At 37.0% G+C, this 288,358-nt stretch overlaps 16 protein-coding genes, 4 long non-coding RNA genes, 1 other non-coding gene and 1 pseudogene across 36 annotated transcripts; 13 read left to right on the forward strand and 9 right to left on the reverse strand.

The window, feature by feature from the left end:
• Window positions 1–9,732: 9,732 nt before the first annotated feature.
• LOC113061492 (thyrotropin-releasing hormone receptor-like) lies at window positions 9,733–25,269 on the reverse strand. The gene is made up of 4 exons (XM_026230642.1): window positions 25,126–25,269; window positions 22,821–23,543; window positions 14,559–14,976; window positions 9,733–11,679 (listed from the first exon to the last, which is right to left on the reverse strand). The coding sequence occupies exons 2-4, from the start codon at window positions 23,204–23,206 to the stop codon at window positions 10,984–10,986; spliced, it is 1,500 nt and encodes a 499-aa protein (XP_026086427.1). The 5' UTR covers window positions 23,207–23,543; window positions 25,126–25,269; the 3' UTR covers window positions 9,733–10,983.
• A 401-nt stretch (window positions 25,270–25,670) lies between these two features.
• LOC113061493 (zinc finger CCCH domain-containing protein 18-like) lies at window positions 25,671–55,340 on the forward strand. Of its 6 annotated transcripts, none has more exons than XM_026230644.1 (19): window positions 25,671–26,199; window positions 27,113–27,981; window positions 28,887–28,971; window positions 29,261–29,415; window positions 29,502–29,597; window positions 29,926–30,083; window positions 30,462–30,491; window positions 30,635–30,746; window positions 31,039–31,319; window positions 47,430–47,615; window positions 49,329–49,460; window positions 49,611–49,706; window positions 50,269–50,508; window positions 52,433–52,552; window positions 52,692–52,888; window positions 53,194–53,387; window positions 53,473–53,572; window positions 53,763–53,859; window positions 54,280–55,340. In XM_026230644.1, the coding sequence occupies exons 2-19, from the start codon at window positions 27,124–27,126 to the stop codon at window positions 54,509–54,511; spliced, it is 3,369 nt and encodes a 1,122-aa protein (XP_026086429.1). In that variant the 5' UTR covers window positions 25,671–26,199; window positions 27,113–27,123; the 3' UTR covers window positions 54,512–55,340. The 6 variants fall into 6 exon arrangements, with proteins under 6 accessions (XP_026086429.1, XP_026086431.1, XP_026086432.1 ...); XM_026230646.1 differs by having other exon boundaries at window positions 53,476–53,572; XM_026230647.1 differs by having other exon boundaries at window positions 52,436–52,552; window positions 54,280–54,511.
• Window positions 55,341–55,908: 568 nt separating this feature from the next.
• On the forward strand, window positions 55,909–58,483 carry LOC113061494 (interleukin-17C). The gene is made up of 3 exons (XM_026230650.1): window positions 55,909–56,941; window positions 57,090–57,331; window positions 57,811–58,483. The coding sequence occupies exons 1-3, from the start codon at window positions 56,936–56,938 to the stop codon at window positions 58,040–58,042; spliced, it is 480 nt and encodes a 159-aa protein (XP_026086435.1). The 5' UTR covers window positions 55,909–56,935; the 3' UTR covers window positions 58,043–58,483.
• Window positions 58,484–62,707: 4,224 nt separating this feature from the next.
• On the forward strand, window positions 62,708–67,623 carry LOC113061257 (uncharacterized). The gene is made up of 4 exons (XR_003278329.1): window positions 62,708–63,164; window positions 63,303–63,855; window positions 65,135–65,192; window positions 66,562–67,623. It is a non-coding gene; the product is annotated as an uncharacterized LOC113061257 (long non-coding RNA).
• A 3,572-nt stretch (window positions 67,624–71,195) lies between these two features.
• LOC113061496 (uncharacterized) lies at window positions 71,196–73,195 on the reverse strand. The gene is made up of 4 exons (XR_003278373.1): window positions 72,947–73,195; window positions 72,166–72,198; window positions 71,783–72,083; window positions 71,196–71,354 (listed from the first exon to the last, which is right to left on the reverse strand). It is a non-coding gene; the product is annotated as an uncharacterized LOC113061496 (long non-coding RNA).
• Window positions 73,196–73,593: 398 nt separating this feature from the next.
• On the forward strand, window positions 73,594–88,711 carry LOC113061495 (hyaluronan synthase 3-like). 2 transcript variants are annotated; one of them, XM_026230651.1, is made up of 6 exons: window positions 73,594–73,657; window positions 75,972–76,083; window positions 80,340–80,940; window positions 84,813–85,442; window positions 85,958–86,059; window positions 86,183–88,711. In XM_026230651.1, the coding sequence occupies exons 4-6, from the start codon at window positions 84,813–84,815 to the stop codon at window positions 87,110–87,112; spliced, it is 1,662 nt and encodes a 553-aa protein (XP_026086436.1). In that variant the 5' UTR covers window positions 73,594–73,657; window positions 75,972–76,083; window positions 80,340–80,940; the 3' UTR covers window positions 87,113–88,711. The 2 variants fall into 2 exon arrangements, with proteins under 2 accessions (XP_026086436.1, XP_026086437.1); XM_026230652.1 differs by lacking the exons at window positions 73,594–73,657; window positions 75,972–76,083; window positions 80,340–80,940 and adding an exon at window positions 84,634–84,737.
• A 3,146-nt stretch (window positions 88,712–91,857) lies between these two features.
• Window positions 91,858–99,824, forward strand: LOC113061497 (TBC1 domain family member 15-like). The gene is made up of 17 exons (XM_026230653.1): window positions 91,858–91,948; window positions 92,956–93,051; window positions 93,327–93,398; window positions 93,578–93,719; window positions 93,897–94,101; window positions 95,401–95,503; window positions 95,627–95,824; window positions 95,948–96,076; window positions 96,798–96,901; window positions 96,990–97,084; window positions 97,203–97,319; window positions 97,570–97,670; window positions 97,871–97,970; window positions 98,087–98,184; window positions 98,344–98,460; window positions 99,042–99,128; window positions 99,250–99,824. The coding sequence occupies exons 1-17, from the start codon at window positions 91,925–91,927 to the stop codon at window positions 99,454–99,456; spliced, it is 1,995 nt and encodes a 664-aa protein (XP_026086438.1). The 5' UTR covers window positions 91,858–91,924; the 3' UTR covers window positions 99,457–99,824.
• A 320-nt stretch (window positions 99,825–100,144) lies between these two features.
• Window positions 100,145–103,036, forward strand: LOC113061499 (tryptophan 5-hydroxylase 2-like; annotated as a pseudogene).
• Window positions 103,037–103,173: 137 nt separating this feature from the next.
• Window positions 103,174–104,757, reverse strand: LOC113061500 (apoptosis facilitator Bcl-2-like protein 14). The gene is made up of 6 exons (XM_026230654.1): window positions 104,748–104,757; window positions 104,394–104,559; window positions 104,169–104,297; window positions 103,989–104,074; window positions 103,443–103,706; window positions 103,174–103,297 (listed from the first exon to the last, which is right to left on the reverse strand). Exons 2-6 carry the CDS (start codon window positions 104,530–104,532, stop codon window positions 103,256–103,258), a joined length of 660 nt encoding a protein of 219 aa, XP_026086439.1. The 5' UTR covers window positions 104,533–104,559; window positions 104,748–104,757; the 3' UTR covers window positions 103,174–103,255.
• A 618-nt stretch (window positions 104,758–105,375) lies between these two features.
• LOC113061501 (uncharacterized) lies at window positions 105,376–106,388 on the forward strand. Its single transcript, XR_003278374.1, has 3 exons — window positions 105,376–105,416; window positions 106,082–106,218; window positions 106,334–106,388. It is a non-coding gene; the product is annotated as an uncharacterized LOC113061501 (long non-coding RNA).
• Window positions 106,389–113,776: 7,388 nt separating this feature from the next.
• On the reverse strand, window positions 113,777–121,756 carry LOC113061502 (sushi domain-containing protein 3-like). 2 transcript variants are annotated; one of them, XM_026230657.1, is made up of 7 exons: window positions 121,138–121,756; window positions 120,877–120,990; window positions 120,588–120,701; window positions 118,261–118,452; window positions 117,887–118,043; window positions 117,391–117,579; window positions 113,777–114,808 (listed from the first exon to the last, which is right to left on the reverse strand). In XM_026230657.1, exons 1-7 carry the CDS (start codon window positions 121,316–121,318, stop codon window positions 114,607–114,609), a joined length of 1,149 nt encoding a protein of 382 aa, XP_026086442.1. In that variant the 5' UTR covers window positions 121,319–121,756; the 3' UTR covers window positions 113,777–114,606. The 2 variants fall into 2 exon arrangements, with proteins under 2 accessions (XP_026086442.1, XP_026086441.1); XM_026230656.1 differs by having other exon boundaries at window positions 120,588–120,704; window positions 121,138–121,755.
• A 1,062-nt stretch (window positions 121,757–122,818) lies between these two features.
• Window positions 122,819–125,118, forward strand: LOC113061506 (uncharacterized). The gene is made up of 2 exons (XR_003278375.1): window positions 122,819–123,838; window positions 123,926–125,118. It is a non-coding gene; the product is annotated as an uncharacterized LOC113061506 (long non-coding RNA).
• LOC113061505 (uncharacterized) lies at window positions 124,356–130,277 on the reverse strand. Of its 2 annotated transcripts, XM_026230662.1 has the most exons (10): window positions 130,157–130,277; window positions 129,277–129,316; window positions 129,089–129,205; window positions 128,704–128,928; window positions 128,044–128,400; window positions 127,816–127,943; window positions 127,579–127,720; window positions 126,684–126,921; window positions 125,995–126,573; window positions 124,357–125,466 (listed from the first exon to the last, which is right to left on the reverse strand). In XM_026230662.1, exons 4-10 carry the CDS (start codon window positions 128,905–128,907, stop codon window positions 125,282–125,284), a joined length of 1,833 nt encoding a protein of 610 aa, XP_026086447.1. In that variant the 5' UTR covers window positions 128,908–128,928; window positions 129,089–129,205; window positions 129,277–129,316; window positions 130,157–130,277; the 3' UTR covers window positions 124,357–125,281. The 2 variants fall into 2 exon arrangements, with proteins under 2 accessions (XP_026086448.1, XP_026086447.1); XM_026230663.1 differs by lacking the exon at window positions 130,157–130,277 and having other exon boundaries at window positions 124,356–125,031; window positions 125,248–125,466; window positions 129,089–129,820.
• Window positions 130,278–130,412: 135 nt separating this feature from the next.
• LOC113061503 (zinc finger protein 143-like) lies at window positions 130,413–137,729 on the forward strand. Of its 2 annotated transcripts, none has more exons than XM_026230658.1 (16): window positions 130,413–130,511; window positions 132,296–132,411; window positions 132,503–132,592; window positions 132,823–132,918; window positions 133,063–133,143; window positions 133,503–133,687; window positions 133,970–134,035; window positions 134,141–134,257; window positions 134,360–134,435; window positions 134,526–134,651; window positions 134,782–134,961; window positions 135,104–135,331; window positions 135,424–135,557; window positions 135,740–135,895; window positions 136,300–136,443; window positions 137,380–137,729. In XM_026230658.1, exons 2-16 carry the CDS (start codon window positions 132,303–132,305, stop codon window positions 137,461–137,463), a joined length of 1,872 nt encoding a protein of 623 aa, XP_026086443.1. In that variant the 5' UTR covers window positions 130,413–130,511; window positions 132,296–132,302; the 3' UTR covers window positions 137,464–137,729. The 2 variants fall into 2 exon arrangements, with proteins under 2 accessions (XP_026086443.1, XP_026086444.1); XM_026230659.1 differs by having other exon boundaries at window positions 132,835–132,918.
• Window positions 137,730–137,868: 139 nt separating this feature from the next.
• Window positions 137,869–143,514, forward strand: LOC113061504 (wee1-like protein kinase 1-A). Of its 2 annotated transcripts, none has more exons than XM_026230660.1 (10): window positions 137,869–139,377; window positions 139,761–139,966; window positions 140,289–140,358; window positions 140,656–140,828; window positions 140,936–141,204; window positions 141,371–141,463; window positions 141,561–141,646; window positions 141,738–141,908; window positions 142,033–142,178; window positions 142,330–143,514. In XM_026230660.1, the coding sequence occupies exons 1-10, from the start codon at window positions 138,904–138,906 to the stop codon at window positions 142,484–142,486; spliced, it is 1,845 nt and encodes a 614-aa protein (XP_026086445.1). In that variant the 5' UTR covers window positions 137,869–138,903; the 3' UTR covers window positions 142,487–143,514. The 2 variants fall into 2 exon arrangements, with proteins under 2 accessions (XP_026086445.1, XP_026086446.1); XM_026230661.1 differs by having other exon boundaries at window positions 140,292–140,358.
• A 581-nt stretch (window positions 143,515–144,095) lies between these two features.
• On the forward strand, window positions 144,096–157,949 carry LOC113061508 (switch-associated protein 70-like). Its single transcript, XM_026230664.1, has 12 exons — window positions 144,096–144,325; window positions 144,961–145,101; window positions 148,811–148,984; window positions 149,483–149,710; window positions 150,587–150,733; window positions 150,908–151,016; window positions 151,577–151,758; window positions 154,042–154,149; window positions 154,573–154,739; window positions 156,415–156,613; window positions 156,779–156,875; window positions 157,233–157,949. Exons 1-12 carry the CDS (start codon window positions 144,230–144,232, stop codon window positions 157,349–157,351), a joined length of 1,767 nt encoding a protein of 588 aa, XP_026086449.1. The 5' UTR covers window positions 144,096–144,229; the 3' UTR covers window positions 157,352–157,949.
• A 32,492-nt stretch (window positions 157,950–190,441) lies between these two features.
• Window positions 190,442–201,246, forward strand: LOC113061509 (AMP deaminase 3-like). 4 transcript variants are annotated; one of them, XM_026230665.1, is made up of 16 exons: window positions 190,442–190,595; window positions 191,373–191,456; window positions 195,240–195,462; window positions 195,564–195,738; window positions 196,398–196,563; window positions 196,841–197,060; window positions 197,521–197,650; window positions 197,735–197,929; window positions 198,023–198,154; window positions 198,281–198,444; window positions 198,655–198,781; window positions 199,127–199,290; window positions 199,458–199,578; window positions 199,901–200,074; window positions 200,191–200,301; window positions 200,551–201,246. In XM_026230665.1, exons 2-16 carry the CDS (start codon window positions 191,402–191,404, stop codon window positions 200,722–200,724), a joined length of 2,331 nt encoding a protein of 776 aa, XP_026086450.1. In that variant the 5' UTR covers window positions 190,442–190,595; window positions 191,373–191,401; the 3' UTR covers window positions 200,725–201,246. The 4 variants fall into 4 exon arrangements, with proteins under 4 accessions (XP_026086450.1, XP_026086452.1, XP_026086454.1 ...); XM_026230667.1 differs by having other exon boundaries at window positions 190,468–190,603; XM_026230669.1 differs by lacking the exons at window positions 190,442–190,595; window positions 191,373–191,456 and adding an exon at window positions 191,504–192,305.
• Window positions 201,247–201,385: 139 nt separating this feature from the next.
• On the reverse strand, window positions 201,386–205,534 carry LOC113061511 (RING finger protein 141-like). Of its 2 annotated transcripts, none has more exons than XM_026230672.1 (6): window positions 205,446–205,534; window positions 204,253–204,447; window positions 203,560–203,668; window positions 203,193–203,374; window positions 202,980–203,087; window positions 201,386–202,581 (listed from the first exon to the last, which is right to left on the reverse strand). In XM_026230672.1, the coding sequence occupies exons 2-6, from the start codon at window positions 204,384–204,386 to the stop codon at window positions 202,431–202,433; spliced, it is 684 nt and encodes a 227-aa protein (XP_026086457.1). In that variant the 5' UTR covers window positions 204,387–204,447; window positions 205,446–205,534; the 3' UTR covers window positions 201,386–202,430. The 2 variants fall into 2 exon arrangements, with proteins under 2 accessions (XP_026086457.1, XP_026086458.1); XM_026230673.1 differs by lacking the exon at window positions 205,446–205,534 and adding an exon at window positions 205,253–205,424.
• A 353-nt stretch (window positions 205,535–205,887) lies between these two features.
• Window positions 205,888–208,761, reverse strand: LOC113061510 (lymphatic vessel endothelial hyaluronic acid receptor 1-like). Of its 2 annotated transcripts, none has more exons than XM_026230671.1 (6): window positions 208,616–208,761; window positions 208,334–208,496; window positions 207,847–207,986; window positions 206,366–206,761; window positions 206,177–206,255; window positions 205,888–206,101 (listed from the first exon to the last, which is right to left on the reverse strand). In XM_026230671.1, the coding sequence occupies exons 1-6, from the start codon at window positions 208,740–208,742 to the stop codon at window positions 205,921–205,923; spliced, it is 1,086 nt and encodes a 361-aa protein (XP_026086456.1). In that variant the 5' UTR covers window positions 208,743–208,761; the 3' UTR covers window positions 205,888–205,920. The 2 variants fall into 2 exon arrangements, with proteins under 2 accessions (XP_026086456.1, XP_026086455.1); XM_026230670.1 differs by having other exon boundaries at window positions 206,177–206,258; window positions 208,616–208,758.
• Window positions 208,762–213,430: 4,669 nt separating this feature from the next.
• LOC113061215 (inner centromere protein-like) lies at window positions 213,431–216,971 on the forward strand. The gene is made up of 7 exons (XM_026230257.1): window positions 213,431–213,703; window positions 214,622–214,822; window positions 214,907–215,094; window positions 215,267–215,480; window positions 216,298–216,396; window positions 216,492–216,559; window positions 216,634–216,971. Exons 1-7 carry the CDS (start codon window positions 213,431–213,433, stop codon window positions 216,788–216,790), a joined length of 1,200 nt encoding a protein of 399 aa, XP_026086042.1. The 3' UTR covers window positions 216,791–216,971.
• Window positions 216,972–216,991: 20 nt separating this feature from the next.
• On the reverse strand, window positions 216,992–227,220 carry LOC113061512 (eukaryotic translation initiation factor 4 gamma 2-like). The gene is made up of 22 exons (XM_026230674.1): window positions 227,037–227,220; window positions 226,216–226,324; window positions 225,843–225,933; window positions 225,471–225,536; window positions 225,266–225,391; window positions 224,902–225,004; window positions 224,019–224,150; window positions 223,787–223,853; window positions 223,544–223,695; window positions 223,325–223,435; window positions 221,283–221,465; window positions 220,990–221,128; window positions 220,741–220,904; window positions 220,550–220,660; window positions 220,105–220,233; window positions 219,886–219,990; window positions 219,575–219,790; window positions 219,225–219,483; window positions 218,843–219,047; window positions 218,525–218,733; window positions 218,329–218,450; window positions 216,992–218,223 (listed from the first exon to the last, which is right to left on the reverse strand). Exons 3-22 carry the CDS (start codon window positions 225,851–225,853, stop codon window positions 218,158–218,160), a joined length of 2,676 nt encoding a protein of 891 aa, XP_026086459.1. The 5' UTR covers window positions 225,854–225,933; window positions 226,216–226,324; window positions 227,037–227,220; the 3' UTR covers window positions 216,992–218,157.
• Window positions 220,322–220,506, reverse strand: LOC113061921 (small nucleolar RNA SNORD97). Its single transcript, XR_003278473.1, has one exon. It is a non-coding gene; the product is annotated as a small nucleolar RNA SNORD97 (small nucleolar RNA).
• Window positions 227,221–288,358: the final 61,138 nt, after the last annotated feature.

Genomic DNA, 288,358 nt, shown 5'->3' on the forward strand with positions numbered 1-288,358 from the left:
TGAGTTTCATCTAAAAATAAATGAATACAAAATATATAATAATATCAGCCAAGACTGATACCATGATTTATTATAAAGTTCTTTGTTGCTGAATATTATTAACATTTCAGAAAGATCAAATCGACATGGACTATGGGCTAGTGAATTAGGTTTAGGCTTATATGTCCAATCAAATAAATATAAAGCATAGAATATATTGGCTTTTAAATCATTTTTATGTGTTTTCTTCTGGTACAATAATGTAATATCTATTAATCATCTTCATTTGTGGGCTTGTGGAGAGTTTTATCTATTAATTCTAATAAGTACTTACCAACTGGACATGTTATACAGATTTTTGTTTAAATTATTTTATAATTTTACATGTACATTATAAAATATAAAGTTTTCACTTAAAACAGTCCATTCGCTTGTGAAAAACAAGTGCTTTTAAGAAGTATACTTTTATTAAGTGTACTTATTGTAGAAATAATATACTTTAAATATACTTGAAAAGAACACACATAAGTGAAAATTAAATGTTATTTTCGACGCTTAAGTGCATTGCATTTGTAATTAACTTCAAATGTATCACATTTCAAAGTGTTATTAAATGTACAGTAATAAGTTGAACTTTTGAGTGTTTTTTTTTTTTTTAAACCTCTTAAGTTGGACTTTTTAGCCGTCTGATGTTGCAATAAATGATACATTAGAACATAAGAAAATATGGCAGTTTACTAACTGATATTCCAGAAAGCAACGTAATAAATTGCCATTTAATTTATTTTTAAAAATGTAATCAACTGACATCCATAATTATAAATGAAAATTTGTCAAAAAATAATGGATTATAGTTTAAGAGTCTTGGAAAATATATTTATATAATAACAAGTATTATACCACTACAATTATTTGTTGGTAACTCTCAGCTATGCCTTTAGAGACTCAGTCTGAAGGACATAAGGGGCTGCTAATGTGTTGTCATAAAGTCTTCCTGCATTTTTCCAGCCACTGATGGATGTTTTTCTGTGTCTTGCTCTGCTGAGGGGCTCTGGAGGTCGTCCTCTTACTCAAGACGTGTTTATCACTACTCCATGGGCATGCCGGAGTCTTTGTGCCAGTGTTTTTGCCATGTTTAATTCATAGAGCCAGTCTGGCATGTGACTGCATTTGAATAGTTACACACGATGCTAAACCCCGAAGCACTACAGCAAGCCCCTACAAAGCACTACTACTCTCACTCGCCTTGTTTCGATATTTTCATCATCTCTCAATGGGGCATCCTCATTCACTAAACCCATTTTTTCCACACTGCCTCCAATTTGAGAGATAAAATGTGGAAAACTCTATGCAACTGGACAAAAGGTTAGACATTTGTTTCCATGGCTACATTACTTTCACAAGGTCCATGTGCTATACAGGTTGAGTGGTGTATTTGCTCACTCTTGATGTGTTTCAGCAACTGAAGTACAAATAGTTAAATTTTTTTGCACTCAAATATCATTAAAACACCTCACAGGATCAGTCCACTAAACAAAATATATCTTGACGTCTACTTACACCTGCTCATTCATAAATTCCCTCTTACAATATGTTGACATTCAAGTCACTCCATGTAGCAGAATGTCACATGGGGATTCTTAACCTGCACACAGTCTGTGACTAAAGTAACCTTGTCTATTGCCATGACGATAAACACCCCCACAACCTGTCCACCCCTTGCATTTGTCAACCTGTGGCTAAATCAGTGTGGAACCGAACGTAGGCAACAATCACATCAAACTTGCTGTGACAAAAAAAAAAAAAAGCTAATGAATAAATCATGCGGCTTGCCAAACAAATGTTCAGTGCTGCTTAAAAGGATAACTGGTTTATACGTTGTTGTTGTGTGTTTTTTATTTTTTTAGATTAATTAGATTTTTTCTTTTCAGGTTACACTGAAACGACTACAAATTATTTTGTCATTTGAATATAAATCACTTAGTTGGTTCGTTTGAAGCATTCAACTTTCTTCTTGTTTGTCTGTCAGCAGTTTAATATTTAATGTCACTTCCTTGTTGTTTTTTTAGGTTATGAGAGCCAATCTCATATTTTAAATATTTCTTTGCTAGACGGCTGAAAAAAAAAAAAGTAAGAAATAATGAAAAGGTTTTTTCTGAAAGTTTTAGTCCTTCATTGGAGGCCTATTCAATTCCTTCCAGATTATTTTTTTGCTCATTTTGCTCTAATAGTTTTTCTGTGAAGCTGAAAGGCAGCATGCTTTTAACCTTTAATGCTTTTGCTATATTGCAAAGGCTCTGAGTGCTAGTCTACTGGAGACAGATCTATTCTACATTGTTATTTAATTGCTATAGACTTAATAATTCCTTTCGGTCCCTGACATTGCAAATGTGCCGAGAACATGTCTGTATAATCAGACAGTATGAGCTTATGCGAGCTGCCCATGTGAAGTGCTCTTTTTGTTTGTCTGTACTGGGTTTGTGTGCATGCTGTGTGTTTGAAGTGCCGTCCTCCCTCTGTTGTCTAACAAAGCACGTGTATCCCCAAGCTTGTGTCCTCCACATTTAAAAAACAGGCTCTCAGCTCACCCTCACAGTCTTTATTCTTCCTACACTTTATTTAAAATGACCATACAACTCATTGTCTTGCCATCTACGTGTTTATTGTGATCCAAGCAGGGTAATCCGAAACAGATCATTCAAGTGTGGACATCAAACGAGTGGACCTTGAGCTCAAGAACAGGTGATATTTCATTACTGTTACTGCCTTTCAAGGGATGAGCAGGTGTACCTGTGTTTGCCATGAGTGGAGCGGTCATGTTATTTTTTGACCACTGTACAAAAGCACATGACAAGTGCACACAGTACAAGATGATTACCAATATAAAATTAGGTTTATTTTTCTAAAAATGGCCATGGGGCAGCTGTATTTTGGCTGTGCCACTACAGCGGAGTATAAAACTAAGCTTTGACATTTCTGTTCATTTGTTTGAGGTCACTAAAATAAATATATATTTAAAAACAAAGCAATTCTTCCATTCAGCAAGTGTGATTCATCAGTGACAGAAAGACATTGTTATAAAAATTCTATTTCAAATAAATGCTTTTTTTAAACTTTCTATTCATCAGAGAATCCTGAAGAAAACTATGCCAGTTTGACAGAAGTTGGAACTTCCTACTTAGAAAAGTGTAATCGCGGGCCAACCGTGTGTCTGATTTTGACATCACATGCTGGTGCCCAGGGAGATAATGATAATGATACACAGCTAACGATAAACATTCAGTTCTCTGCAAATGAAATGCATCAATTAGTGAAAGTGTCTCCAGAAGAAATTCTGTTTACAAACACTTGTGTGTGTGGATTACTGTAAATTAGTTTTTGTTGTATGTAGCCTATAAAGCAAATAGAAGAACTGTTAGCGTTCTGCAATCTGAGGAGGTGCCTTTGCTGACAATGGACAATTGCTAAGCAAATTCTGACATTGTGATTTGTTTCTTTGAATGTCATCATCTGAGGCTTTGTCTGAAGTCGGAGATATCAATTAGGAGAATCCACAATGAAAAAAAGCAAGCATTTTCCCTGATAGGCCTTGATTGTAATTATGAAAACTAATCAATACTACTGATTAGAACAGGATTGACCAGCATTTCTGTTATTACATTAGTCTCATCCCGCCTCAAGCACTAAACTACAGGAGTTTAATCACCCTAACACTCATTCACTCACTGCTAAATTATCAGATTCTAAAGGTCATAGCAGTTTTCTTGCAGAAGAAGGAACATATTTTTAAACACAACAACACTCCCACATGCCTACACACACCGGATATAGAGGAAACACAACCACTGTGTGATTGCTGTAGTATCATGGCCAAGCAGCTCTGGCATTCGGCACCAAGCGGATGCTGGAAATGACAAACTAAGCTGTACTGTGTATAACCTGTTCACACTGACATACATGAAAATGTAGTGTTAACAGAGGGCTGGAATGCCTTCAGTGATAATGAGAACAATAGAAGAAACTCCTCAGAATCTCCTGGAAAAAGTTTTAGAATTTAGAAATAATTAAAAGAAAGAAAAATGACTTTGAAAAACACTTTACATTAAGGTCCCATTAGTTAATGCATTAAATAACAACACTGCAAAAAAAAATTCTGCATGATTTACTTAAAACATATAATGAATTTTTTTGCATAAATCTATTATGTAGATCAAATAAGACTAGTCTTTGTAAAAACGACTTGATTTTTCTGTCTTTTGAAAGAATGTTTAGACATAAAGTAAACTTAATTTTAGTATTTCTTTATTCATTTCTTTGTGTTTGATCTACATAACTTTAAGAGTTCTAAATGTGTATTTTTGATTGAATTCCACTTTATTTTTTATTTGCATGTTCCAAATGTACTTTGTTTTTCCAAATGTATTAGTTTATTTTTAAGTTACATGTACTCAAATTTTCTAATTAGCAATTGAGTATTTCTACTGAAAGTATAAATGCAAATAGTTAATTATTTACTATTTAACCTGGTACATGTTAGCGGAATATGGTGATGTGTACATTTTTGTTATAATATAACTAACATGACTAACATTTGGTTACGTTAGTTAGTTATATTATAACCAGAATGTACACATCACTATGGAAATATGGTTATAACTATATAACTAACCCTACTTTGATAACAAAATACGTTATCATATTAGATAACGAAACACATTTCAATGTTGTATGTTAGCTCAGGTGCATGAAATAATGATACCAGATACAAATTTAGATTTTAATAATGTATTAATGTTATTTACTATAACTAAGATTAAAAAAAAATGTTTCAGAAGTAATGCTGTGAATAAATGAAACCTTATTTAGGAATAAGGAATATTTAAAGCATTCTGAAATGCCTTGATGTCAATCTAAAGTTTAATTAAATTTTGGGTAAATTCATGATAACTTATACAAATTTTAATGTTAATTTGCAATGGAAAAACTTGAATAAAAAGATAAAAATGCAAAATAGAAGGGAAAAAAAAAAACCCTGTGAAAAATGATGACATTAAATAAGATTCCTTTAAATTTTTTATTATTACATTTTTTTTTATCATCATTAAATGTTAATTTGCTATGCAATTTTCTTTTATTAAATTAATTAGTAAAATGCAGAAAAGAAGCAGTGCTTCTAGACTTTTGAACTCTACTTTTTAGTCATTGATATAATTCACTGGATGTAGTGAAGGTAAGAAAGAAAGTAAATGTTACAGCTGCCATTTGTAAGATGAAGTCACGATGGTTGAGTGTAGTAATTGAACCTTTTTATAGTGAAATAGAATCCTTTTATTGTGTGATGTTTCTGTCTGTGACACTTTGAGCTCAACAATTTTCAGAGCTCTGTGTCTCTTTCACTCCTTTATCCCTTTGCTAAGATTCGATCATTTCATCTGTGTCATGGTTAGCAGAGAGCTTATCCACACAGTCTGATCTCCCACCAAATCCTGAGCTTTTCCACTGAAAGATACGAGCAATCTTGACAGGGCGAAGACTTTAGTGAGAGCAAGAACATGTGATACTTGAGTCTCCAGATATGGATTCTTTGAAAGAGCACCATCAAAACAAAATCATAGACTTTTAAACCTTGAGTTCTTCTTCCTTGTGTTTCTAACTGTCAGACGCAAAATTATATAGGTTAATAATCTTGCTGTGGTGTTGTGAAACTAAATAGTTTGGAAAAGGGCAGCAATGTTTCAGACTTTAGAAAAGGGACGCAAATGTCACTTTTATTTCTCATGGGTATCTAAATCTCCTTTTTGGAAACTTTAGTTTAACTGATAGTATATTAACTTTTTTTTACTTTTATACAAAAGTAAGCAATAAGCATGCTTGCAAATACTCTATTTTTTTTGTGTGGCATTGCTTAAATTTATCCTGGATTTGTGAAAAATATCATATTCACTTTATTTTCTGCATTTTAGGCATTCTATCATAAGTAAAATTGCAAATATCAGCTCATTCATTTGCAACTATAGTACATGTCAACTAAATCTCATAAGAGTATAAGACTGTTAAATTAGGATTAGTAGAATAAGTTGGCATGTACTTGCAAATTTATAATCAGCAGAATGTCTATTGGGGAGCATCAAAACAAAGTGTTAGCAGATTTTAAGTAGTAGTTGACTTGCAAAGTTACTTACAGTTAACAGAATGTCTAAACTGGTCTATCAGAAGAGACCACTAGAAGACTTTGTTTTCTGGTATTTCACCATATAGTGTTATTTCATGTCCTAATTATTGTATCTAAAAAAAAAAAAACATGATTAAGAACAAAAATGATTTATCTGTTTTTGACCGCCAGTGAATAACAAGCTCTGAGCTTGCAGTAAATAAGTGAAAAGTGTTTTGCAAGATGTAGAAGAGAAGTTTTTCAGCATCCAGGAAATTAACGTGCCACGAAGTATGTGCGAATTAGATTCAATTAAAAATATTCATGTAATATGACTGTACTATGCTACTTTAAAAAGGTCAGTCCAAAAATATATTGCATTGTAATTAATATAAATGACAGGTTTTTCTCACCTCCTTAATGCAATTTAACAGACAAATGGCCCATTTCAAATAAATTGCCTGATATTATACTAAATGTGTGAAATAGTAGAAAAAACTTACAACTTTTATAGCTTTACTTATCTTTTTAGCATACCTTTTCTATAAAATAATTGGTAACACTTTATTTTACAGTCCTGTTCCCCATGTACATACTATGTACTTATTATGGTAATTACAATAATTATGTAATAACTAGGTACTAACCCTAAACCTACCCCTAAACCATGTTGTTACCTTGTGTTACCTGAACTTTCTTAGATAAATACACTGTAAGTACACCATAAGTACATGTATGTACACGTACTGTAAAATAAAGTGCAACCAAATAATTGTTTGTCCTGAAATATAACAATGTGTATTAAGAACTGATGGTATAGTTCGTACTCAGTCACATAGTCACATTTTCTAATGTGTAGTGAACTGAACAGGCTTTACTTGGTATGGGTATTTTATCAGTCATCAATCATAGCCCTCTCCTCATGCAAGAGAAAGTATTTGTTTTCAACAGTGACTTTCAGTGAGAATTTGGAAGGCCAAGGGCATGTGGTGGAAAAGTGAGGGCCGCTGATGAACACGACTCTGTCGGCAGCCTCATCTTGTTGAATGACACCTCAGTTTTGAAAAGATGGCTTATCAACAGCAGGATTGGCACCACTGCACCTGGCTGGAAATCCATTCTCAGGAGCGTCTTATCTTCCCCGGCTACAATCCTCATATCTAATCACGCAAAAGTGAAGTAAAAAAGAATGTTACCCTAGCAACCAGTTGCCAAGCTACCTGCAATGTTCAAGCGAGCAATATTGAGCCAGACATTATCAAAAGATTGCCATTTATACCTTTTAGAAATGTTAGAATATCTGCATCTTTGAGGCATTACAAGAGTATGTGTGTCTGAGTGTGGCTATGTGCGCTGACGTCTAAGAGGAAAATGCATAGCCAGTAGCTCACGTCCCACAAGGATAAAGACCTCGCTCTACAGTAAGTGCACCAATTGCTGTGCAATCCACTGACAGGGAACACAAGAAAACAAATGATTTATAACGGAAAGAAATAGCTCTGTGGTGCTATATGGGTCAGTGTTTTTATTCTAGTTCAAAAATACATGAAAATCTATTTCATCCAATTCACTTGAATGATGAACATGTTTTCAATATCTTTTTCAACTGCAAATTCAAAGAAAGTCTAAGTGATGTAAAAAAGATATCCTGATTTTTAGATTTTTAAAAACTATTACGTAAAACAACATAAAATATATATATGGAACAAAATATGATCAATATGCATTTAAAAAAATTACACCCTAAAAATCAGATGTCAAGTTTTAATATTTAATTATTTTCTCTAACATATGATACATTTGTACCATTTACTGAAGAAACATTTTTATTTTTATTTTTTTTGTAAATGTTGTAAAAGTTTTAAACAATGTATAAATGATGGTCAGCTGAAACAATAAGGTGTTTGTATGAAACATTTCAAACACTACCTTTCTAGGAACTTCTGCTGTAAACTACATCTTTTCAATATTTCAAATTTTGATCATCCTTTATTGCCATTGACGCGTCAGAACTACTACACCTATGGACTGATATCGATTCATTCACCTCATGATGCAGTTCCACCAAGGCTGCTGATTGCTCAAGATCACACGCACAGATTGTAAGTGTGAAATCATCATTAAACTTTCTGCAACCAGTAATTTTTTTCCCCCTCCTAGACATGTGGCAGTATCAACATGAATAAATCAACAACTCATTAAAATTCTGCACTTGTATCCAGCTTTAATTTACACATAAGATGCCAAATAAAATCAGAATGGAGAAAGATTTCATATTTTATGTTTTTTTCTTTCTATTTTTAAAAACAAGCACAAAACTGAACATGCTCACAGATCACTTGCACATGACTGATTTAACTTGCAATTACAATCTGTGCAAACACAGAATGGGCTTTAAATCAGAAGCAAACAGAATTATCGCAAATACTAACACAATATCAACCATAGTTTTCAAAATAGATTATGTATAAATAGCAGTTAATAATAATGTTTGCTTGACTCACAAATTGGAAATGTCTTCTTCGGCAAGAAGAAATCCGCTCCTAGCACAGAAACAAAACTAAAAACTGCTGCAATCAACAATTGCAACACATTATGAGAAACACACAAGCATAATCTAAAAACTCATGGGCTAAACATACATTTGTTCTATCAAATGTCTATTTACATTGATGTTAATAGATGTCTGCATGGCTTATATTCACGGTACATAAATGTAATATTCAATTGATCTTGAAAACAGTGCTTCAGTGTGAAGTTGCATTCTTCTCCAGAGACACAACAAAACACTTCAGAGAGCAGTTAGATGTAGTGCTGTACTAAAATAACAACTCAGGGTTCACATTTCAGCTAGAAATTACATCAGGAAGTTACGATTTATAATCACACCGATGTTGACTATATGTCTCTCTGCATAAATACGAGGCATTAAAACATAAAACAGCACTTGCTTAGTAAACAGAGTGCTTTGAGAATATGCTTCAGCTCCACCGCTTTCCTCCTGGAAGGATATGTTCTGTTTTTAGATGATTTAGGGTTACATCTGTCTGCTTGCTTCAACAGAAACTGTCAGCTCTGTTCTGGGTTGAAGGTGTTTTTTTGCGCTCCATATAAAAAGATGAATAACTACACTTGACACAATGGATGCCTGGATCTTCAATGAGGCTGTAAATGGCTGTAAAATGCTCAGACATACCGCTGGGCACACAAAACGGGTTCTGTTTATTTGGGCTGGACCAAATAGTGAGGCATTAGATCTCCACGTACAATGGAATTCATCCAGTGATGACAAATGCTGGTTGTGGGAAAACACAAGTGTGTCACAATGCTTGGGGCATGTTGGACAAAAGCATTTTAAATGGATCTTACGGTCGCTGGGATTTTGCCAAATAAGACATGTTCCTGGATCAACATCTTCTGGTGATCCTGGACCAACATTATTGTCCAAAAAATATAGACTTAACCCAATCCCTAAACCTAACCCTACCCCTAATTTATTCCTAAAATCAGTGGGAAAAAATAGCTGATTAACAAGGTTGTAGAAGCACCTAACTCTGATTGTAAGCCTGAAACAGATATTTTCTGAAAAGTTATATCTCAGTTCTGATTGGTTGATTGGAATGTTGATCCAGGAACATGTTATACTTGGTGAAATCACGCAGTATCCTGAATGTTTTTTGCGATAACTTGGCGTCTTTGCTTTAAAGCAGGATGAGATTTATTTGTTTCTCATTGCGCTGATTTTGAAGACACAAAGTGGGCAAAATGGTTTTGTGAGAGTAGACACATCCTGGAGCTAAGGCTGCACAAATAATGAAATTCAAGTCGAAATTGTGATATGGCCTTGTGTGATTATTAAAAGGTTGAAATGTTATTCAATATTTAGTTTGTAGATCGAAAGGGAAGGAGCCCCACTGTTTTAAGTGTCGTCTTTTTTTTTTTTGAGTTCGCCATTTTTTTTAGTTCACTTTTGGGTCAACTGAAAGAATTTGGTTCTTTTAAAGAAGACTGTGTAACTTGATGTTATAGAAGTAATGACTTTCCTTCCATATTTTGACATATATCTGAGTGAAACAGATTTTAGAAAAGGGAAAAATCGTTGGGCAGGGACTTGGTTCTATTCATATTTGCTGATTGGATGAAGGCAGATCTGAATGCAGACTAAATGATTGTGGAGAAGTCTGGTATTTCACTGAAAGATCGATGAAAAATGATGAGGTAAAATAAAAATAAATAAGCATGTATGGATAAATCATTCACAATAAGATATATTTACAATGTAGATATGATACATTTCCATTTCATGCTGACTTTAAACAGTAATTCTTTTTTTATTTCTTTTGTATGTACTATCCATTGAAGCAAAAGCCCAGTTTGAAAACACTACATAATTTTGACTTGCAGTCAGCAATAGTTCCATTGAAGGATATCAAACATGCTTGATATTTTGAGCTGACTTTAAAACACATATTGTTTAATTTTGTCATGCATCTCCTAGCAATGAGGCACATTCTGATATTCAACATTTCTTGAAAGTCTGGTAGCATATGACCCTAAGTGATTTAGCATATGTTGTTCAATTTATCTATAGCCATTAACAAAGTCAGCAAGAAATGCTTGTTTTAAAATTAGTTCATATTTTAAAAGTTGTGTTGAGCTCTAGAAGGCATGTGATGCTGACAGCCAAATGGTTCCACTTCTTGCTCCAGTCTTGCCACTTCCACTGAAGAGTGAGGATGACGCCTGTAAATACAAGTTTCGAATTCCAAGATCTGGTTTTAAAATGAACAACCAGGCTCTACTGTTCAACCCTGCCACTTCAATGAAATAGATCCAGTCTGTAGTGGAATGATCTATACAATGCTGTGATTTAACCCAGTGTCATTCTGTTCAGCTTCTTCCAGAGTAGATTTGAATTCACCGGCGACTAGCTGTGTCTGCTCCGTGTAGTTTACGTCAGCGATAATATCCTGAGCTTTATTATCGCTTTCCTCCATTATTTTCCCATTATCATTAATCTTGCTCATGTCCACGTTCTCCACTGTAGGTACCTCCTTGTCAACTGAGCTTTTCAGTTCATCTATGTTGCAGTTTTCAACTGTGTGTCTCTTGAAGCTTGGCTCAGTCTCATTTTTTACACCATCGCTAATTAGCTCATTCATATTTTCCTTGCGGACCTCCATGCCTTTGTTTGGTTTCTGCTCAGGAGTGACTAAACTGATTTTCTTAGGTGTGCCGTTGGTGTTACTGCAAAGTCGGGGGTCCCTTCCAACGCTGCATCCACACTGGAGCATGGAGAGCGTCCGCTGGTGCACGTCTTCCCTATGGCAGCGGTACAGCCCACGGAAGGCAGAGCGAAACTTCTGGGACATTAGGTTGTAAACGACAGGGTTGATTGCACTGTTGGCATAAATGCAAGTTCTGCAGAAGAGTAGGAACCAGGCATCAAGGTATGGGGTGCTCACAAAGGAGTTAATGAGAACCAGGGTCCTATACGGCATCCACAGCAGGGCGAAGAGCACAACCACCACTGCAAGCATCTTAGTGACCTGAAGAGGTGAGAAATGAAAAAGTGGGTGAAAAGTGGGCTTTGAGGTTCTCCATATACAGTATAATCACATACACAGCAATGGACTTAGGTTAAAAGTTCAAACATTAATTCTTACTATCTTCAGCTTTCATATGAATCCAGAACACTTCTTTTTAAGCATTTCTAGTGTTTCTATTTTAGTTTTGTTTTATTCTACTTACACTAATGTTCAAAAGTAAATATATATATATATATATATATATATATATATATATATATATATATATATATATATATTTATATATATATTTATATACAGATTTCTATTACAAATGTTTTTTTACTGTCTATTCTGACTTAAATAGGGCTAATTGCCTAAATTAGCTATAATGTTAACTATAAATTCAGAAACACATCTACTGAAAAATAATATTTATGCTTTCAAGGCATAAAAACATTACAACTATACGATAAAAAAAAATGTTTAGTGACCGTGCAGCAGTTCCATGTCTTGTTAAAGCATGCATATTTAAAGGTATTACTAAGAGAAAATATACAAACAAGCTTAGACTGAGTGCTATGAATTAAATTTAAAGAAATAAATCATCCTTGTCTGAATCTCAAAGAAACATTAGCAATTTACATTATTGTTGCATTATGAAGAATTCTGTGGCATGAAAACAGAAGGAGCAGTTGAAAGAATGACAGAGAGAGAGACAAGACAAGACATGCTCAAACATCTTCCATCAAACATCAGTCAAATATCATCTCTGTGTCCCCGGTGACGGTTAACAGCCCCTGCGAAAAGGGTGAAATATATCCACATCATGTTTTGTCCGTCAAAGAAAACAAAGCAGTCCTCCCTAGTGTGTCCTCGCTCATTTCAAGCTATAAATACATACTAAAATTCATTCCATTAACATTCACAGGGACTCCTCTGGGTTCAAGCGTATTCATTGTCTCGTGCTAGCGATAGACAACCGGTGACGGAGACCTTCAATAATAATGACAAAATTGTCTGCACAACAAAGCATCTATTTGAAGCCGTGTGAGGCTGGGAGGAGCTCCTTTAATTAACAAAGCCGGAGATAATGACTGCATGACTGGCAGTGACAATTTGAATATGCATTTGAAATATCAGGTTATTGTGAATGCTTATCAATGGAAAACAAGGTCTTAACACAGCACAAACAAAGCCGGCTGCTACTGATGATTAGGTTAAATAAAGCAGAGCCTCTACTGAAGTGATGACTTTTTCAGATTCGAAGGAGAGATAACTTCACTCAGCAACCTCAGAGGCACAGGCATCCCGAATCGTATTGAACTTTATGAAATTTGCAGATGTAGTGATCAAATAGCTGGAGGTGCGCCTTAACTGAGGTACAAAAGCGGAAGAAAGGGAGTCGCTCCCATAACCTCAAAGAGCATAATCTCCAGGAGTATTAAGCATACTTGAGTGAACATCACAAATCATATTATGCAAATGTTCCGCTCAAGTGGGGCCCTCTTAAATCTCCAAGATTTTGATCTGAGGAGCACACGAGCATCTCCGCACACACATATGTGCACTTGTGATAAACGCAGGGATACGTGCCTGTAAGGCCACTCAATGATCTGAATTTCATGATATTATCCATTCTCATCTGTTTGACACTCCAAATCTATCATTAAATTCATTCAATCTATATCACTGAACTATCATTAAAAAGTCTCCGAACTACAGAACTACAGTTTATCTGAGGGTGTTATTATAATAGATATAGTTAGTTATTAGTATAAATTACTTCCATTTTGATGCTATCAGCAAAATGTGTTGATAATGGTTCCAACATGTCACCTAAACAGACTTTCTCCTATGTAATGTACAATTGTACGTTGTTCACTACACAAAACTGTCATATAAACCATTAAATAAACAGGTGACAGTCATTTAGAATCTGACAAATTACTGTAAACTATATACTGGCTTCTGATTGAGTGACTGATTCAAACCTTTGATTTGCAAGCAAATTCGAAGCTGTGAACTCTTTTGACTGAATCATCGAAGACAATCATTGGATTTAGGAGTAATTTGTTTGTGGCTTTTTCACCAAATATGCTCTTCGTGATGATATTTTAAGAGTGCCACATTAAGCAACTAGGTATAAATTATTGTCTCTTTTATTTTATGTTATGCAAAGTAAGCACTTGGCTTTTAAAATGCAACCAAATATAATATTAAATAATAAACATTTTAAAAAAAGTATTAACTTGATTATCCAAATTTTGTCAATTAAACACCATTTTAATCTCCACCGGGAAAATATCGACAACACTCTCCTCCTCACAAACTGACATTTAGTAGAGTTAAACATCATTCTCATAAAAAAAAATAAGAACTGACCTTTTAAAAAACAAGTGTGAGATAATAATCATAAGGCAACGGTACAGGAGGGAAGGACTGCCCCTCGTTTGCCCTCGGCAGCAATCTTAGTGGATATCAAAATGTGGAATTACCGTATTTTTCGGACTATAAGTCGCACCTGAGTATAAGTCGCATCAGTCCAAAAATACGTCATGATGAAGAAAAAAACATATATAAGTCGCACTGGACTATAAGTTGCATTTATTTAGACCCAAGAACCAGAAGGGAAAACATTACCGTGTACAGCCGCGAGAGGGGGCTCTATGTCTTCAGTGTAGACTACAGGAGCACTGAGCAACATAGAGCGCCCTCTCGTGGCTGGAGACGGTAATGTTTTCTATTGGTTCATTTCTCTCGGTTCATGTCAAATTAATTTTGATAAATTAGTCACACCTAACAATAAGTCGCAGGACCAACCAAACTATGAAAAAAAGTGCGACTATAGTCCAGAAAATACGGTAATTGTCTAAAAATAAACTTTAGTAGACCGACACCTGTTTCCGGGAAGAAATTGCACTCTTCGGGCGTCCTTGACGCCCTGCTTTTCCGGCGTCCGCTGGTTCTTTGCAGCTCCTCCTGAGTGTGGGGGCAGTTATGGTACCCGAGTCTGGTGGGTGGGGCAGAGGATTCAGGTAAAGGATTCGAGCGATGAGACCGTAAAGGGCGATGGCTAGAAGCAGTGGGATCACATAGAAGATGGCAAAGTCGATCAGGTAGATGGGCAGGTAGAGGTCTCGAGAGACGCGGTAGCCGCACTGCACACGACCATCAGGGTTCACCTGGATGTCCACCAGGAACAGCCAGAGCATACAGTAAACACAGGTGAAAGCCCACACCCCGGCAATGATGCGTTTCGCTCGGGATACCGTACAGACAGTTTGAGCCCTCATTGGGTGACATATGGCAATGTATCTGTGGAATCGAGAGAAAATATTAATGTTTATTATATAATGAAATAAATTTAACCCAGCATTTCTCAATTAAGGACAGAACGAAGACAATAAGCGTAACATTTTAATGAAAATAAAGGATTATATATTTTTTTCCAGTAATATTTTTGAAAGGAATTCATTTTTTTAAAAGGATTTCATGGTACTAGACAAACTCACCTCTAAATTACACACCTTTATTTCTATAGAAATAATAATACAAATATCGGGACCAAACATTTAATGCTATTTTCAAATAATACAAAATAGAGCCAAGTTATTTAAAATCCTACCCAAGGCAGAATGGTCGGTCTCGTGGGAGAAATAAAAAATAAACATAATTTTATGGTATAATCACTGCCTTTGTAGGTTCTAAATATAAAAAGCTGTGTATTCCCTAGTTGCTTGTAAGTGTCAAGTTCCCTCACTCTAGTGAAGTTCAACCCTGCAATTTCCCCCACTTGAAAGGGTATGCTTGCTCTTGAAGGTTTGGACTGGATTTTACTCAATGACCAGGAATCAATTCTTTCTTTTCTTTCTTTTATTTGAATGTTGCCATGGCCAAAAGCAGGTAAAAAAACCGACTCCTTCCTTGTTCAAACAAGCTTTAGTCCTGCAATATCACTTTTCAGGCCCAGTTTCTCCACACATCTTGCCAACCTGCTTTCTATCCTGTGAGTGACTGTGATTCCCTTAAAATCACTAGATCCTTCCCACCTGGTGACTAATTAACTATCTGCGGCTGGGTGCCACACCTAGCACCAAAACCACCCGGGCAGAAAGGGTGTGGTCTGTAGCTCAGCTCAACACCTCCCACTCGATCTTCCCACGGAAACCGCTGGAAAGATCGCACACAGTAAACTAGTAGTCAGAGATGTCCTCCTGGGCTCCCTGCCTGCTCCTCCACTGGCAGTAGGACCACCAACCGCCGGACATCCCGGTGAAGAATTGTGGACTGAAGGTCCCTCCGAATGCTGGAGATATGATGCTTGGATGTAGGATATTTGGATGCTGATGTTACAGGCCTCACCTCCGGAATACAGGAGCTTGCCACAACTCTAATATTCACATCCCGTACAATGTTTCTAGAATCAGGATTTACACTGATGACTCTTCCAAGCTTAAAGTGGCCCCTCAAAGCATTCTGATCACAGAGCCAGACAATATCTCCAATTGCGACATTCCTCTGTGCAGTGTGCCACTTGCTCCTCACGAAAAGATTAGGACCAGCAAGTTGGCTCCAGAATCTCCAGAATTTGTTGACCTGATGCTGCATTTCCTGAAGTCTCTTATAGGGATAGCTTGCAAAGTCAAATGTTTTCCAGTCACCACTTGATGATGCTCGTCCCAGCAGAAGTGTATTTGGCGTGACGTACTGCACTGTATCTTCAAGGCTCTGCACCCTGGCATCAATGGGCCGCTCATTTGCCAGATTAGCGGCAAGCTGAAGAGTCGTCTGAAGCTCGCTGAAACAGAGCCCTGACTCTCTTCCCAGACTCTGGAACGCCTTCTTCACAATCCGAACAGCTGCTTCCGCAGAGCCATTCCGATGAGGTGAATCAGCTGGCAGAATTTTCCAATGCCAGTCAGTTCCATTTTGAGCTGAAGTATCCTCCACAGCAGACCTATCCAGGCTGTCCAGGAACTGATACAACTCCTTCAGAACAGACTTGGCACCAACAAAATTAGTCCCTGGATCAGACCATATCGTCTTAGGGTGGCCTCTAATTGCGGTGAACCTCTGATAAGCCATCAGGAAGCTTTCAGTTGACATTGTGTTGGTGAGCTCCGTATGTATTGCTCTGCTGACCATACAGCAAAATACAACTCCCCAGACTTTCATTTTTACTCTTTTCCTAACATCATCTTTGACCTGATAGGGTCCAAACAGGTCAACGGCTGTGAACTCAAATGGAGATGCTGGCCTGGTTCTCTCTTGAGGCAGATCACCCATAACTTGCTGACATCTTCTCACTCTGGCTTTCTTGCAGACCACACAATTTTCAATGACTTTTCGAGCAATTATTCGTCCCTTGATGACCCATGCTCTCTTTCTCACCTTCAATAGAGTGGCAGCCACACCCTCGTGACCCTTGCTATGAGCTTCCTGAACAAGCAATGTTGAGACCCAGGCGCTGCAAGGTAAAAGAGGGACACTAACTTGGTCTTCATTAAAGGCTTGGACTCGACCACCACAAACCAGTAACCCAGTTTCTTCCTCTTTGAAGACTACCAGCCGGTCTATTGTGGTTGCTGGAAAGGTCACCCCCTCTTGTGTGGCAAGAAACAGATCCCTTAAAGCATCTTGGCGCTCTATCGTAGTGATGACCCTGGCTGATGAGACTGCCTCCCACTTTGGAGCTCCCAGGATCTTACTTTTAGCTGCAAAGCATTTTGCTGCCCTCCAGACCCAGGCAATGGTCTTAACCAGACGAGTCAGGTTGCTGAACCGTCCTTCATCCACCAGGTTTCGGACAGCAGCCCCAGCAGGTGGCCTTCGATGCTCCAGGTTTAGTGCCTCTTTCACCTTAGCTCTTGTGAGAGCCGCAGCAAATGATTTCTTCTGCATCCTTCCAACACTCTCTCTGGCAGTTACAGATACATCCTTTGCAGACTTAATCGGCCACTCCTCAACCGGTAGACTCAGGAACTTTGGTCCTTGCTGCCATGGTGAATTTTCAGCCAACTCCTTTGGGCCAGACCCACGAGTAATGATGTCAGCGATGTTCAGGGATCCAGGAATCCACCACCAATCCTGAAGTTGTGTGCTGGTTTGGATTTCTCCAATCCTGTTGCCAAAAAAGGTCTGAAAGCCATAGCTCTCACGTTGAATTGAACAAAGTACAGTTTGACTATCAACAAAGTGGTACCATTGCTTAACTTGAATTCGGCTATGTTGCTCAAAGTACCTCTTTAACCTGGCGGCGAATACTGCTCCACATAGCTCTGCCTTGACTGCTTCCCCCTTGTGGTCTAGGGGGGCCAGTTTAGCTTTAGACTCCACCAGCCTCACTGTTGGACCTTGATCACAGTCCCACCGCAGATACAGGACGGCACCATAGGCATGATCGCTCCCATCAGAAAAGGTAATTGCATCAGGCTCAGCTGTCACACTCACTGGTGTCAAGGCTCTAGGGAACTTGACTTTGCTCAGCTCAACGTATTCTTCAAAAAGGCTGATGGCATCTTCTCTGAGATTTTCTGATAGCGCAAGGTCCCAAGTGTCCCTGACAGTGCTGCATTTGTGTTTGGCCTCTTGAAATGCTCTCCGAACCAAAATGGCTCCTTTCTGCTTTACAGGCGTCGTCAGACCAACTGGGTCATACAGCCCAGAAACTTGGCTAAGCAACTCTCGTCGTGTCAGTGGGTCTGGCGTCTGAGATCTCACCTCTTCCTTTTGAAGGTCTTGGCCAACTCTCATCTTTCTCTTCCTCTTTGAAAAGTTTACACCAACCATAACATGAAGCTTGTCATCCTCCAGGGTGTAGCCGAGGCCAAGAGCTTTGTTGTCCTCCTCCTTGAGCTGATTTGGCAGGATTACAGTCTTTGGAGTAGCCTTCTGTTCCTGTTTTCCGAGAGAATCCCTCCTACTTTCACCAGAAAAGACCCACGGCTTCAACTTGAACCCTCCTGCTCCCAGGATCTGTTCCACATTTTCTGTGATCACTTTGAGCTGGTCCAAGTTGTTATGGGAGGTCAAGATATCGTCAACATAGCTGTCCTCCTCTAGCACCCGACGTTCTTCCTCAAGATGGCTAAACTGGGGGAGATTCGCGGTCTCTCTCATGGCGAGTTGAGCAATACAACCTGCTGGCTTGTCACCAATGTTTACTCTTGTGACTGCATATATGCCAAGCTCCTCCTCTTCAGAGTCACGCCACAGAAACCTATGCAAATGCACCTCCCGATCTTCAAGCCACACTGAATTGTACATTTTCCTTATGTCTCCCAAAGCTGCAAACTCTCCCCTCCGGAACCTGAGAAGCACAGCACGAATGGAATTTAAGACGTCGGGGCCCTTTAACAGGAGGTCATTTAGGCTCACACCTCTACACTTCTGACTACTGTTCCAGACCAGTCTCACCGGAGTTGTGACGGAGTGTGGGTTGGGTGCGATGAGGTGGCTAATGTACCACACTGGGCCAGTCCATGTCTGAAGGACATCTTTAGGCAACTTCATTGCCGCCCCACGCTCGACCATCTCGTGAACTTGAGCAGCATAGGCAGCCTTCCACTCCGGCTCCCTGGTCAGCTGCCTCTCCGTCCTGAGGAAAGTTGCCTCAACTGCACACCTATTACTTGGTAATGTGGCTGGATCTTCTACCCAGGGGTACCTGGCGTGCCAGTGAGGAGTCTCACTGTGCTCATCAGCAACTACATATGTTAGCCCATTCTTTACCACCTCCAGCTCCCTTTCTTCTGCGAGGGTCATTTCTTTGCCGCCTGGCTGGCAGTTTCCACAGCGACAACCCCCACATTTTGGGATGCAGCCAGCACCGATGCTATCCCATTTCCACCACTCGAGGAAGCTAGACGTAGTAGTCCCACAACTGAATCCCTGAAGTTGCTGGCTTTGTTGACGATTAATGGGAATCACGCAGGTGTGTTCTTCATATTTTACCGCAGCAGTTCTCATAGACCTTGCGAAATGCGTTCTCGATGTGTGGGCTGAAACAGTTACCGCCTCGAACAACTCAGGATGGGTTCCAGCAACGGTCTTTCCCATTGGTCCGTCCCACAACACAAGGTCCCCCACAGTGCGGACTTTCTGCGGAGCCAGCTGTCCTTCCTTGTGACTTACAAGGAGGTGGATCTCCCTTGGCCTTGCCAGGTCACTGAGTGGAATGTCTGGGAAGAACTCTTGTAGTTTTTTAGCAGACACATGTCTTTGAATGTCTGCAATGCTGTCTAGGCCATAGCAAACCAGCTGGTGGGATCTGAGAGTGCCTCTTAAGGTGTTGACCCGAATTTTCAGGAGGTACCGCTTTGTCTTGACAAAGGCTTTCATGCCTCCTACACCATGGACTACAAGCGTGATGTCTTCACTTCTGAGATTGAGCCGACCTGCTGCCTCATGGGTGATATAATTTGTATCGGAAGCTAGGTCGATAAGGGTTCCAATTTTCTGCCCAGCATTTGCTGTTACCTCCAACAGCATCATGATGACAGGCCACTCCGCTAGGCCCCTCTCTACCAGAAGACTTGAATGACTCTTTGCAAGATGGGAGGTGCTCGCTGCCGTGTTACAGAATGCATCCCGACATTGTTTGGCTAATTCAGGTGAGAGTTTTCTGAAGAATTCCTCCTGGGCCTCGGTGTAATTCCTCCAGCTCTCACCTCCCACTGTGGTTTTTCTCCTCCTCTGAGCTGTACTGTCTCTGGATACCTCAGCACTGGGACACAGATAATAGTGATGGTCTGCAACTCTCTGCTCTCTACAATCAGGACTTTTGCACAGAAACAAAGTTTTGCAGTGATTACCCTCGTCATGGACCTCCAGACATTTCCAGCAGGCTCCCAGCTTCCGCACCGCATCCTTCTTCTCTGTGAGCTTGAGCACACGAAACCTTTTGCAGAAGTACAGTTTCTTCTTATGCTTGATGTCCCCACAGATTACACATCCTGAGAGGTTGCTACTTGACTGGATTGATGCTCTGGTCCTAGCCTGCCTTTGTTCAGGCCGGTTTTCTTTCCTCAGTGGCTCTTCATCCCTCAATTGATCCAGCTGTTCGTAGATGCTCTCTTGACTCTTGAGAAAGGCCAGAAGATAGTCGAAGCGCTTCTCTGGGTCAGTACTGCTTCTCTCAGCTGCATAAAGAAGCCACTCTTTCTTCAGTGCATCTGGAAGCTTACTTTCAATCGACTTTGTCACCAGAGGATTCTTTAAAGCACCAGTGTCACCCAGGTCACTCAGGTCTTCAAGGGCCTTCTCCACGGCTTGGATGAGCTCAACAATTTTCTTGGGCTGGTGACATTTTGCAGCTGGAAGTCTCTGGAGCTCCTCTACTATTTCAATAGCAATCGCAGTTTGGCTTCCAAACCGATTCTCTAGGACACGAAGAATGTCATCTGCTGTGTTATAGGTCATCAATCGAAGATCTCTCATTAATTTCTCATCCAAGCTGTCAAGAAGCTGAAACTTTTTGACTTCTTTTGACCCAGTGGGTTCTCCTTGCCTCTGGAGGGCCTCCCAGTCCCTTTTCCAGCGATGAAAGTCTCGCCTGATGCCAGTAAACTTGGGGAGGGAAGTAGGCTTCAGTCTAATGGCTGCTGTTGGATAGCTGATAGAAGCTGCACTCACAACTCTTTCGGCGTCTTCTTTAGCTTTTACTTGAATGAACTCAGCTTTTCTTGACATTAACTTGGGGATGATCTGCTCAAGACCTCTGACCCGCAGCTGGAAACCTTGTCGTTCAGCAGCAGGAGCCCAACACTTCCACTGTGCGTGCAGCTCTTTTGCCCTCTTAACCAGTTTTTCCATGTAATCAAACATGAAGTCATAAACCTCTTTATTTCCACCAGGTCCAAAGGATACCACCCTCTCTACTTCCTCCTCCGCAGCCTTCACTGCCATTGTCAGTTCCTCTTCTCCAAAGTTGGTCCAGAGTGTCTTTTGGATAAGCTCTTTGAGCTCATTCAACCTCATCTCGCACTCACTTGCGGTTTTCCCAATGTCGGCCTTTTGCTGCTCATCCAACCTGGGAACTCCTTCGGAATCTGGATCCAACTCGGCTTCTACAAGGTACTGGGCCCCTACATCATCATTGGCTTCCATGACCTTGTTGGCCTCAATTATGAGCTTTTTGAAACTGTCCCTGAGCTCCTCTTCAGGTGTGATGGCATACATTCGGACTACGTTGTTAGCCAGCCGTGAGAATTGTCGCTTTGCGGATGTCCTATTGCTCTTTAGCTGCTCCAGTGTCTTTGAGTCAGCCATCTTTTCAGCAGGATTGGGTGAGAGGATTTCCTGTTTTATCAGGCCTGGCTGGTTGCTGATCAGGATTCTTTGTTCCAGTCTTCACAGCGGTTTTTTTTTTACTGTCAAGTTCCCTCACTCTAGTGAAGTTCAACCCTGCAATTTCCCCCACTTGAAAGGGTATGCTTGCTCTTGAAGGTTTGGACTGGATTTTACTCAATGACCAGGAATCAATTCTTTCTTTTCTTTCTTTTATTTGAATGTTGCCATGGCCAAAAGCAGGTAAAAAAACCGACTCCTTCCTTGTTCAAACAAGCTTTAGTCCTGCAATATCACTTTTCAGGCCCAGTTTCTCCACACATCTTGCCAACCTGCTTTCTATCCTGTGAGTGACTCTGATTCCCTTAAAATCACTAGATCCTTCCCACCTGGTGACTAATTAACTATCTGCGGCTGGGTGCCACACCTAGCACCAAAACCACCCGGGCAGAAAGGGTGTGGTCTGTAGCTCAGCTCAACAGTAAGAGTGTTTTCAAATGTAAATACTTTTAATTGCTTTTACATTTGGATATTTAGATATTATCATAGACTACTTCATCATGGCTAAATTGTAGGTTTCCCATTTATATCCTATGCAGTATTTTTTGCCCACAACAATTGCAAGGGATCATTATGAGCATTCACCCTTTTGTAATTATGTCTTTTGTTGTTGTTATTGATATATTTATATAGCAAGTGCACAATACATATACACAATATATATATATAATTTATTTTTACTTATTTTCATATTATATAAAAACAGTCTTTACCATAAACTCTTAAAGTCTTTATCCAGCTCTGAGGCATTTATTTTTATTTTTATATTTATTTTTCTGTTGTATGTTACTTCCTTTCATTTGAGGTCTTACCTCTCCACAGTGAAGGCTGTGATCGAACAGGAGGACACATTAATACCAAGGTACTGAAAGTAGGTGATGCCCAAGCACCCAGCATGCCCGTACACCCAGGTTGCCATCAAGCTCTCAGATATGTTCGGCAGACCCGCAGCCACCAGGACCATCAGGTCTGCCACAGCCAAGCTCACCAGATAGCAGTTGGTGGGTGTACGCATGTGCCGTGTGGTAAGAACCACCAGCACGACCATGACGTTTCCCACAATGCCCACACCACACACCAGCAGCACCAGGAACACAGATACTGTCTTATACTCCAGGGACTCAGACACAGCGTCCCCGGTCCCCACCAGAGAGATGTTGGTGGGGGTGTCCATTCTGGAGCTCACATTTTCTTGCATGATCAGTCCCCTTGGTGTAAGTATTTAAATACAAGATGTGAAGAAACTGGCTGAAATCAAATTAGTGGAGGAACAAAGAAAGCAGAATAAAATCTGTTTGATATTCAAAAAAAAAAAAAAAACTGTGTTCAGTTCCAGCTTTTATTTATGTTCGTTTCTCTTATTAAGTATGTTGTTTAATTTTCCTGGCTTCAACAGCATAATGATGTTCATCTGCTGACCGCAGCCCATTATTTCTTCTGTAACAGTATCCTTCCATTAAAAGCCTTGAGGCTAGAAATCCAGAGGCTAATTTTTTCCCCCCACGTTAATGCAGGCGTCCAAACAATCGATCACTCTGGAATAAAAGATCGCAGAAGTCAGCAGGGAAAAAACAAGTCTCAAACACTGTTAAGAGGATTTCATAGCTGTCTGTTAATTACTAAATAACAGTCCATTTCATCTGGTGAAAATGGTGAGGTGGGGTGGGAGCGTCACATATAAAAATATCATGATGCAGACACAGACTTCCTATTTGTTCTCCCATAACACTTGCTCCAGTAAGGATTGTAGGAGACTTCCTCCGAACGTTATTATACAGGATGAGAAGCTTTTAATTATTCAAATGAGACATTTTAAGTGGTGCATGGCGATAATAGGGAAAATCACAGAAAGACTTAAAGCCACACAGCTGCTGTGGAAAATGGTATGTTTAATATCCAAGTTTTTTTTCCTGCGCATTCCTGTAGCATTTCCTGCTACAAATTATCCCAGTAGCTGTTTTTCAGTGCACATTGCACAAAAAGACACCAAATGGAAGAAATGTATGTTGTATGGCTACTCGTATACTCATCAAAATATAAGAAACCAATGTTTACCACAAATATTCCTTAATAAAGTATTTGAATATTAATTCTAGTCTGAAAATAGTGCTTTGAAATCCATTAAAGCCACTATGGGGCCAAGATGTTGTTCACAGAGGCTTGAAAAATCCAGATATCTGTTGTTCTTTTCAACCATCTCTTTGACTTGTAAACAAGACTGCATTGCCTCTCTGGATTTCCTAATAAATTGAGGTGGACACGATGTGAAAAGTAATTTTACTCAATCCCAACTTCCCAACCCAGCAAAAGCCTGCTCGGACTTCATCTTCATCTTACTCTTACTCATTATTGCTGCTCTGGCAGTGCAGAAATGATGGGGAGAGTCAGACGTGCTGCTATGAAAAGGGCTGTCATTCACATTTGTTCAGTTCTCCTAATTGACTGTATCACTACAAGAATCATAAATCAGCGTGGCTGTGTCTCAAATCCTAATGAGCTGCCTAACATGACAGCAATTTGGGGCGCCTCAGGCTCGTGCCAAAAACGATACATGCCTAAAACAGCTGTCTAAATAGGGAACTCACTAGATTGAGAACACAGCCGTCTGTTCAAGTTACTGTTCGTGCATCACCGTCTCTCTTATGTATCTGTACCTGAACAGGAAAGTAGATGCTTCATTAATACTCTGGAAATATTCATAGCTCAAGTAAAACACATTTTTAAGCAACATTATTTTTTAGGTTAGTTGTTAAAGCAACACCCAGTTTGCAAAACATTTTGGCGCCTTAAAGATTATGAATCTACTCTAAATATAGCCTATATATTTAATTAGTCTGTACATACGTTAGTAATCATAAGCACCGGTCTTATAACTGAGCTGTTTTGAATATTAAAGACTTGAACGAAAGATAAGAATTTCAGTCTTGTATGCTAAAACGCTCAGGTCTTTAACCATTTGGAAAATACTTATAAGTTCATATTATATACGTACACATTCGTTTTCAAAAATAGCACTTTTAGGAATTAAGTTATGATTTAAGAAATTCACTTAAAATGTGCGTATTATGGAAACCGACATCGATAACTTCTCAAGATAGAGAATAAAGTGTTTCCTACCAGATATAATTCTTGTATGTAGTTTGGAACCCAAAACAGCTCTCAAGCAGTGTCGGCTGTAAACCCCAGATGAAAAACAAAATGCACTGATATGAAGTATCTGACATGACGAGCAAATAATCTGATCTTGTACATGAGCGCTAGTAAAAGCACTCTTTACTGTAAATCTTCTGAACAGGTCCCTTCCTTACAACAGCGCCTCCTACTGGAAAATAATTCGTGCGTGTGTATACGTAGAGTGATTTCAGGCACAATGTGGGCTGTAATTAAAGACGCATACACACAATATTCTACCCTTTTAAAAGTGAATATTGCTTTTGAAAAATATATTTAAATACTATTTTTTATAATTTTATGTGTTCCTGTATGACAGTATATAAATATTGTTACCGTGTGTATGCCTCACTATATTTATGTATTATATAAAATGTATTTACTTTCCATTGATTTCTAATAATAATTTCATAATATTTCCTTTCTCTTACTTGTTACTGAATTGTATTCTATGCGATGAAAAATAAAAAACAAAATCATCTGGTCGCGCGTTGATGACGTCTGGGTAATGGCCGCTCTCACGGTGTAGTGCAGGGCTTATGAATTTCTCCGTTAGAGAAAAATAAGAAACCCAGACAGGTCGCTCATTTTCTGAACACAGTCACCCCAAGGAAAAAGACCGGGTGACTCCCTACACTGCGACCCTGTCTCCCGAGACTCTGTGGTTTGAAAGGTGACCGAATGTGTTTTAATACGCGATGTCCGTGTGTTGTGCTGGAGGGAGCGCTTTATTGTTGCATGATATTGTAGCCCGTGAGCGTCGAAGAAACATCGTGCCACGTCGTAACTCGCGATTTAGACTTAGAAAGTAACGTGTGTGTTATTTAAGCACAAGCATAGGCGTTTAAACGGCGAGATCGTTCGGAAAATGTCGGAAACGGTGTCGTTTTGTAGTGTGCGGGCAGGACTCGGGCCTGTTAGCCGCATCGCCATCAACGAGCTCTCCCGCTAAACATAAAGCGGCTAGTAAGACATGTGTCGGCCTCCCTCTCATGAATCCATTGCCTTAAATCTGAAAAGGTAAACAAGTTCCAGATGATTCAATGATTGGCCTTTGTGTGGTATGGAAAAGTTTGTTTATTTGTAAAGCTTTGAATGCGGTTTAGCTACTTTACGTTAGCAGGCTAAAATAGGGGTGTTGTATAAGACTGTCATTCAAATATTAGTAAAGTGGCAAGTGTTCTGAAAGTCAGTTTAATATGCAAGATATTAACCGCAGTAAAGTTATTTTCTTTAATTTTACAAACACCATCTATTTTTTACTACTTGAACAACGTTAACATTTTAAAAACTTACAAATAAATATTTGCAATTGTCTTATATTTAGTATCACATATATTTGGTATCATTTATATTTTGTACTGCGTTAAGGTAACAGAGACTTGTTACAGCACTGGTGTATCATTGCTCTTTTGTTGATTTTGATTGCTTCCATTGTCTTCATTTGTAAGTCGCTTTGGATAATTTTTTTTATATATGGTATAAGTTTTGTTTTTGTAAATTAATATATATTACTTAATATAATGAAAAATACACACCTTTTTTAATCACGTGCCAAATATATTTTTGCTTAATAAGTTGTAGGCAGTGTTTTAGGAAGCTGCTGGTTTTAGGGTGTCATTATTTAAAATAAAATTTTTAGGCATATTTTTATGGAAAAATATGTTGTTATTATAAATGTTTTTTTTGTATTTTTAACCATTTATTAAAAATAATACTTTGATGTTAATTAAAATGTTACAATGCAAAGAAGTATTTATTACATTTGTTATAAATGTGTTGCGTTTCCAGGAGTGTCTGTAAGTGCAGTGTCCCTAGTAGGTGTTATTTTAATAAGTGTTGTAATTATACAGAGTGGGTCTTAGAGGGCCTATTAACTTAGACTTTCTTTGTCTGTACTAAATGTTTGGCTCATAATGAATGTCTGTTTCAGAGTCCTTGCTGATGGATACGCCTGAGAGCCCCACCCAGTCCCCACATTCTCCTGAGGACGAGCTGCTGGAGTCGCCCGAGTCCCCAGCAGAATGTGACAAGGGAGTTTCGGACAGTGAGCTTTTGAATGATGATGAAAATGAAGTACAGGAGGGTGGAGGAGACTCCGACTTTGAGGATGGAGACAGGGTAGCAGCTGGAGGAGAAGATCCTGAGGAGCTGTCAGACCTGGACGACTACAAGGTGGACAGGGAGGAGAGAGAAGATTTCCACCAGCAAGATCTCGGTTTGACGGTCCGAGGAAGCAGACAGAATGCTTGCCAGTCTCCTGAAGAGGAGATCCTTGAGACGCCGAGATCACCTGATCCTGACTCGCCAGGGCCAGAACACGAGCGACCTTTCACCCCAGCAGAAGAGGAGCGAGACGAGGAGGATGAGGCAACTGCCAAGTCTGGCCTCGGCCGTGCTGAGCTTGAGGAAGAGGATGATGAGGAAGAAGAGAAAAGGAGAAGGAGGAGAGCGGCAATGGTAGTGAGTGATTTGAAGGACGAATCTTCCGTGTCCAGAGACCTGGATGAACATGAGCTGGATTACGACGAGGAGGTTCCAGAAGAGCCGAGTGCTGCTGCACCTGAGGAGGACGAGGCTGAGAAGGGGCCCGCCAGGGAGGATGGAGAAGATGAGGAAGAGGATGATGAAGAGGAGGAGAAACGACGGAAGAGAAAGGAAAGAAAACCAATTCTGCCTCCAGATAACAAAGACACACAGCTGAGAAAATCTGTGGACTCAAGGGAAGGAGGCAGGAGAGATTCATTCCGTGATAAAAAGAAAGAGGAAGATGATGGAGAGATTGATGAGGGAGAGATAGATGTAAGTATGTTGAAATCATTTGTGATTGGCATATGAAAATTAGGGCTGTTTAATCTCAGTTTGCCACTCAAGAGCAAGTTATGACAGTTTTTTTTTTTTTTTTTTGCTGATAAAACCCATTGCTTTTTAACTTCATTGTCAGAGTTTTAAAATGATAGAACCCAATGATGAGTTTGTTTTTGCATGACCAGGCCACAACAGTAGAGGGAGCAATTGAATGCAGTATCTTTTGAATATTTCTAGAATGGAAAAGAAACGACACAATGCTGCTAAATGATCAAATATTCTAACTTTGAATTTGAAGTGATCACCTAATTGACTAATTAAATAATATGTAAATAAAATATAGAATTACTATTTAAAAGTTTGGGGTCAGCAAGATTTGTTAATGTTCTTTAAATAAATCTGTTATTCTCACTTAGGCTGCATTTATTTGATTAAAATTACAATGAAAAATGTAAAATTATAAAGTTTATTTTTAAATGTAAATTAACAGTTTTATTTCAATACATTTTAGAATGCAGTTGTCATTGTCACATGATCCTTCAGAGTAATTTGAATATGATGATTTGATACTAAAGTAGTATTTTCTTATTTACAATGTTGAAAACCATTGGGCTGATTAATATTATTTTGTGGAAACCATGATACATTTTTTCCAGATTTCTTTGATTAATAGAAAGTTCAAAAGATCAGATTTGATTTTTTTTTTTTTTTTACATTGCAAAAGTTTTTACTGTGACTTATAAGCAATTTAATGTATCTATGCAAAATAAATTATTAAAAATATCACCTACCTAAAAGTAAATAATCTACCTTTGGTTTATAATAATAATAATAAAAAAAAAAAAACGTAACCAGTCATTAATAAGTGCTATAGTAAGATTTTCGGTTAATTTTTTTAGGATGATGATCTTGAAGAGGGGGAGGTGAAGGACCCTATGGACAGGAAGCTCAGACCCCGACCCATCTGCAGATTTTTCATGAAAGGTAGTTCTTCCTTCATGTGATTTCCTGGATGGTTTAAATCTACTGATATATCTTGTCTACATTTTAAATGGTGCTTTTTTTGTAGCCCAAGGTGATAATCGACAATGTGTTGTCATCAAGGAAAATTGTTCAAATTTGATAAGCGCACATTTGCATTTAGTTTGTTGATCAACATATGCCTGAATTTCAACAGTAGGGGGAGTGAAATTCAATGCAGTATATTTCCTATGAGCAAAGCTGTCTTCAGAGCACATACTCAAAACAGTGGGTTGTTTTGATGTTGATGCAGGTAACTGCACATGGGGCATGATCTGTAGGTTCATCCATCCAGGAGTCAATGATAAAGGCAACTACTCCCTCATCACCAAGCCAGATCCCTTCTCTCCTAACGGAGCCCCTCCTGGAGGGGGAGGCCCTCACCCCCTCATGCCTACTAGCCCCTGGGTATGTAGGGGCAAATTCTACTATTTTGGTTCTTCTTGGGTTTAAATTTCAATTCAACATTTGATTCAACACTTGTTTTTTTCCAGGGAGCCCCTGCCGTAGAAGAGTTGCCTCCCCCTCCACCTCCTTTAGATCCTCCGGTGGAGAGCGCCTGGGAAAGAGGCCTACGGCATGCCAAAGAGGTACAGATATCACCACCATACATTGTTTTGAGTCAACAGTTTAAAAAGTTTCATTTCTAGGTAATGTTATATTGTCAATGGGTTTTTTTCAGGGGAAGTTGTCTATTCAAATGAGTCTGTAGTCAAGTGTGTTCTGCAGTGGTTTTGTAATCACAAAAGTGGCAACTTTGTAAAACTGAGATAACATGATATATGTATTTTGATACTCGTACTATGCTAAATTCGATGCTTTCATTACTGTAAGGAGGATTAGTTAGTCAAAATTGCCAGTTGAATTGAATAACTGCGAGCCTTAATCTAGCTTGTTCTCAAAAAACATTCCCTTTAGGTTTTGAAGAAAGCCACAATTCGTAAAGAACAGGAACCAGATTTTGAGGAAAAACGTTTCACCGTAACCATAGGTGAAGATGATCGAGACTTTGACAAAGAAAATGACTTCTTCAGGGAACGTGGCTATCGTATAACCAGAGAGATCCGAGATGCTGGGTACGAAACAATGACTTCTCAGAATGTGGTCTCTTCCGTTTGTTGTCTTTGTTTCTGAAGAAGTTCAAATGTAGTTGTGGCTAGTTTACATACTTAAAGGTAATTGTCATCCATCTAAAACAATTGTTAATAGCATTGTGATATTTATTATGCATATTAGTTTCCAAGAACTAGGACATTTTTGACTATGTGGTATTTCTGTTCTTGAAAAAAATGATTTGTCATACTGCTGAACCATTTAAAATGGAAAAATGATTTAATGTCCGTTTAATTCATGTTAATTTTAAGCCAAATTATTTGTGTTGTTAAAAAAAAAAGAAAAGAAAAAAAGCTTACCTTACTTTATTGTTTTTCCCCTTTTCTCTTTTTGTATTACAGTGATATTGAGTTCAGAGATCCAGTTTATGGGTTAGTATCGATTTAGAATTAACTTGCCCCCCTAAAATACACAGTGTAACCACTACATGTTAACTTGTGCTCTCACAATTTATTTAAACCTCAGTTTATCATTCTTCAACTGTACAAATTAATAACAACCATTTCTGTGGTAGTGATCCATATGGCGACCCATACTATGATTATGAGATGGAAGCTTTTTGGCGAGGAGGCCAATATGAGAATTTCCGAGTGCAGTACACAGAGACCCCACTGCCATACTACCCTGTGAGTACATACTAATGTAGCATTAAGCTGGTTTACTTTCGTTTTTAAGATTATTTCTACCAAAGTGTTTTAAGTTACTGATGCCGGGTCATTTAAATATTTACAGTGTGCATGCACATGATGTGTAGGCCAAATTAAATGACAGACATCGAATTTGATAATAAAGTATGTTTATCATACAAAAAAGCTGACAGTTCAGTGCTGCATTTGATCAGAATCAAGTATGCATGAGAGATTTGTACCTGTATTTGTACTACTAAACAACCGGGTGTTCGTTTTTTGTTTTCATCAGGACCGAGAGCGGGAACGAGATCCACGCGAGCGCCACCGCGAGAGGGAACGGGAGCGTGAGAGAGATCACCGTGAGCGGGAGCGCAGACAGCGAGAAAGGGAAAGAGAGAGGGAACGGGAGAAGGAGAGCCGGCGCAGAAAGGAGGAATGGGAGAGGGATCGTCTGAAACGGGATGAAAAAGAGGGACGGCCTAGAGAGCGGCCTCCCAAAGAGACACGGGAGAAAAAGGATGAGAAGGAGAAGCCACTCAAACCACGCTCACCACCGAACATGCCACCCAGGTGAGTTTAAACTATCTACTTGACACTAGACTCAGTTTTAGTTGGGATGCTAAGAGGTTACAGACCGTCTGATGTATATTGCGTACTAAAATCAATTTTGTTGCCCAGTTGCTATGCAACCTTTGGGGTGTGCAGGTTTTTAGTCTGTAATAGTGTTGTCACGGTACCAAAATTTCAGTATTCGGTACCGATACCAGTGAAAATCCAATGGGTTCTCAGTACCAATTTTGGTACCAAAGCAAAACACACAAATATGCTAATAAAAAAACACACACTTTTTATCACTAAAAATAAAACCAATCCCATTTTTTATACTAATTTACAATTGTGTTTAAAGTTTTTTTACAAGTAATATAATTATGAAAAACAGTAAACAAGTTTCTCCTAAATTTAATTTGTCTTTTAATTAATGAAATTTAAACACATTTTATTTTTTGGAAAATAAAAGGGATTTGCTATTAAAATTAAAACATGGAAGAAATAGTGTGTGATTTATTTCTTTTAAAAAAATAGTTGTATTAATTTTTTTATCCATAGTAGCAGTATCACATACATTCTACTAAATAATAGTAATATTTCCAGCCCAATGCATTTATGTAAAAATGAACTTTTATTTTGACACTGGTTTTACTCAGCTGAAACAGGAAAATGCTTGTGAAGTGACTCAGAACAGTTCTGGTGATGTTGTTTATACATTTATGTCCTCATTGAGTCGGCAGATGCTGAAATTACTGCAAGCGTCACCCACTTCAGTCTATGTAGTAAACAAACATTCATTAATTCACACCGAGACGCAGCACACGCAGGATTCATATTTCAACCAACTTTTGTGGCTTAACATTTACAGTTACTAGTCCATTTGGAGATTTGATTTGATTAATTTATGCTAACTTTGACAAAGTCAGTGACTATCCATATTAAAATGTAAGTTTCATTTTCATGACTGGATTTTGAGATTCCGTCGAAGTTTTCTGCTCCGCGGAAATCATAGCGCTGTATGCGTCAAGAACCGGGTTGACCGGGTACTCCGTACCACCGGTACTTAAAGAAACCTGGTTACTGTGACACTTTAATTTTTTTTTAGTACCGACTTGGTAACGAAGTACCGGGTCTTTTGACAACACTAGTCTGTAAAGTCATTTTCATTTAAAGCCTGCTGCAATGAATGTCTTGACGTGTGTGGGGTTTGTTAAGTTCATGTTCAGTTGGTACTTAGTTTGGGATGGATATTCTGAAGAAAAAATCTACATGCATTTTTATTCTTTTTTTTGGTGGGGTGGTGTCTGTGCAGTCACTCACAGAGACTGCTGCATTTTAAATTCAGTCTTTCCAAACCTGTAAAAGTTCCTCTTCTGAAAAATAATTTAAGATATTTTGGATGACAACTGTGAGTCTTGTGACTGTCCCATTGACTGCCAAGTAAATTAAGCTGTCAAAGTCCAGAAGAGTATGAAAGACATCATCAGAATAATCCATCTGCCATCACCGTAACGTTATGAAGCGATGAGAATACTTTTTGTATGCAAAGAAAACTAAAACAATGACTTTATTCAATAATTAGTCTACTCTGTATCTCTCTGCATCACTGTAGCACCATTTTGGAGAATATCTGCTGAACGCAAACTGCGTGCGCTATTCTGTGTCAGCGACACCGCACGGATGCACTGTTTTCATTCAAATCAAAGCTTAAATACATGTAGAAAATGTATCCTTGTTTTGTGGCTGACCCAGAATAGTGTACGCATTTTGTGTTCAACAGATATTCTCCAGAATCATGCTACAGTGAAGCGGAGAGACACAGAGGAGATAAATTGTTGAATAAAGTCATTATTTTTGTTTTCTTCACGTGCAAAAAATATTCTCAGCGCTTCGTAATGTAACGCTTGGAAAAACTGATGGTAGATGGACTATTCTGACGATGTATTTCATACTTTTATGGAACTTGACAGTGTCATTTACTTGGCATTCAATGGGACAGTCACAAACTTCCAATTCATCCAAATTGTGACAAAAAAAGTCACAATTCATCCAAAATATTTTAAATTGTGTTCCGAAGACGAACAAAGCTTTTACAGGTTTGGAACGACATGGGGTTAAGTGATTAATGACAACACTGTCATATTGGGATGGAATAACCCTTTAATGATGATTATTAATTGTAAATAATGATAAAAATTAAATTCTTCTGGATATTGAACTAGTTGTTGGGGCAGAATTCTGAAATCTGCTGGTTAAAGAAAAATCTGTATGAAATGCAGTTTTAGAAGAAAAAAAAATTCTTCTGGATTTGGCCAGCTGCTCTTAAATGCATTCTGAAATCAGTGTGAGTAAACAGTTCTCACGCCCAACGAACATGCAGGTATGAAACGTGTAGGCTCTTCACATTGCATCTTTTGCACGCTCAAGTCTAACTTTAAGGGTATTCTATAATATTTGCTCAAGTTCGTTATTTTAAATGTAGATGCATTATAATTGCACTCAAATAGAGATCAAAAGCTCAGCCAAGATAGACGAAAAGCTGATCATAGCTGTACAGGTTTTTTTTTAAATTATTAATACTTTTCTTCTCCATAAATATATCTAATAGTAGAGTTAATGCAAGAGCTTGAAATCTATTTATCCTTAGCTGAAATTTCTTCGTCTTCATGGAGAATGCAGCTCATGATTGCTTGGCAACGTCATACATCACTGATGCGCAAGCTATGAAGCGCTTTTGAAAGAGGAGAAAGTGGCACGGCCGGTGTTTTGCATGCACTTTTAGACATGAAGTGAACAGCCTCTAAATAAAAAATAATAGAGGATAAAAATAATGTAAAGTAAACATGTTACCAAATATAAATGCTCCATTCATTAATTTATACTTGGGCGGCCGTTAATATACTTGGACTACCCACCCAGGTAAAGTCTGTGTGCGGGAAGCGCTGGTCTCCTGTTGATTTTATTTCCATTCACAGTAATTATTTCATTACTGTATTCAGTTGCATAACCAGAGACTCAGATTGCAAATTTGATTATGGTCACTTAATAGGAAATTTCCAGGAGGTATTGTATCTCAGCCACACCAGTGCTGCTCTTTTGACCATCTGTCACGTCGGCTCTCTAGACAAAAAAAAAGAGAGATTCACGTTTCATTAATTAAGCCAAAATCCCACACAACAAATGGACACATTTCCGGCTCACTTGTGTTCTCAGATTTCAACAATAGGAGACAGTGACATATTTAAATATGTCCCATGATACTTAGTCTTTTACCAAGCAGTGTAGGGAGAGATTCACACCTACTTGGTTTGTTTGACTTCAAAGAACACTGTTGCATCTCAAATTTCTAAATGTCACACAACCCATTTAGTGTGAACAGTTAGCTCAGCTTGAAACTTTCACGAACATACTTTCTGCCCTTGTGACTAATCTATAAACATGGAGTTTCAGTTCCACTGAGCACATCTGATTTGGTTAAAGTGCTTTGTGTTTCACTGACCGTGCTGGATACCCTATACAGCATTGTTATTTGTGTAGAAAATAAGACCTGTTTGCTTATAGGCTATAAAACTACCATAGCACCACTCAGATCCAATTTAACGTTTTATTAAATTACATTGGTCCCAAATTGTTGTCAGTGTACATAACATCACCCTAGGCTGGAAGATGGTGTAATGTGGAGTGATTGTTGTATCCGATATGTGTCTGCTTTTATCTTTATTACCGGTCAAAAGTTTGGAATAATGAAAATGTATTCTAATGTTTTTAAAGGAACTCTCTTAAATTCACAGATGCAAAAATACATTAAATGAAAGGTGACATATCAGTTTTTAGTGCTATAATCGGGTCCCCGGTGCATCTACCAACCCAGGAAACGTGAAAAAGATTAGCCAAGTAACTTTGTTTTGGTAAGCCTTTTTCTGCAAGTGTCTGAAAAAACAAGCCTGTCAGATTTCACTCCCTTTGTGACATGGCAAAGGGATCTTATTTTAATATCACTGCCCCTTTAACTGCATGTTTCCACTTACAGCACTGCCATTCTCGTTTCTACGAGGTATACCTGTTCTAGCTTTGGCAAAGTTCAAGCAAAGCTCATACATGTATGCATGTATCTGAAGAGTTTAGTTCAAAAATGCAATAAATCCATTTGGATTAATTTGAGTAAAAATGTGTTTTCTTTACCAAGAAACTGGCAAGATGAAACCCACGATTTTCTGTTTCAGACTTTTATAGATCAACTTTAGATTATAATAACATAAAAAATTTAAATCCAGATTTTGATGTTCAAAAGGTTTATTATAAAACTTTTTTTTTTTTTTTTTCAGAAAATGCAATAAATCCATGATACTTTTATTCTCTCAAAATGCAATAAATCAATATGAAATTTATTTTTCAAACTGAAACGGATGAAAATTCACAACTGTTGATCCACATATGACAGCCTCTGAATTTGGTCAATACTAATCTTTTATATAGAGGCACTGGACTAAAAATACATTCACCAGTCATTGCTTCCTAAATGAATTCAATGAGTCATCTTGTTAATGCTATAAATTAATTACAGCAATAAAATTAAATTTCATTACGAACAGTGAAAGTGACGTGACAATTATGGTAACATAATCGGAAATTTGTGCTCTGCATTTAACCCATCCAAAGTGCACACAAACACAGAGAATGAACAAACACCACATCGTCTCCAAAAAATGGTTGCAGGAAACACATTTTTTAAGAATCTTCTTCAGATTTGAAATATAAACTTATGAGACGTGACTTTCAGCCCATTACTTTTCTAGATTGCTCCAGGACTGATATCATGCGTGTGTGTGTATGTATGTGTTTGTGTGTGTGTGTATATATATATATATATATATATATATATATATATATATATATATATATATATATATATATATATATATATATATTAGGGGTGTAACGGTTCACAAAATTCACGGTTCGGTTCGATACGATACACTGATGTCACGGTTCGGTTCGATACGTTTTAGATACAGCAAAATGTAAAAACATCTCAACTTTTCAGAATGCCGCAAGCGCACCGCGGGTCATGTGACAAGAACCAACCAATCAGCTTCATCCTTTCCCGTAACAACGTTGAGAGCTCAGCCAAGATGAAGGAACAGCTGATCATAGTTGTATATGGATTGCAATTTTGAAATAAATTCAGTAGCAGAGCTACTGCAAGCGATTTTTAGAGCTGCAAATCCATTTATCCTTCGCTGAAATTTCCGCGTCTCATGGAGAGAGCACGTCATTGTTGCTTAGCAAAGACAGACGCCTCATGAGCGCTTCTGCCCGAGCGCTTTGGAAAGGAGGAGAAAGACGTGCTTAGCGTTTTCCACGCGTTTTTAGGCACGATATGTGAACGGCCCCTAAGGCGCTCGCTCACTCAGCACGCGCTGAAGGCTCGTTGCAAAATGTCTAATGCATTTAACAGACCAGAAATATAAGATCCTAAAATAACCAACAGGTCTGGTGTTTGGGTTGGATTCCCTGTAAGCTATAGTGTCTAAATGCTGCAGGGATAGTTTGCTGCGTGCATGTTTCTCCTTTTTTTCGTCTTTTCCCAGATAGTACTGACGCATATATCCCAGATATTCCCGCTGGTTTTTTTTTTTTTTTTTTTTGTAATCCCGCTGGTGTACCCTGTCATGTTGCAGATGCGACATACCGTTGTTTTTTTATCCACCACTCTCTTGCCATCACCATTATAGCTTAAAGGGAATCCAAAGTGCACCCAAACACCAGACCTGTTGGTTATTGGAGGATCTTCTCATTTCTAGTCTGTTAAACGCATTGGCTATTTTGCAACGAGCCTTCAGCGCGTACTGAGTGAGCGAGCGCCTGCTGAGTAGCCTAACATAAACATATAAGATGGTGTTTTTTTCTTCTTCGGGAGTGTCAGGGGCGTTGCCTGTTACGTTGTTTGGGTTATTGGGCTACCTTGTTGAACGCATATCATTATATTTCTTTCTCTCTCTTTTTTTTTTTTTTCAAATATAATTAATTACTCCAACGAACCGTTCGGTATACATAATGCGTACCGCGTACCGAACCGAAAGCGTCGTACCGAACGGTTCAATACGAATACGCGTATCGTTACACCCCTTATATATATATATATATATATATATATATATATATATATATATATATATATATATATATATATATATATATATATATACATACACACACACACACACACACACACACACAAACATATATTAATATTATATATATATATATATATATATATATATATATATATATATATATATATATATATATATATATATATATATAATACAATGTTGTTTTAAACTGTAATAAAATATTATAATATTACAGTTTTTGTGTGTTTGATCACATAAATGATGCAGCCTTGATGATGATGGTAAGAGACTTCTTTTAAAAACATAAAAAATATTAATTATTCAAAACTTTTGACTGTAAGTGTATATTGCTTTGTTTGTTTGCACAGCCTGACATATTAAGCGTAACCAATTGGCTCAACCACCTATAGTTTGAGATCTTTTTTTCTGACCTGATGAAGACAGGAATTGTACACAAAACCTGCTTTAAAGGTGATTTTATTTTTTTCTCAGTGGCATGGAGTAGCAGTTATTTTGATTCATGTGTAATTATGCTACAGACATCACGTTGTCAGGGTTTCAATGTAGGATTTTTTTTTTATATCCTCATAAATCTTGTCAGTGCAGTGTGGAAACAAAGCCTGTGCAACTGGCAAATGTTGCATGATTTTGGAATTACTATATTAGCTTTACATTGCTACAACACGGGTGAAAGTTTGATCCTTTTGCTACCCCTTGTAATGAGCTGACGTAATTGATTGTGAATACTAATTAAAGTAGCAAGCACATGATCATGAAACAAGGGAATTTTCACCTTGGCATAGTAATAAAGGAAGGAAATCATTAAATCTGGTTAATCACTGTTGAACCATTTCCCAGGCGTGGTAAACAACTCACCGTGACGTTGAAAGGTGTGCATTATCCCTGTTTCAGGCTTTACCTGAAAGGTTAGAAAATTATTTACATTTCAGTGAGTGAAATAAGTTTTTGATCCCCAAGCAAAACATGACTTGTTAGTACTTGGTGCAGAAACCCTTTTTTGCAAGCACAGACTTTGGCTAGGCCACTCAATGACCTTAATGTGCTTCTTCTTGAGCCACTCCTTTGTTGCCTTGGTGGTATGTTTTGGGTCATTGTCATGCTGGAAGACCCATTCATAATCTATCTTCAGTGTTCTGGCTGAAGGAAGTAGGTTCCAAGAGTACATGACCTGTCCATTTGCCCCTCAATGCGGTCAAGTCAAAATGTAAACAAAGCAGCGCTTGCTTATCATATCAGTAACATTGCTTATTTTATTGTTATTGTTACATATTGTTATGAAAACATTCGCATATTAGAATGTTTGGGAAAGATCATGAAACCTTTAAACAGTCTCCTGTCTGTAACACCTTAATTTATGGGCTTGTTTTCATCACTTTCACTTTAATTTTAAACTGAACATCCAATCAGAGCTCTCACTTGTGCCGATGGCCCCAACGCAGATTCCAATGTGAGCCCGACGAGAGACGATGATTGGAACACACCAACTAGCGCAAATGTCGCTCGCTGTCAGCTTGGTGTGTCCCGGACTTAACACATACAATCTTGTGTCTGACATCCTTTGACAGCTCTTTGGTCTTGCTCATGGTGGTGGGAGAGGTTGGAATGGAGGATACAGATTGTGTGTACAGTTATATACACCTACGAGCTGACATTAGTAGTAACTTCTTTAAGCGACAGGACTTATCTGTGTTCCACATGGACACATAACCATATGTGGGAGCCAGAATTCTTCTTGTTGTTTGGTAGGGGATCAAATACTTCTTACTTACTGAAAAGCAAATCAATCTCTAACCTTTTTATAAAGTGTTTGTTCTAAATATTTTGGTTGGTATTCTGTCTCCATCAGTTAAAATAAACCTACCATAAATATTACAGACCCCTCATTTCTTTGTTAGTGGGCAAACTTATAAAATCAGCAGGGGATCAAATAAATATTTTCCCCACTGTATATATCATCATATAATTGTTTATTTTATTTTATTTATTAAAAATCTGAATAAACATAGGATAAATGTAATAAAATAAACATGTTGCAAATGTACAATACAGAAGTTTTTTAGGTAGGTGTGTGTGTGTCTGCAGAGTAGAGGTGCAACTAATGATTATTTTTTGTCGACTAATCTAACGAATATTGTTTCGATTAGTCGACTACTCTAACGATTATTTTTATTAAAATTAATTATTAATCTAATATTCTTTTTTTGATTAGCTAAAGAATCCTTTGGATAACTTTACAAAAAAATATAAGTACAACTTCTAATATAATATTTAAATCTTTATTCAATTTCTTTCCAAATAATACTTCAATGTGGTTGAAGTTTTTACAGTATACAAAAATAGAGGCAAATAAAATTATTTTACTATAGTAAATATGAGTTAACGTTTATAATTAAACCACAGTAGCCACAAATTTACAGCTGTCTGAGATGTCATGAAATGTTCTTTAGTATCACAAACCATAAAATGTAGTCAGTGTTCTGCTATGGTTCATTTTCATAGTTGGTAAACAGAAGTTAACACGGTCACATTTCCTTGATTCAGCAGCTGCATGATGTGCTGCCGAGAGTCCTGTCTTGAATCCAGAGATCTGGAGCTGATTTGGTGTAGATCGGTAGGTCAGTGGTTTGTGACTGTTGTCTCACGGTGCTCCGTCTTTTAACGCTTGTTCGAAACACACGTTAACGCAGACTTTTTTATTTTTTTGTTTATCATACTTCAGCCACTACGTGTGATCATACCAATAACTTGTAATCCTTACAAGAATATCAGAATCATGCAATGAGCAAGTCACGTCACATCAGTTTGTGCTTTTAGAATCGCTGAATATGCTGCGGTCGTTCCATCACTTCTGCAGTGGAGACCTAACAAAGAAGTTTTATTTGTCCTCTGTTTAAAGTATTCCCATACTTTTGACAACAGTGGTCTCTGTTTTTGTGATAGAATGCAACTTTCTCCATTCCCAGGAGCAAAAGCCGCTATTACGCGAGATGTAAACAGTGTGACGCGTCGACGCATTTCACGCACGTCTACGTATTTTTGTAGTCAACGTAATCGATGATGTCGACGTGTCATTGCAGCTCTACTGCAGAGGACAAAATACTACAGAAACTGAATAATCAAACGTAAAAATAAAACACTGCTTAGCTTTCACCATATAAATAACATTTACATTGATCCTTATCAAAGCTACTAAAGTTATTCAGTCTAAATCTATTTTTAAAGTCACCCTGAAATCAAAAATGATGGGTTTTTTTTATTTATTTTATTAGCTTTTAGAAGTTGGTCAGTTATAAACTTGAATGTTCTGAAGTTTTGAAAGTTTTTTAAACACGGGGATTCACGTGTGAATGGTAAACAACAAAAACTGCTCCTTGCTTGTCGTTTCAGTCATTCTCAAACATAGAACGTGCTGCTTATGTTTTTATTTTTAACAATATACTTTTACCCATAGACACTAACCCAGATATGCAGTATTAACCAAGTTATAGCTCAGTGTGTGTCCAGGAACGCCATGTCCATTTCTTAGAGAAGCTGTCAGTATTCTTTATGTAAATGACTTGCTCCATTTTTGTAACTGATTGGGAGAAATGTGAATTATTCATTGGATTTTAACTGATTGTTAGGCTAAGTAAAAATGTCAAAATTAATTTATGTAGTGCTGAATAATACAAAAAGTAGGCTATGCATATATATCCTATCGTATTTTAAATCGTAATATTTTTTTTAGAAGCAGTCAATGATTTATACGGTTGTTTTGTGTCTGTGTTCATTGTGTCCTTGTTTGTAATTTGTTTTCTCTTTTTTGTAACTGAAGACCTGGGGCAATTCAATTATTCATTCTATTTTAGCTAATTCTTAAGTGAGAATATTATGTTTATTTCATTATTTGTTCATAGAGATTAATTTGAAAAATTAAAATTTGTTTTTTACTAACTGAAGTTTACACGCTGCGTGTTCATAATATTTTTATTATGCCAAATGTTGAAGTTGTTGAAGTTTCTTATGCAGTTATTGTGTCTATAGCTCAGTTTCTGTAATTGTGGAACTGAAAGTAAATAAAAGGCTTAAGTTTGTCACATCAATCATAAGTGAACACGTGTGCAATATTTACAGAATACAATATTTACAGAAGCTGTCAACAATGAATGAATAATTCATTTCTTATATTTCATTCTAAACTTAAGATCCTAACCAAGATGAATTGTTCGTTGTGAGTTTGATGAAATGTTTTAAGTTATAATTTGCTTATGGCAATTAAAAATGTAAAACAATTTAAAATGGTTAAATCTTCTGTACATATTTTTGATTCTTCATTTTCTTTACTGACATCAAAACACACACATGCTTATTCAGTGCATTTTTAGCACATTTGTGAAATCATTTTTATTTTGTCTATCAAAAGTTTGCTCACACTTTAATTGAGCGTCAGCAGCACAGCAAAAATAGACTCAAATAGACCCGCTTCACTGCTGCTCACACGACGCTCCTGCTGCTGGTGTGAATGCACTGATTAACATGCACGCCAAAATAAATACATGGTGCTCACGTGCCGCTCGCACTTGCAGTGTGAACCGGCATTATTATTATTAAAGGGATAGTTCACCCAAAAATGAACATTTTATGTTTAACTGCTTACCCCCAGGGTAACCAAGATGTAGGTGACTTTGTTTCTTTAGTAGAACACAAACCAAGATTATAAGCTTAAACCGTTGCAGTCTATCAGTATAATGTAAGTGGATGGGAATCACAGATAAAAATACAATTTTTATTTTTGGATGGACGATCTCAATTTTTTTTTACTGATGTGCCCTCAAAATGTCTAATCAAAATAACTTGCAAAAACATATCTGACGTGTTTACTGGTATAAGTGTAGGACAAACAATGGATCACAGCAAATGGCAAAGATCCAATCAGTTGCAAATGGACAAAATCAAGTCACTCAGAAATACGTCACAATAGGAAAGAAAAGACTATAGCAACTTCTGTTTCATGGCAACAACATGGCAACATCAAGCACATTCTACACTTTTCTCATTTATGCTGATACTATAGCAATTATATAAAAACGTGGATTTAACCATTTTTTATATTTATTTTATCATTTTAAAAGATTTTTCATTTTATTTATAATTTATTATAAATTATAATATAATTTGTAAATCACTAATTCATTTTATTTAATTGATTACTAATTAATTTATTAAATAAATCACATGTAATTCCACATAAATATCTGATGAGAAGCCCCCCAAACTACATAATTTTGGTTTAAGAAACCATACAATATACATTACAAAATGTGGCTTTAAAAGTTAATATTCTGTTTATTCTCATGTCACTGAACAATAGCCTACTGTTTATAACCCACAGTTTCATGACAAAAATCTTTAAATTGCCAGTCATAATTCATGATCGTTTTATTGAAGTATGCATTTGTTGAAGTTTTCTAAATGTATTTTTATGGAAATTGATCCTGGTTCTCTTTTCCATTGTGTCTTTGTCTGGTATATTCCTCTGTGTCACCCTCTTAATGTATTAGTCTTTTGTTCTGTTTCTCCTTAGGTAGTATTATTCGTCTGCCTGTGATATTCCAGACTTCACTATAATGTCAGGGCATTTTGAAACATTATTTGACCCATTAGATGTCAGGCCCTATGTGTGTTTGCTGAGCTAGCAGTTGTTCTGTGGTTTTCACCACTGTGTACTGTACACTGTGTACGGTTTCATTTTATGTTTTGTGTACTTGGATGTTTAGACATCGAACTGGAACTATGCCAAGCCAAGAAAAAAATAATTGGGGGATCAAAACTAACTTTTTGTTCTATAGCACAATAGTTAGGTATGCCACAAAACCGGTTTATAGGTGGAACGCTGTTCATTGTTTGCCTGTTTATGGCAAGTGGCTTTTGCAATACTGTAATTATGCTTTAGCGTCAGTATTTCATTGTAGGTTTCATCATTTTACGTCACAAAGGTGATGCATTCAGAAAAGGCATGAAGTAATGAAATAGCAGGTATTTTGATTCCGGTTTGTTCTTTGTAAACAAGTCATGTCAGAAAGATTTTGTCTATATAGAAACAGCTGAGTTTAATGCAGTTAGTTCAGTTAAAATGTAATTTAATACCTGTATAATTATGAAAACTTGTTTTTAATTAGTAAAATTGCACAGTGCTACTTTTTTATATATATACAGTGTTTTCAATCAAATAATTTGCAGTCTTGTTCAGCATCAGAGACTTTTCAAACACATTAGTTTTTTTCTTTCTTTATGTAAGCCTGTGAGATCTTCCAAGCTGCGTTGTTAAAGGCTGTTTTTCTTTAAGGCTTTCTTCCTGTGTGAGTCTGATTTTAGCACAGCACACTATTATAACCTGCTCGTGGAGGTGCGACTGAAGGTTACATCATCAGCTGAATGTCTTTCAGTAGTTGAGTTACACCCTTGTTTGAGTGCATGCCGGTTTCCGTGATAAGGAAGACAATGCAAAGGCTTCAGTCTAAAACAGTCTTTTCTTGTTTTGCGATATTTGCTAAAGAGATCAGATAATCATGATTACAAATAGCGATGGTTGAATTTTTCTGCAAGCATGAAGCAATTCATTGAAATGATTTCCGGATATTATTTTTAGACATAATAGCAACAAATTTAGCATTTATTCTGTTCTTATTATAAACATCATTGTATCTGTGTACTTTCCTGAAATCATTGTCACTCTGGCATTCATGGTGATGTCTAAACTATTTTGAAACTTACAGATTTATATGAATAAATTAATTAATAACTATTTAATGGTGCAGGAATCATTCTGCATTACTCAAAATGATGCAAGTGTGTAATTTTTAAATATATTTTTTTGCGGTGTAGTCTTAACTTATAAGTGATTCTTGGAAAGACCTGTAGCTAGTCAGATGACACAGCTCCTATGACCTGGAGCTCATCTGAGGAACTTTCTGATTTAGTGCTACATTGATGTCTAGTATACTTACAGCGTGAAAAGTGACCGCAAGGACAATCCTATCCTATTAAAAGGGTTGAAAGTCCAGTATCTTCCTGTTGACAGCATGCTGGTTTTGATGAGATAAACACACCCGGTCCGTTTGGCACGTGCGCTGATGAAATATGTAAATCTTTGTGTGTGTTTGCTTACGTTTGTAAACATTTTGGAGCTGTTATTGTTTTCTGCACTGACAAAATGCTATGTTAAATCATGTGTAGAGTTAATAGATGAATAATGTGGCTTAAAATGAGAAGTTACTCTACTGTTCAGTAGTTTGGGGTTGGTAAATATATATATTTGGAAATAAAGTCATACTTTTACTCTGCATTAAATTGATCAAATTTGACAGTAAATACTTTAAACGCGGTTCTTTTGAACGTTCTATTCATCAGATTCTGAAATGTATCACAGTGTAACCCACACCTAAAGTTTCTGGCTGGCCGCCCAGGTATATTAAGTATATTTGTACAAGTATATTTGGAGAAACATTTTTGGTTTTATTATTTTTATCCTCTTATACTTTTTTTTTTTTTTTTTTATCCACCCAACATTATGAAAACTTCCGTTTCCAAAAGCAGGTGAAGACAGCAGAGAAGTGCTCTCGCGTGATTAACTAGTGTAAAAGTTCCCACGTGGATATTTTACACAAAAGACAGGGCTTAACCCGACAGTCCAGGCACTTCATTCACATTTCTGACTAAAAATAGATGTTTGTGAACTGTAAAAGGAGCACGTGTAAATAAAGCAAAATCCCTCCGGGTGAGTTTTCTTAAATTTAATAACAAAAAGTCATCAGTGCTTCATGAAATGCTAAAACAAACGTCTTAATGATCATTTCATAAGTCTTATATTCTGGGGATGGAAAAACATAATTTGCGAGTGTGATATAGCCTATTAATTATTAAACTTCAAAACGTTATGATTTCATAAAAAAAAAAAAAGTGCCGCAGTGTCACAAGGCTTCAGAATGCTTTCGAAGTGATTCTCAATCAGTGAATAGCGCACATTTATTAAGTTGAGTTGATTTATGACAATGTGTACTTAATGACCTTTATAATGTTTTACACAGTTCTAAGTATTTATATTTGATCTCTCATCTGAAGGATGTAATTTTAAAAACAATAGTTTGTCACATGTAGTAGAGCATTTTTTAGCTGTGGGTTTTTCCACCCAGCTACCACCGCAAACATATTTCAAACCTGTGGGAAGTACTGCATCACGATTTAACGCCGTTATGAGTAAAACCAGATATTCAGGTATGACTAATAAATCTGGTAAAATGCTTTGAACTATTATAAAATGTTTGCCTCCCATTTTTTGGTATTTGTAAGCTCTTAATTTGAGTTTTTTTTTATTTGTGGATTTGCCAAGTTACTGCTCTGCATGAAACTTTTCTTTATGGAACGATGTGCTTCCTTTTTTTTTATACAAAAAGGGAAATTAAAGGTGAGCTCAGAGTCTACATCCAAAAATAGCTCTGTACTATTTTTAGGTTCACTGCAATAGTTGCCTCAGGTTTGTTTACTCTCTGATGTCACCCAAAAAGACATTCCAGGTCCTAGGCTGGATCATGTTAGTCATTATAAGGCATACTTTAGTATTGCATGATGTGGAATGCCCTTAGTTTAACTAATAACATAATGTAATGACCTTTAATTAACCCAAGGATTAATGAGCAACTTTTTTAAAAGCTCCCAAACTTGAACTTTTGCCGAAATGCCTTTGGTGAAAATATAGTTGGAATCTCCAAAGAAATTAAACTTTCATATGGGACTACTGGAGGCCCAGCTGGTCGGGCGATATGAGTATGACCACCAAGGTCTGCATAATGCATTTTTATAGGCTGGACTTCAATAAAGAACTTTTCAAATGGTGTCTGATTTTGCAGAACTGAAACCATGAACATCCACTTTGGATGAATTATATCTATTATTATATCCAAATAATAGAAGCAGTGATAAGCAAAAATATTAAGGAGTAATTTTGAAATATTATTAACGGTTCTAGATTCTTCTTTGAACTGAAGCACGGGGGAACTCTCAGACTCTTCTGGGGGAAATAAACACACTTAAGATGGTAAACTAGAAACCTCATTACCGGAAAACAACAGTTTAGTCTGTCTTTTTGACCAGGGACTGTGTGGGAAATATGAGGTAGTTTCTTCAGTTGATGAAGGTGACCTGTGTTATCTGGTATGGTGTTTGAATGGAATCCAGCTTCTTCGATATTACCCGTAAGAAATGGTAAATCACATAGTAAGGTCAGCTGTTTTATTGAATTACTGAACTTTTGACATGAGAGCAAATGGAATGGGCTAAAGACAACAGTAATAGTAATTCAGCAATACAGGATCGAGCTAATACATTTTATTTGAACAAGGGCTGATTGAATCAGGTTTTCATGTTTATGAAAGTTCTTCTTTGTGGGAAAGTCATGCATAGTTTTGGGTACAAAGACTTGCATAAGACAGGCCTATGAATTGATTCAAATGAAGAGACATTTTACAGTACTTCTGAGAAGTTTCTTGGCAGCTTTTGCTTCCTGATGTACAGTTGGGTGGCTTCCAGAGTAAGCGAAGAGGATCTTGTCTGCTGCCTCCATATTAAATTACTTGGAGAAATAATTGACTCTTTTTTTCACTATAGCAGTCCCTCCCTGTGAAAATCGAAACTTTTTAAGGTCACTGAAATACAGGTGATTTTAATTTAACGTTTCCTAATATTGTTTGTTTATGGGGAATTGAAAATGTTTTCTATTGTTTTTCAGGAAATTAACAGGTATATTTTCGTTTAAGGAAGATTCGAGCTTCTGTTGCATCTAGATAAGATTATGACGACATCTATGCAGACTTTACCATCTCAGTGACGCAACTTCTATAACAGAAAATGTGGAAATTCAACCTGCTAATTGTAAATCAGTTGCCTTTCATTACGAAAACTCCGCAAATATGTGTAATTTTCTTGTTTTTCTTTTCAGAGGGCCTATGGAGCCACCACCTAAGAAGGAGATGGTCCCATTGCCCAAGAGGCCAGATGAATGGAAAGACCCCTGGCGCAGGTCTAAGTCCCCTAGGAGAAGACCTGGTCTCATGGGCTCCCCTCCACGTGGCCGTAGACGACACAGGCCCTCCGGATCTTCAGTTTCCCTTTCCAATTCATCTAGGTAAGATACCTGCCATGAAACTAATGAACCAGACATTGGTGTCATTTGATAAGGGGATGCTTTGCCCACTTTTTTGCTAGTTAAAGGGATAAACCATGAAAAACCCTCATGTCATTCCAAACCTATTGGAATTGACATTGACATTGTTTCTTCTGGAACATAAAACATAATTTTGAGAAATATGTTGCGTTGGACCCCATTGACCTTCATTATATGGACAAACTCAGTTGAAACGTTTTTGTGTTCCAAGAGAAATAAAAAGTCTGAAGAAATACAGGTTCGGAACGACATTAAGGCGCGTATGTATATATTTAAGAAATATTTGTTATATTTGTATATTAAATATATTTTATTTAAATATATTAGGGATGCACCGAATATTCAGCCACCGAAAATTTTCGTCCGAAAGACTTTTATCACCGAAAACAACACGGCCGAAATGTGATGACGCAAACAGAAACCGCGACCTGCATAGCGCAGACCACGAGCTCCCCGCGACATTCACATCACACCAGTGGGTCTTAATAGATAACATTCTCTCTCTTCTTGCCCCTTTTGCTAAATAAAGAGATCAGCTCCTCTGATTCATCTGTAGTGGACATTAATTATTCCTTTAATCGCATCACCAAAGCGTCTCCTAAAAAAGAGGTTGAGACGGACCACGAAGTGAAAACAAGGAAAGGACACTCTTATAGAGTCTGTCAGCACACGTTTTGCTGAGATCTTTTCAGATCCTCTGCACTTCATTGCAACTGTACTTGATCCGCGTTATTAAGACCATTACTTGGATGCGGAAATAAAGCAGTGCGCACGAGAAATGATCCAGGCCCTGATGGAGCTGAGAACCCGTGTGGAGATGGAGAAGTTCCAAGAGCAGGAGACTGCGATCAGAGTGCAGAAAAAAAAGACTCTTCTCTGCACCAGATGAGGGGCATGCACCCAAGTTGTCTGATATGTTCAGTCAGTGAAATCCTGCAAGAAAGTGCCTCAAATAATAATACGTTGGCTCTTTTGTTCTTAGGCTACTACTTGGCCCTATTTAAATACACTCAATACTACAATATTTCTCAAATGTCAGGCAGATGATAAGCTCAACAGCTTGATCTGTCTGAAGTCCCCATCCCCAGAAGTCATAACCCTCTTGCCTATGGAGAAGTAATGCACTCTCTTGTAGTAGTCCTACAGAGAAAAATTTCAAATGCACTTGACCTAAATGCACTTTGTTTTTATGAGAAAACATTTAATTTTAAACCTTTCTTGGCCTGTACATTATTATTTAATCTACATTAGTGGGATATTTTATACTGTGCATTGTTGCAATGTGCAATAATTATTTGCATGATTTGTAATAGATTTATTCTTTGACACTTCAATATTTAATAATTTATGCAATTGCAATATCTTGATTTTAGTAAAGTTACTACACAGTCATAGCAATAAATGCAATTGTACAAATAATTGGCATCATTTATTTCGGTTTTCGGCCTTGGTTTTCTCTATTTCGGTTTTCGGTTTCGGTCAAGAATTTTCATTTCGGTGCATCCCTAAAATATATACATGTAAATATTTTCAAAATATATACAGTATGTGTGTGTGTATTTATATATACATAATAAATATACGCAGTACACACACATACTGTATTACATATACAAAAACGTTTATTTTGGATGCAATTAATGCAGCACTAATTTATTTTCTCCATTTTTCCAGGTCTTCATCCCGATCTTCATCATTCACGGGTTCTGGCTCTTCCCGTTCCCAATCTCATTCACGGTCATCTTCAATGAGTTCCTTCTCGAGTCACTCCTCTCAGCACAGCTCTTTCAGTGGAAGCCGCTCGAGGCAAGCTATCACAGTTCACGCCAATCTTGATTTGTCATGCTAATTTGCTGTAATGACTTCCAGAACATTCAGTATTTACTACATTTATAATTCGCTTGCTTTAAATGTGAATCTTTGCTGTTATTAACCACTTTATTTACCATTGTCTAGATCACGATCCTTCTCTTCGTCACCCTCCCCGACCCCCTCGGCACAAAGAAACACTAATAAGAACAAAGCTGAGCAGCCTCCTGTTGCACTGAAAGGGTAAAAATACACTCACTCGTGCTCTCAAAACACATTTGTTTTATACACTACTGTTCAAATATTTGTATTTCTTTTTTTAAAGAAATGAATACTTTTATTCAGAAAGGAACCATTGAATTGATCAGACTTGACCGTGAAGACTGTTTTGTGTTATATAAGAACTTTCTATTCCTCAAAGAATCATGTGTCATGGTTTCCACACAAATTTTAGCAGCATTACTGTATTCAGCATTTTTCTTGAGCACCAAATCAATATATTAGAATGATTTATGGTCATGTGACTTTTCCATCACAAGAAATTACATTATATATTAAAGTTATTTAAATTGTATAAATATTTCACAGCAATGCTGTATTTTTCATTCAATAAATCAGAAATTTCTTTCAAAAACTAAAAAAAAAAAAAAAATCATACCAACCCTAAACTTTTGAATAGCAGTTTACTAGTCTATATCGACACAAGCCTGAGGTTCAATGTTTTGTCTATTTCTAGCTATAGTTGTCAGTACTGGTCTTCTCATTTACTCACTACATTCTCATGAAAATGCATATTTTCATTCAGCCATCCATTGAAGCCTGGTGCACTGCCCCCTCCTCGCAGGGAGAAAGGACCCCCCAAAATGATGCCCAGCCCTTCGTTGCCTGAACAGCCGGTGAAGCCCCCCAAGCCAATCACTGAGACAGTAAAGCCCCCCATCCCCCGTCCAGCTGGAAGACCTCCTGGACCCAGAGAGCCGAGAGAAGCACCCAACATGAGAGAAGGACGCAAGAAAGAACGTCAACAGCACAACCCACCTCGCAGGTACAGCACGTTACGTGTTCATTCTGCCACTGACACACACTGTCACTCTTTGCTTAGTTGTTTCACAGCCATTTACATGGACCATGGAAAGGTCTTTGCATTTTTTCCCCCTCTTCTATCCATGAGATGATGAGGGAAAGGATTGTCAATTTCCAAAATGACAAACAGCAAAATAATAGTGTAGTAATAGTCGTCTTTGTAATCAGGAGAGTTTGATGCCCATTTTTAAATGATTATATTTGCTGCAATCCTCTTTCTGCTAGTGGCATGTTAAGTGTTATTTTCAGTGAATTTTTATTTGATAAAAACAGTAATCTTGCAAAATGTTACCCATATTTTTTTTATCAAATAAGTGCAGCCTTGATGAGCATAAGAAACTTCTTTTAAAGACATTAAAAATCCTTCTCATCCCAGACTTTTGTACAGTACTGCATGTATTTTAAAATATAATTTATTTATTTATATATATATTTGTTTTTGTTATTTTCCTTTTTGAGCTTTGCGTCAGACCCGGTTTGTTAGCTTTTTTTTTTTTTTTTTATTTATTGATTTAATCACTTTGTTTTCCATGGAATAAAATGTCAAAGGGATTTGGAATGACATGAGGGTTGGTATTAAAAATACTTTTTTTCTTGAAGGTTAAGGATTGCATGATAAGAGCTCATCACACGTTGGTCCTGCTCAAAGAATCTGGAACCTAACCTTACCATATAAGAGCTGGAGATTTTGTTTGTGGCTCGAATATGAATGTGTGCTTGTTTTGTTTTTTGACATTTGTGTTTTGAGTGGATTTGCATATGAACCATTACCCAATGACCAGTGTTCTATCTCTATCTCTCTCTCTGTGTGTGTGTGTGTGTGTTAGTGGGTGAGTGTCTAGAAGGGTTGCTTTTTCAGCACAGGGAAGCAGCATGAGACAGTTCTGTGATCTGTAGCAGTGAGAGTGAAGTTTCACTGTGGATGTGGAGTACCCTGCGTGTGTGGGTGTTCAGGAAAATCTCCTGTCCTGCTTGTTCTAACGCTTCAAAACAAAGAAGCTTTTGTGGGCTTGTCACAGTTGACATAACTGGCATTATGTCATTGGCATTTGGCCAGAAGGTTTTTTTTTTGTGTGTGTGTTGTATTGACTCTATAAGACAAGAGGGCAAAGGATAAACCCTTTAACAATTTAAAAAAAAAAAAAAAAATTTAAGAAAGAAAGAGACTTTATGATCATTTTGACTGGCAGGAATTTGGGTGTGTGCTTTGCTTGTAAGATTTTCAGATTTTCTCTTTATCAAGTGCAAGCTGACTACTTTCTCTTCACTTGACTCTTAAGGCACGAGATGTTTATTTTGCACTTCTTTTTGGGTGGGTGGCGGGGGTCTCATTATACTCGCCAAGACTGCATTAATTCAGTCAAATACAGAATACAAATGTATTTAAAAAAAAAAAAACGAATAATTGTGTAGTATTACTACATTTTAAAATTGCTAAATTATGAAAACTGGCTTCCGTTAAAAAATGTGTTGTAGCATCCGCAGTTGTTTTTGTCAAAGAGGAACGTTCTGTGCTGTGATGCAGAAGAACATCAAGTGCAACATGGATGCTTTGTGTTCTTCCCTTCGCTTTGGTTTTTCACTTGCAGAAGTATAATGACTACAGAACTGCTTTGTGGTCTGAATGAACCTATGAAGCTTCATTATCAGATTCATTGATTCAACCAGTACATGTTCTGATTGATGATTGAAGTGAGTTCATTAAATAAAGGATTCATCAAACTGAACACAACCTGTAATTTGTGAGTTTCTAAATGATTCATTAAAAGAATCGTTTCAGAAGAGTTGTTTGTACTTAAACTGCACTAGTTAGCTACACTAGTTTCATCTCCACTGTGTGAGCAGCAGTTTATTATCTTTCTGTTTCTCTCGTCCTGTTTCTCCAGCAGGCGAACAGTGAGTGGCAGTGTAAGTGGCAGCAGTTTTTCTGGCTCCAGCTCACGCTCTAGATCCCGTTCCTCCTCTGCCTCGCTCTCCCGGTCCCGTTCCGGGTCCCACAAGTCTAGGTATAGGATGCACAGAGACATTAGAGTCCTTAGGAAAAAAAAAAAAAATATATATATATATATATATTTGCATATTCTAAAAAAAAACAAACGAATGCAAAAATCATGGAATCACGAAATTGTCTGTGTGGTTTCACAGGTCTCTGTCGGTCAGTAGCGTGTCATCGGTCTCATCCGCCTCCTCCAGCAGTAGCTCAGTCAGGAGTGCTGACTCTGATGACATGTACGCTGACCTGGCCAGCCCCGTGTCCTCCGCTAGCTCCCAATCCCCCACTCCAGGCCATGTCCGCAAGGAAAGGGCCCCCCCCCGGGACAAGGGCCCCAACAAAGACAGAGGTACTGTGGACTTGTCGCATGTGACTCCAACAGGCCATTAATATCATTTTAACATTGTTGTTTTGGAGTTGTAATGAAGCTTCAGTAAAATAAAATATAAAAATCACATGAAAAATGTAACCTTAGAAAACTTTCAAATGGCAATGTGGCTTTGGAATCTAACGTAAATATCTGCCAAGCTAAAACCTACAAATAATAATAAAAATTACTAAAATAAAATGACAGGAAGTCAGAATATTAATAAATATTTAATGGTAAAAATAATGCTAAAATAACACTGCTGTTTTGTTTGGGATGCCTTAAAGGAAAACCACCAAAGAAAGACGAACCTTTCAAAGAGGAGCGAAAACGAGTGGACCCCTCCGGTCTCCCACCCAAAACCAGCTCCAGCATGCCTAGATCCGGGAACAGAGGTCACCCCATGCAGCCGCCGCCTCCTATGGGTCCTCCAGGAGGATACGGCTCTCACAAGGACATCAAACTTACCCTGCTCAACAAGGTAAATTGGGAAGGTGTCGTAATGGTCATGCAGCTGCACAGAAGTGTATGATGGTTGAATGACTTCTTTATTCCCCTTTGGCTAGCAGCAAACCGACAGGGGCAATAGGAAAAGGTACTTTCCTGCCGATAAAGAGAGACCCCCCTCGCCTCTTAGCAAGAGGATAGCGCTTTCACCTGACAGAGGTAAGCAACACAACATGGCACGTTAGCTTTCCATTAGAAAACCCCTCCAGAAATTTGATACCTGATACGGCCAGATATGATTGTGGTTAAGCTCTTTCCTCAAAGGATGTCCGGAAGTTCGGTCAGATGTGCACCTCACAGCGATCTGCTCTCTCGGTTCCTGAAGCTTTACTCTCTGATATCTCCATAGGTCGAGACAGGAGGATGCCCGGGCGGCCCTCGCTGTCTCCCAGAATGGATCGGCCCAAAGGCCAGGGTCCTAGACCTATGCCACCACAAGTAGAAAGGTACTCACTGCCACTTTCTTTGGTCACTTTCTGAATATCCCTTCAAATATGTGGTGATTTCCAGAAATTTTCATGTAGGGAAAAATGTTTGAATGAATAAAATTGTTAATTTGATTTGTTTGCATGAAAACTATTGGTTGTCCTTTGATACCAGTCTATTTGTGTTAATAACACATACAGATGTCTCATACTCTATATGTTGAGCAGTGATTTTGAGCAGAAATGTTGATGAATCTAGTTTTTAAAATAATAAATAAAAGTGAAAATCCCCATGTTTGTTCATCTTTAGTTCCCTTTATATTTGCATGGTGGATCAAGGTGTTTTGTAACAAAAGCTTTATCTTTGTGTGACTAAGACCAGAGATTTAAAAATATCCCATATTTGTAATTCACTCAATTCTTTCTTTTTTCCCTCTCCAGGAAGCGTCCTTTATCTCCACCACCCAAGTCTTCTGGGAAAGGTCCTGCTGCTGTGTCTACAGGTAAACCACCTGCTCCCGGGGCCGGGGCCGGATCTGGCTCGGGCTCCGCTTCTAGTTCCGGCTCGGGGAAGCCGAGCAGCACACTTTCTCGTCGCGAGGAGCTGCTGAAACAGTTAAAGGCTGTTGAGGACGCCATAGCCCGCAAAAGGGCCAAAATCCCTGGGAAATAAAAAACCTGGCTTCATCTGACTTCTGGGACATCTGTTTTCTTGACGCCCATTGTTTGCCAAAAATGGGGAAATGGTCACCGTTCTGAACTCTAAGGGCATAAATGTCCTTGGGAAAAGAGACTGCCGTTACATTTCTGCTCGTTTTGCCCTCAGAGAGAGGTTGTCTAGATTTTATATTGATGTGCTAAGGTTAAGAAGTGGCCCTGTTCACTTGTTTGTTTTCGCAGGAAGATGGAATCTTTTCTGTAGTGTCTCAAAGATTAAAAACACTGTACATTCAGCGCACATTTTTGCTCTTCATCCTGCCACAATCCCTTATCTCTCATATTCTAGCTGCTTTATCCCTACTCCTGTTATTTTATGTGGTAAGTTGCATTGTGACGGATGTATGCTTAATCTGTTTGGACCATCCTTGACGCATCTGCACATTTCATGTCGGTCCTGCTCAAAGAATCTGGAACCTAACCTTACAGTTATGAAAGTCCACCTTAATCAATGAATTTGTCTGTCCACCACCATGTATTTAGCATTTACTGTTATTCACAATATACAACTACAAAGTCAGGTGCCAGAGAATACCTGGTGCTTCAAGTGTATGATTCTAGAGAACCAATGACAATGATGTGAAGTATTGCCTTTTTTTTTTTTAAAGATTCTGCATTGTTTCCCCTAGTTTTTCAAGTGAAAACCTGCATTTTATTTGTCCTTCATTTTTAGTTGAAAGAGTGAGAGGCTGCAATGGGGACACCCAGAGATAAGAAATAATTCCGTCTTGCTTTTTGCGACAGAAAAAAAAAAGCTTCGAAATAAACTATTTTGATAAAGATAATTAATCTGTTCCAATGATTCCTCTTTAATGGAACGATTGCATCTAATGGCAGACTTTTCCTACTGTGCACATATGAAGGTTTGATGCCCTACTTTGTTTCTCCAAAGCACGTGCACATATCCATCACTGGTGTGTGGTTTTATTTTATTGCTTCGACTGTTTGTTGATCCATTATCCTGCTTCTGCAGCTTAAAATCTATACCTACAGCAAATTAGTGAGATCATTTATTGACAGGGTTGGAACATTATTCAACTTCCTGTTTGTACATTTATACGTCATATGTTGTAGCCGTTTAATAATCTTATCCGCTCTTCTATGAAACACCCACATTTCATTCATGTGTTATTGTAAATGATTAAGCCGTCATGATTGTACAATTATTGTTGTGCACTTGATTTATTGTCAGCGCAGCTGAATACAATACAAATTACTGCTGACTAACGGGTCATTGTATAAAAAAAGAAATAATTAGTTTAGTATAAAAGATATTTAATGGTTCATTAATATTAGGATGTTTAATAAATATTAGAAAATTTAAATGTGCAGTTTGCTATGAATAAGGTATTCCATATTGCAAAAATATATACAACATCCTGATTGTTACAATTTCTGTCAGCATGTGACTGAAATAATTCACCATGTGTGATTCATAGCCAAAATAATCACTTTCACATTCTTTTTACAATGTATAGAATTTATGCATGAAGCTTAGGGGACTCCTGGGGAGATGTTTTTCAGATTGGCTGATCTGATGATGTTGGGAAATTCGCTTGGTCCTGTCCCGTGATGGCAACCCCACAGGCAGCCAAAACTGTTATCAAAGCTCATTTTAGTTAATGAATGACCTGTTATTGAGGTCTTTGTCATGTCCAAAACATCCAGGGGGCTCCCACAATTTACCTCCACATTCACTCTTTCAGGGATTTGAAAAGGTCACAAAAATGCTCAGAAAAAGGGAAATTTTGTCCATCTGAAGCAGAATATTGGTGATACCTCTTCATGCTGAGTAATGTTGTTAGGTTCAGTCTGAGTGAAATGCAGGGTAAGTTTGGTAAATGTTTTGTGTGAGTAAGGCATCTGGGGTTGGCTTGCAACACTTCTCTTTAATATTAATGGAGCTTTCATCTCCCCTTTCCTATCAAAGAAAAAAAATTACTTTGTTTAATGAATGAAACATTTTGCTGAGGATCGGGAAAAAAATGTAATGCTGATGATATGTGAGGATACACTTCCACTTTCCCATTCAGATGCAATCTGTTTAAAATATAAACGGCGAAGAATTTCATTCGAGTTAACTGAATGATTTACAGACTGATTAATAATGAAAAAAAGGCTGTTTTTGGCTTTTCTTTTTCCCCCAGGTAGCCTACAGTATAATGCGCTTGTGTATAACGCTTCATATGAAAGAGGAAGCACGGAAGTAAATATTTATTACTATTTCCTCATAGACTCGGATTTTCCCAGATGATGGATACGACAGGTATAAATTCGTAAGCACTTCAGGAAAGCTTTAACAGTCAGGCCCAACGCACCCTGAACACTGAACTTGAGCATCTCTGCGGGTCACCCAAGTTTTGAAAATAAAGCTCGAATTATGTGGGTAAGTAGGGGGAAAAATGTTTTATGTACCTAGATGCATATTTTACAAAATAATTGATATCTTCATCTATAAAATCTGTAAAAAAAAAAAAAAAAAAAATTATCGCACTCTGCTTATTTGATTTATATGTTTATTCTTTATCTTGCAGTCTCCGCTGTTTTTTGGAATAGTTTTCTTCTTGGTGTCGGAGAACATCGTGAAAGGAACGAATTTGGGATGTTTCAGTGAATGTGAACATGGGTTCAAGAAGATTCACAAGCTGCTTCAGTCTCGGCATCATCACAAGCACGCGCGTCTGCCGCCCGTCCATCATAAGGCGGACTCCTGTGGAGATTTCGTTCGGTCTTCATCGGCACTCAATGATCGCTCACTGTCCCCCTGGCGGTTAAGGTAGAAATAGCTCTCTAAACCACGCATTTTAGCAACACCGTAGAAATCAGAACCCTGCACAAAGCTCTACAGTGCAGACTATTTTGCAGTGAACTTCAAATATATTTTATTTGATACATTCTTTAATATATACGTTCATATTGTAGTGTCGTTTTTATTTGATCACGTCATTTCCAGTGCCTCATGCGCTGCGTAGTTGCCTCATAGAATCCATTTTTTTTTTGCTTTAAAAGAAAGTTTTGAATGTTGCTAATGTCACCACGAAGCTGGCTATGTGTATGCACATTTATTCATTTATCTTGGGGGTGGATGACTGGAAATTAACCAAGGCTGTTGAAAGCATTATGAGGCATGTTTAGTAGTGATTAAATAATAATGCAAAAGCATAAAATAAAACAACTGTGTATATGCAATATCTATTTAACCTGTTTTAGACGCTTGCTACATGACTAATGTATCTGCATCTGTTGTGTTTTCAGAATTGTGGAAAATGCAGACATGTACCCCTCAAAATACGAGGAAGCAGAGTGTTTGTGTGAAGGATGCATCATTAACGGGGTTGAAAATATGACCTACAACTCTGTGCCTGTGAACCAAACTCATTTATTCCTGAAGAAGGTTCCTTGCCCGTCTGACCCCAAAAAATACTCCTTAGAGTATAAACTTGTGTCAGTGACTGTAGCCTGTACCTGTGCAGTTCCTAAGCAGTAAGAGAGGATGATATAGACCACAACTGTAGAGACTTGTCTCATGTACCATGTTGTGTTTGTTTTAAAATGCAATTTTTGATAAGGTACTTACATTGTTTGATATGCTTATATGTATAAGCTGAAAAGTTGCATGTTTCACATGGTTTATTTTTTAAGCAAACCAACATAATCTTTCTTGAAAGGTTATTGGTATTACTGTAAAACACTACTTTATTTGGGCTTTATTTATTTATATGATAATAACTTATTTACTATTTATTTAACTTTTATGTACATTATGCTAATATGTACATTTTTATCTTGCGCCTATCTGTCATTTTGTGGAATCAGGCCTGAAATTCAGCTCTGTCAGTGACAGGAATTGTTAGTTTAATTTTGTCTCAGTGATGATAAAATGTTTTAAAATGTTTGTTTTGTTTCTCTCTCAACTTTGCATTTTGTCCAAATGTTATCATGTTTATATTGTGTAAAACAAACAGAATAAAGTTTATGCTGATCTTCACTCATTCATCTGTCCATATCTGTAAATTCCTCAAATCTAGGTATATTTCAAACGCATCTGAATCATATTTCACCATAGACTGAATGAATTAAACCATTCTTCTAATTACTGTTTTGCAAAAATATTTCTATATTAGTTAAAGTATTTATAATTATAGTAGCTTTTAATTTGTTGGACTTTTATTTAGAAAGGTTTCTGCCGTATTTATTGTTAAAGTATTGCAACAAAGTATTTGTAGACAACACATTGCATTGTTGTTTAAAGGGATCATATGATACGATTAAAGACAAGTCTCAAAACCAAAGAGATATTCTTTATAAAAGTTAAGAGTAAATCATGCAAAAAGTTCCATCATGCCCCATATGTCTACATCACTATGTGGGAAGATTTGCATAACACCACCCATATGTTCATGCAAAGAAAAAAATCGTAACTTTTATTCTCGTTGCCGCCTCTGCCATGTTGTGGAGATGCTGTTTCATTATGAAAGTGAAAAAAGAGGACACAAATAGCAATCAGTGGTTAAGTTGTATTTTCAACACTGTTCCACAACAGTTCAACCCAAATATTTAGTGTCCGTACATTTTATGGAAGACTGTTACCTGATCCTGGGAGAGAAGACTACAATGCCGGCGCTTCTGACTCAGAATGTGTAAGTACGTTACACATTTAAAGGATTTGCCACTGATGATTCAAATGTGAGTTTTGAGCAGTGAAGACCGTAGCGCTTGTTGTTTGTCGTTTCTCTGATCAAAAATGCAGACCTGGTTTTGTTTACATGGGCGCAATGTAACCCAACACCTAAAAACAGAGTAGAAGTCATTGTAACCCATAATTATGTCCCCACTGAATGCAACAAATGACTCGTTTGTAATAGGTTTTATTGTTTTTGTCTTGTGGCCCTGGTGTTCTGACCGGGACACGCATCACAGTATAGGCGTAACATTTCCATCACACGCTTGAGACATTCGTCCAATCACAACACACTGGATAGCTGACCAATGAAAGCCCCCCTTGCTTTTCAGACCGATGAGCTTTGTAAAAAACAACATGTATCAGAAACGGTACTATAGGCCTACGTGGAAAATAATGGGTTTTTTAACATCAAACCACATAAACCCATTTCATTACACCAAATAATGTTCTTTTAAGCAACATCATATGACCCCATTAAATGATCTCTTTGTATTTTAACATATTCGAGGTAAGAAAGAATATATTACAGTCATGTCAAAAGTCTCAGATCACAATTTTCTAATCATTATTTAGGTATTACTTTACAATAATTAACACGTTAATACACTTTAATACATTAACATCAACTAATCAAACCTTATTGTAAAAGTGTTACAATTATTTGTTAATAAAGTATACATGTGTTCACAAAAAAACAGTTAAATTACACAAAAAAAACAAGCAGCTGTGCATGATTTGGCTTGGCAGTAGTTTCCTTATATTCTGGGTTTGGAACAGATCGGTTGCAAAATTATTATATTTTTCTATATAGTGTAGTTAGCTTTCTCTGTGTCATATGTTGCGGCTAGTCAAGCATGAAAAACAAGTTTTGTTTAAATTCTCAATTTAGTGAAGAGGTCAGAAGGCTTCAGACAAACGTTAATTTTTCATTTCAACATCTGAATGCTGTTTAAGGGAATGGAATCAAGATACAGCATTTTTGTTTGTTTGTTTTTAGCCAATTTTGAGTAATTATTGTCTAAAGTAATTAAAAATCTTATATTTTTTTAATGCTTTATTTGCTAGGCTATTAATAATTTTAATGATTAATAATAGCATAATACCAGCCATTTATTTTATTCACCTCAAAATCAATTTCAACACTCGTTCAGTAATACAATCCTCAGCTAGTAAAATAAAAAAGTAATAGATTTTTAAAACATTTAAAATGTCTATAAATTACCAGATTAAAAAATAAAATAATTTATGTAGTACTAATAATTTACTGTATCATTGGTAACATATTTGTCCTTTACGCCTTAAGGCCCGTTCGCACCAAGAACGATAACTATAAAGATAACTATATTAGCATATAACGATATCGTCTGTTTGCACACACACACACACACACACAAATTGAGTTCTCGAGCTTTTTATGGAAGGATTGATTGGCTGTCAATGTTTTTTTTTTTTTTATCGTTCATCAACTGAAAAATATAGTTCTGAAAGTGATTCCAACGATATTTTATTTCTCTGTACCTTTATCATTCGTTATGACTCTGCCATTCTTTAATATTGAGGACGATTTTTAGAACTATATTTTTTATCGTTATCTTTACAGTATCGTCCTTGGTGTTGACGGGCCTTTAGGCATGATTCTAAATACATTTACAAATACACATGTTCCTGCTCTCAGTTTTTTATTGTCCAACAAATTTTACTGAAATGCAGTTTCCTTTAACTGTGCCCTGTCTCCTATAACATTAACCCCCGGGCAAATACCTGGTTTGGAATGGATAGAGCTAAAAAAAAAAAAAAATAGGAATGATGAACTAAACATAGGAGTCATACCAGTGAGTGGGCAAGTGTGTTTTGCATATTCTGTAAACAGCACAGTGTCAGCAGGTTCAGCCAAGTTATGGAATCATGTATTTTTTAAGTGTGGTGGAAAACGTGTACTGTCATCCAGTACATAACTAAAAATTCCAAATGTGTTTCCAGTGAGTTTATCATGCCATTCTTTCCGTCGTGTTTATCTGTGTTTCTCATTTCTGACCAGCAGGTGGTGACTCTGGCTCGAGGAAATGTGACGCTGTGGCCAAGATCCTTGCCGCCTGAGTTATTACAGTCAAGTGTGTCCACAGGTCAAGTTCTGTTCGCTTATTTCAATTAAAAGAGAGAGCTTATTGCCATAATGGTGGTTCAGTTATTTTATTTGGTTCACAAAAGATAGTCATATAATAACAAAAGTAGCAGTGTGTTGTCATAATTTCGTAATTTTAGGAGACTAGTTTAGCATTTTATAGTGGCTGATTGATAAAGGTTGTTATACTCTGACTGAGTGATAGATCTGCATCAAGCTGCTATTTTTTTATATATAAAAGTGGTTGTTCCCTGATATGGTTCTTATCTCACTTCTGCTGAAACGTCTGTGCAGACTACTGGGAGAAGTGAGTTGAGTCAAACACGGCTTTCAGTTCTCACCTGGAAGTGAAGCAGGCGCCAGACTTAATCAGGTATTATTAACTGAGAACCTACAAAAGTTATGTACTGTTTTGTGGAAAATTGTTGTTGTTTTTTAAATATTTAGTGATGAATTTGAAATCGATATTGTGTAAAATACTGATGTTCAGTATCTTTGTGAGCATATTATTTGCTGTCATTAAATTAACCATGAATTATATCGCTCTAATGTCAACTATCATCTACCCTTAATTAACATTTACATTGATTCAGCAATACATTTATGCATTAAATTAATCAAAACTGAAAGACATTTAGAATGTTTCAAAGATTTCTAATGAATTCTGTTCTATTTAACTTTCTGCTAAAAATATTAAGCAGCACAACTGTTTTTTTTTTTTTTGCATTCTTAATAATAAGTAATGTTTCTTGCCCTCCCATACTTTGTTTGCGGTTTTCATAGATCAACAACACCAAATCAAATTATTAGAACAAAATATTGTAACAATGATGAAGATGAGAGTAATGGCTACTGAAAATTCAGCTCTGCCATCACAGGAATAAATTATATTTTAAAATATATAATAATAGAAAACTATTATTATAGACTACATATTAGTGTTTTCATTGTTTTAAATTTATTTATTTTTTGATTAAATAAATGCAGCCTTGCTGGGTAGAAGAAAGCTTTGAATGGTAGTTTAAGTAGCAAATCATTATCAAGTTTTTCCTACTGCTGCGGCAGGTGCTGACCTCTGCCAGTCTGGTTTCCAGTGTAGCTCAAACTATAACACATAAAATATGATGTCCTAAAGATGTATTTATGTCTCTAAACCAAACAATTGAGGCTTACTTAAGTATTATCTTCTGCTAGACCTAAAGACTTGGAATATTCCCTCCCAGAATGATCTAAATAAATAGTTTTTTTGCAGATGCTGTGAAAATGGTTTGAATTTCAAGGCGGATGCTGGGGTCACCAGATTTTTTTTTTTTAGCATGCTACACTTTAAGGTGATGAAGCGTGGTTGAACATCTGATATGTCTGTTTCGTGCTGTTTCTAGGATTTAAAGGCTGTGGCTGCTCAGCAGGAGGAGGTTAAGCGGGAAGTGGACAGCTCATCTATGACGCTGCTGGAGATAGAGCAGCACCTGCTGGGGAGTGTGTGTGAACATGGACAGAGACTGGCTCTGCTGCAGGTGTTGGCCATCATGTGTGAGGGTCTTCCATACACAGCTGCTCCGCAAGCACACTCAGGTATGATATAGAAGAAATCATGCATTCAAGGTGATTCAAACATGGATTGGTTCCCTCTCTTCCTTCAAAATCTTTTAAGCTGTTTAATCCTTTTGCATTTTCTCTTTTTCAACTGAGGTTTTAATAGAGAAACTTGGGTCGTCTAAAAATAGAGCACATCATCTCCTGGCCAGATGTGTTCCATTTAACTCGCAACAAAGAATATCTTCTCTCTGACTGTTATTTAGGGTACGGTATGTGTTTGAGACTCTCTTGGCACAGTTGTGCTATATCATCAGCTGTGCTACTTTATTTAGCGATACTAGTGTCAGACAGAGAAGGTATGACATTTATATGCCAGTAATACATTTCTTTTTCTGCATACAGTTGGTGGGGTTCAGTGTCCATGCTGCAGAGGGCATGTGTTAGTGTGTAAATGGAGAGTTACACACTCAATATGGGAATGGGGTTTGTGGCCACCCTTCTTTCTGTAAATGCTGAGAGAGCACCAAGAGGCACCCAGACCCAGTCATCCAAGAACTGTCATCTGATCTGAGGGCCACTATTGCCACACATGGGGCGTATCGCCCTAAAACTGACCCCAAAACAGCCACCAAGCACAGTACTGCCCACAGTCCTGCCCACAGTCCTGCTCAACCTGCAGTTCGCTGTTCAAAAACTCTAGACCCCAGGTCTCTTCACCTCCAATTCCAGGATCATTAGAAAATAACAGCTAGGTGAGTTTGATCCGAGTTGGAGCTAAACTCTGAAGCAGACTGGACCTCCAGGGCAAGATTTGAGGAATCCTGTAGTACATCTTTTGTCTGAGTAGACCTCTGACCCAGACATCCCCACTTGAGCCGTAGCTATGCATTCACTGACCCACTCTGTTAGAGATGGAGACAAGGAGGCATTGCAGAACAAGGACAAACCACTAACAGTAAGTGAGAAATATATGAGTGTGTGTGTGTGTGTGTGTGTAATGGAGAGTCGTTCCATCAGGTAAAACTGGCCTTGCATAAATGTTTTTAAATTCCGTTTTCCATTATGTACGATATGAAAGTTAAGGAGTGGTCACATTTTCTACTGCTAAGCAAATAAATATATACTTTAGATAATTAGAAAAGCCTCAGCCAAATGCATTGTAAATATAAATCCAACAAATTCTAAAATATTACCATTATTTTTATACATTATTATTATTATATTAACTTTTTTAAAATATTGGAATGTTTATATAATTATTTTTATATTATTATTTATTTTTGTATTTTATTCCTGTATAACATTTCCATTTCATCTATCACTGTTTATTCTATTTTCTTGACTTTTAGGTTATAAAAATATTTCCTCTTCTGTTATTTATTTATTTTTATTTTTTTTGGGGGGGGGGGGGGGTCATTTTGAGTTCTAGAGTTGTGCTTTAATGAAAATAATCATAGTATTATTACATCTGATAAACACTTATTCTCCCAGTATGCCTTATTCTCTCTGATGCTAGAAGCCAGGTGTCACGTGCACATCTCTCCTGGGGTTTCTTAGACTCCTCTTCCCTGGGTGGCACTGTTTATATGGGCCAGTTATTTTCAGTGTTCCTCTTTCTCCTGTGGGCTGTTGTTGAGGATGGGTGAGGGTCTAGACCATGATTTATAAATGAGGTGGGATGTTTGGTGTGTAAAACCTCTTGCTTGAGGGCACCTGAAGACTCTCATGGGATCTAGTTATGATGAGTGGCTTTCTGCAGTGTCTCATCTAATATTCTCTGTAATAAAAGCCTCTTCTTTGTCCAATACAACTAATTCACACTTAAACACGGACACAGAGCTTCACACTAACAGTGACAACACCTAGCAATCCAGTAACATGGTGAAGCTCAGGGAAGTTTTTTTTCCCCTTTTTGATTCATTCAGTATTTTTTGAATATTTATTTTTATCATGTCTTTATTTTTGGTTGTGTTTTTCAATTGAAATTGAGGTATTAACACTTAAATATGTTATCTGTTGCATTCATTCTTGGTTATTCTTTAATTCTTCTCACGGTCTCACCACTTCGCCTCACGTAGGCCATAGACATGTTTTAATTTGCATTACTGTAAACGTGCTGAGAACTGAGCTAATGGCTCCTTGGAAAACTGTCAGCGATAATTAGACTAAGGAATTAATTAACTCTGCCCTAATTCTTTACTCAGCTTTCAGTGAATAATTTAAATGTGTTGCAGCTCTTTCTGGAAAACCAGGAACATGAAGACTCCTTTGTGTATCTGTCTGCCATTCAAGGTAATTCATTTAGTAGTTTAAGAAAGAAATCAACCCTTGGAAATATACAACAAAATATGACAATCACACCTACCGACAATCACACCTGCATTTGTCTAATTTCTTTTACACAACTATTGATGGTTTAGAAATTAATATCAAATTTTGATTTATTTGTAGTTGTAATGGTGTATAGAACAGCTTGCTTTTGACTGGTTGAATGAATTTATTGTAAACGGGGGTAAAAGAGAACAGACATTACATTGACCTGATTTACTTTCCCAGCAGAACTCACTGTCAGCTTTACCTTGGCACATCACAATATGTGTTCAGTATTCTTAAAGAATGCAGACATTTCTTTTTTAAATGACCATATGTTTGCTTTGCCATAATGAATAGACGTCATATGTTCCCTGAGCTCTTCAAAAAAGTGGTCATTATATTAATCCTTGTGATGGTTTCTGAATATAATATATACTAAATAACTAATAATTATAAAAAATATTATATATATATATATACATATATATATATATATATATATATATATATGTATATATATATATACATATGACACATGATGTCTTTTCTTTTTTATATACACAAAGCATTCTATTACAAATAAATGCAGTTCTTTTAAAGGTTCTCTTCATTTAAGAATCCTGAAAAAAGTTTCCACAAAAATATCAAGCAGCAAAGTTGATAATAATAATAGATTTTTCTTGATCAGTAAATCAACATATTAGAATAATTCTGAAGGACCATGTGACACTGAAGACTGGAGTAATGGCTGCTGAATTTAGCTTTGCCATCAGAGGTATAAATTACTAAATAAAGTCATTTTAAAATGTAATAATATTTCACAATACAAATGCTTTTGCTGTAATAGTGATCAGATAAATCCAGCCTTGGTGAACATAAGATAATTAAAAAAAAATATATAAAAAATTCTTCATTACCCTAGACATTTGAACAGTAGTGTATATTGATCAGCAGTTGTGGAGGATTTTCATTGTATATGTGTCTTTCTCAGAAATTACTGGATCATTCTCTGGTTATTTTAGGAGTAGCTTTGGGATTTTTAAGAACTTGGGATTTTTTCTGGGAGAGCAGACAGATTTAGAGTGATCTATTTTGGGGTCGATTAGCTAAACCAGCTCTGTTTGCAACCAAAATGATCTCCCCTCTTGTCCATAAATAGTCATACAGGACCATCTCGACCCCTTTAGCCCTATTGATGAATAGCTGAGTTAAGATTTGAATGCTCTGGCAGCCTGTGGTAGTTTTTATTCATCCAGTCTTAAAGAAGGTCTGTCAGACATTCAGTATTTTGTAAAAGCTATTGAATCTTTTTTCAGTTTCAGTGTTGTCTAACTCTTTTCCTGAACAGATTCTGCAGGGACAGGTTCTCCCTAGAGACATGCCTCAAAGGGGGCGAGGTTTTAAAGAGAGCCAGCAGGGCCATGGGTGAGCACCAGTCACTGTCTGTAGTCTTTTTTATATTTCTTTCTTTCCGTATTTCTTTCACAATTATCTATTTCAGGACCTGTTTGTCAGATCTGGGCAATGGCGTATCCCCAGCACAAGTGTGCGGTTATTCATTGTGTCTGGAGATCATTCAGTCTGGGAGTGAGACATGTCGTCTTGGCCCGGCTCCTTAACATCAGACCAGCTCTGAAAAAGCCCAACAGCTGCTACAGTCCGCTGAAACCACACAATGAGTCTCACAGCTCTCTGTCACATTCATAGCTTCTTCACACACAGCAGGGGGCATCACACACTTCACCCACACACTTGAGCTTAATTTACATTTTCAACCCATGAGTATTATCTAATGGGACACTGATTTCAATCCCAAAATCCTTGATTTTGTAATAACTAAATATCTAACCACAACATTTCATAACATACACATCCAGTCCGTAATTAAAGAAAATCATTTTCCTGCATAAGTGTACCTCTGGTTTCTAATTAAACATGTCGCTTAATAAGGGGCTTGGACAGATGGCCACAGTTAACAAGAAGCACAGGATCAAAGAAGTGTGTTTCATTTTTTCCTTGCCCCTTCTTCCTCCAAATCAGACACACTTCTTTTTTCTTGTAGAGATAGTCCACATTAGCCATTAAAGCTCTTTTGATCTGTTTAGAGGATTGGTCAGCCTAAGAAGTAGACATTCATGTCTGAATAGGTCCTGGCACATGGGTTCTAGAAGATTTTATAGCGTTTGAATGATATCTCAAACAGAGCCAGAAAAATCAGCGGTTGGATAGCAAGACCCTCCTTTTCATATAAGCCAAAAAATCCAAGTTTAGTGACTTTGGTCATGCTGTAGGAACGTGCTTTGGACTTTCTCAGACTTTCACACTGAGATGGAGAGATTGGAAGAGAGTGGTGACTTCAGCTTTGTGTTTGAAGTGTGTTCAGACTGGAGCTCTCATCCAGTCCACTCTATATGCGGTATTAGAAAGAATTAGTTTATATTTTATAATTTGAAGACTTTGTTTGTCTTTATATATGTCTAAATATCTGAAGAAATAAAAAAAAATCTTGTTGTTTATCTTTTAGGTGACCATGCTCCACATTATGGCCACACTGTAAAAAATTGTCCTGTAAATTAACGGTAGTATACTGGCAGCAGGGTTTCCAGCAGTGTACCGTAATTTTACAGTTTTACTACCGTTTTCTGAATTACGGCTTTTTTGTAAATTAACGGTAATATACTGGCAGCAGGGTTTCCAGCTGTGTACCGTTATTTTACAGTTTCCAGAATTACAGCTTTTCTGTAAATTAACGGTAATATACTGGCAGCAGGGTTTCCAGCTGTGTACCGTTATTTTACAGTTTTCTGAATTACAGCTTTTTTTGTAAATTAACAGTAATATACTGGCAGCAAGGTTTCCAGCAGTGTACCGTAATTTTTCAGGATCATTACTGTATTCTAGTTTTTTTTTTTTTTTTTCTAAACCGTAGAACTGGCAATTTTGCCAATCATTAACTTTATTAAAAATATCTGTATTTTAACAAATTCACAAACTGGCATTTCATTTATACTAAAAAGTAGCATCAAATAGACAGAAAAGAGAAGACCAAGGGGGTATTTCTTATAGAACACTATTTATTTAAGTGCCCAACCAATAATTCAAATGCTTTCTCAAAAAAAAAAAAAATAAGCAATCAAAATGGAAGAATCAGTCTTTGTATGTGTTAGAGAAAGATGAGATGAAGAGAGAAGAAAATTAACCAATTTACAAAACAGACAATGTGCAAAATGAACCCTGCAGAAGTCTGTGGACATATTTAAACTAATTTAAGTTGACCATATAAAACACAAAACAAGCAGCCATTTTAGGTCTAGCTTTGTGCTATGAGTATGACAATGCATGGGCATGGGCTTGGAGTGTACGTTCCCCTAAAAACAGCCTTTAAGAAATGGTAAACAACTTCTGAACAAGAATCTTATTTTGGTGTAATAAGTCAAAACCTGGCAAGGATTTGTAGAACAGTCCAAGAACGTTTCAGAAGCATAAAACTGTCACCAACTCTGATGCAAGTGTAGCCAGGGAGGGGTGTAGTCTGAAACATAAACATTGAGAAAAATCCTTTTTAAGTTAAAATAACATCAGCAGAATTTTAATAGAACGTAACAAAAAACATGTATATTGTATAATAATATAAAACATTTCAGAAACTTAGGACCCTACGATTTCCACGATGTGAAAAACATGGAGGCAATCACGGAATCAAATCATGAAAACGGAATTAGGCAAATAATGTGGATTGTCACAGAATTTGTCACATTTGTGATGAATACAATAAAATAGTGTTGTACACTAACTGAAATCGCGATGTGGATTAGTGTATTAATTAATAAAAGTTGCAATATTATGTTAGAAGTTGTACTTGTACTTGTAATTTTTGTAAAGTTATCCAAAGGATTAATTAGCTAATCAAAAAAAGGAACACTAGATTAAAGAGGAGATTAACATCGACAAAGTTTCAAAAATTAAGTTGTACGTTTGAAGGAGTATTTTTGTTCCAAAAAAACTCCTTCCGGTTTGTCACAAGTTTCGGAAAGTTTTTTTCGAGTATGGCTCTGTGTGACGTTAGATGGAGCAGAATTTCCTTATATGGGTCCTAAGGGCACTTCTGCCGGAAGAGCGCGTGCTCACGTATAGCGAGGCTTAGCACAGACATTCACTGATCAGAGCGAGAGCGTCGCAAAATGTCACAAAAGAAGTGTGTTTTTGGTTGCCAGGGCAAGACAACCCTGCACAGATTACCAAAAAAAAACAGCATTAAGGGACCAGTGGATGGAGTTTATTTTTACAGAGCATCAACGGAGTTGTGCAAGTGTTTTTGTTTGTTCCCTGCATTTGGAAGATGCTTGTTTTACAAACAAGGCCCAGTTTGACGCTGGATTTGCACATCGTTTATTTCTTAAGGATGATGCAATCCCAACGAAAAAGGGTCACGATTGTGTGTTGGAACCACAGGCGGTGAGTAAAACTGCTTCAAATATCTCTGCCTCCTTGTTAGTGCGTCCGCCTCCCATGCCGGGTTCGAGCGCCGCTCGGAGCGAGTCGTTGCTGCTGCTGCTCTCGTTCAGTTTCAGCCTCAGGATCTGATTCTGGATCATAAATAAACGGCTGAATCTGACTGTTAACCATGGTTTGTTTTGGATGATGGTTTTTTTTCCTCACGCTAATGTCACAACTTCCAAACGCTTTCAATGCAAAAGCCTACTGGCGCTCGTGATTATTTAGCTCCACCCACACATCACATTAGTTTACAGAAAAGATAATCAATAGTTGCAGCTCTATCACACATACACACACAAAAAAAAAAAAAAACAAGCGTCTTCACATCAATCCTTCAAAATAAAGGTTCGGTCTAATGTGATGTGATTGTGACGGAAATATATCACTTTTGTACAGTAGAATATGTCATTTTCAAAGTAATATAATAATACAAATAAGAATTATAGTAATAAAAATAATAATAATCATTAAAAATGATGTTTAAGGAATAATTACACAATTGTTATTCCATGTTTTAATTGTAACAGGAATAAAAATGGAATTTAAAAATAAAAGGTATTTCTAAAATGTATTTTAACCATTAAGATGTAATTTGAAAAAGTTAAAACAAAACAAAAAAATTATAAAACATATTTACTTAATTTCTTCATGAGTGTTAAGTTAAATATTAAGCAGACTTTACCTGAGAATGACAGGTGAGTTGCACTTTATATTAGAGCAGTCAAATTTACTTAAAATATATTTGTGCAAATTCTTTACTTTTCGCAAAGTAAATCTTATTTAATTTTTTTCAGAGTTGAGCGCTTGCATACAATTTTTTATAATTCATAGAAATGGAAAATGCTTCTTTTCTCTTTTTTTTCTCATTGTTTCCACACTATTAGTATGACCAGTACTTAATTTGTAAATTGCTAGGTCCCGGAATAAAGTGGGGTGACCGGTTAGAGGACAGAGAGTTAACGGTGCATTTGAGCAACATTAGTGGACCAACTAAACTGATTAATAGTGTGCATGTACTCAAAAAAAAAATAAATAAATAAAAAAATTCATGGTTTTAATAAAATCATTATATTATTTCAACCTCAAATTTTTTCTGTGTGTTTGGACAGTTTTTGTGTAACCTGGGACTGAACAGTCGCAACAACATAGGGGTTGTAATGAGTGCGGACTGTATCCTCTTCAGGGTAGTTCTCAGTGCCACTGACAACTTTTTTTGGGGTCAAATATAGGTTTGTGGATTTTATTTATAAAACCGTTTCTTTGCTGTAAATTATTTTATTTTATGAAATGCAAACTACAGGGACGCAACGTTAGTAACCAAAATGAGTCACACCAGTCTTTTTCAACTGACTACTTTTAAATGTTGATTTTTTTTTTTGTTAAACAAGTTTAAATGTGAGAAATATTCTATGTGTGTAAACTGTGAAATAAGTTGTATTAAGAACTGTATTTAATGAAAATGTATGTGTAACTTCACTTGCCTAGATGAAGTCCCATTTGAAGTCCATTTGATTTTTTTGTAGAGTGGCAACCTTTGGATTGACTGTAGTGGACTTCTTATTCACCACCTTCCCCGTCTTCTTGGAGACTACCTTGCCTCGGCAGGTCTTTGAGCCTCTTTCTGGGTTTATTCCATAGAATCATCTAAGCAAAGTTGCATTACACATTACTGAAGTGTATAATAACCATTTTTCAAAATTCTGATTAATTAATTTGGTTTAGAATTTAGATTAATTTTGTAAAACTTTATAATAAGTATAAAGTAATAAAGCACTTATAAATCATTTGCAAACGATCTATATATATATTCTGACTCGTTTGGATTTAATGTGGATCTACATGCCTTTCTCCTATTTTCTCCGTGTCTGGCATGCGAATAAAACCACATTTGACAGTGTTTCAGATGATGAACTGAAAAAACTGAAATGGAAGAACACAAGTAGAACACAGGAGAAAGGTTGAGGTAACTAGTTTGCAAATAATTTATTACTTTACTACTGTATACTTATTATAAAGTGTTACCACAGATCTAAGAGAGTGATTAAAACATACGCAAAAAGGAAAACACTTACCTTTGAAAAAACTCTAACGTGCAACAAGCCGCCTCTTGATACTGCAGGTTGAAGATGTAGTGCACAGCAAACACTTGCAACTGCAGTCAAAAATGTTGACTGGACACTCACAAAGAAAAAAAGAAAAAAAAGAAGCAATTTTAAAAATTGTGCACAACAGCAATGTTAACAATTTTATATCTCAGCCATCAGTAAATGTTTCTTCTTCATCATGTGCAATGACACACTAACCTAGCAAAATCAGATGAGGATTGGCAGGTAGATTGAGTGTTTTCTCAACCTCAGATGCAGATGCTGCAACCTGTAGAGAACACACAATACACAAATAATAATATTACATAATATAATGTGGTGAAGTGGAAAGAAGAAAATTAAATACTTACATCTGCATGTGAAACCAGTCCATCTTCATGTTCCTGGAAGTGGGACATTAACGTTAGAATCTTGACAAGCAGGTGTACCATATCTTTGTTCTCATCCTGGGACATCCTCCAACTTTTCATTAAAAACAATTAAAAATATTCTGTCTACTGCTCTCTCCTCTTCCTCTCTCTCTCTCTCACACACACACACACACACACACTCTCTCTCTCTCTCTCTCACACACACACACACACACTCTCTCTCTCACACACACACAAAACTGTATTTGAGGCTGAGGAACAAGTTAGAATGTAAGTGAATGAAGTAACGTTTCCTCTGTGATATAGAGATTTGTGCCAATAAATCCAGTGCAAAATTAAAATTAAAATGTGCTCACATACAAAGCCCACTTTATTAACAATAAGTTCGAATATATTTAGATTACAATCTTAACTAGTTTTAGATACGACTTATATTGAAAGACTAATGTGTCACTCCGAAAAAAACAAACGTTTCTCACCATAACGTTAACGCTACTCTTTCCATCTATCCAGTAAAGTGCTCATGCAAAAGGCGATGAGTTCATGCTTCCTAAGTAAAATTAAGTTTACAGGCCTATTTTCGATTTCCCAATATATAATGATAATATATAAGTTACCAACTTTATACGCACCTAACTTAGCAACATTAATGCAAATAAAACAAATCCTCCATTTTAAACTACACTGGGTTGGCGCCATTGCAAAATGTAAATATAATTGTGCAAATAAGTGTTTCAGAAAATCAGGAAAACACACTTACTTCATATCCTCGTTATCTGCAATCTGTAATCGAGATTATATTTGAGATAATATCCGTTTTATTCACAGAGACTTTTCTCTGGTATCAGACGCTAACCGTTGCTCCCCTCCCCCACCGATCACGTGCTCATCTTCTAAAGTTGCCAAATATGTTCAATTCATATCCAATTAAATAATCAGCGAACGCAAGTATTTTATATTTAACTATTTACAAGTTTAACATTTACAGGATTTTACACCAGGAAAGAAAAAAAACGATGCAAATCCTTCACAAACACACTCATACACACTTAACTTTCAGGAGAAATTTGTAAAAATTGCATACATGCTAGTTCACCGTCTTGGCAAGATTTGTCAAAGGTAAATTAAAATATTGTGCCCACATTAAAAAAAACGCTGCAGTTTAAGATAAAAATGTATTCAGACTTTGATCTGCTTACCTGTAAATGAGCCTCAACTTGAGATGAAATCCATAAAACTTTGACAGACTGAAATCATGCTCCTCCATGCTTCAGCTAGCCTTTGGTTCCCCCTCTCCCACCGATCACGTGTGCATTTACGGTAAGACACCGTAATTTTAGAAAACAGTTCAGTACTGTATATTTACGCTGTTAATATGCTGTAAATTTACAGAAATTTTTTACAGTGCAGCAGTCTCTCTAATTTGGGTGAACTCCGTCTGAACTTTTCCCTCGGACCACTGGCACAAGAGGTAGTACCGCTCTAGTATTCAAAAAGTCAAGACAACCAGTCAAGCTGATAAAAAAAGCTGATTCTGTGTCGTTTAGTCTGTAATTAGTTAATTTTATGCTTCTAGTCTGATGTCATCGTTCTCTGCACAGTTGTGTTTTTGTGTGTGTGTGTGTGTATACACACATGTACATCTCTCTACTCAAGAGATGACCACGTCTAGTGCTGAGATCAGGATTTCTGCTAGCGCAGCTGGGTGATAGATGGATGAACCTGAACTGCTGCAATTTCACTGATTTGTTCTTTAAAATCTATTTCTTGACCGTAAATCATAATGTAGCTATTAATTGTGTTAGTTTAAATTGTGATAAAATATCACTGTAAATGAAATTTTTTAGAATCATGACCATTCAGAATGATCACATTTTGTTTTTAGAATTTTTAAATATATATCTTTAGAATTTCCAATTTAAAACTGAATGACAATATTTGCATACTGAATCATGTTTGGTTTTTTAAATTAATTTGCGTTTTAATTGCATTTTTTTTTCATAGTGACTTATCTATTTATAGCTGCCTGTAAAAGTGACACAGAGGGCCCTATCTTGCACCCAGCGCAATTGACTTTGCACACCGACGCATGTGTCATTCCTATTTTGCACCTGCGCAAAGCGCACTTTTCCCTCCACAGAAACACGTCGCTAAACTAGTGAATGAACTTGCGCTCCCTGGGCGGTTCAGCGCAAAAAAGGAGGCGTGTTCCGGCGCAAACAATCCCTGGTGCTATTTTGCTGTTCCATTAAACAATTGCGCCACTGACCAGAAAAAACCTAGTCTAAAGTCAGTGGCGCGTTGCGCGTTGTTCATTATGCTATTTTAAGGGCGCATGCTTGACCATAATGTATAGCGTGCACAACGCGCATACACTTTGCTCATGTAATCTACACAGATGCAACAGTTATTTTTGCAAATCATAAATTGTTACACTAAAAAAATATTAACACATGAGATAACGGAAATCATTGTGGTGTGCCACGAAGATGTGAAAAAATAGGCATAAATCTAGCTTACAAATTATTCAGGCTAATTGTAGTAATTAAGGATCAGACCTGTTTGAGGTCATATATGTATATAAGGACATCTGACAAATTGGTTTGTCCGTCAAGAACCAGGAAAAAAAAATCGATGAAACAATTGTGGCTATTTCCTCCCACGCCTGTTTAACCGACGCTATTTTGGGTGGGTTTCTCCCATCCCCATACAACACAACTTCTCTGTCTTTCACTGCTCTTACAAGAACATCAGTCTCCTCGGCTGTGAACCGCTCCTGGCGTGCGCCTGGTAAATACGCCATAATAATAGCAATCCATAATGGAACTTGCGCACCTGCTTTTAAAGGGAATGTTGGATGACGCTCTGATTGGTTTATTTCACGTTACGCCCAAACCACACCTATGAATAATGAAGCTACTTCAGACCAACCCATTTTAGATTTGCGCCGGGCGCAAGAGCCATTTATCCCGCCGGGAAAATAGCAACAGCGCCGAGACCCACCCACAAAGTTACTTGCGCTTCGCGCTTTGACACTTGCGTTTCAGATCGTTAAAATAGGGCCCAGAATGTGTTTATTATCCTCATACACAGCCAGCAGAAAACTGTAAGAAAAATTATGCTTTTCATTCATTCTTAAAATCCCAAGATTGGTATTTTACTCCGCCTATTTTCAGTGGCTAATGCAAACATATTTGTTCAGCATTTGTAAAATTCACGAAACTTGTTTTGATGAATAGTTCTTTTTTTCATATGTAAGTGAAATGGACATTAATAAATGTAATATACCCAAATAGATTTGAGAGCTTGGGAATCAGAATCAAATCTATCTGTATTGATATCACTGATAGCCATCCCTTAAGTACCATGAAATTATTTTTTATGCAACAAATTCTAAAAGCCTACCTGAGACTTCATCATTATGCTTTTCATTTAGGAGATGGTTATCTAGTATTCTTTGATACTTGTGTGATATGTGAAATGTGTGACTGCTTTGCACAGTTAGTTTGTTTATATTTTCAGTGCTTTTACATATAGCTGCAGCAGTGGTCTGAATAAGCATCTCTGTCAGTGTGACTAACTTGCTTATTTATGAAAGAGCCCGTCTGCAACAGATTGATCTCCACTGTCTTGTCGATTACCCTTCTGCAAACCCGTGTATGTGTGTTTAGACATCAATTGACCCGCTGCATTGACATTGAGATCAGCTAGTTCAGCATTGCAGATCTTTATGGCCTGTGTACGTCCTTTATATTTGAGCTCTGTTTGATTGCTGGTTCCTACAGCAGAGCACGTCTCACCGCCCTGATAAAGATGGACAAAGAAGCAGAGGTTCGAAGAGCTGCGGTCCACGTCATTGCTTTGGTTCTCAGGTGCCTTAGTGATAAAACCACTGAGGTGAGTATTTTTTATTCAGTCTGAAAAGTAAAATAAAATAAATTGCTATGTTGGGTGGGACTTCTTTAATTAATATTGAGTAGTTCAAAAGATATATGCAACAAATATTTACTTTGTCTTTTAGTCGATTAAATGCATCCTTGCATTTATTTATTTATTCATTTATTTTCATTTAATTGAATTTTATGTAATCTTACTTAGCCCAACCCTTGTAAACATTTATTTGGGTTTTGTAAAAATACTGGTTAAATAAAATAAATAAATAAATAAATAAATGTGGTAGTCAACAATGTGCCACAAATACCATTTACAGCATGTTTTTAACTATTTTTAACACTTTCTTTAAAGGTGTGAAGCCCCATCTCTTCAAATTATTAATGTGCAAGGACATTTGCTTTTTTTCAGAATAATTCTGAAAACAGAAAGACATTCTCTTAGTTTACAGAACATGTCTTGTGTGTGAGGTTATGAAGTGGGTTGTTAGGTCTCCTGATCTGGTGTAATTGTATCTTCACATGTGTTTTGTGGGAGGAATTCTTCCAGCATCTGGACTGATGAGCAGCAGCTGTAATTTTCTGCTCTCTTATTTAGAGGTCACCTGCTGTGTAAAACAACCAGTGCTCTGTCTAATCACCACTATCAGCAGACACCCTTGTTCCCACGGCCCTGATCACTTTCCAAACAATGGCTTTAGTTTCAGATAATAGCTCCTACTGCTCATTTGGTACATGTTGAATAAAATGAATACATCCAAACCACAGGATAACCATTTAAAAATATTTTGTTATTTACATTTTCAGAAGAAAAGGTGGTCCTTGCTCATCCAAAAATCGTCGCTACTATGCTAGAGTGTAGTTGGCAAGACATACAGTAGTTGAAATGTATTGATGTTCATAACATGAACTGTGCAGGATGAGGTAATGAAGTTGAACTTTTAGTGTTTGAAGTTTGCTTTGAATCCTTTTGTATGAAATGTGTTATGACTCAAAAGATTAAATTTATTTTAAAAAAATAAGAAGAAAAAATAAAAATAAATAAATAATAGAAATTAAATTTAAAATAGTTTTTTTAATTGTGTTTTATACAAAAATATTTTTTTGGTAATAATAACTTTTTTCTAGACAAGTATTTGTTTAATTTTGTAGAGATGTTGAATGTAGAGATGTTGAATGTTTAAAATGTAAGACTGCTAAATCTTCATCTACTTTGTCCTTTTACTACTTGACTTTGCAACAACTTGGATTTTTTAAAATTTGTCCAGATGAAACACATCTTAAACTCCCTCTGTATACACACATGAACTGATCCCATGAACTTAGAGCCCACTGAACTGACCACGGCTGCTGCAAATGACCTTTTACACTTTTGACACCCTGATTTACAGCACCAGTGTCCACCTTTGTTAGTACCCTGACTCTTGAAATATTTGCACATGCACTTTATAGGAAAGGGTTTACCAGGCTCAGGCAAAGCTGTCCCTTGCATGCACCTTGACATTGGCCTGTGTGCAAAGTCATATCTGTCATCGCCGTCTGTTGGGTTTCCCAGGATACAGATTCACAAAGGTCCTTCTGGTATGAGGAACGGTTGTTACTCTGTAAAGCTGTTGCAGTAAATAATGAGACGCTTTGTCCAGGTAAACCAAAAGTCACAATGCCTTGTGTCCTCTTAGTGTGGACACAAAACAGCTGACTGCTCACAAAAGCTCTCTCCTGCTATATAAAACAATATTCATTATTTTCCCTTCCTCATTGGTACAATCATTAAATAAAATTGGAATGGGAAGGCAAGTCATGGCCTAATGGTTAGAGAGTCAGACTCACAATCGAAAGGTTGTGAGTTCGACACTCGGGCCGGCAGGAATTGTAGGTGGGGGGAGTGCATGTACAGTTCTCTCCACCCTCTATACCATGACTTAGTCCTTGAGCAAGGACCCCCAACTGCTCCCCGGGCGCCGCAGCATAAATGGTTGCCCACTGCTCCGTGTGTGTGTTCACAGTGTGTGTGTGTTCACTGCTCTGTGTGTGTGCACTTTGGATGGGTTAAATGCAGAGCATGAATTCTGAGTATGGGTCACCATACTTGGCTGAATGTCATGTCACTTTCACTTTCACATTTATAGATGGCTATCATTGAAAGAAGCAACAGGGCAATTAGTCATTCCCCTAAATTTCCTCCCACTGCACAATATTGAAAATGTATATTCATGTTAACCGTTTCTAAGGCTTCCTGACCTCCTGTATCAAAGGAGAGCTGGTTAAATACCATGTAAATTTACATTTTAGCATTTACGCTTGTGTTATGTTCGTCTGGTCATGAGGTGTCTCTGACATAACATAAAAAAGTTCTTATTTTTCCAAAGGTGGTCTAATGTGTTTTATTTTTCTGTCATAAACTGTTTATTTTTGCCTTCGCTAGGACAGTTTTAACATCAGTGTAAGCGTAAGCACTTGTCCGAACATCTGGGTTAGGTTGCAGTGCCTCTAGTTCCTGTGCTGTAAGGTAATAGAGGTGAACTACTGTAACCATTCACCTGCTAAAAGTAGTTCACACTGTAAAAAACAAAGCATTTGTGTGGGTATTATATTTGTTCGTATTAAAGTCAATATGGATTCATCTTCACAAAGGATTGTGCTTAGGATTGTAATGTTAACAGGATAGTTTCACAAAATGTAAATAAAAGACATTTAGTCATTTACTCACTCTCAAGTTGATCTAAAACTATACAACTTTCTTTCCTCTGTACAATGTAATATTAGATACTGTAAGAAATGTTTTTTAATCTTGGAAAGTCCTTTGATTACCAAAACTGATTGGTTGCAAACATTCTTCAAAATGTCAGTCATACAGGTTTGGAACAACATGGGAGAGAGATGGCAGATTTTTATTTTTGGGTAAACTATCCATTTAAGTAGTTCTGAGTGAAGCAGGAAAAAATGTAGGGCAGGAATTTTGAGGGTGTTCAATTACAATGGAGCCAGACTGATTGAGAGTTAGCAAAAACAATGCCTAAATGCTCAGTCATTACATTTCGATTACAAAGAAAATGTTAATTTTTAGAAAGTTAATATGGCCAGTTTAGATTTTATGTTGACCATATTTACATTACCACTGAGTTTTCTGTGTTGAGAAACTTCTTGAGAAGCTTCGAGAATAAGGAGAAACCAGGATAACCATAATTCCTAAAGATTCAAATAACAAGCAAAACAAAACAAAAATCAGAGGTAGTTTGTTAAAGTTTTTTTTTAGTTATTATTATTTTACAATTTGATGTATCCTTATCATTTCAGTCGACTTTTAAGACTAGATTAATTTGTGACTTCAATAACTTCAACCTCAATGGTGATTTGTGCTCAAAAATCAAAGAGTTTATTCAGTTTTCATTAATCACAAAGAGGAAAAAGACAAATGATTCACATCTCAGGCCTTCTTCAGTGTACAGTAAACTACTTTATGGAATTGCATTATTTTGTGATTCTGTCACAATGTAGTGCAGACTTTGTAATAGGCAGTTACTGATGGATGGAGCAGTTACTCTCTATATAAGTTTGTATTATATTACACCTGACAGCAAATTTCAGCTTAGGGATGCTCATTTTGCCTGTAAATAATAATGCGTATGTAGCAGCCTTAAAGGCACTATATCGAAAATAAACTGCCGATTTAATCGATTCAGAGAGAGACAGAGAGAGAGAGAGCGATAGTGAATAAACTTGTTGTTTTTTTATTTAATTTTTTTTTTTGTATTTAAGCCCATATTCAAGATGTGTTGGCTAATATAATTGCTGTGTAATGGACAGCTGCCTGGTTGGAAGTCATAAACTTTGTCTTAGTGTTTCTGCAAACAAACCTCACAGGCTCTTGAGGTGTCTCTTATAATTGCTTCTCTGGTTAGAATCCAAAGACGTTTCCACAGTAAGGGGTAATTCACTGCCTAGCACTGTAGCCGATGAAGAGTCACACTTTCGCCTTCCTTCCTTACAACCCCTATAATAACCTTCCCACGACTGCTACTCAGCCATGAAAGAGCCATTACGCTAATCACTCTTCCTGCCATGCAGCAGAGTCAGAAAGAAAAAGGGCGTGAGTGTGTTTTACCTGGCCGGTGAATTTCGGAAGGATCATTTCAAAAACAGAGCTAGTTTTTATTGGGTGTCTGAGCAAGACACCACTGAGATTGGAATGTTTGGATATACCGTGGATATTGATTATGTCCGATCCTGCTGCAGTCTATCTTTCTCTTCCTTCTCTTGCAGATCTCTTCATCAGCCGATGTTGGACCTGCAGGCTGCCAGCAGGAGGGGTGCAGGGAGGGGTGATAGATAAATAAATAACCCAATAAAGGATGCACTGAGAGGATGTGTGTGTAGCCAAGAAAAGAGGGTGCCTGCTTAAACAGCCCCAAGTCTTGTTGAACGCTGGCTGCACTGCAGAGCAGGGGGGAAAGCACAGAGAAGGGACCTTGAAGGATTTCGGGCTGCAGTGCAGAACGATGCCACCGCAGTACAGCACTGACACAGAGACACAGAGGACCCCCGACCTCCTCACATCAGGTGAGAACTTCATTCAGAGCTGATATTAGAGGCCTTAGGAGGAGAGGGAGGCAGAGACACAAAAAGAAGGGGAGGGAAGCAGAGGAGGAGGAGGGTAATGGTGCTGTATTTTTGGATAAGGGATCTCCTGAATTAAGAGTGGCTGGAATAAAGATGTAGTGTGAGCAGGAGGCTGAACAAGGACGGTGCTGTGCTCCACTGTGGTGGAGAGGAGTGGAGCAGACGCCTGGCAGACACACACTGGCTCAGAGCGACTGAGAGAGAAAGAGAGAGAGCCCACCGCCACATCTGCGGGGCTGGGAAGGTAAGAGATGTTTAATTCAATTTGAGTTTCATCTCGTGTCTGTGTTTATTGAGGGAGTGGATTGAAATATGAAAGCATGCAGCTTGAGAGCTCTGTAATATGTCCATTGTGTGGTTGTAGGTGTGTGTGATACTAAAATTGAGAGAGAGTCAAAAAGTGGTTGGCTGTGTTTCCACACAGATAGGTTACTGTAAGCTTGTGTCTGTAGAGGGTACTAAAAAAATCACAGCTGCACTTAATATCTTAAAATAAAGGGTTATGGATAGCTTTTAATATTGGACTTAAGAGAATCACTGAATGTGTTAGATTTTTAAGGTCCTCGTGTGTGTTTTTAGTAATTGCAGTATTAGTCCTAGTGGAATGAGGCCCATGGTTTGCTGGCACCCTTGTTAGTGCCTTGAGGCTGAGTATATAAGTTGGCAGCAGGACGGGGTAAACCAGGAAAGTTTCATAATTTGTGTTTTAAGAGTTGTCGCCCGATTAAGGAAAATTATGCCTGTTTATCTTTCCATGTCATCATACAGTACTTTGAAAACACAAGGGTCTGGTGAGAGTTTTGAAAAATGCTTCTGGGATTTTACAGTTTGCCTGGGACCAGAATAACGAGCAAATGTTCAAGATTCACCACAGCACAGGATTTACAATAGACTTGTTAATTATTACATGCAAGTCCATGCAAGAATTATGCATGCAGGTCCAATGTGTGTTTTTTTTGTTGTTGTTGCAAATCTGATGTGTTTTATAAAGTTTATTTAACAGGATTAAAATTATTGTATATATTAGCCTAGCAACTTCAATATTGTTAAATCAGTTTTATTTAACTGAATGTGTTCTTTAATTTATTAAAACACAAGGAATACATGATTCTGGATGCTTTGGATGTTGGATATTGGATGTGAGAGGCTGAAATCTCTCTTTTTGCCCCCTAGTCAAAAAGTTTTCACTAAAGTTCTCCTATTCACATTTTATTGTTATAAGGGTGAAAGACAAATAAGTAGAAATTCCTGTTTAAAATATGTCAAATTCTTAGAAGTGTAATCTTTGCATGACAAAACAACTTTCCTTCATGTTGGTTATGCACCACATTAACTTTGATTTGGCATATGTCATATAAAATTATAATATATACATTTTTTATATATTTTTTTAAATGTCACTTCTTATTTTTGAATTTATTTTATTTTATTTATTAGAATCTTCATTAAGTTACACTACCTACATAATTTTGACTTTAAAAAATGTAATTCAGAAACTAAAGCCATGTTTGTCATAGAAGAAATGTATTCAAGCCATTTACATGGTTAAATTTATTACATTTTTTATGTATTTTTAAATGACTTAATAGATCCAGGGCAAAAAAAATTAAAATCAAAAAGCATCACATCATTGACCCATTAACTATTTTAAAGGGGTCCTATTATGCTCTTTTACAAAGTCTTGATTTTGTTTTCAGGGTGTACTAGAACAGGCTCTCATACTAGGTTGTGCAAAAAACATACTTGGTTAGTTCCATTTGTCGATCTTTGTGATATCACAAATCCCAGAAAATATGCGTTGTAGTCCAAATGAGTTGTTCGTTTTTGAAAAGTGATTTCTCTTAAATAAAATAACTCCATTTGAATTGGACTTTGAGCTTTGTAACTTTGCAGATCTTTTTTATGATCAAACAGCAACATTACAGACTAACTAAAGTTGAAAAAGTGAAAAAGCATAATAGCACCCCTTTAAGAATTCAAGTATATAGCAAGCCAAGTCTTCTTGGAAAGAAAATAACTCCAAGCACATCATGATATGACTGTGGAGAATGCGGTTTAAAAAAGTTTAAACTTCTATTCTGTATCTGACAGACTCATTTGATCATCATTTTAGTTGATTATTATAATTATAATGTACATTGTACTGGCACATACTCAGTTTACCCAAACACATCATGCTCTCCCTTCCAGCCATTCATCTCACTTCCTCTCACCTGCTTCCCTCCCTCTTCGGTCCTGGTGATTCCCAGCCCCCCTTCATTTCTCTCCCACCTCCTCCCTTTGTCAGTGTCTTGCCCTGCATCCAAAAGTCCTCATTCTGTCTGGTCCACAATTGAGAACACAGACTATCAAGAGGCTTTGGCTGGTTACCCCCCACTACCAACCTGCAATGCACCTATGACTTCATACAGCACTTCTGGATCCTATCTACATCTCTCAGGGCTGAGAATGCATGATTTCCCATGATCATCCCCTACCATTACTCATAAGACAAAAAGACCTGAGAACAACATCCTGCCACTTATTGGATTAAAAAGATTTATTAAAGTCAGAAATAAGGATTTAGGATAATTGAGCTCTCATGGACTGATCTCCACCTGGGTCGTGAATATCTCATCATGACAACAGTGAGTAACCATTGACCTATGACCTTTTTTATTTGTCAAAAGTTAAAAGATTATTCATTTTCAGTCATTGTATTCTGGCATATATTGTGACTGTATATGTCATACTCTGACAGGACATATACAGGGTTTATGCAGACTACAAGGCAGAACAAAATAGCATTTGCCACTAATCTTGGTTGTGCATCTTAAGTTGACAAGTGATCAAAGACTGTAGTTTGAACACCTTTATGCCTTTCATCACACATGTGGTAGTGGGTTTGTTTGCAGTGTTTGGGGACTGAGAGATGGTTAGTGTCCTGTTTGACATGGGGCTCTTCTACACCCGTCCATCTGATCTAACAAGCCTCCGGAGGAAGATTCCCTCTAATTATGGTCAAACATAACACTCTGCCTGCTGTCTCTATCTGACCCTCAGGGTCTCTACGGTTTGTCTTTGTTCACATCACAGGCAAATGTATGGAACAAGAAAGGGAGAAATCCATTATAGTGCATAGGCAATATTCAGGATTTTTTGCAGTTCTAACTCCAGATACATTGCTTCAAGTTAAACCCAAATTGCTAATATGAAAGGATCAGTCAGTTATGTATTTCTTGGAATTGTATGACGTAAAACAGCTAAGTACTGGTCTGGTGCAGCTGTAAATAACTGTGAGAACAGTCAGTTACTGTGGAAGAAAAATCAACAACCACTTCAGTTCAGTGGAAGTCAGCGTTATTTCTGCCGCTCTTCTCCATTGCGGTGGCTGTTATGATATAAGGGCACTGAGTGAAGCGGCTCTTTCTTTCATGAAAGAGGGAGCAGGAGGCAATTGAATGAATGAAAGGGGGGGATTGTTCCCTAGTCTGACTGCCACTGATTAACTGCCAAACTCATTCTAGCCTTTAATTAAAGTCATTAACCTGAGAAAATGAGAAACAAGTGAGAGAGACTGAGAGAGAGTTTCACATGAAGTTTGTTGATGTCAGTTGTTGCTGGCTTTATTAAAAAAATTATTATGTCTACTTAAGATGGTTTTATATAATGATATATTAATTGGAAATATTTAATTGGAAATAATTACATTAGGAATAACAAACAAACTTAAAAGTAAAGCATCTGTACACATTTAGATTAATGGGAATTTGGAGGTAAATGATCTTGATGGTCATAAAAATAAGTTTTTATTTATTCAAAACATGATTTCTATTTTTCAATATTATAATTTCTTTTTTTGGGGTGAATTCATGTCGTCATGAGATTCACGGTAATTTAAAATTCAGTTGTAATTACTAAAATACATCAATGCATGTCTCCACCTACTAGGATATTTGCTGTTGATATTTGGATTTGTGCTGTTTCAAAACTGTTAAACATCACTGTTCCACTATAGAGAAAGTGCTACTTGCTGGTGGGGAGAAAAGAGGAAATTGTCAGGTAAGGAGAGAGAAGAAGAGTTAATGATGATTTTTCTACCCTTAATTATGTCATTTCTTTTTTTTCTCACTTCAGATGCCCTCTCCCTTTGGCACTGCAGTGCGGATCTTCATCACCACTCTATTTGCAGCAGTGGTGCTTTTTGCCATTCTACTGGCTTATGTGACAGGTTACCAGTTCATCCACACCGAGCAGCACCACCTGTCTTTTGGCTTGTACGGTGCCTTTCTATCCCTTCACCTCCTCCTGCAGAGCCTCTTCGCTTTCCTAGAGCACCGGCAAATGCGTGGCCCTTCCAGACCCCAGCACCTGCGGCGCACTGTTGCCCTCTGCATCGCAGCCTATCAGGAGGATCCGGACTACCTTCGCAAGTGTCTTCGGAGCATTCGCCGCATTTCTTTTCCTGGGCTTAAAGTCGTGCTGGTGGTGGATGGGAATCGGCAGGAGGATGCTTACATGATGGACATCTTCCAGGAGGTTATGGGGGGAGTGGAGCAGACAGGCTGTGTGGTGTGGAAGGGGAATTACCATAGCGACGGGGATGGGGGAGGAGGGAAAAGCTCGTTGCATGCTGAGGAGGCTGCACGGGTGGCCAGGGTGGTGCGGAGTTGCCGTTACTCGTGCATCATTCAAGAGTGGGGCGGCAAGAGAGAGGTCATGTATACAGCCTTCAAAGCACTGGGAGATACTGTGGATTACATACAGGTAAGTCTAGACCCCACTAACAACCTAAAATGAGTTAAACAGAAAGGATCCTGCATGAATAAATGTTCACACAATAATACGACAAATAACCCTAAAGTAATAGGAATAAAGAGCATCGATTCCAGATATACTTAATTGTTGCTTTCAGAAGGCCGAATGACTTAGAAAAACATTGGATTTTAATATTGGGCAGCCAATAATTTACTGTCACTATTCAAAGTATGCTATCACCTCATAGTTGGTCAATGATCAGTCTCACTACTTACCTTCACCTGTAGTCCTGAACACACCTGTGCTGTCATCAGCCTTTCATTGTTCAACATATGACTGATATCTTCAGAAACAAAGATGACCTTGAAACATCTGTGAGTCAGTGTAGTAGTTCTTGCATTGTTCAGACAATCACTGTCAACATCAGCCTCATTTGAGAAAAGGAAAGCAGTTGTACATGAGTTAAATTCTTGAGAAGTCTTCTAAAACATCGTATACAGTATATCTCTTGGTTTTGTTTGCAGGTATGTGATTCCGACACTGTACTTGATCCAGCATGCACCATTGAGATGCTGAAGGTTCTAGAGGAGGATCCGGAAGTGGGTGGGGTTGGAGGAGATGTTCAGGTGAGAAATGTGCCTATTTTAGTCATTTTTATGTCACTTCCTACAAACTTATTTTTAGAATCTTTCCACTGGGTTTCCTCTTCATAGAGTACTCAACGAAAGGTCTTTCATTGTCTCTTTTAGATTCTGAACAAGTACGACTCCTGGATCTCCTTCCTGAGCAGTGTCCGGTACTGGATGGCCTTCAATGTGGAGCGGGCATGCCAGTCTTACTTTGGATGTGTGCAGTGCATCAGTGGACCTCTGGGAATGTATCGCAACTCTCTTCTTCAGCAGTTCCTGGAGCCCTGGTACCATCAGACCTTCCTAGGAAGCAAGTGCAGCTTCGGGGATGATCGCCACCTCACCAACCGCGTCCTCGGCTTTGGCTACAAAACCAAGTTCACGGCACGCTCACAATGCCAAACCGAGACCCCCACGCAATATCTGCGCTGGCTCAACCAGCAGACCCGCTGGAGCAAGTCTTACTTTCGAGAGTGGCTCTACAATGCACTTTGGTTCCACAAGCACAGCCTCTGGATGACCTATGAATCAGTGGTCACCGGGTTCTTCCCTTTCTTTCTGGTGGCTACAGTCATTCACCTGTTCTACCGAGGTCGGTTATGGAACATCTTGCTTTTCTTGCTAACAGTCCAACTGGTGGGCATGGTGAAAGCCACCTATGCCTGCTTCCTGCGGGGCAGGCTTGTCATGATTTTCATGTCACTGTATTCACTACTCTACATGTCAAGCCTGCTGCCTTCTAAGATCTTTGCCCTGTTGACTATTAACAAAGCAGGTTGGGGAACATCAGGCAGGAAAAAAATAGTGGTAAACCTTATTGGGGCTGTGCCTGTGACCGTGTGGGCAGCCATACTGCTCGGTGGGGTGGTTTACACCATTTACTGTGAGGTGCAAGAGCCATTTAGTGAGACAGAAAAGGCTCTTCTCATTGCAGGCACCATCCTCTATGCCTGTTACTGGCTCATACTCCTGGTGCTCTACCTGGCCATAGTGGCTAAGCGCTGTAACAAAAGAGAGGAACAATATCACCTATCCTATGCTGAAGCCTAGCATGGTCTCTCCAAAAGATCACTACATGCTGTCAGGGCTCATTTCACATGGCCCCGTCTTTACCTGGTGTTGCAATCTTGGTTATAATTATGGATTGTGTGCAAGTCCAAGCTGTCAGATGTTAGATTTTTAGCTAAGTTGTTAGCTACGGCTACTTGAGAGTTTTCAAACAGAGTTTTTGAGAGAGGCATAATTTACAAAAGCTGACATCAGGAATGGTGCTTCTCCAGATTATAAAGCACACAATAAGGAGGCGGCCAACCAAAGTGTGAACAAAATGTTGAGCCAAAGGTTAGTCTAAGAGTTATAAACGATAAGCTGTCACACTCATAGTAAGTTAAGGGGCTATATTGGTGCTTGGACTTTTATTAGACAGAATGTGAACTGTCAAGTATAGAGAGATGTGTGCCAACACTTGAGGAAACCGGCATAAGAGTTTGCCAAACCCAGTCAGTATTTTAACGTCTATTATCTGACAATCCAGCATAATTCTATATTTCATCATTAGAAATTGTGGTGCTGCTGATCCTTTTGTGGGGTAGCATTATAGTATATTCTAGAAAGAACAAACAGCATTTAAATTAGACTTATGGTACTCCACAAATATTTAGTATACTGTATATGTTTACATTTCAAGATGGTTATAGTAACATTCAGTTCCAGTAAATGGATAGTGTCAGGCAACCAAAGAAGATTTTCTCTAGCATCTAGAATGTTTTGTTCCAGTGTGTGAGGAAAGATTGGTTTACTATTTTTATTCCCATTCTCTTTTTTTACATATAAGACAAACTTTGTAGAAGAATAAGATACATTTGTTTTTCAATTATTTCCATTATACCAGAGACATAACAAACATGGTCAGTAATACTTATTTTTTTTCCCCTAGTTCTGAGAACTTAAAAGCATAAACAGTGTTACATATACATACATGCATACATACATACAAATATATGACTGTCCAGTTATACTGCCTGAAACTTTACACATTACATATTTTTGTTTACAGACTTTGAATAACATATAGTCATTTACTATTTTTCATTAGTTTAATTAAATTGTTTGTTAGCTAGAAAGATGAAATCAAAAAAAGTGGACTGAAGCAAGATGTTTGTGGTATGCAATGTTAGTTGTTTTAAGGATTACCATAACTGGATCAAAGGTGTAAAAAGACTGTTTTAACACCCTCAACCCACCCATGCAACAAATTAGTAGATTTACTTTGGTAGCGGTTAGCCACTTTCTCTGCTCCCTTCCCCCCAAAACTCTGGCAGAGACCTAAACACTGAGGCTAGTGTGAATATGCATGCACATTTAGAGAGAAGCTTCAAGTTCATGCAACATTTGCCAGCTCGACTTCTGCTTGTGCATTACATGTGATAACTGTGTCTTAACAGTGAACATATGTGGACTGCAGAATCCTCTAAGGCTGCAAAAAAATCAGGTGACTCTGATGTCATAATACAATTATGAAACCAGAACTCTGTGTTTACAATCAAACTTGGAATTGCATTTGTGTGTTTTCAGATTTTATGCAATTCAGTTGTAGACTGGGTGGCTGATATGCTCCTCAGGAACAGAGTGCAGGACTTAAAAATGAATTTAGAAAAAAGGGGGATTCAGGGGTGGGGGTTAAGTTTTGCTCTGCTGTCTGTCAAAACACAACCAATTAATATGTAGATGGTTACATTTATTTTATCAGTGAAAACTAGGTCATACTTCTTTCAAGTGTATTGTAAAGTAATATATATTTTTGTAATGTAAAATTCAAATATATTTTAAACATGCAAAAATCCTGACACATTTTCCTAGGAAATGTTATTTCATGGAAAACATGTTAAGTTATTTTCATTACACTGTACAGATTATGGATTAATAAATTATTAATAATCCATAATAGGAGAGGTTAAGTGTTTTTAACCAAAATGCACAATTGTTTTACAGATCACCACTGGCAGCTTACATATACTCACAAAATAAAATATTCAAGTGTTAATGGATTGGCACCATTTAGTCTGCGTGTCACAGCTAACCTGTACTTCCACAGTGTACAATACTTAGAAATGGCCATCATGGTCTTTTAATCTCACATAAACTTTACATATTATGTTTTATGTATTTATGTATTCTGGTGTATGTAAAAGATGCTGGATTCTTTAAATTTGGATATTTCCCATGTAATTATTTTTGCAAACACTTGTAACTGTTGTTTTGATACAATAAACTTCAATTGAAATGTGAGCATTTTCTTTCTTTTTTGACTTTTGACCTATTACTAAGAATAATTACATTTGTTAAACTTTATTTTCATTTACACATTTCACACAATTCACACAATTCAGCAGTCTTGAAAAATGTTGGAGAGCTAGAAAGACCGCTAGCAGCTTCAGTCTGTTTATATGCCACCCTCGCTGAGCCACCGTCCAAGTCCCATGGGCTGGGCATCCTTGACAAACAGCCCCCCAACCTGTCAATGATGCATCTATCATGACAGTCTCGTGGGCAAAAACAGACTCCTAGTCGAACTCACCTAAGAAATTTGGCCGATGCCCAGGTCTTTATCGTCAGAACACACCTCCGTGTCACTGAAATCGTTCGATGCGGATAACAATGGGGTGAAATCCTTTGGCTTTTCATCCACCATTGAAATGGGCACATGTGAATTAAGCCTAGTTGGATTACAGGGGATATTGCTGCCATTAGACTCAAAAGTCTGAGGCACAAACTCACCATTACTGTGCAGCCTGCTTTAAAGTGCCAAAGGCATGACTTGAAAGACTGAACGCATGGGGGAGACAATCGTGTCCTCATTGCGCGAGAGTCCAGATCTATTCCCAAAAAGGTTATCTGCTGGGAGGGAATCAAAACAATCTTTTGGAGATTCATGCATAAGCCCAGGCTGCTTAGATGATTTAGCACAATATCTCAATGAGAAGATGCTTGAGTCTATGATTGTGCTTATACCAGCCATCGTCTAGGTAATTTAGCACATGTACGCCCTGGAATGGCAACGGGGCCAGAACTGCATCCATGCATTTCGTGAAAGTTTTTGGAGCCAGGGCTAATCCGAACACAGTGTTGATACACTTTGCCTTCTAAAGCAAATCTGAGGAACTTCCTGTGTCTCTTGATGATCTGAATATGAAAGTATACCAGTCATTTGGTTGAATCTGAGACAAAATAGATTTTACTGTCAACATCTTGAATTTGCTCGTTCTGAGTGCATGAATCAAATGGCGTAAACCCAATATTGGTCGTAAAAAATATCGTCTGTAAAAACCTGACTCCATCTGAGAGGGGTGTACTTCTATTGCCCCTTTTCTCAGCAGAGATGACATCTCTTGTTGCAGCACTGCTGTTTCTTTTGAACTCATGATCGTGGGAAGAATCACGCGGAAAGGACGCGGGCCTTTTTGAAACTGAATGGTGTATATGTGATTTGAGTAATACCCATTGCAGAATGTTGGGCAAGTGACCCCAAGCGGCTCAAAAAAGCTTTAATGGCCTCAAGACCTCCATCTTCGGCTGTGATGTCTCCACATGCATTAGAATTTCCGAGCACGGAAAGCTTGCAGTGTTTGTAAAAAGCTTCAGTGGATCAAACCGTTGTCATACAGCCTGCGCAACTGAACGACATAGCTTTTCTGGGCTCCAAGGTGGGCCGTAGATCCTAGTTTGTAAAAGCTAAACCCTCTCTTCCTTTGGGGCCCTGGTAATCAGTACTGGTTTTACACAGTCCGACGCACCTGCTCATATCGTCCCAAAGAGGAGTTGAACACTCCTTGTATAGTTGTTGCTGAGAATGCGAGATGCTTTCTTAAGGCACAAATTATTTGTTTTCCTGAAGGAAAGGAATCTGAGCAAAATAGTGCACGGCACGCAGGTATACTATGCTTACGCATGTGTAAGGTGGTGCCAGGCGGCAAGGAAGTTGACCGGAAGTTGAAGTCGTGCCGCCGTCTTGTGGCAGAACTTCACTTGCGTTAGCATTCCCATTGACTCCCATTCATTTTGGCGTCACTTTGACAGCGAATAACTTTACATCTGAGGCATTTAAAGACTCAGTTTGTCCATTATTTATTTCTAAAGATACATGAATGTATAAAGGGCTCCATTACCTTCTATGTCACATTATGGCCCCGTAGAAACAGTTTTTGTAAAAATAGGCTAACGATTGCCTCGCCGTCTCTGCAAGATTAACGATGGCAGTTTGCACAGCTACTAGAAGATTTACATCTGTCAGACAGGTTGCTGACGTCATCAAGCTTAGTTTGAGTCTGCGTGTCAGAAACAGAAGTGCTAAAAAACGCTAAAAATGGGCTTCACTTGTCTCAATTGAGTTCCAATGGGGTCGCTGTGTCCATTTCTTTTACTGTTTATGGGTGGTGCCAAGCGCTATACTGCGATTTATTTATTTTTTAAATAAAGTCTCGATAGTTATTCATTCAAATAGTGTTTAATAATGTTTCTGATTTCACGCAGTAACTAAAAAATTTAGAAAAACGTTTTTGTTATTAAATTAACGAGTAAATATATAAATATAATATCGTTTAAGTAAATAAAAGTGAATATTATAACACAGTGAACGAAAATATATGTTTCAGGCAACCACTACAAACTTCTAATTATTATTATTATTATTATTATTATTATTATTATTATTAATAATAATAATAATAATAATAATAATAATAATAATAAACAAATTTGTCAGTGCGCATGTGTGGCGTTGGCCATGCGGAAAATGACTCGTCAGTGTTGTTGTGTATCTCTGACAGGCACGTGAGCGGTGCTACGTAGTCAATAGCAGTCGACATGGCGGCCACATCTCCTCCCAAGGTAGTGAGCATGCTGCTTTATAAGGCAATACACGGTCAAAACGACAAATAGCTAAATTTTCCGGTGTTTATATGTGGGTTTTGGAGTATATATTCTGTTTGGCTAGCGTTTTAAATGACGGTGCTGGTAAATAGGTGATAGACTGGTGTGATAAACTGCTGTGTTTAGCGACAGTTAGCCTGGCTGCTAACACCCAAACACACTGACATACAGCTGATAAACTGCGATAAACACGGACGTCGGAAGCAGCGTTAACGCTGCCAGTTCAGCAACGAATGCAATATCGATCGTATTTGGGGCGTTTGGAAAATAAAAACAAAAAGTCCCAGTTGTGTGTCTGTGCATAAACTAGTGTTGAGTCATGAGTTGCCTGTCAGTTTTATTAAGATCATAAGATAGATGAATAGATTAAAAACTTGTTTTGAGCTAGACGCCTGACAGTTTATTCACTGATTCAGGTGAATTTATTAAATAAGGAAACTGGCTTTCAGTATTTTCAGTTCTCTCAATGAGCTATTTCTTAGTTCTACAGAACCTAATTTTCATTTTGCTTATCGTTTTCTCGTGTCTGTTACTCATGCTTGAGCAAGTACCTTTACCACCATGATGTTTTGATGGTTAGCAATTACAGCAACCAACACAGATTTAATATAGAAATGATGTGCATTGCTCATGTGGTGTAAGTTTATTGCAGGGTTTTATTTTCAAGACCAAATGAATATTGATTCAGTTGTTATTTTTACAGCGTTCAGTGTCTTTATTTTTTTATTGTACAGTAGCCTGCAAGAACATTCAGTTAGTGTCAGTTTGACTGGAGTTATCAGTTCCTTAAGTTCAAGCCTCAGGCTGCACACTTACTTGCCTTTTAAGGCACAGGGAGCGGAGTAACATAACAGGATCTTGAAATGTTTGTTTTTAGGGAGAATGATATATATGGTCACTATAAATCAAATGTAAACGTGTAATGTTTTGTTAGTGTATATACTTAGTTTTTCTTTGTTTTGCAGGTGTTGTTTGAACACGAGGGAGTCTTTATTCACACATCTCCAGATGAATCTGAGGACCAGGATTTAATATCGGGATTCCTCAGGATTGTTGATAAGGTTTGTTTTTTGCCATTTGCTTTTTTGTTGTTTCTTATAATAATATTTGCATTTAACAAGCTTGTTGTTTTAGAATTATCATGATATACCTGAACTGGGTCAACGTGACATACCTAAGACGTTTTACTATATTCTTTTGTCATTCTTGCCCAAAAACTTTTAAACAGTATGTATGTATCTAAGAAAATCCCACCTTGCTGTTTAAACATTTGTAAAATCGCAGTGATCTTTCAGTATCTCCCAAAATCGTCTTTTTTTTCCTACTTTAACTGTAGGATGGTGAAACCCTTGTGGAATATAAACCACTGGAGGATGCAGATCCCTCAAACATGCTATGTGCCTGCAAGGTTTGTTAATCATTCATAAATTATGCGTTTTCTGTTTCATCTGAGAGATTTTGCATATTTATGTTGACTGAGAGTTCAGATCACTCCTGCAGTTCTTCTGTGCTCTATACTGGTATTTTATAATTCTGAATAGTTCTGGATTAGGATATCCTGATTTTGGTTCGTTTGATTGTGTGAAGGACTCCAGCTCAGTGGTGGAGTGGGCTCAGAGGTCAGGAGACAACCCTCACCGTCCAGTTGACCATCAGCTGAGCTATGAAACAGAGTGGGACATGATCAATGCTGTGTCATTCCGGAGAAAAGTCCACACACATGGAGATGGTAAACAATTGCGGTTTAAAAATCAAAATTACTGTCACCATCTACCCAGTACTTAACAGATAATGTCAGCATGTTAACTCATGCATCAGGCAGGCAATAATGTGTATAGTCCTGTTTTTCCAAAACCAGAAGATGGAAATCTGTAACAGTAACCTAGCATTTTATTTATTGTCACAGGAGGATCAAACCACGCAAACGATCGGAACAAGTGGGCCTTCTCTTTTAATGTGTGTGACCTCAGGTCCATCACAGTCAAATGTGAGGGCTGGTCATACATCACTTTCCGCTTGAAGGATGGCACAGCACTGCCAGCTATTCATTTCCACCAGGGAGGGAGCACAGCATTCCTGGATAGCCTTAGGATATCGGTTCAGATCAACGAGTAAGTGAAGTGTCAGGGGTTGGTTTATTGTAAATAGGTCAGGCTAAATCTTTGGCTCAGCTGTAGACAAATATTTCGCAATATCTGTTTCAATATCATTTTATTTATGAGAGATGTGAACGGTTCGCCAGTGCTGTTTTTCATTGCAGCATTAGCCCAGTAGAGTGTAGTCATGAGTTACAGAAATGTTATTAATGATTTTGAATACATTATAAACAGTGCTACACAGAGCCTGCACTCTTATTTAATGTTTTATGTGCATGTTGTGGGGTAAGATCCACAAAATAATTTTAAATTTGGGTTAAATGCTTACAAACGATTTATATTCATGGGAGGAGAGTAGGAATGTAATGAGTAACCGCAAGCCGATCGAAAATCAATTCAGATCGGTTGAGATGCCAAACAAATCGCGATACAATTGGAGTAGGAGTTTATATGAATGTATGTCTGAGGGGAACTGACTATCTTTAGAAAAGTTTACGTGGTATTTTCTTTGCATCTTACCTCTGAACAATGCATATTAAAGTAGCATTCATAAGGGCAGCTCTGCTTTGTTTACAGCGGTAATAATGAAATCTAAATCATAAATCTAAACGTGAGTTGAGTGAATCGTTACATCCATAGAGGAGAGTATTTAAATGAGTCATACAAGGTGATTTACTAAGGTTTGCAGTAGTCCGTTTACTACCATTTATTTAACACCAAAAAATGTAATGTATTAATACGTTAATCCATCAATCCAGTGTTGTTAGTAGATTATATCCTTCTCTCCCCTTTCACTGCGTAAGCAAAGCTACAACAATTGAGTGCATGAAGTGGACAACATTCCACAAATATTTTTGCACTTTCTCTTTTATGGATTTTTCAATGCCAGTGTATTATTCACACTATGACTACTAAAAAAGGCATGAAAAAGTGTGCTATTTGAAATGCACAGCTGTTCGCGTAGAGTTAAGGCTTTATGAAATGGACAGGAAGACACTCCTCTCCCCTGTGTTAAATATCATGCCAGATTAAATCCGTCAGTAAGCATGCTGAATTTACAGACATTAAACTCAACGCTGCTGAGTTAATAAATAACTGTTATTAAAGTTCTTATCTGATTCTTTATAATTAAACAGGCTTGGCTTTGTGTGCTCGGCTTCTCCCATCATTCAAACCACAGAGTGATATGGCTAGTGATGTCATGTGTTTACAATTCGACTACTTGTTTTTATGTGTACTCTTAAAATAATTGATGCTTTTACTTTATTAAGACTATAGAGTGTATCTTACTATCATTGTTTGTGTCTTTTAAAGGAGTCCCGATGATGAAAGTGTCTTGATTGTCAGCACCTACAGCAAAGCCTTCTCACAGTCCTTTGAGAATCTTCTGGATGAAACAAACTATGGCTTTGTACAGGTTTGTGATTTACAAGGGGAATCCTACTAGTAACCTTCCATGAATTGAGCTTTGATGTAAAAAAAAATATTTATTTATGTGATTGAAAGTAGTCTACACAGTATTATCTCACTCTCCAACCAGAAATTCAAGAAGGATCCTTATACAACAACACTGGGGGGCTTCTCTAAAGTCACAAACTACCTCTTTGATGCATTTCGGGTGCCTGAATCAGAATGTCACCAGCGGCCTGCAGAGGAAGTGGCAGATTTGTTGGGAGAACTCATTCCTGGACTAGAGATTAACCAGCAGGAAGAGCCTGGATTTGAAGTCATCACCAGAGTGAGTGCAGATCTAATGCCAGCCCAAACTCTGACTCTGGGTCTAGACACAGACAGCCGACTTGAGGGATCGTATACAAAACATACTGTTAAGGTGAATTGATTTGTGGTGTTTGTGTTCCAGCTTGATCTGGGACCGAGGCCAGAGGTGCAAAGAAGGGGGCCAGTAGCAATGGAAGAATGGGCAAAGTACCAGGACTCAGAGGGAAGAATAACCAATGTACCTTATTTAAAGGATGTTATATTTAAAGGGGTAAGAAGTTACTTTGAATATCCTGCTGTAGTGTCTTCCATTAATGTGCCTAATTTCTGATGCACAGGATATACTTTCTTTGTTGCCTATGCTGTTTTGTTTTTCTCACACTCTTCCCCCTTTTCACTATAGTCTTCAGCTGTCCTCTCCTTGCTTGTGGTTTTATCACCACCTCTTCTTTCTCATCTTGTTAACCCATGTGGTTGATTGCAAAAGTCATGAGTTCATATTTTTTAATATTTTATCCGTCTGTCTTTGTTCTACATCATAAAATAAATCACATACCCAACCTGTCACTTATTTGATTAGTAAAAGCATTTTAATTAACTGAAACTTTTATTTATTTAATGCACCCTTAATGATTGTAAGTAATAATAAATAAATAAAATCTTACTACAAAAACAAAGCATTAAATATAAATTAAAGGTACAGTATTTCATCATCCCAGTCTGATACATTTGGGTGGATTTCCTTTTGGCATACCTTCCAAAAAGCTAGATGCAGTGCGAAACACCACATTTTACATGTTCAAACTCAACAACTTGATTTGGAAATGAGACAAGTCTGAATCTGAGACGAGCTGTTGTAGTGTCCCATTTGTCCTGTGACATCTTGTCCACCTGCTTTCGGTTAGACCAGAACTGTTTAGACATGCATTATAGACCTGTTTAAATATTTCAGAGAATGTAGCTTATCAAGGCTGCTGATTTAATCACAACAGGGTCTTTGCCACGCAGCGAGGAGGGAGGCTTGGAAGTTTTTGCTCGGCTATTTTCCATGGAACAGCACTCATGAAGAAAGGAAGCTACTGCAGAAGAGAAAAACGTATGCATGTGCCCCTCAGAGAAATTATATAAAGCTCTCTTTTTATCAGATTGAGCATACATAAGATCATGTGTTTACCTGTCAACAGTGACGAATACTTCAGAATGAAGCTTCAGTGGAAGTCAGTAAGCGAGGAGCAAGAAAGAAGAAACTCCAGGTTACGAGATTATAGGAGCCTTATTGGTGTGTATATAATTACATTGCAAGCTTTATTCTTTAGCTGTTTTAAAAATGTTTCCAATATATTCACCTTTTTCATTACCTGAATGAAGCTCAGTTTGTGGCTGTTGAACCTTTTTAGAAAAAGATGTGAACCGAACTGACCGGAATAACAAATTTTACGAAGGCCTGGACAACCCTGGCTTGATATTACTACATGACATCCTGATGACGTACTGCATGTTTGACTTTGATTTAGGCAAGTGACTACATTTATTTGAATCATCATTTAGTGATTCTCTTCATAAGAACTACTGTAAACATTTATGTAATCTACTGTTTATGTATACTCCCATGCTGATATCTTTTTTTCCCCCTGATGTGTAAAAACCTTTAGTTAATGTCAATGTGATTTTAACTTCACATTCGGTTATTTAGATTATGGATAATCTGAAGTGCTTTTCACTGTAGTGTTGCTTGTATTTACTTAGTTTCCTGTTCCTGTCCAGGGTATGTGCAGGGCATGAGTGATCTGCTGTCTCCCATCCTCTATGTGATGGAGAATGAAGTGGATGCCTTCTGGTGCTTTGTTTCCTTCATGGATGAAATGGTAATGCAGTGTGTTCATTGCACAACGTCTCCCTTTTGGGTTTGCTGTGCATGAGAAGATTTGGCTGCATCAATAAAGCATGTTTCTGTCCTCAAACTATTGCAGTTGTGTGCAAGCACTCTAAATGGACCTAGTCAATCTACGAATGGTTTATTTGTAATTGTCCTAGTAGAATGTCTTTTTTTCTGCTCATGTTACAGCATGAAAACTTTGAAGAGCAGATGCAGGGGATGAAGACCCAACTAATCCAACTCAGCACTTTGCTTCGGCTGCTAGACCTAGCCTTCTGGAACTACCTAGGTAAGATACCCCGAGGAAGACTTATTGGAAATAGTATTTTTCCTTAATGTTGATTTCACAGGGTTCTGTGACCAAGTAGCCATTGTGTACATTTCTGTGTTTATGTGATTTTACAGAGGCGCAGGATTCTGGGTACTTATATTTCTGTTTTCGCTGGTTATTGATCCGATTCAAGAGAGAGCTGCATTTTCAGGACGTCCTTCGCCTTTGGGAGGTATGTAATAACTATCTTTTTTTGTTGTTGTTCTTTGATATATGACATCTGTACCATTTCTGTTTCTCAGGACACCGTAGCCAATGTCTCTGATCATTTTGAATATACTTGATTAGCTTTTGATGTAATATTTTATTCAACTTATATTTTCTCCTTCAGGTCATGTGGACCAGACTACCTTGCCAAAACTTTCACCTTCTTGTGTGCTGTGCCATTTTAGACTCAGAAAAACAAAAAATTATGGACAGAAAATATGGTTTCAATGAAATCCTAAAGGTAAGTGTTAACTGTATCTTATACACTACCATTCAAAGTTAATTTGTTCTTTTAATTAAGAGTTAAATGTTTAGCATTTTATTTAGGACGGATGCATGCACAAATGTTATAAAAAAATTTTTTTTAAATAAATGGTGTTCTTTTAAGCTTTCTATTCATCAAAAAAAATTACAATTTCCAGCAAATACTACTACATAGCACAACTGTTTTTAACATTGATAATAATAATAAATGTTTCTTAATCACCAAATAAGCTTATTATTAGAATGATTTCTAAATGTTCGTGTGACACTGAAGACTGGAGTAATGGCTGCTGAAAATTAAGCTTTGCCATCAACTACTAATAAACTACAATATAATAGTTTTCTATTTGAATATATTTTAAAATGTAATATATCATATTATTAGAGTTTTTACTGTATTTTTGATCAAATAAATGCATCCTTGGTTATCAATTGAAACTTCTATGAAAACAATAACAAAACCATACATACTCTAAACTTTTGAACGGTAATGTGTGTATCTACATTTTATGACTTGCATAAATCAGCTTGTATTCACCTATTACGTTTTCTTCACAGCATATAAATGAACTCTCCATGAAACTGGACATCGAAGAAATCCTTAGCAAGTCTGAAGCTATCTGCATGCAGATAAAGAATTGTAAGGTATGTGCTAAGAATGATTGCAGGTGTGGGGCATGTGATCTATAACACGTTTTTCTCAGTAATATGTGATTATTTCATCCCATTAATACTAGTTTTTAAATCTCTTCCGATATCCTCTAAGGACTTGCCCCATTCAGTCAGTGAGATTCTGGGTCTCAACACAGTCACTGAACCCTCTGCAGCATTAGAAACCAGTGAATATGGAATACTTGAGTCACCTCAGACCTCACCAAGATCCACACACAGACAAGATCACATCGTCTCCAACGGCCACAGCCACTTAAAAGAATCAACACACAACGGCTGCAAAGAAGCCTTCATTTCCTAGTGTATAACACTACAAGATGTATAGTACAGATTTTATAGCCCCTGTATTCCAGCAAGATGAACAGTATTGGGTGTCATGTATATTTGCTACCAAATGCCACACTGTAAAATATCACAGAGAAAATATATGAATGTAAAACAAGGATCCAAAAGGATCCCTGAAGCATTATTTTTGTAATATCTTGTACCATATTGTCTTTAATCATCGAAATAATCATTCCTTCTCAATGTATCGAGAGAGTTTTCATAAAGTTTCAGAGGTGGGGTATCCATTGTTGAATATTATTATTATTATTATTTTTTTTGTTCTTATCAGTTTGCCCTTTTCCTAAATAACTCTGATTCAAATTAAAATTTGTCTTCCTTCCATTAGTTTGTGAGTAAAATTTCAGAACACCATTTAAGACTGGTAACTTTGCTTTTATTTTTTTTCCTCTTTTTAAGAGAACCCAAAATGCATCTTTGCAAGTAAGCCTTTTTGTACACATATTATTGTACTTTAATTAGGTGTGTGTACTTTGTAATTAGTCACCTTAGATTTAAAAAAAAATGCCTCAAAAACAAATCAATGTAACTGTCATAAGAGAATATTTGCTTGGCCATATAAACTAAAGTCACGTGTAAATGTGGTTTGAGTCTGCAGTCTTCGTGACATTTGCAGATGAGATGGAGAGACAGTGAATGTACTGATTCGGGATGAAGCATCTTTTATCAACTCGTAACCACAGGCCACAACAAAGAAACTGTGAATCAAGTTCAATCTCTTTCATTTCCTCTTCCACAGGAAATTGCCTCAGAGGAAGCTGGTAGCTCAGTGCTCACCTCAGTAATCTTAACTCTCTTCTAGCTTTCTTTCATTAAAGAACGGCAGCATTTTGTCCACTGACAAGCATACTCATTCACCAGAACCCATAAACAATATGCATCTGTTCTCAAATTTGGTCAAAATCAGGTTTCCACAATTGCTCACAATGCATTTTGCCTACATTGGTGTTTAAATTAATTATGCTGACATATTTTATGAAAACCATTGCTCTAATCTCACTACCTTTTTCTAGCTTTCTATCTTGAACATGTTTCTAAATCCTGGCTCTGAAGGATAATCTGTACAAAGGCCTTTAATATCTTATAAAAATGATGGGTGCTGTTTGCCCTATGCCCCATACAGCTGGAAAATAAAGCACCATTTATGGAAATCTTGAAATCTGAATTATTTTGCTCTAGATTCATTTCTCCTAGAAGGTTAGATGAGCTTATCAACTTCAGTCATGGCTTGGACATGTCGACATTTCCCAATGGAACAGCCATCCCCTCAAAAGCTAATATGTGTGATTGCCTACCCTGTGAGACAGTGGCCCTTCAATGTCATTCGTCACAGTATATAATCCCAGCTCTGATACTGGGAGAGGAGTGTCAGGTACTGTGGCACATGCAAAGAGTTCCCAGTGATATCTGAAGGGGCAGCTTAAGGGGATATAGTCTGAGACAATAGTACATTTGCCATATGAAATGCAAGGAAAGAAGACCTTTCAAGAGAGCAATTATGTCCTATGAACTACAAGCTAACCCGAATGGACCCCAGGCAACCCCTAAATCACCAGTTGGGCTTCTTAGGAAGAGGGGTCAAGAAGCAATTCCTTTGATGCAACCCACTATGATGATGTTCTCCACCAAATACTGGGCTCGGCAAGGTCGATCTTTGTATTCAGCAATGAATGATCAACAACACCTTGCAGCCTTCATGGCGAGTAGCCTTCTGAACCGTTTTGATGACCCCTGTTTTGAGTCAAATTCCCATAATCGTTCACATTTCACGTTTTATTTTTTTGAGCCAGTTAGCCAGTGTTTTACACTGGAAAATATAATTAATGACCATAGATGATGCAGATGCACATATAATGAAATGTTTTACAAAATTCACTAGTTTACTGACTGAAAGCCAGGGCAGCTGGAACTGGGCACAGTGATGTAATAAAAAAACAGAAGGCAGTTAAGGTCAAAGTGTAAATGGCCACCCTTGTGTTTTTAACATTTGAAATTAATTTTTTAAAAGAAATAAGCTTTAATCTTAACCCTTTTCTGCATCCAAAGAGCTGTACATTTACTAAGCAACACCTCCACACAGCTACGCAGGACATCCTCTAATCAGATAGATGAAAGACCTGATAAAGAACCAAAATCCACTCATGGCCTTGGGACATTAGCAGAGATTTTCTCTCTGAAGAATGAAGTGGGCTGTCTGGTGAAAGCACTGAGACTCTTTCAGGTTAGTGTATACATCATCTTAAGGTCGGTTTGATTAATGGTACACTTTAAAAGTTAAAACTAATGCATAATAATTTTAATGGACTTTTGATTGAAACCAAAGTGACATCCTGCTGTTGTATGTTTAAAGGAGAAGCATGTGAATTTGTCCCACATTGAGTCTCAGAGATCCAAGAGAGTCATCAATGAGGTGGAGATCTATGCAGAGTGCAACTGCACAAAAATAAAAGAGTTCAGTGAGTTGGTACAGCACCTGAAAGACCACATCAACATGGTCTCATATAACACACCTCAACACGTGTGGTCTGCAGAGACCCGTAAGCCTGAACTCTGTGAGCAGAAGAATATCAGTTTTAATTATGTTCCGGCTTTGTGACAATGTTACTGATTCACCTGACTATTTATTCCAGACTGTTTGCACTGTGTGTGTTTTTTGGGTGGCTTGCAAGATGGGAAAGGAATACCACGGTTTCCCCAAAAGATCTCAGAGCTGGGCCAGTGCTCTCACAGAGTGCTAATGTATGGCTCAGAACTGGATGCTTACCATCCAGTAAGTAAATCTGTTAAGTAAATATATGAATACATTTGAAGAGTTATCAGTGACGAAACATATATTTATAAACTTACTTTAAACTACATTAATGGATTCTGTACAAATTATTCATGATACTCAGTGTATTAACTAAGGTTAAAAATGAAACCTTATTGTAAAGTGGTTCTTTGTTGCAGGGCTTTAAAGACAAAGTGTATCGGGAAGAGAAGGAAGTACTTTGTGGATGTTGCAATGAACCACAAATTGTTAGTATGGATTATAATATTGTTTATATTCTTGTGTAGTTGATTTGTTGTTGGGTTCTTGCAGCTCAATTGTTAACTTGTTAAAAATGCCAAAATGAAGCATAACAAATAAGAATAAATGAGCATAATTAGAGTAGTAGTCTAACTAACTGAAATTACAGAAATGGAAGACAGTTTTCTTCCATTTTTTTACATTATATATATATATATATATATATATATATATATATATATATATATATATATATGTATAATCATTTCAGTGGGCAGCCCATCCCATGGATCAAGTACTCACCAGAGGAAGTGAAGAAATGGGGAGTAATTTTCAGAGAACTTAAACTCTATCCAGCTTACGCCTGCCGCGAGTACTTAAAAAAAACATCCCTCTTCTCACAAAGCATTGTGTTTAAAGAAAGCCAACACTTGTTGTTAAAAAAAGCCAACATCTCAGTCAATAAAGCATTATATTTGGGCATTTTATTTTTATCTGCTTTACAAATGTGTGTAGCAATGACTTAAAAATGACATTTCATAACTAACATTTAATTTTACAATAAATGTATATATAAACACATACATATTTAATACTGTGCATGTATACATTTAAATATAACAAGCATAATAAAAGTAAAGAGTATAGATTTTTTTTTTTTTATAGATTTTTTGAAATCTATTAAAATAATATCAATTTTTATCACATTGACTACTAATAACCATGCAGTTCACAATGTATCTTGTCAATGGACTTCCTCATCATCGTTGTCGTCAAAGGCTTTCTCCTATAGTGAGTCAGAGATGACATAAGTTGTGTACTAAGCATTATTGTAATTATTGTATTCAGTTAACTTCATTCATTTCAAGTAAAATGATTTATTTGAAACCCTTATTTTTTAAACTAAAATCAACTGGTGCATAAACTCTCACCCAACCACCGTGCTGTTTAACCCAGGGAGCAAAATTCTCCTGCAGGTACTGAGCTCCGTATCCCATTGCCCTGTTCATGGGGTGTAGGTCCAGGGCTTTGAGTCTGCTGGTGACCTCAAAGGCCAGGGCGATCTGCTCGCGTTTCCTTTTGCTCTGCAAATATTCTGGGACCACACTCGTGATGAAGGCTTTGGTCAGTTTTTTAAACAAGTCGTAAGTGAAAGTACGCTGCAGGTATCCTAAAAGCTCATGGTTGCTCTGAATCTGAGAAGGCAGAGGGGACATTTAAGAGCAGGTAAAGCTTTAAGGACAGCACATTGAACATCTTTTTTTACAGCTTTTATTATGTTTTTTTTTTTAATCTAATATTTTATAATTGATTTTCATATTTAAGAGTTTCTAACTAAAGTCTTACATTTGATTTGTATCCGTCAAGTTCCAATTTCCAAATATCTAAATATATGAATTTAAATATATGAACTACCTACTAAACCAAACCTAAGCAGTTAATCAGACTGCAGACTGTAAAGAGATCATGATGTTTACCCTTTCATTTAAGTTGTCCCCTGATTTCTTCAGCAAGTCAATAAGCTTGTCTATAACATCTTGGTCAACATCTTTAACACCTAGGTCTAGAAAAAGGACAGGGCACATATCACAATCTGGATAATAGTGTTGTACATGATTATATTTTGATGATTGATTGTGTATAACAGTACACTTTACCACCATCCGACTCTAGTCCTTCGTCAACAAGAAGTCTTTTGTCTACATTATGGAGTAGTTCTTCACCAAGAAGTCCCTTGTCTACAATCTGGGTGAGTTTTTCAGCCACATCACCAAATTGCTCATCATCTGTTTTAAATAGACACAACATTAAAATGAGAATAAATGTTATAATAATCTCCGAAAGAGTCACAGATCTTAAATAGAGCATCTCTGCGGTCTAACCTGATTGTGCCCCCAGACTGTACATACATGCACTTTCCACTGATCTGGCACGGGACTCCCTCTTCCTCCTCTTCTGACAGTATGTTTCAAGAAGTCGATATTCATCACTACAAGTTATTAAAGGTGAATCGTCTTCCATCGTGTGAAAAACACCCACTGATTTCTGCTGATTAGATAAAGAAACAAGACATTGTTGACATGACTTGTTATGCTATATCCGTAAAAAAAACGTAATCAAATCATAACGAATAATGTGGACTTGTTAACATTTCATACCTAAAACGACTTTAACTGCACTGTTTCTGTCTGTAAACGGAGAATAGTTATGAAACTACAGTTTAAACTTTAACTTACCCGACGCCACGAGTAACCCCAGAGTGCAGTCTGGACGATGGGGCGGGGCGACATTTCGAGGCGGAGCGACACATTTGTTTTCCCCGCCTTTGACATTTTCCTCCGAGCCAGCAGGGGGCAGTTTGCGTTGAAACAAACAGAACGGTGGCAACTACAGCAGCAGAGTAATAACGCTATTCCATTGATTGCTTGAGGTGAGTAAAAGTGGTTGTGTAAATATCTTATAATATGAAATGCGATGTTCGATCATTTATTTATCCATGGTACGTTCAATTTGAATAATTATTGTTAATAATTGTTATAAATGGCTCATTTTATTGTTCTTTGTGGTACACTCTGCACATGGCTTTAGTTCATAGGTTCGATTTTACAGAGGTATGGCATCACATTTGTCAAGTTATTTGAACAGACATGCATGATTTATGTGTGTATATTATTATTATTATTATTTTTCAGGATGACATGATCAGGAGGTGGTGGTGTTCTGTTCTCCTGGACAGCTTTACTCCGCAAATGTATGTAGCTGTTTGAATGTTGCTACATGAAACATTACTCTGTACTATACCTAGCAATATACCTACCTCTTGACATTTGTTCTTTTAGAGCTCAACCACTGAGGGGGAGAACTTCACCATTCACCATGTCTTCAGGCAGAGTCCAGCAAAGCAGGTTATTTGTGCACATACATTCATTAAGAACTAATAATTACATATGTGTGTACATGCAGAGGTATTTTAGTTGTTCAGATGTGAAATTAGTATTATGTACAAGTACTATATTGGTCAGCACTGTGGATTATTTAATATATAGCTATCAGTTAACATCAGCATCAAAGACATTTAAAAACATTTCAGCTTAATTCATTTTCAGTGAGTTTTTTAAATAACTTCTGTTTGCGATCTAATGTGGATTTTGTTCACCATATAAGACAGAAATATTTATATTCAATGTAAAAGATCTTCATGTGGATCATGCATACAAATATATACAAATATCTCACTGGATTATTACAATTAATGGCAAAATGAATGTGTGGAAATGTAAACTAATATATCCTACTGACACACAACAGCAAAATATATAAATAATTGTCTTAAAACAGTTTTTTTTTCAATGTGAAAATACTAACATGCCTAATACTTCTGCACAGTACTGTATATATTAACATTTTATTAGTGTTATTATAAAAGAATGATTATGCAGTTGTGACAACAATCTATAGAGTTTTTAATGAGAGTTTTAAAGCAAGGTTGTCTGTATTCAGTGTTTATATAATGTTTAATAACTTTTATATATATGTATAAATAAACCTATGTATGTTTTTGATTCAACAGCTTCCACTGGAAATCCTCAGGGAAGTTATTTTGTCGGCGGGTGACTCTGCATATTTGACACTTTCTCTGGTTTGCAGATGGTTTAGGGATGTGCGCCGAAGTTTTTCAGAAAGCGGCAAAGTTTGCCTGGCTAGACAGTAAGATTTCCCCGTTTAATGCTCATTCTCCAATTGAATTTTGTAGTAGAAGGCTGTTAAACTTTTTTTGTATTATTATTATTATCTTTCATGTATTTTGTCTTTACACTATAAGTTGTGGCCAACTGGAAGAATTGTCCTCCTGTCTCCTGACCGGAACGAGTTCAGACGGATGTACAGCATCAGGGAATGCTTGCAGTGCAGAGCCCTTTTCAAGTTTAACCCACCAGGGTACAGGGAAGAGACCGGCGTGGTGATCTTCTGGGCTTTTGTTTATACAGGATTTTGTTCCAAGGACTGTTTTTTTTTGTTTTGTTTTGTTTTTTGCGGCATGAAACACATTTGTGTGTTAAGTTCATTGAAGGGAAATAGAGAATGGGCTGAGATCAACTGGTTTTGATGTATTAATTGATGTCATTTAAAGTTAAACTTTGCAGTGTATAATGTTTTAATAAAAAAGCTATTTAAAACACGTGCATGACAACAGGTTTCAGTCATTTACATCAGTCTATCATTCTTTAAGGTTTCTCATATTTGATGATAACATCATTTACTATGCATTGCTCATAATGGATTCTTAATTTAGTTGTGACATGATTGTGAGGATTAATGAGGTTTTCAGTAGTGCAGTTCAGAAAACAAATAACAGAAAGTAACAAGTGTTTTTGGGCAAGTTCTTTAGAACCTGTATAGTTCCTTCCTTGCAAAAAGTAACCATGTATTTTAGTAAAAATATTTGTTGGCATATTAATTACTGTGAGCTGTAATTTTAAAAACACCATAGTTTTACTATAGTTACTGTAGCAGAACCATGGTAAATTTTCGTAGGGGCTAAGGGAATATTCAGAATATTATTGGTGACGTTCAGAGACTGGTGACAATTTGTTACACACACACACACATATATACACACACACACACACACACACACACATATATATATATATATATATATGTATATATAATTTGAATATATAAATCAAGGTACTCCATGACTATCTACATAACCATACTTCGCATAATATTGCCGTGTCATTTTCAAACCAGCGAGTAATGCCGAGGTAGCGTCTACACTACAGCCATTGAGGGAGTAGACTATTTATTTCTATTCTGTTCGTCGTTATCCAAAACTCTTTGTATTTATACGGTATGTTGTGGAAATGCAACAATAAATGCAAAAACACAACATTTATATTCACTTTTTAATTTATATTAAAAGTTTATTCAGCTGAGTGTCTACTTCCGCATTCCAATCCTGCTAATAACCATAATTCTCTATACCAATAAGCTGTAAAATCGTCACTCATCTGTACACCAATAAGCTTATCTTAATCATAAACCAATAACCGCTGAGGTGGGCGGGGCGACACGTGTCGCTCCGCCCCAACGTGTCGCCCCGCCCCATCGTCCAGACTGCACTCTGGGATACTTGGACGCCACTGATCGTGTCTGGTTCCTCTGACCTCAAATTTCAATGGAAAACGCACATTTCATTGTTGTAATTCTTTAATCGGACCACATAAACTCTATTGAATACATGTCGAAGCAATGCGGTCTCCTATTCTCTAAACAGAAAATATACAACAAAACTTACCGGGAAGGCGGGTAAAGTTTACCTGAGAGTTGGAGAGGTGTTGTACATATGCACGTAAGTTACGTCAGTATACTTGCGACGAAAGGCTGAGTTATGCTTTTGCGTCGAACCTACGCCGTAGCCTACGAATAGACGCACTTCCTAAAACCGTAGCCTATGCTATGGAAAGCCAAAAGGGCCAAAAAACGTGAATTTTAACGCGTCAACAACACGTTAAACACACGTATTTCACGCGTACACAACAAGTATTTAACGTGTTAAATACATGTCGTTTAATCTTCAAAAATCAGCGCATTAAATAATACACTGTGTATTCAACATGTTAAATATGTGTGAAATACACCTCAGTTTGAATGGGTCAATGTCATTGGCTGCTGAGAACTTGGGTCAAACCACTTCTCACACACACACACACCATGAATACCAGGGGGGAGGGTTTCATATTTTTTTTGAAGCACCCCTGGGTGCCGCCATTGGCTAGCGGACCCCCACCTGCTGTTAGCATTCCATTGACTCCCATTCATTTTGCTGTCACTTTGACAGCGAATAATTTTTCCATGAATTATTTCTAAAGAAACACAAAAATGTATAAAAGGCTCCATTACCTTGTATCTTACGTTATGGTCCCGTAGAAGCAGTTTTTGTAAAAAAAAAATAGGCTAACGATTGCGTCATAACCAGCTACTCTCTGTCGCACAGTAGCAAAATTACCTTATGGACAGGAGGAGAAGCTCGCAGGAAATCTTTTACTGTCTATGAGGCTATCGGGGGGATGTGGAGGCATGAAGTCAAGGGAGATAATTAATCAAAATACTTACCAATATTTGCTCCTGTTCACGCTCGCCTTCTCTGGAAGATTCGGTGGGTGATTCAAGTTTTCCCATGGCACAGCGATTAGAAGACTTACAGGTTGCTCACGTGACATCTACGTCATCAAGCTCAGTTTGAGTCTGTGAAGTACGCCCAACCCCGAGGAAGTGCATGCTTCTAATTGACTTCACTTGTCTCCGTTGAATCCAATGGGGTCGCTGTGTCCATTTCTTTTACTGTCTTTGGTGAATTCACACCCGGAGCAGTGGGCAGCCATTTATGCTGCGGCGCCGTTTTGCCGGCCCGAGACTTGAACCCACAAGCCAAGTGTTAGGAGTCAAACTCTCTAACCACCATGCCACGACTTCCTTTTTTTAAATATATATATATAAATAACATAAATCTGTAATGGGTTTTCCACTACATATTTTTAGTAAGGACATCATTTTTGTTATATTAAGCTATACAAGTCTTAATACCCAGGGATCACTTTTAAGGGTTAGTAACTAAGCAGCTAAGCTGTTTTATGGATGGTAATTGTACAATTATTACTGAAATATTATTAGTAATTAGTTATACCACTAGTTACTACAAAAGTAATTTATTTAACGCCTGAAATAGGCGTGTTAAAATGTTGTTGATCCGTTAAAATTCACGTGTTTTTGTCCCATTTGGCTTTCCATACTATGCCGTAGCCTGACCAGACGACAAGGAACTCGACCGGAAGTTGAAGTCGGGTGGGGGCTGCCATCTTTTAGCAGAACTTCACTTGCGTTAGCATCCCATTGACTCCCATTCATTTTGGCGTCACTTTGACAGCGAATAACTTTACATCTGAGGCGTTTAAAGACTCCGTTTGTCCATTATTTATTTCTAAAGATACACGACAATGTATAAAGGGCTCCATTACCTTCTATGTTACATTATGGCCCCGTAGAAACAGTTTTTGTAAAAAAAATAGGCTAACGATTGCGTCATAACCTCTGGACTCTCTGTCGCATTACCGTACAGACAGGAGGAGAAGCTCGCAGGCAATTAACTTAATATGGCGTACTGGCGTTACATTTTAAAATACTATACAAAATAATTAATCAGAATACTTACTCCTGCTCACTCACGACAAAGAACTCCCCGCTCAAGATGCCATCTCTGCAAGATTAACGATGGCAGTTTGCACCCACAGCCACTTAGAAGATGTACATCTGTCAGACAGGTTGCTGACGTCGTCAAGCTTCGTTTGAGTCTGCGCGTCAAAAACGGAAGTGCTAAAAAACGCTAAAAATGGGCTTCACTTGTCTCAATTGAGTTCCAATGGGGTCGCTGTGTCCATTTCTTTTACTGTCTATGAGCCTGACTTGCACCTCTCAAAAAATGTAACCGGCACATCCGGGAACGTAACTGTCAATTTCGTTACCGCCTCTTTTTAGGGGAAAATAAAATAGATTTCCCATAGACTTCCATACAAAATAGCGGCAAAAAGCAACGTCCGTACACAGCCGGCAGACGTGAATAACAAAGACATCCCAAAGACTAAACATGTCAAGTAATTATGTCCACCCTGCCTGCCACAGAGTGTGAAAGATACTTCCGCAAACTTAATTTGGTCAATTTAAAAACATGTAGGTCCCTTCATTCTCCCAGTGTCAAACTGTTACTGATTTAGATGTTCTCTATTTTAGATCAGCGGTCTCTGTTCAATTATCAGTGATCACATCATGTACAGCTTTTAACTGCATTTAAAAAACAATGACACGTGACATTAAATTAATCTACTACTATTAAAAGCTGTAGAATGTGCTGATAATTGTAAAAATGTTCATGTTTTTATTCAACCTTTTATTTAGCCTTTTTATGTTTTTAGCAATTTACAACCATTAATAAAATAAAAGTAGACTAGGCTAATAACAATAACATATATTTTTAACATTTCAGATAATTATTTTTACATAGTAGGCCTATTGGATGATTTTGCAGAATTTCTGAAGAAATGTATAAATTATAATTTATCTATCTTCTGATGTTTTTGTTAACATGTTCATAATAGCTAAATGATTATGACCTCTGTAGCCAAAGTCTATCTTTAAATTTGAGATACAGTGTTAATTTAGTTCAGGGTAGTGTGTGTGTTTGTGTGTGTGTGTGTGTGTGTGGGTATGACACAGGTATTACAAGGAGAGTGTGACTTATGAGGACATAACCCATGTTCCCATTTTTCAAAACGCTTATAAATCATACAGAATGAGTTTTTTTTTTTGAGAAAGTAAAAGTGCACAAAGTTTCCTTTGAGGGTTGGGGTAGGGTTGGATATACAGTTTGTACAGTATAAAAACCATTACGCCTAAGGGATGTCCCCACTTTTCACAAAAACAAACATGTGTGTGTGAGTGTCTCTGTGTGTGCAATAAACAACAAAACAATACAAGGGATTTCCTATTGCTAAATATTACGCAAAAAGTGCAAAAAGTTTATTTTATAAATGTATAAATTTTTTTAGGCCTAATATTATAAAGGGTAGCATCAACAAACTCAAATGATAGACTGATTACAAATATTTCTTTGAGATTTTGTCTGCAAGTCCAAAAGTACAGGAAGAACCAGGTCATAATAATCTGCATTTTGGTTACTAAATTCATTTTACAGTGTTTATATAGGTACAAAAGTTAAATCCATGGGCAACAGACAGTATTAAAATTAAAATGTAAAAAATGTTGTTATTACTGTCTTGGTGTGTCTTTTTTTCTTACACCTTTAACCCGATAATTATTCAGGAAGGGTAAGGATAGTAAAATATAGCCTAAACCTGCCCGCAGGTTGAAACTCTACAGGAATTATATTTTGTGCTTATTTTTTTGTTCGTATAAGTAGTCTCACAGAAGGCAATCATAACAATAAAACACTTATTTTATTGGTTACAATATAAATCAGTTAATGAAAAAAAAAAACTTCACTTAAACTAAGAGCTCTTTAGTCAAACTTTAATTAGAAATATTGGTGCTGCTTACTTACACCCCCTGAAATAATTCATTAAATTAGTTTTCACATCATTTGCTCATTTCATCCTGGTCTACGTTATAAACAAAAGGAAGCCAAGTACACACGTCAACGTCATTTTAAGTATTTCATTACCCTCTAATCACACAGCATTCAAACATCTTTATATTTAAGCATACATGCATTAACTTATAAGCAAGCGGTGTTGGAGGCAACACATTACAAGCAACACTAGTTAAATAATCAGATTACTTTTCTTTTAAGTAACTTGTAAAGTGACTCATTACTTTGAAATTTATAATGAAATTTTGAAATGGATTTATTTTTTTAAGCAAGTTACTTTGTGTTCCCATTTATTCACTGACATCTCCCCTGTCCCTGTGTTGAGAGCAATTGAGAGTGAGGAGCACTGGGAGGCACTTCCTTCAGCCTGAGGCTTATTAATTTTTTTTTGTTTTGTTATTAATAAACAAATAATAATGCATTATTTTAACTTTGCAAAGCAATTAAAGCAAGTAAATAATATTTCTTTAAAACAGGTAAATAGCAATATAAGTCAAAATAATATTATAAATCCTTTTCAATGTACTAATCCACCAGAAGTCTTCTTAAAGGAAACTTCACCTTGCATCCTGTAGCTCTTGAGTCACTGTTTGTTTTTCCTCAGCATTCTTTTTCCAGCAGGCTAGTTGTTTTACACGGGACATGTAAAACACAGGCCCAATGCAGGACCCAAGACTGGGAAAGGTATGCATCAGATTCAGGATTATACAGCTTGTGGGACTAATGTCTTCATCCCCATTCTTAAGTGTGAACATGATAGGAGCGGTAGCCAGTAGAGGTCCATAGATTACAGTTGAAGGGATTAGAATCAGCAAGGCGTTCTTTAGTGCTCTGTTTTTCATGGATGACCCACCTCTTCCACCAGTTTGCCCTTCACCCGGACCTTTTTTGCAGAGCACATGCACAATGCCTGTTAGACATGCCAGCATTATCAGTAAGAAAACATCAAGGGTGATTGACAAGTACAAAGCTAATTTAGGAAGCCTTTGTAGGTAGGTAATCACCGCAACACCTAAAGTGACAATCCAGATTAGAGCCGAGGAGACAACACGATACTCCCATTTATTCCCTAGTTTCATGTAGCAGACTGCATGCGCTGCGGCCAGGTAGCGCTCCACACACATACTGGTCAAGAGAAGAGGACAGCCAATCAGGTTGAGGATAGAAATGGCCTCTGAAACTGCCAGGAGCTGTCCGGAGCGTACACTCAAAGAAATGTACATATCAAGAGGGAGACTGATACAGAATATGACATTCAGCATGGCAAGATTGAGTCCCAAAACTTCAGAGGGTGATAGAGCTTTCTTGCCCCTCACTAGCAGCCATAGCAGAGCCACGTTACTTGGGAAGCTCACCACAAGAGTTAAAATTTCTATTGGTAAGCGAACATAGGTATAACCTTTATCATTGCACTTATCCACAATGGTAAGAAACAACTGACGAAAATCGCTTGAATAGCTGCTGCTGTTGTAGATCGTGTGTGTATAGGTTACATTTGATGTCCTGTTTGCCATGATGAGTGAGACCTGTAAACAATAAAGAACATTGCTGCTAGTACAAAAACATGGCAAATATTTTCTTCCTATTTTAACATATCTAAAAATGCAATTACCTGTGAGAGCAAAGCTACATTTTTAGCAGTCACTATTCCAGTCTTAAGCGTCACATAATCCTTAAAATCATTAACATGTTATTTTGGTGCCTAAAAACTTTTACTATTATTGTTGATTTGAAATCATTTGCTGCTTAATTATTTCTAGCATCAATTTCAGGATTATTTGATAAATAGAAAGATCAAAAGAACAGTACTTATTTTAAATATAAATCTTTTGTAACATTATAAATGTCTGAACATTTAATCACCTTAGATCTATTTAATGCATCCTTGCAGAGTGATTATAAATACTGTGTGTGCGTATATATGTATATATATATATATATATATATATATATATATATATATATATACACACACACACACACACACACACACTAAGAAAAGTGTATTTCATCAAAAAACATCTAAATGTTTTAATGTATATAGTGTATAGACTCACACAAATATATTTGAAATGTATAAACTATTAAAAGCGTCTAAAGTATGATGTGAATAAGCAAATAAAATAAGAAGTTACGGAACACATTGAGACATAAAAACTGACCTTTTCTTGTTAGGATATCAATTGTATTGTCCGGTGTCCTTTTTCATCTTTCTTTTCGAAAGATCTTAAATACATCAGTCCTTGTTCTGTTGTGTTCATGTAAATTAAGTACAATTATTTGAATTTCTGTGTTGGTTCACTAAACGAATGGTGTCTACCACCCAATGAAATTGAGAGAGATTGTTTTGTATTTCTTACCACATTTGTTCTGGTTTTGAAGAAAACCCATGTCGCAAATTTTACTCAAATCAACAAGGGCATCCCGACTCATTTAAGAGCACAGGAAAAAATATTGAGACAACAATTACAAATGCATTAAAGTGCAGATTTTACAGTTAGGTTACAGATGGCTTATACACACATATTTTATATATTATACATATATATATATTTTGTTTTACAACACATTATGAATATAATAGAATGAAAATGTATGGAAGTTCACCACCTTGAAGAAAATTTCTAAAGTGTGCAAATCCAAAAGGACTTGGCTCGATTGTTCAATTTTAAAATGTTCTTCCATCTTCCATTTACAATTCTATTTAAATTAGGGATCTTTAGTGCCATCAAAGATCTGACAAAAATAACCATGGTTCATCTTAAAATGGAGTATATTTACAATAGAGCAAATATTAAAAGACATCAACATTAAAAATATCAAAGCACTTCTGCCCACAACAGATGTGCAATGTTGTCTGTATTGTCTTGGACACATTCAGTGCTGCTGAAGAGAGAAATTGACTACTGGTTGCATCTGTTAGGACAAGTCTATGGGTGGGTAACAGTAAGGGCCTGTGGGGCATTGTTTTCGGGGGGTGTAGAGATTTGTATGTAAACTGGGGAGGTAGAAGAGGCGGAGGGGATTGGCTCATTTGGAACCCTCTGAAAAACAAGTGCTGGGTAGATTTGGCTGTTGGCATGGTGTGAAGTGTATGTGCTATGGGGCCTTCTCAGCAGACTCTCCTGACTCCTATGTGGAAAGGAGAAAAAAATAAAAAAACACACACACACACACACACACACACAACTTGCTATGTGCACTGTGCTAGACTAACTGAGACTTGTCACAATACTTGTATATTATTATTGCTCTCTCGTTGGTCTGATAGCTTTGACTTTGTAAATCGCTTTGGATAAAAGCCTCTGCTAAATAACTAAATGTAAACGTTTTGTGATGCACAAAAATCACAGAAACTGAATCACGGGCCTGTACCATGAAGCTGGATTAGCTGGCTAGCCAGGTAAATTTCAGGTTAGTCTGCACCAATCCTGGGTTTTAGGTACCACGTAAGTGGCTTGGCTTATAGCGGCATTCATTGTCATAGTAACTTACACTCCACGGCTTACCTGCTCTGGGGAAGGTTATGTTCTGGGTTAGAGATCTCAAAGTGAAGCTGGACCAATCAGATGTGAGAGAGGTGACACATGTCTGACAAAGTCACTCCAGTTTATCTTACTCCAAATCTCTTAACCTTTAGCAAAACCTTTAGTTATGAATCTCGCTGGGTATCTTGCGAGAAGTAAATCAAACTTGCTTTGTGTTGCAAGGCTCGTGATTGGCTGTTCACCAATGAGGTCACATTCATGTGCACACGCTCCACAAACTCAGGATCAAAGCCTGAGTTGACAAAGAAAGTTGATGAACAGCATCATGGCACCAACAAAGCCGGATTGGAGAGGTTTGGTTTTGTCAATTCGAAACTAATCCTGTAACTCTGAATTTGTTCAGCTACCATCATGGTACAGGCCCCAGATCTTACAGTATATGTTTTATGGCTTAAAACATCCTCCCACATATTACATAATATAAAAAAATGTGGTATGGTAGCGAGTGGGCTCTGGATGTGGGTTTCAATACACCTAAGGGGCCTTTATTGTGCCACGAATATAGGCAGAAGAGAGGCTATTTCTGTTGCATTCCATTTTAAAATGTAATTTATTCCTGTGATGGCAAAGCAAAATTATCAGCAGTCATTAAACTAGTCTTTAAATGTCATATAATCCTACATACACTTGGTTCCAAATTATTATGCATTTGACATAGGATTTCGGTACAATGAAGAGTCAGATTTTTGTTGGTGTTGTTTTTCACATCATTTCAGGTAACTGGTATCTATCGCAGACTGGTTTGGTCAATAGTTTGCCAGGTCTGCTTAGGTAAATGGAAACCCTACTTAAAGAGGTTGTTCCACATTATTAATCAAGGTCATAGTTCTCATGAAATATGGTGAGGAAGAAAGATCTTTCTGAAGATAAAAAGTATGAAACAATGCAATGTCTTGCAAAAGGCATCAAAACAAACAATATTTTGCTAACAGCAAATATTAAACAAACAATATTTTGCTAACTATTATTGAACCGTTAAGAGATTTGTGAGTGACTTCTGGTTGACAGAAACTTTCCTTAATAAATCTTAATCTGACCAATATCTTATGTGCTAGAAGATCTTGGTCAGATGAAGATTTATTAAGGAATTGCGAACCAAAACTCGCAAAGAGGAATCCGCACATTGGCTGTAGAAACACACGAAGACTTGTTTTAAAATAGTTTTACTCACTTACGAATGCTTCAGTACAACGGATGGTCCAGATAAATGGATTTCTGATAGTTGATGAATGGCTATCGTATTCCAATAAGACTGCAACATCAGCAACGAGGCGGTGGGTGATGATTTAGGTTGGAATATTGGGAAGGGAGATTTCAGGTCATTTTAGGGCGTCAAAATGACTTCTGCAATATATGTGGATTTCATAACGGACCATTTTCTGCTGTGGTATAAAATTAAGATTATAGTGTTCTCTGAAATAAAAGGATTTTCATGTAGGATGACGCACCATCCCATTCTGTATATAATACCATGGTGCTAAACAGTTTGAAAATGTGTTTCTACAGCCACTGTGCAGGTTTCTCGTTTGAGAGGTTTGGTTAGCAATGACTGAAACGCAGCTTTACACACAACTGCCATTCTGCATGGAGAGTATCTTGAGAGTATCTTGAGACTCAAACACCTGTCTGCTGCTCACCAGTGGCTTTTTTAAAGCTGGCATTACAATACAGTTCATTTGTTTGACAGAAACTTTCCTTAATAAATCTTCATCTGACCAAGATCTTTTGTGCTCTAAGTCACTCACAAATCTAGTGACAGTTCAATAATCTCTATTTGCTTTTTACAAAATATAGTTTGTTTTGATGCCTTTTGCAAGACATTGCATTGTTTCATACTTCTCATCTTCAGAAAGATCTTTCTTCCTCACCATATTTCATGAGAACTGTGACTTGCTTAATAATGTGCAACAACCTCTTTAAGTAGGGTTTCCATTTACCGAAGAAGACCTGGCAAACTATTGTCCAAACCAGTCCGAGATAGATACCAGTTACCTGAAATGATGTGAAAAACAACAAAGAAAAATATTACTCTGTATTGTACCGAAATCCTTTTGATATGTCACTTGCATAATAATTTGCAACACAGTGTAAATTAGTCTAATATCTGCTGCTCAAGAAACATTTCTTTAATTTTTTTAAAAGATGTTTTACGATGATTTCCTTTACCTCTCATACCCTCTGTTCTCATAGGCTCTGGTGACCTCTGAATAAACAGAACTACCAGGAGGCAGAGGTTGGTCAAGACGCTGGGACAGGCCGAAAAGTTTAGGTGGAGGGAATGCCTCCCAATCTATATGCTCTCGCTCCAACCAGGATGGGCTCCTCCGAGACCTAGAGCTCCATGTTTCCTTTCTCCTGAAAGTGAAGACAGTACCAACACAATAACATAATAATAATAATTTAATTTAACCAGGTAGTCAAGGTATATGATGTCAATTGCACTAATATTTGACAATCAGAATATGTCCAAAAATGTTGTCTTAATATTGTGTAATAACATTTTTAAATCCCACTTGGTTTAATAACTTGATATAATCCACAATAACATTTATACATTCATCTTTAAGTATAGCTATGGGGCTCCTGTATATTTAAGTGTTTTTTAATGATTTTAAAATTCAAAATATGTAATCTTTCAGGTTATTGTATTAAAATGACTAACCTGCTTCTACCCATCCGACGCTTTTCCTTCTTTTTCCTCATGCACTCTTGACAACAGCAGATGAGGAAGCACACAGTCATGACAAGAATGACCACCCCGCTCACAACAGACACCAGTAAAGCAATGCGAAGTCCCTGGTCATTTGGCCGAGGGATACCTGAAAAGTGTAGTGTTTATTTTACCAGATATGATGGCCAATTATATTTCAACTGAAAAAAGAATCCCTGTAAATATAAGGTATTTTATACTAAAACATACACTTACAGATTTTAATATCATATATTAATTTACATTTAATGGAAATGGATAAAGTTGTCTATGGAAACAATAATAAGGGGAATTAGGATGATGATAAGACCACATGGTTGCCTTACTCTCACAGACTGGCAGGTAGCTGCTCCATCGAGGGACACCCGCATGTAGGATGCATGTGATTTTCTCATGGCCAACCAGCTGGTAGCCCTCCTTACACCAGAACACCAGCATGGATCCCACAGATACCCCCGTGCCGTGCTCCACATAGTATGATCCCCGTCGTGGGGGAAGCACATAAATACACGCATGTCCTAGAGGAACACATTGACATACAGAAGTGTAGATAGATACAATGGTAGATACAGGCTTTCAATATTTTATGTTGTGTTAAACTGCGATTAAATAATAATTTGTCTCATAACACTTGGCTGAGTGTATTCAGTCATTCTGTAACAGCTTTCAAATCCAAAAAATGCATGATGATGAAACCCTCTGAGGAATGACTGCCACTGTATCTTTCCAATTCCACAATTTTTTGCATATGTTATAGATTTGTTTTCTGCCACATACATCTTGCTGTCATCACTGCAGACATCTGTCCTTTGTAGTGAGACATCTCACGCACCTTTGTATCCGGTGGTAAACCACAGTGAATTTTCATTCATGTGTACAGGTCTTCTATTTGCATAATGCTCTGAGAGTATATTTTGCTTTGTATCGGTACCAACATATCAGACTGTCTTCCCTATCCAGCTTCTTGACCATACTTTTGCTAAAATCCACCCTCCCCCCAGTTACTCCCCGCTTTTGAAATAGCAACTGATTAAATAAAGATAAGACCCTTTATCAAATATTGATTAATTCCACACAGTTCACCCATTGTGTAAGGAGAGTTTGTGTACACAAAGTGCTAAATAGTGTCCCTCCCTCTCTTCTTCCCTCTCTCTCTCTCTCTCTCTCTCTCTCTCTCTCTCTCTCTATCTATCTATCTATCTATCTATCTGTCAGTTTGTCTATGTACAGGTGCATCTCAATAAATTAGAATGTTGTGGAAAAGTTCATTTATTTCATTAATTCAACTCAAATTGTGAAACTATTAAATCAATTCAATGCACACAGACAGAAGTAGTTTAAGTCTTTGGTTCTTTTAATTGTGATGTTTTGGTTCATATTTAACAAAAACACCAATTCACAATCAACAAATTAGAATACTTCATAAGACCAATAAAAAAGCATTTTTAGTGAATTGTTGGCCTTCTGGAAAGTATGTTTATTTTCTTAACATGTACTCAATACTTGGAAGGGGCTTTTTTTGCCTTAATTACTGCCTCAATTCAGCGTGGCATGGAGGGGATCAGTTTGTGGCACTGCTAAGGTGGTCTGGAAGCCCAGGTTTCTTTGACAGTGGCCTTAAGCTCATTTGCATTTTCTGGTCTCTTGTTTCTCATTTTCCTCTTGTCATTAGCCCATAGATTCTCTGTGGGGTTCGGGTCTGGTGAGTTTGCTGGCCAGTCAAGCACATCAACACCATGGTCATTCAACCAACTTTTGGTGCTTTTGGCAATGTGGACAGGTGCCAAATCCTGCTGGAAAGTGAAATCAGCATCTTCAAAAAGCAGGTCAGCAGAAGGAAGCATGAAATGCTCAAATTTCTTGGTAAACAGGTGCAGTGAATTTTGTTTCAAAAACACAAATGGACCAACACCAGCAGATGACATTGCACCCTAAATCATCACAGACTGTGGAAACTTAACACTGGACTTCAAGCAACTTAGGCTATGAGCTTCTCCACCCTTCCTCCGGACTCATGGACCTTGGTTTCCAAATTAAATGCAAAACTTGCTCTTATCTGAAAAGAGGACTTTGGACCACTGGGCAACAGTGCAGTTCTTCTCCTCAGCCCAGGTAAGACGCCTCTGACGTTGCCTGTGGTTCAGCTAATTCTTTGACACGTCTGAGTGTGGTGGCTCTTGATGCCTTGATCCCAGCCTCAGTCCATTCCTTTTGAAGTTCACTCAAATTCTTGAAATTAGTTTGCTTGACAATTCTCATAAGGCTGCGGTTCTCTCTGTTGGTTGTGCATCTTTTTCTTCCACACTTTTTCCTTCCACTCAACTCAGGAAACCTTTTGCAGGTGTTTTGAGTTGATTAGCTGATTGCCATGTCACCATATTCTAGTTGGTTGAGATAGTGAATTGGTGAGTTCTTTTTTTAAATGTGAGCCAAAATCATCACAGTTAAAAGAACCAAAGACTTAAACTACTTAAGTCTGTGTGCACTGAATTTATTTAAAACACAATTTAGTTGAATTACTGAAATAAAGGAACTTTTCCACGACATTCTAATTTATTGAGATGCACCTGTATGTGTCTGCCTTTCTATTTATCTATCCATCTATCCATGCATCCATCCATCCATCCTCATGAGTGTCTTCAAGTGTTCACACCTGTGTTGTTGCTGCTGGGTGGATCTGTAGAGCCATTCTGATGTTTTGGCGTGCTTGATTGTGCATCAGTACTTGCATCAGAGGTGGTCATGAGCATAATGGAACTCACTGAGGCTGCTTGAGTGTTGAGAAACCATTCTTTTTTATTTCATTTTCATACATATGAATATTCTATATATAAAGTATATCAAGATATACATAAATATATATTTTCCCAGATATTTATTTCCTGAAGGTTATTTTTCAAAGCTTAAAAACGTAATGCTTTCATCAGCACCTCACATCTCACCTGTGTCATTGTTGCTGAATAAATCTGTAGGTTCAGTCGGATGTTCTGGATTGACTGGTTGCTCATCAGTCGTCGAATCAAAGGTTGGTATGAGCAGATTGGGGCTCAGTGAGGCTGCATGAATATGAGTTAATCACATAATCAGTACACACAAAGCAAGTTATTGTAGCACCACATAAAATGTATTGAAGTATTATATTTGTCTCAATGTAATAGTCTCTCTCTCTCTCTCTCTCTGTCTATGTCATCAGTTGTTCTCACCTGTGTTGTTGCTGGGTGGATCTGTAGATTCAGTCGGATGCTCTGGATTGATTGGTTGCTCATCAGTGGTTGGATCAGAGGCGGTCATGAGCAGATTGGGGTTCACTGAGGCTCCGTGAGTGTGGGGAAACCACACCGTCAGTCCACACACAACCCACATCAAGGACAATGCGGATGTCATGATCAAAGGCCCCCAGGGGCCGCAAGATAAGGATCAAAACAGCAGATATGTCCTGAGCTGATCACAGTACTCTGCGTAGCTAGTTAAACATCGCTGATTATAATCCATTCATAGTGCCACATGAAGGAATCTCAGAAATAGCTCCTTTCACTAGAAGTGTCATTGAATATCCAAACTCATCCAAGCATAGTGCATCCAGGCTAATGCCCATAGCTTCAAAAAATGGCAGATTCTTCTCCGTTTCTCCTGCTGTATTAAGTGTAGGTTTCCCTGTGTATGTACACAGCATCTGCTCTGCCTGTCTGCTTACTGCTGCTGTTATCCTACAGCATACAGTGAGGCAGTCAAGGCTCTTACATAACATGAAGTGCACGTGTGGATGTAATTTTGTGCACTCTTAATCTCCTCTCTCCAGTACCTCGTCCACACTCTCTCTTTCCCTCTCGGGACAGTCAAGGGTGAATCAGGGCATGTGGCTCTGTGTATGTGAGCCTCTGTCCCATATCTGCAGAGAGTGAAAACAGAGCCACAATTTGCAGGCACACTGAATTATATATTTATATAATCAAATCAGCATGTTGACTTATAATGCGTTTTCTTGTGCACCTCAAAACATAATAAACGTGTGTGTATAAACTGAGTGTGTTGCAGCAGATGGTGTTTAAAGATGCACATAGACCCAACACCAGTACAGTTGAATGAATTCTGTTCACTTGGATGAGCACAGTGGGTTTCAATCTCAGTGCAGAGAGCCTGTTAGACTGCGTGGGAAGTGTAAGAAGGATGCTATTGGGAGGTTTCCTCACTGGATAGCACTGAAACCTTGGTAACAGTGTCAAGATATATATTAAAGTCCATGCATTCAGTGCTTGCACTTCCTCTTTTGTTTTGTTTGCCCATTTATGGCTTTCTTCCTGTAGAATGCCTTATGAATGTTTGATAAACCACAGAGCCGTCACAGGATGGATCTGTTCCCAGAGATACAATAAAATAACAACAGCTTTTTTCAGCTGCATTCAGTGCGTTTACTTTTTTTTTTTTTTTTTTTGAGAATGGGAACATTGATTTGTTGTTATTGTGAATATTATTTATTCGTGAATATTAACAGGGCAGAGTAATAATTGTGATTACTACTTTTAGCAATTAGCAGATCTTTCCATAACTAACATTCACAAACATCAGACACACACACACACACACACGGTTTCTTTATATTTTTGGACAGGTTTTTTTTTTTTAAAGTCCCGCTCATTGTCATAAACAAAAGGCATATTTACACAGCCGAGTTAAGGCTGCTCTGTACCTTACTAAAATTATGTGTAAAGATGTAATGCATAAAGGCCAGACTAAATTAAGCCTGCTCTAACCCACCTCAGACCTTATAGGCTAAGCATACAGTTGTATCCATGTAAATGCATTTATGCCAGCTCTGAGCAGCATCAGACAGCCTGCATGAAAACATCTAGGAATGCCAGAAGTGCTTCTGTGCAATCTCGGTGGTGTAAATTTAGTAATAGACAACTGGTCAGAAATATCGCGAATGGCCATAAAAAGTCACATGACGGAAACAGATGAATAGAAGATGATTTTTTTTTTAAAGGTATAAATACTTTTACATTTTTAGATGAATAGAAGATGATTTTTTTTTAAAGGTATAAATACTTTTACATTTTTTAAACAGTAGACTGTCGTATTGAACATCTTGACAGTTGAAATGTTAGAAAAAAAGTGACGTGACATTCAGACAAGTATGGTGACCCTTACTCAGAATTTGTGCTCTGCATTTAACCCCTCCAAAGTGCACAGTAGTGAACTCACACCCGGAGTGGGCAGCCATTTATGCTTCGGTGCCCAAGGGAGCAGTTGGGGGTTCAGTGCTTTGCTCAAGAACACCTCAGTCATGGTATTGCCAGTCGAGATTCAAACCCACAACCTTAGGGCTAAGAGTCAAACTCCCTAACCACTATGCCACGACTTCCCCGAAAGCAACATAATATACTTTTCTAATATATATGTATTATCAATATTAGTAGATTTAAAATGTATTTTTAGCCCTGGACAAAATACTTCATTTCCCAGCAACCCGTGGGAAAGGAAGAAATGAATTTCAACTTTCAATTTATCTTAGCCTCACTCGTCCATCACTAACATACAGAAGCAACAGTTTGGAAATATTTGTCTGAATGCGACGACCAGTTTATAGAGTTCAAAGAGCAAACAATGGACATTCAGGGTGTAACTGGAGGGTAAGTTTTGCATTGTGGGTTTTAAATGGCAGACGAGGGCGTATGTTCGTAGTTTTGGCATACATGCGTTTAAATCTTTGGCGAAAATTCAATTGTAGTGCAGTCCAAGACGCTTGTGTTGATGGCCAAAGAATCCTGGTTAGACTCTTCCCTGCGCCGTTCATCTAAACTTGGGCAGGAGGTGTTGAAAAAAGCAAAGAGACAATCTGTTAGCTGCTCAAGTACAATACCAAGTTCATCACCCGTGTTCAACCACAATGAAATAAACTCAGAGGTGTGTAGACTCAGTTGGTATTGCTTTGATCACTAAAAGTGATGTCCACGAGACTAATGCTTTGATTTTTCTTCCCCCGTGTTACAGAGTGAAATTTTCCATTCAGAATTGGACCATGCTTTTTCAAAAATAGTTGAGTACATGTCAGAAACCACCAGACAATGCAAGGTGAAAATGTTTTGTTCATTAACTTGCACTTTGAGATTTGAATGAGAAAAAAATCTGTTATCTCTTTGACAGAAGTTTTATGAGACTATGCACCTTGCTCAGCCCAGAGAGCGAGAACACATCTGTCGCTACCATTCCCAGCAGATGTTGAGGACCGCAGACCAGAAACAGAATGCTAGTGCAGCCATCAGATGAGACACTGTAAGTACTGAACTTGACAAAAATATATGCCATACTTTTTTGCCATTATAGGGATTTCCACACTTGAAATAGTTAACCCTGGGTCATTCTAAACCTCAGTTAGATGGAATACTGGGTTATCTTGCTTCACGTTTCACACTGCTCAAAATTTATTTGGGGTTAAAAATTAATCCTGGGTATTCGTATGCTGACATTTCAAACTGTACATTTCTAAACCAGGTGTTGATGTTCTTTGCATATTTGAAGAGTCTGTGTCATTGCTTGGACGCATGCAGTCTGTTTACATAAAACCATACATAGGCTGTTGCAATTGCTATCAAGTTTTTCAGTGACTGTCCAAAGCACATGAATATGAGCCGGGTGATCAGGTGTCTGTTGCTAATTATCTAGTTGTAACATTCTAACACCACATTGCTTCACACTGGACATGTTTGGTTAATGGTGCAACAGTGCTCCAGTGAAGAGTTTCATAACCTGGGTAAAAAGCAGTTCTAACTCTGCTTCCACAGTACAAGTGGGAAATGTTCCATTACCCAGTTTTAAAAGCTGACGATAAATTGGGGTCACAGTGTGAAATGTCATATTTTGTATGAACTTAACGTATAAGCATAGTAAATCATGTTGGTTTTGAGCATAGAGGAACTATATTTAACCAGGCCATATTTACAAAGTTTATTCTGCAAATCCACTCTTTTGGTTCATCTACATATTTGTTTGAAGGGGTCATCAGAACCAGAGGATTTCTTCATTGAAGTGTCTCCAGGCACCTATTCCATCACAGCAGCAATGCAGGACACAAAGTCACAGACGAAAACTGTCCACATCTATGCAGAAGAAAGCATGAGTCTTACATTCAAACTCGGAACCTCACCTGTATATTATTATATCTAAAATAAAGTGACTTAATTGAGGACTTGCACAATTGTAAATGCACTGACTTTTTTTTTTTTGAGTATTCATAAGTGTTATTGTTTAATATTCAGGAATATTTATATATTTGGGGGTGGAGGGTGGGGTGGAGGGAATCAGCAAAAGCTCACTGGCGATACTCAGAACACTTTGGCTGTGGAACTATCAGTTTAGTTGGCCTTGTGCTGATCCAAATATTTCCCTCATATTAACTCTTCTTTTTGGTGAATCAGGAACCAGCTTAAATAAAGAGCTGTGATTGGTCATCATAGTGTTATCTGTAGAGCTCCCAGAATTCCCAGTGTCCCTAGGCCAAGAATGGCTGACATTTGGAGACGGGACTGCTCTTCCTGAAATACCAAGAACACTCAGTGAGTCAGTACAAAATTATTTTAAGACAAAGGTTTCTTTTGTTTTTTTTTTGGCACTTGAATTTAGACCAAATAATTCTAAATTGTTTAGTTCATCTGCACATTTTCGTACCATGTACAGTACACTACTGTTCAAAAGTTTGTGGTCAGTATGATTATGATCAGATGATTATGATTTTTTATCATTATTTAAAAAAAAAACAGTTCTGATTTGGTGTTCATAAAAGTCTTGATAAAATACTTTGATACTTTTTTCAGGACTAAGAACAGCATTTATTTGAAATAGGAATATTTTGCAACATTGTGTCTTAACTGTAACTTTTAAACAATTTAATGCATCCCTTCCGAATTAAAATATTTATTTCTTTCAACAAACAAAAACATGCTGACCCCAAACATTTTATATATGGTAAAAAAAAAACTGTCAGTTCATTAAGTGTTGTTTTTTTTTAATTATTATTATATTTGTCCATTTTGACAGCTATATTGTAAATATTTTGTCATTACCTGGTTTCTTGTGCTGTGGTTCTGAAGATCCCCTTTTCCAGTATCTCCAGGCCAGTCTGGTCTCAGGTTGAGCGTATGGCTTTCTCAGGCAGGAAATGTCTGTGTTTATTGATCGGTTCACAAGTTCTGACCTTGAAGGCCTGTGTTTCTCAGCTGCATTATCCTCCTCATTCTCATCTGAGTCAGAGGCTGATGATGAAGAACACGAAGGCACTTGTGTCTGTTGAGAGCTCTGTAGTTCTTTCAGTTGGAGATCTAATTTGCTCTTCAGCTCATCTCTCCTTTGGTTATTCAGTAGTGGAGATGGCATGAACACTGGCCAGCATCTCTTGACTGGACAGTGGCATGGAGGGATGGAGGGCAGACTGTGGTGGTTGCATTGGTGACATGGCAAATCAAAACAATTCATGGTGCCGCAGTGGGAAACCCTGTAGCAACATGGCCGAGATGAATAATGATGGAGGTCTTTGATAATTTGCTCATGATGAGAGGCTGGAATCCATACTGACAGCTGTTTGGGAACATGAATTGTCATCCCATTCCAGAAGAGAACCTGGAGTCCCAAAAGACCTTCGTCACCTTTAATGAGACAACAGATTTGAGCCAATTCTCCTAGGTTTATTCATTTCCGCCTATCACTCATATGATGCTCAAAAAGTATTGGTTCAAAATCTGTATATACATCTTACTTTTAAGTGGATCTCTTGGCTCCATACCAGAGATGACTCTTCCAGGCCCATATCGTCTCATGTCTGGCTCCCACGGTGCCAGAACAGTGTCTCCTGGTACAATACTGTGCCTATGTGCACTGGCTAGACTGACCATATCAGGCTGGCAAATTGGTTGAATTGTATTTAATGTGTCCATGAATGTATTTCCTTTAGGTCCAAACTTATCAAACTCCACCGTGTAAAGATTTCCTCTGCCCTGGAGACAGACAAGAATTTTTTTTAATGTTTAATAAATTGTGATCTGGATAAAAAAAAAATTACAAAAAATCAGTATTATTTGGAATTTGAAGTGCTGACTATATTTAAAGAAACACTTTCTAAAAATTAGGTCAGTATTTTTATTATTTTTATTTTTAATTTTTATAAAAACATTTTTAAAGAATTTTTTTTAGGAAGAATGTATTAAAGTTAAGACATTTTTAATGCTACAAAAGTTTTTATATCAAGTTAAAGTTGTTCTTATGACCTTGCCATTCATTTAAGAAATAAAATCCTAAATATATATATATATATATATATATATATATATATATATATATATATCAGTTTCCACAAAAATAAGCGTTTTCAATAATAATAATAAATGTTTCTTGAATCTCAAATCAATGTAGGTAATAGCTGCTGAAAATTCAACTTTGCCACCACAGGAATAAATTACATATTAAATTAGATTCTTTTTTTTTTTTTATGAAATAACATTTGACAGCATTACTGTTTTTACATTATTATATATATATTTTTTATCAAATAAATTCAACCTTGCTGACAATAAAAGGCTTTTTATAGAAACAAACCAACAGACCCCCCTATTGACCAGGAGTGTTCATGATAATGTTCTTTATATTTATGGTACCTGATGTATGATTGTCCCCATGTAGTAAAACCCATCTATCTCTCTTCTGGCTAACACACGACAGCCAGGAAAAAGCTCAGCACCTCGCATTACCCTTGCAGATACACATGAAACTGTACTAAAAGGATTCATAGGGGAACACCTGCAAAGATATAAATCCACAATGTAATCAGTTCTTGCCTTTTGTCTTACTTACTCTCTTTCCAATAAAAAAAAAAAAAAAAAAAAAAAACTTACCAGTATGGTAAGGAACAGACACTTGTGAAGTTGTAGATTGGGACCTGATTGAAGTCCACTGAATTGCACGGGTCCTCAGAGTATGATGGCTTTTGAATCAAGTCATCCGTTGAATACAGCAAACTGACCTGTTCGTTTAAAAACATTACATTTTCAAATAAATGAATCTGATTAACAAAGGATAAACCTTATAAGTGGTGGACACCATACAAACACTCAATATCTCACCTGGTCCACGTTGCCAGCTGAGTTGAGCGTCATGACGTAACAGCTTCCTCTAGTGGTGGAGGTGATGCACTGCAAGAAGTCTGATATGTCCGTGTTCATGGGAGTCTTGTCAGAGATGTAAAATGTATTCACGGGGCGCGTCACCAGGGTTGATAATGAAGCTAGACATTGTGATGGGTTGTCTGGGAGACCGGTGGTCACCAAGTGGACAGAATGACAGACAGGGTCAGAGAAAGCTAAGGCCAGTGCTGAGTGGAGGTCTCTGCCAGGACTTGTCTGTAATGTGTGGATCCAGCTCAGTGCTTCATAGACTACATCAGGGGTGCAGGGCATCATGTGAGAAGACCACGGTGTTGACTAGTAAAATATAAGTCAAGTCAACTTTATGTGTATAGCGTATGATACAATACAGATTGTGTCAAAGAAGCTTTACAGTGTCAAACAGGAGAATAGTTTGCCAGTAATGCAAGTAATTAAATAATATAAACCTAATCCTGCAATGGACCGACAATCTGTCCAGGGTTTATATTTGATTAAAAAAAATTAATAAACCAAACATGTAGCATCATCTATATTGGAGACTATAATACTGCATTGTCCAATACCGGAACGTGAGACATTAAAAATGTATACATATAAAATGATTCATTGTAAATTTACCTTGTATGAAAAGCTGATAATGTTGAAGAGCTTGTCTCTTAGTGAAGCTTTAGTAATCAAGGTTTGTATGATGAGATTCTTCACTGGTCCCAAAAAGCCATTTATTCCCACAGAGGAGTCCAGAACGAAGGTGATATTTCTGCCTTTACCCACGAACAAGGGAAGGACACTTTGGCTGTGAGATACCTGAGGACTTGATGACATTATCAAGTCTGACAGAATTATCTGCAACACAGTAGAATTTTCTCATTCACAGCTGAATTAAGGACCGATCCGACTAACTTCTGGTAACACAAATAGCCTAGCTTTTTTCAATTTTTCATATAGAACGCAAATGTAAAAATTAAAATACAAATAAAACAAACACACAAAAAAGTGTTCATACCGTTCTTGTTTCCCAAAACACAGTTTTGTACGGTCTCTAGTAATGACCTGCTGAACAATGATTCCTGTCTCTACTGTGTACTGTTGCCATAGTGAGCCACTGTCCATCTAGTGACATCTGATGTGTATGGAAACAGGTTTTAAAGGGATAGTTCACACAAAAATTAAAATCTGTCATAATTTACTCACCGTCAAGTTATTCCAAACCTGTATGAATTTCTTTCTTCTGCTGAACACAAAAGAACATTTTTTTGAAGAATGAACCACTCTACAGGCATTAATTTTATTAAGGCTCTTGAAATGACTTGTGCCATTTATTTATAATTCAGCATTCTGAAAGTAGGATTATTTTGTGTTCTAGAAGCAATAGTAAAAGGAAGGGATAAAACTTTTAGAAATGTTGTTTGACAAGAAATGCCATTGAATGTTATCCTGCACCATAAAGGGAAACCTGAACCTGATTCTTGAACCTGAGTGCAATGACGTCCATCCTGTCACAGACTCTCAGTCCTAAAAGAGATTTATATACTGTCATCTCCTCTTCCGCTGAAGCAGAAGTGAGGAGGATGACATTGAAGTGAGAAAAGCTGATGCAAATACATGTTTTCGAAAAAGGACCCAACAGATTAAGAAATATTGCAAATGCAGAAAATCTCAAGAAAACTGAAATAATCATTCCTTCATTTGCAAGTCGCCTGCAAAAATGGACTTGCAATGGAATGCACACTTATTTTTCTATGGTATATATGCTATGCTATGGACTGTTGTAGTCTTTAGGATCTTATGGCATAAATATCACATAATAAAACGAAATCAAAATAAGCATAGCATAATAATTTTTATTCTTCTGGTTTAATCATTTTTTATAATTCTTTAGAATTTCAAACAGAGCACTCCATATTCTCCTTCAGACAAAAGTAAAGGCAAAGCCTTTCTACTGCACTGCATTGCCCAAGCATCCTCGCTCCAGCTATGACATAATACAATTCAAAATGGCTACCAAGCCTTCTGTGACACACTGTAAAAACGGCTGTTATAAATACAATAAAACCACTGGGCATTTCATTACTTTCGAAGAAATGCAAACAAAACCCGGCGCATCCATCCGCCAAATTAATTTGTCACGGGTAGACATTACTGTAGTAGATTTGCTTATTCACGCTTGAACAATACACACAGCAGACCCGAATGGCGTCCCTAAGGTGCCCCTGAACGAGAATTTCTGACAGCGCAAATTCGCATGAACGGGCGTTCAGCCAATGGGAGCGCGGCGGTGGTCTGCTTCAGCCAATCACATATTCGTATTAAGGATCAGTTGGAGAAACGCTTCCTATATTCAGGTTCTGGGGTTGTATTTTCTACACAGCGTTTCCTGCCCTGGTGCATGGTGGTCGAACGAAGGGATTGTTGGAAAATTTTCGGAGGTTAGTATATAAATGTGTTTTTACCCAGTGTGCCTTGTTTCCTCAGACGCCGCTTAGCCTGAGAGTGCAGTGATGGAATTGTGGAGGAAGTCAATGTGGGATACAGAATGAAATAAACGAGTGAAAACGCATCGGAAGCGGTGTTTTATTTATTGAAGGCAGTTGGACTCGGGGTTGTAATCGGTTGAAACATTTAACGTTAGAATTCTGATTGTCAAGTTACCGCAGCAGCGACTTTAGTTTGGGCTAACGATCGGTGCTTTATGTTTAAACGCCTTTATAAGGCACAATATTGCTTTGTGTTACTTAGTATTGCATAGTAACATGAATCGCAACGGTGATTTTAGTATGTAAACATTAGGAAACGGCAGAGGTAAAACGCGAGCATTATTGTAGCATATTTGCTAACATGTGATGAACAGTTAGCATGACAGATGTCTTGTCAACTTGTACATCTAATAAATTGTGAGAAACTGTTGCCGGGCTCCATTTGAATCCCTGCCCAAATGTTTATATAATCCTAGTGTTATTATTATTATTTTTTTTTACAACGTTGTTTCCTAACTATTTGACTAAAATGGGCATTAGTGATGAAATGCCCGCGTTAACAGAGTATTTGCATGCGACACGTGCCGAATAGCAAAAAATATGAACTCTTTTTGCAGGAAGCTAACCAGTATATTCTACGGCAGGGAGTTTTAATATTTTCCTTTTTTGATTATAATTCTATAATACATATATACTTTTTGTGTTACTAGTACTTTTATTGTAAGTTTTGTGTGTGTGTGTGTGTTTATATATATATATATATATATATATATATATATATATATAAAATTGTAGTAATACATACATATTTTAGGATTCTAATAGTGACAAATTATAATAGAATCCTTTGGGGATCAGTGGTTAACTTTTTAATTCCTGACTATTAGGTATTGTAGTTATTGCTGGTATATATTTAATTTTATCACTACTAATTGAATAGATACTAAAATGTGTTTAATTGGTACAAGTAACATGATTACTATTGCTAGAAGAGTCTTAAGTGAACCATCACATCATGAGTCATAAGTATATGTTAAGTAAAAACGCAAGAAAAGAAAAAAAGTGAGATAAGAAATGTAACATAAAACTGAAAGAGAAACTAGTATCTACTGGAATTTAAATAGTATCTAAGAAATAATTTCTAGTTGTTTAAGTTATTAATTTAAATAGAAATGGTACCCAAACATTTTGACTACTAGTCAGTTGATTTCTGGACTAATATTGGAGTGCTACCAGTTGATTTCTGAATCACAATACACCGTTATAATACAACTATATAATGAATAAAGTATTTTTAAAATGTGAAAGTACTAGGACAAAAACAGATACTAGTTAGTCTTAAGAAATGCATAATAATGACTTGCTATAGGACAGAACATTAGCAAGTCACGCAAGAACAGTTCTAAACAATACTGGATTAGTAATAGTACTAGCATTAACTATATAAGATAATTCTTTTTAATATGTTTAAATCTTTAAAAACTGGGCCATACAGGAGGAGTACTAAAGCACAAAAGTCATAATTGATAACTAAGAATATAATATCCTGCCATATTTTCATTTTATGTTTGCAGTATGTCAAATTTATATTGTTAAAGTAGTTATTGGACTATCTGTCTCTCTTTTTTTTTTTTTTTTTAATAAAGAGTACTAAAAAACCCACCAATAAATCAAAGCCTTGATTGGCTATGGGTTTTAATAGTAAATCTTTAATGGCTGTTGGTTGGTTTGTACAGGAAGATCATGCTCTTAGCCCAGGTGAACCGGGACACCCAGGGTATGGAGTTTCAAAGTATGGATGGGGACCCACAGCAGGTCACCCTTTGCCTGACCGAGGCAGTAACAGTTGCAGGTGAGGTGGATGTGTATTAAATCTATACAGCAATATTATATTTTGTTCCTAGTGCAATGTTGACTCATAATGGCCATCTGTAATCACACAGATGACAGCATAGAGGGAATGGACACTGTGAGTTTGCAGGCTGTGACTCTGGTGGACGGCTCTACAGCATACATCCAGCATAGCCCTAAAGGTATTGTAACTGCACTAAGGTATTGTATATTCACTAATATATATACATCAGGTTGTTCGTTTGACTATTTCTATATAGACTATATTTGAGAAATAAAATACTAAGAAATGTTATTTGCTCGATTGAGGATGTCCTGCATTCCATTTATCATACAGCAAATATTGTGTAGTTACAAAACCTGCACAAATTTTACTGCTTGGTCACTTTTCAAATCTTACAGCATACAATAGTTTCTCTCACAGAAAATAAAATAATGGAAGGACAAGTGATTCAGCTGGAGGATGGATCTGCTGCTTATGTTCAGCACTTACCAATGTCTAAATCAGGTATTTAATATGGATTTAATTCTGATAGATGCAGCTTTATGATCAGTGACCGTCTTACTACGATAAGACTAGATAAGACATAGACAACTTCTGTGTTATAAAGACCATACAACATTTGCCTTTATGTTTTTAAACATTTCTTAGGTGGAGAAGGATTGAGACTGGAAGATGGGCAAGCTGTGGAACTGGAGGATGGAACAACTGCTTACATCCATGCACCCAAAGGTCTGTCTCTTAAAAATATATATATATTACTGTATATTGTGTATCATACAGACACTATATTCTTTTTAAGACATTACTTTTCAGCTTAAAGGAGTAGTTCACCCAAAAATGAAAAATTGCTCAGGCCATTCATGATGTAGATAAATTAGTTTTTTTCATCTGAAAACATTTGGAGAATTAATGTGTTTGTAATGAACGAATCCATTAAGGTGTTTTTAACTTCAAACTGCTTCTGGAGTCCTCTAACCATAATATATATATATATATATATATTATTAGTGCATTTTTGGGTGAACGATTCCTTTAAATGTTGTATTTGTTATCAAATGAGCAAATCTCCATGTATTTCATCTTTTTAGAATCATATGACCAGGGCGGTTTACAGGCTGTTCAGCTGGAGGATGGCACCACTGCATATATTCAACATATGCCTCCATCTAACACTATTTTGGCCATTCAGGCAGATGGTACTGTAGGAGACTTACAGACAGAGGGCACAATTGATGCTGAGACTATCAGTGTGCTGGAGCAATACTCTGTTAAGGTTAAGATCATTACCCTGTCACTTATTCTGTATTCATATTCCTCATTGTGTGTTCATATGGTTTAGTTCACCTATTCTTTGTGTTAATTCATAAATTAATGTTGAATGGAATGCTAAACCAATTAAACTTGTGTATATATACTTTATGTACTGTATATGAATCTCCTTTTTGTTAATTTGTATCACATTACTGTTCATGTTTAGAGAAAGCATTAAGTTTATGTAAATTTACCCTCAAATCCATAAAAAAATACTAATATATATATTTCATATCTTTTGCAGATGGAGGCCACAGAATGTAGTACTGGGTTACTTGGTAGAGGGGACTCTGATGGTGTGCATATGCAGGTACTGTCTCTACTGAAAACTATTTTCTGCATTTATTAAATACAGAATTTATAAAATGAATACTTTGCATGTTAATGAAGCAGTGACACACTTTTGTGTGCTCAGATTATACTGCAGGGTCAAGACAGCCAGTCAACTAAAGTCCAGCATGTTGGGGAAAAAGCCTTCAGATGTGAACATAAGGGATGTGGCAAACTCTACACTACTGCTCACCATCTGAAGGTGAAATCACGCAAGAGAGAAGACATACAGTACACATTTCACCGTGTTTGGATGTGTGCTTGGTCTCTGTATTAATTTATCCACTTCTGGAAATATTTTTAGGTACATGAAAGATGTCATACTGGGGATAAGCCATACACTTGTGAACAAATGGGTTGTGGCAAAAAGTTTGCAACGGGTAAAGACTTTTTAGAAAACATTTTTTTTTTCCTCCTCCAACATTTTTGCACATTCATTTCTTTTTTTTTTTTTCACTGCTGTTTTCAAGGGTATGGTCTCAAGAGTCACGTCCGAACACACACTGGAGAGAAACCGTATCGATGTCTGGAGCTTAACTGCTTCAAGTCTTTCAAAACCTCTGGAGACTTACAAAAACACACAAGAACACATACAGGTGTTTGTCATATTTACCTGCCTGTTATAATGGTTTCATCTAGTTTATAATATTACGTTGTCTATTATTTTAAAAATTTAGCTCTGTTTTTAAATTTGTGATTAATGTTGCATAACTGTTCATATTGTAGGCGAAAAACCATTTACATGTCCATTTGAAGGCTGTGGGAGATCTTTCACCACATCCAACATTCGTAAAGTTCACATCCGTACTCACACAGGCGAGAGGCCCTACTACTGCTCTGAACCCAGCTGTGGAAGGGCCTTTGCTAGTGCCACCAATTATAAAAACCACATGAGGATTCACACAGGTATTTGTCCTATTTGCTCTAACTGCTTCCAAAATCAAATTAAGCATACATTTCAAAGAAATCAGAAGCTTCGAAGTTGCAAGCGATATAGGTGTAATTTCACACTATAAGCTCAAAAGTATGTTTGTCTTATCATATTCAGGTGAGAAGCCGTACGTATGCACAGTTCCTGGCTGTGACAAGCGTTTCACTGAATATTCCAGCTTGTACAAGCACCATGTAGTTCATACACCCTGCAAACCCTACAACTGTAACCACTGTGGGAAGACGTATAAGCAGATTTCGACCTTAGCCATGCATAAACGGACAGCACACAATGACACCGAGCCCATAGAAGAGGAACAAGAAGCTTATTTTGAGCCTCCAGCAGGTCTGTTTACTTTGAGGTTGTCTGGCAACAAACAATGACCATCTTATATTGATTAACTAAAAATGTGAATTTTGAAATTGCATCTTTTTCAGAGGCCATTGATGACCCTGGGTTAATGTATACTCCAGCAGTAGTGGAAGATGACTCTGGGTCTGAGCAGGTGTCAGGATCAGAGGTCATGGGACAACAGCATGTGGCTCTCATATCTCAGGATGGCACACAACAGGTCAGTAATGACTTGCATACATGTAGACCACTCTATTGATCACACACAATATAATCAAGACCTATTTTATTTCATGCTTAAGTACTGTACTCAGACTTCATACTACTGTAATACAAGCTATTGGAAGGTAGTTGATCTGCAGTTATCTTCCAGGTAAATACTTATAGTCTTTTCCCTCTCAGATTCTGTCTCAAGCAGATATTCAGGCCATGGGAGGCACAATTACCATGGTAACACAAGAAGGAACCACCATAACCATCCCTGCACATGAAGCAATGCTTTCCTCAGGGGGAGCACATTCTGTTACTATGGTGTCCGCAGATGGTACAGAGGGACAGGTAAGTGTTGATACTGTATAGGGATAGTCCACCAAAAAATGAAAATTTTGTGATCACTTACTAGCCCTCATGTTGTTCCAAACCTGTATGAATGTCATCCTTCTGTGGAACTAAAGAAGATATTTTGTAGAATGTTGGTAATCAATTACCATTTCAGAATTCTGTTGCATTTTTTGTCCACATTATGAAAGACAGTGGGACACAAAACTGTGAAAATGTTTTGTTTATTTATATACAGGGTTGCAGTGACATGAGGACGAGTAAAATATGACCAATTTTTTGACAAACATGTTTTTTTATTGGCCCATCCCTTTTACTAGCTTGTGTTCTACCGCGGAACTCCTTTATATAACTAAATACACACACGTTGAGCTTATTATGTAAAATGTTTATTTGTGTTTTAGGTGGCTATTGTAACGCCAGATATGTCTGGGTACCAGACAGAAGAGGGGGAGCTCATACAAGATCAGGAACAGCATGTTGTTTCCACAAGCCCACACCCAGTCACGCTGCTGGCTACTTCTAACGGCACACACATAGCTGTGCAGGTATAGAACATATACACAAACGTCATGGACTCTTCCTCTCACAGTCACATTAACATGCACAGTTGGGAGGGGTTGCAAAACTTAAATCATGTGTTTACTTTGCCTGAGAGTAAATAATAAAATGCAGTTAATGCCGTAAACCTTCCAAGCTCCATTTAGGGTGGGAACATGCAATTATTCTCAAAAGACTGTGTTTGGGGCTTGCAACTTATTTCCATTAGGTGCGTGTTTTTAGGATTCGTGTTAATGATGTAGGTCCCAACTGAATTGGTATTATGGTTCTGTAGGTCTTACATTTGGAAACTTTTGAACGAAAATTTGCTTCGATCCGCATCTCGGCATGATATAAGTTATATTAAACTAGGCCAGATCAAATGTAAAAAAAAGTTTACTTTTTTCCACTTAAAAAAAAAAGAAGGGCATTTTACACCGAAGCAAAAATCTTTTTGTCTTCTGATGACTTAATGTGCATAAATGTGATTTACAGTTTTATGGAGCATTGAGAGAAAATGAGTGCAGAATGGATGTGACCATAAACTTTAAATGTATCTGTCACCAGTTTTATGCTCTAATGAATAAAAATTCTAGCTTATAAATAACACGTTTAATGTGATAATAGTTAAAATCAGTAGCAGAAAATAATATAATAATTATGATTAGTCATTGTATCACTTGTCTTTATTTTGCACTAATGGAGAACTAATTGAGCGAACTGGTCTAGTCAAATCAACAATGTATTGATCTTTACACCGACGTGCCTTTCATTTCTGATTAATGTGGCCTCATTGCCAACAAAGGGGAAGTGTCTTGTTTTCTAGAAAAGGGAAGCCTGTGTTAGGTTTTGGGTACCATTGACCAAAACAATTTTGAAATTTCTCGTTGAACTGCATCTGTAAACATGTTTTTTTTTTTTTTTTTCACTTTTTCCCCTCTTAGCTCAGTGATCAGCCCTCTCTAGAAGAAGCCATCAGAATAGCATCAAGAATACAGCAAGGAGAAACCCCTGGCATGGACGATTAACTCACATTGTAAAACTTATCACTGTGAACTAAACTTCTCAAGGATTGATGTGTTGTGAGTGAGTATGTATGCAAGTCTGGGTATTGAAATTTGTCAAGGATCATAGTTTTTCATAATGCTAATAGCTATATACCAAGAAGATATTTTTGTGTGGATATGTACATAACTGTTTTAAAAGTAGTTTTTTTCTGTATATATTTGATTATGCTATTTTTTGCAAGCTGTTAAGAAAAGGTCTACAATTATGATTAAAAAAAGAAAAAAAATTAATTGTATTGTATTCTTTAACTTAAAAAAAAAAAATTAAACTGATTAGCATTCAATTCATATTTACCATATACACAATGGGTACTTTCCAGACATGGTGGGCTTTATGTACAATATACTAAGTGACTGGAAAGTCTGTTAATATGTTTATGTAAAAAAAAAAATCAATAATGAAACTTACAGACTCGTTACGTGATTGCTATTGTTAACGGATTGCCTGCAATTCTACTGTAGAACCTCTGCAATCAAAACAAACCCATGTGGCTAATTTACACAACCATGAACACACACACACAAAAAAAGCATTAATCTCATCAAATATAATGTCATGTTATTCATTTAATGTGTTCCTTTGTCACAAAGAACGGATCACATTGTGTCATAATGAAAGCCGATCAAGATCAACTCCAAGATCAAACGAGACTGTTACACATATGAAAGAAACGCACTCGCGCCAAATTGATGTCACAGCCCTTCTTGCGCACTTCGAGGGAGGGACTTGCGGACGCACAGCTCCTCCCATCTTTTAAACTTTGGAAGTCGGCACTCATTGGAACATTCCACGTCACATGACCAACGGTCGCGGGAAGACTTTGACCACGCTTGTTGGTGGGAGGAGTAGCTCGCCATTCAAAATAGTTTTGTAAACACTATTGTCTTAAACGTTGCTGTTTTGGATGCTTTGACATGTTGTGAGAGTTTGACCTTTTAGTTCGGCGTCTCCTATATCCCTTAATTATTATTAGGATTCTTTTTTTCAAGTTCTTTAGATATCAGTTGGAAGTTTGTGGAGCAGCCATTTTTTTCATTTGAAACGTCGCCGTGGACACTGGTTAATACGATTACGACGTCTTTCGGATTTTATGCGACTACACCGAGCTCGTTTGGACTTGTCACGGACATATCGTTCAGCGAGAGAAGATATTTTACTCTGATAATTTAACAGACTGTTTTTCTTTCGGAACAATTTGGGAATCACATTGCCGTTTTTCAAGACCGTTCATCAGCGCTCGGGTTGTTGCATTGCAAGACCCGTAATAGATATGTTTATCTAGACCACATCATCTCTGCCTGATTTTTCAGCCAGTTAGGCTGTGTTTTATAGTTTTAAACTACTTGCTTTGTTTGTTTGTTTGTTTGTTTTTTTACAAAAACTGAACTTTTGCCTAAAAGATGAATTTCGTTACACGGAGGCACGGCAAGTCTCCAAATATTAAACCCGTTCGCCAGAAGTTGCAGTTTTCGGCCAGTGATGGTGAAGAAGACGTCATTGAAGATCCGAACAACAGCACCGGGGCCGAGTCGGGCTTCACGGAGTTGGACTCCCCGGTATCCGTGAGGCGCAGCAGCGGTAAGAGGCCGGAGGACATGGGCGGCGGCAGCAGTCCTCTCAGCCGAACCAGAGACGACGACGAGTCCTGGGATGAAGAGGGCTTCGGATCACCTTCTCGCGCAAAACACGATTTTTACATGAAACGCTCTCCGTCGCCACGAAAAAGTCCCCAGGCTTACGACAGTTCACCTGAGAGGAGTTACATTCATGATGACATGGAAGGATCCAGCTCTCCTGTCCCGGACTGTCCTGACACACCACCCCATAAAACCTTCAGAAAACTCCGTCTGTTTGACACCCCTCACACCCCAAAGGTACGTATTCACTGATAGACAAAATTCGAAATTGTATTTGGTGTGAATATAGAATTGTATTTTTATATTTTGTTTACGTTTGTATTATTAGCCCACCCCACCCCAAGTTGTTATTTTTCGAAAACTAAGTTATTATTTAAAAAGGCAGTCCTGAGCCTTAACCAGTTGGATGAGTTCACCTAAAGACTGACCCAGATACTGGACGAAAGTTGTGTAACACCAGTGAATCAGTCTATTGATACCAGCACATCATTACATCATCTGAAATGTGTAATGTTAGGGCTTTCCCCTGTTTTTGTGTCTTGACTTGAGACCTGTTCTTCTGCTGTGATGTTTGCTTCAGGAATGCAATTAGTTAATTATGCATATCATTGTATCTACAGAGCTTACTGTCTAAGGCCAGGACGATGGTATCGACGGAACGGAGAGTCGCCCTGTTTTCTAATGTGGATTCCACCAGCAAAGCCTGTCTGGACGCAAGACGAAACCAGACACCCCTAGTAAACATCAACCCCTTCACACCAGACTCCATTCTGATGCAGTCATCGACACTACAAAGAAATAACAGGAAACGAGCACACTGGAATGAGTATGTTGACCATAGTTCAAACATGTCTTTTCTAGCATCTCCTCATGCTTTTTTCATAAACAAGTTAACCTCTAGTTTACGGACCGCCGTTAAGTAGTTTTAATAGAATGAAACACTCGGCCCATCTTGGACAGGTGTGGCACAGGTTTGCAGGACTGAATGGTCGTTAAATCCGTTTCCTAATTATGTTCGAAGACAAAAAGTTGGCGAGGAACCAGCCCCTCGTGTTCGCTCACTCACCGCGCCATGTGCTTAGTCAGGCCTCTCTGCTGCCCCTAGTGTTTGATGTCTGTATTTACATCCTTTTTTATAATGTCTTTAGCAGCTCATGTGGGGAGGACATGGATGCAAGTGATCCTGAGATAGAGGATGAGCTCATTCCTCCCTCAAAGGTAAAATTTAATTAATTATAATTATGAATTACTTTTATTGACTATTAGTTTTATGTACGTTTTTATCTAATGAACCACTTAACTTTTTTGACTGAAGCTGAAATTGACTGCTTTTTAAATCAGACTTTGGACTTTTTGCATGTCAAAGATTCTGTTTGGATGTTAATATTAGTTTATAGCCAGGATTTTAAGCTTTGCAGTACTTTTATTGTGTCAGGAATTTGAAAGCACCCCTAGTTACTCTAGTTAAGTATTGCTTTATTTTCATGTTTAATTAAAACAGATTTTTTTCCACAGAGGATAACTATGATGGAGAATAACATGATGTCCAGATACGCGTCTGAATTCCATGAGCTGGAGAAGATTGGTTCTGGAGAGTTTGGTTCTGTTTTCAAATGTGTCAAGAGGTTGGACGGCTGTATCTATGCCATCAAACGTTCTAAAAAGCCCCTGGCAGGCTCTGTGGATGAGTGAGTGAACAAGATTTTTTGAATACTATTCTATACCTCATAACACCAGCTGTTGAATGGAGATTCTTATTGCTTTTTATTTATTCCTATGATTTCTACCGCAATAGGCAAAATGCACTTCGTGAGGTATATGCACATGCAGTTCTTGGACAGCACCCCCACGTCGTGAGGTATTATTCTGCTTGGGCAGAAGATGACCACATGCTGATCCAGAATGAGTACTGCAATGGAGGAACCCTGTCTGATGTTATTGCTGAGAACAATAGACGCTTACACTTCCTGTCTGAGATGGACCTGAAGGATCTGTTGCTGCAAGTCTCTCGTGGACTCAAGTACATCCATTCTACAGCACTTGTTCACATGGATATCAAGCCAAGTATGTATATACTCATTATACCCTTTAAAATATATTTTTGATGTATTTTGGAGTTATAGTCTCTCTCTCTCTCTCTCTCTCTCTCTCTCTCTCTCTCTCTCTCTCTCTCTCTCTCTCTCTCTCTCTCTCTCAATATATAGATAGTAATTCTTTTTTTTTTTTTCAGGTAATATATTCATTTCACGCAAACCTGTTGCCACTGTAGAGGAATTTGAAGATGAAGAAGATGGTCCCATCACAAGTGTAGTTTACAAAATAGGTAAGATACAAAAATTGCATCCCCAGATGATGGTAAAGTTTTATCAAGATTTGGCTGTATGAACTGGGCAAGATTTTGACAGTAATGTATCTACTAGGTGATCTAGGTCATGTTACAACGGTGACCAGTCCACAAGTCGAAGAAGGTGACAGCAGATACCTGGCAAATGAAATTCTTCAAGAGGTAAGCACTTTTATTCATACTTGGTCTTAAAGAAATTCCTTGCAGGTCAAAGTTTTTTGTCATGTACTAATTTTGCTGTTAATGCCTTCAGGACTACAGCAACCTGAAAAAGGCAGACATATTTGCCCTGGCTCTGACTGTAGTCAGTACCTCTGGAGCAGAGCCCCTTCCCACCAATGGGGAAAATTGGCATAAAATCCGACAGGGCATCCTGCCCCATATCCCACAATTGCTTTCTCAGGAATTTTTAAGCTTATTAAAGGTAGGGTTTCTACTACAAAGAATTAATTATATAAACTTCTCTCTTAGTGCTTTCAGTTTTGCCAGAACTGCATTGATTGGGGTGTTGAACGTTTGATTAAAATGTGCATATATCCTCCTGACAGCTTATGATCCATCCTGACCCGACACGGCGACCCTCAACCTCTGACCTTATCAGACATCCCGTTCTTCTGACTGCTTCTAGAATGAGTGCTGACCAGCTGCGTGTAGAGCTCAACGCTGAGAGATTCAAGAACGCACTTCTGCAGAAGTAAGTGATATATTCTTCCATTTACATGGACTGATTTCAGGCTTAATTTTGAAGTATTTTACTTATTAAAAAATGGTATTGTTGGAAAATGTACTTTTTATTTTATTTTATTTTTTTAACTGAAATAAGAGGTCTGATTTTCGTTTCTCAGGGAGCTAAAGAAAGCTCAGATGGCAAAGGCTGCAGCAGAAGAGATGGTTCTGTCCACAGACCGTGTTCTTACACGTTCAACAGTCCAATCCAGCTCCAGAACTTCTCGACTCGTCGGGAAAAAGATGAACCGTTCCGTTAGTCTCACTATTTACTGAACTGAACCTAAAGACAAAGGAGATGACCAGTCCTAAGTGGGAACTACAGTGGTGCTTATCAAAGACTTGGGGACACAGACAGTTTTGTCTGTAGCCAGAAGGAGGACACGGACTGTTTTGTGACTTACAGTGCTTATACTATTTGGTACAAGTACCATTGTCTTTACTGAAGCTTGGGATCCTTCTGCATTGTATTGGCACTCTGAATACATAATGCAGATCTGGATTACCATTTAGGTTTGTTTTCTCAAAATCTCTTGACAAATTTGCCTTAAGACTTTTAGTATAGTTATGCCTTCCAAATCTTTGCTTTAAGTTCCATAGGTAAGGATCAAAATGGTCTCCCTGCACTTGCTTTCTCAGAGGTGCAGTGTTGCTCTTTACCAAATGGGAGATGTGTGCCCCTATTGAGCCCTGTTATGTGAATGTACCAGATCAAAGATTTGTGCACCTTACTGCCTGTGATAAATGCCTGTTGGGCCACAGAAGTTGGGGCTCGAGTTAGATTGCCATTAAATGAGCACTTTGGAGGCAATGGTGAGCTTGCCACAAAAAAACCTGCTGCTATTCATGTTCGTCTGTATCCAGTTAGGGTTGGAAGATTTTTTTTTTTCTTTACTTTTAAATCATTTTATCCATCCAAACAAGCTATATTTCATAATCTCATCATCATAATAGATTTTGTGCTCCAGTAACTGTTTCCTTTTTAAATCCTCCCATTTCTTTTTTTTTTTTTTTTTACTTTGTCCAGTCTTGAATTTAACCATGTGATAAACCAAGCCTAAAACTGGAAGCAAGCGATGATTTAAATGTATACATGCTTTCTAAATCTCCAACCCTGTTTGTAGCATTAAAACAATCTTTGTCCGGTTCAACTGATGTCCTTTAGTTAATAATGTATAATTCTGACTTTTGTGTTACTTCAACTACATAGATGGGGTACTGTTTAGATTTGGTCTTGTTAATACTAAAAAACTTCATTTTGTCTTTAAATCCGTTCATTTTAATAAACTGTTTTCACATAAAAATGCCTAGTATGATTTATATAAACTTCAATAGTATGCCAATTTGCAGTTACTTTAGAGTGAAGAGCTGAGGGGGATTTTTTTCTTATTCTTTTGAGTAGTTTGTTTTGAGTAGTTAATTCCATTGATCTGTTGACACAAAAAATGTAAATGTACTATAAAAACAAACTGTAAGTTTCAGAACTAAACTTTTTCGTTAGTCTAAAAAAAAATGACAGGTTGTGTAATGTACCACTTTGGCAACATTATTGTAAGAACCGCCTCCACAGATGAAGATCAACGCCTGCTTCTACGTCACTAGCTGTTTATATCATTCCAATAACGTTAGACGTTTCCAAGTATATATATATATATATATATATATATAAGGCAGTTCATTATCCATGCTCAAGCAACTTGCTGTTTCTATGGCTACGTTACCCTCTGGCGAATATTTGCGGTTACTGAAACCTTTGTAAACACAGTTGAAATACAAATGTTACGTACACATCTATTTTAGTTTGTGGGAGGTTTATAATTGGCAGCCTGGCAAATGCTTTGATGTCATAAATTCCTGCCATATCCTTCTGCAGCACGCGCTCATCGCTGAGTGGTGCTCGAACCGCGAGATCAGTTCTGGTTCTAAGGTCACGTGACCGCTCTATTGTAAAACCTCTTGAGAATACAGTTCACATCTACTGCGACGCAAGCCAATAGTCCGGAGGCACTACTTCTGAAAATGGGACTAAGGGATGAGCTCCTCAAGGCAATATGGCATGCTTTCACATCCCTGGATGTGGATAAAAGTGGGAAAGTGTCTAAGTCACAACTGAAGGTTTGTTTTTGCCACTGATTTAACTTTGTTGTTCTATTAAAATCGGGTACTTTAGAGTAAACGCTGTTCCAGTGACTCATTGCAGGAAATTCTTAAGAGTTTTAAATAATGTGTGAATCACACTAGCTGCACTGACTGTAAAAGTAAAATTGTTTCAAGTTACTTTTTGTTTCTTTGGAATTTGAAACTCTATAGTTTGTTTCGAAAATTAAAAACGTTATAAAGTTCTAGTGGAACTGAGAATTCTGCTTCTGGTCTCTGAGTGTATAGTGTGTTACGGATGAGGTATTATGTAATATATAACTGCAACCCGAATAATTAAAAACCTTTAGTTATTTTCTAATCCTTCCCGAACCTTCTTATTTAAATACATTCAGATGAAATGGAAGAGTTTTGTTTGGCAAATTAAGCTGATTATATCAATACTAATGGTAGCAATATATAAGGGATAGTTGTATGATGTAATATCAGGATGCAGGTTCTTCCAAAAATATAGTGGAGACACAAAGTGATTGAGTGCTACAATGATATTCTACTAAAAATCACTACTTCATAAGTGCTTAAGCACTGACTTATATGATGATTATTGTTATTATTGGATATGTTTTGGTGTTACATTTATTGATGTCTTTCAGGTGCTTTCCCATAATCTGTGTACAGTGATGAAGATCCCTCATGATCCTGTAGCTCTAGAGGAACACTTTAGAGATGATGATGATGGTCCTGTTTCCAATCAGGGATACATGCCTTACCTGAACAGGTTCATTCTGGACAAGGTGAGCACATTTGTCATTGTCCAAATAGGACTTTTTGGCAGTTTGACTTGACAAAATATTTGGATTTCCATCTTTTTTGGATCTTAGTCTGGATAAAATGTGTGCAGACTGTAACTGATAGAGTGAAAAATGTTTTTGAGGACCATTCTTATATACAGCATGTGGTTTTAAATGCTGAGCTTTATATTTTATCACAAATGCTGTAAAAATTTTTATGGATGTTAATTTTCTTATGTGAAAATTTGACATCCTCATGGTTCACTAACCCCAATTTGACTAAACAACTTGTTCATTTACTGTAGATATTTACTGAACATAATGAAAGGCCTCCAGACACGTTAATTTGTTTCTTTTGTGAGAGAATGATGTTGAAAGTAAAAAGAATTGCTTTCTTTGTAATTTCTCATTTTCTTGTGCAAAAAGGAAACAGATGGATGGAAGAGATTTCACAATGCACCACAAAGTATTACGTTCTTGTGTTCATGCAAAAACTATTAGTCACTGAAAGGTATTATAAGCAATGTAGAATTGCAATGTAAAAATTCCGACAATGGAAAGGCAAATTATACCTTTTGCCTATTCTATGTTTGTCTGAGGTCTCCTGTTTTAGTTGACCTCTGGTCACACTTTTGCTTTTAATTGTATAGTTGTATGAGTGATCAAACACACACTCTACCTTGCAGCAAAGAGACCAACCTTTCCTCTTTTTCTGCCTTCCATTTTGACTCTCAGCCAAGTAAATTAACTTGTGGTCAGAGGAAGAAAACAATTTACAGTGCTTTACTTGGTTTTACACTTATACATTCACACACCCATAGTCATTGACTTCTGTCTGAGATAGTGCAGTAGCAGCTTAGTCACACATATTACTTCTCATTTTACAACGATGAATGATTGTGATTTTTTTTTTTTTTTTTTTTGGTAAATTATGCCCCACATTCCCTTCCTTGATTCCAGGAATGCATTTTCTGTAAAATGCTCTGATATTAATTGAGGAACAAAAGCTTCTAGACCCATTCTCAAGCACAACCCTCAAAATAGAGTGACACTATCAAACGCCTAATGCATTGTGGTCCACTGTTGCTAATACATTGTTACGCTCCAGTATAACATGCTGTGACCAGATGATCAGAGATCAAAATGAGTTTGTTTCCCAGCTATGTTTTACTTGAGACGATGGTAAGTTGATGGTTAAAGAAAATCATACACTATCTTTTAAATGTTTGGGCTCAGTAAATTTTTTATGAATATTAATTCATTAAATTAATACTTTTATTCAAATTATTTGAAAAAAGTGACAATAAATTTTTACAGATAATTTCCAGTTTTAAATGAATGCAGTTATTTTGAACAAAGAATACTGAAAAAAAAAATAATGTGACACCTAACACTGGAATAATGGCTTCTGAAAATTCAGCTGTGCCATCACATGAATAAATTACATTTTAAAATTAATATTTCACAATATAATTTTTTTTACTGTATTTTGTGATTAAATAAATTCAGCCTTTGTTAGCATAAGAGACTTCTTTTAAAGACATTCAAAAAAACTTAACGACCACAAATGTTTCTACAGTAGTTTACATAATTTAATTCTTACTGGTCAGTCGCAGCAGTCTACAGTTATGTATATATGGTTATGTTTCAGTAAAGATCACTAAAGTATATAATTCACTGTTGTCCCAGGCAATTAACTTGTTACATGTGCTAGTTTAAAGGGGTGGTTGATCAGCTTTTTTTGAAGGCTTGATTTGTTTTTATACGGTGCAGTGTTACATGTCCATGTTTACTAAAAAAAACATTATTTTCATATATTTTATCTTTATTCTACACTGCTGTTTCTGTTCTCATCAAAACAGTTCTACAGTGTTCTATAAGGCCCCTCCCTCAGAAACACGCAGTCGGGCTCAGATTGGTTAGCTGGCCCAGTGTGTTGTGATTCGCTAACCGTCTAGTGCACACTATCAGGAAACATCAGGCCCCCTTACCATTAAGGGTAGCTGCATGTTCCCAGTGGTAGGGTTTATGTAAGAATCGGGGTTTGTGAAGTCACAAACCCAGGAAGAAGCTTGTTTTGGTCTCTACCTGCCTTTTTTTGTAGTCCTTAAATATCATTTCAGTATCTACCTTTGCATAGAACTTGGGCATTGTAACTTTGCAGCCGTTGTTTATGCTCTAACAGCAACATTACACACTAACTAAAGCTAAAAGAGTGAAATCATAATCAATCACTCCTTTAATGTATCACTCAGCAGAAACTTTCTTCTTGCAAAATAAAATACTTTGAAGTTTAAACTCAAATCAGTCCATTTAATTATTTTCTAAGTAACTGTGTTAAGTAGGATAGTATACGGATAACTATATGAAATAGTTGATTGTGTAATGTGACTTCTAGCTCACAATATTCAGTGTGTGCCATTCGATTATACATGTAGGTCTTCCAAAGCTAGAGATATTCACTCAGAAAACTGATTGCATTGACTAGCTATCAGAATCCATGCTGTCTTGCTCATCCCAAACACTTCGTACAGTAAAACTATAATACTTTCTCACCCTCATGACCCCTTACAGTCAGGGAAACCATAAAGCAGTTATTCACAGGCATGATAAAGTCTATTTATGAATGAGATAGAGCCCAAGCTCCACTGAATACAAATGAACAGCTCCATCTGGAGAAGAACAGAGGCTCCACTGGTCACTCAGGTCTCCACAAGGCTCTTATTGTGAGTCTCCCGGAGAAACCCTGGGCACGATGGGAGGTGCATGTGAGCAAGGGATGAAGTCAGGATCATATACTTGTCAAGAGGAGCTGCCATTTCCAAATAAACATACTTACACCACTGCAACTGAGACGGCGCTCAAGTTGGTGGATTACAGTGACAGTGATTCATGGGAGTTGTCTGGTCTCTTTTGTTCCTAACATTACTCCAGCAGGACTATAAATAGTGTCATAAATAGCTACAAAAGGTCATTTGAGTAGTTCAGCTTCTCCTCGTATTTTGGTTTTAATGTATGAGTTTGTAGCAGTGAATTAATAAGATCTCAGTTTAAGTCAGCTGTGGGCTTAAGCTGTCGATTACCAACTTATTAGATGAAATCTGCACATTTTCTGTGCTTCTTTCTATATAAAATATGTGGAATTCTGTTGAACTGATTGAAATTTGATTTGATTTGATTTTTTCATTGGAGCTGAAAGAATAAATTGCACACAATCTCTGATAAAACCAAACATGCAACATTTTCAAACAGCAGCTGTTAAAATTAAAATGATTAAAATGGTTATTATTTTTAAATCTTATCTTATTCTTTGTCAGTAATATTTAGAGGCATTTTGATTCATATTAAATAATAACTGTAACATGTGCTAGAGTAGACTAGCTTCCGTTAGCTTTTGTCAGATGTTTTGCAGTTTCCCAACAAAATGTTCAGCACTAGTCAGATAGGCACTGGATTTAAAACTGTGCCCAGAACTCCCCAAAAGTATCCATGGGAACTCTAGTTAAGTACTGGGGGAAAAACATGTCTTATTTGCAGTGTTGTGTGTGCCTTGAATAGGTTTCAGGCCTTCTTTCCACTTGTAAACCAGAATCAGGACATTTTGTTCATTCTGATCTGTGCATCAAATCTAATTAGAGTTGTTTGGAATCTACACATTGTTTTTGCATTTCTCAGTTCGATAAAGTCTCACGGGGACATTTATTTTCTGCAGGTCCAGGACAACTTTGACCGAATGGATTTTAACAGGATGTGCTGGACTCTGTGTGCCAGAAAAAACCTCAACAGAAATCACCTGCTTATCTCAAATGATGATGCATTTAAGATCTGGTGCATTTTCAACTTCCTCTCTGAGGATAAATATCCGTTGGTCATGGTGTCAGAGGAGGTGAGAAGGATTAATTCTGCAACAAAATTGTACAAAAAAGGAAGTAGGCAGCTTGGTAAAAACATTTGTAAAGCAATGCAAATGTACATGTACATTAATAGTGTAGTTCCCATTTCTAATCTCCCATGATATCTTTATGGAAATAAGATTTGTATTCTTTGGTACTTGGTACTTCTGTTTTACACACTTCTGTCTTCCATTCTTGTTATGATTGTGATCAATCTTTAAAAAAGGAAGTTGTCAGCTTTCTGTTATTACGTCAGTGTAATATGTCTTTACTTATCAGAGAGAAAGAACAATATCAAGATTATTATAGTCGTTCTTAGTGAAATCAATATAGTCCTTCAGTCATGACTTTTTTCGGTGGGTGGTGGATGGGGCTGAATGTGTTGTTGCACAAGAACAACTTGCATCTAACAACAAACATTTGCAGTTGTTTTAAGGCCATGAAAATACATGCCGTTTTCACATATTTAAATGTATGCTGTCACCCCTCAGATAGAGTACTTCCTTCGTAAGCTAACAGAAGCCATGGGTGGCAGCTGGATCGAGGAAAAGTTTGAAGAATACAAGCTCCAGCTGAGCGGCAAGCAGCAGTCTCTGAACGTGTGGGAGCTGATTGAGTTGGTGGGTATGGGTCACTTCAGTAAGGGCATGGACCGCCAGACCCTCTCCATGGGCATTAATGAAGTGTTCCAGGAACTCATTCTGGATATGCTCAAACAGGTAAGAGGAGTATACATTTTCTCCTGTATTAAAGAAAATGTATAGAGTATACACTTACAAACAGGGTCCAAAATGTACTTTTTGACATGCCTCCCAATTTTCCTGCAGTCATTATTCTAGACTTCAGTGTCACACGATCCTTTAGAAATCATTTTAATATGTTGATTTGGTGAACAAGAAACATTTCTTATTTTCATCAATGTTGGATATAGTTGTGATGCTTAATATTTTTTGTGGATACCAATAGATTTTCTGTATGTGAATATATGAGAAGAATTGTGGATTCGTTTTTTCAGCACATTCTTTTTAATGAACTGGGCAAATCTGGATTGATCTAACCACAATGTTTCATTGTACCCACCCAGTTGTTGTCAAACCTGTTACCCATTTCCTCATGCTTAAGAAAGTAGGTCATACCTGGATGTAGCCTATGCAGTAGACATCCGCTAATAATGACCTTTTAGTAGACTGACGTCAGCCATGATATCAGCTACCTGTGTTTTGAAGTCAGTATGTTTTGGAGATCCGAGGGCAGTGTGAATAAAGCACACTGGCATCAGAGTTGTTTCCTGCTTTGAATGAGAGAGCCAAGGCCAGCTGTGCAGGGGCAGTCAGGATCAGATACAGACTAACATAGTCATATGAAATTGATGCTTAAACAGGATGCAATATTTACATGGGTGAAAAGTGCATTTAGCATTAATGAGGCCTTAGGAAAAAAAAGGAAATGTGAGTCAGCATGCAGGATCCAGATTTTTAGCACTTGTAGCAGTGATACAGAAGGACTCGTAGATCATTTGAGGAGCAGAAATCATCGTTGTTTCCACCAGCAGGAAACTGAAATGCAATGTGACCAGTTTCTTTGACCTGTTTCAGGGTTACTTGATGAAAAAGGGCCACAAAAGGAAGAACTGGACTGAACGGTGGTTCCTGTTGAAGCCCAACTTAATTTCATACTATGCTAGTGAAGATCTCACAGAAAAGAAAGGAGAAATACTACTAGATGAAAACTGTTGTGTTGAGGTAAGGGCTGATCAAAGATGAGCGGTGATTTATTCTAAATAATATTTCAGCTTGCCTTTTACTGTAAGTAATGCTTTGGTAATGTTTTATGGTTTTAATTTGTATGGTGACATCATTCTCATGATCGCCTTTCCTTTTCCTCTTATTGTGATGACCTCACACATTCATGTGCAGTCCTTACCTGATAAAGAGGGGAAAAGGTGCCTTTTCTACGTCAAGTGCTCTGACAAAAGCTATGAAATAAGTGCCTCCGATAAGAAGAAAAAACAAGAGTGGATTCAAGGTGAAATTTGACTCATTTTGATGACTCATTATTGTGACTTTGACAGAAAAGAAAAATAGATACTGCCAGTCAAAAGTGATCACACTGAGTTTACATTTACTCATTTTAATTAATAAATTTTTCATTTCAAACATTTTGATTAAAATATTAATGTTTAAATAGTTCAAATTTATTTAGTACTTCGGGGTGGCGACTTTAAAGAAGCAAAATATATTAAAAAACACACACATTGTAAGTCACAACATAATTTGCAAACTTCCATTTGTCATTTCATAATTCTGATGACGTTAGTTCTATATTAATTTCGACTATTGTTCAAAAATTTGGAAAATATTTCTAATAAGGAACATTTGGCTAAATTTAAGACTGGTGAGAACATTTTTAATGTTTTTGAAAGAAGTCTCTCGTGCATATTATTTATTATTATTATTTAAAATAACTGTTTTCTATTTAAATTCTAATTATTTTTTTTACCCAGTGTTAAGTATTCTATATATACTGGATATATAGTGTTATGTACATACTAAAGTATACAACTTCTGTCCTTTCTGTCCACTTAGCTATTCAGACTTGCATCACACTCCTGAAGGTGGGACGTCCAACTCCACACCACGAAGCACGGCAAAAGCGGCGAGAGTTACGACAGAAACAACAAGCTGAGCAGGAAGAACTGGAGCTGAGGATGAAAGAGCTGCAGACGGCCAATGAGAACAAACAGAGAGAGCTGGAAGCCTTGAGGAAGGTCTGTAGTGTTCTGCAACAACAGCTGCTGAGCTTCCAATCTCTCTGTTTCTAGCAACTTACACAAACAAATGTCTCTCTCAGGCCTTTTACTGTCACATTGTTCCTTCTACATTTTACTATACAAAATATGGCTGTTGCTCCATGATTAAAAAACAACCAAAAATCCATACAAGATGTGTCCATGTCTGAAAAATCAGATTTTGGCTACTATTAATAGACTTGTAGAAAGACTGATAATTACTCATGCATGTGTAAATGGCAACACAGCGGCTTGCATTTAAAAAGAAAAGCAAGTTCTGTTGGTATTAGAACAGAACTACAAACATGCCTCCAGCACTGCAGTTTAATGAGTGAAACAGAAACTGTGTCTGTTGCCACACTGACCATTCAGGAGCCCGTGGTGGCTCTTTGTAATCTCTCTCTGTTATTCATGAATTCTGATTTCACTGAAACTTTCACCTTTGATTTCAAGTACCGCCTTCTCTATTCAGGTCCTCTTACAGAAACCTTTCTGCAGAAGTTGTCTCATGCTATGGCCTGTACTGAAAGCTGAAATTAGATTAGCTCAAGTGTATGGTTTCACACCCAATATAGAGATGTGGATTGAGCATGTAGGTGTGAGAGTTGGGGGTTGGGTGTTTAACCCTTCTTAACCTTCTTTCATTTAGTTCTCGTTATCCTGATTATCTTTTCTGGTTGATTGTTTTAATATTGTTAAATCGGAGTTTAGCCAGACTTATCCCCAACAAGCTTTTTCATAGAAAAAAAGTGGATTTAAATCAGTAAAATAAGCCTGACCATGTGTCATACTGTGCACATTGGTCAACCTACAAAGATTTGTGAGATTTTAATGGTTCAGCACTCAGATGTTGAATAGTGTGCAGGAAAGGGTATTTGAAAATCTGGAATATGAGGGTGCAAAAAAAATCTAAATACAGAGAAAATCACCTTTGAAGTTATCCGAATGAATACATAGCAATGAATATTACTAATCAAAAATTAAGTTTTGATATATTTAAAGTAGGAAATTTACAAAATATCTTTATGGAACACGATCTTTACTTAATATCCTAATGATTTTTTTGCATAAAAATCGAAATTTTGACCCATACTATTTTTTTTTTTTTTATTACTTTTACTAAAAATATACCCCAGTGAGTTAAGGATCACACACACACACATATATATTTATATACGGGCACCGAAGCATAAATGGCTGCCCACTGCTCCATGTGTGTGTTCACTGCTGTGTGTGTGCACTTTGGATGGGTTAAATGCAGAGCACCAATTCTGAGTATGGGTCACCATACTTGGATGTAGATCATTTCACTTTTTCTATAAATATAATTGTAAAAGTGACGTGACACACACACACACACACACACACACACAAATATATATATATATATAGACAGATAGATAGATACTTCTTTATTCTGCTTACTTCTTTATTATTGTTTCTAGGTCTATAAATTCAGACAAAAACACATTTAAACTTTGTTAATATACATATATTTTTTTAAAGCATTATGCAGCAACCATAATAAACAAGTTAAAAACATTTAAATAAAATTAAAATATGCTTGACTTAATTTGTTGTTAATTATCTTATATTATATATATATATATATATATATATATATATATATATATATATATATATATATATATATATATATATATATATATATATATATAACATTAAAAAACATTAAAATGTGTGTAAATTTATGTACATGTTTTTTTTTTTTTTTTTTTTGATGAATTGGACTGAATAGTTCAGGAAAAGCAGCAAATAAATGTCATTTAAAACTTATTTCTTGGCATAAAAATATTAGACTACTTTAATCTTTACTGTTTAAAGGAGTATGCCATAATATCTTCCATTATCTAAAAGCTTTTAAAAATAATCTTACTGAAAAGTCAGCTGATGGCTGAGTAGAGTAAATTACACACAACACAATATTATTTCAAAGAAAACCAGTCTGACACAGTAAATATAGTGTTCACTGGGAACAATCATTTGATTAACGGTGATGACAAGTTCTCATTGTCTGATCTCATTGTGTCTGAACTGTTGTCTGAATGGAGAACAGTCCAGCATTGATGTTTCAGTGCCTCTGTCCCTGTCCTCTAATGCATAGCAGGACAATAAGTGCCTGGGGAGAGAGCCGGAGTCCCAAACCATGAGGAGTTCATACTAAAACAATACCTGCCCTGTCACTCAGTCAGATTTCTGTCTGATTTCTTTACAAATGAAGAAAGTGTTTGTGTTGCACAGAAACTGGAGGAGGCTGCAGTCAATGCTGCAGAAGAAGAATGTAGACGTCTGCAGACCCAGAACGAGCTGCAGGATCTTTACCGGGTGGAAATGGAGAAAGAGAAAATGGTACAGTAGTTGTTTGCTATTTAAACTTGGTTGGCGACTGTTTGGCTATTATATTGTTAACATGCTTTTAGCACTGACTGTTTTATATCCTTTGATTATTATGTTCAGAGAGATTCTGACCATTAAGATTCTGGATAACTTCAGTTCCACAGGTCCATATTTGGAATATTACAGGAAGTACGCTGCAGCATAAGTTCTGCTTTCTACAGTTATAACTGGAAACATGGAAGCACAAAATGTGCACACAGTCACACACAATGCACACACACACTCTTTTTTTTTTTAAAGGGACAGTTACCTAAAAATAAAATTTGTCGTCGTTAATCATTCTTATGTAGGTCCAATATTCTTTTGACCATTGAAACATTCTTTGAAATATCTGTTCTGCAGAATAAAGAAAGTCCATTTATATATATGTTTTAGGTACGGCAGCAAATGGAGGAACAGGTGGCTCAAAAGTCCAGCGAGTTAGAGCAGTACCTGAAGCGCGTACGTGAGCTGGAGAACATGTACCAACACTTAGAAGGAGCATTGGAGGAGGAAAGACAGGCCAGACAAGATGAGGAAACTGTCAGAAAACTACAGGCCAGGTAAATATATTTCAGTCATGACAACTCAGAATAGTTTTCGCATATTAATGGATATGATAATGTTAATGGATTTGGTATTGGTGCATTATATCTGCTATGCATGCTGCTGCTGCCAAAAGATACACTGACACAGACACACTGCTGTGAGCATAAAGACTGCACGATAAATTGCATGCAATACTTAATGCACATCTTGTCAGTAAAGCTGGTTCTGTAAACAGCGGTAAATCTCCACCACCTGCGCGCTTTCACATGGAGCAGCATTTACTACACCGAGCCATTGTTTACTGACAAGCTGCGCAAAACCACGATCATAACGGTTTTTGTGCAGCATTAAATATCGCATGCGATTTATCGTGCAGCCCTAGTGAGCATGTAAGATACAGTATGCTGCTGCTGCATTGAATAGGCATACGTAAATCCTGTTGCAGATCTAGACAGGTGGAACTGGGGGAGGTGGATGCTTTCTGAGAAGGACCAGCTTATAGCAAACACTGAACCAGACTGTATTAATAATCACATGCATTTATATGGCTGGATATTAGCATTAAAAATATAGGATTTTTCAAAAGTTATCAAAAAGTATATATATATATATATATATATATATATATATATATATATATATATATATATATATATAATGTGTGTGTGTGTGTGTGTACTGTTCTGTATGGAAAAAAATCCATCTTTCTTATTCAGTTTAATAATTCACATACATTTAAATGACTGAATATTAATTAATATAATGATCATGACCCAGTCTGACTCTTCCAAGCCTGTTTGTTCAGATCCTCACTGTAGTGCATGTTAGAATAAGGTTTAAGCTGTAGCCTGATCTGGCCTGCAGTGGCAAAGCAACATTTTATCATACTATATACACACAGCTGCGGCACGACAAAACCTTTAAAGAAAGATCATGTGACACCAGGAATGGGTCAGCCTACAAAAGGCTGTCCATTTCCTTGTAATGTGGGAAGTTCGAGTAGCGTCACAAACACGAGGATGTCTGAGATGTCTGTTCAAGTCTGCAGTTCCTGTTCCCTGTCTCACCCCACGAAACCCAGCTCTCTTCCTGTGCTTGTGCTGACCATTCGCCAGCTCATCACTTTACCCAAACTCACACAATCAGCTCTATTAACAGCATGTGAATTCCCCTCATTTATATGGAGTCTATAATTCAGAACTGGGTTGTGAAAGTTTTATTTTTATTCCAAAAAAACTCCTGAATTTGAATTAAGAGAGCAAACAGGATTCAGAATTGTAGGCAAGAAAGCAGAATTAAAAGAAATGTTTCTTGAGCAGCTTCTTGTTCCTTATTAGATGGTTTTGTGAAGCAGCATGTAACACTGAAGATTGGAGTAATGATGTTAAATTGAGAGTTGCTACAGGAATAAATGTTGAAATGTTGAATTTTGCACAACAACGGTACTGGCACGGGCAGTACTAGCTCATTCACACACTACGATCATTTACGATCTTTTTCTGAGGCGCAACTGTAACACAAGGGCTTGTGACATATAGGATTTCCAATTTCCTACTGCCACTTTTCTCTCTGTCTCTACTGCCCTTCTAATAGAGATCTAAAAAAAGCTTGTACGGAAAAATAAATAAAAAGTAATATAATATGACAGTGTTATTTAAATGTGAGAATGTGCATCTTTATCTGCTGCAGGCTGCTGGAGGAGGAGGTAACCAAGCGCTCCGAGCTGGAGCAGATACACCTCTATCAACAGCAGACCATTTCCCAGACTCAGGCAGAGAAACTGGAGCTGGAACGAGAACAGCTGACGAAGGAGAGCGCTTTGCAGTCTGCCATGCAGCAGCTCCAGCAGCTTGAGGCTGAAAGACAGGGTGCACTGGAGCAATATGAGGTAAGACGCTAGAACAAAATAGCTGGAGGCTAGTTATGCTTGTGGTTATAAGTTGTGCTGAAAAAAGTTCCTGTGTAGAGTGCCATCAAGTGTCTGAATAGAGCAATGTGAGGTATTACTACTTCTGATGTTAAGATTGTGATTGTATTTGTTTTATTTGAACAGGAGGTGATGAAAAAACTAGCAGATGCCGCTAATAACACAAAGAGCTGGAAGGACAAGGTGTCTTATCATGAAGGGCTCATACGGCTCATTCAGCCAGGTGACATCCTTTTCTGTACTCTTTAATTAAAAATGCAAGGGTTTACATTTTTTATTTTAACATGTATATACAAGCATCTAATCGTTTTACATATGGCTATTTTTAGATTCAGCCTTTTTTACATCATACATCATAAAATATATGTATATACATATATTTTTTATTATTATTAATAGTGTTGTATAATGTATTATATAATGATTATTATTATTTACTGACCATCTAATACCATTAAAAATGCAGTTGACTGAATTGAATAATTTCTTTTTATTCTAATTTATGAGAATGTTTGGATAAAAGTCTGCTGAATAAATTAATATCCATACTTTATTTATCATGTATGTTTTGTCTTTTCAGGTCCCAAGCACCCTCAGAAAATCACGAACTGGGGACCTGCAGCATTCACAGAGACAGAGCTGAGTCTGAGAGAGAAAGACTGGCAGGACAAGAAAACCAGGCCTGCTACGTCCCAGTAGTGTTTTCCGTCTGCAGATCTGCTGTCCTGTCAATACACGTTACTGTAGATATAATCACTATACTGTAAATACTACTGCCACACTAAAACTGTTGGCCACTTGACTTACACGGAGTAAAGCTGAGTCTGGACTCATCTGAAGAATTGTCTCACCATTCCAGTCTTCATGTAACATTCCAGTGTCCTTTGCTTTGATGATTTTATACATTTTTTTTTGTATGATGTTAATACATCTTGTGAATGTATACATTTTGGTGCATTTCCACCAAAGTAATGGCAGATGTTTCAGCCCCATAGTTCGAGTTTTAATATATATATATATATTTTTTAATAGTAACTAACCTATCTGACCAAGTAGTGTATATATACATACATTGCATTTTCATCTCTAATTTAGTATTTGAAAGTATTAAAAATGTCAGTTTTACATTTTAAATAGTAATAAATCATTCAAAGAGGCATGACTGCAGTATGAACTAATTTATATGCTCAATTTATTAACACATTTGTGTTTTACCTACATTTTACATATCCCCCAACCATGATTGTAAAGCTCTTTGGTTGTACAACAATACACAATAAAGCGCTATATAAATGCATCATTCATTGGTTCGTTCATTTCTTTCCATTTATTTAGAGCCAAAACCAAACGTAGCGGAGTAATTTTGTTGAGCGCGTGGAAGGTGATAGCGGTTTAACGGCCACTAGAGGTCAACAGAGCGCCGTATTTACAAGCTGTCTTTAAGCTGGTGTAGAAATAGTTGGGATATTGGGATAACTTAAAATAGGTTTAAAAGGAATATGGCTATCTATTGACATTTTTTTTGATGTATCTATAAATGTTATGTATTCATAATTTGACAAATCTGTAGATAAATTTAAATTTGAGAACTCTCAAATAGTCCACGCTTTTATTTTGTAATGTCACGGTTATTTCAGTTTTAAAATGTACTCCATTCTATATTTGAGATGTATTACATGGGGGGAATAATGAAAACTGATGGGCTTTGAAAGGCAAATTGTGATTAAGAGGGTCAGAAGACTAGAATGTGGTCTCTGAACTGGCATGTGCAGAAATGTGTTCCTGATCAAGCGTGACACAAGGCTATTAAAAAGATTGGCCACCTTTCAGGCCACCATCATTCTCCGAGGATATGATACTTGGATTCCTGACACACTCACAGTTTCCATAAACTATTTCTGTATAAGTGTCTGAAAATCACTCATAGTCTAAACAAAGCACAAATTTAACTTTGACTTGGTGGAATGAAGACATCTCTTCAGATTAATTTCTCAATGGGGAGCCATGTATTCAGATAACAGGGAGGAAATCAAATTTCTTATTTAGCATGCCTGCTTATGTACAACACGGAATGATTAAAACGAGATTGGAATTGTGATTCTATAATTAACTTGGAGCAGAGGTTGATCCTCTTAACTAAGAGAAATCAACACTTTTACATATTAAATTTATCTCACTATCATTCTTGTTCGGAAATGTCAGATTTGTTTTATTATTCACAAGGGTCCATTGTTTTACATGAACTCATCTAGTGAAATTTTTATTTTTATGTATCTAAAAATATGTTTTATATTTACTCGATGTGTTAAGTGTTGTGTGTCATATGGATAATACGTTCCCTACATTATTTAATAAAATAAGACTGCTGAAAACACAGTTACTAAATACATAAATATTTATTAAATATTTAAACATGTTATATATTTACATGAATATTTATAAAACTATACATATGTATGTGTATTTAAAATGTCTTATTTACATGATGTGCCTCTTTTGAGTGCTGTGTGTCATATTTGGGTATTAATAAAACAAAAGGAGAGCAAGCTTACATAAACAGATATTTTAAAATATGTGATTATTATTATAAAACAGATTTAATATATTCAAAAACTAGTATTATTATTCTTTACATTATGTACTTCTTTCAAGTGCTGCATTTCATATATAGATAAAAACATTCTTAAATTATTAATAAAAAATATGAATCAGTGCTTAAATACTTCTATGCAAATAAAGACATACTTTTAAATAAAATTTACACACATTTAAAATAAGATTTACAAATACATATTTATAAAACTACACATTTTAATGATATGAATAAATGTTTTTTATTATATTTTATATTTAAATCATTATTATATATTTCATGTTCTATATTTTAACAATTAAATAATGTATTATCATTATTATTTAATGGTAGCACTTTACAACAAGGTCTCATTTAGTGAATGTAAAAGCTAACATGAAAATGAGCATTATATTTTTTCTACTGCATTTATTAATCTTAGTTACTGTTTGTTAAAAAAATAACAAATAATGCTCACCGCATTATCTTGTTATCAGATTCAACTTTTTTTTATTTTAAAACTATTATTAAATGTTGAAATTAATATTAACTATGATAATTAAATTCTATCAGAAAATTATTTCATTGTTATTTCATGTTAATGTAATTAGCTGTACCATGCAAACACTGAGGGCAAAAGGTGCACCGCATTAATATCTTATGTAACACATGTAACACGTACAGCTGTGCTTGTAGCCTTATTGATGGTGTACCTGACAATACCACTTAAAGCTGTTTTTACTGCTGAGACAGACCTAGCGAACCCCAGGCCCGTCCAGCAACCATTCAGTCAATTTCTACTGAATTATTTTAGCTCATTAATGTAACCCGGTCCTCGCGTGTGTTCTCACATGCAATCAGATATTTGATGATAAAAGCAATATTTACTTCAACTACGTCCCCCAGGCTGATTGATTGGCTTTGGCGAAAGACGTCATAAGTGATGTAAATGGGCGATTGATTCTCTGCATTCCTCCAAATCTATCTGATGTACGTCCAGAAAAAAAGTGCAGCATTCATTAAAGAATGAGCACAACAACAGAATCATTTCTGATATCGCCGCCCATACTTGCATCCATCATCGTTTTTAGTTCCGTCACGTAATTCACATCTCACCACTCAACACTTGAGAAAGCTTGAGCTGTTCAATGACCTCCAAAATTATTTCGATATTAAAACCAAAATCTAATGATTGTGCAAATATCTACATACTACGTGAGTGACGGAGAGCAAGAAGCAGGCTAGGGGTAAATGTGCACTCCAGATGCACGGCGTTCTGGCTGAACTAACGCTTTACGCAACGAGATGGAGGGTCATTAACATTATCGCGAGGCGGAGCTCCGGATGCGCCCCGCTCCCCAGCAGCGCCTGTATCCCATCATTCCTCTTTTCAAACTTCCTTGAATCCATCAGCTCCGGTTTGGGGCCTTCTGCGCTAGCGCAACATTCCAGAGAAATGATGTGAAACAGAAATGCATCAAATTCCTGATCTGGAATACATCGCTGGGTTATGCCTGTCCGTGGCCCCTCAGTAGATACTGTAAAAAAAAGGGCTCTGGGGTGTCCACGGAAAGGCATTTTTACATCTGCGCTGTGCGAAGCTGCTATAGCATCTCTGGGGAGCCATGTTCAGTTTAATTCTTTGAGTCTTTGGAATGTGCGAGTGCTGTAAAAGTCACAGCTATCTATGGGACTGATTAGTGGCTTGTTCTGCATTGATAGTCTGCAGGCATTTGTTTAATCTATAAAAATAAGTTGCAAATAAATTACAGCGAAAAGATCCATAAATGTTACAGTTCCAAAAAGATTTAATTTAACTCAGGTTTATAGGATGATGATATGATGAATGGGTCAGATCCAAGCATTTTCTTTTGTAATCAAAGCTGTACAGAGTAAAATTAATGCACACATACTGTACATACACCACAATGAAGAAACTGTCTGACATGATCTGCCAGAGCTACTTACTGTCCGGTCTAAACAAGCTGTGACTGCCCCAAACCGGCCCCTACCAAAACTGATTCATGCTCTGGAGACTGGCCTATAATGTTTTAAATGCTGTGATAATAAGGAAGACTTAAGGATACGAATAAAGATAAAGATCATTCAACTCACACTAAACAGTTTCTATAGGGCGAATCTGATGAAATGTTAAAGTTAAATATATTCATATTTAATCATATAAATAATAATATATTATAAATCTATTTATAGTAGATATATTTGAAACAACATTTTACATAAGGAACATTTTTTAAGACCATTAAGATGTTCACGGTCTTGCTGTTCCCTACATCATTGGGAACAAATGTCTCCACAAACGACAGAAATACCAGTACATTTGATCTTGTGGGGACATTTCTTCTCTGTTCCCTTAAGGAAAACAGCTTATGAATAATACAAATGAAGTTTTTTTGAAATTCTAATATAGCTGAAGGTTTCGTGTGAGGGGTAGGTTTAGGCAAAGCTGATAGAAAATACAGTTTGTAAAGTTTGTACCCATAAAACATTGAAACCATGTGTCTGTTGTATCATATTTACATTTCTCATTAATATAATGCAGTAAAGAATTTCAATGCATGAAAAGAACTGTAATGCATTTTTATGCATAAGACATTTTATTTTCATTTAAAATCAGCATAATCTGATCTATCTATCTATCTATCTATCTATCTATCTATCTATCTATCTATCTATCTATCTATCTATCTATCTATCTATCTATCTATCTATCTATCTATCTATCACACAAAGATATTTATATAGAGAGTAATATTTGTTAAAGCTAAAAAGGCATCTATTTTGTTGTTTATATGTTGCATGTTGCAAAATAAATTAAATGTGCTGAGTCATCTGGTAATTTCCTTTGCTTATCATTTTCTCAAGTTTCTTGACCTCTTCCTGAGGTAGTGGGAAAAAGAAAGAGCCTCAAATAATTTTACATATTGGTATATTGAAAACCTTCCCTTTAAATTGTTCTCTCTGGTTATAAATATGCTCAGTGGCCACTTTGACCTTTGTGAAGCCACTTATATAGAACGAAGACTCAACCAACACAGAAGTTTCATAATGACAGACAAAATGCCTACACCGCGACTCTAACTCATTTCTTTCTTTCTCTCTCTCTTATGCTTTTTTTATAAGGCACAGTCCTTCCTCATCCCGGTTCCTCTTCTTCTTCTGCTTCTAGCACAGAGGAATGTGAGGAAATGAACAAATATAAAACATCAGTGCCTCCACAAAAAAAATGTGAACCACCCCCCATGGATCTAACCCCTTTCCCGCCAACTCCTCACAATCTGTGTCTCCTTATAATTCCTCTGGCTTTGAGATGTCTGGCCTGGTTCAGGAGTCTGGAGTTCAACCAACATATTGTTTACTAGCAAGCTTCTGCTGAAATTTACATTGAACCTCTGAAAGTAGCATAACCGAAGAAAGACAGAGACACAAAGGGATGATAAATGTATCAGGGTCATATTAACGGCACTGGAGTAGAGCATTATGAGACAATTATGAGTGAGTCCATGTTTGCGGATAGCGAGAATATTTGTTTTAGTTATAAGTAAAGACTTAACAGAGAGTAAAAGTTAAAAAGTATGTATACAACTTTTTTTGTGTTAGACTAAATGACCGGTAGCAGACAGATCCATCCTTCTTGGCTGGAGACTAGAGCTCAGAAAAACAAACCCCAAACAAATAAGGATTCACTCACTGGCCCATTAATTTAATAAGTGACAGAAGCCTAAACAATGAAATGAAGACATAGGTGGTGACTGGAATATGGTAATACTTCAGAGTGCTTTGCTTATGATTGTTTAGCCAATTCCACATTGTGCACAACATATACAACTGATGGGTCTTATAGTAAAGGTCTTGTCTTGCCTTTAGTAATTTTACTGGATCATGATTTTTACAAATTTCACACAATTCTTGGTATAACCATAAAAATGTATAATCATTTTAAAGATGCCAATGGAGTTATAAGATTGAATTTATTTGCATGACTTCTCCAGGTCTAGAAATCACACTTTTTAAATCAGGTTACCTCATATATCCAGTTTTTACAGTGGTTCAAGAAAATGTGTATTTTAAGCAGGATGTATGAAAATACTTTTACATATCTTAAGAATCTTCAGAATCTCTCCTTTTGTATTCTAATGCCAACATATTCACAACATAAGGGTAAATAATGAGAAAATATTTTTTTTGGCTGAATTAATAATTAAATCTATATTACAATGATTCTATTAATAGGAGTATAAACCAAATCTGACACTCACAGCTTATATTGTCTGATGTCATGGTCTCTTGTTGCCTGCGGTTATTGGATAAAGGAAGAGAGACTAATAGAGAAACTCAATACAGGCACCTCTCACCTCTCTGTGTCTGTTGCCAGCTGGCCCAGACAGTCTGCTGCATTTAAGAACTGGATGTGCTTAAAATATTACAGGGTAGACAGATCTGAAAGAAAATAAAAGAACAACGCAGGCCAGTGCAAAAAAGGTCAAAAAATAAATATATCCAAGTATTTAGCCGGGAATAAATCTATCAACAACACCATCAGGAAGGGCTGGTTGAACTTTTGTCAATGATTAAGTAGCGTGTTGGTTTGCATAGAGAAACTACATTTATTTTAAACACTTTAACCAGTATTTCACACTAGGGGGAAGTTTAATTGTGTACTGTAGGCAAAATCTGTCAGTTTTGCTTAAAGCTAAAGCTATCACCTGCAAACAGGAACTTGCACAATTATGCTACCAACAATTACTAAAATGTCAGCAGATCAAAAGGATGTGAACCAAAAGTGATTGTTTTAGACTGAGTTTTCCTGCTGGAATCAACTATAGCCTCAAACAGTTTACATTCTTTCAATGGAGGAACGCCAGTATGTCCTGGAGTCCAGATTATATGCATGTTAATGTCATGTCATGATGGATATCAACAATAAAGGTAGTTTTTTAGGTCCTTTCAAAGCATGTCATCCGCTAATAAGTTAAACAGTGCAAATGCTGCCAACACTGAGCAGTCACAAACCTTATTAAAGAGATTAAAATGCCAAAACTGTTTTAGGCATCAAACTGTACAAATTCTCCAACATAAAAGTGTTTCATAACCCTGTGTGCTGTTAATTTGACCTGGACAAGAACGAGAAAAACCAACAGCCTGTGGCTGTGGTCATGTGATCTCAGAATGAGTCAGATCTGCACTCTCCCCCTCAGCAGATCATTCATCTTCTGCATCCAGATCCCTGTGGACCACCACTTCAGAAAGTCCTCTGTGATGACTGTGTTAACTGTGAAACCTTCACAGCACAGCTTGTTACACACGATTATGAGGGGTCATGTAAGTTGAAAGGAATAATTATTCAAAAACGTGCTAACTGGCATTACACAGACTATGTAAAATAGCTTCCTTATATTTAATATAAAGTATTTAGTATTTAATATAGTATTTAATAATATAACATTCTGATTTAGCCCCCCCCCCCACCCCTTTTATTTTCATTTTAGTTTCAGTAATTTAATCATGTGCTTCTGTCAATTTCCATTGAAATTGACAATTTCAGTAATTTTAGCACTTCAACATTTTATTTCCAAGACAGTGTATGTATCGTTAATTTTTTTTACGTTTTTCTTTCTTCATTTTTAACTCAGCCTCATTTCAATTAACATAACAATTTCAAATATTTTTAGCCTCAATTCACAATAACAACACTAATTTAGAATTAGTTTTGCAATAATTAAAAGTGAGACCCGACTATATTAGACCCACTTAACAACTGAACATGGAAATTAAATATTTATTTTCATTTTAAATTATTTCATAATATTAACTATAGGTCATATTAACTTCAGCTAGTGTTAATTTTGTCAGCAAGTTTTTTATTTAGTCTTTTTAGCTATTATTATTTATTAGTCAACTTTTTTTTGTTCATTTTAGTCTAGTTTTAGTCAATGAAGACATTTTCATTATGCTGTATAATGGTAAAACTAATAAAAAAAGATTAATTTGCTCAAAATTATAATCGCAATGATTGTTGTCATTTGAAAATTATAATTTTTTGTCAAACCTGGTTGTAAACCACTCGCACAATGAGAAAGATGACGGCTCAAACAGTCTTAAATAAATCCATAAGTAGATCCACACACTAGCAACCAAAGAAGTGCAATTAGGCTGTGTGTGCGACAGAACAGAACGTAACGTGGAAAGTGAAGTATCCACCTTTTTTCTGACATAAAAACGGGAGCCGCCGTTTGTAAATTATATGGGTCTAGCTTTTGATCTCATTTGCGTCCCGCTATTTTTCATTGTACAAAATAGTTAGTTTTGCTGCTTGATATTGACAATTGATGTGTCCTATCACATCATTTTAATCTGTTATCTTAATTAAGAACACACTGATTTGTACTGCAAACATTTTTACCATTTACTGCATGTTGTTATTCTCCTCGTTGTGTGTGTGTTCTGATATACAGTACAGTTGCCATGGACAACGCTGAATATTTGAAAATATCTGACCACTAGATGGAGTGACTGGCCAATCAAAATTGAGTAATTAGACCAGACTTTTCAAATGACATTGGTTCTCAACAGCAGTTGAGCATTGCATATCAGATAACAGGTGATTCAGTCTCTCACCTAAATTCAAACTGAAGGACTTGAACCCGTGCCTGTGTTATTCTCTGATGTCTATGAAAACATAACCAAAGAGAAACAGCCTACAGCAAATGAGTCATGCAACATCTTCCTCAATTACCACAAAGAGAGCATTGAAGAACAGGTAAATCTTAAAAGTTCATAGCACAGTATTAGCAACACTGCACAAGGAAAACATCACAGAACAAGGTTTTTTTTGGGGTGGAATGTGACCATAAGCTTTGTTTTTCTGTCTGTATATAAGTTAAATTCCAGTGCCAGCCCAATCCAAATGGCTTTGTATGTTTTCCTAGGGATTTTCAGATCATTCAAACTGCATTACAGCACAACTGGGTAAAAAAAGAAAGAAAAATTGTTTTATATATATATATATATATTATATATATATATATATGCTTAATTTAGTGGCCTACAAATATATATATATGTACAAAAATAACCATCAAATGTGTTATAAAATGCCATCAAGTATTTTCCATTATTTAACTTCTAAATGGAAAAGCAAAAGAAAAGTCCCAAGAGCCAAATTAACCCCAGTTGACCTCTGGACTGAAACTCAATGTGAAGTGTTCAGCGGGGACACAGAAAAGCCAGTCTGCCATTGCACTGCTGTATTCTCAGAATAAAACATGGAATAGGACAACCTAAATTAATTTAGTGAGCAATTTCACTATCACTGTGGATTGAGCAGAGAGCAAACAGACAAACCGAGGAACAATTAATAGAACAAGACAGTCCATTTAAGATTTCTCTGTATATTATTACCTCTCGGTGTGTAGTGTTCTAGGGTCATCTGGGGTACGCCATAACAGCCATCTTTGTTTGGAAAGAAAACATTATGATCCTTCCCATCGATCAGCACACTCCAAGCACCATATTTTATTTCAGATCAGTATAATCTTTCAAGAAAAAAAAAGCGTAACTCTAAACAGCTTTAATGAACTGTCAGTATAGGAAGTCATGTTTTAAGCAGACAATGGCTATTTTTCACTCTGTTATTTATAATTGTTTCCAGTGAGGATTTTCACCTTTAACTGTTTTGTCTCAAAACAATGCTTCTGAAAAGAGGTGAAACACATTTCTAAGATTATTTTAATACCAAGGTAAATAATTCTGCAGGATACATTTCTAGTTTTATTTGAAACGGTTGGGAAATTGTTCATTTGTGATGGGTTAAAACGTCTTTGTCTATTGAGAGTGACATACATGGCTATGAGCATGTATTCGCATCTCAGAAGTCGTGACATGTTAAAGATATATTACATCAACAGTTCAGCATAGAGAACATTCCACCTATAGAATTTCTAAGAAAATGTTCACCCAAGCCTATGTTTCGTTTCATCTGCATCATTATGTAACAGCAACCGCTTTCTTTTTCATGCCATAGACCTGCATGAATTCACAAAGTTTTGGCTCTGGTTCCAACTGAGAAAACCTACGTGCAGTTTCACCATCAACAAGTATCCCTGCATGCTTTTAAAAAATGTCACAGATGTGTTTGGAAAAACTACTAATTCTATCCGTAGTGTGCAGACAGCAAACTCCAATTAAATTTTTCTGTGTCTAATTAAGCAGTTTAGAGATCGTGGACAGCACTGTGATGATTCAAGGGAAATCATGTCCTTCCTAACGATGACAGTTGCAATCTAAAAGATTTAGGTCAGATTAAGTCATTTTTCAAAAACATTTTTGAAGAATTTTTAATCATTTGACAAATATAATATTTCTTAAATCCATAAAGTAGCAGCCCCACAGTGGTTAACAGAAATTAACGTTTCCATTATGAGGCAATATTTGCCCCCCTGGGATTGATTTCCAGGGCCAAATTTGTATTTTTATTTTTACTTCTAATTACCATAATAATTAATAAGCAGAGATAATAAGCAATGTTTCTTGAGCACCAAGCATATTAGAATGAATTCTAAAGCATCACTGAAATTTAAGCAGAAAACATTTATTTTAAATTGTAGCAATATTTAACAATTACGGCTTTACTGTATTTTTGCTGTATTTTTGATCAAATAAATTCACCCTTAATGAGAATAATAAATTCATGTTTCAAAACCCAAAAATCTGAATTATTCCAAAGTTAACTTGTACTTGGCACCTTAGAATGACTTCAAAGACTTTTTTAATAATCTCTCATATGTATTTCCTTCATAAATATATTTTTTTTCCAGTAACAGTGTTTGTTTTTAGCTATGTGCTGATGGATGTCTAAAAAAAAAGTAAAGGAGCAAATGATAATAAGTAGTACAAAGGTGGAGCAAAATCAGTGATCAAGATTTAGTCAATGAGGCTTTTATTATAAAGTTCAACAGCACATGATCTGCTTTGTTATTTTACCTGCAATCAAAATGACTTTTAGTAGATTCTACTGCATGCTTTTACAGATAATGTACAGTCCACCAGTGTATTGTGTATATGTGCATTCAGAGGCAAGACGTCTGCTCTGATTTATCTGTGAACAATTAAAGACCTTTTCAGCACTGGATACTGATCCTACATTAGTCATAACCTGCATGTTTCTCAGACACAGAAGGGTTTCGTTTTAAGGATGTTTATCACATCGGACTGTCTATTAATGTCCTGAACCTGATGTTCCAGACCCAGAACTCTATGCATGAAGACTGATGATGGGTGCATTCTCAAATCTCTGCCCCAAATCCATCAGGCTTTCGATTGTACTGTTTGCGCTTTTCTGCTACGGTACACATGTGTTTTGCCTTAAGCAAGTGTATTTTTAGAAAGCGATGGGGAGGTAGTAGACTCTGAATGGTACACATGGGGGCAGAGGGTGATGGCTGGGGGCAATTACTATAAGTGCAATTATATGAGAGCGGGTTAAAGTTCAACACATGATTAATATGATAAGAATGCGAAACATCCTTACAATGAAATATGACGACGAGGGATGAGCTGATAATTGGTTTAGTCTTTTTTTAAAATCCTGTGTTAGTCGTCCATATCCAGCATCTTTATTCAGAAAGTGAGGTAAGTGCCTTTGTTACTCACACACAGACAAAAATATATTGGAAACACATGGCCAAGTCCCTGTTTCTGTGCGAAGAGGATAAACATTTCAGTGTACAATCCCGAAAACAACAATGTAAACCAAACAAAAGCTATGCATTCCTGACTAACATTTACTTATTTACTTTTATTTCTGGTCATTTGGATGCTTGTGAAAGAAAGATAGGATTCTCTGTTTTGGTTTAGTTTGCTGGGGGCATAAAACAGAGTCTAGGAGGATGAATTCTATGAATAATGGCATGGAAAGAAAGTGAGTGGAGAGAAGTAGTCAGCATTTAGTCTTTAAGGGGTCATTATATTTCACTAGTGCAAGATGTCTCTCATAAATGTAGCTTGCATGTTAAAACACCTGCTCTGGTTCTACAGGTGCATATAATTAGAATATAATCAAAAAGTTGATTTATTTCACCAATTCCATTCAAAAACTGAATTATTATTCATTCATTACACACAGACTGGTATATTTCAAATCTTTATTTCTTTTAAGTTTGATGATTATAACTGACAACTAAGGAAAATCCCAAATTCAGTATCTCAGAAAAAAAGATTCACTTTTTGAATGGAATTAGTGAAATAAATCAACTTTTTTGATGACGTTCTAATATGACCAGACCCTGTACATGGGGGTCAAATCGGAGTTCTGGAAAGGGCGGAAGAAATGCAGGAGGGGAGGAGCGCTGTTACAAATCTACACAATTATCAGCACCAAAGTTCGCTCATGAACAAAATTAGGATTAAATCTTAGAACCGAAAACTTGGTTAACAGGTGCGAGCAAAGAAAGAGACGGTGAGAAAGAGACTATTCTTGTTCTGAGGTAATCACAACCATACTGATATACAGAGCAAAAACACTGATTCGTGTATTATGTTTCATACAACAGTCCAATAGACAAGATGTTAAAAGTGAGTTACTTAAATTTTAAACACAATATTGCCAGTAACCTACTTTGTCTATTTTTGCTCCAGTGTCAAAAATAAGACAAGAAAAAAGCAACAGAATCAGCCGTTGTGCATCAAGGAGATATACAAGAACTGTCTATTTCCTGAATGAGTCTGAATTAAGCCTTTTTAAACGAATCAATTCAGTGAATCATCTTAAAATCACTTGTTTAGTTTCTGAATGACGGTGCATTCTAAACGGGATATATCACCCTCCGAAGGGCACTTCGGTGTGAAAACAATCATGGCCGCCATATTGGAGGATGAAGGATTTCGAAGGGTACAACTGATTCTTTGCTCAGATTCTTTGAATAATCACGGTGCCTCCATGTGGGCGCGTAATGATGATGGAGAAGGGCACTTCAAGAAACAGTTATTTGGTCCCCTCACACTTCAACCCTTCGAAGCTCTGACTCCGGAGGGTAAAGCCTTTGAAGGGATTAAGACATATAGGGATGAGCCCTTCCGAATGGAACGCAGGGTGAATCAGTGTTTGTGAATGAATTCTTTGAGTAAATGATTCAATGATTCAATCAATGATTCATAAAGACTCGTAGCTGGCGTAACGATATAACCTGCAGAAGGAGTGAAGGAAAATTTTATCATAAATAATCAATATAAAATACAGTACTGTTTAAAAGTTTGGGGCCATTTTTTGATTTTAGTAAGGCTTTTTTTTATTATTTTTTTTATTTATTAATAGGCTACTGTTTATTCAGCAAGAACATGTTATATTGATCAAATGTCACAGTAAAGACAATAATGTAACAAAATATATTTATTTAAAATAAATGCTTTTTGAACTTTTTATTCATCAAATAATCCTGAAAACATCACAGTTTCCAAAAAAAAAAAAAAAAAAAAAATTAAGCAGCACAATAATTTTCAGCATATATTAGATTTCTGAAGGATCATGTGACACTGACGACTAGAGTAATAACTTTTAATCAGCTTTGCTTTTTTACAAATTTTAACAATATTTCACAATATTCCATTTCCACTGTGTTTTTGGACCACTAACTGCAGCCTTGGTGAGCATTTAAGAGTATTGTTTCAGAAACATAAAAAAATCTTAGAGACCCCAAACTTCCGAACAGTACTTCATAATAAATTACTATTAGACTAATATTACTGACTGAAAAATTTAAGAAATTATTTTTGATTTGTCTAATTAAAAATAGGCAGAGGGAAATGACTGCTTCCCTCCTCCCCTCTTTACAGAAGCCGCAGTGATTGCCACCCACATACAGGTGCTTCCGACTTATACTAAACTCATCTCTTATTACTGATTAACCTGCCCTCCCCCGCTCTTTGTTCATGTTTTTTTCCCCGAGCGGCGGCGTTTTCCATGAAACTTGGCTTGAAAACATTCTCATAGTCATCCTTAATAAACAGTGAAAAGGTCCAGCCCTGCAGCGACAAACTCATGACATGTGCTACCTTACAAGATGACAAGAGTCAATCCAATAGAGATCTTAAAGAGAAAAAACAGGATCGAATCTTGGTGCAGACAAGTGGTCAACAGGCAGAGACAACATTCGTTTAACGTAATTTGCAATAGAGAACAATGCCTTAGGAAGGTTCAAACAACAGATGGTTCTTTTCAAAGGGGTCATATGATGCCATTTCAAGTTTTCCTTTCTCTTTGGAGTGTTACAAGCTGTTCGTGAATAGATCCCTTAGGTTGCAAAGACTAAAGTCTCAAATCCAAAGAGATATTCTTTATAAAAGTTAGGATTTGTCCACGGCCTCCTAAAATGCCTCGTTTAAACACGCCCCCACATGTCTACATCACAATGTGGGAAGATTTGAATAATGCTGTCCAAATGTTCATGCAAAGAAAGAAGGCATAACTTTTATTCTGTTATTCTGGCGGCAGTGGCTCAGTGGTTCATGTAGGTTGTCTACAAACCGGAAGGTTGGTGGTTCAATCCCTGGCTCCACCTAACCAAGTGTTGAGGTGTCCTTGAGCAATACACCTAACCCCAGCTGGTCCTGATGAGCTGGATGGCACCTTGAATGGCAGACACCGCAGTTGGTGTGTGAATGTGTGTGTGAATGTGAGGCAAATTATAAAGCGCTTTGGATGGCCATGTGGTCTGTTGAAAGTGCTATATAAATGCAGTCCATTTACCATTTTTACCATTTATTCTCACTGTTGCCGCCGGCGTCATGTCATGGAGATGCTGTAAATACTTTGTTTGGCCTTCCAAAAGTGGACACAACTAGAAATCAGTGGTTATTACAACACTGTTCCACAACAGTTCATCCCAAATTTTTAGTGTACAGCACATTTTATGGAGAACTGTTTCCTGATCCTGGGAGAGAAGACTATGCCAGTGCTTCTGACTCACACTCTGTAAGTACATTTACATATGTAAAGAATTTGCCACTGATGATTCAAACTCGAGTTTTGAGCAGTGTAGAGCTGCGATTCTCAATTCCAGTCCTCCCTGCTCAACACATTTTGTATGTTTCTCTTATGGCTTTAGACATCTGTTCTATTCGAACGTAAGTGCCCTGCAAAGTGGACATCACAGGATATTACGCCGTGATTCCATTTCAAAGCAAATGTATACTGTATGTTCCATTCAAAGTGCATTGAAGTGTGCGAGACATTAATTAAAGTTTTATTTATTTACAGAGGTAAATACTGTAATGTCACACTTGTCCGTGTGTGAAGACGTTGCGCAGCACGAAAAAAAAGGATGTTCTGAAGTGAGGTAAACTTAAACAGATTTCAAAATCAATTAATAAATGAATAAGTAAATGAATACACCTAATTGTTTTTCCTAATTTTGATTTTAGTATTTTTTTAATTGAAATTAATAGGCTACTGTTTACAAAAGATTTTTATTTAAAATAAATGTTTTTCTTTTTTTTTTTTTACTTTTTATTCATCAAATAATCCTGAAAAAATAAATCAGTTTCCACAAATTTTTTTTAAATAAAAAAATTCCCCTGCTCAGGGAGCAATGAACACTGTGTAGGGACCATGTCGTAACAGCGTAACATTTCTGTCGCATTCGGCCAATCACAAAGCACTGGAAAGCTGGCCAATCAGAGCACAACTCGCTTTTCACACCAATAAGCGTTGTAAAAAAACGATGCGTTTCAGAAAGGCGGGGCATAGAGGAGAAACAATATAATGTTTTTTTTAACCTTAAGCAGCATAAACAACTTTCATTACAACAAATACACCAAATAATGTTCTTTTTTAGCAATTTCATATGACCCCTTTAAATGACCTTTATATGAACTTTCAGTTTGTCTTTTTTTCTCTCCCCCTCACACACACACTTTCAAGACAGAATTCCGCTCTCACTGATACCAGAAACAGAAAAAAAGTATTTCAGTAAGTTTGAAATCTTATGTTCATAACGTAGCCTATATTAAAATAAAATAAAAATAAAATAGAATCACAGTCAAAATCACACTGATCCACTCCGCGCTCCGCTCCCATACTTTGGTTTGGACAGTATCTTAGACACACAATTGAACATTTTACATATATTGTCTTTTAAAGTTGTCTCCCCCTGAAGTGTTTCTAAAGTGCATTCCAGCATGTGTTCAGTTTTGCCTGATACTTTCTATTCTATTCTATTCTATTCTATTCTATTCTATTCTATTCTATTCTATTCTATTCTATTCCCGTGTTCCTGAAAAAAAAAAAAACACATCAATTGCACCCGTATCATCCTAGGGCGCCAAACAGTAATTCAACTACATATGAAACATATCTCGTGAAATAAAGCGAAGGACATTCTATGGTACATTCCAGAGCGCACAAAATCTTTTCCATTGCTTGCTCTTCACTCTGTGTTTATAGCATGTCCTTGTGCCCCATAAACAGTTTGACCAAACAAGCTGCAACGATTTAAGATGCTCAACATTTTTTGCCTGGTTCTCTGGTCTGTGGGGGGGTCATTAACTCAGCATTAATCAAATGAGGGGAAAAAAGCCTGTGGTCTGATGGGAGGAAATAGCAAGGAACATAACAGAGCGTAGTTCTTGCAGTCATCACGCAACACTGGCGTGTGCACACTCTTGGAATGGATGCTGTGCCGTGGATGCAGAGAGACTTCGAGAGAGGCTCTAAATAGGAAAAACGTGTCTGCGGCCTCACAGGTTCAAAGAGTTTGGCAATGTGATTTATTCTTTTATTTTCCATGTTGCAATGAAGCTTGGACTGATTTGGGAAAATATCTGCAGGGGTCAGAAGCAAAGCAAGTGGATGGCCTATATGAACAATTGGATGTAAAAAAGCCACCAAAAATGCATCCAAATGAATCTGTATTTCCATGCTAAAGCATTTGGAGCACATTCTTCATTCACCCCCCCACACAGGCACACACAGCATTTTTGAATCAACAGCGCTGACTTCATTGCTATCTTGTTGTAACATGTTTGAATCTGACAGGTTTCAGGGCAGAAACTCTTAGAAATATAATGATGTTAATCTCATGGCAACTAGCAGATATTTTGTAAAGCAAATAATTTTCAATTCATACTATTGTGTTCTATTCATTTTGACTAATCATCAAAGAATCCTCGAAAAAATGTGTCATGGTTTCCACAAAAAATAAGCAGCAATGCATTGATAATAATACGTTTCTTGAGCACCAAATCAGCATATTAGAATGATTTTTGAAGGATCATGTGACACTAAAAACTTGAGGAATGGCTGCAGAATAAATTACATCTTAAAATATTTTAATATCGAAAAAGCTATTTTAAATTGTAATAATATTTTACAATATTACTATTTTTTCTGTATTTTTGATCAAATAAAGGCAGCCATAGTGAGCATACAACATACTTTTTTAATATATAAATATATATATATATATATATATATATATATAGAGAGAGAGAGAGAGAGAGAGAGAGAGAGAGAGAGAGAGAGAGAGTGAGTTTAATTTAATTTAACAATTTGAATTTCAGTCTTATTTTTAATAAGCAGCTATTCAGTTGGCTCTGCTTACAGCAACAGTCAAGATGCATGTACTCCATTGGTTTATGTAAATGATCATGTTCTCCAGCATGATTTGAAAACCATCTTGTGCTTTTGTAAAATAAGTTTACATGATCAAAGTTACAAATTTGACTTAAAAATAGTACAGAATGTTTTTTTTTATTATTGATGTCTTCTCTGTCAACTTTGTCTATTTCCCGGTATTCCTTTCTTTTTATTTTTTGACCCCACTGTGATAGAGATAAAATGTAAAAAGAAGAAGGAAAAACAGAAAATGCTCATCTGTTGTCCCCATATTGGCCCCTGTTCTATCAAACATTTACATTCCAACTGAAACAAACACACACAAAACATATTCAGGCACAGCGGTTGTTCTTAGGTTCCAATTTTGTTTTTCATATTCCATTTAAAATGAACGTAAATCAAATGCAATCATCTTGTGGGCCGTTGGGGGTGAAATAATTATTTTTGAGATTACAGAGGACTGTTGTGAATTAAATAAGCTGGCTCGGAGAATGTTTAACAAACATTAGACGGATGACGACCGCTCCATATTACTAAACATGGCACATGATTGACACCCTTACTAACATAACATTTATCTTTTTCCACTGATAACCCTCCTGTTCTCAAGCATAGACGTTCTGGTTTCTTATAGTTTTAAAGTATCATCATAAACCCGCTACCTTTATACAGACAGCTCTAAACTGCTTTAAAACAAGCCTAAAAGCATCTTGTCATGTGACTGAAACTCTTTTGCAATATATGAATGGCTTTTCAAATGCCAAATAGGAATAGTCACAACCCTTATAATAATACGAAATATGCAAGATTTATCACTTCAACTCACATGACTTTTGACTCATCATTAAAAACATTTCAAAATACACCTGAGGCCTCAGGAAAAATGATCTACCTGAAATCCTACTAAGCTCTTCCTACATATTTACTCAAAATCCAGCCGCATAACCATAAAAGTGTTGAATTGAAGATGGTAGTGCTTTTAATCATAACTACAATCCGATGCTTGCAGAGACAGCCCAACAGACAGACTATTTCTGGCAAAATATATAAACTGTCTTTACAATACCCTTTGGACCCGGAGGAATGAAGGTCTAATTCAAACCAGAGGGAATCCTTGGGGTGTCAGATATTCCAACTGTCCCATGTCTGTTGTCGTTCAAAGCTTTATCCCTATTTTCTAGCCGAGCCCTTTTAAAATATCGAATCATTACAGCTGTAAGTATATTTATCACTTTAACACTGAAATTCATCTGCAGATGAGGCAGTTGTTGGTGCTAATTTTGTTTGTCAGTGTGTTTTTATTGTTGCTGTTGCTACATTGAGAACACTGAGATTTTCGTATTATGTTGCAGCCCAAATCTAGAAAACATGGGTAATATGATACATACAAATCAGATGACTCCAGTTTTGGGATTAGGGTGTGCAGGTGTTACGGTTACAGCTTGCGTTTCTGACACTGTTTGTCTGTGCATGTGTTAGGATGTAACCATGGAAACTAAATGGGAGCCAATGCAAATTATATGCAGTGATGAAACCCTGTATTAGAATCAATATAAACAAAATATGTTCCATGTTCAGTTCAAATCATTCAAAACGAACATACTCTGGTTTTGCAGCAATTGGCACAGATTTAATGTTTTTTATTAGTCTATGTTTTTTATTTGTATTATTTATTCATATGCATGAACCCACAGTGAGAGAGATACATTCTTCCTTTGTTGGCTTTAGAAACAATGCAGCTGTCAGTTACAATAAATCAGTCTTTTTTTTCTTTTTTCAAACCAGCTTGAAGATATTGATAACACTTCACAATAAGGATCCATTAGTTAGCATTTGTTAATTACATAAGTTAGCATGAACTAATAATAGACACTACTTCTACAGCATTTATTTATCTTTGTTAATTTCAATTCCTACATTTACTAATATATAAAAAAACAATCCTCTGTTAACATTAGTTAATGCATTGTGAACAAACAAATATAGATTTTTTTATTAACTAGTATTAAAAAAGGTTAATACTAAGTCCTTTAAAATATATTGCTCATAGTTAATAATAACTAACTAATATTAAAAAATTAGACCTTATTGTAAACTGCTACTAGTACATAAAACTGCTAAGTTTCATCAACAGTAGATCAATCAACAGTATTTTGGGCCATACCATAAAAAAATCATTTGTTTTCATAAATCAAAATGTGAAGCTTATAATTTTATAAGGAGCACTTACATTAATACATTTGTTTAAGCTGGTGTATTTATTGAGCTGTAAAGTTGTTCTTGTCAATTTTACAGCAGTTTTTGGATTTATGTTATTGTTGCAATGGCAGATCATAAAAGTGCACATAACCTTACACTATCACTGTAAAATAAGAGTTTTTTTTTATTTTATATTTGTGTCCATACACTGAAAGTCATTATTTGGAGAGTTTGTGGAACACAAAACAAGATGTTTTGAACGTCTTTCAAAGCTTCTTGCTCCACAAATTCAGTAAGTACTAACAGAAGTCATTCATAGATAGCATTATATGGCAGGACATTATTCCCAGTAAACATAAACCCAGAACTCTGAAGGTTGTGCAAATCTGAATGATCTGAATTAGTTTTTTAATAGCCCCATATAACCCATAAGCTGCATAAATGTTTCATAGATGATGTAGAGACACCGTGGTCAGAATTCGCTTGGCTGGAGCCAGTGGGGCTGAAGCAGTTAAGAGGTCCCCTGTCTCCCTGCTCTGACTCCAACAAGCAGCGCTTATCTTTGGCATGGTCTCAGAAAATGGCACGAGCCTGCAGACCCCCCTTCGTCCACAAGGAACTCATAAGGAAACAGTCTAACTGTTGCAGGACATAAGCTGCTCTCACTTATGCTCTGCATATACACCACCAACCACAATGATGGATGTCTTTCACAGCAACAAAACAATACAAAGTGTCAGGTAAACACAAAGATTTACCACACAGAAAGAGATCACGGTCAGTACTCAGTATATAGTAAAAACTGAAGTATAAAACAAGCAAACAATAATATTAATAGTTCCATGTTGATTGAATATTTCAAGTTTAATACAAGTTAATTTGTAGTTCATTCTGTGAAGTTGCTCTAATCAATTTTATGGTCGATATAGGTGTTTATGGGGTTTTAATATTGGACATCACCTTACATTTTTGTTGTAAATATAACAAAGATTATTGGAATATATTTTACAAGAAATTACTATTTCAGTCTCTCTACTTCGAAATTACACGTGTTGAATTTCACATGTGTTAAATGTGATTCTTTGTAAATATTTATGACATGTACTAGCAAGTGAAAGTTGTTCTATGCTATTTTTTTTTTCAGTGTAAGTGACATTTTTACACTAAAATGATGTTATAGTAACATAGTATTCATATTGTGTGGCTACTGAAACAGTGAGGATTTTAGTTTCTCCCATTCACTTCCATTGCAAATTTTTGTGTTTATCACATTATGCCACAAGTGTGTCCATTGTGCACTGAACACAGAATGTGTGAATCTGAAAATTATTGCTGTACAAAACAACTATATACACCTCATGCATGTGTAAAAAGAGATCTTTAAGAGTTAAACATATTCTGTGGTGCAGCTTGCCATTCATCTGACTTCTGACACCAGAGTCACTATAAATGCCACACATTCCATGCACAAGAGGTAATTCTGATTGGACACACATGTTCGTTTCAGCCAAATCATATCTGGGGATAAACAAGATGCATCTACAGCTACGTTGAATTTCAAAGCAATCATAGCATATTAGTGTAATGACTGAAAAATAGCCACTAAGCACATGTTTTGCATTTCAAACGTGCATGTGCAATACAGCTTTTTTAATTACAAGATGACCCCACCTGACTCTATAAACTCAGAGTTGGGGTTTCAAAGCCAGTCGGATTTGATGATGGATGGAGGGAGAACCGGCAATTTTTTCCAACTAAATGTCTTTATTTTATGCATGATACAAGTGTTTATACAATAGGTTATGAGCATTACAGCATGACTTTAAAAATCATATTCTGTCTGTCTCAAAAACACATTTTATTGTCATGACATCTTCACATTGGGTGATTGGATGCTTTGGATGTCGTTTACTTCTGTTGTTCCAAACCTATTTGACTTTCTTCTATGAAACACAAAAATATGTATTTAATATCTCCTACCATTTTAGAGTGACATGACTACAGATTTTTCATTTAATAAAAAGTAAAAAACAAAACTAAGATTATAATTTTCATTTTTTTTTTTTTTTTTTTTTACTTTATTTGCTTACAGTGCTAATTAAGTGAACTAAGTGGACAGGTTAAAACAATTTTTTAATGTTCTTTGCTAAAAAAAAAACAAAAAAAAAAAACAGGAAACTTCTTTTGCAGCTGTGTCCATTTGTTTTTCCAATAATGAAACATGATCTAATGTTTGCACAACATCAAGCTTGATTTGAATATTCTTTAATTCAGTTTGTGTACAAATCTAGTTACACCAAAAAAATCTGCATCAGGTTTAAAAAATCAGGATGTGATTAAAAAAAATCTGTTTTGAATAATTCTGACACATAAATAATTCTTATTCTGCAGATGCTTAAACATCCTGACCTTTTGCCACTAAAAACTAATTTCATCCCAGAGTGACCGTGGTTTACGTGCGCTAACAAACAGGCAAAAATTCTAAAGTGCTGAGTCAAAATTCATCTGTAGGAGCAAATTTAGTCACGGATCATAAATAAAGGGCAGAATTGGATTAAATCAAGATGTGAACAGGGAATGCGGTCACAGATTAAGAATGAGGAATAGTAAAGGGACAGTTAACACGAAGCAGATAATGAAGTAAGTGCTAAAAATAATTCGCATGCACAAACCCGTTTCATTTTTACGGAGCAAGTGTGTTTTTAAAACCACCCCCTGGTGCCTAACACAGGCCAAACGAAGCATCAATCATTTTTGTTTTCAACAAACAAGAATACTGGCAACAGCCCACACACATTTTAATCCAATAATTTATGGACAAATTAATCATAGCACGGGTTCTCATAAATTAAAAAATGAGAGGTAAACTAATAAAAGCCAACCTGGTATATAATCTAATCAGCCTCATGTTGGATTGACAGGGGCAACAGATCAGAGCAAAGGCTTTCTTCTCCAAATAGTAAAAAGTATCAGAAAGGTTTTTCTCAATTTAATTCAGCAGATCTCCATCTGCTTTGGTGAAAAGCTCTGATGAAGCTGTCCCTGGACCGTGCACGTCCTGCATTGCCCCTTTGCAGAAGGATGTTCAGGTGTTCTCTGTGGGGCGTAATTCATTTCATGGTCATAAATTAGGAATATGAACACAGATTTCTATTGCTGATCATAAATGCCAGAATTTATATATATTTTTCTGCAAGTAAAACTTCCTGCGTTATCTACTCATGCATGGATCACTTTGCATTCTAAACAGGTTGCTGAAATTCCTTAAAAGTATAGTTCACCTAAAAACTTTTAATTTGCTTAAAATGTACTCAACCTTAGGTCACCCAAGATTTAGATGAGTTTGTTTCTTCATTGGAAGAGATTTGAATGAATGTACTGTAGCATTTTGTCACTTGCTTACCAATGGATGCAGTGGATGGGTGCTGGCAGACTGTCTAAACAGTCTTAACAGCTGATAAAAACACAGACATATTTGTTTAAAACTTGTTTTTCACTTGTAAACAATTGCATGATCTGTGCATATTTCTCTCCTGATTCAGACGACACAATATTATGAACAGAGGACTCATAACAATTTGAAAGTTTGAATTTGAAGTTAAAAACATCTTGATAGATTTGTGGATTTGTCAAACAGAAAGCTTTTCGCGTCACAAGAAGTTAATTGATGGACTGGAGTCATGTGAATTACTGTGATTGTGATGTTTTTTTTTTTTCCAGCTGATTGAATCTCTCTCAATCTGACAGCATCCATTCACTGCAAAGGATCCATTGGTTAGCAATGATGTGATGCTACATTTTTAAGAAGAAAAATCTTGGATGGTCTGAAGATTTTTTTTTTTTTTAGCTAATTGTGATTTTTTTGGGGGTTAATTATTCCTTTAAAGATCCAACACATATGTATAATTGATCAGTCTTAGGTAAATGAAATAATATTAACAGACACATAAGCAATTATTAAGCAAGCATTACATAAGCAAAATTAAAGGTTATGTAGTGCAACATAGGGCGAGCGCAGACATCTGTCACTACAAACAAGATTATAAGCCAAGAACCAAAGTTGTTATCCCAAAAGCAAACTTAGACTGTACACTCATACTAGCCAACAAAGAATCTCTGGATTACTGTGTCCTGATTACTGACACATAGTCTGGCTACAATATTAAGATTACATAAAGAGTCAAATTTGTCATCACTCAAATGCAGTGGAAAATTTTATTGTACTTTGTGAGCATGACATGCCGGTTAATGGCAAGGATTCTAATGAGACACAGGTTAAGTGTGACTTCGAAAGACTTCACAGTACACCATAAACTGTAAATAAGACATATACTCTGCATTGCCTCAGTAATTCATTACCTCAGAAATTATGTCTTAAAACTTGTGTAAATTTACTTAACGGTCGTCACAATTAATTTACTTAATTTCTAACAATTAGCAGGTAATTCAGTCTTGCGTGATGCATCATTTGTATTTAACTGGCTAATAACAATGAAAGACAGTAAAATATAGCCTTACTAAGACCTCCCACAAGATTGATTTATGTTATTTTATATTATTTAAAGAAATAATTGATTTACTCATAACCTTAGTGGTGACTTCAAAAGCAACAATTATTCACAAAAACACAATCAGCATCACTAACTTTTTACACACTAATAATCATATGCTTTCATTTCACGTGACATGTTTTCACATGTTCACATGCCAGTAGCATTAACTATCCACTGAGCCAGTTAACCAATAAACAATTCTCTACTACTGTTTGGGGTAAAATATTTGAATGTCTTTGAAAGAAGTCTCTTATTTATTTGTTTAAACAGTAAACACAGTGATAAGTTAAATTTAATATATATTATTTATTCTTATGGCAAAGCTGATTTTTCCAATCTTTATTGTCACATGATCCTTCAGAAATCATTTTTATATGCTGATTTAGGCCATTAGGAAACATTTCTTATTATCATCAATGTTGGAAACAGTTTCTTCGATAAATAGAAAGTTAAAAAGAACAGCCTTTATTTACTGTAGCTTTTGTTTATTAAAAAAGAAAAAAAAGTATGGAAAGTATGGCCCCCCTTTTTTCAAAACTCTAATCTTTGCAAACACCTCTACTGCAAACCACATTATTTCAGGACACAGCACATCGATTTATGGTGTTGTTTTCCTGCTCCACAACTCCACTGGCATACATTATACAGCCATTTCTCTGACACTTATTAACCTGCTAAGCACTAAAAGGTGGACCTCTGGACCAGCAGAATTCCGGCAAATAAAAAACAAAGAAACAATGAAAACATTTACATGTCATTTCAAATTATTTGAATTATATGAACTCAATTCAAGCAAACCAACAAACAAAAAAGTTGCTTTTACTATTAATGGCATTATACCTATAGAGTTCTTTTTATGATTTCAGACATCCTAGCCCAATAACTGTATATATATATATATATATATATATATATATATATATATATATATATATATATATATATATATATATACATAAACTTGTTTATTGAGTGTTTTGCATCGATAATTCATAACCATCATATCCCACATAAAAGACCATCTTTGTAAGACAAAATGCATGATTATAAACTGATGTCACAAATGGCAACAGATGAGTGCTAAAACATCTCTGCATGACAGAACATGAGCAACAGCACAGCAGCAAATGATTGTGACAAGGAAGGATGGTTGACTATCAGGGGATCTTGTTTGCATTTCCAAGAATCATTACTTTAGGTATTTATTCTAAAGCCTAATACTTCACTTCACATTCTGCTAGACACATAAGTGATCCACAGCGTCTTTAAAATCAGATTAGGCACAATGACTGACCAATCAAAACTGTGCAATACCAGCAACTGTGAGTAATAAAAATCCAGACAATAATAGCTAGAAAAATGCCATGCAAGATTAGATGTAAGTGGTTCCAGAGAGCAAAAATGCCTTTCGAATTGAAGTGATGATGTGACTCAAACACAAAACAGAGAATAGACAAGCAGTATAAGTGTAAGAACAGCCAAATCTAAATAATGACTGTAACATTTATAGACTTTATATTAAGGAAATTCATTCCTCAGAAAGTCATTCACATCTTTCAGGTGATTCTTCCCAGAAAGCTGCCAGCTAATTACCTGAAACGCCTTTTATGCTGTTTTTAACTGAAATAAAGAAGATGAATCATCCACAGTTCCTGTTAGCTTGTTTTCTTATAAACATTTCTTAGCTTGAGCTACGAGTGTAAACTTTGGAAAGCTTGTTTTCCCAAGAAAGCTTGGGACCTGTAGCTGCTAGGAAGTCATTTATGAGGGCATGCGTGCCTCTTAAGCATGTGAAAACATTCAGGTTTTGGTTAAGTATGCTATGCTTCCTTGAAAATGTGATTTCGAAGTCTAACATCTTTAAATAGCAGTTAAAAACTAAACAATTCACACACAGATCTATTCAGTTTATCTCACATCCCAGATGTCACAATTGATGTGAACTTGCGGCCTATAAGAACTTGTGGTTATATTTGTGAGATAAAAAAGCAGACTACAGGTACTACCGAGAAGATATGCAACATACAGAGATGTTCAGAATTCAATATCAATATTTAGGCTGAAAACCCAATGGGTTTTCTTTGTGGGTTTTTGATCAAATGTCTGAAATAAGGTCTGTGGTTAACACAAGCTCTGGATATTTTTACGTCTGATTCTATGACATCATATACATCAGAAATATGCCTTTTTTAAAGCCTTTATATGTAGCGAAAAAGATGGTTGCTAACAAGTGGCTAATTTGTGAAGATTATCATGATCAACCGAATATGTAAGGATCATTATCTTTTGTCCGTTACAGACCTCATTTCCTGCAACCATTTAAAAACCAATGTAAAAAAGAGTCGAGGGAACCTGGGTGACGCAAATTTCCAAATTGCCGCGAAAATTCACAAAATGTGACGCCATGCGCGTTCTCGTCTACTTGGGCTTACAACCGTACGGCATGCCAGCCATTATAGTAGGTATTGTTTTCAGATGGACTCTGTGGATGGAAAGAAGCGACCAGCCTCCGGCAGCACAATTCAGACCCCCACAGACACTCGTCGTAAGTAAAAACACACGTATCTAGTGTGGCAAAAAGAGAGAGCGACCGGCGTCCAGCAAAGTCAAGAGTCAACATCAGAGCGGCATTTGATTCTTGGCGGGAGCTCCGGTCAGCGCTGGATATAAAAACAGATCCCGAGCTGGCTTTCTTTTTACTGCAAAGGTAAGACATAGTTACATAGTTAACTTTTCTTACCTCAAACATGCTGATGAATCTCGATGAGCCATCAGTGGTTGCTGCGGCAACCCTGGTTGATGTGGTCGTGCTCGTACGAGCGTGCGCACTGAGAACGAGCATGAGACTGGCTGCAGTTCCTCTAATGGCCACTGGTGTCAGTAACGGTTAGAAATTTCAGAACCTACGCAATGCTCCTTTAATCTGTATTTTTTTTTTTATTATTTTCCAATTAAAATATCTTAACCTAAGTAAAACAATATACATTTACTTAAGAAGCAAAATTGCAAAACTTGTTTTCAGAGAACCAACAATGGGATGAGAGAAATCAATTTAAGATATACTGTCTGAAAACAAGTATTACTGTATCTCAAGAAAAAAAAAACTGCTTAAAAATCAAACGGTTCTACTGCAGTAACCGGCAGGCCACATAAATGCTTCCATGAAACAACATCACTACGAAATCTGTTAGTGATTTCTCTTTGAGCCTGAAAACAGCATTCACACTATGCAAAGACTGATAGTAAAAAAGATATGAACCACTCGTTTTGACTGGCGCTCCACCAGGGGACGGTTATACAATCGGCCTGTGAGGAGTAATATTAATTTTGATGCTCAGATTATTAACAAAGAACTAACATGTGCTATACAAGCATGTCATTGCTTCAATTTACTTACTCCAACATGTACAGGACACCCAATAGTAATTAAAAAAAGTGTCAAGCAGATAACAGTGGTTCTGCGATACGTTACTTGGCAAGTGTAAACAGGACAACATGTTTGTCATGACATGGGGATGTGATGAGACATGCCATTTTCATGGAGGAGATTCTCTTCCTGAGGCTTAAAATAATTTGTAGCTGTCTGTATTCATTGGCTTGATGATGTTGCAATAAAAATGCCTCTAGTGAACTTGCCCCATCTGCTTGGAATACACCCTCAATTTTTTTGAAGTCATCGCTCATGTGCTGATATATAACCAAAGTCTGGTTTCAACCTGCTTCAACCACATTTCACAGCTGGTATTTTTCACATGGGGGTGTGGCTCAAACATATAGGTAATCGCTCTATTACTGGGACAAGGAAATACATCACAGCTGAGCTGTCATGCTTACATCAAAACATGTGACCCCAAAAAGAAGTCCGCTTTGGACGTAACAATGTTGTTAATGTTGTTAGAATTCCATTCTGGTTTAATCTAGCTTCCTTCCTGTCATAAAGAGACAGTATTATTTTTACCTCTAGTCACCACACCACATCATTCCCTCACTACTTCCCCTATAGTTTTATCTGGCATGATAGACCACAAATAGATTCAGACAGTCAGTTTGTCAGTAAAACCAAGATTGTACGACCAGAAACATCTGAGCCAGAGTGCAGCAGATTGTGCTTTATCATTCCAGAACAGATCTTAAAAAAACTGACACTGTTTCCACTTTCTACAAATAAAAAGATGAGAGGGAGAGTCTTTGCTCTGGCTTAATAATAGAATTGGGTGTTGTTGAACTCAATGGAAAATGGTAGGAGTGAAGTTGTCTTTTCTGAGCCTGTCTTTACTTGGCGGAAACAAGCAGCTTTATGAGACAATGAACGTAATATTACCAAAGTCACACAGCCTATTTGCAATTCTAATGTGTCTGATGTGCTGAAATGGTGCTTTTAAAACAGATCCCATCTGTATAAGAGTAGCACTTTAAAAAAAAAGTACATTTGTTTATGCACTATACTGCATACATATATTCAAATAAAATAAAAAATCCCCCACGATGATACCTTAAAAGATAGTAAAGGCATTTATAATGATACAAAATATTTATTTTGAGCTTACTGATTAAAGCCATGTTCTATTCATTAAAGAATCCTGAAAAAAAGTATAATTGTTTCCATAAAAATATTTAGCAGCACAACTGTATTTATATAACTGATAATACTAAGAAATGTTTCTTGGGCAAACCAGCGTATAAGAATGATTTCTAAAGGATTGTGTGACTCTGAAGACTGGAGTAATGATGCTGCAAATTAAGCTTTACCATCACAGGAATAAATTAGGCCTACATTTTAAGATATATTAAAACAGTTAGTATGAATTCTAACAATACTTCACAATATTAATATTTCTGCTGTATTTTTGATCAAATAAATGATAAGCTTTAGTAAATATAAGCAATTTATTTCAAAATTATAAAAAAAATCTAATGAAGCACCAAATTTTGAATGGCATAGTATATACAATGTATATAATGAATGGAATGGATGGAAAAATATGCAAAATGAACTGGTTACAATTCAGAGAGAGAAGAACCTAGTCAATTTTTTTGGGTGAGCAAAATGTTTGAACAGGAATAATTACTATCTACTGTTTTTCTCCATTCAGCTACAAATTTGGTCATATTCCATTTATAGATTATTTTGGCAAAGCATCTGGTGTCATGTTAGCTGTAAAATCATTAATTCCACATTCCTAACAAAATGTGTATGTGGCTGGAATCTGTGAGGGCTTGAGTCATTATCCCAAAGACAACATCATTTGAAAAAATGAGATATGCATTCCAGAAGCTTCGCAGGAAGTTAGTCATCAGATGTTTACAAGGCTGATGCTGAAGCATATTTGTCCGGTAAATGAATCTTTCCAACTACACTTCTGTCTGTCCATGTGAATGCAGACATGCAGGAGATATGAAATTGAACCAAAACAAATGGTGTCATCTAATTAAAAACAATATTAGAGGAATGCTGAAGTAATGATTTCTCTGAGGGTTTATATATTCCATCCTTTTAAGACAGGGCACGTAAAGTTGTTGGCTAGTTTAGAACAGGGATGTGGCTGCTATCACTCAAGACAGCTCCCGCCCCTTCCCACCCCCTGTGAAGTATATAAAGCACTGAGGTTTTTCTGTGAAACTCAGACCATTAGCAGTGTCACAGCTGAATACTCATCCCTAGCCAACCAAGATTTGGACGCTACTTGGAAATACACAAAAATACAGACTTCACCATCACCACTTTTCGAGCGTGCAGTCAATTCCAGAGACCAACTGAAAATATCAGGTATGTGTCCTTGGTTTGTTAACTCTGATTTGTGGATTCTTGACTTTGGTGACCTTAAAGGTCAAGGTAAAAAAAAATGGTTTAACAAAACATTTGACTTTTTGGCCAGTGCTTATCATTGCACCAATGGTGCACTTGACTATACAAAAAGTATAAGATTTTCTATTTGGAAATTACACATTTGAGCAAAAACTAACCTCTGTGTAACTTTCAAAATAAATGAGTGACCAGCATGGAGTCAACCTGGAACAGGAAGATCACGTCAGTTTATGTGACTTATAACATTTCTGCATGTTCTTCCAAAGGTTCCATTCACAATGAACTCAGTGCTTCAGAAGGCGTTCCTGTGGTGTGTGCTGACCACAATTCTGCCAAGCATCATGAGCGCAAAACCTCTAAATACGGATGGATTGAGAAGGTAAGCTCAACCGGTCTTCTTATTCAAGACTTTCTGACCGTGAATCAAATCTAATGGGTTTCTCCTGTCATTGGCTAGGCTCAGTGTTTGGCTTCAAGGTAGGGTGAGGAGAGATGTCCACAGCTTGTCCGAGAGGAGTGAGATTGACTCAGCAGCTTTACTGACTCAGAGGAACAATGATACTGAGTCATTTGTACCACAGCTCAGGTATGAAACATTTTGACTGAACAGAATCATATCAAGGCAAAACTTACTATTCACTATCCAGCAAACAAAATATGTTCTAAGAATGTTTCATTAACATTCCCGCTTTGAAAAATGTTTTTTGTTGGTTAAACAAAGTTAACACTCCAGACATTCCAGTTTTTAGATGAACGTTAGATGAACGTTTCAGAAAAAAACATTCCATGAATATTGCATAAATACTGCTTTTGTGCATATTTTTAAAGACCAGATAACTTTGAATTAAAATTCTATAATCGTAATTGGAAGAATGTTTGTTCATAACTTTAAGAGAACCTTCCCAGAATGTTCTGAGAACATTCTCTTTTAGCTGGTTACTGGCAGGGAAAGTAAAACTAATTGCTTTCTGTTTCTCTCCAGGAGTGTGAGGCTAAAGCGGACAGATCCAGCCTACTCGGTCAAGAGAGTGGAAAGAGCGGGATGTGTTCTGTCCACCTGCTCAGTGCATGAACTGGCCCACCTGCTGAATTTAATCAACACAAAGACGAACAACGCCCCCACCGAAAAGATCAGCTCCAAGGGTTACGGACGGCGGCGGAGACGTTAGTTCCCATCAAACCTTCTTGCACTAACTTTCCACAATCCATCCACAAAGGGGATTAAAGAACACCCCGTGAACACCTCTGCGGTTTGTCCTGAGCCTTTGGTGTTCATTTGCTTGGTCTACTGAGATACTTCTGATACTTCCTTTGCTGAACGTAAGTGTGCTCTCTTCAGGCACAAAGGAGCAACTGGAGCATCCCTCTCTCCATCCTCTGCCTTATGGGTTGGACTGAAGGATTCAGGTCACTTAAAGTGGTTGTGGAAAAAAGAAGTGCAATCAGTTAGGATATATATATATATATACATGAATGTGTGGGTCTAAGGCAATATGACAGGAAATTGGTAATCAATGCATGTGTTTAGCATTCTTGACATTCTAATGGAGCTTTGGGACTTGACTCTGTGTCTTCTCCAGCACTGATGCGCCCTCTGCTGGTGGAATGAAGGAACCAATTAAAGAGCAGAGAGAATAGCAAGAGGAAAAATAACTAACTTTTATGACTTAAAGCTATTTGCCCTGGAGGACCAATGATGAAGAACAGAGAGAAAATTCTGTATGAAAGAAATGATTTTTGCCGTCCTTAAGGACATCCATATACTTGAAGACTGATTTATATATTCTGTGGGAGCCGTGCAATATTTCACTTTAATATGTTATGTAGTCTTTTATTGTGAATAAGTATTGTGTACTTTTATTGTGTTATTGTTTTAACATACAAAAAAATTATGTATGTTAAAAGTTCATATATTTATATCTACCCTACATACTGTACATGTATTCTTAAGAAACTATTGTATACAGAAAAAGGGCATCCATAGTTTATTTTGAAATAAGATGTTTATCAAGTTCATATCGCTATAATGGAAAGCATTTTTTCCACATGAATCATTCAATAATGTGACACCTGTTAATTAATAATCAATTAAACTCAAGCAAGAGTGAGGAAAAATTGTCTGTGTTATTTGCATGGCAGATTTCAGTTCTGTACCTTGAATGTAATAAATAAACAAATAAATACCTTTTGTGTCATCTAGCATGAGAAACTACACCACGAGAGGGCGCACTTCCCCTTCAATTATTATACACGCTGGATAAAGCAACATGCCATTACGTTCAAGTTTTAGAAATAGAAAGTAGCCTAACAAAACGAAGAGCACTGATAAAATCATAAGCAAAGAAAAGATAAGGTAATAATGCAACTGTCATTTAACCTTCAGATAAAAAGGCAGTCTTGCGAAACGTTCATCTGGAGTTGGGGAGATAAGCAAAACAGACATTTCCATATTTTTTCTAATTGAAAGAAAAGTTACATTTAAAAGAATTATAGCCTACTTATACAAATACATTTTAATTAATGTACACTCTCAATAAGATGAATTAATTGGTTTCGAGATGAGCTAGAAGTTGAAGTTCACATTGTTTAATACAGCGACTTAAAAACGCGGTGCTCGTGCACGCGAGCAGCAGTCAGTGACGTCCGTGTATATTTTTATATGGATAAAATTTTCAAAGTGGTAACGTTGAGCGCAAAAACGTGTGCCTGTGTGAAAGCTAGCATCAATTAGCTTTCTAGTTCTTCTCAGTGCCAGTTCTCTGCTCAGACCAATAAGAATGGCAGGTGTATGTTTATACAGTGAATAACAACCAAAATGTGGCCTTTTGTGCGCTCATTTTTGTTTTCTTATGCAAATTTACGGTACAACGACGTCAAAAGTCTTTCTGCGGAGATATGCGGCACACAATGAAAGTTTCAGAGAAATGAAATTCCCAGAAAAGCTCACCAGACAAGATTCAAGTCTCATAAAAACAAAGTTTCCACCTCCAGCACTGAAAGAGTTAAATGCTGTGACATTTTTTCACTTGGAGAAGCAGCTTGTTAGAGCCTTGATGCATATCTTCACACCCAGTGAGTGTTGCACTACAGAGCACAGCGGACTGTCACAGGGGACAGTTACACGCACAGAGAGACCGCAAGACTGCAGGGAGAAAAATACAACTACATAGCTCTGAACATTTAAGGTGATTTGGTAAATATCTCTTTTAAAACTATTTACTAACCCCTTGGCTGTTTTGTTACTACAGCTGGAAGTGCTTGTAACCTGTGGCCTCTTTTCAATCATCTCCTGCAGGTCTGAACCTGTTGTGGGCTCATGCTTCATTCCACGCTCTTTTTCTTCAATCTTAAACCATGACATAATCCTACTCTGTTTAAAATTTTTAACAGATCTCCTTTTGTAAAATGGATTAATCTTTAACATGCATGGATTAAACACTGCACAGTTTTATCAGGGGTGGTAGCATTATTTAAATGTTGCATTTCCTTATTCACAACTGCAGAACTGTGTTCTTGTAGATAAGCGTTCAGTGGGAACTGTTTTACACCAAAACACCAGTAAAATGTACTCTAGCATATGTGCTGTAACAATAATTCATGTGTTTTGCTTTTGTATCTGACGTTGTAATAATAGTGTCCTAGATTGTTAGTTCTTACCAGTTTCCTTTTCCTGTTTTTCAATACTGGCTGTTAGCCATCTTCATCTCACTGAGCGGTAAACAGCCCATGTCGATGTATTCTTACAAAGTAACACATACATTCATCATGGTGTTTTTACAAAAAATAAAATAAAATAATAATAAAAATAAAATGTATGCAATTAGCAGATGCTTTTATCCAGAGCGATTTACATTGCATTCAAGCTAAAAATTTTCTCCTAACACTATGGATATATACTATGAGACTATGAATATTCCTGCAATGTATTTTAAGAACATCTGGTCTCTCTGGTTATACTATAGATCGTGTCGCATCTACTACACTGTACAAAATGAGCAGAAAAGGAACTCTATCCAAGCAACAATCGACGCCGAGCTTAGGGAGGGGTAAGTTTGACATAGTATGATAAACTTCTGTCTGAACACTGCATGTTTACTTGTAAGAGGCCGGTGTGCAGCTCCACTAGTACAAACTCTTAAAAGGTGGCCTGCAGACATATTATCTGGTGTTGTCACTCAGTCAAAGTAGGTTTAAAACATAGCATGGCAATGTGTCCTCAACATTCTTTGCAAGCATGTCATAAAGTGCTCTATCAAAAGTGCATTGCATGATTCTATAAATAGCCTTTTCGCAATGAAGCACTAACCTCATGCTAAGTGTCGATGACTTGTGCAACCCTCCATTTTTTTGTTTTTTTGTTTTACAAAATGTTTTGTTTGCATTTTAAATGCAAAGAAAGTTATTTAAATTACACCAATGACATGCATTCAGTTTGAATACATTAATTATTTGGTGTTTAATAGAGCCCTATGAGAATTATTTTATTGCAATTTAATGGTTTGCATGCTTTGATTCTGTGAAAGTAAAGACAACTTAATCAAATGCTGCAAAACAAGATGCATACCGTGAATGTATGGCACAAAGTAGGCAGGACTTGTATATTAAAATGAAAGCAACTATCTTCTGTCTTTGAGATGGTATAGAAAGAAAGTTATTCAGACAGAGAAATGTGAGGTAAGTGGAGGGGGCAGAGGCTCGGTGGGAAGGGCAGGTATGGAGCCAGTGCTACGCTGCAGGGAGGAGTTTAGCTTCTCCCAATTGTTTCACAACAAATAAGGAAAGGTCGGAGGAGACACAGTTTTAATAGGTGCAAATGAAAATAGCTATTCTGTTAGTCACCCCCTGTACTCTGTTGGAGACAACTGCGTGGTAGCCTGATCTTCTCAAAGCTGCAGGTAAATAAATATTCTCACTGTGTACTGAATTAGTGTTTTGAGAATGTTTTGCTCATTTACTTTGAGCCTTGTGTTCTTCCATGATCATTTCAAGATCCAGGAAAACAAAGTGAGTGTAACTTCAGCCATGGGGGTATATGAAGACGGATTACGATGTTACGGGATGCTGTTTGGAACAGAGTATTCCTTTGGGCCGTGTGCGTGTCAGCTTGTGCTTTCCAGAAGCTTACTAATAATAATGCACTTACAGTATACTGGCGGCATATGAGTTATGTTGCCTTAAAAAGGAGTAACCTGTGATTCTGGTTACCTGTGCAGGGTAGGGTGTAGTTGGTGTGGGCTGACCTAAAATCAGGTTGAGATGTTATACATGACAGGTTGCTAAGGTTAAGCTTGGGAGTGTAAACATGGCTTTTAATGCCATGTAGTGTACATTGTACAGTATATGTTAAGCCATAGCATAGCCAACTTTACTTTAAAAGTTAAGTAATGTTTCTGGAACATGAGTGAGCCAAGGCCAAGTCAATGTTATTCTCTTATAAAAACACGGAGGGGTGGGAAATTACCCTGACATAACCAGAACCTGCCAGCATTTAGAAGGACCTCAGGTTCAGCTTACAGCTTGTTGTGATGTCCAGCCAAGCTCTTTGCTGACACAATGCTGTCAAACGCTTTAAATAGGGGAGTGCGGGATACTCCAGACTGGAAAACACTGAAGCCGCCTGATAGACGAACAAGACCTAGAACTGAAGACCACAGTTAGAAAGTAACAGGAAGAGAAAGTCCATACACAGAGATTCAGTAAAACCATGGAAAAAATAGGTGCTGAAGGTAAGAGAAAGTGTATATTCCAACATTTGGTACAATAGGGCTGCTCAAGCAGAATAAGAAAGGTCAGGGACAGTCAAATGATTTGATTTTGAAAAGGTCAAACTGAAGTAAGGGATAAACTGTGACAAACTTTTCTTCAATAGAAAGTCAACATGTTGACATGGTGTTAAACAATAGCTCAACATTAGCACAATTGTTTGACAGAATGTGTATTTTCAATGGGTTAAAATAAATGAGTGACTGTCAAAATGGTTTTGTTTACTATGAATAGGTTTGTATTTAAGTGATTGTCAAATTAGAACGTACAAATGTTATAAATGCATATATACATGCGTATAAATATTATTTACGCAATATGTTGTAAGATACTGTATGTTCTCACTCTTTATCTCTCTGTATACTATATATGATTAATTCAGTATATTAAGAGGGCTCTACTTTCATGGGAAAGGCACAGTTGTTCTAGAAGTGTGGTGAAAGTGACGTCTGGTATCTAGGTTTCCTAGATGGGCAGGGCTGGGAGTAGGCTGGAATCAACTGTCTCACAGGCTTGTCAAGCTTCTATATGAAGGCTTGCGGACTGTTGACACTGCAGTGGAATATCCAGTTACATGTCAACATAGGAATCAACAGTTGACTCCATAACCCTGTCAGCCATTAAAACTGTTTATAGGATGTGACCGACCTGCTTTAAGCATATATAATGTGAAATGAGAAATAGAAAGGTGGCCAAGACATGGGAACTGATAGGTTGTAAATGAGGTTATGAAAGCTCAGGGAGTCTGTGTGTGAATGGAAGAAGTGTGTTGAGGTTGTAATTGTCACTCTCTTACTAGTGGCATAAAGAGCATGTGAGAAAAACAGAAAAAGAAAAAACGGACAAGGCCTAAAATCATTATTTGTGAAACATTATGTTAGAGAAAATGAATGTAAAATTTTTAATACATATATAATTTATCCAATATTAAAGCCTCTTGCATGACAGGCTTTCCAAAGTTTTTGATGCCAAGAACCCCCAAATCTAGTATTTCTTATATTTATTAAATTGTATAATGGTAGTTATGTAATAAAAACTCCTTTATACTGGGTTATATTATATTAAGCATCATATTACTGAGTCAACATGTTGTTTACATTATTATAGATAAATATTCTAAGATAAACTTTTAAGTTGTCACTTAATATTTACTTTGTTTAAAATTGAGAGAATATTTTCTACTCACTGTATAAACCTGTAAATAAAAAACTGATGTTGCATTTAAAACTAAATCACGTAGTTGCACTTCTTGACAGTGATGATTGTTCAAGCCTTCTGATATATGAAAGAACAACGATGTAATACTTAACATGCTCATGATAATATTGCTTGGTTAGAGCACAAACATTTAAGTATTATGGTGAACATTGCATTAGTTAATCTTTCATTGGTTCTTTTCCCATGATTTTTGATTTCCTACTAAGTAAATGAAGGTGTATGCCGTGCTTACTGTGCACCATGTGCAGTTTGCTGCCAGAGGACACAACAACAACTGGCCTGACACTTTGGGAATCTAGTGACTGACCTCAGGACAACCTCACAGATACCTGACTAAGACCAAGGCACAGGATGCAGAGTGAAACCTGAACTGTGTGGACAGATACTTGAAGACGTGTTTATAACCATGATTTGTGCAGTTGCAAAACTGCCATGACACGTGCATGTAAATATTACATTGCCACATTAAATTGACTTACTTTACCATTTTCAGTAATGGTTTTATATTATGGCAAAATACAGCCATTAATTTCGTATCCAAAATATTACAAATTAAACAAATAGTGACGTGCTATTAATTACAAAGTAAGAGTCTAGTTGTTTAAGTCTTGGCAAGATGTTGGCAACTCAGCTCTTTACGCTTATTCGCCTAGCACAAACAGACTCGTTTGACCATGGTAAGGGATTTTGTGGAATAGATACAGGCTTGGATTTGAGATTGAGAAGCTGACGAAAAAATGGTACAGCCCAGAGTATTCTTTGAATAAATGTACATAAGCTGTTACTAGATACCTGATCATTAACATTGACTAATAATAGAATCTTTTTATTGACCCCACTCCTTGCAGAAATGTCACGTCAGTTCACGAAGATCTCTCTCCACGAGGTGGATGAGAGTGTGCGACTCTTGGCCGAGAAGGTGTACGCTTCAGCTCTGAAGGAAGAAGACTCTAAAAACACCTTGTCCATGTTCACCGTCCCTGAGGACTGTCCCATTGGCTTGCATCAGGCTAAGGAGTGGGAGCTACGTAAAGAGATAGCGGAGCAGAGGTCAGAGGAATCTGTCAAGAGGTCAGTGAGCTTAAATATTGTCCAGGCTGCAGAACCAATCAGTGATTTGCGTTAATGAGGTATTCAGTATGTATTTTAAATACATGTATGCCCCATTTTAGAAAGCAGAGTTTCAAGCTGATGCGATCCCAGTCAATATCATTGCAATCAGTTGCTCCTGACTGGGTAGTGTCTGTGATTTCACCCCTGCTGACCCCGTCCTCACCTATAGGCCCTCCACCAATCAATATCCCAGAGTTCCAGAGGGTCACCATCAGTGGAGACTACTGTGCAGGGGTAAGAGGCTAATTATTTTATATATATATATCATGTATATGGTCTATATATAAAGGGTAGTTCAAGGAAGTGAATAAACAGGGCTGGGCATTTAATGTGAACAGTTATGAGTTAATTATTTCATTTAGTTCAGTCACCAGTTCAGTTATGATTTGCATGACCAGTAGAGGTGTGGTTTCAAAATCAAATACTCTGGATGTGGTGGTAGATTAGTAGATTAAATTAGAAAAAGAAAGCATTGTGAGTGAGGATCCATGACATAATGATTAATGTTTGATTACTGGATATCTCTCATATGATGGAGCATGACTGTCTTGTATGTGTCCACATCTGTCAATTTTAAAAGTACACTGGCATATAAAAAAACAAGATATGACCTGCAAGCTACAAAACTTTCAACTTATAATAAATATTATAGAGGGATATAAAACCTGCATCACAGTAACAAATGACAGTTTTAAATAATTAGAAAAGTTATTTTAAATTGTAATATTATTTTACATTACTCTTTTTACTGTATTTATGATCAATTAAATGCAGCATAAGATACTTCTTTCAAAAACATTAAAAACATTTTTAACCAACCCCACACTTTTGAACAGTAGTGAACTAGGTGGTGCAGTTTACTAAATGAATTAATCTATGATCACCTCTGACAGATAACAGTCGAGGACTATGAGCAAGCAGCAAAAACCCTGCTGAAAGCACTCTTCATCAGAGAAAAATATTCACGGCTGGCATATCACCGCTTTCCCAGGATCACAGCCAGGTTTTTAAGGAGTGCCAATAATGAGAAATGGAGCGAGGAGGAAGAAGTGCTGCCAGGTATGTCCTAGTTGGCAACAGTTCATGCAGCAATAATACACAATTACCTGTTCTAAGCCCTATAACGACATCGCTATGGGAAAACATAAGTGTTTAATTACTGGACTAAATCTTTAATATTCTATCTCAAAAACTGTAGCTTGTTATTAAGGTTTGGAAACCGATACTATAAAAAAAACAAGACATGTTTCTATTCATGGCATGGCATAAATATAACATGACATTAGTATTCATCAGATCTAAAAGTTACCTTTGTGCTTTATCTCCATGCTAACAGAAAGCTGCCCTGTTCCAAGAGAGGGTGAGGATCCCTACAGCATGGAAGACCTTCCACAGAATCTGAACTACTCCCTAAAGATGAAAGACGGAATCATATACGTCTATAATAATGAAGACGCCTTAAAACAGGATCAGCCACGGAGCTTGCCATATCCTGATTTGGAAACCTTTGCTATTGACATGAGCCACGTCCTTGCCATGATTGCAGACGGACCAACGTGAGTTTGGTTATGTTATATTTCTCCTCTGCAAACAAATCCATCTCAACCCCTTAACTTAAAGGAATGGTCCACCCAAAAATGGAAATTTACTGAAAATGTACTCGCCCTTAGGCCATCCAAGATGATTCAGTCCATCAATTAGTGTCTTGTGAAGCAAAAATTATGTGTCTGTAAGGAATAAATCCATCATTAAGGCATTTAAACCCTTCTGGCCAAAATATAAGTCTATGTATTCTATAATATTGGTTCCTGTTCTGTTCTGATAAAGAAACAATTCTACCTTTATATCTTTTATGGCCTTTTCAGTAAATTGTCATTTTTGGGTGAACTATTACTTTAAGACAATAGTCTCTAAAATGATAACACTGCTTGCATGTGTTGCTAAATACTAAACATGACAGGTGATAATAAACAAAAAAGGACGTATATTATTGAAACTTTTTTTTTTGTTTTATAGGAAGACCTATTGTCACAGAAGGCTTAACTTCCTGATGTCTAAGTTCCAGCTTCATGAAATGCTGAATGAGATGGCAGAGTTAAAGGAACTGAAATGTGTTCCTCACAGAGACTTCTACAATGTCAGAAAGGTATTTCAAATGTATTCGTGTTTACACTACTTAATGGATAATGATCGTTTTCTCTTCTAAATATACATAATTGTGAATACTCAGGTTGATACGCACATTCACGCAGCTGCCTGCATGAACCAGAAGCATCTACTGAAGTTCATCCAGGACACCTATAAGACAGAGGCACACCGAGTGGTGCTGGAGAAGAACGGAAAGAAGTTCACCCTCAAGCAGGTGTTTGACAATCTAAAAATGGACCCATATGACCTCACAGTAGATTCATTGGATGTACACGCGGTATGTATTTCAAATGACCTCAGGACTTAATTTATCGACGCTGTCATGCAGAATAGATCTGTAATTAAGGAACTGGAATATTGTTTGTTACAGGGCAGACAAACCTTTCATCGCTTTGATAAATTCAATTCCAAATACAACCCAGTAGGTGCTAGTGAGCTCAGAGAGATCTACATCAAAAGCGATAACTACATCAATGGAGAATATTTCGCACGTCTCATCAAGGTAAAACTGATCAACTCTCATGCTGATTTAGCAGCTACTGCATAAGCTTAAATAAACTAATGCTGTCAGAGTGTCCAGATTATGTTCTTAAGCAGGAAACAGTGAAATTGTTTCTGTCCTGCGCAGGAGGTTGCTCATGAACTGGAGGAGAGTAAATATCAGCACGCAGAACCCCGTCTCTCAATTTATGGCCGAGCCCCTGAAGAATGGGAAAGCCTGTCCAAATGGTTTATCAATCAAAAGTTGCACTCCCCTAACATGAGATGGATCATACAGGTGCCCAGGATCTAGTAAGTCATTCTCTATGGCAACTTAACATTACACCAATTTCAAATAAAAAATTCAAATTAAACATATAAAATAAATATTATGTCATATATTTTCAATAATAATAAAATAGTGAACAAAAAAAAATATATAAATATATAAAGTGTGTGTGTGTGTGTGTAACTTCTATATAAAAAAATACATTTATTAAAAATTGTGTACTTTGTTTTTAGTGATATTTTCAGATCAAAGAAGATTATTCCCAACTTCGCCAAGATGCTTGAAAACATCTTCCTCCCACTGTTTCAGGCCACTGTTAACCCTCAGAAACACAAAGAAACGCATGTCTTCCTGAAATATGTAAGTGATTCATCACAGCTGGAAAGACCAGTCAGAGCAGGATCATGCCACATAAGAACAATTTAATAACCAATAGTGCAATTAACAGCTTAAACACAAAACAGTCATTTTACATCAAGCTCTCATGCCAGATGCCTTCTTAACAAGGTCCTCAGAGGACTGTGACTTAATTCAAATTTGTCACGCACAATAAAATCACAAAAACAAACAGAAAACATTTATGTGGTTCCACTGAAGTCTATATCTGAAAAGCCTGATCAGTCACAAGCCACAAGCCTTAAGGAAATTAAAGGCAAAAATGTCAGAGGATAGATTTCAGCAAAGCTTTCACTGTTTTTTCTGCAGGTGACAGGGTTTGACAGTGTAGATGATGAGTCCAAACACAGTGATCACATGTTCAGCTATAAGAGTCCAAAACCTGAGGAGTGGACCATGGAGGAAAACCCACCATACACTTACTACCTCTTCCACATGTATGCCAACATCATGGTCCTCAACAACCTACGAAAGTAAGTCGCTATTAAGATCAAGCTGATTTCAGCATTAAAATCCATTGTCAGCACATAACAAATTTATAGACAAGCTAATCTCCTCAAATCTCCTTAAATTGCTTTATAACTGAAGTCACAAACCATTTAATAGCTGAATATGCTATTTTTGTTGTTGTTGTTTTCAGAGAACGTGGTCTTAATACCTTCCAGTTCCGTCCTCACTGTGGCGAGGCTGGATCCATCACCCATCTGGTATCAGCCTTCCTCACAGCTGACAACATCTCTCATGGACTCAATCTGAAGAAGGTTAGTGCCAAAGAGGACCGTGTGCACATCAAACCACACAACACTGCAGTTTCAGTATCCACCAAATAACACACAATTAGCTTGTTAAGCTGTGAAATAAAGAGCATCGTTTCCTTTTCCAAGCCTGTACTTGTTTCAATTGAGAATGTTATCTCAACAGCTGTTTATGAGCACTGTTTATTCATAGAACACATTTGAACTAAGCTTTAAAAAATAAAGTAATTTATAAACTTGCAACAACTCCTCAGATTTCAGTTAATAGTATCAATGGTGTCTTATCTTGTGATTTTAACTATTTTTCTTATTCCATTTCTCAATACAGAGTCCTGTCCTGCAGTACCTGTATTATTTGGCCCAGGTGCCCATTGCAATGTCTCCACTCAGCAATAACAGCCTGTTCCTGGAGTATTCCAAGAATCCGCTCCGAGAGTTCCTGCAAAAGGGCCTCTGTGTGTCTCTCTCCACAGATGATCCATTACAGTTCCACTATACCAAGGTCAGGCAGAGCAGTTACTAGAAATAATGTGCACTGAATGAATTGATTATTAATCTACTTTGAGTGCAATTATCTAGAGCAGTCAGGTGATGTGATTTTATGTTATGTACCTTTAGGAGGCCTTGATGGAGGAGTATGCCATAGCAGCACAACTGTGGAAACTGAGCACATGTGATGTGTGTGAGATCGCCAGAAATAGTGTGCTTCAGAGTGGTCTGTCTCATCAGGTACTCTCTCTCTCTCTCTCTCTCTCCTAGACTATAAAGCAGTTGTTTTCAATCTTTTTAATGACTTAGACACCATACAGTTTCAATATAATATTGTGGGTTATGATTTACTAATAATTTCAGCTCATCTCTCGTTTCCATTAAAGAAAAGCAAAAATTGAGGTGACATTGAGGAAAATTCAATGACCTTCATACACAAAAAAGCTAAACGTTTTCTAGTTTAACCTGACATTTAAATGTATCTCACAGGAGAAGAAACACTTCCTGGGTGAGAATTATCTACAGGATGGACCAGAGGGAAATGACATCCGTAGAACAAATGTGGCACAGATCCGAATGGCCTTTCGGCATGAGACCTTGTGCAATGAGCTCAGCTTCCTAGTGGATGCCAAGTCAGAAGCTTTGGCTGAACAAGCCTCATAAACATCGCAGGGTGATAGATAGGCTAGAACATGAGTCCATACGAGTGGACCAGACATCAGCATAAAACCTAATCTTGCACCAGAATCATGGAAATACATCATTCTTGTAGCAAGACATGGAGCCATGCGTCTTGGTGCATTATGATTGAAATTTTTTGAGGGAGCATACGTTTGTTACCTTTTCTAACGAGGAAGTCCTCGGTATTGTAACTTGAACAATGTATTTTTTAGATAAATGTTTTATGCTTAAAAAAACTGGCAACTGGAAGAGATATTTGCCTTGATAAACTAGTTTGTTTGCAACTTGAGTATCTGGAGCTGTTATTCTGTTTGCCAACCTATGGAGTGTCATTTTATTTTTGTCACAAAATCTTGTGTACATGAACTTGCACATTTTGTATACCAACAGAGATGGTTACGCTGTTTTGATAAGGATGTGGTATAATGTCTTTTGAAACTATGCAGTGGGTATGCAGTATCTGAATACTGCTTTCAAAGTCAAATAAATCAATTGGTGTCAAAACAAGCCTCGCTGAATCAATTCATGACTAGTTTGTTAATATTCAAGATGAACAGAGAAATGATTCTTTATTTGCTCCACACTGCAGCCCAGTGGAAGTAGCGGGATGTCTTACAGCCTTCATTCAAGAACTAGCTAGAACTAAATATTCAATTTACTTTATTTAAGGTTTACACAAGAAAAGGGAATGGCAAACAACCAAGTTCAGTCCATATGTTAAAGTACTCGGTCACAAAAGGAAGCAGTAACTAGTGTCATTTTCTCAGATGAAACTTCAAACACTCAGTCTCACCTCTATAAATCTGTGACAATATTGCAGAAACAAACGTTTTTAAAAACTAGACAACTTCCACACAAATTTGGACTTGTATATAAAGTTTGATCTATACATACCTTTTATAATACAAGTGCATTTCCTAAGCCCATAGATTCACAGTCTCTCTCATACACACAAAAGTGCAGGATGAAAAGTCATAAGATTTCAAACCAGAAAAATATGAAACGGTAACTAACCACCTCTGAGGTGATGCCCCATAAAATAAAAGCTTCATTTGCAACTCATTAGGCTCCAAAAGAAAACAAGCAAATTAGTTCATTCTCAAATGTTAATTCATCCCAATTATGTCTCATAATGAATGTTATACGAGTCATGCCCTACAATTAACTTTTGGTCCAACTTAGAAAAACATAAGAGAGTTTGTGTCAAACAGATCACTACAGTAATTCCATTAAACCTTAAGATTATAAATGCACTTCAACTGTACAGTCAATGTAACTGAATCATGTAAAACTGAATTATAGCATCAATACTATTAAACTGTTGCACATGCTGATACTGTGACGCTTATCCAGGTATTACAAGGCTTTTACGGAACAAAAGCAATTAAGTGCAATTACTTCACAAGATAAAATGGCAAGTGCAACTAGGCAATGAAGTTCTGCTGCTACGTGTTGTCTAGCATTTACCTGCATACAGTTCACAGTCACGTCTATGAATTGATCAGGTGTTATAATATTATGCATTAACCTAAAAATTGTTTTTTAAAAAGTAAATAAATCAGCAGTTATTGCCTCCAGTGAGTGACACTACAAAGTGCAACAAAAACCCAGTCACCCTAAATAACTGTTCAAAGAAGGTCATCTGTCATGAGTAGACAGGGAGCATGACAGTGGCATGGGGTTTCATTCTAAGGTCTGTGTGGGTGCCCAGCTTCATCCGCTAGATTGAGAATGTACCCAGCCATATCTTCCTCCGTGGGAGCATCTGACATGACCCACGATTCATTGGCGGCAGTCACCTGAATCCGGCAGACGGGGCAGTTTCGGCTCTGACCGCTCCTATATGAGGCACAGACACACAAGCTGGGTTTGTCAATGGCTGATTAAAATAATTTATGGATTCTGTTATGGTCATAATGTTGATCCAAACCTGTTTGACCTTTTTCCTTTATAATTTCGGCCTGTTTAATTAAAGGGGTCATAAGATGCTTTTTTAAAAGACCATTATTTCATGTATTTGGTGTAACAGAATATGTTGACATGCTTTAATGTAAAAAAACAAAAAAACATTATTTTTCAAATACTGTACATTACTGTAGGTCCTCTATGCCCCGTCTATCTCAAACGCGTCGTACAGGTTTGGAACAATATGAGGTTGAGTAAAGGATGACAGATTTTTTATTATTTGGGTGAACTTATCCATAAATGAATAATGATAATGAATCACAGGTTCATACCACTTGTCAATGCACTTCTGACAGAAGCTGTGTGCACAGGGCAGAATAAGGTCTGCTTTCCCATCCATGCAGATACAGCATTCTTCCTCATCCGTCAACTGTTTCACCCTGTTACACAGCAAATTTTGCATGGTGAGACAATGAGTCATCTATTATGCATCATTACATCAGGTGCAGATTTGGTAAACCGAACAAGCACAGTCTTTGAAGTACCTGCCCATCCATATGCTGGCCTGGCATGTGTCTTCTGATGACAGCGGTCCACAGGATCCCTCTGCCGTAGCCTGTGAACTCAGTACTTCAGCTGCCTGACTGGTGATGTCTTTGTAGAGCTGGATAAACTGGTACAGATTCATAATACGGGAGGCCTCCACCATTCCATCCTCCTTGTTAATCTACAAGCACAAGGAGAGAGCAGTAACAATTGCCATTCAACCCTAGATAAACATCAATCACACATTTTAAATTTGCAGTACGGAATAAATGATTGATGTCTGTATTTTAGAAAACAGTTTGACATTGTAAAAACCCTTTTAATACATTCCAGCTATAAATTGAGAAGTGTGTGTATTAATCTCACCTTGGTGCACACTATTCTCACAGCAACCTTCCATAACACTGTTGCATCAGATCCCGTCTGTACTTCAAACAAAAGATGTTTCTTTTGGCCAGAGGCTAGTTTAGCAGTTCTGTGGAAGAAAATGAAGCCAGATTCTTATCTTTCAGATATCTTTCACATCACATCAAACTGGATAATGTGTGTGTTTTCAGATTAAAGTACAGACTTAAAAATAAACAAGAAATATAGAAATATTTTTTTTATAAATACTACAGTATATATTTGTATTTATTATTGTTGTATTATTTTCTATAATGAAATTTAAATTACAATTAAAAAATGTAAGCATTTATGAACTGGCCTCATTCATTGTAAGTGCCTTGCTGTAACCCAGATTGTAGCTCTTTTTATTGATGTACTAAACAGTTTTCATTACTAGATTTAACATCCAAACTAAATTAATGTTTTACAAACATAAGCTCACAATTAGATTACCCTTGCAGGAAAAGAAACACTTTCTGGGTATACATTATGTACAGGATGGGCCAGAGAGAAAACTATGGTATTATTTAAATGTAGTATTTAATATTATATTACTTTTAATATTATTAATAATTTGTATTTTATTTTATTTTTTTATGGGATGTCACATTCAAATCAAACTCCAGCAGGCTATAGTGTCACTAAAATGTTTAATCCTCAAACCTCACTTACACATCATTGAGCTCCGCCATACGTCCCAAGAACTCATCATAGGTGAGGTAACCGCTGTCACGCACAAGCCCCGCATGTTTGATCAGTTTCTCAGGCAGTCTGGTCATTGCCTGGCCAGAAAGCTGCTGGCCCATCTTGGTTCCAGATGGAGGGCTGCTCCAAAACAGCTCTAGACCTCATTCACCGCTGGAGGCCCTAGATAAGAGAGGATGTTGATATGACACATTATGCAGTCTGACATGTTATACGTCTTTGAAAACTAACTTAAATAGGCATTTTCTTACACGTGAAATATAGCATACACAGAATTTGTATTTCAAATTAATTTGTCACACCAAATGTACGTATATTTAAGTGAAGTTCAAAAAGCTAAAATGTGATTCATTTTTTTTTTTTTTGACATACACAGTGGTGTCCAAAACTCTGAAACCACACTGAAAACTTGGGATTCAAAGAGAGAGAGAGATTATTATTAATATTATTTTTAATAAGAGAAAGAAAAAAATAGTAAGTAAATCGTTAATATAAGTCATTTTGTGACACTGATCATGTGAACTTTGTACACACTGTCAGATGTTCTTGCTTCCTTAAAATTGACTTAATCTATAAAATCCTTTGATTTGAGTTTAACCTTTCACTCATATTGTACTAAAGACATGACTTGTAATTGTAAAGGAATGGAAAGTTAAACATGGACCCCACTGTCCATGTTTCAATATTCAAAATATTGATACAAATGAAGATTATGCTCATGTTATTACTATACCTACAGAAAAACAATGTGAACCTGATGTGCTAAAAAAAGAAGCATGTCCACAAATGAATCATAATAAACTGCTAATATTAAATGATTCGTCACACTACTTATTCGTATCGATGAAAGGTTCAAGTTGTCAGTGACATTAGTGGTAAATTTCGCAAACTTTGAAATAATCCCCGATACATTTATTCGTAATACGTGCACCTTACTTTCAGAATATGTGTTTAATAATCTTCTTACCTCTTTCAAAACATGCACAAACAAGTAGACGAGTGAACCATGTGCATTTGTAATCGACGATGTTGATATAAAAACATCTAAGTTAACGTTACTAGTGTTAGCTTGGCTAGCAGAAACAATACATAAAGACAGTAACGCAAATACACTCAACACTTAGTATAAGCTACAAACGTGCAAATAAATGACTACAAACCTGCTGACATTTGTTTTATCCTGGCAAATATTCAAGATGATAAGTATGATAACAACAACAAAAACCTTGACGCGGGTTGATGATGTCATGAGCACGCTCTATGATAAAATCCATTGAGCCTTGATACTACCATAGATACTACAGACAAGTCAACAAGTACAACAAAAGAATTTAAAGCGTATCATATAGGCGTATCATATGGCCTCATTAAAAAACATATTAGTATTTACATCAGTTATTGATATCTGAAAGTGAAATAATATTTGAAAATTAAAAGCAGCAAACTAAAAACAAAGTAACATTTAAAAACCCAAAGAACTACAATGTTGTTCCAAATCTGTTTGACTTTCTTTTTTATGTTACAGAATAAAAATCTGAATGTGCTAAGTACATGCAGTTACAGTGACAGTTTTTAATGATTTATTTATTTTTATCAAAGTAGGCCTACTGTGTTTTTACAAAAATTGAGTGTTTTTTAGAGTGAGTCCAGGTCTTGTTCCATTTGAAGGATGAGGTTGTCGAATATCCTATTGTTGTTGTCTTTGCTGGTATGTTCTGGCATACAATGCCTCTCACTTATTCGTTTCCACATTTCGGTTTCAATAATCTGTTTTGGCCTCATTCTGGTCCAGGATGGAAACCGCTGTCGTCGTTTACTAAAGCAAAGCACTAGTCAGTGAAGAGTATGCATATTACAACTCTTTTCTCACGACAGTAGATTAAACACTTACATTTTAAGATACCAAGATGCACCTGCCGCTACCAGCAAGAACAGTAGCACAACAGAAATGATGACAAATGTTTTGGGAGCTGCTAAAATATAACAAAAACAAAAGAACGTGATAAAAATTGATGTGCAAAGTCATTCACATTGAAAGCTCATTTACAAAAGTCATCTAGAAAAAGTTTTGAAACCCAACCTTCAATGGGCGATGTGTTAGGTGTTGTGGTCTGGGACAATGCAGGCTGGCTTGTTGGAGTTGAACTATGCTGAAGATGAAATTGAGTAGATGAATTAGTGGAAGATATGGGGGATGAGGTTGAAAATTCGGTTGATGAGAGAGACAGAGGGCTTGTCGTTGCCTGGGAATTGTTTCTGATGTTAGAAAGTGTTGTAAATGTTGTGGAAGTGTTGAAAGCAGAGGAAATGGATGGACTGGATGTGTGGAGGGATCTAGAAGTGTAGGTAGGAGAAGAGGTTGACTTAATGGATGATGGATGGGTTGTTCTAGTGGAATAATGCTTGTTTGAGGGTGTTCTTTCTCTTGTAGTAGGTTGAAACCTGCTTGATGTTGTTTCAAATGATCCACCAGGACCTGAGGTGCAATGTGAGAGACATATTCTGATTAGCACATTTTATTGACAATGTTAGTAGATTTAATTACTGACTTTAATATTATAATTATATATTTGTTACAAAATGTCAACATCGGCATATTGTATTTTCTTCCTAATCACATTTTAACCTCTTAAGACCCTGCGGCCTCATATGAGGACATTATATTTTTGTGAATTTCTCTGAGACTGTTCATGCCACAGTTTTAAGTCTGGATGTCCTGTACAAAGAACTTTCAGGGCTTTTCAGAGATACCAAATGATTGGATGTTTCACTATGACCACTCCTTCTCTTTGGTCTTCAAAAATATCTGAAATTAATTTAGTGACACTCTTATGGAAATATGATCATATTTGGTGATTATCCTTTAAATCATATTTTTTAATTGTGTGTCATTAATCAACATCTCAGGAAAATGTAATGGGGTTTCAAATCAAAATATGACTTTCTGTTACGAAACAGGACGTTGATTTCATACATGTCCTCATATGAGGACACAGAGACTAAAAGCATGTTTATTACGCATTTTGGGAGACATAACAAATGAACAAGGAAAGAAATTATATTTCAATATCCTATGAAATATGATATATTATGTAAACTTTATAATTTATTACTCCCATTATTGCACTTATTTTCATTGCATGGTAGCCCAAAAACACATTAATTTGCAAATAAGATTTAATTTATAGATACATTTTATATAATGAGAAAACCTGTTTATATTATATATTGTAATATATAATAATAATACTGTATATTGAATCATTCTGTTATAACATAGTCGAGAAACATCTTTATACAATATTTAGTTAAAAAAAAAATCTTGAAAATTAAAAATGTATTGGTGATTTAAAAAAATGTTCATTCATGTCTTTTTATTATTTGTTTTTTAAAGAAATTGAGTCCCAATGTCCTCTTACGAGGACATAGCATAACTTATGAATGAAATATCTATTTACAATGCTATAAACAATGTAAAGACATGGAAAAAAAAAAAATCTCGGGTTTTAAGAGGTTAAACATCGTTGTTCCTTATTAATATTATACATACAGTATTATTACCTGCTGGCTTGAAACAGAAAACGTCAAACATTTGGCTGATTGTAGTTGTCCAAACAATAACGCCTAAGTTGTTTTTACCACAATTGATATTTTTTTCGATTCGAGGAATAACTGCAATTCGCTCTTCAACCCAACCATACCTGTGTGAAAGCATAATATTGCACTCTTAGCAGAAACAGAAACTATAGAGTTAAAATATAATTTTTAATCAACTTCTCAAAGTTGAACTTCAAGCATTTGTGTATCTTGTGTATCGTATTATTGAAGGTTTGTGTACTGGACATTCAAGCAGGCCCATATTATATTTAAATGACAAAGTACTGTACTTTAAAATTACATATATAAGGAATCCAGGTTTTTAAAATGTTATTTAAAAATAAGATTCTTATGTCCTAAAAGAGCAAATCTATATATGTGCATATATCTACAATAATATTTTTTCATTTGACTATGTCTATTTAATATCTCTCTTTAAATAGTGATATACCTGCATGTCTGTAAGCCATTTTTGTTTGCTGTTTCCACTTCAGCCTTTTTAGCAATTCTCATTTTGATAGCCTCACATACCTCTTTGGCTGTGGTGGCATTGAAACTGTACACATTGGTCATGGATTGGACTAACAACACTCCAGAAATTCCATTTGTAGGGACTAAAAACAACCAAAAAAAAAAAAAAAAAAAAAAAAAGGTTTTAATAAAATGCAAAAGTATAAATTCACAAACCTTTAAAAAATGGAAATCAAGAGGAAAAAGAAAAAGATAAACCTACCTTGAATTTGACTCACATCTAGACAGGGTGTGCTTATAAATAAGAAGAACAGTAGATATAATGGTAACCAGGCTCTAGCCATGCAGAACATGCCAGCAAAACTGTCCAGAGGCTTGAACACACTCATTCTGATGTTGCTGCAGAAAGAGACCCATTAAAATAGGAAACAGGAGGTTGAGGATGATCTGTAAGATGACCTTCCCAAAGAGGGCATTTAAGCTAGGGCAGAGGACAACTAAGAAACGTTCACTTCCTGTGGTTGTGTAACAGTTTTGCCTATTATCTTTGAATTCATTAGATACATTATGTACATATAGACATTCTGGTCAAGTTGGAAAAATATCTGACTTCCAAGCAGCTATACTGGGCACTATAAACACTATCAGTCTACTATAAGACACCTCTTTCAGTCTCTCTTTCTCTCTCTCTCTCTCTCTCTCTCTCTCTAAAAGTTTTATATAATTATAATTATTATTTCAGATAAAATTCAATGTGAATGCTGACTTAACACATTGTTGAGGTCACTGACACTTTTAATCTACTGGAAAAATATTTCCTCTAAAAGTGTCCTTGGAGAAGAATTTTATAAGCCTAATGTGTGACTATAGCAAAAGACTGCTGAATTAGGCCTGCTTCCTTCTGCAGATCATTCTTTGGAGTGCTGTCTGTGATTCTGAAGGCTAAATATACAGAAAGGCTAATTACCACTTTCACTTTCAAAGGAACCAGCAAAGTGACATGCTTTTGTAAGAAGCTCTGGGATAGAGAACAGTGATTTATAAACAATGTTACTTGATAGTGATGATCTTGCATTCAAGCATAGAAAGCATCTCCTCTAAATGAACACTCAGGGGAGAAGTAGAAAATTATAGGAAGTTATTCATAGCATCCTGTACCATTTTTGCAGATTCAAACAATTATCTTATCTTTAAATTCCTGACTTAGAACATAAACATATTTTTCTCGGACTTTTCTGAGAACACAGGAAGATGACAAAAGGTTTTGACCATTTTTTTAAGTATTACTCATTTGACATTTAAAAAAGTTTGTGTACTTTGCTTCTTTTACAGTGTCTTGAAAAAGTATTCATACAGCTTCATTTTTTTTCAGGTTTTGTAAGTTGTTGCTTTATGTTAAAATGCTTTAAATTATTGTTTTTCTACATCAATCTACACTCCACACACCATAATTCTAATGTGGAGACGTGACAACGGGGTTGAGAATCCAAGTGCAGGCTTTATTTACAAGAGTGGTCAGTTAGACAGGGTCAAATCAACAGCAAACAGGTATAATCCAGGGTGAGACAAAACAGTAATCCACAAACATGGGAAGGTCCAGACAGGAAGCGAATAAACAGATAAAAGTAAACAGTCCATTGTCAAAACAAGGCAAGGAAACAAGGAACTAGGAAACCACAGGAACACTACACAGGCTAGACCAGGGGTGGCAAACGTCAGTCCTGGAGATCCACAGCCCTGCAGAGTTTTGCTTCAACCCTAATCAAACACACCTGAACAAGTTAATCAAAGTCGGAAGGGTTACTAGGAAGCTACAGGCAGGTGAGTTTTAATTAACCTTGGAGGTGACCTCTGCAGGGCTGCGGCTCTCCAGGACTGGAGTTTTGCCACCCCTGGGCTAGACAATACTCAGCAATGTGTGTGTGTTTCTCAATACAAAAAAGTATGCAAATTTCGGACTTGCATCCTCAGTAAGTTTGAACTTTGCGAGTTTGACTCGGGAGTGTGAACTCCCGCGGATGGGACGATGCAAGTGCAAACAGAATAGATAATCTCTGATATCTGATCATCTCCGAAATCAATGAAAACATTTTTAAATGGGCGGTGTCTTTATAAATAAACCGCAGATTTGAATTTTAAACGACTACATTCTCGTCTAATAATACTGTTTAAAACTAAATTTCATGACACAATAACAGTAATATTTAGAAAATTATCAGAATAAATGGTGGTTGAGATCACAATGCAGCGTGAACTCAACCAATCATCATGTTTAGTGCCAAAGTCCCGCCCCCGAAAGATCCAGACCTTTGAAAAAGTACTACCTTGCAAGCAGTGGAAACACACCAAGTACCAGTCTAAACTACCAAGTTTCTAGGTAAAGTTCCAGTGGTGGAAACACAGCTGTTCTGACAGGACAGTCAGAGAGTTTAAAGGCAGACACCGCTGCCTCTGGAGGTTCTGTAGCAGAAACCATCACCTCAGGAAGTGCTGGACTCATGAGTTATTGGAACAGGAAACGGCACTCCTGGCTGTGGTGAGGGAACTGGAGTCATAGGAACAGGGAACGGTACTCCTGGCCATGCCAAGGAACTCAAGGACTGGAGTGGGTTTGTGAGCAGACTGCTTACTAAACACTGGGAGTGGAGCAGACTTGGGAGTGGATTCGGTGACTGGAACAAACACCACTTCCTCAGAAGGTTCTGCAGCAAAGGCTGCTACCTCCTTCAGGAACTGCAGTGGTGTGTGTGGCCCAAACCACACACATGTCCAGGGGAACAGTCTCTGTGAGGACTTGTTCTAAGGCCCTTTGGAAACCTGCTGCTAGCACCAGTATCAACGGTGGATCCTCCACACTGGATGATAATCTCAAATACCTTGATACTGACCTTGAGGCACTGGTCTTGGAATGGCTCTGGAATGGCGGCCATCTTTTAGAGAGGCTCTGTGTTGGCAGCCATCTTGTGTAGAGACACTGGTGTGACACAACTGGACTGGGGAGTGCTGAGAGCATAGGAGTGGTGACCATAATTACCGGACTTGACAGTGATCCCAGTGAAACAAGCCAATTGCTGCGAACAAATTTGCAAAGATGGTAAAAATCTTTTTTTTATTATTATTTTATTCAACATTATGGTGTTTGGAATGTAGATTGATGTGAGAAAAAAAAGTAATTGAAAGTATTTTAACATATGGCAGTAACATAAAATGTGAATACTTTCGCAAGGCACTTGACATAATCCCATACAATTGTAGTTAGACAGTTGAGGTTTAAAGCAAAACCACAAACAAAGCTATCTGGGCCAGTGGAACTTGTTCTATTTGTGCTGCTTCACTCTGCTTGAATAATACATTTACAATGGAGGGGGTTGAATTTCCTTGCTCTGTAAAGTAAAGAGAATCAATCTTGTACACCATACTTGTAAAGGATCTGCTGTTATTACAGTTGACTCTTACTATAACAGCAAACATAATGCAAATGATTCTGAATAATTATTTGTTAAGTCATTTAATTATGCTATTGATCTTTTCATGTGTTATTGGAGGTTTAGTAAATTGCCTGAATGTTGTGGTAATGAGCAATCACAAAATAAATAAATATATGGATATAAAATATTGATTTGAGTTTAATAGATTTTTAATATGACCTGTTGTTTTAAACTTCCTTTAAGAAAAAAAAAAGTCCATTAGGAACCATTCAAACAGGACACTATTTTGCATTTAAAAATGTAAGATCCAGGCCAGGATGTTTTTTCAAAGTTGAGTGTAACGGTCAAACATGTCTCTCTAGTGCGTTCCATAGAAAAACTATGGAAAAGGAGCAGAGTGGAATGCAAAAACCCATTCTGCATGAATGACCCTTTACAATGTGCAAAACAATCTGCTAAGATACAGACAAAAACTGTACACATTTTGCATCAGTGCTGTTCACCCTATACTCAAAATATGCAAGTACCGCAGGGCCCCTCGAAACACCTGGGGACCTCTTGCTCATGATGTTTTAATGATAAGGGCTGTGCATAGAATTTTAATAATATAATTCTGGCTTCCAATGATTATGGAAAGACTATGGTGTATTCTTTTCCTTTCCTTCAAAGCAGTGCACTACTGCCCTTCCTATCATCCAAATCAGTCAAATCATGTAACATGACTTATGTAATAGACAATCACTTGCTGGATGAACTCAGTAATAAAAAAAAAAAAAAAAAAAGATTTAAAAGCATACTAAGCTGCGAAAGACACCCTGTACCCCAGGAGGCTTTCAGTGCACGTGACCCAAGATGGAGTGAAACATGTACGGACAAGTAGCCTATGTGCTACTCTGTGCTTTGGTGTGTGCTTAAAGGAACAAAAAAAATAAGTCATGCTTGTCAGTATATTTTTGTCTTAAAGTGACAGAAACCTAATAAATCTGTTGCTTTCTCTGTTATTAATCAAACAACAAAAGAAAATGAGAGAATCATTCACTGCTCTTCACTGAATTACTTTAGTAACTTTAATATGAATCAGCATCAAATTGACAAAGTTTTTGCTCAGGGCCCCCAGAAGTCTGGGACCAGCACTGATTGCAATAATAATAACAATGAAATCTGAGGTAGTTTTTACTACAATCAATACCTGAGATGTAAGATTATGCCAGCTGTGCTTGTATGAAACAAGAGAGAGAGCGACAAAGTGAGTATGTGGTGTGACATGATGGATGACATGACTGACGTAGACTAAGTCATATATAATTATCAGAATAACAAAGACACTTGTGAAGAACCACCCTTAACACCTTAGCATCTTGCTCTCAGGATATTCTTGGTAAACTCCACTTACATTTTCATCAGGAAATGTAAAAAATCATTACCAATATGCTGCTAACCCTAACCAGCTGATTTCAGGATGATGTGAGGCACTATGGTGCAATTAGTCAAGGAGCTGTGAATGATCCCTTGTGCTACTGTAGCATAGAGTGTCTGCTACATGTGAGTTGGTATAACATTTCCTCATAAATTATTGATCTAGGCTGCATGTTGGTGACTCTCCTTGGTTCCCATTGCATTTATGTCTACAGGGACTTTGGGTCAGAGCGATGACCCTAAGGGCCAGCTCTCATGGAGAGCTCCAGGCTCTGACTTCACTGAGGACCCCTGCTTCAGACAGCGGTACTTTTAAGTTCCTTTCTCACAGCAGCAACAACATGAGTGGCCGATTCGAAAGCATTGAGGAGATTAAAGGAGTTTCGAAACCCACACACCCTCATCGAAGACCTGTACGTGCGGTCCGACCCGTGAGTGCTCTGAGTGCCAGCGGCTCCTTCCTGCAGATCAACCACCTGCAGGGAGAACTAGTGAGGAAGAGGAAGGTAGGTGCTGACATGAGACTAGATCCTGATATATAAAAATAGTCTTTTAGATTTTTTTTTCCTTTTTAGATTAAAGAGAGTTTACCAAAAAATGTAAATTCATAATTTCAGGGTTATTATGGCACACTAAAACGAATAATTATTAATAAATACTTATTTTATAATTTTCATATATATATATATATATATATATATATATATATATATATATATATATATATATATATATATATATATTTTTTTTAGGTAGTTGCCAACATGAAAACATTTTTCAGTTTAATTTAGACAACTTGACAAGTGAACAGTTTATTAATAATAATAATAATAATAATATATTAGAGAATAAAAATATTCATTAAAAAATTATTAATCAACAATATAATACATTCAATTAAGAATAAATAAAACAATAAATAAATACAATAAATTAATAAATAAAACAATGTATGTGTGTAAATGTTTGTGTGTGTGTGTATATATATCTAATATATATATATATATATATATATATATATATATATATATATATATGTATGTATGTATGTATGTATGTATGTATGTATGTATATATATATATATATATATATATATATATATATATATATAATATGAAGGGTAAATATAATTAATAACTATAGAATTTCCAGCAAGTCCAACCCCCCCCTCCAACCACTGTATCTGGATTGTTCAGGAATATGAAGACCTAAAAAAAGAAAACAAGTATCTGTCTAACGAAATTCACATGGAAAGGATCATGATGAGGACTGAGAGTGAGCATACCATGAGAAACCTGCGCAATCTCAACCAGGACCTCCGGACCCAAGTTAAAGAGGTGTGTTACACATAAGACATCACAGAAGATGCAGAGGAACAAAAAATAATGGTTCTGTCCCTTTTTTTTTCTTTATAATAAATTAGTTGAAACAGACACTTCATGTCAGCCAGCAGAGGGCGACACTGTGTTCCAGGGCAGCTGAGGATGCTCATAGAGGACGAACAGAGGCGGACAAGACAAGGGCACTGGCGGAGGCCCGGGCTCTGGACAGCAGGCAAGAAAAAGATCTCGCAGTGGTTGACAAAACACGACTCAGTGAAGAACTACATCTGCTGAAAAAAGAGGTACAGATACAATATCATACACACAAGATGCAAAATAATGCTATATTTGACTCGCTATAATCATTTGCATACTGTCATCCATAGCACAGTGGTGTCCAGCTACTTTTAGCTCAAGTTGAAAAGAATTACTTCGAGAGCAAGCTTAAACTAGACAGGGTGTCAGGAGAAAAGCAGGCTCTCCTGGAGGAGAACACAATACTGGAGGATGAGAGGAACATGTTACGACACAAACTGAAGGAGCTGACTGAGGAGAATGTGAAGATAATGGAAAAGTAAGCACAAAAGCATTCAGTAATGCCATTATCTTTGTTATACAAGTATTGTAAATGGATGCTGGTCTGGCAGTTTTCTGACTATTATAAAGCAATAAAACTAAATGGGAAGAGTCTAGTTCATGATGTTGTCTGTCACTGTCATGCTCTCTCTCTCTCTCTCTCTCTGTAGGGAGGTGAACTCCAGACGCAGAGCTCTGGTTGCTGAAGAGCAGAGAGAAAGGGCCAATAAAGCCCAGCAGGAGGCTGAGCAGGAAAGACATTTAGTTGAGCGGGAGAGGGAAGATCGCAACAGCGAGTGTCTCAGCTGGAGAGAGAAGCACCAGGCTCTGGCAGAAGTCATCAGAAGCCAGGAAGAACTTAAGTCTCTCCGGCAGACCAAAGCAGTATGTCCTCTCGAATGTAGGGCCATTCCTTTAGTCCATCATGAATATATGTGAATTTTACCATCAAAATCAACCAACCATTTACCAAAAAATCAACAAATCTGCTGTCAAATAAATGTATATACAATATTATATAAATATACTGTATAATAAACACACACACACACACAGACTATTGGGGTCAGTAAGACTTTTTCTGAATTAAATTAATAATTTTTTTCCCAGCAAGGATACATTAAATTGATTAAAAGTTTAAGACATTTACAAAGTAACAAAATATTTCTAGTAAACAAAAAGAAAAAATTAACCAAAGAATCCTAAAAAAAAAAAAAAAAAAAAAAGGTATTATAGTTTCCACAAAAATATTAACTGGCACAGCTGTTTTCAGTATTAATTAATGTTTCACGAGTATCAAATCAGCATACTAGAATGATTTCTGAAGAATCATGTGAAACTGAAGACTGGAGTAATGATGCTGAAAATTCAGCTTTGCATCACAGGAGTGCATTATATTTTAAAATATATAAAATAAAAACGAGGTATTTTACATTTAATATTTCACAATATTACAAATGTGTTCACTGTATTTGGTATTTTTATTCATAAAAACATATTACTGATCCAATAGATCTTTTTAATTGTCATGAATATGACAATTTTATTAAAATATTCAAGGGAATAATATGAATAATGTTTGATATAAATCTTAAATAAATAACTTAAAAAATGCCTTTTCAAAATGGTACTACCACCCATCTTGTGAAATTATCGCTTTCTAACTGATTGCACAATAACACATACTGCCATCTCACTGCAGTGTCAAGCTAATATTAAGAGCTACTTCCTGTGCATGACTGAAAGCGACCAGAGGGTTAGGATCCTAAAAAATCGAGATGGCACTCCAAGGAACTTCCCGGTAAAATGTCCTGCCTGTCATTCCTACACATTATCAAAAGTGTAAACACATGTTTTCTTGCTAGATAATAGCATTAAACAACATGCACCCAACAGGAAGGAGACCCTGTGTACATCTCCACACCTGACCTCAACAGTGAGGATTCAGAGAAGAGCTCAGGGAGGTAGGTCTTATTCTTAATTATCAATGCTAAACTTTGATTAGCAGATGTATTGTATTCAAGTCTCATCTGATCAGCAGGACGATGTTTAGGGTGGCTGCCCCTCGAGTTGGACAGGACACCGGCCCAGCTCACTTCAGCGAGCGGTCACCAACGGCAGATACCCATGATTCTGGACGTTCAAGGAGAAACAGGAAAGTGGAATATTTCTGCATCCCCACTGATGAAGAATAAATGTGAATGGACAATAGATCTAAAAACTAGACAAACAACAAAATATTGCTTGTAAACAGGTTGCAAATCTCCTTAAATATAAAAAAACAAAACAAATGTTACTGTATCCCTATGGTTAAGAGATTTAGTACAAAGGAATCTATGAAATGTAAAATTCTCAGTGCATTTCTTATAAAACATGCCAATGAAAACACTTCAAGATAATCAAGTTTTTCCTTTATTGTGAATTCAGCAATAGTGGTGATGAAAACAGCACTAAACAGCCTTAAAATGACAATCATAAGCCATTTCCTTTCTGACAGCTGGTCTGCAGTTAATATGTTGGCAAACGCAAGTTCACAAGATTAACTTTGTCCTATACAGTTAAAACACCTGTCAATAAAGGGTTGTCTTGAGAACCGCTTACTGACAAGGGCAAAAGCCTTTCATCGCTTAGGGGTTTTAAAGATTTTTCTGATTTTCATTGAGGCAGGTTCAAATAACCCACCACTTCGATGTTTATGATTGGAATAATTTGCAATAGATCAGCGGGACCTGAAGGGCAACATTACTACTGCCATCATACAGAGAACACATTGCAGTTACCTTGTCAGAACACACTTTAGACAACATTAATGAAGTAAGGCTGGGGCAGCAGAGGCATCAAGTTGACACTAGTAGCCTGATTTCTGCATCTTCAATGGAAAGCACTTCAACTCTATTGTAAGCGGAGATATTAGGTAGTGTATTGTGCAAAAATCTAACTACGCAGATGTTCTGGATCTTAATTCAAGTCTAAAACTTTACACATAATCGAAGCCTAAATAACGCTTATTCAGTAGGAGGTAGAAATGGAAACCGCTAACATGTTACAGTTTTACAGATGTTTAAATCATGCACTGGGGTGAAGGATATTGCAACCGACCCAGAATAACACTAGTAAAAGCATCTACAGCATAACCTATTAAGGCCATTCCACAAGGATCTCATGATTCATTTTAATCAATATCCAAGACAGACTGCTAACAAATCATTGGTTCTATACAAATTTCACACCTGCTGAGACGCTGAAAGGTTTTCTGTCCTGTGTCTTGTGAAACGAAAACAAATTAAACCAGACAGAACACGTAAAGGAAGATTTGACTACCACTTTTTCTACTGAAAAAGCATAGCGGTTCTGAAACCAAAGATGATAAGCCTGACGTTGGTTATGATGCGAGAAACATTAGAGATGTTATGAAAACGGTCTTTTGTTTAATTCATGAGCCTAGCAGCAGTATACTATAATTGGCCGAGTGTGAGCTACTGCAAAGTGTGAAGGAACCAAAGAGAAGAAAGTCAGTTATGTTGCAGGAAATTAATGTGTACTGGAAGATTAGTCTGGATCATCAGTCAGCTTCCTCCTCAGACTCCTCTTCCTCAGCGGTCTCAAGCCAAGTCAGCCACTGATTCACCTGAAAAAGAAAGATTAAAGACTTGTAAGTGTACATTCTTCTACTCCAGAGTAAAAACCTTTGCATTTGAGAACATTCAAGTTTAGAGTAGTTAAATACACATACCTGGAATAAGGCTTTCCCTTTTCCAGGAAATTCTTGGGAAATGTCTTCTTTCCATGCAAGAAAAGCTTCCTCCTCAATAATTTCCATGTCATAAAAGTGGACAAAGTAGCGAAGCAACATACCTAATAAAAAAATAAAAATTAACATTCAGAAAATCTTAACAGGCACAGCAGGTTACAATCAGTCGTTTCTGTACCTTTTGGGAAAGCGCTGGCATTGCAGTGCACCTGCAGGGCATACAGGGCACTGACCTGCAGGTCAGCCTGATTGTGGAGGAACTTCTGCATGACTGGCTTAAAGGAGAGTAGCAGTTGCTTCTCCTGGTCCAGCTGCTCTTTAGAAGGGGAGGCCAGTTGCTCATCACCTTCGTCCACGCCAAGCTCAGCAAAGATATACTGCAGCAAGCTGTTAAGTGGAAAAACAGTAACGGTTGTTAACAATGACGTCATTTACAATCAATCTCAGTCTTTTATATCTCCATTTATGAATGTAATGCACATTTAATGGGCTGTACCTGGTTATAAGTATGTTGATGAAGCCCTTGTCAGTGTGGAGTTTGGGAGAAATGTTGTCTTTGATCCACTTGTAGATGGCCTGAGGGGAGGGGTCTGCCTTGATCTGCTTCAGCAGTTCCTTCTCCAGTTTCAACAAGGGGAAAAGGAAACTTAAACCTTTGCCCTCAAGAACCTCCAGCATACGGTCCTTATTCTGGTCAATTTCTGAGAAACAAAAATACCAAAGTTAAATACAGCATGTAATCAAAATCAATCCTATTTAATAAAAAATATATGTGTATATACACACACAAACACATACACATATAAATGAATAAAGAATACTGTGAATGACCAATCAGAAACAAATATTTCAGAGTTGTGTTTAGAAAGGAGACATACCAGGAAGCATCTTCTGCATGTTGACCTTGCTCTGCTGAAAGAGATCTGTGAGCCACTCACGGTCCTTGAGCTTGGATGCTTGCTGCAGGCATAGCAAGAAAAGAGGAAAGTGGTTGCCGTTCTCCAGTGGATGAGCCAGTTCTGCCACACTGACCAACTCTGCAATGATAGCCCGTGCTGCAAACTGTGCTAGGTATGACTTAACCAGAGGAATGTCCACCTCTATCTTAGGGCATTGATCTAAGACATTCAGCAGAGCCTGTTGACAAAAATCATAATCATGGGAATTATATAATGAAACACTAAACAAATATTTGACTGCTGAAGGGGAAAAAAGCAAGGTAACGTACCTGCATGAAGTTTTCCCCAGTGATTAAGCTCTCAGTGCGTAATGTATGGATAAGAGTGCTAGCCTGCTCCCGGTCCACATCACTTCTCTCCAGAGAACACAAGATAATTTTACTCAACATCTCTGGCAGAAAGTGTTTGGGAGCTTTCATCTCTTTCACACCACTGACAGCATCCTCCATGTTCTTACTGTTCAGATAATCTGTCACAATGCTCTCCTGTTGTAAACAAAATCAGCAAACCATTAGAAAGTTTCTAACAAATGGCGATAAATGCTTTGAGCACAAAAGGGTAGGACAACAAAGATACACACAGTCATTTTCAGCAGTTCCTCCTTAGCAGGCGCTGGTTTCTTAGTAGTCTTTTGAGGTTTCTCCTGGATCAGAGGCGGGTTGGTTTTCAGACCAAGTTGAGGAGGCTAAAAAGAACACAAGGAAATTATTGATTTTTCCTAATTTCATTCCAAGGAAAATTTGAAAAGATATGCCAAATTAACTAAAGAGAGTTCAGCAAAGCTGAGAGAATGTTCTACCTGTCCGAGTGGTGGAGTCTGTGTTCGTGGAGGCTGAGCACTTGGTGGAATCATGGTAGGGATGTGGGGATGCAGTTTTGGCATTTGGTTTTTATTCACGAGGAACGACTGAGCAGGTCTAAGGCTGATCTGGAAGAATGGATCACGGGAAAAATATACAATACATTTTTAGGCTAGTTAAAAAGAATAAAATGCTTGATACTATTTTTCACAATTCACACCCTCATATCTCATAATCGCAGTCAGTGGACTGGCTGGCAGTTTAAGAGTGAGGGATAGAAGAGAAGCATGAGGAGGAGAGAAAAAACAGGACGAGTAATAAACAAAGAGCAGACAAAGTAAGAAAACTGCCATCCAGTGGAGTCCCTCAGAATAACGCGTCTTTTTATAATCACAGGGCGGAAGACGTTTCGGTTTTACTAAGCACTCAGTGCCTCTGGTTTACCTCATCTGCATTGAGCTGCCCCTTCTTGAAACGTGGATGCATGTCCTTGGATTGAGCTTGCTGCTGGTTTGAATGGTTCTGGTTTTGATTGTGAAAATGCTGATTCTGTCCCTAGGGATACATAGTTATTTAGTAATTTTTTAGGAATTGCTAATTATAGAGGTAAGTGCTGCAAAAACATCTATGCTTACCTGGTTAGACTTGATGAAAGGCTTCATACCCAAGTCAAACTGTGACTGTGGTTGGGAAGCCATGTGTCCACTGTGGCCATTAAAAAGAGGATTTGTACGATGACGTCCTAGGGTGGGGGAAAATCTGTCCTGGATCACACCTGGACCAGTCCCTATGCCACTACCTGCAAATATAAATACAGTAAAGAAAAATACATAGCATATTTATTTCTATCTATCCATCCATTCCATGGCAGGTGATAAACTCACCTGGCATCTGACCAAACATATCGGCCAATCCCCCTAGAGTTTCTCTATCCAGTTTCATCCTGTTCGGCATGAAGGGGCCTTCTAGGAAGAAGTCCATTCTAATTCCCTGGTTCATGGGTGGAATGAAAACACCCAAATCCTTTAGAGAAGAGGGGAAAGATAAAGACTTGTAATAAACAACATTTAAATTTGACATCAGTTTGTAACAGAGTCAGTAACTCGCTACTTAAAGATAACGGTTAACAGTTTTAAGAAAAGGGGAAATAAACAACAACAACAACATGCTGACTTGCCTTCACTGCATCTTGACGAATCTGGTTAATCGTCTTTGGTCCATTGTCGATGAAAGCTTTGCGAGGGACCCAATTGTTCTCTCTCAGCTCCAAAGTGTCCTGCAATAGGAAACGAATCCTTGCAGGCAAATCCTTGTTGTTCATTAAGGATTGCATCCGGCCAAAGTACTGATCCATTAAAGACTGTGGGAAAGGCAACAATGGATGAGAGATCATTCCTGCAAATAACACTTATGTATAGTGTTCATTTTGTCAACTATTTTTAATTTAGTCTTAGTCCTGTGTCAAATGTAGGTTTATTAAATGTAGTTAACTTGTTTTGTTTTAGGTTTTTAGGTGACTAAATGTCGGAGAATTTTAGTCTAGTTTTAGTCTGTGGAAACTTACATTTAAGACGAAAATATTATGAAAATGTGTATAATTGTTTAAATTAAGAAAATATATATTTTGCTCAATTTTAAATCGCAATGATTGTTGTCATTTGAGAAATCTTTAAATTTCATCAGACGTTACACTTTCATCAATAAGCACAAATCAATAGAAAATTGACTCGTATGCATGGTTTCTTTCACCTAATCTAACGTTAGTGTCCAGATTAATAGGATATCAATTAGAGGATAAATAAACACCTGGGGCTGGTTGCACCAGCTGGACATACACCCAGTCGTAAGACTAGGCTGGACGTAAAACTTTGCAAAGCCCAGCATAGGACTTACGGCTAGCTTTTTTATGTCTAGCTGGTGCAACAAGCCCTTAACCAGATATACACTCACCTTGTCTACATTATACAAAGTGGTGTAACAAAAACCTACTCTCAAATATTACATCATAGAAAAAAGCAATAGCAGAAAGACTTCTTGCTGCACAGAGGTTGTGTAAGTAACGTTACAATTCGCAAACCACTATAGCAAACACAGACTGGCTGAATGACACTTTCATTTAAGCAGAATACCTCAAATGGAGATTGCTAAACTCCAGCTTACTTGAACAGAACTATATGTCGGTGTTTTCAGATCACAGCGCCTCCGCAGAGGGAGTGTGAAGGGTTGCCTGATTGGACAAAGCAAAAAGTACGGGCAGAGTGCATATCCGTTTAACATAAAAGCACTTATTGAGGGACTTGAGGTTTCGAAATATTTTGGCTTTTCAACAAAAAAATATTTTGATCAAGTTTTTGTACTTTTAACTACTTTTAGTCATTATTTTCATCAACGATATTGCATGTTCATTTAGTCTTAGTTATCATTTAAGGACCATATTATCATCTATTTTTACTTTGTATATTTTACCCCTTGGATCAATTTTTTTTCATAAGAATGGAATCTCATTTCACTTCTACGCAGATGAAATGCAAGTGTATCTTCCTTTGCAAAAGAATAGTAAAAAGCAAATAGAATCTTTGTCTGTTTACAAGAAATTAAGCTACAGCTGTCCTTAAACTTTTAAAATCTGAATGAAGACAAAACTGAAACTTTTTAATAAATGATCTCAAGTTTGAGAAACATTTATTCTGTGGTTAGGTCTTGTTTTTAATCACTTGAGCTTAATAGCCAAGGTGAAACCATTGCCTTGTATTTACAAGGCTAGATTACTGCAACTCTTATGTTGGCATTAATAAATCATTGCTTAGATGCTTACAACTGGTTCAAAATGCTGCGGCAAAGCTTTTGACAGGTTCTCATAAGAGAGATTAAATTACTCCTGTTCTGAGTTCTTTACAATGGTCACAGATATCTTAAAACTGCTCACACACACAAAAAAAATAAATAATAATAATTATCTGTCTAAGATGTGTTTTGTTCTTAAAAGGTACTATGGGTACTTTTCCACAAATCACAAATCAACTCTCAACACTTGAGCGCACTATAATAATTTCTTGATTAAATAACAAGATTTGACTGTGTGCTTTAAAACTGTGTTCACTTGTCACAAGATCATTAAAAATTAGAAAATGTGAAAAATGAATTGGTGTTTTAAAATGTATCAATCAATCCTCTTTTGCACTGCTGAATAACAATAATGGTTTTTGGGACAGGTGGTACCTTGGCTTTTTCATGGTCGAGTCTGGGCCCCACAGTTCTCATTATCTGACAGAGACACTCCAGATCCTCTCCCATGTCCTTGAGCTGGACCCTCTTTTTTTTCTCCAAAAGCTACAGATAGGGTAGAGAGGGTGAGTAATCAAAATCTTTGAGCCACCACTAACAAAAGAACATAATATAATGAAACCAATAGATTAAAATGCTTCAAGAGATACGCACTGTTTTGATGCACTTATGAAGGATAGATTCATGGATGAGGTCAAGTTTGCCGAGTTCTCCAATGAATTTGATATTGCCAAGCATCTTGAACTTGGCAATGGCACGCTGCTCCTCCTCCTCAGAGGTGAGAGGGTTGTCTTGTTTGTCATAGACTAAATGAAGAGACAGCTGAATGTTAGAAACCAGCAACACAGCATAAGTCAAAGACAAAACACCTATGATGTTTTAAGGGGATTAACTCACTGTCAACATTTTTGGTGCGGTTTTCAAATTCATCTTGAAGCTTTGAAATTAGAAGTCTTCTGAAAGTCTGCAGACAAACACACAGTACACAATTAGAATAAAAATTAAGTTACGGGGAAAATCAATTTGGAATACAAAGATTTGTTTGGGAATAACACAGCTCTTTCAGATTGAACAAAATTTAAGAAATACGGTTATGCCATAGGATTTATAATAGGATTCAGGTACTTACTGTGCTCTGCTTTTGTGACGACTGTATTTCAGGTGTTTGGCCATCAAAGTTTGGTGCATCCTCTGCCAAACGCAGACATAGCTGAGCATAGAGTGAGCTGTATTTGGGCTCTTCTAGGGCTTTGTCTACGATCTACAGGATAGATGACATAATTAATGTAACCACAGTTTTTCCGTAATGGATAAACACGAGTAATGCATGTCGATATCTATAGGTTTTTTTTATCCTAACATCCCCGTTACAAATTGGTCAAAATGCACTGTTGTTGCTTTAATGGTCAGAATCAGCATTAAACCATTATTGAGATTTTTATTTTATTTATTAGAAGTAGCTAAGTAATGAGCAGGTTAGTAAGATACATTATAAATATTTGTTTTATTATTATTATTATTATTATTATTATAATCATCACGACAGTGAAACAACTGATTGCTTGCTGATCACTACACTACCATTAAAGTTTTAGGTCAGCAAGATGCGTACCATTTTAAGCTCTTCACCAATTTTCAACTTGCACTAAAAACATGATTGAGGCGAATGTTGTGTTTTTGCAGCAATTGCATAATTAAATTAAATTGTGTGCACACATCAGAATGATTTCTGAAGGATCACGTAACACTGTAGACTGAGTAATGGCTGCTGAAAATGCAGCTCTTCCATCACAGGAATTTTACTTTTCAAAAATTTAATTAGAAGTCATTTAAAATGTAATATCACATCATTTTTGTTTTCAGTATGTTTCTGATCAAATAAACAATACCATGGTTACATTTAAATGGTTCAATCAAATTCTTGAACACCATTATGAAATGTGGTAAAAATATAAATAGAACAGTCAGTCGTCAAACTATGTATACTTTAATATATCACAAAAGCATCTTACCAGCAAGATGACACCTTTGAGGACAACTTTATTGTCTACACCAACATTGAGAAGCTCAAGGCATAGCTTGTCAAACTTCTCGGGGGTCAGCTTATTAAGTATGCTAAAAAATAAAATAACGAGAAACAAGAGCAATGAATTAAACATCTTGCACCAGTTAAAATAAAGACCACTGTCTACCACATGTAGAGATTTGTGCTTATTTGAGCATGAGATCATCGGCTTAGCAAACCACAAAAACGTGCTCACATGTCTCAAAGCACAATGAACAAAAGAAAGAGCTCATTTTATTTATTTAAAACAGAGGCTTCTTTTAGCTCCATTCCTGCTGAAGTGAATATTCATGCTCCTTAAGGTCACTCACCCTCTCACTTTCCTAAATATTGCATCGTGATGTTCTTTTTCATTGGAGGAGTTGACATCTCGTCTAGTGCTTCGTGAAGGAACCCATCTCTGAACGCTAGGCCCTGGGGTTTTCCCCAGGTACTCGCTGAAAGGCAAACAGAGCGGTTAGAGTCTCCAAAGAATGTTTCAATGCCGGATTATTCTTGACTTTAACAAATTTTTACCTGTTACCGACAGTCTTGGGATAGTGCTGAGAGGCACCCCTACCTCCTCCTCCGCCCGAAGAAGCACTAGAATTATAAAAGCAATGCTAGATTAGACAACTTCTGAAAGCCATTTGCACAACAACCACAAGACAACACATGACTGGAGTTGTGGAAACCATTTTAAAAAACCAAGCCATAGAGAAAGGAAATGGTGGACCAGTTAATAAACTTGATGACTTTTTATATTTAATGTGGTATGTATATCAATCTATAGCTATATCTGAGTGACTCCATTTTAAGACACCTATTAAAAAGAGTTCCCCCATCTCGTTCAAAGTCGATCAATCTTCAATTCAAACAACCTTGTAAAAATTCAGGCAAATGCTTTACCCCTTGGTCATGAGTTAAGTTAAACTGAACTCTCCACTTGCTCAAGGCGACTGGCGTAGCGTCAACGCAGATGCTCGGGTCTAAAACGCAACTGAACCAGTGTGCAATAGAGAGAAATGCCAGTCAATATTGAGAATAGGTCTATTTATACAGATAATCTCGACCTGGAAAGCTTCAACACTGGGAAAAATCACATTTTAAATGGTGTCTCAAAAGAAAGGTTCTGCTGAACAAAGAACGATGTAAATATATTTCTAAGGCAATTTTAAAAAATATATTTTAGAGCTATAGCTAAGCTCCGTTTCTTCCATTGATGGGTAACAGTCAAGAAAGAATGGGAGCCAAGTCTTTGCCAATCATAATGTTTTCTCACCTGAAACGAGAAGCACCCCCTTCTGCAATCACACTCTCCACTTTGGCGGCTTGACAACGAAGAATCTTCAAAAGAATAATAATCAAAGGGAGGGGTGGGGAAATCCGAACTGCATGAGAGAAAGCAGAAAAAACAGAGTAAGAAAGGAGTCAAGTAAACATGACAAAACACAACTGGCACGTTCATAAATGGCTGCGTATTACACACACTGGAAGTAACGTTACTAAGATAGTCTGATCAGATCGAATGATTTCCTCTTCCTCTAAAGATGAAACGGCCTATATCAGAGACTGAGATCAAGTATTATCAAAATAGTTTATAGTACGAATATATTAGGTCGAAATCAAATTATTTGTCTTCTTTCATAACAAAAGAGGCCAAACCTTGAGCAAACACGGTAACGTTAGCAGGCTAAAAGAAAAACCAGGAAAAAAAATATTAACGTCTTTATGTTTTCATTATTTTGAAAGCCTGAAAGACGAACAAATCACTTAGGCTTATAACAAAAACGTAAACAGATAACGTTATAGCTCAGCATTTCCACTAAGTTACTATAAAAGCTTTTGCGTAATAGCTAGCTTGCATGCTGAGTTTGGTCACATAACACTGTCCACGCTTCAGGACACAGAGAGAAGCCATAATAGACACATTCATCTATCTAACGACTGATACGTATATCAATATTTTGCTTTAACCTTAAAGCAAGCAGCAACACTCTCAGGTGTTTGTTCTATAACGACGCCATTTTCTGCGTTCACGACCTCCTAACAGCAGCCATTTTATCTTACGTTAAATACAAAAAAAAAAAAAAAGAACCCTACCTTTATTAAGGAAACCTCAGTTTTGATTTTGGATTTAGTTCTTCTAAAAGAGAGAAAAAAAATGGTATAAAACAATCGATGTGTTTTACAGAGTACTGAGACGGTAACCGGTCTGACACGATTGCAGCTCACTGTGTGTGGGTGAGAAATGTGCGCGAGCCTTCTCCTGACTGACTGCTTGACGTCACACAGGAACTTGATTTGTATTTGTCAGGACTTTGTTGGCAGTAATTTTCCGTTGGTTACAGATATTTTGGAATGGTCTGGTAAATTTTTATTTATTTATTTTTAATTTGTGATTATAATTTTTAGAATTTGATGATAAACAAAACGTTGATCATAAACAGATTTTGTTTACATATGGACTGGACATTGACATTGCATCCAATGCATCCGCTTATGGACGTTATTGTAGGCCTTCACTGGTTGTATTTCAGAGTATAATGTATTTTGGGCTCTGTAAGTATTTTCTGATTTCCTCCGATGAATTTTGAAAAACCGTTAATTAATCAACCAATCATTCAAAATCTGCATTGTTGTTACAAATCTGTGGAGCACAAAATAAAATAAAACAAAAATCCATAAATGCACAGTATATGTAGTCCATACTTCCATATTGCAGTTCTAATAACAAGGTCACATGCTCATGAGTGTATTGTGACATGCACAGAGAGTAAAAAAAAAGGGGTATCAGGGCTGTGCGATACTGGAGAAATATGGGGCAGGCCAGGCCCATGTAGAGGCCCAGAAACAGAGGTAGGCTAGATGGCCAGGGCAGAGCTGGCAAGGCAGGAGGCCAAGGCAGAGATGGCAAGGCAGGGGGCCAGTGCAGGTCCAACAGAGCAGGAAGCAAAGGCGAAGCAGAGCGACAGACCAGCGAGGCTCTGGCCGAACAACCCCGGCAGAACCAGGAGCTTGCCAGACCATAAAAGGCGTAACCGATGACCACCTCAACGAAGCTGACAGGGCAGATGATCCTCCCAGCAACTCCTGTAGTACTGCAAAGAGAAGCACATATGTTAGTTAGACTCTTGAAGGCTGTAACGGGACAGGCAGACCGTTCAATCAGTCTCCTTGGCCATAACAGGGCAGGTTGAGTGTTCTGTAATGGACGGTATGTTCCAGAGGGGAGTTGAACCTGATGCTGCTGCCTCGAGGGGCTATATAGCAGAACCCACCACCTTGGGAGGAACTAAAGCGGACTCCGTAGTAGACTCTTGGACTGGAACGACCTCAAAAGTGAACTTTTAAAATTGAGTATGCTCAGGAGTGAACTCAGACTACAGTGTGGGTTCTCAAGTGTATTCTGAAGGCTCACAGTTGGAGCAGACTCTGGAGTGGACTCTGAAGCGGCCCATGCAAGCAGAACAGCCCTGATGTGAAAGGCAAAGACGATCTTCTAGTTTGTGGCAGCAGCAGGAAGATCGAGCAGCTCAGTGACGACATCAGAGACAACTGGAGTCAGGTCCTCCAGGACTACCAGACTTGAGATCACCGGAGTCAGGTAATCCAGGACCACCTGACTCAGATCAGGCTCTGGTTCAGATTTAAGGACTGGAGTGGGTTCTGGGAGAACTGCAGTGGACCTTGCTGCCCTCCTCCTTGACCTTCGTTTGCAAGACTCCGGCACAGATGATTCGCTATCCACTGCGGCGAGCTCAAGCATCTCCTGGGGCACTGCAAGGGACAGACAAGACATCACCAAGTTGCAGTAACAGAAATAATCTATGAGACCCCACAAATCAAAAATCTTAAGCCCCTCCATCTTCAGAGCAGGCAAGGGGTTGTAATCATTAAAAATCTTTCAGTCGGAGTCATAAAGTTCCATCATACCACAAGAGTAGTTTTTGCTATTTTTGGACCAAAACATATTTTCGATGCTTCAACAAATTCTAACGGACCCTCTGATGTCACATGGACTACTTTGATGATGTTTTTCTTACCTCTCTGGACATGGACAGTATACCGTACACACAGCTTCAATGGAGGGACTGAGAGCTCTCTGACTAAATCTTAAATATCTTAAACTGTGTTCCGAAGATGAACGGAGGTCTTACGGGGTTGGAACGACATGAGGGTGAGTCATTAATGACATAATTTAGATTTTTGGGTGAACTAACCCTTTAATGCATGGCTAGCCGTTGATTATCCCTTAAAGCATACCTGCCAGCCAATCAGAATCGATTATGCAGGCAGACCATGGAATAATATAGAATAATATGTTAAGAATCTTATTCTGGATAAGAAGCCACATCATCTCAGAAAGAATTTTATTTCAAATGTTCGACTGACATTATGAAGTGAGTTTGGAGTAAAAACTAATAAATAATAAATGTTGGGCAAGAGGTTCATACATGCTTATGTTTGGAAGATGTTTGACGCATGTTGCCTTTTTCAAATGCACTTAAGCAAAACTTGCAGTGCTTTCAGATGGAGCAGAAATACTTTTGCAATATTTCAATCATTTAGTGCAGCCCTTGATAAATAAAAGAATGTTCCTTCACTCTGTAAATTTACTGTAGACAATAAAATACAGTAGAAATATGAATTATGTAATATTGGTCAGTTCTTTAGAATATCCATAAACTCACAATGAAATCTTATTTAATAAGAAAAAAAATAAATAAATATGTTGCCAGTTAAATCAAAGCATTTCAGCACAAATTAAAGTTTTAAACTGAATTGTAGTAGGCTGCAAACAATATTATAAACATGGAAAATATAAACACTTTTGTTTCACTTAATTTGAAGGTCAAATCATGTAATTTAAAGAAAAACATTTAGAAGTGTATTTAGAAGAAATATTTATATCTTTAAAAAAACCTTCTTTTTCTCTCATGATTTAGTTTTTGTGCCCAAAATTTAATTAACAGAATCGTTGTCCCAATATCTCATTAAATATTTTATTAACATAATACATGGTTAAATTGCATTTCTGACTTTAGCCACTAAATGGCAGTAGAGACCTTGTTAATATCCTTTAAAAAAAGAAAGAAAATCAAACAAACAAAGCCCAAGGATGTGAAATACAGTGGCCTCCAAAAGCTGATCTATGGAACAGTTAATTTGCACATAGAGCTTTAATCATTTAACCTGTAGTTTAAATAAATCTGTTTTTATTTCCTCTTTTTTTGTGTACCATTAGCTACTAGTTTCTTCCATTAATTTTACTTATGTAATCTGCATTACCTTAAAGTTCAATAATTGCAGAAAGAGTCAGACATTTGTTTGGTATGCATTCATATTCTGTAACTGATAATGTTATTTCCTACTGTAAATCGTCCATGCACACATTCTTACAAATCTTTACACATTAAGATAATTAATTTTCTTCTGACCCCAGGTGAAATATAAATCAGTAAAATAATACCTTTATCTGATACATAGATAGGAGACTAGACTTCCATTTGAATATTACATTCAGTACATATTTTTCAATTTAATTTCAATTTAGTATTAATTAGTTAAAAGTATGTAACTATTATCTTGTGAGCCATCGAAGGTCAGACATGAAGTGAAACAGACTACAGAGGATCAGATAAATATGCCTGCCACTTTTACAGTTTAACCAATAATGCAGTGTCATCTATTTATTCCTTTTACTGGACTGTAAAAAGTTCCATCAGCGCAATACGTATTAAAATTAAATGTTTCTAGGTGGCAGTTTGGGGGAACTGTTATTATCACATATTTTAATGGCAAATCGTTGACCTTTCAGATGGAGATTAGATATAAGGGCTATCAAAGTAGTGGCATCAAATCCATAATATTCATTGAGGCTTGTAGCATAGCTTATGATTTCAGATGCCTGAAATCTTGCATACAGTTACTATTGTACATAATGTCTGTAAACAACTGTTTTTGCAAGTGTTAATGTTAATAAAGTGTGAAAATGTAAAGCTGCCCCATAGTGCACTCATCCCTCAAGGTAAACTGCGTTCCCTTTTTTTCCTTTATAATTTTCCCTGTTGAATGCAAATTCTTTGATCGACATTTCAAAGGTCCATAAGCCAGCAAACCACAAATAAGTTTCTGAAATTGGGAATCGGCTTTCTCATAACAAATCATTTCCAAAAACAGAGAATGCATTTATCAAAGAGTGTGCATTCATCATAGGGACATGGAGATTTGAGCACATTACCTCTAGTTTAAAACAATAAGTTCATAAGGTCCCTGATGTAATAATGTTCAAAGTCAAATCCAGTCTCTTGGGTGTCCCTCACAGTATGACTTTGTATTGTGTTTGTACTGCAGGCCCATTGAACTACGAAGGATACACACTGACAAAAATAAATTTGCTTTGGGAACAGCCACTTGATTTCTTGTTTACGTCCCACTGCTGTTTTGTCCTTCAACTGCGACATGATTTAGAAGTAATGATGTAAACTAAAGACACCTCATTTGTTTTCAGATGTGCTTACCCAGGCACTAACTGTATATCGGAAAATGTGTTCAGCGGGAATGGCCATTTTTTGGCTTACCTATATAGGGAAAAATTAATTTGACACAATATAAGTGAAACAACTTCTCCTGTAAGGGTTTTTCTGAATACAGAATGTTGTTTTGCGATGTATTGCATTCGATGTAAAAAATGGAATTGAAGTATTTCAAACACACACAAAAGACCAACAAATATAACTTTATATGTGATTGTTGTAATGCCTGAGGATGACACTTAAAAACTCGTTTTCTGCTGTTGTGTCTTAATTTAATAAGGATTAAGTAAGAGAGCTTTTACAGTCAGTTTGCAAGTGCGAGTGCATATTTTTGTGAGTATACAAAAGTGTGTGAACCCTGAAGATAAAAGTCACTCAGACCCAGACAACAGCAACAAAGATCTATTTCACATGTTTTCTTAAATATTCAAGGCTGGTCTTGTTGACAGCTGATCTTTGCACAGAATATTTTCCTTGGGTTATTTTCAGTGTTTGCTGAAACCTTCTCCTTCTATCTGCTTTCACTGTCATAAAGAATAAATGAAACTTTGGTCACTGGGGAGGGGACCCTCATATTTTTACCCACTCAATCTGATTAGTGAAATCACAGACGCTGCTGTTGAATAAACAGCTAAACCTTGGTGTATTTCCCCAGGTCCTGCAAATAGCGCCAAAACCTCAACAAAATGTGATGCTTCCAATCATTTCCTTCCCCTCCTTAAGATGAGCAAAATGGTCCTTGTGATAATTAAAAAGCCATAGCTAACAGGAATCTTCTGCCTCATTAAAACCCTTCAAGCTCATGGATTTTATCCGCTGGAGGGAACGAGCACCAGTTGGGTGGCAGTCAGAGGTCTGTGTTTCAAAGATGTGTTTCAGATGATAGCCTCACCTCCACATTAGGAGATGAATTGTGATCTCAAGGTTTCCTAAAGGTTGAATTTTGGTGTGTTTTAACACCAAGAGAATTCATAGGAAGGATGAATACAAGGTTATGTAGAGCTGCAAAAATGGAGGAAAATCAAGAAAGGGCAAGGGCTAATGGAACATAAATTCTTTGAAAACTATGAAGAAGCATGAGTTGAGACAATAATGTGTCAAGCTCAAACAGCTCTCCTTTCTCTCTCTCTTCTCTCTCTCTCTCTCTCTTCTCTCTCTCTCTCTCTCTCTCTCTCTCACACACACACACACACACACACACACACACACACACACACACACACACACATATATTTTTAACATCATCGCAGAAATATGATATTTGCAACTGGCCATGATAAATTATATTGTGAGCAATATATGAGTCAAATAATTACTTTTAAACAAAGCCCTTTTATGTTCTTGATGAGTAAAACGTTTGTAAAATTTTGGGTGAACTATTCCTTTAATTTGACCCAAAAGACATACACTTATTATTATTATTATTATTATTATTATTATTATTGTTAATTTGGTAAAACATCTAAATCATTCAGTGAGACCATGCATTAAGGAAAGTAATAGGGTCAATTTTGATTTCTTGTTGACTTTAAATGTGTCATGCATTGCATTTTCTATATTACAAAGACGTTATTCAGATATGTTAAGTAATATCTTGAAATTATTCTTCAAAAGGGCACAGCAATAAAATTAGAAATTCATTGTAATATCAACTGATTTGTATTCAAATATAGGACACAAGGAAAATTTCTTTCATCTGCCCTCAGCATTACTATTGGCATATATATTTTTGGAACACATAGGAGTGTTAATATTCATGTCTGAGGATCAAGGGGGAGTCTTTATTTTATGCTACAGACATAACGTACATGAAAGTCTGGGAAGAAACACAAAATCATTTTTTATCAGTGGAGTGTACTTTTTTTCTGGGAGTTTCTGCATTAGCACGATGACCCCCAGGGCCTTTTATTTCCTGTATTGGAAATATCATCCTTTTAGATTTGCACATGAAAAGCCAGTTCTCTCTCTTCAACAAAAAAGGAACATTTCTTTTATTTCAAAGAAATAAAGTGATGATCAGAACTTTTGATAAGCTTACATGAAAAACACTGTTCAGACACTGTTCAGACAATTCAAACACAGAGTAATTTATTTAGGATTAAAACGTCCTTGATTTCCTCAGATATTAAAGGCCACACTTAAGATTTCACAAAGCTAAATGATTGCCGCACACAAGGATGGCTTTTGATACTGCATTCAAAATTATATGTATACATTAATCTGAAAATCTTTCACAGCACCCAGTAATCTAGATCTTTACAGCATTTAACCAACACAACAACACAAAACCCTAATTCAAGATTTATGAATTCATTAATCAAATCGACCTGTGCAATCAAACCATGTGCATTTTTCACCACTATCAGATCTATTGCAATAAAATCTTCCAAGGCACCCTTGAGGTATAATTTTAATCAACAAAATTGATGATATGCAGATAGGGTAATTCTTCTCCTTGCTTCATTATTTTTCGAAGAGAAGAAGAAATGCTTTATTGGATATAACTTGAACTGTCACATGACACACATCCTTAAGAGAAATTTCCTTAATCTGCATTCCTATCAGGATTCAACCAAAAGCTAATTTTCCAGTAAATCGCTATTTTGGCAGCATAGATGAAGAAAGTAAAACTGCCATTGGACTTGATTTGTAAATGTTGGTGTATTATCGTTGTATTTGCTTTTTCACAGCTTTGTGACCGTAAATCTCAATTTGGTGAAGAAGATAGGAAATAGAAAAAAACCTATGGGTGGATCTAATTTCTTTTTTTTTTTGGTTCTGGTACAGACAGCCAACAGAAAGTGAAATACAAACAGTTGCTAAATTTAACTGCACGCTTCGGTTGAAAAGTTGTTTCAACTCGACAACCACAACCTTGACAGAAGAAAGGAGGCAGGAATAATGGATTCCAGAGGGAAATGATTGGAGGTTGTCCCATAAATCTGCAGCGAGAGAGCCGTTGAGGGCTGGCCATGCTGTGCACCAGCTCATTCTGATATTTCTTGTCATGGCTTGAGCATAGCATATTACTGCATGTTGGTGGGTGCAAGGTGTTAATTTTGGTTTATGTGGGTGTTTTTGACTACTTCCCTTGCATTTGCAATCACCCAAACTTTACCATCTAATGTAGTGATACTTACATTCTAAATTATGTTTGTAAACAGCTTCATTTCAACAAATCCCACAGATAAATCCATTAAATCCAGGCAATCATATAAAACCACACACCTAACTAGAAAATATCAGTTAGTTTTTTTTATTCTTTTTCCTAAAGCTATATACATATGTTTTGCTTTGTGAAGTCAGCAACTTCAGCAAATTGTTATAAGAGCTGCATTGACATGCCTCAGGGATAATATAAATGATCCCAACCATAAGATTCAGTGATTAGTTAAATGTTCTTGGTGTTCCAGCTCACAAAAGCTGTACTCAACTTGAAGCAATTAAGACAAGTTTAGATCATCATTTCACTTAATGCATTTATTATGACAAAGATTCATCATCTTTGCAGACACGATAATTCTCCAAGTAATGTTTTTTTTTGCATACCTGCTCCTCTGTACAGTTTTCTTTCCATTATTCAGTAGAATGCATAATTAATTCCACTGAAATATAGTCAATAAATGTTTTTAAGACACTGTCTTTTATGTATATATATATATATATATATATATATATATATATATATATATATATATATATATATATATATATATATATATATAAAAACCCAATGTGTATGTTATTTTTACATCACATGCTGAACTGTAACTTTAAGATTAGCTTATTTGCAAAATAAGTAGTATAAAGTCTACATAAAATAAAAATGTACCCTATTTATTTACTAAATGCAGATTCCTGATCATATTGTACACAATTTAAGAATATTAGAGGGAAAAATCACTTTAATCATTTCTTTATTATGCTCATAAAAATAGTTCCCTATGTTTTATAAATATTTGTATAGGTCTATCTTTTTATTGCTCGGGAGTCTCAAAGGATCAGTGAAAGCAGGAAATGGTCCCTTTGACATTTGAAGTTTGCACAGAGCCCTATTCACTTTAGACTAAATTTGCTTGGTATCTTTGGCATTAATACAAAAGGTGACTTCATAAACTTAAGTTTAAGGTCATAGTTCACCCAAAAATGAAAATTTACTGAAAATGAACTCCATCCAAGAGCAGTTTATTTCCCATCTGAACAGATTTGGAGAAATTTAACATTACATTACTTGCTCACCAATAGATCAACCTTGACAGAGGAAATGAATGCTTTCAGAAGGAGAGTCCAAACAGCTGATAAAAATATCACAATAAAAAACAAGAAACCACACAGCTCCAGTCCATCAATTAACATTTTGTGAAGTGAAATGCTGTGTGTTTGTAAGAAACAAATCCTCCATTAAAGCATTTTCACTTTAAATTGTTGCCTGTTTCGAAATGTTTGAAATGCTTCATCTGTGCATATTTCTCTCCTGATTCAGACAAAACAGTTTTTTTTTGTTAAGTGATGAACTGGAGTCGCGTGGATTACTTGTGGATTATTGTTTTTATCAGCAGTTTTAAATCTCTCATTCTGACGGCACCCATTTACTGCAGAAGTATTATTTTTGGGTGAACTATTTCTTTAAGAGTTTGAATAGTCACGATTTCTAAAAATGCATTTTCAGTACACCAATATGATTTATAGTCCATATTTTAAAAGATGTACTATGTAAACAAAATGCCAGGCATTTATGGTTTTGTTTGTTATTATTGATTCTTTTAATATTAAGTTGATTCATACATGTAATACTTTGAACATTCCCCTGCAGCACTTTTAAGGAAAAGTTTTTCTAAAGGCTAAGCAGCAAGATGAACATCATGTCACACCTTTCTGTTGTTCAGTATGATGTTGCACTTCCTTCGTTCCCACAATTCTCAGCAGCCCTCCAGCAGTCGCAATACAGGCCTCAAAGTGTGCAGGAAAATAATATTAAATAATCACATTAAGAGAATTTATTATATCCAACTTATTTTTGTGATGACTTTTGAATTTTAATATTTGCATAATATTGTTTGCTACTATTTCCCATTAAGTGAAACAGGCAAGTTGCAAAATCTCATATTCTGATAAATCTTCTTTGTTAACATCTCAATCCGTTCTCAGAAGATTGTGCATTGTTATTTATTCATCCTGTTGTATTCAAATAAAGTCATCTGCTTCGAGGGCATTATTAAAAAGAATGATGGGTTTGTAAAGGAGTATGTATGCGAGGAGTGAGTCGTTAGAGATCCACAAAAGCCTCCAGCCTGGTAGTTCATGGAATCTTTAAGAAGGCAATCCACTCTTCTCTCTACACAGAGGAGGCAGTGAGAAAAGAGAGACACTTACAGGCAATATCCAGATGTGCTGCACAGATCTCTTCTTTAAGGAAACATCAATCAGGCAATATTCGAAACAAACCCTTGACATTTCATATCATACTCTGCCATATTTTCCACCATGCATGGTTGATTCGTGTTAACCAATTTGGTTGCCATAAAATATGCAAGTGGGAAAAGGTCAGAGGTTTTAAAGGTAGACATTTGCTCCAAGGGTCACTTCTGCAAAGTTCTCTCTGTGACGGCCCACACACTCAGTATCCAAATCAATAAGGACAGTTACAACTGATAAAGGAGCTTGACACACATATCATATGACCCCAATCAATAGTCTGGAATATGTAATTCACCGCTGGACCATGAACGCACCATGTTTTTCAATGATGTGAGAGATAATAGAGACTGAATTGCATCTAACTAAGGAAGCAGAGGAACGAAGAGAGAATGAATCATGTTAATATTTAACAATTATTAAATGGTACAAATTACAATTAGTGAAAAATAAATGCACAAGACAAACATGCTCAGCAGCAGAGGTACACACTGAATTCCAAAGACAGAACCCTGTGAATTCAGGCTAAAATTTGCATCTCAACAAGGCCCTTGATAAACCTGAAGAATAAAACGTTTTTATTTATATGAGGATTTTTCAGATTGCATTCATAAATTGTTTGTTCACTAAAGCACTTTTTCTGTTAGCCTATGCATTATGCATATTTACACTCTCGCTGGTAAGCTTTTTTTTTGTATGATTTTAAGTGTTCCTTGACAGAGAACAATGAGGAAGATAATATTTTCATTAATACAGTCTGCTGTAAACTCTTTTGTAATATATATATATATATATATATATATATATATATATATATATATATATATATATATATATATATATATATATATATATATATATATATATATATATAATTAGTTTTTTCTCTTATTAATAGACAAAGTTCCCATTAATGTTGCTTCATGTTAGCGCTGTTTTCCGCTATCAGTCCCTGGAATAAAACTGTAGTCAATTTTTTTTTAAATAAATATAAATAAATGAATGAATAAATAAATAAATAAATAAATAATAATAATTAAAATCACGACATTACAGAGTGTACTGTATATGCCTGTGCAACCAACTAAGGTGAGTAACTTCCTTATTTACCTTTTGTAACACTGTTTGATCATTGAAGGATATTTAGGAGATACTGTTGTCTTAATAAATTCATAATTTCCTACAACTAAAAACAGCCAGGAAGTCTCCAATCAGTATGTTGCTTCTCTATGTGACAGGTACTTAACACGATCATGTATTTTATTTTTTGCCCCCGATACAGAGTCCTGGGGCCCGTTCTTCATACATGGCTGAATTTGATTGTTGACTATTTGGCATGATCTTGGATTATTTGGTTCTTCGAAGCTCATCCTGGACTTGCTGTCATAGCAACAGGTCTGTAAAATGAATTATTTGCGACTGCCGCAGTGGATTTAGTTTAACTACAGCAGCATTTTTGTCCATGTGTGTTGCCATAGTTTCTACAAGCGAAACTGATAGCATGGATATTACGTAATTGATAGGCAACAATGAATCAGGATGAGACATTATTTAAAACTGGATCTTCACTGGATTTACACATCCTTGGGAACTTTTGGGATAATGTATGTGTACAACTGCATTAAATATTTTTAATTTTTATTTGTTTTTATATATTTTTTTAATTTGTTAAATTTTTTCACTTCCACTTTTCACTCTCACTTTATATAACAATGTGCAAGTAGTGTTTTTATATTTTTTTACAAAAATCTTACAGTACATATTGTGCCTTTAACTTAATCCCCAAACTTCTTTTGTTTGTGATTTCTTCCATCATATTACGTCTTTCCTGTTTGTTTAGTATATTCAATGATTGCATGAGATAATAATTATTGCAGTCTCCTTAACCTGACGTTTTCCACATTAATCTAGTGGGTGTTCTCCTATTAGTCGGTTTAGATTGGAATGTCATAATCATAGCCACTGGAAGGCAAGCATTCAGCCTTCAACCAAAATACTTCTTCCGCTTCTCCACGGAAATTAAAATAGATGTTTAACAAACATGTCTCAAGACACTGCATTCTGCTGCATCTTGCGTTTTTTAAATTGAATTGGTCGATCACACATACGCTTTACACTTCGCATTTAGATCGTTAAAATAGGGCCCTGAGTGTGTCTGTGTGTGTGTGTGTGTTATGTGTTGTTTTGGGAATTATTGTTGAAATCTCACCATGATACTCCCTCGTGCTTCCCATTTTTTGACAAATATATTCAGAATGATGCAAGATATCCAATTGGGTTTCTTTGACAGTTCTAATTACAAGGCATTTGTGTTCATTTGCATTTAAAGTTTTGGAAATGCTATCCATGTCTGAATTAGATTTAATAAATGTATTTTAACATTAAGGCAAGAAACAAGTACATTAAAAACACATGAGCACTGTGCATTACAAAAAGAAAACTGCACTGTACTGAAAAAAGGAATAGTCACACTTGACAGTACTTTTTTATACTGGAAAATGAAACTTTGCTCTGCTTGGGGAATAATTCAGAAACTTCTCAGACAGATAAATATTTTTCAAAAACAGCGGAGTCCTTTCTAATGCCTTTTTCTCCCCGTGAGGGCAGTAAGGCTGTTAAACAGAGTTTGCACCTCGGTGGTGCTAAACAACGTAACATAAGGGAAAATCACACTGTCTCTGCGAGATTTCTCAAGCCTCTGAGATAAACCTCCTCCATAACAACAGATGCCGTCCAATTGTTCTTAAGTTATTACACAGAGCCTTGAAGCTCATCATTATTACAAACAAACTGTCTGTGCCAAATATCATTATGTACGGCATTATAGCTATTGTTGAAATAGTCAATCCTTGCTTGTTAAATTCTTGTCAGTAGAGAAATCATGACTTTTTTAATTACATATGTTATTTCTTCTTCAAAGAGAGTAAGTTACTAATATGTTGGTACACTTCTTGTCAAAATTTGTTTAATGTGCTTTGTTCTCATTAACACCAGCAGCTAGTGCTATATAATTTTAGACTATATCACTCTTAAAAACACTGCGTTAAAAACAATCCAATTTGGGTTGTTATTAACCCAAGGGGTGGGTAAATATAGGACAGAACCCATCTTAGGTTAAATTTACCCAGCAAATTGGTTTTGTTTATTTAACCCAGCAAAATGGGTTTATTTAACCCAGCTAATAGGTTTATTCATTTTTAGTACATCACTAGCTTATTTCTGTTTTACTTCATACATTAAATAATGTTTACAGATTGACTTAAATCCTCTCAGCTTTTCTAAAATACTCCACACAACCAATAGTTTGTATGATAACTTGACTTATCATTTACATTGTTTATCATTTTTAATAGGCCTTAGAAACTCATTTAACAAACATTAGAAAAAAAATCACATTAAACAGAAATAATTTACATGTAATTGAATAGTTTCTGTTTTTCTGTTTCCACTGCGACAGATTTGGATCTTGTGCCCGAGCTGGAGTCATGTTCAACGGGGAAACGACTAACTCTCTCATGAAGAGAACTCTCTCTCTCTCTCTCTCTCTCTCTCTCTCTCTCTCTCTCGATGCAACACCCCTGTGATAAATAACTAAAAAGTACTCAAACATTGGGTCGTTATGTCTGACCCAGGAGCTGCAAAACAACCCAAAAACCGGGCTGTTACATTTGACCCATGAGCTTGGTAACACACAAACTACCCAAACACTGAAAAAGAGTCTATTTGTATTTTTTCCAGTAGATAAAAACATCTCATTGGATTGTCATTACCTAAACTTCACTCTTTAACAAGGTTATCTATCAAATGAAGTTTAATTACCTCAAAAGCAAACACTTAGAGGGCTGACTTGCAGCAACGTGATCAGAATGGTTAGCGTAGGCTAGCCAGTGTTTAACAGCGGAGATGTGAATGACACAATTGACTTCAATGTTTTATGGATGAGTTACTCTAGGCTCCTAAGGAATATCTGTCTAAGCACAGCTCCTCATGGATTGAATTAGTCTTTTGATCTGCTAATCTGCTATAAAGAAAAAGAAACACTGGAGTTTTCAACTAGTAAGCATTTAAGAAAAATAATAATAAAGTGATAATAAATCACTTTTGGCTGCTGGCAGTAAGAAGCTGTTGGGAAAATGCTGTTCTTTTCACCTGTTTTTTTTTTTCAAACTGGTGTATGGATACTTCACATCCTTATTCATTATGATGATTATTCAGAGTTTTTCATAATGATGTACAGTATGATGGTAATTTCTAGCACCCACTTTTTTTAAATGTTGTATATTTGAGTTATTTACTGTTTGATTAAAATGTTTGGAATAACAAAACTCAGTCTGGCCTTACTCTTAAAGGAATACTTCACCCTGAAATAAACATTTGCTGATAATGTACTCACCCTCAGAGAGTCTAAGATGTAGATGAGTTTTTCAACAAAACATATTTGGAGAAATTTAGCATTTTGTCACTTGCTCACCAATGGATCCTTTCCCAATGGGTGCCGTCAGAATGAGAGTTCAAACACCTGATAAAAACATCACAATTATCCAAAAGTAATCCACACAATCCATTAGTTCCATCAATTAACATTGTGTGAAGTTAAAAGCTGTGTGTTTGTAAAAACAATTTCATCATTAGGGCATTTTAACTTTAAACCATCTTCATTCAATAATAATTCTTTAGTACATAATAATGCTTCCTCCGGTGAAAAAGTCCCCCTCCCCCCCCCCCCCCCCTGTTGTCCTTGTCTACAACTGTTTTGGACTGTTTGCACTTGTAAATGTTGCTTGATCTTGGCATTTTTTCAATTATTATTACAAACACAACTTTTCACTTCACAAGATGTGAACTGATGGTCTGTTGTTTTTATCATATGCTCTCATTCTGACTGAAACCATTCACTGCAGAGAATCCATTGGTAAGCAAGTGATATAAAGCAAGATTTCTCCAAATCTGTTCTGATGAAGAAACAAGCTCATGTTGGATTGCCTTGAATGAGTTCATTTTCAGTGTATATATATATATATATATATATATATATATATATATATATATATATATATATATATATATATATATATATATATATATATATATATATATATATCTGTTTGTGTGTGTGTGTGTGTGTGTGTGTGTGCTCTTGTTTTTGTGACATATCAGGACACAATTCTGTATAATGACATGGGTATGACACAGGTATTACAAGAAGAGGGTGACTTATTAGGACATAGCCTATGTCCCCATTTGTAGGGCCATAGAATATACAGTTTGTACAGTATAAAAACCATTACGCCTATGGGATGTCCCCACTTTTCACAAAAACAAAAGTGTGTGTACAGTATGTATATGTTTTGGGGGGTGGCATCTATTCATTTTCACTATTAACTATTCATGATACTGCAAATGTATTTACATCTCCTGATGTATTTACTCTCAATGCGCACAGCTCCATATTAAGCAATATTAATCAATTTTACGGGGCAGACTTTAGAAATTTGCATGCAACTGATGGCATATTGAAATATGGAAGGATGGAGCAGGTGAGTGTGTGATGATGACACAAAGCCCTAAGAGAACCAGAAGTGATTAATGAGGACTGAAGACAACCCACACCAATCTTACACACCAAACAAGGCAGAACACTGGGTCAGACCCAAATTTTCATATAATACTGGTCGGAACAGAAGTTGAGTAGAATACTTAATAGAAATTATTATATGTTCATCATTTACTTACCCTCATGTAATTCAAATCTATTATAAGCATGCATCCCAAAACATAAAGAATGATTAGCTTGCCTGTATGTTCTTTTTATAGTTTTATAAAACTGCTTTATTTATGCATTGTCGCTTTAAAGCAGCTTTGGTTTTCTTTGTAAAGCTGCATTGATTTCTGCATAAAGCTGCTATGGAACAACATCTATGCAATATCCAGACCAAACTAAGTTAATTAACCCGGGTGTTGTGCTGAAAATCCTAATTTCGTGTTCCCAATCAAAAATAACCGGCTTTTTGTCACAAAGTCATTGAGCTTAATGTGAGTAAAGTAATTAAGCTTTAGTCCAATACGATAACATTAACTAGTATTTTCAGGAGAAAGAATATTCTCTCATGGTCAAAATTACTGGAACAGTAAATTAGTGGAATAAGGGCTACATTTTGCAGCTTACGCAATTATTATTATTATTATTTTTTGTCTTTTGTGCAAAATTTGGTTATAGAACAAAATATACTTATGTATCAAAAATCATATAATCTCTCTTGAAGGACATCCTGATTGAAAAAATCAGTGCTATCAGGAGCAGAAAGACCTGGACTACTCAAAGCTGTGCCGCACACTGCATATTTCATGCATTAAGCACAAATTGCTAATTTGGGATGTATCAGCTCAGTGAGTTCATGGTTTTGAAATTGTGTATAAATTTTGATCACATCAGGGATGCAATTAATCATTGCATGGTTTTAGGGTCAAACTGATGAATATTTAGTTATCTATATAAAATTGCCTTGACTTCTTTTGTCATAACTTTCATTTCATTATTCTAACTAGAGCAGAGGCGTACCTGTTATACCAGGCTACCACCTTAAGAGGCATCCGTCTCTCTATGGATTCATAAATTAGATTCATTGTATAAAATGTATAAGAGTTCTGCCAAATTGCATGATATAAATTCATCTCAAAGACGTTTATTCTTATCCTGTCCTAAACATTTAAATGTTTTTGGGACCCAATGGAATGAAAATTGATTCTGTTTGAATCTGAACCTACTTTCAAGATTTTGTCAATACAGACCAATTTTTTATTTTTTCGACCTGAACAAAACTCCCTGCTTTACCTGAAAGAAAACGGTCTTAGTGCTGCTGGACTAAACTGTCTCAGCGGGACTTTTCTACACAGCACGTATAGTCAAGTCAAGTCAAGTCACCTTTATTTATATAGTTCCACCCAGAAATGAAGATTTTGTCATAAGTTGCTCACTCTCATGTTGTTTTTAAACTTGAATTTTTTTGTCTTGCTGAACACAAAAGAACATATTTTGAAGAATGTTGGTAACCCAATAGTTGACGGTAACCATTGACTTCCATAGCTTGGAAAAAATGCTATAAGGAATTCAGTGGCTACTGTCAACTTGTTCTTTCTTTATAATATCTTTCTTTCTGTTCAGCAGCAGAAAATATAGAAATTCTCAATGACTTATTATTATGATAAGGTCCAGATGCACATTACAACAGTGTAAAATTCAAGTAATTAATATCATAATGAATGTATGTTTATAAAATATACTGTGTATAATCAGCAATTGCAATGTATCATTGATTAACCATGTGCACTCTAAAAATTTACGGTGCTTCAAAAGGTTCTTCAAGCGATGCCATAGAAGAACCATTTTTGGTTCCACAAAGAACTATTCAGTCAAAGGTTCTTTATGGAACCATTTAGACAAAAGGCTTCTTCTATGGCATCGTGAAGCACTTTTATTTTTAAGGCCTGTTCACACCAAGAATGCTATAAAGATAAATATAATGTTTAGCATCCACACCAGGAATGATACAATTTGTTATATTATGAGTAGACACTCCAGTTATGTTGTCTGCCATTTTAAATACTTGTACTCTTCAAAATCGGGTGGATTCTTATTATCTGTCAATTTTTTTATCATCCACAGCTGGAAAAAATGGTTCGACATCACTTTTTTTAGAATGATTATTAAATCTTTATAGTTATCATCCTTGGTGTGAAACAGGACGATAAGTGGCAGCTTTGAATGAACGTTTTATGTTTCATCATTTCTTGATAGCCTGACATTTTCTGTTTCAAAATTGAGCTCTCTGTGCTTCTCTTCTTTCACTTTTTCATAGCTGAAATGGATCTATTCCCATGGCACTTTGGAAAACCCATTTTTGCTACAGCTTCATTGTTCTGAAATGATGTATTTTTAAAGAGACTATCTTTTAAAAGTTTCCTTTACCATCAGTTTTTGAATAATAGTAAACCACACGATGGCCCCTACATAGTGTGACTGGACCCTGAAAATGAAAATATGCATAGTAAGAGGGTTTCAGCTCATATATGTTAGATTGTTATTGATCAGAGATTGAGCAATTACTCAACACTGGACAAGCTGAAGCTTGATCTATAGCTCTGGTTTAACTGTGCCGGATCAATACCTGTGCACAACAGACACATACATCATAATATTATGACATTCAAAAGTCACAGGGCAATGGAGTGCCAGTCTCAGAGACTGATGGTAAGACAAATATTCACAAGCAAATGTTGTGACAGCAGTTTGACGAACACTTTTCAAAAATTGATCCTGCATGTCTGTCTATTTCTCCGGGGAATACAGAGGTGGCAAAAAAAGGAGACTTGGGAGTATAACATTTATGCAGTCACAGTTTAGTTTAACAGTGGATGTTATTTTAGGATCATTTTGATACTATTGTAGTTTATATTAATATACCAAATCATTTTTTAATATATATATATATATATATATATATATATATATATATATATATATATATATATATATATATATATATATATATATATATATATATATATATATATATATATATATATATATATATATATATTTTATTTTTTTTCATTTTAATTTTAGTTAAAGTTTTAGTAAACATTTGGTCATATGTTTTTGTCATTTTTTGGCAGTTTTTTTATTTTGAATGTATTTCTTTGTTTGTTCTATGTTTATTTCTGTGTTTATTCATTTTTATTTCAGTTTTAGTTAAAGATAAAATGACGTGTAGCTTATATTAAAAGTTTTATTATATTTTACTTTATGTGTCAGTTAATGTTTATATTTATTGTATTAAGTATATAGTTAAATATGATAAATATGAATTATTTTTAGTGAACTATAATATCCCTAAATGTCTGTGTGTGTGTACAACTGAATTTTTACATGAATATTTATATAAAAAAAAAATTATATGATGATATAATATATATTCTTTTTTTGGGGGGGAGATGCAAAATCTCCAGCAATCTAAATATTTTTCCAAAATTCTGTTTATTTATCTATTTATCTTTTTGACAATGAAGGCTCATGCCTTGGTTAAATGGTCCTAATAAGCCCCAACAGCCCTTTATTTAGATGCTCAAACACTGCCAGGACAGTGATATGGAACAGACATCTCAGCAAGACATTGATCAGAAGCAACAGCAATCGGAAGCATCCTGTGTTCCCTCCCCCATATTCTTCTTATCTTCTCTTAATTGCCAAATCTATATTCAACCCACTATTTAAAGAGCAGAGCAGACATGGATCAGATATGGTATCCTACGCACTCTGCCAGCCGCCATTCTATGTCATCATCACTTCCTGTGTATGCCCTGCTCTCATTAGAGCTCCAGTCTGCCATTGTCTCCTGCTGCTGATCCAAAACTTGCCCATCAGCTGCACACAGCAAAATCAATACCCTTCCAAGAAAAGCTTGAAGGGTCCATTCTATATCTAACCCTTATTAGTGCAGCTACTGCCCATGACATTTACCGTATAAGATCTGTGTCCATGTCAACGACCCTCAACCTTGTCCCAACCCCCTGAAAACAAACCACCTCTCACAGTATTGCTCCGGAACTGTCACAGTTGCTATGGCAATGCCTGTTTCAAGATAATTGTTGTGTTGTGAAAACCAAAAGCACCCAAATAGTCTGCATTGGAAATAGTACAAGCAAAAATGATAGTTGTCAAAAAAGAAGCTTGTTTCTTTGACGACCTTCCCTGAGTAGCTTGAACCTGGAGTTGGCATTGTAGAAAACTGTTTAAGTAATTGAAAGATTACTCTTTTGAAGACTCTTTTCTTTTTCATCTACCAGTCACCAAAGCAATCCTTTTTAAGTTAAACAATTCACATTAAAAGATCTCAAAACAGAGATCAGACCAAACGTGGACAGATGTGGACTTGAATCGAAAGGAAAAAGTGATCACAAGGAAACACCAAAATACAAACGAGAGAGAAGCACGTCAAAAGCTGCCCAGTTAAGTCAAAATTTAGTTATTTTTGGAATATGATTAAATCACAATCACACTTTAGTCACATACACTGGAATTTGAGAATATTCTTAGATCCCTGCTTGGTGTCTGCTTATATAAAGGGTGGAATATAGCACTTGCATGATTTTGACATTTTCAGCTTTGGATTACTGTAATACTTTTGGTTTTGTGTCTGTATATCGCTATATTCTGCTAGCATCATGTGTAGTGATTATTTGAAATTTGCACATGGGTGTCTCTGTTCACTTGTGAGCTCTGTGATTTATGATTTTCAACAATCAGAGAGGTGAGAATATTTTTACTGAGATAAAGCTTGAATTAGGAGCTGGCATGTCAGGATTTCTGTGAATCTGCCTGTACGCTTTGTCTGATAGAGATCTTAAAGGGCAAAACACTGCTGATTGGATCCTGGTCCCTATGGTGAGTTTTTAAATGGATGTTAAGATATACAGTACAGGCCAAAAGTTTGGACACACCTTCTCATTCAAAGACTTTTCTTTATTTTCATGACTATGAAAATTTTAGATTCACACTGAAGGCATCAAAACTATGAATTAACACATGTGGAATTATATACATAGCAAAAAAGTGTGAAACAACTGAAAATATGTCATATTCTGGGTTCTTCAAAGTAGCAAACTTTTGCTTTTGATTTCTGCTTTGCACACTCTTGGCATTCTCTGGATGAGCTTCAAGAGGTAGTCACCTGAAATGGTCTTCCAACAGTCTTGAAGGAGTTCTCCGAGAGATGCTTAGCACTTGTTGGCCCTTTTGCCTTCTGTCTGCGGTCCAGCACACCCCTAAACCATCTCGATTGGGTTCAGGTCCGGTGACTGTGGAGGCCAGGTCATCTGGCGCAGCACCCCATCACTCTCCTTGGTCAAATAGCCCTTGATACCTTCAGTGTGACTCTACAATTTTCATAGTCATGAAAATAAAGAAAACTCTTTGAATGAGAAGGTGTGTCCAAACTTTTGGTCTGTACTGTATATATATATTAAACTCTGTGATTATGTTCAAACCTAATGTGGCAAGCTATTTTGATGCCATTTTTGATAATATTCTTACAATTCTAACTAAAGTTTTTTTTTAATGGCAACTATGCACTGGTTTTCATTATAGGTTTATTTTAGATAGATGTCTGAAAGCTGAAAGGAGTTTCAGATGAATTTAGTTTTCAATTCAAGAATATCTGTGGACATTTTCTAACACTTAAAGGTAACTACACTTAAAGGTAAAAAGGTAAAAAGTGAGCATTACAGCTGATTGCAGTCATATTGGATAAGTACCGGCTCAGCATAATGTTACGAAACTGGACATATTCAGTCTGCAAGTGTGAGAAATGTCATGAGATATTTGGAGGTTATGTCCAATCACACAAATTTGTGCCTCTCTGACTATTAGATATTGTTAAACAATATTTCATATGTTTTATGTCATTGCATTAATTGTACCATCAAAGATTAATGTTAAAATTTGCATGAATTAAGCCATTTTGTGCATTGTCTTTGCCAAAAGAGACTTTGTATTGGCTTGGATAATGTGTTAGTGGAGACTAAGTTTTATTGTGCATATGCTGGCACATTTTCCTCATAAGATTCATAATCTTATTGTGTGCTCTCTGGACAGAGTTATTTTGTGCTCTGTGATAGTGAAAAGTGAAGTGGTAAGAAAATAAAAGAGATGTAAACAGCTAGTTGTTCATTGCTGTCAGTTTTGTTGCTTTTTCATCTTGTACACTGTTTGTGAGCAATTCCCACTGAGCAGAATTGATAAAACAACAGTTTTATGTTGACTGTTTTTTTCAAGGTTCCCCTACAGTTGATCGATCTGTTCAAGCAGGTTTCAAGCTTAAACTGCATTTTATTTGAGTTGGCTCTGAACAGGTCCCCCGTTGATGAACAAATAGTGGCTTTTCTTTGAAAACATTAAACTTAACATGTTGAGTTTTCTGTGGCTTAGTGAATTTACATCAAACCATATTTTAGGTTTAATCCCCTCTTTCGAGCAGCATAAAAAAGTCTTTGTACAATTAATAAAAACCGTTTTAGGATAAGCCTTTATGAGACAACTTTTATGAACCTCTTAACTGTTTTTTTTATTTTTTGTTATTATATATAATATAATATACTTTAATATGTTAGATTTATTCAGTTAGAGTGATGTTAGCAGTATGAAATTTGTATGAAATTTTTTAAACTCACAGGAAACCCAATGGACAGACATGTTTATAACCTTAGTGCTACATATTTGCCCTTCTTTGAAAACTTTAAAATGCCCCTCAGAGAGCTGTCCTTTGAAGGCTGTTTAGAGGAAGAACATTGATTGAATGGGAGCTTTCAGAGTCTGTGAAGTAGAGCATGCATTGAGGCCTCAGATAATGTTGAGTTCACACAGCATTCAGGCATATTTTAAAGGCGGTTTTGAAATCTTCGGACAGCACTTGTTGAGGGGCTATCAGCTCACTGCAGGCGGATGAATGCAAGCATTCTTGCATAATATAGAAAAATCCATCAATGTGAACATTGATACAAATCTTCCAAATAACTGGTAAAGATAACTGTAAGCATGTTGCACACAATTTTGGCTCTTGCATTTGTGTCTTTGAATATGTGTGAATTTAAACATGTTGCATTGCGGCCCTTATGTCTCAGTTAGGATGAATTGCTTGTGCTGTAGCATCCCTTATTTGCCAGTTTGAATAAAAGTGTGTTAAATCAATAAATGTGAATGTTATGTTGGTTTTTAAAGGCTTTTTGTAAATTCTGGGGCTAGCTGCATAAACTTAGCCAGTTAGCAGTTGCCAAGGGAAAATCAGTCCTTCTTTTTTCAATACAAATAAGACCAATCTACCAATTCATAACTTAATAAAAAAAGTTTTGACCAGTCTTAAAGAAAAAAACAATTGATGACTTTTTAACTTTTTAACAGTTTTTGCAACTGGCCCCTGTACCTCTTCTTTTCCCAAGAATCTGTGTTGATTAAAGCGTAGGTATTTCATGAGAACGAATGTTCCCCACCATGAACAACCTTTTGTTTTTCCATTTTCTCTATTGATCATTTCTAGAATAAGTGCTCTCTGAAGCCTTGTGTTCAACACTGAAACCACATGTTTTCTCTAAACATAAGGATTTGTTATTTGTTTCTTTGTACGTGTATTACATCTACAATCTCCATGATCAAATGAAATATAAATAATATGTAAAATGTATCATCATTGAATTATATTACATAAATTAATATTTGAATCTTTTTTATTCTTTTGTTTTGCTAAAGTTGAACGATTTTAACATCTACACAGCTGCACATTTCAAAATTATTATGAGGCTGTAATTTATTACACTACTTTTAATATCAGCCAGATGTATGGATCCATTATCTGCCTGTGTCCTTCGCGTTAATGAAATTAAAACTGCATAGTACTTGATGGGGCACCACATCACTTGTCACTCATATGGCAGTATGATTTTCTGTGTTCCTCGGAGCACAAGTAACCCTGTATATGCCATTGTACTTTTGTAGGCACTCCAGAAACGCTAATCGTTTCTAACTTACACAGAGATAGAAATCCCTTGGGTAAATGTATAAGAGGTCTGAATAGTGGACTACACACACCTCTGATGTCAGAGATGTCTTTACATACAAGAGATCTCAAAGGGCCTAAAATATGAATATGAGTAACCATACAAAATATCCTGTAGGCAATTTCCATTTGCTTTAAAGAGTAATAGCTGTCATCAGTCATATTGTAGAGAAGAAAGTGCCCTATATCCACTGATCTAGTGTGACAGGGAACCTTGGACCAAGGAATAAGGCAAATATTAAAGATGCACTAAGTATTTTTTAAACGTCTACTAAATCTGCATTATTATTATTATTATTATTATTATTATTATTATTATTATGTTATAGTAACACTTAAGATCAATAATAATAATAATAATAATTATTATTATTATCATTATCATTGTTATTATTATTTAATAATTTATTTAATGAATTAATTAATTTTAATTTGTTGTTATTTAAGTAATACTGGTGTTGTTGATATTTGACATATTAGTGTTCTACTGTAGTGTTCTGCTTTAATGGCTTATGAAATGGTCTTTTATGAGTTATTAGAGGTGGAAAGAGTATGAAAATATTCTTCTCAAGTAAAAGTACCATTACATTAATGAAATTTTACTTAAGTACAAGCAAAAGTAGAAGTCTAAAAGTCTATTCAGGTAAAAGTAAAAAAAAGTATCTTGTTTAAAATTATTTACATTATATATAATGTATAATGCAGGACATCAATGCATTTAACCTGCAGTTACAAATACAGAAATCATGTTTTAATATATAAGACATAAAATGTTGAATACTCATTTGAAATTATATATATATATATATATATAAAATGAAAAGATACTCTAAATGTGAAATTAAAACTGGCAGTAGGTTTCAGCAAGTCACTAAGTGAGTCGTTGCGATTAAATCGAATCATTTACATGGTTGGACTAATTCAGGAACTAAACACCATCATTGTTCAGAGATGCAAAACAGTGCTATGGTGGTTGTGTTTGGAATTATTTTTGTTGTTGAATAGAGCCAAAACAGGCAATATGGTGTAAAAATGCAATTCTCTTAACTGACTTCTCGTTTACTGAACTGTTAAAAAAAATCTATAGGTATGTCCCAAATCGCATACATTTGGACTATTCTATAAAGTTAGTTATAAGTAGTGTGAGTAGTGCATTCATACTGAAAATTCCAAAAAGAAAAAGTGTCCAAATACCCACAGTTGCGGTCTTTGCACTTGACTACTTGACTACCTCTATGACACATTTCCTAAATTTGGCCCAAGTTTTCAAGTGAGGATGAAGACCACAACTGTGTGTCAAACTTTTCATTACCTGAAGGGACACACTTATAGTATTGTAAAAATACAATTGTTTTCATTTGTAATTTTTATTTTCAATACTTTGCATTTTAAAATAAACTTTTAAATGTCTGTTCAGTAGTCCCTATAACAGATGACACAATTTAATTTCTGGTGCTTCTAATTAATAAATAAAAAGCAGTTGCAAATGGTGTACAAAATACATATAAGCTACTCACCTTTGCACCAATAAAACATGTTGCATTTGTTTAACTAACAAATTATATGTAATATCTAATTATTATTAATATTTAACTTAAATTGGAAAGGTTTCTGTGAACTCTCGCGATCTTGGCAAAAAGTTTCGCAATTTTTTTTCACAACATGTTGTATGATGGGATACACTAACCCTTGAATACTGCTCTGGTTAAGGGCACTGCACTTTGGCATTTTTTAATTCTGAACAGTCTGGCACACTTACTTCCTGTTCGCAAACGGGCTTTCAAGTGGCTAATGGCGGTATTTGGAGAAGGCAAAAGTGTGGAATGTTGTGCTATGTTCGAAATGCCACTCTATCATACTACTCTTACTATTGCTCCAGTATCCAGTTTATATGCTGTCAGTAGTGTGCAAATGTTCTGTATGCATCAAATACCCGGTTGACCTACTATATTTACCAGAATCTGCTAAATATAACTCAAGTCCATCAGTACAAAGTGAAATCAGTACAGAGGCTGTGTTCAGAATGGCATACTACCACACAACTCCTACTATATTGCAGTATGCTGAGTGTATACTGTGAATAGTAAGTGAATGTTCTGTATGCATGGAATGCCCAGATTACCTGCTACATTTGCTGAAATTTGATGTATGCATCTGAAGACACTGCATGGGATACTGTTTCCCAGAATGCAATGCGCTCCATGTAATGTTTCATCTTCAAACGCGTGAGTGAACTGGAGGCGGGGAATAGTAATTATAAAACACTTTTATACATACATGTTACTGTAAACTACAAACTATCGCTGTGTATCTAAAACCAATATCGTAAGTAAGACATAAATTGTACTTTAATCTCTAGTCAAATTATGTCACCTTTATCTCTATAGTGCTTTATACAGTAAAGATTATTTTAAAGATACTGAATAATAAAAATATTGAAGTAACATAAATAATTTGTTGGCATTGACTCTGCTCACCAATGCCTGGCTGCGATAAACAGCACTGCAAAATATGCCCATTAATCTTTAATATCAGTAACGCAGCGGGTAAAAGACATATGATGAAAGGTTTTGACAGGAGCGACCCGAGTTCGAGGCGTTTCTTTACCAAAACTTGTTCTAAGTTACTCCTTTTCCCACCACATATCAGATTAGAAATGCATTTATTTTCAATAAAAATAAAGGAAATATTTTAAAGTTAGAAATTAAACGACTCATTAATAATACATTGTTATTAGGTGGTTAGCAGTATAGGTATAGGGAGGTGTTTGCCCCAATAAAGTTGCATTAATTTTATAATATTTTTATGTATGATAATTTAAACACACTATGTTATTGCATACTGTTTTATAATGTACTACAGTACTGAAATATAAATATCTACCACCTAACTATTATTTACACAATTATTATTAGTTCTGTTCAGTATGTAGTCTATTAATTATAAAGTGAGTTAAATTGGACAATATATTATTCTTTACTAAGAATCCTTAATTAACAAGCCTTTTTAAAACGTATGGTTAGTACATTTATTTTTGAGGTAACAACTAGTAAACCATTAACTGCTGATAGATAACACATTTTTCTATTAGTATAAGTACAATAAATTGGATTAAATTCTTTCTCAGTGCAGGGCAGAAGTGTGTATCAATAAATAATATATTATCTTCCTTATGAGCGTACACTATGGGTTTGCCACAGGGCTCTATATAGGACCCTTGTTGTTTTCTCTTTACATCAATGATTTTCCATTTGTGTGTATTAATGCTAAAACAATAATGTATGCTGATGACACAGTGGTGTATATTCATGGTAAAACTGCTAAGGATGTTGCCCGAAAGTTAACCGAGGAAATGAAAAAGATTTCCATTTGGCTGAAAAACTCTCATTTTACTTTGAATGTTGACAAAATGGTTTCTATGTGTTTTACAAACCGCGATAAGTTCTTGCTATGACTGAACCAAAAATCATAATTGAAGGTAAGGAAATCTCAAGGGTTGACCAAATTAAATATTTAGTAGTCATTCTTGACCCAAATTAAAATGTCAAAAAACGTATTAAAAAGATAACTAACATGATGAAAATCAACATAGCACATTTTAGATATATTAGGAACTCTCTGACTATAGATGCGTCTAATTTATATCTAAATGCGATGATAATTCCGCACTTTTGTTACTGCATGACGAGTTGGTCACAGGCATGTAAAACAGCATTAAGACCCCTGGAATCATTGTATAAAAGTTCTCTTAAGGTTCATGACAAGATATATTGGCTATTTCATCACTGTCATATTCTTAAAAAACATAGTATATTAAGTTTTGAAAACATAATTATATATTCAAACCTCTGTCTTTTGTTCAAGATAATAAATGGTACTGCAGCTCCTCTGTTAAAAAAGTTAATCTCACTGAGTTCAGAAATTACATCTTGAGCCACTCTGTGGGCTGTTCGGGGCAAGTGTAGGATTCCTCAGTGTAAAACAGCATTCGGCAACTCAGCTTTCTCAAATGTGGAGATCAGACAGTGGAATCAGTTGCCAATAGAGTTGACCACATGTGTAAATTTTAACACTTTCTCACATCGGGCCAAAAAATGGCTTCTTCTAAAACAAACATGTTCACATAATGTATTGTAATTGATGTGTATGTGAGAGTGCTGAGGAATGAATTAAGGGTGTGGTAATTTTAATGCTGTTTTGGGGTAAATATATTATTAACACATGTATCTGTTTGTCATCAGCCTGCCCAGGGACTACAGCTGGTATAATGCATCTCTCCTTTCTAAGGTTAATATATATTTTACAGTGTCCTGTTCAAATAAATAAAGAAATAAAATAAATAAAACCTCCGCAGCTGTGCTGAATTAATGTTATGTCATGTGACAATACTTTAGCATACTACTCTGAAACATTTGTTGCTTATTGTATACTGCTTCACACACTATTCTTTAAAAAATAGTAGGCAGTATTCACTGTGTACTAGCTAGTAAGCAGTAAGGAGTAAGCAAGTATGCCATTTCTAACACATCCTTGGACACTTAATGCACTCAACTGTCACAGCTTTAATTACGTAACGAATGGGGAGGGACTATCAGACTCCGATTATGAATGACAAAAGATTGTGTGACACTCAAGACTGGCATAAAGGCTGCTGAAAAAAAAAATACATACAAAAACACACACATTACAGAAATGTTATCTATATATATATATATATATATATATATATATATATATATATATATATATATATATATATATATACATATACAGTATATGATCCAAAGTAACTAGTACCTAACTACTTGAGTAGTTTTTTTTATCCGATACTTTTTTAAATTTATTTCCTGAGTAATTAGGCTAATGTGTTTTCAAATGTAGCAAAGCACATTATGTCAAACAAAAAAAGTAAAAGTAAAATTACACATTTTAAAAACTGCTTTAAAAAGTAGGGCCAACACATAAAAAATCTACTCAATTACAGTAACGCGAGTAAATGTAATTCGTTACTTCACACCTCTGTGATTTATGCAAGATTTTAATTGCACATTATTCTGTCCATTACAAACATCTGCACCTGTTGTCTAGTAGCTACAATTTATGAGCTAAATTGTGAAGAAAGCTGTAAACACACACAGACACACACATACACACACACATAGAGAGAGAGAGACACCTCAAGCCAGTTTGCTTGGGAAAAATGAAATATGAGGCACCTCTGTGAGTTAAGGTAGTTTGGTTGGTGTGAGCTGAAGCTGTGAGGTATTTACAGGGGGTCCACTGCAGTGATACAGAAAGCTATGACCTTTCCTTTAAGAACAGCCACTAAATCATTGTCTCTGTTGCAGAGTTTCTTAGCTGGGTAAGACAGAGTTGATGGCTATATCAAGGGATCTGCCTCACTGCCTTTTGAAATCTTTTCGATTAATTGCAGGGGTGGTGGATGAAAGGCCAGTCACCTCTGTCTAAATAATCCTGGATAATGAAAATTCCCTGACAAAATCAGAAGCAAAGGATAAAGATCCAGTGCCCTAGACACCATGTTCGGAGGTAAAGGTACATTTAAGAGCAGATTACATTTGTATTTCTTATATATTCAAATCCAATAAGTAATTTTTTATCTGTTTCAAAACACCTAAAAATGGGATAGTCATTCCACAAAGGAAATTGCCATTCAGGTTTGGAATGAAATGAGGGTAAGCAAATAGTGATTTTATCTTTCATTTTTGGATAAACTATCTGCGTCAACATTGGTATTATTGAAAACATTATCTACCTTAGTTCAGCAAAAACAATCATACATTTTCTTTTATTGTTATTATATATATATATATATATATATATATATATATATATATATATATATATATATATATATATATATATTAGGGGTGTAACGATACGCGTATTCGTATTGAACCGTTCGGTACGACGCTTTCGGTTCGGTACGCGGTACGCATTACGTATACCGAACGGTTCGTTGGAGTAATTAATTATATTTGAAAAAAAAAAAAGAGAGAGAGAGAGAGAAATATAATGATATGCGTTCAACAAGGTAGCCCAATAACCCAAACAACGTAACAGGCAACGCCCCTGACACTCCCGAAGAAGAAAAAAACACCATCTTATATGTTTATGTTAGGCTACTCAGCAGGCGCTCGCTCACTCAGTACGCGCTGAAGGCTCGTTGCAAAATAGCCAATGCGTTTAACAGACTAGAAATGAGAAGATCCTCCAATAACCAACAGGTCTGGTGTTTGGGTGCACTTTGGATTCCCTTTAAGCTATAATGGTGATGGCAAGAGAGTGGTGGATAAAAAAACAACGGTATGTCGCATCTGCAACATGACAGGGTACACCAGCGGGAATAAAAAAAAAAAAAAAAAAAACACCAGCGGGAATATCTGGGATATATGCGTCAGTACTATCTGGGAAAAGACGAAAAAAAGGAGAAACATGCACGCAGCAAACTATCCCTGCAGCATTTAGAAACTATAGCTTACAGGGAATCCAACCCAAACACCAGACCTGTTGGTTATTTTAGGATCTTATATTTCTGGTCTGTTAAATGCATTCGACATTTTGCAACGAGCCTTCAGCGCGTGCTGAGTGAGCGAGCGCCTTAGGGGCCGTTCACATATCGTGCCTAAAAACGCATGGAAAACGCTAAGCGCGTCTTTCTCCTCACTGGAGGCGTCCTGGGTCTTTGCTAAGCAACAATGACGTGCTCTCTCCATGAGACGCGGAAATTTCAGCGAAGGATAAATGGATTTGCAGCTCTAAAAATCGCTTGCAGTAGCTCTGCTACTAAATTTATTTCAAAATTGCAATCCATATACAACTATGATCAGCTGATCCTTCATCTTGGCTGAGCTCTCAACGTTGTTACAGGAAAGGATGAAGCTGATTGGTTGGTTCTTGTCACATGACCCGCGGTGCGGCTTGCGGCATTCTGAAAAGTTGAGATGTTTTTACATTTTGCTGTATCTAAAACGTATCGAACCGAACCGAACCGAACCGTGACATCAGTGTATCGTATCGAACCGAACCGTGAATTTTGTGAACCGTTACACCCTAATATATATATACAATATATGTTCGATACGATACACTGATGTCACGGTTCGGTTCGGTTCGGTTCGATACGTTTTAGATACAGCAAAATGTAAAAACATCTCAACTTTTCAGAATGCCGCAAGCGCACCGCGGGTCATGTGACAAGAACTAACCAATCAGCTTCATCCTTTCCCGTAACAACGTTGAAAGCTCAGCCAAGATGAAGGATCAGCTGATCATAGTTGTATATGGATTGCAATTTTGAAATAAATTTAGTAGCAGAGCTACTGCAAGCGATTTTTAGAGCTGCAAATCCATTTATCCTTCGCTGAAATTTCCGCGTCTCATGGAGAGAGCACGTCATTGTTGCTTAGCAAAGACAGATGCCTCATGAGCGCTTCTGCCCAAGCGCTTGGAAAGGAGGAGAAAGACGCGCTTAGCGTTTTCCATGCGTTTTTAGGCACGATATGTGAACGGCCCCTAAGGCGCTCGCTCACTCAGCACGCGCTGAAGGCTCGTTGCAAAATGTCGAATGCATTTAACAGACCAGAAATATAAGATCCTAAAATAACCAACAGGTCTGGTGTTTGGGTTGGATTCCCTGTAAGCTATAGTTTCTAAATGCTGCAGGGATAGTTTGCTGCGTGCATGTTTCTCCTTTTTTTTCGTCTTTTCCCAGATAGTACTGACGCATATATCCCAGATATTCCCGCTGGTGTTTTTTTTTTTTTTTTTTTTATTCCCGCTGGTGTACCCTGTCATGTTGCAGATGCGACATACCGTTGTTTTTTTATCCACCACTCTCTTGCCATCACCATTATAGCTTAAAGGGAATCCAAAGTGCACCCAAACACCAGACCTGTTGGTTATTGGAGGATCTTCTCATTTCTAGTCTGTTAAACGCATTGGCTATTTTGCAACGAGCCTTCAGCGCGTACTGAGTGAGCGAGCGCCTGCTGAGTAGCCTAACATAAACATATAAGATGGTGTTTTTTTCTTCTTCGGGAGTGTCAGGGGCGTTGCCTGTTACGTTGTTTGGGTTATTGGGCTACCTTGTTGAACGCATATCATTATATTTCTCTCTCTCTCTTTTTTTTTTTTTTCAAATATAATTAATTACTCCAACGAACCGTTCGGTATACATAATGCGTACCGCGTACCGAACCGAAAGCGTCGTACCGAACGGTTCAATACGAATACGCGTATCGTTACACCCCTAATATATATATATATATATATATATATATATATATATATATATAAATGCTGATATATATTTTTTTTTGCCCCATGTTAAAATAATTGCTTCTATCCCTAATGTAATGTTGACTCAGTGAATGGTGTGCTTTTGAGTTAGGACATGGGAAACCCATTTGGAAAAATACATTATTTTTGTGATTCCATTTGATGACAATAATGGCACTGAATTTAAACTCCTTTTAAAAGAATGGCAACACTAAACATATCCTGCTAAATTTACTGTAAAAAAAAAAAAAAAAAAAAAAAAAAAACCTGGCTTTTTTTTTTGTTTTTGTTTTTTTTATAAATGGAGAGATGACATCATTAATGCTCTTGTACACTGTAAAAAATTATATGATCAGTAAATCATGCCAACATATTTTTTTTCCATTCGTTTTTTCTCATCAAATTATTTTTTACCTGCATTTTTAAGTTATACAAGATTTAACTTTTTTTTAAATCACAATACAATTTCATTTGAAATATTGATTAAGTTACTTAAACAAAGTTTTTTGAGTTGAAGTATATGGGAATTTGAATCTCTCTAAAGCAGTTTTTCTTTGTCAGTACACCAAAGCACACTTGAACTATTGCTGTTAAGCTTTTTCTTTTTTTACTATAAAAAAACACACACACACACACACACACACACACACACACATATATATATATATATATATATATATATATATATATATATATGTGTGTGTGTGTGTGTGTGTATGTATATATACAGTATGCAATCAGTGACCCTCATGAAAGATCTGCTGCTTATTCATTAGCTGCATTTGCTTAAAATCAGGTGAAGTCATCTGTTGAGGCACCTCGGTGAGCTTTACTCATCACAGCTGGATTCTCGGCTCACAGGGCTGTGGGGAGGTCTCTGACACACACCTTCTCCAGTCATGCCTTGTTAGTTCTGCCATGAGGCAAAATAGAGGGAGACACATTGCATCGTCCAAGGGCCCCACATCCTCTCTGGCAGCAGACATTTTTTTTCCTCTCTCTCTCTTGGAACTGTCAGGTTGGTTGAGTAGGGCAGCAGCATTACCTGTCTCCCCCCTCAGTTTTGTCCCTTTCCGCCCTCATTGAAAATTCTGGTGCTCACCTGACAGGGCCTCAGCGGGGGCCTCCTGCCATCTGGCCTCATCTGCATGCTGGTACACTGGCAGCCAATGAGACTCTCTGGAAGAGCTGGGCTTTAATGTTGGTGTCTCCAGCGACTGACTCCAGTTATATCTCAGACAGCGGGGCTATAAGAGCTAAAGTGCTAAATTGCTGTCTGGAGATCCTCGACAGTTTTAAAAAGGAAAACCACTAAGACACACTTCAGAGACCTGCTGTCTTGGTAAAAATTAATTCCTGCCTAATCAAGCTAGCCAATAAAGCATATAAGCAGCTTAGCCAAGCACTTTTATTTTTGGGGGTTCTTAATGTAGCGTAGATATTACGTAAAAATAAATCTTTATTGTTTTTGTTAAGGGAATGGGTTAGTATGTGAGTGATTTGTTTCTAGAAGTGTGAAAAGTGCAAGTTCTGTAAATGTAGCAAGGTATGCTTGTAACTAGGCTGTATTTTAAGACATTTAAATGTTTTGTCAGAGTTTCATGACAGCTGTCACCGTTTGGCAGATACCAAGGATTTGATAGTGTTGTAAATGAATCCTACTTGGTACAAACATTCCATAACTTCTTTAAAAAAGTAGATGCAATGCTTTTTTGAGCTAAGTTTAAGTAAGCATAGTTTTGAAAAGTACAGTATGTTTTCGCAAAACAGTAAACATTTTATCTCAAGAGATTACTTATTCAAGTATATTTATTGCAGTTTAAGTTACTTGGAAGATAAGTTTTATGCTGTAAGATAACTGCACATGAAAAAAGTAAGCTTTGACTTTGAAAATAAGTTTTTTTTTTTTTTTTTTTCATGGTAAAACCATGCTTTGTACCATGGTATTCTTTAAAGTACCTTTTCTGAATTACCATGTAAATGGCAAGGTACATGAATATGATGGTCATTCAGTTACTCTTCTTACTTCCTTCAACTTGCTCACTTATCAGGGGTCGCCAGGTGGTCATTCAGTTCTATTGTATTTAAATATTATTATAGTTACTGTACGTTTCCCCCCATCTTAAGAGTAATAAGTCAAATAGGTAATTGTGAAGTAACATCATATTAAAGACATTTATAATGTTACCAAGAATATCTATTTCAAATAAAAGCTGTTTTTTGGCCATTCACGAGTTCACCCTTACATCTAATCTGAAGGCAAATAGTAGGCATATTTTGCCGTGCTGTCCTGGGGGAGGGGTCCGGGCCCGGAGCATAGCCCGAACCCAAATAACTCCCCCTATCCCTAATTTGGGATAAATATATTAGAAGTGAGGAGTTGGGGTGGAGGAGGGATGCCGAAAAACTGCCGTGGGACAAGAGGTAGGAAGACTGTATATATATATATATACGCTTGTGTGCTATTTAAGATGATTAGCTGTGCCAAATTGGATGATTATCTGATCGTGCTTCTCCCGAACTTTGTTATTAAAACCACATTTCTATTCATCAAAGACTCATGAAAAAAATTATCTTAAATATTAAGTAGCACAACAGTTTTGACATTGATGATCACAAGAAATGTCCCTTAATTGTTTCTTTAATGTGTACAAAATCAGCATATTAGAATGGTTTTTGAAGGATCACGTGACTCTGAAGACTAGTAATGGCTGCTGATAATTCAGCGTTCAGCTGGTTGACTGAGTGTTAACCTGTGAGTTTGACCCCATTTTTCTGGCATGTGCGTGTTAAGGTTGGTGAGTTGCGTTCAGTCATCATTAATCACTTCTGTTCCTCATAGGGTTTTGTGTCATCATTACACACTCACTTGCTCCATCTACGAGTGCTCTGGCACATTTGAATATTACATTATATATATGCAAATGCTCTGACTCTGCCATAGGTTATGATTTATATAGGTTTGCAAAAGACCTCCACACACATAATTCTACTTGTGAACAAATCCTCCAGGCTGAGCAAGATCACCTGCCACATTAAGGTCTCCTGAAGTTATAGATTATTCTTCTCACAGCTTGTGTTACGAGCATATTGTGTGGCCGCACAGATCAAAAACATAGATGTGGAATAAGAGTGCACCTGATAAACTCAGAAGCAAATTAACGTTCTTACTGCCACCCAATTGCCCGCAACCAACCTGATTTATTTTCTTCGGCTATGAAAGTAGAATTCTGTTACTTATTCTATACTTTCAAAATTGATTAAGAGATCAGAAAGACTAATTCAGTCCCCAAGGAACTGTTCTTCCCTCATTTACCTGAAGGAGCACATTGATACAGCTCACTAGTCTGCTGTTGCATTTATGACCTGCTGTGTCATGGTGATGCTACCTGTTTAAATCGTTGTAAAACACATTGTTAAAAGTACCTTGTTACTTCAGGTTCAAGTCAATACTTAAATTTGAAGAAATTAGTTTTCTGTTTTGTGTCATTTTAGAATTTTCAGTTTCCTGTCTCTGTTTTGTAGTCCTTTACTTCTTTTGGTTCCCCTCATTACTCCTTGATAGTACTGACACACCATCCGGAGTTTGTTGTTTGTCAGTTACCCTCTGTGTATTTAAGCCCTTGGCTGTGTCCTTCTTTTGGTACTTCCTTGGTAATAAGTAATTACTTTGCATTCCATTGTATGAATTTGTGTCGTATGAATTTAATACAGATGTATTATATGTTTCATGTTGTCATTGTCATGTGACCTAAGAGAGTCTCTCAACCAAAAATCCTCTCCTGTGGCCTCATGGGATATTACAGTGTCCCCTGGATGGGCACTGCAAAATATTGGGGGAAATATTAGGTCATCCGGGGATTTTTGCCTACTGTTTAATAAATTATACTATTCCATTCACATACTGTTTTTTGCCAACTATACAGTGTTTCCCGCACAGCAAGTTCCCTAGAGTTAAATCAACTCTGCTCAGAGTATATTGTCCCAATCTAGTGTTAAAGTAAAGCCCGGGACACACCAAGCCCAGCGACGGTCGAGCTTGTGTGGTGTGTTCCACTAGTCGGCTCTCCTTGGGCTCACATCGGTGGCAGTTTGCCCGATTCAGCAGTAAATTTCGTATATCTGCGTTTATTTTGTATAACTTTGTTTTGATTTCTCCTTTTGAATGACGAATTTATACTATTAATAGCTGCTGATATGAACAGCTTGTTCCTGTCATGCATGTGCAGAATGCACTTGTTAGTTTGCCGTCGGTTGTAGTCTGTGCAGTGTGTTCCAGCGCAGCTTTTTGGTCCAACGCTGTCGACGCAAGTCAACAATACCGTCGGCTAACATCGCTGCTAGTTCTTTGAAGTTGGCTTGGTGTGTTTGGGCCTTTATACTGAAGCAGAGTTACCACTATTTGGGATGTAACTGTTTACCACTGTTTAAAAGCATTAGCAGTAGTTGTTCATCCAATTGAGATATTTTGCTCAAATAAATGTGTAAAATAGTATTTCACATGGTCTTTTGCACTGTTTCCTGTAACTAAATCTGCAAGAAAACATTGAGAAGTGACACTATACGTTTCAACTGAAACTTGCACTCAAAAAAGGGGGGATTGGAGTAAAAAATGCTACCAAAATAAAAATGCAAAATTCTACATATGCGGCAAAAAGTCTCTGTGTGAGCTCTTGTTTATAATATTTAAGGATCTAGTTATAAGCATCTGAGCAAGACTGCTGTTTTCCCAAATATCAGCTAAATTGCAAATGTCACCACCTGTTTCTTTGAAACAGGCCTCTGAATTGTAACGGCTGCCTCTGAATATAGACAGATTGTTTTGATTATAATGGGAGTTTTCACAAAGTGAGCTTGTGCTTTGCCTGACATGAGTGATATCAGCTTCACTGATTATAAAGGGAGCACTCGTTGCTTGTTTTTTTATAGCCTATAACTTTTCTGTACATAACCCATTAATAATTTGAATGAAAGAGAGAACTGTGAATTTTTACTGGTATTGTTACAGACTACTAATACTGTGGCAACTCTACCTGAACAATTTAGAGCTTTAGAAAATTGTGCGTTTCTTGAATGCGGTGACACATTTGAAATAGTATGACACCATTTAGGCCAAAGTATTTAATCCAATTAAAGGAAATTAGTAGGAGGCGAACAGAGCTTGCCTTTGAACACAATGAAACACTGTTCTCATTATACTGTACATTCTGGCCTTTTATCTCTTAAACAGAGAAAGTAGCGAAATCAATATGGAATTATAACATTAACTTGTCTCATCCTTTCATTCCTGTTCTGTCAACTCTTACTCATTTTAGGGAACATTTTCTTAAAGAATCGCAATATTCTATGTTCACAGAAGTACACGATGAACAACAAAAGCAGCTTGTGAGTTAAAGCATGAACTTGTTAATAGTTAATACAGAAACCAATGCTCCAACAAGTTGATTCACTGTATCAGTAAATGCTTTATGTGAGAAATTAGACCGTGAGAGATATCCCATGTATTATTTCAAGGTCAATATGCTGTAAAGGTTATATTGCAGCTGTAAGTATTTATAGATTTACTGTGTAGGTGATCCCCTTATTTATGGAAGCATATGGGTAGCAATATTCAATTTGGAATATAATATGCAAAATGACAATGTAAAATGGCAATGCATTTCTGTATTTACATTTACATTTTCCAATACATTTGTGCAACGTATGGTGCAAAATGAAAATTAAATTACATAATTTTCATTTGCCATTTAACACACTAGTTTTAATGTGTAAAATGAATACTAATTTTAACGCTTTATAAGTTGCAAAATTAAAATGCAAATGTATTACAGAAATGATAAGATATGTATAAAATGTTCAAGCAAAAACTCTACAAAAATCCACAAGGGCGAATGAAATATTGAAGCCATGAATCGAAATGATCAAAACGTACACGGACCAACTGTCTTGTCCATGTTCTCTTACTTGAATCCTCTTCTTGAGTATTGAGTCGCTTGACCTTCTGCAAGCCACGCCTTGTTCACACAGTGATTGAGTACATTGAATTTTGCTACATTCATTGCGGGACATTGAATGAAAATGCAATCGTAAGTGTCTTGACTGTGAGTGTTAATGCAATTAAGAAAAATAGCATTTGAATGATAATTTTGCCACAGTTTTTGCTTGAACATTTTATACATCTTTATCTTATCATTTCTGTAATACATTTGCATTTTAATTTTGCAACTTATTAAGCGTTAAAATTAGTATTCATTTTACATAATAAAACTAGTGTGTGAAATGGCAAATGAAAATTGTTATTCAATTTTCATTTTCATTTTGCACCATACGTTGCACAAATATATTGGAAAATGTAAATGTAAATACAGAAATACATTGCCATTTTACATATTGCATATTAAAATACAAATTGAATATTGCTACCCATATGCTTCCATACTTTTTAGTCTTGTTATAGTACAATGAAAACAGATGCTGCAAATGAAGTCAGAACAATTATAACAATCACATTTTCTGTTAGGAAGAAACTCAAAGACAGCTATTAAAAAAAATGTATGGACAATGATACTAACAATGACAATTGTAAATTACCAGTCTTATACATTTGATTAAATTCTGTAAACTGTTCTCTTAGAGATAATGATAGGCTGCTTTGAAATGAGAAACTGAAAGAGAGAGTTTGCTTGCAGTTGATGTTTTTAGATATAAAGTTTTTATTTGACCTTTTAGATATTTAATTAGATTTCATATAAAGCATAAACATATGCGATTTTAATATCTTATTCCATAATTTCAGTCAAAAACTCTGCTAATACTCTACTACTAAACTCTGTGGGCCTTATCATGAAACTTGAGCCAAATATATTTCTGTGTAAATAATTGATAATTTCATTCTCACATAAACTGCATTAATTTGAATGGAGCATTTAAATAAGAGAATTTTCGAGCCATTTACACAGAAATCACTACGCTTGTGTTTAATGAATAACACCATTTGACTTTGATATATACAATGCTGGGACTGAATACATCACTGACTTTTTCAAACTAAGATAATGTTTTCTGTCTTCTCAGACTGAACCAACCATTATGACGGTATTTTTTTCTCGCTATGTTTTGTGTTTTGTGCATTTTTAGTCCTCTCCCTTATGATTTATCCCTTCATTTAGCTATTAATGCTAGCCTGAATCGTCTGCTAAATGCAATAACATATTTATTTAATTTATTTTCATACCGAGTTTTCAACAACACAAAAGGGCCAGACAAACAAGCATTCATTTCTGAGACAATCTTACCTCCCGAAAGAGCATTGAAGAGAACACAATGCATTGAATGAAGTGCAGCATTTGATTTGTTTCGAGTCGCTTTCACCAAGTTAAAGTACTTTAGAATAAACAACAGGAAACCTAGCATGTTTTGAAAGAATCTTGTCTTCTGTCATGTGTTTCTGGCAATATATCATCCATCATCATTTTGATTTCCATTAGATTTAATGAAACCTGGATCATTTAACATACTATGTAATGGTAAACGATTTTTTTTTTCACATTTTAGAACACATTTTAATGACAATTAATGGCATTTTTGTGTAAAAATGTTAGTGGCAAATTTCAGCGCATATCTCTCTTATGCTTATGGATATTTCATTCTCTGTCAGTGCTGATAATATTAAAAAGTGAATTTATTATTCGCCCTCAAGGGAATCCATTACGACTGCAAATAAAGAGATGCTTTCAGCTATCAGTAAGACATAGGCTCAAAGAGAGAGATGCTTTTAATGCGTTCACTTTTGTAGGCTGCTATAAAAGAAGCCTCAGTGGTTGAAAACAAAGTAGAGAGATTAATGTCGACGATTTAGTGACCCACCAGAGCGTTGTGTCAGTCTGGTTGAATCCGTCTGACCTTTTGCATTATCTTGGGGATTCAGATAATGATTCTCAGTGGGGAGTCTGAAGGGTGCATTATGTGTGCCTCTCACTTTGTTAAAGAATATAATCAGTCCTTAGCACTAGGACACAAGATGAAAAACAGATGAATGAGGGAGTGAACTGTGAAGGCCAGAGGTAAATGTCTTTGACACACATTAACTGACAGAAGGTGCTCTCATCCATGCACTCAAGACATAACCGCACACTACGACTGGGCAGCATGACTGTACAACGCGCTGTCAAGAAATATGTAAAGATTCTGTGGTATATGGCATCAAATGTGGCTCTTCCAGTCATATTTAATGTTTTACTGTTATCGAGGTTTGTTTTTAACCTTCGAGTATTATGAAGTTGTTTTTGCATTCTTGCCAGACCTATACTTTTGTTTCATTTTGGGGTTTAATTTCTTGAAAAATAAGTATAAAATGGGAGAAAATGATTTATACTTTGATACACACTACTGGTCAAAACAGTGGAATAAATATGATTTGTATTAATGTTTTTGAACTTATGCTCTCCAAGGCTGCATTCATTTGATTACTGCATTTATACTATTTTAATATAAAATATAAAAAAAAATTACAAATTTAAAAATGTTTCTATTTCAATATATGTTTAAAATGTAATTTATTTTATGGTTCAGCAGCCATTTTTCTGGCTTCTGTGTCACATGATCATTGGAATGATATATATATATATATATATATATATATATATATATATATATATATATATATATATATATATATATATATATATATATATATATATATTTATTTATTAATTTATTTATTTATATATTTATTTATTTATTTCAAACTTGGTAGACTTAAGATTTGGTCATATCACCCACCCCTATTAAATGCACTCAAACACATGCATCGTGATGTGCAGTTTAATGTCTCTTGCAGTTTTAGGAAGGGGCTCTCCCACTAATTGTGAAGTATTAGTTTCATGGCTGGGTGCCTGTGCCCTTTGGTGGGGCTGATCAAACCCACTCATAATGATGAGATGTAGAACACCCGGCAGTTGACCTGGAGCCATGCGTAATGTGGCGTGCTGTTGTTGTTCTCTTCGCTCTGAGCTTGAGGCAGTGGCACTGCATCAGAAAACCAGCTTTCTCAGAATTTCAACATCAACTTTCGTTAACATTGCTTTTGGCTACATAAAACACCCAGAACAAAGGCATTTTCTCCATTTGCTACTTTGCCATTCTTATTAGACTCACATTAGCATTTTATCTTCCTTTTTGTGGAGTTCCACACATGCAAAGTCTTAGATATCACTGAAGTATTCATGACTGTATTCTGTAGCAATTGTTTTTGATGTACAAGCCTCAGCTGTCACAGTTCAGTTGACAATGTATACACTATCCATTCTAAAGAACATTAATAACTTCTCTGATCTGATCATTTAGCTGTAATTTCTATAATGAATGGTCTTAGATTATGTGTCTTTTCCAGTACCACCCTTGTGGTCTTGTCTTGCCTGTATTTGGTCCAAGTGTTAGAAATGACTTGAAGACTGCAAGCGTGCTTAGAACTTTTCATTACCTGATAGGACACATTTAGTTTTGTAAAAATACAACAACAATTTTTTTTTTTTTTTTTACAGAACTTTGTTTACACATTTTGATTCTCAATAATTTTGCCCTTCAAAATAAATTCTAAATGTCAGTTCAGTAGTCCCTATATATGTAACAGACAACATAAGATATTTGTGGTGCATTTAATTACAGATTTAAAATCAGTTGGTTTACACAATTATTTATTTAATAATTAATTTATTATTTATTTTAAAGCTCCCATAGTGTAATTATGCAATTAAGTACTGATTAATATTAGTAAGTATTTGTACTTACTATAGGGTTAGGGTTAGAGATTGGTTTAGGGTTAGTTGTTTGTAATTATGCATATTTACTGTTATTACCACAATAAGTACATATAACAAAGACAGTGTAAAATGAAGTGTTACCATCGGGTGCAAAAGTTTTATGAAACACACACACATACTGATCTCTGTACCCATAAAATGCACAACACTTTTACTACCGAATTAAATGTAATGTGTAATTAATAAATCTTAAAACTTGAAAGTTTTTCTCAATCTTGCAATTTCGGGACATTTGAGTTTCTGAACAGGAATGATGAGACAATTCACTGATAACATTGCCCTTATCTTAATAGCTGAAACCAAATCACTGAGTCAGTGAGTTGAACTTTCAGCAGTCTGATTCATGATTTAATAATTTCAACCATTATTAGTGAACTGGATCATTCATTCAATGATCCTGCCAAAAAGGATGAGTCAGATGAATCAGACACTACATGAACTGTCATAAACACACCAAGGAGAGCTGGAGCAGTAGATTTTCATTATGTTTCTTACACAACTGTCATGTGGCTTCAGGAGAATGATATAGCACAAAGTTGTTTGAACCACTTTGATTGCTTTTATTGTGCTTTTTTCAAGCTTGAAAGCATCAGGCCCTATTCATTGTGATTGTAAGGTATGAGTCTTTTTATAGTCAATTATTTTTAAATATTAAAGACAGACATACCTGTATACCCACTTGAAACCTGAAAATGGGATTCATGTGGTAACATCAGAAATAACTGAATTTATTCAAGTATTATTCAATATCACTGATTCAATGAGTCTTAATCAGGTAAAACCAACAAAAGTCATTTTTATGGGCAACATCAGGTGGAAATTGCCCCTCTGAGTAGCACCTCGTCAAACCCACGGAATAATAATAAAAAAAAAAAAAAACTTATTGCAGCAACAATGTGAAAGTAGCTTGAAAAACTCTGACTTGGCAACACTGAGGTACATTATCTTGAAGGGCAGTTTTAGCATTTAACTAAAGCAGTTCCAATTAGTTTTGACTGACTTTACATAGTGCAGCTAACGTTAACCTATTGATTCCTATTAAAGACACTGATTGGCATTAACTGGTAATGAGACATGTCAAGTTACATTTACACTAATTACAGTCAGCGTTCATTAATATGTACAGGAAAACAGAAAGCCTTCAACATGAAGGCTGCCAAGGTTTCTTTCATCCAATCTATCTTTTATCTCATAGGGTAATGCCAGTCAATAGTGCACAGTATTGAGTGATTTGCATTCAACCATTTAACTGGACACCAACATTCATCCTATTTTAAATAGCTTTTTTTCATTATCATAGGAAGGAGAGAGATAATGTAAACACATTGGCTTCTTTAATTAAATTCCAGTTTAATTAAGATGCTGGTTCACAGATAATACTTTTTGAATCCAAATCAGAGTACAGGGCAAAACAAATGAACCATGAGGAGGTCTAGACCTTCACATACTTCAAGTTGGGAAACATGGGCAGCATAACAATGATGAAACCTGGGGATTCCTATTAAATGAGTAAAAATAAAAATTAGCTGTAGTATATCATTAACGTGTAAAAAAAAAAAAAAAAAGAAGAAAAAACCAACAACAAAAATTCCATCACCTGTTTAATATCCATTACATATACAAAGTGGAATATATTTTCTATTGTTTTTTCTTTCACATTTTTGAAAGTAGATTCTTAGTCTTCTGTGTCACACGACTCTTCAGAAATCATTCTAATATGCTGATTTGTTGCTGAAGAAACATTTCTTATTATCATCACTGTTCAAAATTATTGTGCTACTTAGTATTTTGTGTAAACCAAGACTCGTTGTCTTTTTTAAGATTCTTTAATGAACAGAAAGTATATATATATATATGTATATATATATAATATATACATATATATATATATATATATATATGTATATATATATATATATATATATATAATATAGAAATAATGTGCAACACAATAAACATCTTTAAAAATGTATTTTAAAAATCAATTGAATGCCTCTTTGCTCAACAAAAGTAAACTTTTTTTAAAATGCAAAAGAAAAATTTTATAAATAGTTATCCATTTTAAAATGTAGTGTGTATATTTATGAGGTAGTGTGTATGCGTGTGTATTTCTATTTTTGCTCTTATTTGCAGTTTAAGCATCAGCTACATTTATTTTCATTTTTACGTATAGTTTATAATTTTATAAATGACTCAAACCACTTAGTATAGGAATAATTATTCAGTTGGCTTGAGAAAGCCAACTTACTGATCTACTAAACTTATTATAATTATTCTTCTGAGAAGAATCTATCTATCTGTCTATATATCTATGACAGACTTTATTGCCTTCAAAACATTCAAACTTTCAAAACTACTTTAAAACTCAAACTATTTCAGACTGAAAATCATCTTAAAACTTTGGAACATCTTAAACTTTTCAAACATTTTAAAACTTTCTGGTCCGGCTTTCTCAAGCCAATTTAAAGTTTGTCTTGCATCGTTGTCATTAAACACTAGTGTTTTTAAGATTCAAGATTCAATAATCAAGGTTTTTACACTCTAAAAAACGCTGGGTTGTTTTTTCAACCCAACTGCTGGGTTGAGGCCGTTGGATAGGACTTTGGGATGTTTTAACCCAAGTTTGGGTTGAAAATAACTTTCTTTTTTAACCCAGCGGGGTGGGTTGAGGACGCGGACGTGAAGGAGAGCACGCACGTCACGTCAAAATCGTACGTCTCCAGTGCGAGCAGCCGCCATTTTCTCAGCGTGATAGAAGCGAGAAGCGAGTGAAAGCCTATGGTAAGTAACGTTAAATATTCAAAATGTAAAGTTATCTTTTATTGTTTACCCGGTTGTATGAAAGGCGGAAGGTTTTATGAAAGGCGGAAACAAAGGAGCTTAACGTTATATACGTTATATATAAAAAAAACGGACGCGGTTTTCGCCTCGGACACGGAGGTCTTAACTGCCTCATGTAACGTTACTGAACGGAGGATGTACTTTTAATATAACGTCTGTGAATGTATTTTGTCATATTTACATGAGATTTTACATTATCTGTTCTCTTTGAGGCGTTAACAGACGGTTATGGTCACTGTTACGCTCATGTGAATTTGTCTTTTTTTTTTTTTCGCGGTTAAACTGAATGTATGTTCCCTTTCAGTCGGTCACGTTCGACGTTACGAATGGGATCTCGCCCGAGAGCCCAATCACCTTCGAGTGGTACAAAACGAGCCAATGGTACACAAAGTACCTTGGTCTGCGGAATTTGCATCGCGAGCTCCGCCCCGCAGAGCGGGTATATAAGGAGCAACGCGAGCAACTCGCATTCAAGCTTTCGCTTCGGAGCCGAGCACATCGCTTGCTGCAATCACCGGAGTGTTTACAAACAAGAGCTGGTGTTGGTGTGACGGCGCGATTCAGCGGTTCGTCTGGGTTTCCTGCGACAGCTCCCACGTTCCCCTGAGCGCTTCAACACCTCTAAAAGAGACAAATTTCTCTCACAAAAGAGTTACGGGCCGATTTGCGTCTTTTTAAAGATGTCATTTCGCCCGTGTGTTTCTGGGTGCGGTCGATATATCGCTCCTCGTGACGGTCACGATCGCTGTGTCACGTGTCTGGGCTTCCAGCACGCTGAGACTGCGTTCGTGGATGGCTCATGTTCTCATTGCGGGGACATGACCATCTCGGCGTTGAGATCGAGACTCGATTACCTTAAAAGGTATAGAGTCCCCTCTGCCACACCCCGTTCTAGCTCTTCTTCTCGTAAGAGAGCTACTTCGGCTGGTGGCCAGGGTGATCTGAGGGTTACCGTGTGGGCTTCCCCGACGAGCGAACCTCCTCGGGCCACACCCCCCTCACATACGCCGCAGCCGGTTGAGTTCCCGGATGAGTTTGCTGGACCCTCTCAGGCTCCTGACATCTCATTCGGGGCTCGCGAAGAGGACCGTATGTCGATCGCCGCATCACAAGGCGGGCTTGAGTCCTCGGGAGATGAGGGTTCGGCTGCGTTGCCTCCCTCGGGAGTGCCAGCGTTGTCCGAGTCTGATCCCGAGCTGACGGCCGTGCTTTCCCGGGCAGCGGAGAGCATCGGGCTTGAGTGGAATCCTCCGCCCTGTCCTGAGCGCTCGAGGCTGGATGATTGGTTCCTGGGGGCTGCTTGTGCGGATCGCCAGCACCCCCCTCTGGTTCCTTTCTTCCCGGAAGTGCACCAGGAAGTAACTAGTTCATGGAGGGCACCTTTAACTGCCCGAAACCGTTCTGGTTCTTCCTCCGCCTTCACTGCCCTCGATGGCGGGGCGGCCAAGGGGTATGTTGGGATTCCCCCGGTGGAGCGCTCTGTTGCGATGCAACTGTGTCCACAGAGCGCCTCCGCTTGGCGTGGTGGTCCCAAGCTGCCCTCCAAAGCCTGTAAGTTCTCATCCACACTTGTGGCCAAGGCTTACAGAGCTGCGGGCCAGGCCGCTTCTGCCCTGCATGCCATGGCCTCTCTGCAGGTCTATCAGGCCAAGCTGCTCCGGCAGCTGCACGAGGGCAGTGCTGACCCAGGGGTTTTGCAGGAGGCGCGCACTGCAACCGACCTCGCTCTCCGGGCGACGAAGGTCACTGCGCGCTCCTTGGGTCAGGTGATGTCCACTTTGGTGGTCCAGGAGCGCCACCTATGGCTGAACCTGGCAGACATGAGGGAGTCTGATCGGGCTCAGCTCCTCAACTCCCCGGTCTCCCAGGATGGCCTCTTCGGCGACGCGGTAGAGAGCTTTGCCCAGCAGTTCTCTGCCGCCCAGAAGCAGTCTGAGGCCTTCAGACACATCCTGCCCCGGCGGCCCTCTGCTGCTTCCACCCCGCCGCCGGCGCAACCTCAGCCTGCTCGTCGCCGAGGGCGCCCCCCTGCGGCCTCCTCCACTCCCGCTCGGCCACAGCAGCAGCCTTCACCCCGGCCGCAGCGAGGAGACGGCCGCAGAAGGGCGGCGCAACCCGTCTCTGCCCCTAAACCTGCCAAACGCCAGGCCAAGCGGCGTTCCTGAGACGGGCGACCTGGAGTTGGAGACGTCAGCTCATCAGGAGATGGTAGCAGGACCACTCCTTCCCCCGGAGGAGGGCCGGGGGAGAATCCTTTGTTCTCGTTTTCCTTTTGTTCCGCCACTGGCCCTGCGGCCAGTGGTACCCATATCTTCACTAAAAGAGCTGTTTCCTCTACCTCCGGGTCCCAAGAGGCCACGAATGACAGCTGGCGACGTGCTTCCTCGCCGCTCTCGTTCCCCTCTCCCCTTGCCAATTTCCATGCAAAGACGGCTCAAGAACGCTTCGCCTTCTCATGCCCTCTTTGCCACTTGGAGTCAGACGAGTGCCCGCACTCCGCCCCCGCTAAGGGACGCTATGCCTCCCATGCCGGGGCTGTCTGCTCCACCACGCTGCCCCACTGTGGGTACGCCTGTAGTCCCCTTGACCCCGCTGGTTCGGTTCCTGGGAGCCTGGCTAGAGCTCCCCAGGCCTTCCCGCTGGCTCATCCGGACGCTCAGGCTCGGCTACGCGATTCAGTTCGCCCGGCGTCCCCCCAGGTTTCGGGGTGTCCACGCGACGATGGTGGGCAAAGATGCCCCTGTCATGCGCGCGGAGGTCGCGACCCTGCTGGCAAAGGGCGCGATAGAGCCGGTCCCTCCAGCCGACATGAAGTCCGGCTTTTACAGCCCTTACTTCATAGTACCCAAGAAGACAGGTGGGTTACGGCCAATCCTGGACCTGCGTGCCTTGAACCGAGCTCTACACAGACTCCCGTTCAAGATGCTAACGCCCAAGCGCATTTTCGAATGCATTCGTCCGATGGATTGGTTTGCAGCGATCGACCTGAAGGACGCGTACTTTCATGTCTCCATTCTTCCTCGACACAGACCGTTTCTTCGGTTTGCTTTCGAGGGGCAGGCATATCAGTACAAGGTTCTCCCATTCGGGTTGGCCCTCTCTCCCCGCGTCTTTACGAAGGTTGCGGAGGGGGCCCTGGCTCCTCTCAGGGAACAGGGTGTCCGTATCCTCAACTACCTCGACGACTGGCTGATCCTAGCTCACTCTCGAGAGCGGTTGTGCGAGCACAGGGATCTGGTGCTCAGACACCTCGCCCGACTGGGTCTTCAGGTCAACTGGGAAAAGAGCAAACTCTCCCCTATGCAGAGGATCTCTTTTCTCGGTATGGAAATAGACTCGGTCGCCATGTTCGCGCAGCTTACAAACGAGCGCGCGCAGTCACTGCTGAGTTGCCTGAGACAATTCGAGGGCAAGAGAGCGGTTCCACTGAAACTGTTTCAGAGGCTCCTGGGGCATATGGCGTCCGCGGCGGCAGTCATACCGCTCGGGCTACTCCATATGAGACCGCTTCAGCACTGGCTTCACGACCGAGTCCCGAGATGGGCATGGCAACAGGGCACGCTCCGAGTGACCATCACTCCGGCCTGCCGTCGATACTTCACCCCGTGGTTGGACCCCTCGTTTCTACGGGCCGGCGTGCCCCTAGAACCGGTGTCCAGACATGTTGTTGTGTCAACAGATGCCTCTGCCACGGGCTGGGGTGCCATGTGCAATGGGCATGCTGCGTCAGGCTCCTGGCCAGGACCCCGACTTCAGTGGCATGTCAATTGCCTCGAGTTGCTAGCAGTACGTCTTGCTCTGCACCGCTTCAGGGCCCTGCTGAAGGACAAGCACGTTCTGGTTCGTACGGACAACACTGCGACCGTAGCGTACATCAACTGTCAGGGTGGTCTACGCTCCCGCCGCATGTCGCAACTCGCTCGCCATCTCCTCCTGTGGAGTCACAAGCATCTGAGGTCGCTTCGTGCCATTCACATTCCAGGCAGGCTCAATCGTGCAGCCGACGAGCTCTCACGACAGCAGTCTCGCCCCGGGGAATGGAGACTCCACCCCCAGTCGGTTCAGCTGATTTGGGAACACTTCGGAGACGCCCAGGTAGACCTGTTTGCCTCTCCAGAAAATTCCCACTGCCAGTTGTTTTACTCCCTGACCGAGGGCACCCTCGGCACGGACGCCCTGGCACACAGCTGGCCGCTGGGCCTGCGCAAGTATGCGTTTCCCCCAGTGAGCCTTCTTGCACAGACGTTGTGCAAGATCAGGGAGGACGAGGAGCAGGTCCTCATGGTTGCGCCTTTTTGGCCCGGCCGGACCTGGTTCCCCGAACTTGTACTCCTCGCGACAGCCCCTCCCTGGCCAATTCCTCTGAGGAGGGACCTTCTTTCTCAGAGACGGGGCACCCTCTGGCACCCACGTCCCGATCTATGGAACCTACATGTGTGGGTTCTGGACGGGTCACGGAAGGTTTAGGTACCTTGCCACCACAGGTGGTAGCTACCATCACTTCAGCTAGAGCCATGTCCACCAGACATGCCTATGCCTTGAAGTGGAACCTCTTCGTCACTTGGTGTTCTTCACGGCGTGAGGACCCCTGGAAGTGCCCGATTGGGTCAGTGCTTTCCTTTCTTCAGGAGGGGTTGGAACGTAGGCTGTCTCCTTCCACCCTCAAGGTCTATGTGGCTGCCATTTCGGCTCACCATGACCCTGTTGAAGGTAAGTCTCTTGGAAGGCACGATCTGATCATCAGGTTCCTGAGAGGAGCAAGGAGGCTCAATCCGCCTCGCCCTCAGCAAGTCCCCTCTTGGGACCTCGCAGTGGTTCTATCAGCACTGCAGAGAGCTCCCTTCGAACCCTTGCTCTCAGTAGAGCTAAAGTTTTTATCTTTGAAAACTGCGCTCCTGACGGCTTTGGCTTCGGTGAAGAGGGTCGGGGACCTGCAGGCATTTTCAGTTGACGAAGCGTGCCTGGAATTCGGGCCGGCTAACTCTCACGTTATCTTGAGACCCCGGCCTGGGTACGTGCCCAAAGTTCCCACCACTCCTTTTAGGGATCAGGTGGTGAACTTGCAAGCGCTGCCCCTGGAGGAGGCAGACCCAGCCCTGGCGCTGCTCTGTCCAGTACGTGCGCTCCGCACCTACGTGGACAGAACTCGGTGCCTTAGGACCTCAGACCAGCTCTTTGTCTGTTACGGAGGCCAGCAGAAGGGAAAGGCTGTCTCCAAGCAGAGGTTATCCCACTGGATAGTGGATGCTATTGTCCTGGCTTATCAGGCTCGAGACCTGCCATGCCCCCTAGGGGTGAGAGCTCACTCAACTAGGAGCGTAGCTTCCTCCTGGGCGTTGGCGCATGGCGCCTCGCTAGCAGACATCTGTAGAGCTGCGGGCTGGGCGACACCTAACACATTCGCAAGATTTTATAATCTCCGTGTAGAGCCCGTGTCCTCCCAGATACTCGCCCCTTCGGGCCAGTAAGGACCTGCTCGGTGTCAATCCGCTTGCTGCGCCATTCCACTCCGCGGACTGGATGCGTGCGCTATTCCCCTCAGGTGAGTTCCTCAGTCAGAACCCTGGGTTCCTCCAGCACTGTTGATGTCCAACACTTGCGTACATGCCCCTTGGTCAGCCATGTGTGGGACTAGGTGCCTCCATGTGTCGTGATTCCCCTTCTGGGTAATCCCACGTGTGTATGTCCACAGTAAGTCTCTCCGCAGCATGTGTCTTTCCCTTGGCAAGCCCTTGCCAGCTCTGTCGTTGAAAATTCCACCCTGCGGGCTGGGTACCTCAGAGTTCTTATGTATCACCACCTTGGTAGATACCTACTTCTGTAAGTCCTCCCACGGGCAGGCAGCCTGCTAGCATATGTCCAGCTGGAATGTGCTACCCAGCGTATTCTGTGCGAGCTGTAGGCCCTCACTCGTGCTGGCCTCACGACAGGGTGCTATCACTCACACGGGTCGCTGGAAGACAGCCATGTGGCGTTTTGTAAGGGACCCCATTCGTAACGTCGAACGTGACCGACTGAAAGGGAACGTCTTGGTTACGTATGTAACCCTCGTTCCCTGAAGGAGGGAACGGAGACGTTACGTCCCCTTGCCACATCGCTGTTCCGCTGAACGGCCGGGTCACTGGCTCGGCTCCTCAGCGAAGACTTGAATGCGAGTTGCTCGCGTTGCTCCTTATATACCCGCTCTGCGGGGCGGAGCTCGCGATGCAAATTCCGCAGACCAAGGTACTTTGTGTACCATTGGCTCGTTTTGTACCACTCGAAGGTGATTGGGCTCTCGGGCGAGATCCCATTCGTAACGTCTCCGTTCCCTCCTTCAGGGAACGAGGGTTACATACGTAACCAAGACGTTTGTCTCCTAAAGGAAACGGCATTGTGTAGTAAAGACTAGCATAATTATGAAGGCTGTTGAAGTGGTAACTGTTAAAAGTATGTTTTACATGTAATATTTCAGACTTGTCCAGCTCCTGTCTTCATTGTCCTCGCGCTGAGAGTTAAAGACACAGAAGCTGTTTGTGTGAGGAGTCACAGACCTGTGTGAGGATGAGGAGGAGGAGGTGTTCTTCTGAAGAGGGGGACAGACGGTTTAAGGAGAGTAAACTTCAGAATAACATCAAGTTATCTTTATTTTTACTAAGACTAAAATAATGTGTGTTTTTTTTAGATGTTGAAATCCAGAGACAAGATAACTTCATTCTTTTGAGATTGATGTGAGTTAAATTATTATTACTTTTTTTTTTTTTAGAAAACTAATGTTTCTGTTGTGTCCTGCCTGTTAACTTCACATTTTGATGCAAAAACAGTGTGATTTTATATATGTATGTATGTATATGTTAATATTTTATTGAAACCATTGATGTCCCTCTTTGCAGAACTCAAACTAACTGGAGTTAGGGACACACAAGTCTGCTTGTGTGAGGAGGTGGTTTTCTCAGCTTCTTCTGAAGAGAGGGAAAGATCGTATAAGGCAAGTAAACTTCATAATTTCATGTTATCAGTTGTTGTTGTGTTTTACTAAGAGTAAGATAATGTTTGTTTTTTGTTTTTGTAGATGTTAAAAGCAAGAGACATGGGAGAGCATCAATCCTTTGAGATTTTATGTAAGTTATTTTTAGAAAATAAATTTTTCTGTTGTCTCCTGCCAGTTTACTTCACATTTTGATGCAACAACAGTGTGATTACGTGCTCATTTCATTAAGACCATTGATGTCTGTGTTTTTTATTGCAGAACTCAAACCAACTTTGGAGTTGTCTGATTTGGAGAGTCATTATTCTTGGTCTTCGCTCTTAGAGGTAAAGTTCACACAAAAAATCATTTACTTGCCCTCAAGTCATTCCAAACCTATAAGACTTTTGTCTGTCTTTACAACATAAATTAATATATTTTTAGTTTTCTCATAATATTTGTTAATCCATTTATAGTCTAGATAATCAGTATTTTCAAGCTTCATAAATATAGAGTTATTGTAGAAGTAAATTCTGATATTTATATATGAATACATTGAACATGTATGTTCAAAATAAAATACTGGTCTCCCAGACCAGCAATGGAGGACACAAAAAGAGAATATTAAATATATTCATATGTTTTCCAAAAAATTAGCAGATTTTGTATGAGTCTGGAAAAACATGAGGAGAGTAAATTATAAACATTTTAATTATTTGGTGAACTAACGGTTTGAAGAGCAGCCCTCCATGTACGTGAATATTGTGAGGTATGTGAATGTCATGTCTGTTTTAATGTTTCAGTAAAGAAGCTTTCTGAAAGCAATATTTATTCAAACAATATCGCATGTCCTCACACTAGTGCTGCCATTATAGCATTCTGGAGCCCTGTGGTGGACTGAGACATTAAACAACCGCACAAAGTGTTGAAACTTTAAAACCGATTATTTACCTATCCTTACGGATGTGAATACACCTCTACCTGAAAATGGATAGTTTAATTAAATGTTTAATTTTTTCAAATGTGTTTCTCTTAGGCCACTGATGAAGAACAGGCGGTGACTGGGATGAATGCTGGTCAGAGAGGAGAAACTTTCCCCTAAACAGCGGTGGTTTTAAAGGAGGACGCTGCCCTGGATGATGTAGAAGATGTCAGATGCTGTGCTGATGGGGTTTCTTCATGATTACATCAGTTATGCTAAAGAGATCATGAAAATTGACTGTGATGCATGATCTGTATTCATGGACTATGAAACAAACTGTAAGTGCATAATTTGTTTTAAAAAAAAAAAAGTTAAATGCTTTTTCTGTGTTGTTTAGTAGAAGAGTTTACACTCTGTCATTCATACACCTGCTCACATTCTTTCACACACACACACACACACACACACACACACGCACACACACATGCGTCTGTTAAATGTTATAATATCAAAGTTAATGTTGTGATTTATTTGTGTACTGTCATGCCAGAATAGTTGGAAAAAAACCTAACTAATTGTAAATTTATTGTATGTGTTTTCGTATATTTTTATACAATATATACAATTGAACAAAGTCCAATTTGATTTTAAGTTATATTCATCAAATGTTCAATGCTTTATGAATTCTGTAGCTGTTAATGCCATCCTTTTCTGCATTTCTTCTAACATGTTACTTTTTGACTTTTCTCTTGTTTTTAATAAATATTTTCCTTTTTGGTAATTATTATTTGTGTGTAAAAGTGATATTTAAAATGAACAACATTTGTAGGTTTAATGCCTAGCTCAATTTGGGTTAATTTTAACGTAGAAATGCATTGTTTCCCCACATGGCTGCACTCTGCGAGTTTATTTTCTGCCAGCAGGAGGCGCTAAGAGCGGGAGAGGTAGGTTTCTCCGGTAACGGCTGCAGAGCGGTGCTGAGCTCACAAACACTGCCTTATCAAGCACATGCGAAATGATATCGAACATTTTCTAAATACAGTAGTTTTCCTTCTGAAATACACTGATAAAAAAACACCCGCTCTGTTTTTTTAAACCCTGCAATATAGTCATTTTAAACTATAAAAAAGGCAACCCAGCAGGCTGGGTTAAATATGATAACCCAACTGGTTGGGTTAAAACAACCCAGCGCTGGGTTCGTCCCTTTTTGACCCAGCGCTGGGTTGTCAAAATAACCCAAATTGGGTTGTTTTCAACCCAGCAGTTTTTAGAGTGTATTTGCCACATACATGATTATATAGAGCATATATAACCAGCAGTGAAATGTGAGTCAGGTCCGCTCCGTGGACAGTGCAATTATTAAAGAATACAACACAGATGAAAATATACATAAATACAGGTATAGTAAACAATAAAAATATGAGAATAAAATATAAAAAATATGTATACTGTAGAATTAAATATAGACTAGAAAATAATGTGCACAAAAGTATACTGTAATCTTAAATATTAAGATACACAGGAATGTGCAAGAGGCAAATGTGCAAACAGGTTGAGACTTTCAGTATGTCAATGTGAGGTAGAGAATGATGAATATCTTACTGATTAAGTGATTATTAAGAGGTGACATGAAGATGTTAAGAGGCTGGTTTTGAGTATAGGAGCCTGGTTGCCTGGGTAAAATAAAAAACTCCTCCAAAGTCTCTCGGTTTTTGCAATCAGGCTACAGAAGCGCTAAGCAGATGGCAGCAAAGTGAAAAGATGTTTACTGGGGTGGATGGAGTCCTTGATGATTTTAACAGCTCTGCTTTTGCAGCGTTTGAGGTAGATGTCCTGCATGATCCGATTTGCCAAAAGCCGGTAGTGAGTGAGCTTTGTAGGCATTCTTAAACTGAGAGTAGTGATCCATTGTATTCGGTCCTCTGGTTGGCCAGGAAACATGTTGATACAAGTTCAGCATAACTTGCCTGAGGTTGGCTTTGTTACAGTCCCCAGGGATGATAAAAGCAGCATCAGGATGTTTTTTGATGTTGCCGTTGAGCGCATCGTGAAGCTTAGACAAAGCCAAGTCATTGTCTGCTAGTGGTGGGACGTAAATAGCAATAACGATGATCAATGAAATCTCCCGGGGCAGATAGAATGGGTAGCAGATAATGGATAAATTTTCCAGATGAGGTGAGCAGGGGCACGACACCATTTCTTGTTAATCATGAAACACACTCCTCCACCTTTGGATTTACTGGCCTCGGCTCTTCAGTCCAACCATAAAACAGAGAAGTTATCATACGACGTTGCAGCAGTGTCCGGGACGGAGGTCGTGACCCATGTTTCAGACAAACGAAGGATGATACAGTCCCTAATGTCCCGTTGGAAATTTATCTTGGCTCTAAAATCATCCATCTTATTCTCCAGAGACTGGACATTGACAAGCAGAATGCTCGGTAGAAGAGGATTTTGAGCTATTTTCCTTAGTCTGTTCCGAATCCCAGAGCGTTTCCTGCTTTGTTTCTTGATCGGTCGTCTTAGGTGGTTATTCAGGTGGCCATTGTTCATCTCTACATTCTGGAGAATCTCAGATGGCCATGATGGATTGGAGGATAAAGTGTCCTGAATCAGGTCAGTGAAGCGGTGACCAATGTCCAAAGTGTTTCTTTGTCGTAAATGATCAGTGCGGATGTTATGTGTGTTAAAAGAGAAAGCAAAAGTAAGTAAAAAAATAAATAAAAACACAATCTAAGTGGAGCAACCTGGACGGCATCTGAATTCGGCTGCACCATCTTGGATGAACTGACATGTGAATTGGACTCTAGTTAACTAGATTAAATTGCACAGAAGCAAAGTGGTGAAGCAAGTGAAGCAAACTGTTATCAAAGCTGTTAATAAGAGTTTCATCGCCTCATTGTGCAATATGTAAGATCCTGGGTTCAACACTTTACACAGTAGTTAAATGAAGCACATTTTTCCTCTCTCAGTATGATTGCTGGCAACAGCACTAATTGTAGCTTCAGTATGAAATTAGATTATTAGTTAAAACTTAGTGAACTCATTTTCATTCTTAAGTAATAGTTTGATAGTTTGAAAGTGCAAGTTGTCATTAAAAGCCTGCCATTAAAATTAGACATGGTCTGGTCTGATTCAAGAGAGCCATTACATTACTCGGCTACCATGACAACTTATCTAATTTTCTATTTGGCACACACATGGCCTCCACCTCTTTGATTAGACCTGGTGGAAGGGTGCAGTGCTGCTGATTCTGAGAAAAGTCCAGTAAATGATAGATGATGGGTGCATATGGTGCCAGTGCTGGAAGTCAGCATGTACGGAGACGTGATTGGCCATGTCAGGGCGGAAACAGTGCACTGCTGCGAGCTGTGTTAACTAATGTGTCAGGTATTTGTGCCTGTCTACGAGCTCACATTAGTTCAGCCCCGTCACCCCCCAGAGCCATCCTACAGTAGGTCTAAAAAGACAACCCCCTCTGCAGTGCTTTTATGACATTAGCGATTGTGCCAGTATGCTGTCGGGTCTTTGTGGAGCTGCTGCTAGCATTTTGTGAGGAGACTTTAATAAAAATACAAATGAAAACTGCGACAGAATGCCGCCAAGAGCAAACAAATAATGAGAGCGATTTTTTTTTTCTGCGATGCTGGTGAAGTGTATGTTTACTGGAAGATTAGACTGTCTGCTGTGATCTTGTATATCTCAGCATCTCGCTTCAGTACTGGGAATTCACTCTAAAATCAAGCAGTTGTAACAGGCTAAAAAATACTGGCTCTAAATACATCTAAATACTAATTACTTCTAGAATCCAAGTAAATTATTATTTGGATAAAATTTCATTGAGAAAATATATTTCTTGGTATTAATAACACTGAATTTTATTGAAATGCCTTTGTTATTTCACTCAGTTTACCTCTCAAGTGTAGTTTCCATTGATGTAGCTGTACTGTTACAAAAAAAAAATCTGTAGGTAATGGCCTTTTATCGCAATGAGGAGAGATCAATCCCCTTCATCTGATCAATCCATGCCTATTGAAAACGTATCTGTACTGTAAATTTCCATACTGCATATGACACTGCATTCTGTTGAAATCAGTTGTTATTATTATTATTTATTATTATTTAATTTTTTTATTGTTTTAGCAATGTACTGTGTTAAAATGTTCCCTGTGTTTTCTGCTTTTTCAGGTTCAGCACGCCACCGAATCTTCAGCACCATGGTAAAATAAATCATATTTTCATGAGGTGTGAATGTGAATTTGCAGTTTACATTAAGTGACATAATAAAAACCCTGTGTACCAAAGACACATTTTTTTATTTCTATTGAGAAATGTCCTCACAACCTTTAACCAATACCTATCCAACCGCTGTAGTACATTTCTCAGACAAATGACTCATATGAGGTGGTTATTTTTAGTAAAATTTAATTTATCCTTTTTCCTCAAACAAATTACTTAAAGGGGTCATATGATGCGGTTTTAATTTTCCTTTCTCTTTGGAGTATTACAAGCTCTTGGTGCACAAAGAAGATCTGGAAAGTTGCAAAGACTAAAGTCTCAAATCCAAAGAGATATTCTTTATAAAAGTTAAGACTTGTCCACGCCCCCATAAAACAGCTCATTTAAACACGCCCCCACATCTCTACAGCACTATGTGGGAAGATTTGCAAAACACAGCTCAAATGTTCACGCAAAGAAAGAAGGTGTACCTTTTATTTTCACTGTTGCCACCGGCGAAACACTTTGTGGGGAAGCTGTGTGTTTCATTGTGAAAGTGAATCTACTCCCAAAAGAGCACGATATCTGCTTCATCATGTCTGGAGCTGATCCGTGCTGGTCGCTAAGGAAATACATCCACTTCGTGCTGTGGATCGCCAGATCAGCTTTCACTGTGGATGAAGCGGAGTCCAGCCCGGGGTCGTCACATGTGGTTGCCGTAACCCCTGGTCACTCCTTCATTGAATCCGCCGGCCGTTCCTCGTTATAGCCACTGGTTGCTGCTCACTCAAACCAAGGGCCACTCCTCACTCAAGCCACCGGCTGTTCCTTGCTCAAGCCACTGGTCATACCTCACTCTTTGCGAAGACAGTCTGGTGCTTCTGACTTACACTATGTAAGTAGGTTTACATATGTAAAGGATTTGCCACTGATGATTCAAACGCACATTTTGAGCAGTGTAGAGTAGCACTAGTTATTTGTCATTACAGCACTTAAATATCATTGCTCTTTTGTTGTTTTTGATTGCTTCCATTGTCCTCATTTGTAAGTCACTTTGGATAAAAGCGTCTGCTAAATGACTAAATGTAATGTAATTTCTCTGATCACAAATGCAGACATGGTTTTATGTTTAAACGGCGTGATATGCAATGCAATGCGTAAAGAGACGTTATAAGTCATTATAATCATTAATTATGCTCCCACTGAATGCAATAACTGCCTCGTTTGTAATGGGTTTTATTGTTTTTGTCCTGTCATGCTGGTGTTCTGACTGTGACATGCCATAACAGTATATGTTGAGGGGCGTAACATTTCCGTCAGATGCTTGAAACACTTGGCTAATCATAGCACACCTCACTTTTCAGAACGAAACAATAATGTACATTATGTGGAAAATAATGTTTTTTTTTTTAACCTTAAACAGCATAAACACATTTCATTACACCAAACACACAAAATAATGTTCTTTTTAGCAACATAATATGACCCCTTTAAATTAAACTTTTAACATTTCATGAGAACAGAACACGAGTTCATACTTACATATAGGTGGATTAAGCAAATAGTAGGCATTTTTGGTGTGCTGTACTGAGGGACGGCTCTGAGCTCGGAAAATAACCCGAACCCAGAGATCTCCCCCAATACCTATGGGATGAAAATAGTTTAATAGTGAGAAGCTGGCTTGGAAGTAGGTTGCTGTTGTGGGACAGAGGTTAGTTGGCTGTGTATATATACAGTATACGATATTGCACTTTTTAAGTTGATAAACTGAACGAGTTCCACCTGTGCTGAATTGGTTGATTAACTGACCATGTTCCTCCCGAACCTTGTTAATTAAACATCATTTGTTTTAAAGCAGCTTCACAGCAGTAAACAGGAAAACAGCAGAATCAATTATGGAAACTCAATTATGGAGACACGTATAAATTCTGCTCTAAAGCAGCTCTAAAAGACAACAGTGTCATTATTCAACTCAAGTCAGTTCAGTTATGGTTCTGGTCAGTTCAATAACATTGTAAAGTCCATCTATTTTTAAACAAGTTCAGTTTACCTTTATGCAATTCTACAGAAGGCAGAATTGTTGTTATTCAGCTAGTTCAATGCTAATTCAGAGAAATATTTTATTTCTGAATTTAAAACAAATGCACATTATAACTGAAATGTACCCCAGTGCCTCTGAATCAAATCAGAAAGTGTATTGAAGTGTATTGGCATAAAAGGTTGGCAGTAATCATGGCACTGAAAAGTCTACTTAAAACTTCAATTCAAAAGGTCACAGGGTTTTATTAAAAACTCTCCATCTAGAGTATGTTTGTCGACATTTAGACAAGTCTCCTTTAGAAAAGCTTCTAATCTGATGAAAGCTGATGTAAAATGGTGACTAACTAACCCAAATTATGATCATGCATTGCTTTTCCTAGGGTGTCCTAGGGTTGGGCTGACAACAGATATCTTTTCTCACCACCTCTTGACTACAATTTTCAATAGCAAATAACGGTCATGTTTTGTTAATAGTCATTTTTTTATGATATTGCAGAAGTGCGATTGAGCTGAGAGACTTAAACGACAATGATGTTAGAAGGAACTCCAAATGACATAGTAATATGCAAATCAGTCCTCAAAGATCAGAGGAAATGAGATACAGTAGCCAATGACACAAATAGAACTTAAGCCTACCAAATGCCATTATTTTGAACCTCAATCTATGCAAATACTGAATTAAGTAAATGTTTTCTGCATTCTTCTGGTAAAACCCCCAGGCAATATTTATATAAAGCAGGGCTCAAAAGTAAGACAGTAAAGATGGCGAGACTGCTGCAAGGATGCCTTCTAACACTGAATATTAGCAATACTGTTGCTGTTGATGCTGCTATTCTGACTTACAGATGTTTTACTTTTCTCAAACAAACTCAAATCTGTTCACAGGACCTCTCTTTTTAGAAAATAACTAGTAAACAAGCTAAATTGAGGATTGTAGAAGATAGGCCTACCAGCCTCAAGTAAAATAGACCCATTTTTATTTTGTAACCTCATTCTTGGTGAGTTGAACATCTAGATTGCTCCTATAGAGTGTTTTTTATATGGCTGCCTACCATTGCTAATGCTTACTTGACTACCACAGGCACAGCACAGTGCCATACCACATTCATGCCTATATAACCAGGCTTCATATACATAACTGAAATATACTGCCAACTATTGGCTTTTGCTGATATTGCATCAAATCAGTCATTTTGGAACTGTCTCATAGGCCGGATGATAGTGCCCAGTGGAAACATAGTTTGCTTGCATAAAGTGGCGATTAGGATTTCATTACTCCGTGTGTGTTATGAGTATGTGGAAATGAAGCAACTTGATTGCAAGATCGCTTGGAATGAGAAATAGTATGAGTCCACATCTTGGTTGAAAAAGGGGAGGGAAGATTACAATCCAGATAACTGATTGAATTGTTTGTCAAATGACAGAGAACAGCACAAAATGGCAGAGGTTTTTGGCAACATGGGTACTTTTGATGAAGAGTTCTTACAGAGAAAATTCTTTGTGCATTGTAGCAGCAAATTATATTACTAAAGGTAAAAAATTTGTACAAATCTTTTAAGTGTGATGGGTCCAAATACATTTACACTATACTGCATAACCTACTGCAACCAGAAAAACCTGGAGAGAAAACATATGAGCAAATATTGAACATTCCCAAAGCGCATTTATCTCAAAAGCACTTTGGGGAGCGATTTCGGTTTCACTGATGAAATCAGCTAGAAGGGGAAACTGTGACAATGTTTGTGACAGTGCTAAAAATATTACCCGAACACTGTAAATTTGGTGATTCATTGAATAACACAATTCGGGACAGATTAGTATGTGGACACTGTGAGGGCATTCGGAAAAGGCTGTTAACAGAGAGTAACCTGACATTGCAAAGAGCAATGGAGCTGAGTATGTCAATGGAATTGGCTGCTAAGGAAGCTCAGCAACTGAGCTCAAACAGCAAGGTGAAAAACAAACTGAAAACAAATGCCCATGTTTCTATTGTGGTAAGACTGGACACTCATCTTTTGCATGCTGGTATAAGGATGTCGCAGCTGTAAAGACAAAGGACACATAGAGCACATATGTAGGAATCAAGCAGGTACAGGAATAATTCAGCAGAAAACAACATTCAGAAGGAAGCAAAATAAACACATATACAGTTGGGCAGGAAAACTAGGAGGTTACTGACTCATCTAATGAGGAATTTCCTTTGCATGTGCTCCCTGTCGCAGGTGGAACCAAGGCTTATAAGGTCACTGTGCTGCTGGAAGGACAAGCAGTGAAAATGTAGATTGACACTGATGCTGCTGTGTCAATGGTGTCGGATGTGGAATACAGTGAAATAATAAGCCTCTTACCACTCAAACCACATGATGTGGTCCTTAAACTTACACAAGCTGTGATCATGAAAGGACACACTCAAGTAATAGATGAACTGACTGGACAAACAAAAATTCTTTAAATTCTTAAAGGCCTGGCCCCTGCCATATGCACTCAAACCCAAGGTGGAGGCAAGTTTGGCTGAACTTGTGAAGAACTTGTGATGCTGGAATCAGTCAGTGTGAGCAAGTGGGAAACACCCATTGCTCCAGTTCTAAATAAAGATGGAGGCATAAGGATCTGTGGGGACTTTAAGGTCATTGTAAATTCAATTCAATTTAAGTTTATTTGTATAGCGCTTTTTACGATACAAATCATTACAAAGCAACTTTACAGAAAATTACGTTTCTACAATTTTTTTTACATTTCTACCAAAGGGGTGACTGTCAGTTTGTGTGCATATGACAG

Source organism: Carassius auratus, chromosome 43 (genome assembly GCF_003368295.1).
Source record: "Carassius auratus strain Wakin chromosome 43, ASM336829v1, whole genome shotgun sequence".
In the NCBI taxonomy this organism is placed as follows: Eukaryota; Metazoa; Chordata; class Actinopteri; order Cypriniformes; family Cyprinidae; genus Carassius; species Carassius auratus.

Bases quoted from the DNA above. Each gene is read 5' to 3' on its own strand.
- LOC113061495 (XM_026230651.1), top strand. From the start codon at position 84,813: ATGCCCTCTCCCTTTGGCACTGCAGTGCGGATCTTCATCACCACTCTA. The intron at 85,443-85,957 runs GTAAGTCTAGAC...TTTTGTTTGCAG, and splicing joins ATACTGTGGATTACATACAG to GTATGTGATTCCGACACTGT. The intron at 86,060-86,182 runs GTGAGAAATGTG...TGTCTCTTTTAG, and splicing joins GGGTTGGAGGAGATGTTCAG to ATTCTGAACAAGTACGACTC.
- LOC113061505 (XM_026230663.1), bottom strand. From the start codon at position 128,907: ATGTCATCAAGTCCTCAGGTATCTCACAGCCAAAGTGTCCTTCCCTTG. The intron at 126,574-126,683 runs GTAAGATGTATA...GTCTCATTAAAG, and splicing joins GCCAAGAGATCCACTTAAAA to GTGACGAAGGTCTTTTGGGA. The intron at 125,467-125,994 runs GTAATGACAAAA...TTGGTATTTCAG, and splicing joins ACCACAGCACAAGAAACCAG to GAAGAGCAGTCCCGTCTCCA.
- LOC113061215 (XM_026230257.1), top strand. From the start codon at position 213,431: ATGACCCTAAGGGCCAGCTCTCATGGAGAGCTCCAGGCTCTGACTTCA. The intron at 214,823-214,906 runs GTACAGATACAA...TGTCATCCATAG, and splicing joins TACATCTGCTGAAAAAAGAG to CACAGTGGTGTCCAGCTACT. The intron at 216,397-216,491 runs GTAAAATGTCCT...TGCACCCAACAG, and splicing joins GCACTCCAAGGAACTTCCCG to GAAGGAGACCCTGTGTACAT.
- LOC113061492 (XM_026230642.1), bottom strand. From the start codon at position 23,206: ATGCAAGAAAATGTGAGCTCCAGAATGGACACCCCCACCAACATCTCT. The intron at 14,977-22,820 runs GTAAGACCTCAA...TCGATTCCACAG, and splicing joins ACAGCCTTCACTGTGGAGAG to ATACATTGCCATATGTCACC. The intron at 11,680-14,558 runs GTGTCGGTCTAC...TCACCTCTTCAG, and splicing joins CAATTTCTTCCCGGAAACAG to GTCACTAAGATGCTTGCAGT.
- LOC113061493 (XM_026230644.1), top strand. From the start codon at position 27,124: ATGGATACGCCTGAGAGCCCCACCCAGTCCCCACATTCTCCTGAGGAC. The intron at 29,598-29,925 runs GTACAGATATCA...CATTCCCTTTAG, and splicing joins GCCTACGGCATGCCAAAGAG to GTTTTGAAGAAAGCCACAAT. The intron at 53,573-53,762 runs GTAAGCAACACA...ATATCTCCATAG, and splicing joins AGCGCTTTCACCTGACAGAG to GTCGAGACAGGAGGATGCCC.
- LOC113061512 (XM_026230674.1), bottom strand. The intron at 219,991-220,104 runs GTAGAACATTCT...TGTTCTTTTTAG, and splicing joins AGACTCCACCACTCGGACAG to CCTCCTCAACTTGGTCTGAA. The intron at 219,484-219,574 runs GTACGTTACCTT...TTTTGTCAACAG, and splicing joins CTGGGGAAAACTTCATGCAG to GCTCTGCTGAATGTCTTAGA.
- LOC113061504 (XM_026230660.1), top strand. From the start codon at position 138,904: ATGAATTTCGTTACACGGAGGCACGGCAAGTCTCCAAATATTAAACCC. The intron at 140,359-140,655 runs GTAAAATTTAAT...TTTTTTCCACAG, and splicing joins AGCTCATTCCTCCCTCAAAG to AGGATAACTATGATGGAGAA. The intron at 141,464-141,560 runs GTAAGATACAAA...TGTATCTACTAG, and splicing joins AAGTGTAGTTTACAAAATAG to GTGATCTAGGTCATGTTACA.
- LOC113061510 (XM_026230670.1), bottom strand. From the start codon at position 208,742: ATGAGTGTGTTCAAGCCTCTGGACAGTTTTGCTGGCATGTTCTGCATG. The intron at 207,987-208,333 runs GTATATCACTAT...GCTTTCACACAG, and splicing joins AATGGCTTACAGACATGCAG to GTATGGTTGGGTTGAAGAGC. The intron at 206,762-207,846 runs GTAATAATACTG...ATTGCACCTCAG, and splicing joins TTTCTGTTTCAAGCCAGCAG to GTCCTGGTGGATCATTTGAA.
- LOC113061509 (XM_026230665.1), top strand. From the start codon at position 191,402: ATGAGCAGAAAAGGAACTCTATCCAAGCAACAATCGACGCCGAGCTTA. The intron at 197,651-197,734 runs GTATTTCAAATG...GTGAATACTCAG, and splicing joins ACTTCTACAATGTCAGAAAG to GTTGATACGCACATTCACGC. The intron at 200,075-200,190 runs GTCAGGCAGAGC...ATGTACCTTTAG, and splicing joins TACAGTTCCACTATACCAAG to GAGGCCTTGATGGAGGAGTA.
- LOC113061511 (XM_026230672.1), bottom strand. From the start codon at position 204,386: ATGGGCCAGCAGCTTTCTGGCCAGGCAATGACCAGACTGCCTGAGAAA. The intron at 203,669-204,252 runs GTAAGTGAGGTT...TTTCTTCCACAG, and splicing joins ATGGCGGAGCTCAATGATGT to AACTGCTAAACTAGCCTCTG. The intron at 202,582-202,979 runs GTATGAACCTGT...TGCCTCATATAG, and splicing joins CAGAAGTGCATTGACAAGTG to GAGCGGTCAGAGCCGAAACT.
- LOC113061497 (XM_026230653.1), top strand. From the start codon at position 91,925: ATGGCGGCCACATCTCCTCCCAAG. The intron at 93,052-93,326 runs GTTTGTTTTTTG...CTTTAACTGTAG, and splicing joins TCCTCAGGATTGTTGATAAG to GATGGTGAAACCCTTGTGGA. The intron at 97,320-97,569 runs GCAAGTGACTAC...GTTCCTGTCCAG, and splicing joins CATGTTTGACTTTGATTTAG to GGTATGTGCAGGGCATGAGT.
- LOC113061500 (XM_026230654.1), bottom strand. From the start codon at position 104,532: ATGGAAGACGATTCACCTTTAATAACTTGTAGTGATGAATATCGACTT. The intron at 104,298-104,393 runs GTTAGACCGCAG...TATTTAAAACAG, and splicing joins CAGTCTGGGGGCACAATCAG to ATGATGAGCAATTTGGTGAT. The intron at 104,075-104,168 runs GTAAAGTGTACT...TCCTTTTTCTAG, and splicing joins AGGACTAGAGTCGGATGGTG to ACCTAGGTGTTAAAGATGTT.
- LOC113061494 (XM_026230650.1), top strand. The intron at 57,332-57,810 runs GTAGAAATAGCT...TTGTGTTTTCAG, and splicing joins CTGTCCCCCTGGCGGTTAAG to AATTGTGGAAAATGCAGACA.
- LOC113061503 (XM_026230658.1), top strand. From the start codon at position 132,303: ATGCTCTTAGCCCAGGTGAACCGGGACACCCAGGGTATGGAGTTTCAA. The intron at 134,258-134,359 runs GTGAAATCACGC...AAATATTTTTAG, and splicing joins CTACTGCTCACCATCTGAAG to GTACATGAAAGATGTCATAC. The intron at 135,896-136,299 runs GTAAGTGTTGAT...TTTGTGTTTTAG, and splicing joins CAGATGGTACAGAGGGACAG to GTGGCTATTGTAACGCCAGA.
- LOC113061502 (XM_026230656.1), bottom strand. From the start codon at position 121,318: ATGACATCCGCATTGTCCTTGATGTGGGTTGTGTGTGGACTGACGGTG. The intron at 120,705-120,876 runs GTGAGATGTGAG...TCAACACTCAAG, and splicing joins ATTCAGCAACAATGACACAG to CAGCCTCAGTGAGTTCCATT. The intron at 114,809-117,390 runs GTAAAGGAAATC...CTTTCCACATAG, and splicing joins GAGAACAGAGGGTATGAGAG to GAGTCAGGAGAGTCTGCTGA.
- LOC113061508 (XM_026230664.1), top strand. From the start codon at position 144,230: ATGGGACTAAGGGATGAGCTCCTCAAGGCAATATGGCATGCTTTCACA. The intron at 151,759-154,041 runs GTCTGTAGTGTT...TGTGTTGCACAG, and splicing joins AGCTGGAAGCCTTGAGGAAG to AAACTGGAGGAGGCTGCAGT. The intron at 156,876-157,232 runs GTGACATCCTTT...TTGTCTTTTCAG, and splicing joins CATACGGCTCATTCAGCCAG to GTCCCAAGCACCCTCAGAAA.